Here is a 288358-nt window from a genome sequence, read left to right on the forward strand (position 1 = left end):
AAGAGTTTTAAAATTTTAATTGAGGGTTTTTCTGGGGGTTTTCTTATGTAACTTTTATTTGACTGGATGTTCTCTCTGGTTTTTTTTCCACAGGCAAACACAGAGTCTCAAAGCTGCAGAGAGGATTTCTCTCCAATGTCGAGTAATGCATTAATGTCTTCAGTATATTTTTTACCAATTTGAATATGAAATACATAGATTTCCTTTGGGTTATTAGAAGCACAATGTCAGTGGACTGTTGAGTCCAACGTTTTAGGAAAATAATAACTTGTTTTCTCACTAAGATATATATAAAAGAACTGATGCCTCTATTGCTTATGAAGCTACAGATTGGCAATGTTAGCTTAGCTTAGCATTAGGACTGGAGGCAGGCGGAAACAGTTAGCCTCAGTCTATCAAAGGCAGAAATATCCACCTACACCAGCAGCTTTAAAACTCACAAATCAACAAGTTACATCTTAGGGTTGTGAGGAGTAAATGAAGCATGTTACTCAGATTTACTTTCAACATCCACTGCAAAAACGTCAAGCCCTGTGATTATAACAGTGCTTGACAACAAATTGGAACAATTATTATTTATTAAAAACTGCAGTTCCTATGAACAAATACTTCAAATTGAGTCTAAAAACAGCTGCAGTGTTCAGTCGCCTCTGTCTCGCTGTTATTACCTTTGTTATCACCACTTCTTCACTTCCCGTGACGTAGCGTGATCAGGTGTTTTTGACCACTTTGTTAATATCTAAAGAAATACTAGGTAGATTTGGATTAAGTTAAATCAGGACATGTTTAGAGAACTGATTTCTATGAGTGTGTGGAATCTGCTGTGGCTGGAATGAACTTTGTTCTCCTTGTGCCAATCAGAGAAGTTTAAACTAACCACAGCCTCTCAACTCACAGTCTCACTTCTGCCTGACGGTGACGTTCAGCCTGTAGAGGTCCAGGCTTTGAGGTTAAGTTAAAGGTCACTTAAAGAAAAAGAACTGAATGAACACCAAGATATAATCGTTTTTCGGAAAAGTATTAAATGTCCTTATCCAAGTATGAAGTAGAGGAACCAAGACTGGATTTTTTGTTTTTTATAGTTAACTACAAATGTCAGTCGGATTTTAAATGAGGTTTTCTTCCCCCGAAGCAGGACCTGGTTCTAGTTTCACTGCGGCTTCGGAGTTTCAAAAACACATTTGAGGATCCTGTTCACATACTATTACCGTTTCAGTTTCTCAGTTTTTATTATGACAGAATTTTTGCTCTCTTTATTTTTGGAAAAATACCTTCATCATTACAATAATAGAAGAATAACAACATACTTAGTTCTTAATGATTCATTCTCAGTAATGAATTCATATTGAAACGTGTCTCTCTTACTCAAAATAACATTAGATTTGTATCTATTATTAGTATAATCGTTAAATTGTGATTATAACATTAGTACAGATAGTATTTATGATAGCAACAAAGATGTTGGGCAGTTCCTTCATGTCAGATTTCACTAATCACTAAAACTTTGCTGTCCTTGATTCCTCAGGAGCAACAACTACCAGGAGAGACGCCCTGCGCCCAGCGTCACACCTCCTCTTCCTCCTCGGACACAGTTTCTCATTGAAGGTCTGACTCTGCTGGATCTCGAATGGATCATATGATGCAACACTTCCCCTAAAATCCACCCACACCCTTCTTCTTCATGCTCTTACAACTAAACCACACATTCTCTGCTCATTTTTACCACATCATCCCAACAACTGGACACAAAACCTCAAGAAATCTAAAGTTTGATTAGAACCCCCAAAATCTGAAGGGCAGATAAGCACGAGTACATTTGCGGTGTCACATCGGTTCGGCTTCACAAAGCAAACAATCATGACCACAGATGACGGTAAAATTAGACAATGTAAAGGGAAGTGAAAAAAAAAACCTGTCTGTGAACTGGACTCAGGTCTGAGACCAAACACATCCTTGATTCAGTGGAGTGAAGTATTACAGTCAAATGTTACTTTGCCGTGAAAATACGCAAAGTAACCGACTAAAAGTAAAATGACTCAGTGCAGAAAAATAGTCCTTTGACTATCGTTAGATTTGTGTTATACATAAGTATAAGCGGTATTTTACTGATTGAGGTATATCTTATTTTTAAACTATTTTAGTATTTTAATTTGGATTAATCCCCTGTGACCATTTTATTTGATCAATGAATTACTTCTTTAATAAACATTAGAATTCAAATACTTATCACATTAAATTGGATTAATATTGAAAACCAATTCCCGTAAATGGCTATTTGTGTTCTGTATGCTATATAACTTCAGTTTATTCAATAGGACAGTAACATTTCTTTAATCTAATACTTTGTTATTCTCTCAAATACGATGGACTCTGAACTCTTTGTGACTCTTGTTGTTTCAGAGTGCCAAAGCTATGAAAACCTGGCTGAACAAACGGACAATGGGGACTACGAGGAGGCGCTGACGGAGTTCGAACAGGCCCCGGACGAGCAGTTGGACTATGTGAAGGTGGAGAATGAGAAGGATCTCCTCCCTCCTCCTCCTCCTCCGTGCCAGGATCCAGACGTAGACAATGACGACGCTTCCACCGAGGACTACGACGACATCGGAGGCGAGGATGAAAACCAGGATGAGGAGGACTACGACGACGTGGGATAGAGAGATGAAGAGATTAACCTCAGTGACACTTTTGACTCTGGACCACTTTGCCTTTCCACAGAAATGCTTTTGATCATTTGTATTTTTTGATATTATTTATGAAGAAGGAAGTAGAGTTAGGTGTGGTGTGAGAAAAGCACAAAGAAAAACAGTTTAGAGGTTTTTGTTCTTTATCACAGGAATCTTCAGCCAACTTTACTTTTATCTATAAACATAATCTCTATGAACAGATTCTACATGTGAGTATTTAGAACATCCTGTTGGTGAGGGACAATATTTTGCGGCAGGAAGTCGTCTGGTTTCCGTCTCTAGTTTGACCGAGTACGTTTGAACAGGCTTTGGTTGCCTACACATCACAAAATCTAACTCACCAGAGTGTCAGTCACCAATCATCCGGTCTCCAGGGGGCCAGCTCCAACCACCAACCTCCACCGGATCCTCAGACCTCACACAATATTTCTTCTTGTCTCCTTATTATGTCTGGAACCAGCCAAACTTTACTGACATCGCCCGCAGCCACCACAGGTTCCTGTTTCTTACTTTCTTCATTAAAAGTTGTCAGTGGTTCTGTTTTTAGGTTCTGAGTACTTACTTCTGCGCATTACTCAGAACCTAAAAACAGAACCACTGAACAAAGTGATTCAGCTGAATTTCTGTAATTAAGTCCTGCAGTTATAAAGAACGTATGATGTTAGGATGCTTATAGGACAATTATCAAATCAATAAAAAAAAAATACTTCTCCAGACTCAAAGAGAGTTTAAGAGAGATAAAGAAAATGCGTAAGAAAGTTTTTATTTTCTCTACTTCTGTTTATGGCTGATTTGCCCATCACACATTTCCTCGAATCCACAAACAAGAGCGAGCGCCTCGTCCACCATAAAACCAGAGTTTACACACACAACCGCTGTTTGGCAGCAGCTGCAGCAACAGTCAGCAGAAAGTGGTGGAGCTGCTGCCACTGCTGGTCGTCCAGTCAGAAACCGAAGCTGGCTTCGTGTCCTGACCGCTGTGAAGTCAAAAAGTGCTGTCACAGTTTGGAGGGGGGGGTGGGGGGAGATGCTTTAATGACATAATGACAGAAAAACTGTTGGGGAAAGAAAAACTCTTCTGCCTGTAAATAAAGAGTGAAGCAAAAATACAGATGCAAATAATGAATGATTTTACATCTCTGGGCCTTGTGCAGTCGAGAGGTTTAGAGAAATGTGTCTTCGGTGAATCTGGAAACTAACAAGTCAAAAACATTCAACACAACTATTTTATAAGATTGGAAAATTTCCTTTCATAAGCAAGAAGATGGAAATAACAATAAAAAGTTATAACAATAATGGTTAAAAAAAAACTTCACATTAACATTTGTTGACAACATGAGCAGAAAAAACTATAACAATGAAATAGATCAAATCATATTAATTAAGTAATAAGATTTGTCAGTGTAAATAAGAGGAAATATCATTCAATCATGAAAGTTTACACAAAAAGAGGTTTAAAAAACGTTTTTAAAAACTTAATAATAAGAGCTTGGTCGTCCACTGTTATCAGATGTGTATATAGATATAATTGGAAGTATAAAAAAAATAACAATACTACTATATACAACTAATACTAATATACAATGTAAACAGAATATGTAAAGTGTGGATAGTTGGATTCATTGTAGTGAATTATATAATATTACTGCATGTTTTTAATCTAAATTCTCACCCTGAGAAGAATCCATCAAATTAAACTACAATATTTCATATTTAAGTACTTCAGAAATATACTGGAGCAAATCTTTTGAGCTATTCTCCACCTCTGCCTAAAATAGATTGATCTGCGATAAACAAAATATCAAATTGAAATTATTCATGGCCCCAAGAACAATTTTACTTTTTTAATTACCATAATTTTTTACTTTCTTTTTCACGCTGGTTGGCTTGAGGGCCCCCTGGTGGCTGCACAGCTCAGAGAGGCCCCTCATATCCAACCTATACATTGTGTCTATGCCTTAAGCCGTACCATGCTGAGTCTGATTATTAGACATGGGGGGGAAAGCACTTAAAATTAATTTGGATATGTTTATGACAAAAAAAACCAAATCCAATAGTTTGGTGACCTACATACATGAAGTAATCCGTCACACACACCACATAATAACACACTCAGTCCCCACTCGCTGCTTCACTTGCTCCTGAGCTGTGTGATGGGGGGGGGGGGACTGGGCCACAGCTCAGGGTTTAGAGAAGTGAGGGGCTCGCCACAGAAATGACGCAGCACACAAAGTGGGTGAAAGACTCAAACGGCTCAAAAAAAGTGAATTCAGCAAAATGAGGAAGAAGAGCTCAGTTACAGATTCACTCTCAGCAAACTGACGAGCCTCCGGTCAAAGGGTTTTCTGGAAGTTCGTCCTCTGTCTTAAGTTAAGTTATACAAATAAAGTTTGACTGATTGATTGATGGTTTCTGAAGTGTAGCTTTGGTAGAGATGGTGCAATTAGTTTCATTGTACCTGTAACGACTACATGACACTTTTTGAGTTGGTTTAATTAGAAAATAGAATTGAGTGAGGACTTTAACTTTGAAAGGCTAAAACCGGAAGTCAGGTTACAGCTCAAGGCATTAACTAACAAAAGGCAAAAGCTACAATTGGCCACAGTCAATTATTAGATAGTGTCAATAAATATATATAAATTCATTGAATACAATAGTTAGTCTAATTTAAGCTAATATGTTTATTTGATTAAAAGAAATTCTGTGGACAGACGTTATTCTCGTCGAGCAATTTATAGTAAAACACTGTGGGAATGATGGTTAACAAAGGGGCCCATTCTCTCACGTGTGCCCCAGGGCACAGCAGCAAGTTAATCCGGCCATGTTCATGGTAATATCCTGTTTGAAGGCTTGACTTTGTGCCAGTTGTAGATACACTGCAGCTTGACTGTTTGTAGAAAGTCAGAAACACTTAAAAGAATGAGACAGCGTAGAGGCAACATTAGTGTTCCTCTAATTCAATCTGGTTCAAAGAGCATGAGCAATTTAATATAGTTTATAAGGTTTTAAGGCCACCGCATTTGTAAGAATTAATTGTAAAAATTGCTGGTATTTAAAAAAAAAAAAATTTGTTTCAAGACTTTTACTGTTGCCGCTGTGAACTTTGAAACAGACCATAAATACATTTGATTTAATTTCATTTTAATACCTTAAGACTTGCTTGAAATAACTTTTTGCTAAAATATAAGTATCATTTGTCAATTGAATCTAAATACCTTAACTATGAATTATTTACTGTCTTTATACTTTTAGCTGCATCGTGACAGGTGCTATAAGCTATAAATAAAATGTAATATTATTATTATCATTAATTGTATTATTATTATTATTATATTTGGTCTATATATTAGTGGGATCATGACAGGGATCAGGAAAATGTTTTATTTTGACGGTGCGTACCGGAAGTGTAACGCTGAAGCGCTTCCCCCCGCTTCACGCTGCATGCGGGCGGATCGCATCACATTCCGACGGGAGCGATGTGAGCGCGGCGCGGATCCTCCGCCTCTGAACGTCCACAGCCGCAGCGCGAGGGGGAACATGTCCGGATCGAAGGAGAACAACTCTTGTCCGGACGGCTACAGGGCGCTGAGCCCCGCGGAGCTGCGGGAGCTGCTGCACAGCGACGGCAAAATGGACCAAATCATCCGCCTCAATGAAACGGTGGGTCCCCCACCCCCCCAAAGTGCTGGGAGCGATCCGCGCTGCGTTCCCGGTGCGGTCGCCCGGCTCCTCCCGCGGTTCGCGTCCTTTTCTCCGCTTGTTTCTCCCCCTGGGAATTCACGTGTTTCTGGGTGTTTTGGGTTCATTTGCGTGAAATGTGTGTGGGGGGGGTTTCGCGTAAATCCGCTTTTTCGAGGCTCATCGATTGTCTGCGTGGCGAGTGGTCGGATTTACAATTCGTTCCCCTCTCGCTCCTGATATTTACATTTATTAGTTGTATGAACGCAAACGCAACACAAAGGGATTCACGTGTTTTTCTTTGCGTGTGTTTGTTTTAATCCACAAGTGTCCAGGAAGAACCGCAGCGTGGCGTGAACACCCCGAAACGCGCCGTTGTGTTGCGCCGAGCTCCGCTTTGAAATCTGGCAATTTGGTTTTTTTTGTCCGTTTGTGGACGCGCATTCTACCTGGAAGAGGATTTGACATAACTTTCAACATTTCAATAAATAATATCAAATTCGGCTTTACTTCAATATACATAGCAACATCCTTTAGTGTAGAAATGCAACTTTTACAACTAGTCCTCCAATGCCTCCTTCCCTCAAAGGATTTTCTAAAAGGCTCTAGCGAGCCTGTTTAATTTCAAGTAACATTTCACTTTTCCTGCACTAAAATGATTTTTTGCTGTGCTGGATTAATGCCGAATTGTAGAGAGGTGTCAGGGCTGTAGAAAACATCCTCATTCGGATAATTTCGTGCGTGCAGGTTTGCGTATGAGCGTAGAAATTCAAAAACTGCTGGGACTTCAAAGGAGTTCCACGCGCATTTGTCTGCATGTCAGTGATGCACGTCTGGGAGGGCTACATGATGACCTTCCTTGCGTTAACCAATACTCCATCCATGTTCTCTCTCTCTCTCTCTCTCTCTCTCTCTCTCTCTCTCTCTCACACACATTCTTCTACCTATATCTTAGTGAGGACTCTCATTAGCATAATGCATTTGGCAGCCCCTAACCTCAACCATCACAGCTAATTGTCTAAGCGTAACCTAACCCTAAAACCAAGTCTTAACCCTCAAACAAGCCTTTGTAAAAGACCGGCTAAAATGTCCTCACTTTCCAAAAATGTCTAAGGTCTATGCTCCTCACAAATATTTAAGTACACACACACATTTCCTAACTTTTTCATGGGCCCCATTTTCATGAGGTGTGCCTTGGGGGTGCTCAAACCGAATTGACTCACTCAATCAGGATTCAGCAGGCTATTGAATTTCATTGCTTTTTCATGGCTGTGGGTGGGGTGACAACAGCGGTGGGTGTAGTGAAACATAACCAGTGAGGGCAATTCGTCATCGTACACGTTCTCGCTGCGTTAACATACATATTAAATAAGTGAAACTTCTTGAAATACCTGGCAGGCACGTTGGGAACAGCCAAACTGGTCCTGTGCGATAATGTCTTCGACCGCACTCTTTGTCCTTGATTCATTAAGACAGCAAAACCCACATGTCATTTGATTTTGCTTAGAAACAAGAGAACGCCACGACTCTTTTTGTTCTTTGGCAAAGTGTGTGACATTTGAAACCTGGCTCTGATAATGAATTGGGAGGATGGAGCCACAGTGGTGGAATCTGACTAAGGGGTCATACAACTCTCCCCTGGGAGTCGAGCTCAGTGACTCAGAGACTCGATCCGGCGAGCTTGCGGTTGTTATAGCGAGTATTCACGCATCGTCTCATTTATCTGTCACTAAAGAATAATATCAAACTCTCATTAGCGTGCTCTCCTGCAGATACATCAAAAATGCGAACCATATGTTGTCGTGGCTGCACAAAATGATGATTTCACAACGCGTCTTTCTTCTCAGCATGGGCTCTGCGAGCAGGACGCTTCATTAATTTCATGTAAATGATGACTGTTATGTAAACTGCTGAGTTTAATCAATCATAATGATTCACGAACGCTACAGCCGCCTTGGCAGTGTTTCCTCTCCTTCTCTTTATTAACTGTCCAAACAAGAAGCGACATGTTGGGCTCCTACAACAATCTCAAACATCAGGTTTTTGTTGTCGGTGCCACCGGAGCTTCCTCCCAGAGTCGCAGTTTTGTTGTGACCCTTAACCGCGGAGATTGGTGGATAAATATTATCATAAGTACTAAAGAGACCAGTGTTCAGGTAGAAATGTTTGGTGAGAGAACAAAGACTCACTGTGACCTCACATGCACTGTAGCTGCTTTGCTGTGGTGAGGTTTGGGGTTGAGTGTTGCAGTCATAACACACTTGATCGAATTGGGGGAGAACTTTAACCTGGACATGAAACACTTCCTCAGTCGAGCTCGTTGTTGTTGCAGACTTGAAAGTGGCTTTAACACCTTTTTTTTTTTGAAAAACGGTCAAGCCCAGAAAGCTGACAGTGAAACGCTGCTCCTTCACATTTGGAACAGGAGATTATGCAGAGTTTGCCTTTCATATATAAGGAGCATGACAGCAGATTGTCCGGGTCAGGCACGTTCACAACAACAGGAAAATGTCCGGAACGTTCAGGCGAGGGGTGGCGTCCTGGAAAAGTACGCAGTGGGCGGGATGTGATGTATAAAATGTGTTTTTTGTTATATCACATCTACACCAATGTCGGACCTTATCGCCTAAAGCTCTGAAATCTTGTCTTTCCGAGTTGACGTCTTTGTCGGCGTTTTCTACGTGTAAATGGATATTTTTCATCCTGACATATTGTTGTCTTCCAGTTTCACAACCATAGTGTGTTAGAAACATCATCTACACGCCCACTGGTGAACAGTATTTTCTGTAACTAAGCAACCAACTGCAGAGAAGACAATCCGCTTCCTGTTTATAGATTAATGGCACATGTTGTGTTTTAAGGTGTGTGAGTGTGCATTCTAAAATGCTCATGTGAGTCCTAAGACGTATGGATGAAGTTCTAAACTCATCCCAAATGGTGTGAGGAGAGAGTTGAGTTCATTCTTTCCATTCCACATTTTGGAGAACATGCATATTCCCTTTATTGCAGAGCAGGACTAGTGTTACATGAAGGATTCTCTTTCATGGAAAAGACTTCACACCCCATCAATTTCATCCGTGACTTACGCCTTTGGTTTCCAGAGGTCTCATTAGGTCTGAGCCTCACTTAAGATGAAAGGGAAGCACCTATTTACTGCATTTCATGTGGTCAGACACGTTGAACCGCAGAAAACAACAGCGCCGCTCCGGCAGAGAACCAGACTCTCCTAAGTGCTCCCCGAGTGTCGTTTGTCAGGGATGAAGAAAACACTATCGGCTCTGTTCTCCTGGCTGTGCATCACAACACAAAGAGCATTCACTCCCCCAAAGTCGGCAGCGGGGGCTGTTTGATGAGCAGAAAAGCCAACGCCGGATATGGAGTGTCCGTTTGGATTTCTGTTGAAGGAAATGCGACGCATGTTTGGGCTTTGAGCCTGAAACAAGCTGTGCTATTTTTATTCCTTTTTGAATGAACATCCCATCTGTAGTTTCTCACTTCATTCGACCGCAGGCCACATTCTGCAAATTCCTCTGGACTCGGGACTCCGACGTCCTTTTTGACGACCCGTAAAATGTGAGACAGATGCACCAAACAACTCCGGACCCAGTGAAACGGCCTCCAGGCCCCAGAGCGACTCGCTGCTGAATGAAAGCAGTTGAGCAAGAAATGTATCCGGCTGGGCAGAGCAGCAGGAATGTGGAGAGTGATGGAGTCTTCAAAGACGATTCGGGCTTTGTGCAGCGAGTTCCTCACAAAGTGTCATTGTGTCAGTGTTTGAGACTCTGAACCGTCTCTTTACAGTTATGTGCCGTGACTGTATTGTTTGGCAACACTTAGAGAGGGAGTGGCAGTTTTTCAATAATTTATAGCTTTCTTATGGTCTGGTGACAGTCCCCACCCTCCCCCCCCCCCCTCGACACAAGCCTGCATTTAACATATTGAATCTATAACAGGGTGAGTTTATGTCCTTTTATCACAAACAGCAAAATTGTCAATTTTAATATTTAAAGTTACAATCTGTAGGGATTTTATTATAGTGAACCCATTTTTGATAATACTTATGGCCAGTATTTGTCTACAAGAGCCTTTAATTGTATTTTCATGCTGTGACTTAACGATTTATAGATTAATTGAATAGTCAGTAAAATGAAAAATTGATTGGCAACTTCTTTTCCAATCACGTTTTAAGCAAAAATGTCAAACATTCACTGGTTACAGCTTCTCAAAGGTTCAGATTTTCTGAGACTAAACTGAACATGTTCGTGTTTTGAATGCACCACCCTGGGCTTCAGGAAGTATAACAGGCATTTATCTTTTGTTTTAATGGAAAAGCCATTAATGAAGAAATGAACTGCCAGTTTCATAGATGGTTGCACCCCTAAAATATTGGCCTTATCTGTGATACTGCTGGAATCTGCCTTTCCCAATTGGACTTTGAAGGAGTGATATAGTGCCTACAGATGAGGTGTTTCAGGATTTCCTTCTACAACAGACTTTGGGCTTTTTATGTCTGCAGAACTTCTTAGATTCACAAAAAACCCACATAATGCACCAGATGGAAGAAACACTAAAAAAGCATCGTTAGTCTCCTTTTAAGTGCGACCGCTGCTCAAGGAAATGACACAGGAAATAATAACACCTAGCAGTAAGAAAACACAGTTGGCAGGATGTGGCCCCCTCTCACATGTACACTCCTGCAAATATTTGCAATTGTTTTGTTGACTTTGGAAAGTTTAAGTCAGGCCGCCGTTGGTTAACAAAAGCTCTACTGTGTTAACACATGTTTGAATATGTCATCTCATGCCTGTATGGTCCAAGCCTGAAGAGACTACATAGAGAATAGTTAAGGTCGTATGCAGGTATTCATCAGCTACAGACAAATTAAGACCGGCTTCACAAAAGCAGCTCATAAATCTGCTGTCATTCGGCCGTGACTCCATCTTGACACCGACCGTATGAACTCATGCGTCTGCAGTGGGTGTAACTGTTTTTGTTTAATAGGCCACGAGAACCACTGGGACTGTCTTTCATCAATTTATCGCAAGGCACCATCACGACTTTCCTGCAGCTGAAAGGAAACAAAGCGTTCACAGGGTCTCTTTTGCATAAATGCTCCCTCTGCATTTTTTAACACCATGAGCGGATTCCGTTAAACGCACCAGGACGGTAATACATGGTGTCAACTGTACAATCGAGTGTTGCAGTATGTCTGAGTGTGGCTGGTCTGCAAAGGGGCTGCACGCGTGTTGACATTAGCGACTAATAATTGCATTTAATAAATAGGAAATTGAGCATTTTTTGGGCTACACATGCTTTTTATGTAGAAGAAATGTTCGCTCAAACATATTTACACCCATGAAATTGAAATCAAGTGAACTCAAGAGATACATTTTCAGGCCATAATGTCAAATAAACCACAGTAATATTAAAGCTCCTGTGAGAAAAACATCAACTCCTCATATTTGAGAAGATAAAACAGCAGATATTTGATATTTCTGTCATTTGATTGTATATAACGGAGAATTACAGACATATTGAACAAAAATAAATTGTGGAGTTTCCAGAATATACGAGAATCAAGTTGTGATTGGAAAAAAAGTCATAATATTAAAAAAATAAAGTAATTTAAGAAGAAAAATTTAATTTATTCTTGTAATATTACGATTAATATATTTAAATTAATATTACATTATTAATATTATAATTTCCCCCCTTTAAATGACCCTAATCCTCTCGTCATTTTCAGATTTGCTGCTGATTAATTTTCTAAAGATTATTTTTTTGCTGGTTAATCCATATATTTACAGGAAATCCCCCTTTTTCCAGTTCACAATTGAGCTTCATGTGCTCACTGTGACGCAGTATTATCACACGCATGATAAATGTATATGAATCCATTTCTGTTCATCGTTTTAATCATCGGGTTTCTGTTCAGTTCCAGGAGCTTCAGGTGGACAGGGAGATGCTGCTGACCACCAACCGCAGCCTGGCCGAGGAGAGCCTCGCCCGGCGACCCCGCCTCAATAACGGCAAACTCCAGCTGGCGGAGAAATACCGGGAACTGTCCAACCTGGCAACCACGTGCTGGGAAAAACAGAGTCAGCTTGGTGAGTGCACCCAAAAGACAAAGAAGGGAGAGGGGGGGGCTGGTTCTGGTTTCATATAGGTAAGACCACAGTGGTAGATTTCTGTGGTGGTTATGACAAGGTCACTGGTTCAAATTCCAGGACTGGGTTGTTAAATATCTCCGTAAGCAGGTTTTGCCAACATCTATCTGACCTTAAGTTTACTTTACTCAGAGGACCACACAAGCTTTAACAAGCTTTTACGTCCAACTGCAATGAAAACAAACCGAAAGACGAAATCGCAGAAAGCCCACAGAAAGTTTGCGTCCTAACTTCTTCGTGTTGAAACACTTCCACGTGACGTCCCACAGTGGCTCCTCATTGTCTTCCCTTGTAATTGCAGTGAGACTTGCAGCCTTGTCTGCTGCACAGTCTGAGGCACAGAAATCACTGCAACACTCTCACTAGTTCACAGTTGGGGGAAGATTCACATCAGAGTGCGGAGCAAGCTTCAGAGTGTCAGCGAGACGAGCCTTCAACTGCTCAGCGAAAGCCTCAGCATGACTGGAGTTTGGTCATGGGAACGAAATGGAGCATATCAAATGCCAGCAGGAAGCTTGCAGCAGTTGTCAAGGAATTTGCCGGGTGAAAGGGGCCTTGTCTTTGTTTAGGCAAGTCAAGCTTTTGACAGGGCAGCTCCAGGGCAGCGCCGGAGGATGTCTCCTAAGCCTCAGCCCCTAAATTTTTAAGCCTCATGGGCAAATTCCGTGCGCTCTTTACAGTAGAACCAAGCCAAGGGCAGGTGATAATATAAATCTCTCTGCATTAATTTCCAGAGGTAATGTCAACTGCAGCTTATTCCTAACTGCCAGTGAAAGCTTTTAATGGAGCAGTCGCTGTGCGCCGCGTTTACCCCTCGTGAAGAAGCCGGTTGCCAGATCTCTCCGCCTCAGCTGCCGGCCAGTGATGGAAGTTGGGAGGAATGTTAAACTTCCTGTCAATGTGCGCGCTTTACACAAGAGGCAGTCCCACCTCCCCAGCAGAGCAGGATGGGTGGGGGTCCGCTCTTCCTCTGCAAAAAACATCTGATTCTCGTTTGGTGCGACGAGGAAGAGGGGGCGAGGGGGGAAAAAAAGAGGGGGAACGAGGAGGTTTTTTTCTCGTGAAGCGTTTTCTCGGGAGGTTTAATCTCAGCAGAGACAAACTGTGCAGTGTATCGAGGCCGACGGCTGAATTGTTTAATACATCCTGCTGTTTGCTGGACGGATCTGCGACCACGGAAAGCTGGAGGAGAGCGATGTGGTTCCCAGGAGGAGTTGGAACTCTGAGTGGTTCTTAATGTCAACTCTGGACAGTTTCTCACAGCTTTTGTTGGCGTCTGTTTCTCTCTGCTTCCTCCTCCTGCTGCTGCACTGTTTACTCTGACTTTTACACTTTGGAATAGTGATGCTCAAAGCCAATGTTTTTTCACCCTAGAATACAAACGCTGATACCCAAACCTGGAGATCAGCTGATACGATGTTCAGATCATTATCGTTCCTCTTTTTATCCAAATCTACAAACTAGAGTCTGACTGTTTTATGTTTAGGTTGATAAAAAATGGTCTTTCACAGTCTTATCATCTTGGCATTTATGCACCAATATGAATTATTTCACAATAAATTTATGCAGAATGTCACTTTAGCTGTTGGCATCATAGATCATTCATAAAAAAATGTAGTTTGTTATGAGTATTATTACTTTAAAAAGATGTTGACAATACAAAGGGTGTTAATGTTGCATATATGTTGTAAAACACTTTCCAAATTGTATTTAAATTAAATTTAACTTCTATTTCTTTCATTCAACAAGTGAGCAACACTGATGTTTCCCCGAAGATAAAATAGAGTTAAGTTTTACAGTTCTTAAAACATGACATCTATATTTTTAACGTCTATGCAAAACAATTGAGCGAGAATGATAAGAAGTATTCCACCACTTATACAGGAAGCATCATTATTCAGATTTTTTTTAAATAAATGCTGCCTGTGCAGCTCCTGCACGGCTTGTCAGTAGCTGCACAGACTTCCACTTGAATGGGGACCATGAGCACAAAGAGAATAGACAGTGAAAGTCTGCTCACTAATTCATCTGCACTGTTTGTGTTGACAAGACATCGGGCTGATTTCCGCAGACAGCTGCGAGTGTTTGCTTCCCGGCAGAGACCAACAAAATTAAGCCGAATCCACTCACGGTTCAGTCGTCTTCCACATCTTCACGTCTCTCAGCCAGAGATAATATCTCCTCTGCGAACTCAAACAAGACTCAGATCAGTGTGCCGGGGCTTTTTCTTCCCAGTCCATCCGTCTCCTAGATGTAATCTCTAATTCATTAAGGAATATCCAGAGTCAGTTAATCATCCTGAGCGTCCACAGACACACAAACTGTGGCAGCTCCACAGAGACGGTGATTATTCATGTCACAGGTTTTACAGGACTGTTGTGACTCAGGGAGGATCATGTGTCACGCTATCGTCTACACAACGTTTAACTTAAAATAACCCTGTAGTGATCTATTGTAAGAACTTTCCACAACCTACACATTTTACACATCATGCACCAAACTGAATTGTTCCCAAGTAGCCACTGCCTACACACAGTATTTAGCACAGATATAATGAATGTGGTGCTGTCACATCTTGTTTGTTGTGGACCTCTGGACTCTTCAGTTGAGAACAGGTGAGAAAGGTGCGTCAGTGCCTGGTCCTGCCACACGAGGTGGTGTCAGTCTGGATCAAACTGAACCATGGGAAGGTTCGTTTGCACTGTGAAGACATGTTTTTGTTTCAATTGGCTCGCAGGTTTGCTTGCCTTCCTCACCTCTGTTGATATAATGTTGAATGACGAGTAGGTTCATTTTGCTGGTAGTGATTTCACAATGATATTACAGTGGAAATTTACAAATTGAAACAGTTCATTAATTTTCTCCCTTCAAACTGAAAGACTAAGTTTTGCATTTTATACCAGAAAGTTATCAGAAGTGACTAAACGCCGCAGCCCACGTAGATGATGACAGGAAGTACATATTTCATACTAACTTCTTTAGTCCCTAAGTTACAACGTGGAAGCAAAACTAACAATAGAACAAAGAAATGGAATTTATTCAGCCCTAAAAAGGTGAGGCTGTAATTGAGTATCAAAAACAGTACAAGAGCTAATGTGGAACGAGAGACTTGCCAGAGCTCGGGGGCAGCAACACAGAAAAATAAAGTCCAATTCATGCTTCTGCGTCGAAGCTATGCTTTTGAATTTTATTTCACTTTATTATTTTGTCCTTATTTATATTATTAAACTCAAAATATACCAACACACATATATCATTTTTCTGATGTATTTGAGACACTCTCAAAAAGACAAAATCATTTAAAAGTGCAGTGTTTAGTATTTTTTTATTTAGTCTCGTGGCCTTTGTACATACTTGTCTCACTTTAACGGAGAATGGACCAAACGTTGACAACACCAGATCACTGAGATATTTTCAGCACGGCTATGGTTCTATTTAAAACATCAATACACAGCGTTTATCGGGTGTCAGCGACGAGGAATTCAAGAGCACGAGCCTCTGTAGATTTCACACTTAATGTTTATACGATTCGACATTAAAAAAATGACTGTTATTTCAAGTGACAGCTGTAGTTTTGAGTTATGTGCACGTTCGAACGTACACATCACTGTTCACATAATAAGTGGGGAGTTAACTGTGTTTCTATGCCCATGTGGCCACTCTAGATTCCTCAGTGGGTGTTGAAACGCAGTCTGTTACTGTGCCGAAGCAGACGTAGGCGAGATGGGGCTGAAGAGCATCGGCGGAACGGTTGACAGTTGTCCAATAACAGCTTAGCAGCAGTAACTACACACAGTCTACCTACTAAATTCAGGCTTTAGAAGCAGCACGCACGAGGCTGCAGGACGAGCTGGAGATGGTCAGTTTATCAAGAGGATAAATGGCGGTTTGTTTTCCCTCAAACCACAAGTACGAAGGCTCAAGTGTAATTAATGCATTAAACATGGTTTTTATCTGCTCTAACCATCATTTGATGCAGTGTTACTTCCAAGGCCAGCAGCAGCATTTCATACTTCATATTACAAGTTTCATTAAAAACAAGTCCTGTCCACGGTGAAGTGTTTCCTGGCCTAGAACTAGGCGCTATTATATCAGAGCCTTTGTTTAAATGAACATTATGTTACATTTCAGCGACTAGTTTTACCTGAGAGAGCGTAACGTTAACCAAACAAGTCAGTTCGCCCTCAATCCTTTTTCTCTTGTGATGTTGAAAAGTACAAAACAAGGACATGATCATGGACTTTATATAAAGATGGTCGACGGCAGGTGACAACCCAGCTTTTTAGCCTCGGACTTTTACCATGATAGCATTAATTATGTGCATTAAATAAGTAATGAAGTCACCCTTACTGCATAATTCTTATAATGCATCATCTGCAAAAACACTAAAGCTCAGCATCAATGAGCGGTGACAGTGTCACGTCTTCAAACTTCACTTTGTGTTCGACCTTAAGACAAACTACTAACAAAGCTCTCTTGAGCCACAGCTGATAAAATGAGCAGAGTTTACAGCTTTAAACAAGGGATGTGTTCAAAACTACTATTTGATGGTAAGTCTCTGACCGTTTGCATTAAGGTAAATATGCGCTGTGCAAGTATATCAGCTTAACACAAAACGTCCTGGGTGACACGTGTCTCTGCAGCCAAGCTGTTCCCTTGTCGATGCTGCAGATGTTTGAGTTCAGTGCCATTTTCAATGTGGAATCTGCTGTTACGCCGTTTATCACCCAGCAGAGCCGCCTCTTGTTTGGCTCCTGGCATCAGTTTAGTTAAACCATCGCAGGTCTGTTGTGCTGCATTGTTTGATGTTATTGAGCAACTGTTGTTTTCATCTGTTTGACTGCTGCCGTCTGCTCCCCGCGACAAGACCGCACCTTTTGTCTGGTACGGTTCCTCTTTAATCTCCTGTAATCCGCGTGGTAATCCACGTTTCATTTCAGAATGAGCATGAAAGAGCAGAAATTCAAATTCTAAAACAGAAAAGATCAAGTCCAGCCTTCGTTTTCTGACCGAGCGGTTAATTTCTCTCGTCACGCCCACGAGTTCAGCAGGAAGAGGGGTCAGCAGCTACAGGACGTATTTGTGATGTTGGGTGCGGCCATCAAACAGGGATTTGGGGGGTTTGTTTGCCGTCATCATACGAGAGCGAAGGCTTTTATGTTCACTTCCTCTGGGATTGTTTCTGTCCATCTCCTCTGTAGCGAGAGAACAAAGTGCCTACAGTTTATTTGGGACTTTCCATATTGAGACTTGAGTAAAAGGATCCCACCCTTTAGCTCGATGTCAACTTGACACTTGATGGTTCTCAGGGTGTGAAGGTGTGAAAGGTCTGAACGTTCCCTCAAGTTCCAGTGCGTGATACAAACTGGAGATTTAGACATTTATGAGGTGTTTTGCCGTCGGGGCAGATTCAAAAAAAGAGTGAGCTCAGTGTCTGATACATATTTTAAGGATCCAGAGTAAAAGAAGTTGTGTGAAGATGCTGAGTGTGTTCCTCTCAGTCGGGTGAAGCCGTCAGACAAACCACAGGGTGAGAGTTTCCATTGACTGCGGCAGAGACGATGTGAATGGTACAGACACGTTTCAGCTTAGTTGTGCACAGGAGCGTTTGGGCCCTCAAGCAAAATGGACCCTTGAATATGATACCAAACCACATGATTCCAATCTTCAATTCGTTGTTTTTATCATTAAAATTATAGACAAAAGACAAAACACACATTTAGATGTTCCAGTCTTGGACCAAAACTCTAAAACTTGAACACAACTGACGCTGCAACCTGGCTTTGCATTAATGAACCATGTACAGTCAATATAATGAAACTCAAGAGGAACATGAGCTCAATATAAACTAAAATTAGAGGTGCAACCTGCCCAAAATAAAAAGTAAAAGTATGTTCAAACAGCTGTTGAGGGTTGTTTTTTTTTAGCCATGGTGGCGTAACGCTATGGACGGCAGTGTTGGTCCACCACTTAGTTCCAGAATGAAATATCTCACAAATCGTTGGAGTGATTGACATGAAATCTAGTACAGATGTAGATGTTGCCAGGGCAACAAATCCTACCAACTTTCATGGTCCTCTGAATTTCCCCATAACACCACTTGGAGGTTGAAATTTGTGTATTTGGAGTCAACAACTTAACAACATCCCCACAAGCTTCAGTTGTACTTTCTTCAGTTCCAATTAGCACATTTTCTTGCTTTGAAATAATCGTACATTCTAAACAAAAAAGGGTGCACGGTGTACATTGCACGCTCAACATCAGCGTATTAGCATCATCATTGAAAGCACCGCTGCTCTTCTTCACAGAGCCGCTAGCATGGCTAATGCTCTTAGTCACTTTTTTTTTTTTTTTTTAAGAAACAAGATTGAATTAATTGCAAGCCCCGGGAGTGTGAAGCAGTTTTCTGAAGAGGTTTGTTTTAAGCCTGTGGAGAGAGTGTTGGAGTTTGGTCTGAAGCGGAATGGATGGAGATGCAGTTAATTTATTAATCCCACAGGGAAATGCCAGTATCAATGATGGGAGAGGATCAGTTCACTGGATTCTAACTGTTCCTGTTCTCTGGTGTTCGCTTTGAAGATGCAGTGACACTTTCGCTGTCCCCGTGCAGATTATAACACTAAACCCAGTGTGTCATTGGAGATCAAACCAATGTCATTGCTTGTTTTCTGAAATTCGAGTCCAAACTGCTGGCACCCACCCCCAGGAAGTCTCATTTAATGTGGCTCAGTCATGTCTGATACCCGGGATCACGTTGTTGCATCCCAAGGCTAGTGCAGGTGAGAAGCTCTGGTTTGTCACTACACTGTTCATTCTCCTTCTGGTTTGTACAAGCAACTCCACTGCAGAGCATTATGGGATAGCGTGCCCTCCCCTGACCAGCAATAGAGTTAGGAGTGACACGGATTAAGATACATTGGGGACCGGTTCTTTCCAAATGGGAAGAGAACAGGGGGAAAAATCCTTGAAAAAGATTTAATAAACAGCTTTTTCCGACGAGGTCTTCCACTCACTGGTCCTGGCATTAGACGGCTGTCTCAGAGCCAGCGTTAATCCCATGAGCAGCATTGTCCATGACAGAACAAGCTGAGGAAAGAGCATCAACCTCCAAAACAGCAGGAAAGTCAAAGGAAAATAAGATGTCATGGATGCTGATCATAGTGTTTGATCGGCGGGACTCACCACAGCTCTGCACTGTGAGTGAATGGAAGGAGCAGATGGTGGAAGAGAAACCGATGTATAACGGCTCCTGTTGTCAGTTTGATGTCAGTTGTATTATTTTTTTTTTCCTCTCGGTGCAGGAGCATGGCAGCGTGGCACGAAGTTAAAAACAGCAAAGTGTTACCCTCGGCTCGTGGCGCTTCAGGAGGAGCCGTGAAGCCGTTATCCCACTTGAGTTGGATTCAGCACAGAGCCTCTCAGGGTTTTTCCGTGCTCTAGAATTGTGGCAGAGACGACAAACAAGAGGCGGGGGTGCTGCAGGGGTGTATCTCACTGCTGAGTCGCTGGCTAATTTTCAAGCCTCGGATACATCCGTGCCCTGCAAGGCCCCATCTGTAATACCATGACCTATTTGTGTATAATCAGCAGCAGATTGCTTGCCCAGCATGTTAAAGTGCATTTATTCACTTGATTTCTCACAACTATCCGGTGCAGTGGAGAAGGCAGCTTTATAACGGGGGGTGGGGGGGGAATTGTATTCATTATTATTGACTGATGGCGTGTTTGTGTTTCCAGCTGGCGCTCAATCAGTCGGGCTCATGGATGTCTAGCGCCCGATGATCCGGGACGATGTTAGCTGCAGGTTAACTCGTTGTTTAGCCGTCCAGGCCGTGTATTGACTTATTTCAACGGTGTCGTATTGAGCCACAACAGGAAGCTGTGTACAGTGAAAAGAGCTGTAAAAACATAGGCCGTAAATAAAGATGGAGAATGTGTCTCAACTGCACAGAACATCATGTGGAGCTGAGATACACGTGCTTGGCCGATCATGGAATTAAAACGTTTAACCTCTTTTTTATGGCATCAGTTAACTGCATGAACACTCGAACATGCATTAGTTTGAGAAGAAATTCCTAAAACCTCAGAAACCACCTTTGAGAGGAAATTATTGTGACGTGTACTTTGACTTTTTGGTTTGAACCAAGTACCGTCTGTGAGCGTGGAAGAGGGGGGGGGGGTTATGAAGTGTACTGCAGCCAGCCACCAGGGAGCGATCAAGAAGATTTGGCTCAGCTCTTGGGAACTGTCATGTTGTTCATCTTTACAAACTGTCTGTAGTCAAAACACACACAGTCCACTACCTGCTCTTCTAACAGCTGGTGAATCTAGTGGAAGCAGTTAGCAGCAGAAGCAGATGTTTCCCTCAGGAGTTTGTAGAGAACGGAAACGGAATCGGTTTAAAGGATGATGATGTTTCCACGCAGGTTGGAATCTCAGTTTAAAACATGGACGTACAAGCATGAGTGTGTGAAAAACCAGTGTGGAGTCATATGAACAGTGTGGACACACAGGCACAAACCTGGAAAAGGGGCTTTTTATCCAGTGATTTAACGTTTTTACATGATTATAAGACAAGTAAATCAGATTTTAGGAATTTTTAATGAAGCAATTGAAACAGATTTTGAAAAACCATATCAGACATAGATTTTATATATATATGTATATATACATACAGCTGACCTTTGGTGAGCAAGACAAGTTGCAATATGAATATCAATTGAGTTATGAATAATGTACCAGATTATTCATTTATATATTGTCCATGACCTTTAAATATTGCTGTAAAGAGGAAGTCTTGTTGTCATATGAAGTTAATATTGTTTCCAACGATACATCTGTGTGTAAAAGCTGCTTTTTCTGCTTCAAATTGACCTTTTCATCGTCTCAATGTGAATTAATTACCTCCACATAGAGGTTATCTCTTCACCCCTGTTCATTTGTTTGTTTGCTGTTTGGTTGGTTCGTGAACAGGATTACATAAAAACCACTGGACTGATTTTCACGAAACCAAGAAAATACTCATTAAATGTTGGCATGGATCCAGTAATTCTTATTTTATCACATTCTTTAACATTGTGAGACAAAGTTTTCTGGCGTTTCCATCAATTCCCAAGGGAACGAATTCAAGGATCTTTATGAAAGAAATCAGGCGTATTCAGAGGTGTGTGTGTGTGTGTGTGTGTGTGTGTGTGTGTGTGTGTGTGTGTGTGTGTGTGTGTGTGTGTGTGTGTGTGTGTGTGTGTGTGTGTGTGTGTGTGTGTGTGTGTGTGTGTGTGTGTGTGTGTGTGTGTGTGTGTGTGTGTGTGTGTGTGTGTGTGTGTGTGTGTGGTTTAAGTGGATTGAAGGGGACCGTTGGGCCTTGGCGCTGCTCTGCACTCTACTGAGTATCATTCTATTTTTGAGTTGATTTATTGACTTCATCTCTCAATTCGTGATGTTACATGTGAAATGCGACAGAAATACTCGTGAGGAATGACGATGCCTTCAGGGAAACAATTAAAAACCCTGCCTGCTTTCATACCTCTGCACACCTGCCCTGTCACTAGGTAGAGCGAGCGGCTGTTTGTCTCTTCTGTAAAGTTACAGTAATCTGACAGGCTCATATTCTGAATCCTGCCACGACCTGAAACTGACCCCTGCTTCCTGCTGTATTTATCTGATGCGGTATTAGCCCTGCATATGGCACAACGCGGCATTTAGGGCCCAGATTACAACCAAATCTCACATTTCAGCTTCTTCCTGCCAACCTGCCGTCTCAAAGCAGAAGCGAACTTCTCCTGTTATGTTCCTCGGAGTTTACTGGAGGACTCCTGCAGCCTTGGCAGGGCCCATTAACATGTCGACATCAGCTGTTTGCTGCGAGGTCGGTGCTCAGCCCACCGTGCGTTCACAGCAACTGTCACATCGATCAGTGTTTCCCACAGCGCGAGTCCTCCAAGACGATGTAGGCTTTGACTTCACATTGTCTGAGGTCACAGTCGAGCTGTGACTCTAAACCTGACCGGACCGGACACCTCGACAGTGGGGGGGGGGGGGGGGGGGGCTTCCGGGGCATCAGTGCCCCTCAAGGTGGATCTGATCATTCTGTTGTGGGGACAGTGTCTTCAGCTTTTTAATGACTGCAGACCTGTCGTAGTTACAGGGTGGTTTCGAAATATTTCTGATCTGGGTGGTCCAGTCCGGAGCTGTGTTGCAGTGCATGACTGAAATAAGAGAAGTCAAATTTCTAAATACATTTTACAGGTGAAGAAATATCTAACCCCGTCTCGTTCTCGTTAGTGAGGTTTAACTCTGCCGAGTCCCAATCTTGCTTACAAACCAACAAACAAAGGGACAGGGATGAAATCATGACCTCCTTGGTGGAAGTGGATGTTTGAACTGCAACTCATTATTTTCATTATTTTAAACCATCCACCGTTTAGTAGAAAAGCTGGAAAGAGCACGAGCTAACTAATCATCCAATCTGTCTATATTAAGTAACTGTCTCCGTATTGTTAGTGCATTCACATAAACCTCCCAGCATGCACAAGGTTAAACTTCCCCAGAAAAACTTTGCGGAGGCTATGATGTGTCTTTTTTTTTTAAGCGTGTCTCGAGGTCTCAGACGGTCTCTGATCAGCGTTTTTAAAATATGTGAATCTGACTGACAGATGCAGCAGAGAGAGAACTCTCGACACAACGAGGCGGAACCGGCGGCGGCAAACGCGGGTTTGCCTCGACTCCTCATCGTCTCATATCCGCTCCCAGACAAAATGTGTTACTCCATCAGCGGCACCATGCAGTCGTTAGTGCTCCGCAGTGCTGGCCTCCAGGTCCTCTGCCCCCCCACGTCGCTCTCCACCTCCTCAAATGTAGGGCACATTCAGCTTCTCCGTGCGCGTTTGTTTGCCTGGCTGTCACCTCACATTACACCCCCATCTCCCAGCAGCTGCAGTGAGGGGTCATGAAAAAGGCCACTCCTTAATACATGCTTTCTTCTTACTACAGCTGAGTCCGCGTTGACACAACGACGGTCAGAGCACAAGGAAGATGGATTATTAATGTTGAGGTCACTGCGTCACAGAGAGCTTCAAGGAATCTGGTTGTCATTATGTTTCCAGCTCAGAAGCTTTGATCTTTTTATAACAAACGTATCTCCTCCAAAGATCTGGGTGAATTATTTGATTGCCCAACTGCATTAGGAACATTCAAAGTGAACATCTTGACTCGAACCGCAGCCGCCTGCACGCTTTGTCCCTCTCTCTGTGGATTTCCCCCGAGGCCGGAGAGTTATTCGAGTCAATGCTGTGACCTTTGTTTGCCCCTCAGTTTCCAGTGAACCCAGTCTGACTTGTGGGGGGTTTAGTGTGGCTGTCGCAGCGTCTCTTGCAGGGACAGGACACACCTCCCAGTCAGCTGGGTCAAGCCTGTTCACAATGATGGCCGACTGCCGGCCCCTGGGAGTTGAACACATGCTGCGTGGGAGCGTCATACATATTCATCCTGTGTGTGTGTGTGTGTGTGTGTGTGTGTGTGTGTGTGTGTGTGTGTGTGTGTGTGTGTGTGTGTGTGTGTGTGTGTGTGTGTGTGTGTGTGTGTGTGTGTGTGTGTGTGTGTGTGTGTGTGTGTGTGTGTGTGTGTGTGTGTGTGTGTGTGTGTGTGTGTGTGTGGCAGCTGGTAACACGTGGCGTTGGTGTTACTTCCTGTATGTAAACGTGTATAGTTTGTTTTTTCACGAGGTTGAAACGACTATAAACTGAATTAAAAGTCTTAAAGGATCATTTCATTCTTATGACATCGTGGGTCCAATTTTCATAGTTTCATCCATCATTAATTCCGCCTTCATTAATTATTTAACGAAGCTAATTAAGGACATTGTACTTGCAAGAATAAATATTCTGAAATTAAATTGATTTAAATACTAATGATTTTACACCTTCAACTACAGACGTTTGCTGTGTTGGACTCTGAAAGGCAGCTGTGGGCTTTTATCTCTATTAAGCCTATATTTATATATGCACAATTGAAAGTTAAAAAGCTGTAGCAGCTCCTGTTTGATATGCACCAATATATGAACAGTCAATTATCTCCTATGGGATAGAAATGCGGGGGGGTAATTCTACAAAAATACAACACAATATGGAAATGGGAGCGTTCAGTTCTCCTCAGCGTCTCCGCTCAGTTTGCTGACCTAACGTGTCACGATGACAAAATAATTTCCCCTCAGTCCTCATGTCGCTGCTCCGCGGCTCCTGGTGTAACGTTGATACGAGCTGGTTTGAACGTCCTGTGGCAGATTGGACTGGTTCAGTTCCTCCTTTGTTCTGCGAGCGGCTGCTTTCATCTTTTTCTCGTATTGACACGGCCATAAATAATTCAAATACAGCATGTGTGCGTGAACAGTAACCTCCTGGGCGCCTCGGGCAAAGCACGGCGCCAAAGAAAGCGCTAATGTGCTTAATTATAACATTTATCCTTAATTAAGTGTTGGTTTTAAGTTTGATAGTTTATGTGGGTGCGTGCTGGAGACAGTAACATGAGGAGATACAGAAAGACTCTGATATGGAAGTCAGCTTCGTGGTCACCAGAACTGAGACCAGCTCCCCTAAATAGCTCAAAGTCAAATATCTCCAGTCCCTGTTTCCCCCTTCTTCTGGCCAGAAGCTGTCCACCACCATCTCCTCGTCAGCACATACTCTGAAAGGCTCTTTGTGATCTGGAAAATAATTTTCTCTGCTGCGGTTTCTTGGTTACTGGGTTGTTATTTTTTTTTCTTTCTTCTTCAGCTCCAGTGAAGTCATACCTCATCTCCCTCCACATGCATCACTGATGTTTCCTTTGTCGTTGCAGGAGCTCACGTCCAGAAGCACAGCCTGCAGACGATGCAGAACCTCCTGCAGGAGGAGGTGGCACAAGCCGAGGAGCATTCAGAGGTAACAACGACCAAACCAGCTCCGTTCTTTTGTTCTTGCCGAGGAGGAAAACGAACAGTCCTCCATCTCGTTGGCCGCGCCGTTGTAGTCGATTCCTGAAAAGCCTGGAGTCTCGCTGGCAGCCCGCCCACTTCTGTGCAATCTGATCCCTGAAGACATGAGGAATATACATCCACACGGAGCAGTCGACCAGCATCTGAGAGGAATATCCATCTCAGCAGCCGCGTTAGTGACCGTTAAATATGTGTTGTGTTCATTCTGCCCTCTGATGTTGCAGCTTTAAGGATTTAAGAACAAAAAACCAACATATTTTCTCTGTTAAAACGTTTTCCAGAGTAAATTTAGATTCTTCTTGGGGATGAAGCAGCTTTAGATCAGTTGGTGTCACTGTGCCACTAAACGCTGAAGACAGATCTTAAATGTTCGGGTCCGAATAAAGACACACGAGTGAGTCTATTTTTCAAACTGATGGAAAACTCAACAAAAGCGTTCATGTTTTGAATGGAAATTAACATAAACTGTAGATCAGTGGCTCCCAACATAGAGAAGTGAAACCGAGATAAATCCAAGGGGCTGTAATGAGAAATTCTAAGTTATTTTATGAAATATTTCATCTTTTCATGCTTTTAAATATCCCTCAGACAACACAGAGGCAGTGATGAGGCATCAGAAACTGATCCAGACATTCACATCACTGATAATCTGATTCAATATGTTGCAGGTTGAATTTTAAATGAGGAAAAATGCAGCCTGAAGGCAAAAACGTCACTTACAGGCACAATATCCCAAAGCGATAATCACCCGGCCCAAACACATCATGTTCTCACGTGAGCAGCTTATCTTAGATATTCATCCACATCGGAGCCAAATCACAACTAAACCTCAGAACCACCCGTCCATGAAGAGACCGGAGCTTTGGTTTTATTCACAGAGATTTGGTGACGTCTGCTTCAATGATTCTCCGACATGCATGTACTGACATGAGTGTTTACACACACACACACACACACACACACACACACACACACACACACACACACACACACACACACACACACACACACACACACACACACACACACACACTTGTTTTCATAATTGTGCAGCCTGTCCATGAGAAAAGTGTGACATACAGGCTCCATTTTAAAAAACATTTAAAATTTAAACCTATCGAGAGGAGAAACTCGTCAGTTTAAATGCAGATGTGGTTCATTAAGACGCAGCACAACACATTCAGTTCAGTATCAGCTTCTGTCTTTTGACTCTCCAGTGCCTGTACAGACGGTTTCACAACAGACTGAGCCACTGACAGAGCCACTGACAGAGCCACTGACAGAGCAAACTACTCCACAGAGAGTTAACCAATCAGTGTAAATACTGTTTAGTGGCCTTTGAACTGAAATCTGCCACAAATAGCATCAAGAAGCTCTGTTTGATATTCTAAACATCTGAAGGATTATAACTTTAAAACAGTTTTTAAAAAACGTGCCTGCAGGGGCAACAGTTTGCAGCACAGGTGTGTTTACACGGTGTCGTGGCTCAGCTGTCAATCAAAGACGTACAACTGTGGTTTTCTTCTTCTAAGTTAAAGGAGAATAAATTAATTTAAAGATGAATTTTAGTTGCAAAAGCATCAGAAGTGTTTGGTTCATTATGGGACTAATTGAATGTCCACAGTCCAGATAACTAACAGTAAACACTGGATGATGTAACCTTGTGTGTATTCTATAAGCTTTTGCTCCGTATAAACATAAAACATTGAAGTAAAGCTAACGATCGTCCGTGTTGGAGTAAAACAATGTTCATGTCTGAGCAGCACGATCATCATGTTTCTCTGCTCGTTGTTCACAAGCTACAGAAACCTTCAGCTTCAGTCTTTAAATAACGTGATGATGCACAGATCCGGTGTAAATCCTCCGTCCTCCTTCGGCCTTGATCGGGGCGGCGTGCAAGTCTTGTTCACGGATGAAATCCACCCCCGGCGCCCGAGTTGCTGGTCCAGACTGGGATTGATCTGCTCTCTAACACCTCCCCCCCCACCTCTCCTCCGATCAATACCTCCTCCCTCCGTCGTTAGCTGCTGTCCGCTGATTGATTGAGGAATGCCCAGCACAGGCCGAACAGCCACGCTGGCTGAATGCAAAGAAAACGCCTCAACACGGACACATCAGTAAATATTCGATAGACGCTTGGTGTTTTATACCTGAATCTGTGGGTTAAACAAACTCTTTAAGAGGATGGACGTGTTCACGGATCTGTCTCGTCACATATTGTGGATTTTACGACAGAATGATGTAGCTGTACGTTGACCACAAAGACAAAGGCGTCTCTCTTCAGCCGCCGTGTTCTCTCCTCTGATCTCACACATTCCAGATTAAACCCTCACAGGGTTTTTACTGGTTCAGTGGGAAACCGTCGAGCTCCTCATCAGCACGGACATCCAATACTCCAGTCTCCAAAACATCTCAGAGCTCGGACGTAGCCACTGTAGTGTTGACGTGACTGTGGAGAAAAGATGTGTGTTTTAAGCCTTTCGAAGACTTAAGTCAACATCATCTTCTGTTGCCTTAAGTCAAACAAGCGTCCTCGTTGGGAGGATTCCTCGTCAGGTACCAACTTGAACAGAGCTATCTGAAGAAGGAATCAAACTTTAACCTGTTGTCGTCCTTCGGTGCTCGTGTAAATCCCTCACGTTCCCCTGCAGCCTTACAACAGAGCTTTACTTTATGTGTCCGGATATGAGCTCTGGATCGAGGACACGCTCATTGAACTGGTTCAGGCTTTAACTGTAGTTCACAGCCTTGTTTTCTGAAGGGGCTGCAGATTTAGTGTTGCAGCCGTGGAGGTGACTTCTCTTTGTCTTTGTCAGACTCACACTGACGGCTTCACTGTATTTAACGGCTGGTGAATAAGAAATCCTGCTGCAGATCTGGATTCCTGTTATTTCAGGGAAAACAGAGTTTAACTGATGCGTCACTGATCGGTTTTCTTAGTAAACTGTGGAGAGAAAAAAGATTTTAATAATACATTGTGTTGACATAAACTATTGAAGACTGTCTCTGCACTAATCTACATAAATTCAGCCTCAGGGCGAAGTTTAAAAGTAATTTAATCTATGAATCAAAGCAAATATCAGAAACAGATGTTGCCCCTTGTCTGTTTTTATAGATGGAGAAATTCATCGTACACTTTTTTTTTTTTTATAATCTTATTTGCTCAAAGCAGTGTAACCATCCCTGTTCTGTTCTGCAGACACTGACACGGACAGTAAGTTAAACACATCATGAAAAGAATCATAGTTTTCTGTTGAATCGTCCATTCATCTTCCTCCTCTAAAGCCAATAATCAAAGTTAAAAAACTTACTTCCTGTACAAACTTCAATCATATTTCTTGCATCAGACTTGAGGTAAGAATCCAGATGTGGTTTGATGTCATGATGAAAGGAGAAGCAGGAGGTTTAATGTCGACATCCAGCTGCAGCTTTTATTTTTGATTCCGTTCACTTGTGCAAAGTCAGAACATGACGCTGCAGAAGTCGGTTTGTTTACCACACGTGACCATGAACAAGCTTCGCCTGTAGCAGCTGTCGTGTTCTCGACAGTGAGGTCAGTAGATTCACTGCAACCTGAGGTTACTAAACGCCGTCCTTGGCAGATGGAGAAGCTCTCGTGTCACAGTGGGTGAAGACGCAGTGGGAGGGGAGGCAATAAACCAGAAACTCCACCAATCACACGCTACGGTTGACCAGGGGGCGAGTGACAATTAATGGAAGGACAGTGAGCGAGGCTGAGAGAGAGTTTTACACTTCAGCAAACAGCAGCTGTAACGTTAACGTCTCAGATTTAAGCTTTAAAACAACTTTTCTAAAGGGAAACGTGTGGTTATTGCATTAATGAATAAAACCAGAGCAACTTTGAATTGATTGAAGTGTTTTCTCTGCACCTAAATCCTCATATATATTATTCCTCAGGGCGTTGGAGCTCTTTTTTTTAATAGAAACTTTTAAAAACCGCCTCTGGGCGACATCACCTGTGGTTTATTTTGAGTAAACCTTCTAGTAACCAGAGCGAAGAATGTGTTTTAATTAACTGCTCCAAACAGCAGCACTTTGTTTTTACTGTGTGAGTGAATTGTGCTAAAACTACAGCTGTGTAGTCTTTTTATAAAGTGAACATTTGTGAGGTGTTTATAAAGATTTATATCTTTAATTAGAATAGATGTGCTGGAGGCTGAGAGCCACAGACGGAGGACGTGTTTAGAGGCAGACTCACACGTTTGTCTTTTCCTGACGGACTGAAAAAACAGAATAACACCAACGTTGTTCTTTAAATGAAGGAAAAGTCCATTCGTTTAACTTCTGTTGTTTCCAGGTTACTTGAAGCTATAGTTCTGAGTAGATCCTCAAATATCAACTGTCCAAACAATTGTAATTAGAAATCATCCTGTTTTTACAAATGATCAATGAAACTAATTTGCGTACCTGTTAATTCACAGGTCATCACACTGAAGCTCAGAATGAACCAGGTCACTGTTACTGTGAACATGAAAAACACAATTAGAGCTGAAAAAAATCAATAAGGCAATCAGCAGAAAAATAGAAATCACACCACGTCAGTTTGGCTTATGGGAATTTGTGATTGACCAAATGACCAAACACTTAATTGATTTATGAGATTAATTGATTTGATGGAATATCGTTATCATCACTGAGGGGCAATTTGGCGATCAGTGGTAGTCAAAACCAAAACACTGCAATGAAACATAAAAACACTAAATGCATGATAGTCCAAACCAGCAGATCAGTGCAAATCTAAAAATAGATAATTAACTTGTTTTTCATCTACACCTAAAAGAAACCTAATTGAAGAAGGTTTTAACAATAAGTAACAACGTTCAGTTTGTCCAGGAAAAGTGTGATAACTCTTAGTAGCTAGTATGAATATCACAAAACGAGTGTAAAACAGATTTAGTATGAAGACAATTTACGTTTGATTTAACTTGATCTTCTTCCATGAGCAGATGTTTTACACTTACATGCAGCGTTAGCTCCTGTTCATACACATCAGCCTGAGCACGGCGCTGTACGTTCACTAAGTGGCGATGCACGGAGGAAAGTAGGTCAGGGGGTGAAATTAGGTTACATACATACTGAACACATTTAGAGCTGAAACAATCGATTAGGCTACGGTCAGGAAAAATCTGTTGCCGGCCATTATAGCGATCGACGAGTCCTTTAGGACAGGAGGTGATAAAACGGCCAAACTAAATATCTGCCTTTCGTCCCAGTTCCGTGTTAAACCGAATCACATTTGACTTAAGAACAATAACTGTGGTTTATGGGGCAGATTCACTTCACTCCCGAGCAGCTGAGGCTCAGACTCCTCACATCCTGGGAACGTACACAGAGAACCGTCGCACGGCTTTCAAGCTTTGCCAAATGTAACAGTTGCTGCGCACGGATCTTTGTTGACTGTGTAAAATGTTCTTACAGTGAAATATTGTAGCCGGCAAACTGTGCCAAAGTTCATGGGTAAACATCCCCGAGCTGATTAAATCCTCTTTATACTTGCAGGAGTTTGTTTGAGCGGCTCCCCCGCGGTCGGACCTCCCTTTGTGTGTTGTCCTTCTCCGCTGATGCCGGTTTGTTTTGTCTGTGCTGCTTCACAGGAGCTGCTGGAGAAGTTCATGGAGGGGAACGTAAACCTGGACGACTTCCTGGACTCCTTCCAGTGCTCCCGGAAGACGTATCATATCCGCCGGGCGCAGGCGGAGAAGATGCAGGAGGTCGCTCAGGCCAAACGCCAGCCGGGCAAAACCAAGACGGCGGAGGAGAGTAGAGTCCCCGAGGTGAAGAGGGACTCGGAGCAGCCTCAGGAGCCGCAGCGGCCCAACGGCTTTGTAGCGCAAGGACCTTTAAGAGTGTTCCAGGTACGCTACGGCCTCACGCCGGCCATCCTCCTGCCTCATTACCCCGTTTCTCCTCCTGCCTCGGCCCCGTGCTATCAGGGTAGTACCCCGCTGCCCGAACCCCAGCTGGGGCAGACCCACATCCTCAGCCCCAGCACGCCACACCCAGGACACGGCCAGCCGGTCGGCCTCAGGGTCATCGGACAGCTATCAGGGGGCTGGCCGGCGAACGGGCGGCCGGTGAGAGTGCAGCAGCTTTACAGGCCGAACCCTCAACAGCCCGAGCCGCCGTTCCGGTAAGCTGGAGGAGGGCGGGGGGGGAGGAGGAGGAAGATGAGGAAGAGGATGAAAAAAAGCCTGTTTGAGAGGAATCAAACAGTGGCTGTCACAACCACGTAAGCAAAGACTGATGCAGAGGCAGGCGGAGATGCTGACGTACGTCTCTGTTCTTCATCCATGACACGCAGACGTCACCATCAGAGGAGCCCGGGCGGAGAGGCGGAGGCAGGGAGGACTCGGCATGGTTTTTTTTTATAGCTGGTTCCATTTTGGATCCGGTGAAACGCCAACAAATCTCACATCAAACCTTAAATCTCACATTGTCCTTCTCCGTTAGTGAAGAGCAACAGAAAACGTACAGTTACAGGGACGAAGTGAGACCATAAACCAGTTTATCATTTATCAATCATCATAATTTCCGGGAGATATTAACTGTGATGGTGCAAACTAGTATTTTTTTATTGTGTGACATCACCCGGTGTTAAAGTAACGACGGTTACATTAAGAGGAAAAGCAGCAATAACTGAGCTGCAGATTATCATCCTGAAGGCGATGACACACAATCTGCAACAAAATTAAACAGAAATAAAGTGTTTAAATCTCATTTCAAACACAAACGTGAGCTGATGAAGTCCGTTAATTAAGTGTCAGATAACAAGCTGCTACTGAAACTGTAGTTTCTGGCTCCTCCGTCAACAGAAACATCTTTGAGTCATATTTTTTTTTTTTTTACTCTTTACCTGAGATAAGTTATTCAAAAACAATTCAAACCAGACTGTGGATTTGAATTCAATAAAAAATGCTATCGAGCCCCGTCCCCCTAGTGTTATTTTAAATCTTATCATATTTTTATACTTCAAACTGGAGGATGTGAAGCACATGGTTGTGAAGCACATCCACAGGGAAAAGAACAAACTGTGGTTGTTGGATGTGATGCGGCTCAGGACGCCGGGTGTCATCAAAGTGAACAATGGCATCAATAACATGGATGTTTTTGTGTAAACTCCTCCGTCGAATGAGGGGAAAACCTTCACACCTGGATCCTGGGGCGACGAACAATGGGTTTTAGATTGAAGGTGAAACAAAGACGCACTGTGGGAGCAGAGCAGGACGTATTTATTAATGAGTCCCAGACTGTAACCTGTCAGTAGTGTTTCCTGTGTCGTGTGTGTGTGTGTCTGTCTGTGTGTGTGTGTGTGTGTCACCGTCACAGGAGATTACCCAGAGCCCTCTGCCTTCTTGTGCGATTTCAGCGAACAGTGTTGCCGCTCACACATCCGTGAGCCGTTTTATTTATTCATGTAAATCCTATTTTAAATGGCTGACTTCAAAGATCCTTGTTTACCGTGCTAAATGAAGAGCTGCGTCTCCTTCACAAAAGCAGCCGGTGTTTGTGGTTCCTTTTTTTTTAATTTTTAATTTTTAATTTTTTTATTTCTGCCCCCGAACTGAGATGCAGAGTGAGGTGGAATTTAATCTCTATGAGAAAAAAAACCCACAGCCGAACATCGTCCTCTCTCTCGTTCTCCGTCCTGCAGCGTTTAAAGGGAAAAGCTTCGGATTGTAGTTGTAATGTGTCGGCTCTCAAACACACATTTAGCTCATTAATAACTCATAAGTGCATGCTTACTACATCTCGACAAAGTACATGAAAATGCCTTTTACAGGCCAGTGCCCAGTTACATAAATACAAAAATGACTTTCATACTTCTACTGTAAAGAAAGATTGCTCTGATTTTAACATCTGTCATTTTCTCGTAGGAAATATCTTGATGAATTTTGAAGTGGATGTCAAAGCTCTGAGGATTTTTCTTTAAAGCATTTTTATTTTTTATTTTTGGGTGATATTTAAAAGTTTGGGTCATGGTTTCTATCAGATAACGCTCAGAACGTCGACTGCTGAGATCTGTGAATGTTGTTTCTTCAGCTCAGCGTCTTATGGAACCACGAGGTCAGAATTTGAATAAAATTATAACCCAGGCTTTGTGTTTGTTCACAGATCTCAGCAGTTAGACTGGTGATGATGGTACAGCTGATAAAAAAAACAATGGCTAAAACTTCTTTAAAGATGAGAAAGAAATAAACTTCCTGTTTGAACAAGATGCAAATGTGCCAAATAAAGAGTTTTGTAACTTTTAAAAACCCAGCGGAGGCTTTTTGATTTGTTTGTTTTTCTTTCTTCGGACTGGATAAAAGTTTTTAGGTCTTTTTTCCTCTCGAGTTCAGTTTTTATAGTTTTTTCATTTCATGCCTCCAACCACAGGGTTTTGTTTACAGTCTGTCGTTAAATCAGTGAAGGACGCCTCACCTTCTTTTAACGTGCACACTTTTAATTCAACAGAATCCTTGAGGCTTTCTTGCAGGTCCCTTAAAGGAATTGGTTTAGCATGGGGGCGGGGGGGGGGGGTGAAGCATTAGCCCAGCTCTGTCTGACGGTAACGAAAACTACACATCAGCCCCTGGAAAGCTCAGTAATTAACACATGATGTCTTATCTGTTTATTCTGTACAACAAACAAAGTTTAAACAGGCATGTTGTGGTTTTACAGCCCTGAAACTTCCGGGATTCTGCAGCTAAAATCAATCATTTGGTTTTATGTTATTTCAGAACATGTGTAAAAATGACTTGATTGATTGTTTGGGCTCTAATCTGATTATAGTCGGGTAAGAAGACTCCAGGAAGTTTCCACGTGTCTTTTTCTGATGGAATAATCAAGATGCTCATGATGTTAATCAGTGACAGTTGTAAACGAGGCTGGAGGTGAAGTTGTTTCCTGCAGACAGAACCATGCTACCTGCTTCTATTCACAGTCTTTATGCTACGCTAAGCTAACAGCTGCTGGCTGTAGCTTCTGAGGTTTGGATGTAACTGGGCACCGGCTCCGACTCATCATGCAGTTCTGTGTCCACTCAGGGTCTTCAAGGGAGAAATCAAGATGCAGTGCGGCTTCTTTAGTTAAATGAACGTGTCGTACGCCAACCCCCCCCCCCCCCTACACACACACACACACACAGGTTCATGTCAGAGTCTTAACCATCAGAACAGTGAAAACATTCCATTGTTGCATTGAGATTTGACCGGTGTAATAATATAATAATAAAAAGTTTGAAACACCAAATTTTTCAGTTTATTTTACTGATCCTGCATTTTACAGCTTATTTCCTGGAAAACTTTACACACAAGTACGTGGTGTTCATCTCTAAACTTTATAAATTAGTTTATCTACAAGGGAGAAATGGAGAAACTGTTTTTGCTGCAGTTAAAATTCATTCTGTTGAGTTTTTAGTCAAGAAGTTATTGATGAACTGCTTCATTTCTTACTCTTCCGTCATCCACACAGTTTATCCTGATGTTGGCTGAGAGTCATTTTCTAATTTCAATTAAAGACTTTGGATTTACAGCTAAATACCAGAGAAAGTTTCCAGGAAATTATCTTTACAACACAGGACCTGTAAAGTTTTCTTTTTACAGAGATTCTCCTGAAGCAGAATTCATTTAGTTCAGACCTGATGATTCATGCGATGATCGGACGCTAGTTTGAAATATCCTCCGACTGTAAAGTGCTTGTTTCTGCGACTGTGCTTCTGTTTGTTCAGCCTGTTTTCTTGTGTCTCTCTCTCTATATCAGGGACTCGACCCAGCAGCCTTCTCAAAAACACAAAAGAAATAAACACAGTGATAAAACAGATAAATGAATGTTGCCTTTTAGAATAAAACATCTTAAGATGAAGTCCAGTCGTTGAGCCTGAACATTAACATCTCACACGAAGGAGCCGTGGCCACAGGCGCTCGGACCAGGTGACTCTGAACCATGTCACAGCCGATCAGCGCCGCACTGACTGAACATGAGCTAATAATATCCAACTCCTTTCTGTTCATGTGTGCGGAGCCGCATGAGCTCGAGTGTTGAGCTACAACGACACAACATGGGACTGGACGCACGTGGACGTCAAAACCTTTCAGAATAAAATTTGTAAAAAATCTCAAACAAACATTTGAATGCATTGTTTTTTGGATCATGTGATCAGTGGCTGGTTTTCTCCCGTTTAACTGTCTTTTCAAATTAAAAAGGATGGTTATTTAAACTGCAGGATCCTCGTATGTTCATTGTTTTTCTGGGATTACAACAAAGAAATAGTTGATTCCTGAAACTGGATGGTTTTCGTGTGACAGACTGATGATTAAAATGCTTCTTATGCATAATGCAACTATTATTAATTCATGTTAAAGGACAAAGTGGCACAAGGCCTCCGGAGTCTGTTCCATCTCCATCAGGACGTCTATAGAGAGAACATGTTAATGTATGTATGCTCTAAACATCAGTGCTGTTATATGTGGGTTACATGATGATTACATGACTGTAATGTGCTGTGACGGCTGCTCTGACTCACAATCAGTGAACTAAACGAGCTTTTATACAAATTCTTCAACCGCAATGAAGCTTATTATAACATTATACTGAACAATGCAACAACTACAGCGCTGATACACAAACACAGTGAACAACACTGGAGATAATGTCATTCATTAGTATTGTTGTGCGTCACAATAAGTTAAGTAGGTTAGAAATACACAGGAGAAGTCAAATGTACCTCGGAGCTGAACCGAAGCAGCAGCGGAAACATCTTAAATATGAATTACAATAATGTCACTGCTAAGTAGCACAAAACAAATGTGTTCAACATGAGGGTTGGGATCCCAGAAGTGGTCACGGGAGGAATCTGAGGGGTCGAGAGAGAGTTAAAGGGGAATTCTACAGAATTTGGAGTTTGTCTGTTTGTTGTGCAGGGAGGAGGGAGGAGCGAGGTGTGATCACATGCTCCCGACCCTCCGTCAGACACTTGGATTAATTTCTGGCATGACAGAAATTTGAATGAGCCGTCTTCAGGCTCTGGCACAGTTGAAGTACAGTCACGACTCAACTCTCCAAACTCCCAACAAACACGAAAGTGAAACCAGGACATGGTGACGTGTTATATAGTCAGAAAACTTGGAGGCCAGGCTGCTGGAGCTGATGTTCCACGTTTCCTCCTCCTCCTGTTAGAGCGCAGTCTAACAGAACCCGACCGGAACCTGATGTGAAACCTGCACGTAGACAAACTCTGAGACCTCAGAGGTTCTGATTCCTCAAAGTCCCCGTGGTTGAGCCGAGAACTTGACATCACTCTACATTTAAATAAGACACAGCCATCTCTAGTAAACCTGCTCATTATTCCCTTCTCCTCCTGAGGGAATCTATAAAGCTCGAGGCCGAACGTTGCATTGGTTGAGATTTACAGAGGTAATAACTGTTCCATAGGGAAACGAATAAAAGTCTCTATCTGACTGGCAGCAGGTGGGAGACTGGAAGGTCACTGCTTCGTATAAGTGGTCCAGCTGGTGGTGGTGGTGGTGGGGGGGATCCTGACCGGTCACAAACCTCCTCCGTTAACTGTGAAGTGCAATAAAAAGTACTTCATACAGAAGGTTTCCGATGTGATTTCAGCTTTGTGAGTCGTGTCGTTTAAGGGGAAAAAAATGATGTTTTGATTAAATAAATGTTTGTGTGTGTGTCTGAAGTGCATCATGTGCAGGCGGGCGTCTCCCGGGGGACGTTTTTTAAGTCGGTCTGTCGGACGCAGCTGAGGGAAAATGATGCTAAAATATTTATATGGAGTACATTAGGCCATACTCTGCGTCTGTGGGTGGTTGAGACGCTGCTAAACCACGAATCTGATGAACATTTCTGCTGGCGTCTGACCAGCTGCTCCACTGAGACGCCACCTGAACAGCTGATATACAGTGTGTGTGTGTGTGTGTGTGTGTGTGTGTGTGTGTGTGTGTGTGTGTGTGTGTTCACTGGAGACATCATTTAGGAACAATGCTGTGGAGGAGGTTGTGCAACATTTTTCTTCTTCTGTCTGAAACGACAGGATGTTAAAATGTCAGAATCTCTCGGCGGGCGTCACATCTGGAGTTTTAGTACGAGGACGAAACAAAAGTAAACACAGCTGCTTCGCTCGCTTCAATCCCACCTGGGACTTTAAAGCTTTATCTTTTCAGCCGTGATAGTGGTGTTGACTCTGCGGGTGGCAACTGGTCTGACAGTGGAAATATATCAGGAAGTATTGGATGGAAACTTTCTCCGGTGAATTCAAGGTCCCCAGAGGATGATCCCGCTGCGTTTTGGGGCCTCGAGGTTGGAGACGTGGGCTTGAGACCCAAAGGTTGATGAAACTAAAGTGACAGAACGCATCTTTGAGTGGAGACGATTTGACGTGTCCCATCTGCTAACATGAAGAAGAAAAAAACTCTCCCCTTAATGAAAGGTGGCTCCATTAGCGCCACTAATTAATTATTAATCCTTTAACAGCTATTAGCACCGTCGCTTCACTGTAATTATACAAAAAGCAGATGTCGTCTAGTATTTTAATTCATCACCTGATGCTACTGAAAAAAAGATGTTCCTCATGAATAATGTTTGAAGGTTGACTCGCTTTTAAATTCTCGTGAAGTCACATTTAAACGTCCATGATTCCACAAGCTGAAAACAAAAGGCTGCAGTTAACAGTTATTTACACAGTTAAATTCACTTTCTGATGGGAAAGTTCTTACACACTCTGAGCTTCACACTAATACAATCATGTTGACGTGTTATTGGATAAAACTCGACACTGAAGTGACCTGAAACAACACGTTTACATGTGACATCATTTACGTTTGATGCACGTATGGATCCGGAAGTCGTCAATAAAATACATTTGTCCGATCGAACTCGTCCAGTTTGTCACCAGCTGAAATCAAACTGAGAGAATAAATGTGGTTTCACAAACAAGAATTATATATTAAACTTAGAATATAATAAAAACATTTGTCCCACTAAGTTTGTCTATGATGGAATACGAGTGGAACCAAACTAATCATTTAAGTAAATAATGTATTTGGGTAAATGATGAAAATTAAGGATTAGAATGGACTAGATTCTTCTTGACTTTTCAGATATTACTGTTCAGTTGCATTTTTAATTTGCAAACTATCACATAATGTAAACTTATTTTAACTAGATAAGTTTTACTAATCACTCAAACAGCAGTTTCTCTGCAGAATTCAAGGCTGCATGTCTGAGATGTGACGTCTCAGCAAGTTGCATGTTCCTATGGTTAAAAATAAAAAAGTGAACTTCTCAACCAGAACCTCAGAGGAGCCACAGCAAGATGCAAATGTCAGTGGTTCTCAAAGGGCAACCTGGTATTTACTGTTGTTCAGTGTCGATGGAAGCATGAGGATGAATGCAAAGGTTTACTGGAATATTCCAAGTGTTCAGATTCATTCACAGTTCATCATTCAGCAGGAAAATGATCCTGAACAAACCTGAGCTGTAAGAGCTTCTCAGGGTGAAGAGGTGGAAGTCTGCAAAAAATATAGAATGTGATGATTTTTTATTTAAATAAAATTACAATTCACGTTTTCCTCTTCCTCTCATTGGCTCCTCTGGACCGACCATCGCTCCATCCATCCTCCAGACGTCCTCAGGTGAACCTGCTCTCCTGCCTCTTCTTTCCCACCCACTCACTCTTAAACCGCCCGTCTCCACCAGCTCTTCATCAGATCGTCTCCTCGTGTTCTTTCATGTTTCTGCCTCCTCATGCATCTGTTTTTAAACCTCCGTCCTCTTGAGGGAACCATCTGAGTTCCCTCACTGCGTCTTCCTGCTGATTCCACCAGCTCTGTTACAAATATATCTCAAATTAAACCGACTCAAATTACAGCTGAGGCTCGGCCCTTTAATGTAGAATCCATTATTTTATTTCAGATTCATTGTGCGGAGGCTCAGAGCCTGAGAATCGGGCCTGTGTGTTTATCGTCTCCATCTCGGGGGGGATAGAGTGTGATTGTGATCAGTGAAACCAGCCTCTGGCTCCTTCAGATTAAAAAACGCTGCTGTACCCTTCGCTCAGTCCTCTCATCTTCATCTTCATTTTTTATTTCCCCTCCTCAGCTGCTTTGACTCTCTGAGCCGATCCCCCACAACACTTCTCTTCATTGTTATGCAGATGAAGCCCAGTTTACTCGCCTCTGTAAATCCAAATGGGATGACAGCCATTTCAGAAAAAAGTGCTGGAGCCTTAAAGGAACAACCTGCCTCCACAACACACAGAGACACACAGCTGCTAAGTAACCAGGCCCGTCACTGTGGTCGCATCAGGGCCGGTCGTGTTGCTGCCAGTCAGTAAACTGAAGGGCACTGGGGGGGGGGGGGGGGGGGGGGGGGGGGGGGGGGGGGGGAGTTTGAACATCAAAAGTTTGCAGGCTGAACCTTTTCTCACATGAGTGAGCACGTGGAAGCTGCTGCTGGCAGAACTGGGACAATATGAAAAAAAAACCCCAGAATTAATTGTTTATAATAAGATTTTCAGGGTAATTCCAGTAAATCACAGCAGCGCTCCGATGCTCTCTAGTGGCCGGAGAGGACAGGAGACATATTCAGGTTCATAATTTGAATTAGTGCTGTTATTTGAAAAGGTTTTAAAAGCTCTAAAGTTCAGGAAACACATGACTTCTCTCACACGGCCCATCGCTGCTGCTCCTCTTTTCAGCCTCTGTCTGAAACACTTGGTTTTAGCTCCTGTCTCTTTAATGCTGCGGTTCCCTTACACCTCGGAGCTCAGAAGGACTTCACACCCGAACAACCCGAGTTGATGGCGTTCCAGTTGCACAGGAACAATGTTTGAACGACACATTTAATGACAGAAGTGCTGATAAACAGTAAAAACTACAGCACTGACTACTGTTGATTTGCAGAGGGGCCATCTTGGATTTCAAAGTCGGGGGTAGTGAGGTTTGTTCACCACCCCCGTTGCTTTACGACGAAGCGGTCGGAAACTCCGAGCTCTGTAGTTTAATAGAACACGGCGTAAATCGGGGTTCAGTGTCTTGCCCGAAGGACACTCCGCTCTGCCCCCTCAGCCACAGCCGCCCCCGCTCTGCTCTGATTGGTCCGTATTCAGCCGTGAATGTGGGACGTGCTGATGGTTGTTAAGCTGTAACTCGCTGCAACTTCTCATTTTCATCCACCCACTGTGATTTGATAAATATCTGCAGCACAGTTCAGTCTGTGCCGCTCGCTGTCACATCCTGTTCTAAAAGGTTCGGAATAAAACTCTCAAAAGACATTTTCTTCTGCTTCTCGATCCTCATCGTTTATTTTTTTTGCGTTTCAGATTCCCACCTCACCGACTACAGACGTTAGTTTCCCTGAGAGGTTTCGGTTTTTACACAACATGATCTACAAACTGTAGACTGGTCACATTTCAAATCATCACATGTGCAGCAGCTACATTCACAGTTTCCTAATTATCAAGGCACATGAGCCGAGTCGACAAGAAATAAAAACAGAAAAACAGCACGTTGAGCAAATCAGCAGGAATCATGAGAAAACTCTAAAGTCCTCACTTCTTTTTGTCCTCACTCAGCCTCTGTAGCGACAGATTTTCATTATAAAAGGCTCAGGCCCCTAATCTTCTCGAGTAGTACCCACTGTGCCATCCAGTATCCCCCCCCCCCCCCCTCTTTCATTTTCTACACATCAGAACTTCAGGCTCCAGCTTCCACACGTTACCTTCACAAGTCCCAACGATGCTTTGATTGAAATGAGCAGCTTAGCTCTCGCTCATTTCTGAATTTCTTTTTTATTCCAGACGGTTAAACAGCCTTGAATGTTTTTTATGCCGTTCGAGGCAAAAAGAGTTGACAGTGATTCTGAAGTCCTCATAGAATCGTTTCCTCACCGCGCGGTTTGACTAACTGTGAAACTTGGCCAAAAAGGGGAAGTAACAGACACTTTCCCACAACCCCAGATACTTTCCCGCTCCTTTTTCACATTTTCGTGATGTCCACAAAGTCGTTGATGTCGATCACCTGAAACCCCAGGTTGTCGATGCCGCTCTTCTGCTGGCTGTGGCTGTTGTGGTTCCTCTGGTCCACGTCGCTCTCGAAGCAGTGGACGCAGTGCGGCGTGGTCACCCGGACGCTCTTGGAAAAGTTTGAGAAATCCACGTGGTACTTTCCGGTCTTGGTGCGGGAGATGATGGGCAGGAAGCTGTACCCCCACTGGATCTCCTGCGGGATGTAGGAGGTCCGGACCTGGCAGGAGGAGCTGGTGGACTCGGCCGTGCCGTCCAGGAAGACCACCAGCTCGAAGTCCTGCTGGGGGAGAGTGTCGACTGAGAGCTCGTAGAAGGGACTCGACACGTTGATCACGTGGTAGAGGGTCAGAGGGCAAACGAAAAACAAGTTGTCCTTGCCAGCGTCGACCATGAAGTCGATGTCCACCTGGTCCAGAATGATGGTCTCTCCGTCCGGCGTGGTCGTGGTCCTCAGCAGCTTGCCGTAGATCTGGCTGCCGATTAACAAGGTCTTCCGAAGGTTGGCCACTCGGATCAGGAGGCACAGACTTCCTTTCTTCAGGCAGATGACGGCTGTTTTGCTGAAGGTCACAGTCTTTGCCCGTTTTTTGGGCGACGAGATCTTGGCCAAGACGACGCCGCACATGAAGCAGTTGATGAAGACTCCAATTATAGACTGGGCGACAATCAGAGCCACCGTGCCGGCACAGTGACCCGTCAGCGCCCTGCCACCGTACCCTATGGTAGTTTGGGTCTCCAGGGAGTAGAGGAACGCCGTCGTGAGGCCGTTAACATTGTCTACACACCGCACGTGCCCTTCTGTGCGGTTCTGTCCGGCCAGGTCCCCGTTGCTCTTTGCGATCCAGAACCACAGCAGGCTGAAGATGAACCAGCTCCCCGTGAAGGAGGCCACGAACAGGAGGAAGACAAAGCGCCAGCGGATCTCCACGAAGGTGGTCCAGAAGTCCACCAGGTACGCAAAGTGGTTGCTGTACTCGATGTTGCCAAACTCAATGTTGCAGCGCCCGTCCTTGGTGACCAGGCGGGATGTGCAACTTTGGTGTCCGTGGAGCAGCCGCAACATCCTGGAGCTGCAGGGGGCAAACGCAGGAGTTAGTTCAGAGCATCGAACAGTCGACCAAGTTTTATCAATTTGGCTCATGGGGGGGGGATTCACAATCTCACAAAACACTACTCCTTACATCTGTAATGTTTCGGTTCGGAGACGGAAAAGTTCTTCATTGTGGGAATAAAAATAAAATAGATTAAACATGTTTCACACCGTTTCATTATTATTCGGTTACAATGGCCGAACAGTTGAGCCGGAGGAATTTGTTTGTGGTGTTTTTGGATGGATATACGTCCGTGTACCTTTAAGGATTAGCTTTACAGATTAAAACCGACGATAATAAAATCCAGCTCATGAAACTTCATTATCTCCAAAAACACACTGTTACTTTGAGTCACTTCCACTTTCTACATTTATGCCGAATGTGTTTTCATCCACAGCTGAAACAAATAGTCCCAGATAAATGCACCATATTCCCGTCTGAGCGACATTTTAAAAACTACATTTTGCCTCATAATCAGATTTTAACCTTGATTTCACTTTCATTTCTCATGTATTTATTGATGATATATCGTGAGGTGTCCTTGGGTGTGTGGAAAAGTGACGTGAAATAAAAAGTATTATCGTTGTGACCAGTTTTCTAAAGAGTTGAGTGGGATCCTCTCGGGGCTGAATGTCACAGACAGAGCTGGGATGTTGAGCGAACTGATGGACGGTCTAATACTGTCTAGGTTTTGTTCTTTATACATAATTTATTGACAAACAGAAAAATACACAGCCGCTTTAGGCCCAATGTGAGAAACACTGTCGGAACATTTGATTACACAACCTGGAGTTTAGCATGAAAATGTGACGGCTCAGTTGTTTGTATTTTTCCAAGAACACGTAGAGCAGCTCGAGGCGTTTGAACGTCGGAGCGATTAATGGGTGACATGGGTTCACATGTGATGAATAAGAATCCAGAGCGTGAAAACGAACAGAGCACAGAACACGTGACGGTAAATCTAATTTCCCCCTTTTTTCCAGTCATTACAGCAGAAGCACCGTGTGTTTGTTTAGTACAGAACAGTGAAGGGAAAGATATATAATTGTATTTGTGTTATAATGTGAGTTCTGTACAGTGTGAACCACGTTTCTCTGAGTCACTCACATAACAGACGCTGATCAGATTCACATTCAAGAAACTTGAGAAACTTCAGAACTGAAATAATGATTTTTGGATACATTTTATCGCACTTTAAGAATAATTTTATTGATAAAGTGTTTTTTAAATTTGTTAATAACAGTCTTCAAAGTGATTGATCCCACAAGAGTTGAAGTAACTTAATAAACTACCTAACTCAAATCCTCGTTATGTCCTCGTTGAGCCTCTTTATATCTTTATAGTCTTTATTCAATGTTGTCGAAGTCTCTTTGTGCTTCTGCTGTTTTTCCCCCTGTGATTAAGATTAAATTATTAGTTTTTTTCTGAAATGCTGATGTCAACACATTCCTTGTTTCTTTGTATTTCTGATACACAAAAGTTCTATTTCACATTCAGCTGTAGACCACAGTGAGGAAACTAGACATTATTATATCTCATCTCTTAATTAGTTAACATGTTAAAGCAACTTTCCTCTAAGCAGCTGTAAATACTTCAGTAAAGACAGTCCTGTTTGAAATGAGACTAAATGCACAGATATCACAAATACTTCAAAACTCACTCTGAGTGTAACAAGAGAAAAGTTTTACAGCCTCAGTTGAAAAGTTTGGTTGGAACGTACCTGGGAACTGAGACCATGGACCCCGACTGCTCACTGCAGCTCTGCTGGAACTTCTCCTTTCTTTTCAGCAAGTGGCCGTGGAGGCGTTGGAAAGATTTTAATCCACAGTGAAATGTCCTAATCCCAGCCACATGCCACCATGTACACTGCCTCCATCCAGACACAGGGACCAGCCACAGAGCTGCCAGGGGACGTCGGCTGTGTCTGACTGGCAGAGCGACACTCTGCACTACTCCACTGAAACCAGTGAATTCACCATGATGGAGTCATGGTGAGGACGGCTGCTGCAGAAAATGTTGTGGAAGCAGAGTTTGGGGAGAAAAGCCTTCAGAGCTTTTGTGTGGCAGAAGGTGAATCCATTGAAGGGGCTAACGTGGCCGGTGGAGCACCCATGCTGTTTTTGTTTTCAACCCTGAGAACATTTGGGATTTGCATCGGGCCTCACAAAGAAATCCCTCAATTGCATGTCCCCCCCCCCCGGTCCCCATCCCCCCCCCTTGTCCAAACTGGAAGGCTGCCTCACATTTGCATTAAAATGAAGAGCTGCAGGGACCAGAGTGTCTTTGCCACATACTGCCGGCTGCACGAGGAGCATATTTCCCTGATCTGTTATGATATGAAAGAGGCCTCGCGTGGAGAGGATGCCCCCCAGCGATGGACGCAGATGCCACTGATGTGTAAGTGACGGGAAAATTGGATGATTCAAGATGCAGACTGTGTTTCTGCTGAACTGACGCAACTGCAGAGGCTCGGCTGCATCAATCTGAGAGACTGGTGAAACTTTTACAGTCGTCTCAGGTGCATCGTACACAAAAATAACATCCAATCAAATACTGCACAGCACACTGTATTCTGCAGACTAGATAGATGGATGGATAGATAGATAGATAGATAGATAGATAGATAGATAGATGACGGATAGATAGATAGATAGATAGATAGATAGATAGATGGATAGATGGATAGATAGATAGATAGATGACGGATAGATAGATAGATGATAGATAGATAGATAGATAGATGATAGATAGATAGATAGATAGATAGATAGATAGATAGATGATAGATAGATAGATAGATAGATGATAGATAGATGGATAGATAGATGGATAGATAGATAGATGGATAGATGGATAGATAGATAGATGACGGATAGATAGATAGATGATAGATAGATAGATAGATAGATAGATGGATAGATAGATGGATCGATAGATAGATGGACAGTGGACCTTTAAGTCCATGTGCATCGTGCTTTAGTCATGAAATCTGTTTCTTATCAGCGTAAAATCTCTTTCTCTGACTTTTTCTTTTAGCAATAAAGAAGGTTTATGATTTTCTCCTCCAAACTTCACTCATACAAGTTTTCAAAGGTCAAAAACATCTGATAAAAAAAAGCCAAGATTTTAGAAAAGTCTAAATTATTAACACATATTCGTTTCTTTTCATTCTTCCCTTGTCTTTGACTATTGTGGAGATAAACTCACTGTTAAATCAGCGTGTGCATAAAGTACCAGATGTGACGCGAGTGTAATTGTTCACATACTTGCTGTGTACTGCACGTACCACTGGAGTATTCCACTGGAGGATTCACACCACTGAACTCAGGATTCTGGATTTGTATTCTGTAAATAAGAAACATGGTGACCGTGGGAGGTCACATGTTTATTTCCCCCAATAATTGAATCATCTAAAGGTCATTTTCATGTGTGAGTCTCATTTTTCCAATTTGAAAAGCTACTTGTTGGTGCATCTTTAAATTATTATCACGAGTATAGAATCAGATCTTTTCCAGTAAGTAATTGTTCCTGACTTAGTATCATCACATCTTTTATTAAATCCATGTGTTAAATGCTGTGATGCTCTGTGCCGGTTCCTTGATTTAAAGGAGATCAGCACAGAAATGGCTCCATCTGGTGCAAGGTTCCTGAACAACTGTAATATTGTTGTTGCACATCTGTAGAACAATTTAAAATGTTCTATCTGAATGTATGTGCACCGACGCCCCCTCTTTAAAATGTCCACAAACCATCACACAAGTTACAAATAACATATTCTTTATTTTAACATTGTGAACTTGAGAACCCACCCACACGTAAAAAAATAAAATAGTCACATCTTATTTCAGCTTCCTGGCAAGAAAATGATAATTAAATAAACAAGGTCATTTATTGTTCCTGAGTCCAAACATTCTGTAGATTAGTATTTTATCCCAGGTAAATAAATAAAAGTAAGTGTTTTTCTTGTTTCTGGGTGATTTAAAGCTTTTGTTTTCACAGATAAACAGTAAAATCAAATAGAAAATTGAAGCATCCACTATTCAAAACACATTATTCAATTTGCTCAAAGACAATGAGTCATTTTGTGAAACCCAGAATAAAATAAATAAAGAATTCAAACCAAATAAATTAAAATAAGCAAAATATTCCAATGATTTTAACAGGATATGGAAAAGAAAGTAAGTCAGTGATCGAGGTAATATTCAGAAATTAGACAAATTTTTACATAAAATTGTTGTCAAGATGAAATGTGTACAAATTATCCCTAATTATCAATCTATTACCAATTGGTAAAATATGATGTGACTGTATACAGTATGTACACTATACAATGTACAGTTGACTATACAATGTACCTGAAAGTAACAAAAATACCTTTGAGTATAATATAAATCATTACTGTACATTAATGAGGTTTAACAAAAACTGGGTATTGTGAAGCTTTTGTACACGATTGTATTATATAGAGATACAATATACATTATACAATTGTTCCCCCCCAGAGGACGACTCAAGAACTTAAAAAAAAAAAGGCCTCGTTGTCTCAAACGTAACATGATTGATTATAGGAACATTATAGTCATCATGTCGTTGTAAAGCCGATCGATAACAAAACATCTTGTAATTTCTTGTGCTGACGAAAACGTTGAAGTCACGGCTGAGATCTGGGAACACTGAGGCACAAGTCAGGTTAAACGAGCACATAAAAGGATATGGATGTGAAATTGAAAGCAACTGAAGACCAGAACCCTAAAAACCGTTGCTATTGGACATCGCCTGGAACAGTATTGATCAGCTGAGAACGATAGAACCAGACTTCAGTGATTAATTTGGAACAAAGTTAACATTACTGACAGGGAAAACATTCACCGCTATGAAAATAAAACCAAGGTTGTCATCCTTTGTCACCGGCCGCAGAGCGAACGGGATTTTCCACATCCTCTACACGATGTTCCTTTCCAGCATCGGCTCCTGGGCCAGGATCCGTCTGAAGTTGAATCCACTCAGGTCCAGCGTTTTAAAACCTCCGTCCAGGATCAGCTCGGCCACGGCCCGACCCACGGCGGGCGAGTGCTGCAGGCCGTGGCCGCTGAAGCCCGTGGCAAAGTACATGTTGTTGACCAGAGGGTGGATACCGATGATGCCGTTCTGGTCGAAGGTGTTGTAGTCGTAGTAGCCGGCCCACGCGCTGGTCACCTGAGGGCGGGAACAAGAGCGGAGGGGCCATAAGTACCAGAAATCAGCCTCCTGGTTTTAATTCTGCAGTAAGTCATGAAATTGGAGAAGTAAGCATTGGTAGCACATTTAAATTAAATCTAATATATAAAGTGAAACAAATAAGAGATGAAAACTGTTTTTTTTGGTATCTGGTACAATTTGTAACTTCGGCCACTAGGAGTCTCTCAATTAAAATGATGACACAAGACCTAAGTTGATGATGTCATTCAGCAGCGTGGGATCACGGGAGCTGTCGTGACTCGATTGGAGTTTTAATCACGTTACGCAGCAAATGGAAATGAGTAATCCAGATCCTTAGCGAGTGACTAATACAAACAATGACAGCTAAGAGTGGGTTTTTCCTTTCGTCATACGTTGTTTGCAGCAGAAGTTATGACACTGAGAACAAACTAACTTCAAAAACGACCAATATTGTCTAAAGTAAAGTTGGGAATCCTTGAGTGAACTGTACTTGTAGAGTGATTAGAACAGAGGAAGTTATCGCAGCTTCTACCTTGAGCTTCTCAAAAGCAGGAACCCGATGAGCCAACGGCGGCCAAATCTTGTCCTCAAAGAAACTGTGATCCACCTCTAGATTACTGATATCCGGCTCCTCTGCCTGAGGGGAAAACAAATCATCAAAACAATTAGATATTCCATCAAACAGGTTATTTCGTATGTGTGGAACAAGTCGAGGAACAAACTTGAGCTGCAACGAACCTCATCTGGTGACGCACCGGCGATGTAGTTCCCTCCGAGCCCCTCTCTCCTGAAGTACACTCCAGAGTAATCGACCAGGAAGGGGGTGTCCAGACCCGGACCGTCAGGGCAGTGGAACACATACACGAACCTGGAAGAATCCACAGGCTTCAGCATGAAGTCAGACTTTGGATTCCCTCAGAGCTACGTATAATGTATTTCAAGCTGACGTTCAGTTAATTCAATTTTCGTGGTGGAGTCTTTGGCGTGAAAACGGTCAGAGTTTAAACGCTTCCCCTGAGGTTCTACTCATGTCTGAGTGGGAGAGTAGTTGGATCCGTCCTCCGGCTCCGTGACGCAGCGTGAGGAGGATTTACTGAAGGTTTTTAAAGATGAAGCTGAAGCTGGTTTTCGTGCCAAGTCCACAAGTCGAAATGTGTGTGACAATGAGGTTTTTATTAATAACTAGAAGGGAAGAACTCATACTTCCACCAAAAATGAATGGGCTCTTCATTGGGTCAGTCTCCACAGAATGTGGAAAGTGTAAAATAAATAATTATGGACCAGTAGTGAAGCCCCCGGGGTGAAGAACCCCTGGTTAACAGCTGGTTTCCTTCAGTTTCCTACTTTGGTTGGAACATGACACAGGTTTTAAATTACATTTTAACTTGGTGAACCCAGTGAATCCTGTATATGGAGAGAATGACATTAAAATTCTACCTTAATGATTTGGGGCAGTGAAGCGCTCTTCATCGCTTTCCCTCTTCTCCGGCAGCGAGTTGTAAGAAACGGTGACTCCGAGGTTGAAGTGCCGACTTAGTGTTGTGTTTGAGGGGCTTAGGGGTTCGGATTATTCCCGTGCAGTTCATCAAATGTGGAAGTAAACACCCTCGAAATTAAAGCTGACAGTCAGCGCTATGAAGTTGGACAGTTTTCCAATTTACTGGAGCGCAGAGTGCAGATGAAACTGCCAGAATACTAATGAGCTGTGCCGCGCGAGGCTCCGACAGCCAAAGGAAACCAGACATCTTGACAGCACCACTCGTTATTTAAAGGAAAAACTATAACCATCAAGTCGATGACCAACCTTTTCCGAGGCTCGACGGGCAGAGGAATTCCAGCGATGGTGCCTTTAGGGCCGAAGCCGATTCCCATGATCTGTGCCAGTTTAGAAGAAAAGGCTCCCGCCGCATTCACCACAATGGCACATTCCACCGGCTGGTACTCCAGGCTGTTCGGCATCTGCACCTGCTCGACACAAGCACACACCCATCATTCAGTGGGATGGTCCTGTGGTGGGGAGTCGGTGAAGCGAAGCACTTCCACATCTTTCGGGGGGGGATGTTAACCTGATCAGTGCTCTTTGCACATATTTCAGAGATGTTTCATTAGAGATGAGGAGATTTTTTAATGTTAAAGAAGCTTTTGTTATTTATTATTAGATGTTAACATGCAAATTAAAAGGGTTCTTATTCCTTTTTTTTATCAAGACAGATATAAAGATGATCAAATGTGCCTCATCTTTAAGAGTTGGGAGGAATCTGAAATAAAGCAGATTATATACACCATAATATATCAAAGTAATCGATTGACAGACAAATAAATCCACAAACAATTATAATAATCTATAAATCATCAATTATCTAAATCATTTATCAGCCAAAACTTGAACTTAAATATTTATTTTTAAGTTTTGGAACTGTTGGTTTACCCCCAAAAAACTGTTTGAACATTTAAACTCTGAAAACTCAGGTAATAAGGATTTGTCAATATTTTCTCACAATTTATAAGATGATCTATTAATCAAAAAGACAATCTATTGATTTACAGATATTAAAAATAAAAATATGAGTTTGTGAACTGAGATCATATAAATAAATTACAGGTTTATATAACAGAAGACAGAATCTTCCTGCTACATCAAATGTTTTTGTTGACTCTGGATTATAAATTCTCACAGTCCGACTTACTTTCACGGACTTTATTCTCTTCAAAGCCACATTTTCACCCTCGGGAGTCGTCGTCACATTTACTGTGTATTTAAAATCTGTGGAGGAGAAGGATCTAGTTAAAATACAAACTCATGCGTCACAGTAAACACAGACGGGCGTTAGACTGCAGGAGTTTGTGTTGAAATCAGTTATTGTTTAACACGTCTGCCTCTCTGAGATAACTGTGATACTGGCAAACTGGAGGAACTCAACTTTCTAAACGAAACCCACCTGTCACTTCTCCACAGCACTGGATCACTCCCATGGAGACGGCCTTCTTTCTGAAGGCGTTCAGCAGAGTCCAGGGGTCGAACCAGCCCTCGTTCTCCAGCCCTGGAAGGCAGGACGAGTGGAAGTGATTGTTAGAGCCGTTGGATGAGTTGATGCATCCACATATCAGGTGTTGTGACATAAAGAAGCTCATGCATTCATCGAAACCTTCTTGAATTCACAAAGAATAAGAAAACTACTTCTCAAAATGATGTTTTATTGGCACTCACCATATGAAGCGAGTGCCACCCCGTCTGAGTTGATCCATGGAAACTTCTCCTTTAGTTGTGTGGGAGAGAGAAGTAAAACTTTGGCTCCGGCATACCTGGGATCAGATCATTGGATTAATGACCCGGTACTGACACCTCGGTTCCTCAACTGAAAACCTCCTGCATGAATTTTCTGAATAGAAATGTTCTCTATTCGCAGTTTCCCACAAGATGAACCTGATTTCTGTGGCACAGTTCTACCGAATGAAAAGGAGTCAGCACCTCTGGGTGCTGTAGTTCTGCTCCATGATGTGAGCCACCTTCTCACTGGCCAGGAAGAGGTACCCTGACTGATTGAACTGCAGGTCCACGGGGTCTTCGTTCATCACGCCGAGGTGATCCTGAGAGGAACCAGGGAGGAGACGGACACGGGATGAAAAAGATTTAAACAGCGAAACGGGGATGCATCATGCAGCCTCCAGCTAATACACAGATACAGTGAGTTCTACTGAGAGCTGCAGCAGAGGTGGTCCTATAAATAACACTCGTCCTCCGGGTGGTACAGCAAAGACAATACGGTTATGAAAGGAATAGTTCAACATTTATCACATCTGTCCGTTAACTATAAGCCAACAACCAACAGCCTGTTAGCTCAAGTGAACTAAGCCTAAGAGTGTTCTGCTCCACGCTAAACAGCATACCTGCAATTCTACAGTATTTCTAATATTTACTAACCCATTTAAGTGTTTAACATTTTATTGTAAAGGATTCATAATCAAAACCTTGTAAATAACTCGAAACCCTGTAAATAACTATAAATAAAAAGAGGACACAATTACAAATATATATATATATATATATATAACTTGAATGAAATGAATAAACACAAATGCTCGTCTTTCGACCTACATTGATGTTCCTCATGAAGTCTGCAGAGGCCAGGGACAGGTGGATGTTCTCTGGCAGGGAGAACTGCTGTCGGATCCCCCCAGCAGAGAGCACTGTGGAGGCCTGGGAGTACTGGGAGAAACACACACAGGAGGAGGTGGTTAAGGAGGAAAGGATCTGCTGAGCATTGCACTCCAGATCTCAGGGATTTCACTTAGGAACTTAATAGGAGATAAATGCAGTGTTTTGACTCATCTCTTTTTAATGGATTTAGTGTTTCTGATATTTTATGTCAATATTATTAATTCAAAAAAATATATATAGCTTCCATATCATTAACCCAGTGACTCCAAAAAAAAGTCAAATTGTGTTGTGACAGGACACACTTCTTTTAATTAGATTAAAGTTTATCCTCTATTTTATATGAATATACATATTTTTCAATACCTTCCATGTAATGTTACCCACCGACTCCAAACCAATACTGAGTTGTATTATGACCTCAGACAAATATGACACAGCTCTTTCTAGAACATTTCTGTGCTTCTTTTAATCTAAATGAAAAATTTTATGGGAGAACTTTATTGTCTTCCAACAGACTTTATGCCATGTTACACAATTCAAACTAAATTTAATTCAAAACAACTCTATTTGTCTCTTAAAACAAGAAAGGAAACTTAAAGTGTGTGTATATGAATGTTAAAAGGACGGTGAACAGGATAACAGCTGTTAACAAAACTGATTGTATAAGAACGTAGATAAATACTGAATGATTAAAGTGATCGTAACACAGGCATAGATTATGTACAGTTAAGGTGAATAATAATATATGTACAGGACCAGGCAGCAGCAGATGAATGAATATATATGCAGCAGATGTTGAGACTAGATGATAATACAGTTAAGTATGAGTTTAGAGTCAGTGGATCAAATGACATGTCTGGAATATGATTTTGCTTGTATATTGGATGAGGATGAAATGTAACAGCAGGTATCTGGCTCCTCACCGTTGTGTCCTTCTCCACCACCACCACCTTGACCTCTCCGGGCACCCGCTCCTTCTGCTTCAGCCAGTAGGCGACGGACCAGCCCACCACGCCGCCGCCGACGATCACGATGTCGGCCCTCTCCGGGGGGAGGTTGGGGTTCAGCTCGAAGGGGCTCCAGCCGCTGCCTGGAAGAGCCTCCGCCGCCTTCTTCCTCACGGCCGCCAGCTGCACCTCCAGGTCTGGGCCGGAAAAGTCGAGATTCAACATCCATCCATCTTTGCATTGAAGATGTTGACTCACACTTTAGCACCCAACACATTTCTATAATCTTTAGCTGCTGTTCTTCCATTCGGTGCATGTTTTCATTCATGTATAAGAGAATAGACAATAATACACAACTTTACATTCAGAAATCCCCAAATTATTAAATGATTTGTTTCTACACACATATTTTCAACTTGTATGTCACAACTTAAACTATCTCAGAAACTTTTAGGATCCTCTCTAATATTCGGCTTAGATCTGATCCTTAAACACTCATTTTATTTAGTTTAACAGGCGACATAAGTGTTAAACAGCCCCAGGATCAGATGTAATAGTTTGTAATTAAACTAAATAAAACGAGTATTTGAAGATTATATCTATGCCGAATTCAAAAGAGATTATTAACTAGTTCTTACATAGTTTCACTTGTGAAATACAAGTTGAATTTATGTGTGTAGAAACAAATCCTTGTATAATTTGGGGGTTTCTGAGTGTAAACTTGGGTATTATTGACGTGTTGAGCACCCGGACTTTCCGCTCGATGTCCCCGCACCTTTGTAGAAGTCATTCCGCAGAGATGCTCCAGTGTTCAGGCCCTGACGTGGCGCTTTGCCCCCCCTCAGCCCCGGGTGTCGTTCTGTCACCGGACCGGAGGAGAGGAGTCCACGAGCGGTCCGCACGTTAGCATGTAGCCTCCGACACGCTAGCATCGCTGCCGTGGGCTAACTAGCTTTTGCGGGCTAACTAGCTAGCTAAGGGCTAGGTGCAGACTGTGGGCTGGACAGCAGCGGAAAACGGTGCAAACCACAGAAACGGGATTGAACACACGACACCAAGCTGCATCTCACTTCTGTGGAAATGTCACGTGTGAAGTCTGAGCGTGAGGTCAAAGAGAATTCTGTAAAAACTGACAAAACCACGAGATACACCGGCAATATCCGGCTGTCCTTCAAAATAAAAGCACAGGTTTCTACATGACTCCCCCAATGTAATGTTTAAATGTGTGAATTTATGATTTTAAACAGAGAAGGTGTATTTATGATAAATGCATTTTCATATGGTTGCATATAACATATTTAAATTGTTGATTAATCTAAATATTGTCTTCATAAGTCCATGACTATATATACAAGTCAATTAAATATCAAATCAGGTGAAAAATATCCAGCTTCAAGGTGATGATTCATATTTTGTCTGATCAACAGTCAGACACCTGAAAATATTCACTCTACATTCATGTAAAGATATGATAAGATAAGATCCTAAATCATTAGTCCCACAATGAGGACATTTTCAATATTACGGCAGCAAGACTCAAAAAGAGGCATCAGTAAGTAAGAGTAAGTAACACTTAAGTGTAAGAATGATAATACTTTAGTGAAATATAGAAAATACAAATGGAATAAAAACTAAAGTGTAGGAAAATAAACATGGCTAAATGCTTGGGCTGTAATATTTTGTGGTCATGTTTTTGCAGTTTTGTTCACTTGGACACTTGGATTCTCCACGTGTAAATAAACATATGTAGGCTATAGAAAGAGCATGTTTGAGAGAGAAGATTTTTACATGTGGACAAGAGAGATTTTATTAATGTGAAATTAAGTAAAGGAAACTTTATATCAAACCATGTTTATTTCCCTTTGTGAGACTGTAAGGTGATATCTGGTAAACTCTGCAATGGGTGATCAAACCTGTCTACAAGTGAAAAATAGAATACTTGTTCATATCATACTTATTTTCTGATACATACTACTTGCAGACATTGTAAACCTGCCTCCACACTGATAAAGTCTGGTGAGCTAAATCAGGGACAATGATGGGATTAAGTCCAAATAAATAGGTTAATCAGAATATTGACAACAAACCAAACCAAACTGGAAAAAAAATATCACCAAGACTTGCAAGACTATATATATATAACCAGCAAGTGGCAGTTTTGCATATGGCTAAGAGGAATAAACTGAACCTGAGCAGGAGATGAATCAAATTATGCTGAAGTTTCTCACCATGAAATAAAATGTCACGTCTTTGAGCAAATGTATTTTATTTTGAAAAGTACTCTTGGAAACGTGGTGATACTCCCGCTAATTTGCACCCGGTTACAATCGGAGGTGTTGGCTCGTCATGTCACTCAGGACCAATCAGAGATGAGGAAGAACCCAAACATTTGCAGCTTTCAGAATGACAAGAATTAAAGTACAGCAATAATTTGATCTAAACATTAATAACCTTTGTCTTTATCATATTTTATTATAGTTGATAGAAGTAGAATCTTTTTTATGACCCTAAGGGGAAAAAACTACAATTGTGATGCTAATTTGTACTTCTACTTCTAGTTTGACCGGATCTTTGTTTGTGTAGTCAAATTTCATATGTAATGTTTAATGGGTGGAAAGTATAATTTTAACCATATTTTACGACCTGCGACACAGAATACAAATAGAAACATTTCTTATAAAAAGAAGTGATGTGAGTTCTCATTCGAGATTTTACATCCTCACCATAGAAAGGCTCTCATTTTATAAATATAAACCTTCATATGACAGTTATTTAGGAAAAGTCTGAAATATTTACACTTCCATTCCTTAAACTGTTTGAATCTGGCTCTGTCTCACTGGGAATCTTTGGAGATGTTAGGTATGATGAGAGATGAAGTTATTCTCGGATATAAATGAGAACATTTAAAATAGAATTAAAATTCCTTTTTTATTTGAATTTATCTTAAGATACAAGTTTGAAAATATTCAGACTGAAATGTAATTCTTCAACACAGTCTATGTAAAACGACACAAATAGCTGTAATTTGTTATTCAGCTTTTCTCGCTCAGTAATGTTTTTAAGTTAAAAAATGAAATAGTAATAATCTAGGCCTTGTCCTTGCTCGGCCGGCTCTGTGGAAGGAACTCTACGTTCTGGATCATCAGCTTCTCCAGATCCCTCTCCAGCTCTGTGACTCGGACCAGGGAGCTCAGCAGCGTCTGACCTTTGGTCTCCAAAGCTTTCCTCAGCCGTTCTGCTCTTTGATCTGAGTATTGTCACTTTTCAGCTCCAGGTACTTCTGCACCATCTCCTGCTTGCTGATATCCTGCATTCTCTCCACATGCTAATTTTCCACTCCTTCTAAAAAGTTGCTCTGGAGAAACTCGTGCCATGTCACCTCAGTGCTGAAGTCAGGCTCCTCGTGGTCGTCCATCAGGAACTGTGTGGTGTTCTTAGGGGCCATTGATGACAGTGAAATAAGTATATTAAATAGAAAACAAATATTATATAAGCTATGGGCAACCTGATAAAAATAAGCAGTTGTTGTAAGTCTGTAATAAATGTAAATATATCAAATATATTAGTCATAGTATCAATATGAATGACTTTATTATTATTATTGTTGTTGTTGTTGCTATTGTTATTATTATTATTAGTATCATTATCATTATCATTATCATTAGAAGTAGTGATAGAAGAAGTACTAATGTGATTTTGTATTATTATCATTCAAATGTTTAGACTGATGAACTGATACACTACTACGACTAGTAGAATTAGTCATAGTATTAATATGAATGACTTTATTATGATTATTGTTGTTATTTTTAGTGGCAGTATTTGTATAATTATTATTAGAAGTAGTGCTAGTAGTAATTGTAGAAGTAGTATAGTCTACTTTTAAATAAGCATTTAAGTGTAAAACCTTTATTCTTTTAAAAACCGGTTTTACTTTATCAATACTCAGCTTTTATTGTGAATATTGTTTACGGAACTGAGTCCTGTGCGTCCCAGCTTTTACTGTGGAGACCGGATGTGTGGTGTGTTGCCGTGCCGGGCTTGACGCCTGTGTTTTCTGTTCCCCGGGGCCACAATGTTTTCAACGGGACTCAACTTACTCCTCTCCGGACTCTCCATGGCCGCTTGATCCGGCCCCGACCGCCGCGTCTCCGCGTTAACGCTTCCTCCGGACGTCCACGCAAACTTTTTCCCTCCCCCCCAGATAAACTCTCGTCCTCCGGGTGGTTTTTATGTCAAGGACCGAGGATGCAGCCCCCACCGAGAAAGGTGAGTTTTCTCCCGCTGTAGCCTCCGAAGCTAACGGCCAACTGCTGCATATTTAACGGCTGGAAGTGTTCGCTTTGTTGCCGCTCCGCCGGCTCCAACGACCCACTTGCGTGGTTTTTTTTTTGTTATCCCCGCAAAAACATCCACCACCGCGTTTTCCCGGGAGGTTTCACCCGCTCCCGCTGTTTCCCCCGGAGCCAGGGAGCCTGTTGGGGGAAAAACTCCCCCATGTGCCTGAATGTTTTTTGGGGGAGAAAAGCTCCCGTTAACGTGCACCCCCGGTTCCCCCAGCGAACCTCCTGCCAAACGTCAGTCAAAAATACGCGAGTTTTAACAGCGGCCTGCGTTTAAAAAGTGCGCAAGAATTCTCAAGTTCTCCGCACTTTTTGCGAACTAATTTCCCCGAAGTGTTGCGTTGCATCGGCGCACAAACGCCCCACGAAGCGTCACTTGAGTCCGGGTAAATATCCCTTTAGTTCCCACTGCTCCCGCTGCCTTCCGCGCTCCGACTGTGGAAGTTAAAAAGTTACGAATTCACGCAAATGAATCGCAGTTTGCGTTTTTGACGTCGCCGATTTTTAGAGCGGTGTCACATTTATGTAACCAACATCAAAGGAAGCACATTATCTGTCATTAACGCACGTTTCCCGCTGCGGCTACTGTAAACCCGCAGATTTCTGGATGGGGTTTGGCGCGTTCGTTTCCTCGTACAATTGGGGAAAAAAGTAAGAAAAGCAGATAAAGTTTTTGCAGATTGAACATTTTATAGTTGGAATGAATAGTTTGACGTGTTTTAATTAGGAAAAGAAATAAACGCAGGAGCACAAATCTCAGCAGAGTCTGGTCCTGTGTGAAAAAATGTTGCTGTGGGATCATATTTCAATAACATGGCTCTGCAGCTCAGAAAGTGGACGTTTTCTTCCACAGGACGTTCTGCAAACGGTTTGATGTTGATTACAATCAAATAAGATGTGTTTGATTATTAGTAAAGGCTTTTATGGACTGGAAGGATTGTCTGTGTTGTCCTTAATGTTGTAGTTTTGGGAACATTTGGATTTTATGGAGCAGAAATACTTCAAATCTACGTTGTTTTACTGTTGGTGAGCGAAATTATTCTAAAATTGAATCCACACTTTTCTCGTGAAGTCAAAGCAGAAACTCTTTGAAGAGGTGATTCCAGCTGCAGGCGTCTTTACACAGACGTCATTTATGTCCGTTGGAATAATTTGACATTTAACTTTTTTGTGTACTCTTGTACTTTATGGATTTGACATTTAAAAATTCTGGAAGTGAACTATGGAACTCACTGTTGTTAACATTTACATCTCCATTTTTAGTTGTGATTGTCTGGGTCGTAAATAAAATGAGGATGTCACAATGTGTCCCTGTTGACAGCTCTGTCAGTAACGAGGCCTGATCGTTGCACTTCATAATTCATCTGCCAATTAGAAAGTCAGGGAGGTTGAAGCTAATTTTCACTAATACTTATGGATTTATAAATAAAGATTGAAGATATATATCCTTCATGAGCTGTTCACACGAGAGGATGAGTGAAGTTTTCCCATGTGGCTTCAAATATTTAATGATTCAGATCCATTGCGTCATTGTTTATTATCCTGTTCCAGCTTAATGTGGTTCTTTACTGAGTGTACAATATTTTGAACTATTCACTATCAGGTGTCTCTCTCTGTCTGTGGAGATTAATAACTTGATAATATCTTGCTTCAGCCAATTAATATGTCTAAACACCCAGCGTATTTGCTTTAAAGTAGTTTTAAAGCAGATGTGTTGCAATCTTTTACTTTATTTCTTCTTTTTACTAAAGACTGAGTCATTATATCATCTGAGTTTCATCATCAGTGTGATGCTTTTTATTTCCTGGAATTCATCAGTTGTTTGTTCTACAAAACGTCCGAAAAACATTTCCTGAAACCCAAGAGGAGTTTGTCCAAATTATATAAAGGTCAGAAACCTACAAATCTTCAGTTTATTAAGACAAAAACAAAGTTTGGAACAAGTATATATTTGTTTTTATTAGAAGGAAAATCAATTCAAAGATAATTCAATCATCTATATAGTTTCTTATCATTTATTTAGTGAAAATTAACGTATGTTGTAATTTTAATAAAACAAAATTCTTTCTGACAAACGCATGTAGCAAGACTCCTCAGCGCTTTAAAGATATCTGCTGTCATCCAAGGTTGACGTCCAACACCAGCTGCTGTAACTGCTTCTCATGTGATTGAAAGAGCAAAGTGTGAATGTTACAGGAGGTTAAATGTTCTATATGTTTCTTGTTGTTAACACAAATCTATGGAAGTAGAATCTGTGCAGCCAAAGCCTCATATATCTTATTCTTCTCTGCCATCGAGCTCAACGTTTAGCCGCATCATTGCACTGAGCCTAGTATATAACTAATGTTTTGCCCAAATACTATTGCCTTCCTTTGGGTTTCAAAAATCATAATACCTAAAAATATAAATATAACAGAAATGTAGTCTCTGAAAATTGATTTAGATTTTAACTATAATCGCATCAGATTTGATGATGTGAGGATTTGATCCCTTTTCTTTCTAATGCACGACACTTAACTTAAAATCTTTGGGGGAAAACAAGACTTTGGCACGACGCTGGGCTGTGGGAAATTAAAACGGTCGTCTTTTAATTCAAACGGTTAATTTATGAGTGAAGAAAATAAATAGTAGATTGATCAATAGAGCCCTAGTTAGTTTTACTATCATGCTGTCAAAGAAAAGCATCTAAACCTCACATTTAAGAATATTTAAAAATAGTTTGCAATGAATGTTTTAGCTTAATTTCAGCTGAGATGATTTAACTTTAATTTGGCTCATGATTGAAATGAAAGGAAAGAAAACACTGCCAGTTGTCGGTAATGAGACCTGGTCACTGCACTTCATAATTTATCTAACGGCCAATTAGAATCCCACAGAGGCTGATTCTCACCTGGCCAGAGCTGCTGTGTGATAATGAGTGCAGCTCGTTTTCACCAACACCAGTTGTGAGCTCAGCTGAATCAACACTGGCCTCCGGAGTCATCGGTTTACCTGTGGGGAATAGTTTGTCAAACGGCCGTGTGGTTTTCAAACGGGAGAAATCCCCTCGTTCTCTGTGTGTCAGCCGAAGAAAAGATGTGCAACTCTCAAAATTGATCGTATTAATTCACGTTTTCCTTCTTCTCCTTCAGGTCCGGGTCACCCAGGAGCTGAAGCACACTCATGCAGAGCAGATGAGCAGATTACAGATCAAACATCAGGCAGAATGTGACCTCCTGGAAGACCTGAGGTGAGCATGCAGGGGTCAAGCTGTAGTACAAGTACACGAAGTGGATTGAAGATTATTGTGTTAACCAGATTATACAATTTTTTTTAGACTGGTCTTCTCACAAGTGAAGCTCTTTATGTGAGTGAAACATGAAATTACACCACTTCCAGTAAAGCAGAATATAAATTCAAGTTGCTTTTCCAACAAGCTGTTCTCAGACATGAACATTTGCCCTTTTCAGGAACATGCAGGCGACATGACGTATAAAATCCACTAAGGAACTGTGTTTTTGTCACAGACTGTAGATAAAGATGGGCGACATGTCTCCACTTCCTCCTACTACCCAGAAATGAAGCTGTAATATCCCAAATGCGAAAGCTGCAGTCTTACTCATTTGGAGTCTGTGCAGTAGCGATCAGGGGATGCAGCCTAAGCAGCGAGGTCCCGTCGATTCACACACTTGACCAATCACAAGTCAGTCTCAGCTGTCAATCATGACGTTCCACCCCAGTTTTATACAATCAAATAACTCATTAATACCACATTTATCAGAAACATGAACACTTGAAGAAAACGTTTTGAGAAAAATGTATTTGATGTGTACTTTGACCTTTTTAGTTTGGCCCACGTCCCATCCACCAACACGGAGGAGGCAGAGTTTAGGACCTATATTGCAGCCAGCCAGTAGGTGTCGGTTGAGATGCTTTGGTTTCTTGTTCAGCGAGCGGTCATTTCGTCCATGTTTAAATACAGTCGATGGTTTTGGTTGACAGCACATTGACGCCGGCGCCAGCTCTTATCTTCAGAAGCTCTGGAATCTCATTGTCTTTCCGAGTCTTCGTCTTCGTCAGCGTCTTCTGTTCGTATGGCTCCTCTTTTTCATCCTGACATTTTTTAGTACTTCCAGTTTCACGTCAAACTCGTGCTTGCAGGAAAGGCTCCTGAAAATCGCTCTTCAGAAGTCAGAACAGTTTTATTTAGTAGTTGACATTTTTCTGTGATTGATCTTGAGCCCCTCATCATTTGTCCCAATTGTCTGTGCTCTTCTGTCGTATTAAATTTAGGCTTTTAATGTTAAAGCATCTTACGGCAGTGGATTAAAGGGTTAGACTTGTTTATGCACACACTCAATTAAAGCCAGACAGTTAGTGTTATACGCCTACCATTAGAGGAAGTTTGCTTTCCCACATACTTGACTTGATTTATTCTGCACTATCTCTCCGTGGCCCTTTGATTTTTTTTTTGAGTGAGTAAATATTTCTTCTTGGTCTCGTATCCAAGTCGTTGAGACGGGATGTTCCACAATCTAAAATATGGCTAATAGCTGCTAAAAGTCTTTAAATTGGAGGGTCAGGCAGAGTAGATAGTGGCCCTTGAGACACGCAGACAGCTGCAACACTGTGTTGGGATGCATTCTACAGGTTGAAACGCCAAAGGTTGTGGCTGTGTATTCAGCCTTAGTGTTGGGTTGAGTGGACAGCCCTCTGGCTCCCCACTTCCTGTTTGTGGCTGGTGGCAGCTCTGAACCTCCAAACAGCTGGAAGTTAAGGTCACAGAGAGCTGCCAGATGTTCTGACGGCCCTGAGATCACTCGTCGTGGGAGGCTCGGCAGCGTAACTCTGCCAGACACTATGTTCGACGTGCCTGGTCACAATCCGCCAGGGTCACTCCCCCAGATCGAGAAATGATTCAGCAAACTGGAAATGGCATCTGGTCGTCAGCAAAAGCTCCATTTGGGGAAAATGACAGGAAGCGAGAGCGGGGGGGCTGCTGAAAGAGGAACCTTTGGAAATGTGGAGGAAAGGAAGGGAGTGAAGGAAGAAAGGGAAGCTCCCAGGAAGTACGCCAGATTGTTTCGAGTCAGGGTGGAGCATGGCAGTCAAGTCTCAACATGTTTAATGACTTAATGATGATTTGGCTGCAGTCTAGTTTTTTCCCAGGGCACTGACCTCTTTTCTTTTCTTAGGCTTTTGTGTAAATTTAACTTGCAAAGCCATTTAGCTCGTTCCTGCTACTGTAAATCAAGCCTGCGACGGTTAAACACCATAATAAAAACAATATGTTCTGACATGCCTCACATTTCTCAGCACGTTCTATATGTATTTATGAAACCAGCCAAACATTTTCAGCTATTTTAAAACTCTCTCAGCTGCATTTTTGTCGGTCTGTTGGGATCAAGAAGGGCTTCTTTATAAACTCACAAGCTTTCAGAGGAAAATCCATCGTCGACGAGGCAGTAAAAGCAAATCCCTCAGCTGCTGCTGCCTCAGTAAAACTAACAAAAATGAGACTAAATGATTTGGTCCTCAGCTAAAAACTGCATTATTAGAAATATCCATGTTAATCATCACAGTAAAGGGCAAGTGAGAGGAAATGGTAGAATATAAATATATAAAATAATATATAGCTTAATTTCTAGATAGTGGGAGGAAGTGGAGACCATCTTTATTTGCAGTTTATGGTTCTGACTCATTGAGCAAACTATTCCACAGTCTCTCTTTTTTGCATAATCGATGAGGGAATGCAGTCATCAGAGCTATGGGGGAGTTGTCACTGCCATCTTTGAGTAATGAAGCACTTCAGCACGGAGAAACCATCACCAAATATCTTTCTGGTAGCTTGCATAGTTTTTGAGATACTAAAGTTGCATCATGTTTCCTGCTTCGCTCATTGCACATAGGAAACCATTCAAAAAACAAAAAGGAAATCAACCATTACACATATACAAGCGTGAAGGATCAGCAGTGTATCACAAAAAAATATGGTAGAAAATTGGAAAATAAAGATTTGGATAACTTGCAGGTTTGGGCAAAAAAAGAAAAGTCTTAGCTTCATCTCTTAACCACCACGATAAATTGGCATCTAGTGTGTGTATAATGTTTTGTCCTAATATAGATATTTTGGTTATAGTCTCGTCATTTACTGTCATTTGAGGTTTTGCTATTGTTCATACTCACGTTCCCTTTTTTCCTTTTCTTCAGGAGTTTCAGCCAAAAGAGGGCAGCTGTAGAGAGAGACTACGCCCAGGTAAGTGATTCTGAACTCGCTGGTCTTTTCTCACAGTGTGAGTGTTGTTTGTTAACAACATCACTGCGCTGCCTTGTCATTTGTGTTTCTAAAAATACAGTTATTCTTTTTACGATATTGTCCAAAGACACCATATGACCGAGGGGGGGGGGTTTAGGATGTGGGCCTAAAGAAAACCCTTAGTTCTCTTGTGGCCAGATAACTCGTGAGTGGGAACCAGCCACAGAGACAAACACCACAACAGAGAGAGAGTGATCCGCCGGCTTTGCTTCCTCCTCGCTGTGTTGTTTTTACCCGCAGCTTCCTGGAGACGTCAATCGGTCGTCTGAAAATCCTCCGCTCCTCCTGGGCTCTGTTCAGGTTTTGCAGCCGTGTGTGGAATGTCCACCTCCGGTGTGAGGAGAGGGGGCACGTCTGTAGTTATCCAACGAGCCACCTCACGTCTGCTTGCACATGTTCCTTTGGGCTTTGTTATTCATACATGAATAACAGTTATGCATAGCTATGTTTTCAATTTGACACGAGTCTGGTCTGTTTTGGTTCCTGAAAGCTGGTTTGAAATCCATGTGGAGCTGCTGTCAGCATCGTGACCGTAAGCCCCGAGCCAAAAGTGCAGTTTATTGAGAGTTAGATGGATCATGACCATGGACCGTTTGTAAAGATGGACGATGTGACAGCTCCCCAAAGATTTTTGATTGCCACCTCGTTATTTTCCCTCGAAGATGGTTTCTGTCAGTGTAGCTAGTTATCATCATACTGATGTCTGTCCAAGTGTTCATTTTCCCTGTAAGTTTGATTTAATTAGTTATTTAATGCTATAAAAAGTGGGTGAAATGTCCTGATTGACAGCTGAGACTCACTGAACCACTGACTCACAAGTGGTTGAGTGCTACTGTGCAGACTCCGGCTTATTAGGGATGTTTTTGATTTATTTCTGGATGCTGGGAGGAAGTGAAGAGGAGTCGTCTCTGATCATGACCAAGAGTTTAACATACGTGGACCTATAGCCTTAAATATGAAGTTGAAGCAGAATTCAGACCGGAGGATTTCAACTGTTCAAAAAACAGTTTTACTGAATATTTGGTCCGGTGAAGGTTTTGGAAAGTTGAGCCAGAGTTGACGGTGGAGCGGTGCAGGCAGAGGAAGCAGGAGCATCAGCTTGGCAGGAAAACAGACGAGGTGGCAGGCGGACAAGATTAAATGATGCTCAGGAAGGTATGAAAGAAAAACAAAACCACAACTTGAGTTTCGCGGTAGTGTTACTGCTGCTTTGGCAAACAGGATGATCAGACAGGGACTGAAGTGTAGAGCCGGCAGCGGGAGCTGATTAGTGGAGGTGCACTGGTGAATTGGCAGCAGGAGAGGACTGATTGTCCAGATACACATTCACACTCAGCCTGTTTATTTAAAAGTGTATTAAAATTGAACGAACAGCACAAATGCCAAGTGTGAGGCCGATAAAATAAACAGTTCTCAAGAACCACAGATGGATAGAGATTTCTGGAGTTGTTAGATGTTTTATTGCTGGTCTTTTATTAATGAAACACACAGGAGGTCAACCACACATCTTAAATTTACAGCAGCCAGTCAAAGTCTTGATAGATCATAAAGCTTTTCACTCATTAGGAGAAACTAATCATAAACACTGACGTCTGACTCTCGCTGTTGAAAATCTCTGATAACGATTTGTACATTATTTATGATTCTCGTCCGGCTCCATGTAATCGTGTCACCTTGCATGAAAGATTAACATTGTCTCAGAAGGACGGAGAAGCAGACGTACGACACTAAACTCACACGAGAGAACCCCCATGAAAGCAATTATATCATTGATCCAGAAGAATAATGCATCCGTAATTATTCCAATCAGTCGAGCACTTTTTTTTTGCGGCACACTCCCTTGTAGACTAATTCCTGATTGGCTACATTGTCTATTTCAAATTGTTAACATGTGTCCGGCAGCTGTATCATCACTGTAGTTATCAGCTGGTTCATAGGCCGACAAGGAAGAGAAGACTTTTGAAGTTGTATGAAAGTGTTCTAGCGGCTCTCGGAGGGTGTAAAGGGACGTTTTCTCAATTTGTGACAGTTGATTAATGAGAAAATAATCATTAGATTAATTAGTAATCAAAATAATTGTTGGTTGCTTCACTGAAATGGAAGAAAATCGTCTTAACTACATGCCTTGTTAGCTTGAATGGCGCTGTGTGTGTCTGAGTCGTGCTGGCTGCTAGTTACGGGATCAATTAGACACCCGCTGTCTCGGCTCCTCTGTGGATCTCCTGTGCTCCACGACCAGGGATGATTACAGAGGCCCAAGGTCCAACCCCTCCGCTCTAATCAAATTACTAATCAGAATTTATTCCTGCTGTTTGCATTGCCCTTGTTAATCAGTATTTACTCTTAAATAAATTCAAAATTTGCATTTAAAATTCAAGTTGTGGACATTCACTTTGTAAAATCTTCCAAGACTGTTAAACTAATGTGTGTATAATGAGCATTAATGGTTCTTAAAGGTTACTTTAGCCAAATAATTATTAAGACAGATCCTTGGGACCCCACAAGGTTTCTAAACCAAGTTGCTGTCAATTCACAGAGAGCTCAGATCTAGAAGAGGAGAGCTGCTGTTAACAAGTGTGACTGATAGAAGCATCTAACTCATAGAGGGGTTTCTCAGTTAGATATTAGATTAGTGGAAGAGGGATAAACATTTGGATGTAGGCAGTTAGAAGCCAGACGAGTCCCCCTCGCCACCAGCTTAATTAGTCATAGAAACCTTATTAGAATAATATTCCTTCGGGCTATAGACTGTGACCCTTTAAACAGAGAGCTGGACCAGCCACCCCTGTACTGGGGCAATACTGGGATCCAACAGCTGCCAATGGTTGAATCAAAGTGGGTCAGAGTGTCTCTGGAACACTTCGTTCCCTCTCGTAACGACCCCCTCCTCTTCCTTTTTTTAAACATCTCTTTTCTTTACGCGCCTTTTTCTGGGTCTCTTACACCTGCAAGCTGCTTCAGCCATTAGCCGATTGCTATTCAAATCACACAGTGTTGATAAAATGTCCTCCTCTGTGCCGCTCTTCCTCTGCCGTCCTCGCATCCCTCCTCCACCTCCCCTTGTCCCCGTCTCACTATTCAGGCGCGTCCGCTATGCTAGCTCAGTTTGGCGATTCCCCCCCCTCACCAAGCTCCACAATGGCCGGGTTTGTAGCAGCTTTGAAGCTCTGGCACCAAGATCACCACGACCAACGAGTTCAGCAGAACAGGGTTGTCTTTTCACTGTGGACAGAGGAAGGATAGATGGACTAATTTCCTTCACGGCTCCTTGTTGGGGCATATCGAACTAATCGCGGGGGGGGGGGGGGGGCAAAAGGTATAAATAATATGTGGGGTGTTGATCTTCTATCTGGAACGACAAGTGAACCAAAACTTTTCCTACATATTTAATCTCTCGGAAATGGACTTAAAGAACTTACCGAACCCGACCCAAGCCCGATGCAGTTAATGCACACGGCTGCACACGCGTGGTTACTGCTTCTTATCAGAATCTCCAAATAACCCAAACCCCCAATCTGCATATCCTAGGACTGGGAGGAAGCCGGGCTACTCGGACAAAACCCAAGCAGACACGATGAGAAGATGCAAACTCCACACATGGTACACAACTTCAAGTTCAGCAGGAGAGTGAGGCAGCCCTCACTGTAAACACTGTGCCGACACTAAGCCAACACCCGTCACTTCCTGTTAAATGTCCGGTTTAATCTGTAACACCAGTGTTGTCACAAGTTTATAACCCGGTGGTGATATTTCCACACACGGTGGTGTCCCTCGCTCCTCTCTCTCTCTAAGCCCAGCAGCCTCAGTGCTTTCTGTCGGGGAGAGGAGCTACCTCTGACTTTTTAACTTTGCAGAACTTTTACATTCACAAAAAACTATGTAAGAGGAAAGAACAACTGAAAATTATCCTTTAAATCGAGCCAGTTGGTTGTTTCTTGTAAACAAAGTCTTGTAACCTAGCAACATCTATATTTATATCAGACAAACTTGTAAGCCACTCCCATTTGCATCACCTGGCCATTACTAAAAAGACGTCCACCATAAGTACATTTCTTTCACACCAGACATATCATCCTTTTTTTTTTGTTCTCCTGCTATTTGCTCTGTCTGTCTATTTCAATTCTTCAAAGGTTAACCTCACTGCTGGCAGAGGTGGAGCAACCTAATATATCTCCCAGGGTGAATGTGGTAGAACTGAAGTACATTTTTCTTCCAAAAAAGAGCCGACATCAGCATAAAGCTCAGCGAGCGAGCAAAGCCTCTAAAGTAAGCTGTGGCTAACAGGTGAACGAGGCCATGCAGCACTGAATCGCACTGAGAGGCCGATTGACTGAAGAAAGAAAACGCTTTTTAATGTGTGGTTTTTAAATTAGTTTGGTGTGTTGGATCAGGAATCTGTTATTTCTACCCTGTGTGTTGAGAAAAGAATAAAATGCGTCTCCTCGTGCTTCTGTCTCCGTGATCCTGCTGCCCTGGTGGTTTATGTGACAAGGTCACGAGGGGTCACAGTCTCCTTGAGCACGTCCCTTTGTGAAGATGAGACACAGGAAATGTGTGTTGGTGTCAAAGGTGAAAGGTCGTCACCGCTTAGGTCTGTTTCCTCTTCTCTTCCAGGCGCTGCAGAAACTGGCAAATCAGTATCTGAAGAGGGAATGGCCCGACAGTCTGACCGGGGAACAGGATGACCACAGGTAAAGTCAACAAACAGAACGGTTGGAACTCTCTCAATTTTAATATTTTCTCGGAGGTACATGACATCTCCCTCAAATCGAATATTTATTTTAGGAAGGAAAGAAAGAAAACTATTACATCCATTTTATCTTGAGTTTTTACTGTTGTTCAGGCAAAAATAGGAAATGAAATGTCTCTGTGTCAGAATTTTAAGAAGTAAAAGCATGAGTTTTGAGCTGTATGAAACAACCAGTATGTGTTTGTGTTTGGTTTAGGAACATGTATTGTGTGTGGAGGGCCTATTTGGAGGGCACAGTGCAGGTCACCCAGTCCAGAATCAGCACCTGTGACAACTACAAAGTCCAGGTTGCCGATCCGGCCAAGACGGCCAGACTGCAGAAGGAGCAGCAGCTGAGGAAGGTAATGAAGGTCAAGCCTGTGACTCTGCTCAGGTTTCACTTGCTTGTTTCCTTTTTATTCACACAAACACGCGCACAGCTCCACCGATGTAATCCAGAGAGAAGTTGGTCTGAATCTAATGTGGACATGACAGTTTCTGAAACAGGATTCTGACATTGTTTTGGAAATTATGATTCAGTTCCCTTGAAAACATTTGCAACTCTTTACAGACCCCTGGCATCAGATGCTTGGTGGAGGACAGATGTCCCCGATCTGAGCCCAGCGTCTGACTGGGACAAAGTTTGTTTCTGTGCTTAGCGTCCAGAAAACCCAACCACAAACTTGTCAGTACACTCAAGTGGACAAGCTATAGAACGACGACAGCATCTTTACAAACATTTCTGTACTTCAGATACATTTCATTTATCGGTTGACTTATATGCTGATACCAATATATCAGCTTGGCCGGAACTGCACTTGTGTAATACAGTGATTTGTTCGTATATTACCTGTGTATCAGCTGCCAATCTCAAGCACTGATAAAATCCTTATTTTATGATTCTGACATTGTCGGAGAAATCCACATAAACTCAGGTTAAGGACAAAACTCTGACCCACTCCTCAGGGTCAGCAGATTTTTAAAAGAAACTGCTAACAAGTCTGAATGAGCTGTAAACGTGCATTTATGATTGCATGGCACACAAATTCTAAATAACTGCACCTAAAAATGTCCTGTTGATATTGGAACTGCAACCAGAGTTGTATCGGAGCAACTGGAACGTGGCGTTACACTTTCTAATGAAGGTCATAATGATAATTATTATCTATAGTTGTTGTGTCAGCAGCAGCAGACATGTTCATGTTCTTTGTCCCCTGTTCAGTGTCACTTCCAGCGGAACCTTCCTGTGTGTAATTCTGATAAACAGCAATAAACGATATGTCAGTTGAGGGCAGAAGTCACAGCAGTTGTTCTCATCATTAATGATCAGCCGACGGTGTGTGATTCTGAACCCTGTGCGTCTGGAGGTGAAGCCTGTTCCCTGATCACGAGGTCTGAGGCCACCTCCACCCGGCGCCGCTCTCTGGTTTCTGCTGGACACGTTCCGCTGCCTTCAGCCCACAAAGCTGCTCTTGTTCACCCTCACATTTCAGGAGATGCCATCATGGCTCCTGTATAACACATGACGTGACGTGCACCCCACGTGCTGCGGATATGATCAAGAGCTTTTTGCATTGTAGGAAATTTTAATTTGCATACATCTCTCTCCCTTATTTTGTTGTCCTGTGTCTCCAACCTTCCCTCCTCAGTGCATTGAACAGCTGACGGTGGTCCAAGCCGAGCTGCAGGATTCCGTGAAGGAGCTGACGAAGAGCAGGAAGAAATATCAGGAGAATGAGACGATGGCACAGGCTGTGAGAGAGAAGGCAGAGCTGGACGCCAAGTACGACCCAGATTACTCAAAATGTGCATGCGGAAGTGTGACATTTTTTTGATTTGTCTCTCGGACATTTTGATAAAAGGGATTTTAGAAATATACTGCATTGAGAAGTAATACTAATTATGTCTTAATTCAAAATGCTGTTTGTTTGAAGAACTTTTCAAAATGCAAAAATATTCAGTTTAATATATTAGGAGATCAAGACTATTATAAGCAGCAAATGTTAATATTATGGAAGCAGAATACATAATTCATACTTGGGAAATATCAAAAGAGTTCAAACATCATTCTGTATTGACGTTCAAACACAGACGTGCGGTAACACCCAGTGACACGTACTGTTGAGGTCATGGGAACTAATTGATCGTGAATATGGTCGTTAGTTTCAACCCAAACAATCAAACAACATCCTGAGTGTAGCTGCCGGTTTCAGAGAGTTTTCTCTTCTCCCCCTCATTCTCAACACTTTGTCCTGGCACACCGTGAACAGCTGGCACTTTGACTCACCGCATTGCAGACATTTTTCTGCCCGTCAGGAAAGTTTATTATGGAGCCCGGGCCCAGTTCGCTGATGTTTTCTCTCCTGGAAAGGTTTAGTAGCTGGTTTGGCACTTCTCTTCTAAAACTACAAATACTACTCAGTGGAGTGGCCGGGCTTGTTATGTCCACACACACACACACACACACACACACACACACACACACACACACACACACACACACACACACACACACACACACACGCACACACATACACACATGCACACACACACACACACGGGTAAAAAATGTGAACTTCAAGGTGTGAGCGTCTCAAACTTTTAAATGTCTGTAGAATTTAACGCTGCTGTGACTGGAGGTCATTAAGGTCAAGGAGGTTAAATCTGATTTGTGCATTTTATTTACTCAAGGACACATTATTATGTTTAGATTCAGGTTGATGAGTTTGATTAGTGTTATTACTTGAAAAGTTTAACCACTTCCAGCGTGTGTAGGAAATGTCAGCCTGGCTTTGTGAGGGGGCGTGTCAGACCAGCAGCATTATGCAAATGTGGGGAATGACATGATCCTGTCTACTGACGGGGTTTTTCCTTTATCACAGACTTTACACTGTTTATCTGTGCAGAACATTCATATTTACAAAAAAGGAAATAGGAAGGAATCTCTGAAAAGACATCATATGTCTCCTTTAAAAAATATTTATGTGCATAGAACAGTTTTTATACTTATCCTGGTTGTGTGCTGCGAGCTGTAAGTGCTGTCATGTCGATAAAAGCATCTTCATAACACTTAATGTGACCTAGTTGCTGAAAATCTGTGTTCACAAGCAGCAGGTCAGTAATCAGACTACTGTGAACTATTTGGTTTTGGAAGTTTGTTCTTCACATTTTAACTGTAGTTGTGATAGACGCTGCTTTTGTTTTCTTTTATTTGCCTGTGAGATGAAGACTGAGAGAGCAGCGGTTTTCCCTCACCGAACAAAAGTGAATGAGTTTAACACACAGCCCCTCGTTCAGCAGTGGAAACAGACTTAATGTATGTAGACGTCCAGACGCTCCTTTCTGCCGGTGTCAGTTTGACTGTATCTTAGGTTGGAGTTATTTTAGAAGCGAGAAGGTATCACTCCACGTGCTGATCTCCCCTTTCATCCAGCTGCTCCGATACCGTCCCTGTGGAAAGTCTTTGTCCTTCACGTGTACAAACATACGATTAACTCAGTAACCTACAGATACATGACCAAGACATTGAGACGAGGATTTACCTTAAATCTGCATGGTCGATGTTGTTCATTCTTTTTAAATACCTCTTCCATTTTACTTAGCAAAAAGGGTTTTGATTAGTTATATTCATTTCAGTATTTAGTTGCAACAAGAAAAAGAAACAAATTCTCAAACACGAGTCAATGATTTAAAAAAATTACTAAAACAATCAATCATCAAAATCGTTACTGGTTATAACGAGGGTTTCCTCCCTGTTGTCCCCACGTGCAGCCTATTATATTCATAATATTTTGATTAAGTTTAATGGGAGGTAAATAGGAAATGTCACAAAAACTGGAACAGAAAGAAAATCAAGTTAGAACAGAAAATAAATCTGCTGCAAAATAATTGCAAACAAACTCAGTTACAGATTTATTATAAACACATTTTTTGAGAATTAACAATCGTTACGTTTATTAACAGGAGTAAAAGTTGAGTTTTTTCCTTTTAACTTTTATATTAGGTTTCTTTAATCCCCATACGTTGAGCACAGAAACCAGGTTTTTCCGTTTAAATGATGTTGGAGTAATTCAGCTGTGAACTTAAATCAAAGCCCACGTCAACCTGCTGCTTTTTGTTGCTTCTTACTTGTCATTTTGTTTGGTGATCATCTTTTTTCACCCTGGCTACTTTCGTGTTCTTTTAACAGAACTGTTTATGATACTTTAAGTCGTCTATGAACAGCAAAGCTTCTTCATTTTAGTCTCCCTCAGTTTGGAGAATTTTTCCACTCTGTCGACCTGATTAAATTATAACATGAACAGGAGTCATTCCTCCATTTGCTGCTCATATGCAAAACTCCAGCTGAAAAGAAAAATTACACTGTTCACTGAAATCGAGGAATGTCAGTCATGGTCTTTTGTCTCCTCTTCTGTTCAGGTCAAAGTTAAGTCTTTTCCAGTCCAGGTCCAGTCTGCAGAGAGCGAGTGTTAAGGTACGAGATCTTTACATCCGACAGTCTGCTGCACATTTTGCTGCTGCACTCAGCCAACAGTGTGAACGTTTGTGTTCCAGCTCAAAGCCAAGAGGAGTGAGTGTAACTCCAAAGCCACCCATGCCAGGAACGACTACCTTCTCACTCTAGCAGCCGCTAATGTTCACCAGCAGCGCTACTACGACACAGACCTCATGGACTGCATCAAGGTGAGGACCTGCTCTCAGAGTCGGCTGCTGGAGGGTGGAACAAAGATGTACACTTCTGAACCTTAAACATGTCTGTGTCTGCAGGTGTTAGACGGCAGAATTTATGAGCAGGTCAAAGATTACCTGGTGTCACTGTGTCAGACGGAGCTGGAAACCTACCAGGCGGTCCACAACACCTTCAACCAGATCTTGAGCAGCTCAAATGGGGTAAGTCCTTAAATCCACTGCTCAACAACTGGTTTATGTGCAGGTCTCGAACATTTCTTCAGTTCCCAAGATTGTATATTGTGTGTAGGCAGTAGTTACTTGGTGTAAGTGGTTTATTTCCTGCTGAATAATAAGTAAAATGTCAACTCTCTGGACCACAAAGACGTCATCGGAACTTTGAATAAACGGGTTTGTGCAGCAGAGCTGCATTACAACAACCTTTTATTCATCCGGTTGTTGTAACGCTGCACTCAAATAACTTTTTTGCATTTACACACTCAAATTTTTACTCACTTATGCAACTAAATGTTGGAACTGTTGCAGCCTGATGTGGTGAAAGTGCAGGAGGACAAAACGCAGCAGAAAACGGTTAAGAATCAGCATTTGATCAGGTTTATTTAGGCTGATATTGTTCCGTTTATAGATCCCAGATCAGTGGTATCCCTCAGTGTCAGTGTAAATATCAGAGGAGCTGGACTCCTCTGCCTCACCCACTGCTAATTAATTGAATTGGTTTGAGTTACTCGGCGCTCCTCAGTTACAAGCTCTCGAGCCGCCGGCCTCTGTCGCTCTGTTGTGTTCAGGTCATCTCAGCGGAGAGAGAGAGAGAGAGAGAAAGAGAGAGAGAAAGAGAAGGAAGCAGTGGTTTTCAGCAGAGCTCACATTTCAGCCCATGTGCTTCCTGTGTCAACACAAACCCCCTGAAAGTGACCTGAAGTGTGCTCTGTGTAATGTGACATTTTGATTAGTTCCCACCATGAAAATGTTCAATCCTTTTAATACGTCGTGTTTAATCAGTTTCAGAATCTATCTCAACTGACCACACATAAAAATCCCAATACACTCTCCTCCTCTGGTTCCACTGGTCCAATGGGAACGTAACAGCTCTCATGTGTTTTCCAGGCAGTGAATAAAAACTCTGTGATGATAGCGATAATGTTTTGCTTTAATTCGATTGGTGTTATCATGCACTTGTCACTTCCAGAGAACTTTATTGCTCTGTGTAGTTCTTTGTGTGTCAGTCGTTGCCTCTGTAGCCTCTTGTTTCCCTTTGATAAAGTGGAAGTCCAGTGACACCACAGCAGTTCTTCTTATTTTCACTGGGAAACACTGATGAATATTTCAGTTATGACTGATGCAGTAACCAGTTCATCTTTGTCATGTATCTGGAGAGATTCTGAACAGAATGACAACAAACTGACCATAATATCACTGATGTCATGAGAAAAGTATAATAATGCCTCTGATAAGCAACAACAGATTGTTACTGTTGGATAAGATACACATGAATAAAGATAAATACTGTAAAGACAGTAAACGAGGAACTGATAACAGAACTGATAAGTGTAAGTGAGGTTGTTCTGCTGTTTAGTTTTTTTCATGAAGGATGTTTATTATGAATATTTATCCTATGTTCCCCTTTATCTGAAGAACCTTTGAAAAAAAATATTACTTCTATATTCTACTGACATGTTTTAATATAACAGAAATAATAATAAACTCACAGATGAGGAGGATGTAGTAACCTATAGGTTTCTAGATAATTAAAAGTAAGACAAAATGTCGACAAGTCACCTGACGGAAGTACAACATCATTAGAGTAATTTGAAATAAAAACCAAAAACTTAAGTATGTTCTTTATTTTTTTCCGTAGGTTGTCCAGGAGTTTCACCAGCAGCTGTTTGCACAGAAGAACCCAATGTTTCAAAAGGCTCCGGACTTCTTGTACCAGCCCAGCGACACAGATACGGTAAGTTCTAAATATTTATTTTTGTTATTCACACTAAATACATCTGCATCCACAGAAATCTAGTCGCTGACATTTCTGATCTCGTCACTTGTCTCAGTCCTCTGACTCACACGTGATTCTTGTAATTAAGTCTTTCCTCAAAACCCGATGAATATACACAGGAGGTTTTGTGTAGAAATACATTTACTGGGTTTCAGCTCTCAGCCTTTTTTTTTTTTTAGCAGTGACCTCATTCACAACAGGACGTGAACTTTGACCAGTTCTAAACAAATCGATGTGGTTCTATTTGAATCGTTATCTGGAAGAGTCTATTACTGTCGTAGTAAATTGCTGTTTGTATAGTCAAACCTTGTTCAGGCTGATGTCAGCAATACACGACGAAGTGCAGCCCCCGTCATTTCCATGAGTCGACTCATAAAAGAATCCTCAGTGAAATGTCATCCATCCAGAGTTCACATGAATAGGAGTGACGTAAATCCACTATTCAAATCTTGATGGTCGTGTCACAGTGAATGAAATAGTTTTATTTCCAGACCAGTAAAATACTTCAGCATCGTGCTCAGGCTCAGAAAAACTGGAATTTACCGAATGAGATATTTTTCACCAGTACCTGAATCAACAGGCCCGGTGCTAAAGGAGCCCCCTTGTGTGTCTTATTTTTAATTTAGCCTCAATCTCCTGCTGTGGTCGTATCTGCTCTCACAGCTGCCTTCCCTAAATATCTACGGTTATAAAAGTTGGGTTTTGTGTGGGACATTTGCATCCTGCAGTTCCCACCTGAGTCGTGGGCTTGATTTAAGTGCAATCTGTCCTGCTCTGCACTTTTACACCTGTTCACCAAACCTTTATTACCTTCTCATGAAGTATAAAATCTATTTCAGACAGTTCTCCACCCTTATTGGTCATTTATTGTATATTTTACCCTCTATAAATCTAATGTTAAATATCCTTACAAACTTAGTTCTAAAGACGTTTTATTGAGACGCCCTCGTGTGCATATCTGCCAGTGATTTATTGACTGCTGCTGCACACACATGTAATGTGATGCAGTCGATGTCACACACACGTCTTTTCGAGTTGCACCGACTCCACAGATCCTTTTCTCCTCGGCACTGGTTCCTCCGCTTCGCTGGACAACACTGGACAATTTGTTCAAACTGCAAACGCCGGCGTTGTTTTCATTGGAAGTCAAACAAGCAGCAGCCTGTTCCTAAAGAAAACATTAGCGGTGGAGAGCCTAGCCTGCCTCTCCCCCTCCGTCACTCCCTCCGTCCCTCCCTCCCTCCCCTCCCCTCCATACCTCTTGCACCAGACAGAGGGATCCGGTAAGGAATAGAGCTGAACTGGGAGGGAGGGGCAGGAGGTAGGCCGGGCCCTGTGAACGGCCCATCTGTGAAAAGGAGGCATTGTGAGTGGGCCTCATCAGAGTGCACTGACCTCCCCACCCCAACCTTTTCCCTCCATGCACGCACACACACAAACACAGACACGCTGCTGTTTTCATGTGGAAACATCTTCACTTAAATTAAGGGTTTGATTTAATCTTAAAGCAAAGATCATTTGTAGTAATGAACCTGAATCAGGAGCAACTTTCTGCTCTGCAGAGTTTTACACTGAGGTTTGTTGTCCTGCTTGTTTTCACCATCTTTTTCAACCGCAGCTGTTGTTGAGAAATGTCTAAAACCCTCTGCACACCACCTGACCTGCACCAAACAGCAGACAGACTCAGTCAGAGAGAAGGTGGTGAACATGGGGGGGGGGGGGGTGCTTTTAGCATCGGAAGAGATGGATATCTCCCTCGAGAGCTGGTAGAGACCAAACACTGAGCTAAAAGAGAGGAAATATTGGCCTTAGGTTTACCAGGTGACCAGGAACCGACCAGGAACTCCACATTAATCCTAATGTTCCTCCAGAAACTTTTTGCTAACGAGTCCATCATATCAACGTAAAGGGGATTATTTGCTCGTGTTGTGTTCAATTTGTTTCCACTGCCCCCAAGAGGCCAAAAAAACCTGTTAATGCAGTAAACAGTAATTAAAGATAAATGTCCAATCTTAACGCTCACAAATTGGATATCGACCTTAAATAACAGCCGCTAGCACAGCTCAGAAATATACGTAACTTCTGCATCATAAGCTATTTTACTTTTCAGTCACTAGCAACTCAAATATCAATCCCACTGCCATCATCAGTTCATAAGCTGCATTTGCTTGGAGCAGGTAATTTAACACTGTCACCATCATGGAAGAAATGTGCTGGGTTGTTGTTTCATTTTAAAACAACCTTTGCTTCTTCAACATTTTTGCTATTTTTATGGATATTTTTCATGGTCGTAGTGTTTCTTCGGCCTCTGTCACAGGATGGCGATGTTCATGTGGTTAATCTTGCCTTCAAAGCTCCGATTGGCTCGGTTAACGTCCCACAGAGAAAAATCTGTCAGTGAACACAACATCAGATCATAGAAAGAAACTCCTCAAAGACTTTTGGTGGTTTTAACAAGAAACGACAACTAAACAACATTAAAGCTCTTCAAATCGTATTGTAGCATTTTTCCAATCACTGTTTTGGTTTTATGGGCCCGTTTTATTGATTTGGTTCTACTATCCTCATATCAGCAGCAGGCAACAGTTTAAATCCGGATAAATGCATTTTATTTGAGGCATTTAGTGCCAAACGGCTGGCAGACAACATTAGAGCTCAGCTGGTGAACAATGTCAGAGAATTAATCAGCTCAAGAGCCAGATATTTCCCTCAGGAGTTGGTGGAGACCAAAACAGACCGAAAAAGAGTAAAACTGGACGTGTGTTGTTTGTTTGTTTGTTTGTTCACAGCAGCAACTTAATAAGGTGATGATGTCAGTCGTGCCCTGAAGTGACCAAGAATCAATTGTGCAGCGTTAAAGATTCGTACTTTTCTACATGAAGCGGTTTTTCCTGCTGAAAAATTTGATATGTGGAGATGTGAGGTTTTTGTTTCTTAGACCTTCACTCACTCAATGTTTCTCGGTGTAAAGAGATTTTTCTCCCTCCCTCTCACATAATGATGTTTCCTTTATATTATTGCACTTCAGGGTTTCATGAACGTGAAAGATTATTATATTTCCAATGTTTTCAGTGAGACAAACACTCCATTCAAGCTCCAGTCCTGTGAGTGTCTTTCTTTACAACACACTTTTCAAACTTGGCCCGTGAAATATGAAAAGAGGAAGTTGCTACCTCGGCGTAACAGCAATGGTAAATATAACTCACACTGGTGGCATTTAGGAAAACACAAGGGCCTTTTAAAGGTGCTCTGGTGGGTCATGGCACTGAATACAAATGCATTAAGCGATATTTAATTTTAGTTATAATTGCCTCAGACAGGATGAGTTGTTTCTGTGTGAGGTCATTTACATCACAAAGTATTTTTACTGTGAAAAACCACCTTGTTTTTCAGAGAAATGTTTTCTCTTTCTTTGGCTCAAAACCTTTCCTAGAAAGTCTCTTCCTTTACTCTACTGAAGTTGTTGTTGTATCTTGGTAAAGTATTGTTGTGGTTTATTGTTACCTCCTGTGTCTGATCTCTTTCACTGACTTGTTTGTTTCTCTGTCTGTGATTGAAGGTGATGCAGCTACAGAAAGAGAGTGGGACGTCGGAGGAGCACGGCCTGGATAAGGAGGCGAGGAAATGGGCGAGCCGTGTGGCCCGAGAGTACAAGAGCATCATCCACACACAGCGGGTGAGACCAGGATCACACTCTCACTTAGTGAGAGCAGGCTGCCTTTGTTTATTTTTTATTCATTGGTGTATTTAAAAGGGGAATTAAAATACATGGCTTTAAATGTGTCGGAGTTTGCCAAAGGTCAATTATCTCATAGTTCCTATTTAATAAGATTTAAGATGCTTTGATTAGAGCAGTGATTGAAAGAGAATTAATGCTACTAGATATAAGCATACATATACTTTTGTTAGTACTAATTGGAAGAAGAGAAGTGGATAAAACAAGGAATTCAGGAGGGCAGCCTGAAATATCTTTAATCTAAACTTTGTTAGAGTAAAGATCGTAGCTGCTCGTGCTGCCGGTCCCGAAATCTGAAGCCTCGAGGCAACAAAGTGTTTGTCTGTTTCCGAAAAAATAACAAATCAGTTAGTGCAAAGCTGTAAAGGAAAGAAAGAACCAGCTGTGTTGACCTTGATTCTACAAGGAAGCAGCTTCTCCTAATTCCCTTGAAACAACACACAAGGAACAGAAGGGAAGTTGTGGCAACATAAACGGTGACGGTGGAAACAATATTTTAATAATTAATCCCATTAAATCAATTAAGAAAAATATTTATAATATCAAAACCTTTGACCAATGTGTCTTTTTTTTTTTTAACCCCTAAAATATAGAACTGAAAATGTAGTAATGTGTCTGAGCCATAATGTTGTGTGTTGTATTATTACTGTAAACTGTCGTCCTCTGCTACGTGTTAATGACTAACAGGTGTCTTTTGTCCTGAAACTGGAATTTGTCCTTTTACCGTAAAGCAGCGAGGTCGCTCGGTGTGATGATAATAAACCTGCAGATCATAAAAATAATTTCGCACATGTGTGAAGCAGAAGAGAATAAAGCTATTAAAACGTGGCTCATGAGTTCATCATCAAAACCACGTGACATACAATCTTCCTCCGTGACGGAAAACTACAACACAGTTTTGTAAAGTTCCTCTCTACCACAATGTCAAGTTAGAAACATGTTTTCAATACACCAGGATCAAACGCTGCTGTTTCCAGAAACAAGGAAATGAGTCACACTCCATCAGAGGCTTTTGTGTTTGGACGGTTTCCTTCCACTGCTGTTTTTTTTCTTCTACTAGATTTTTTGATGGTGGTTTTAATTGTTAACTGTTGTCACTGTGATGTTGTTGTTTCTTCACGCTGTGATTTGTTCTCAGGCTCTGGAGGAATATGGGACGCAGGAGTCGTCGGAGCAGAACAACAGTGACCTGGAAACGAAGATGGAGGTGGCCAGACAGAGTCTTCGGAGGGCAGAGGTAGTGTGTGTGTGTGTGTGTGTGTGTGTGTGTGTGTGTGTGTTTGTTTGTTTGTTTGTATGTGTGCAAACATGTGAGTGCATGTGTGTGCATGTGTGTGCATGTGTGTGCATGTGTGTTATGAAGTAAGAGGTCTGATTTCTCAATCACTATCTTATTACTGACGTTTGCCCCAGGGCTCCACCTACTGGTTAAAAAGCTGAAATGAAACGTGAGGGTCAAATGATCCCAGTAGTCGTTCAGTGAAAAGCTGTGAGGTCTAGATGAATTACTGAGGAAGATTAATCTGCAGATATTTTGGTTTATTTGTCCGTTTTTTAATTAGATTAATTTGGGCTGGAATGGACCAAACAACTGAACTGAATCTGAAGGGTTTCAGTCCAGGCTCAATTTTATGACATTTTGTGGAGAGTTGGAGAATGACAAGAATTTCTTAACTTTCTTTAAAGTTGTGATCTGTGGTGTTTGTTTGACATTGACGTTGATTTCCAGAGAATAATTCATGATCTTGATTTAAAACAAGTTTAGAGGACTGATATTAATAAAGAATAAAGATCTAGATCCAGTGGATTTAAATGTAGTTTCATGAGGAGACTGTTTGGCCTTGGAGGAGGTGTGAGCTCTACTGAGTGACTTTCTAGTTCATCATAGAATTAGCTCGAGTTACACTCTTAACAAACACTGCTTCTGCTTTGTGACACCAGAAAGATAATTCAGTGCTCAAGGGGCAGATTCCTGTGATGACTCAGGCCTCATATATCTGTGGTTTTATTTACTGAGAAACAACTTGACTGAGAGCAAAACTAACGAGCCAATTGGAGGCGGACCAGTACTAATAAGACACCTACGCCCAATTGGGTTTGACAGCTTTCACACCAACTGAAACAAACCAGCAACTGAATCAACCCAAACTGTGAAAAGTCAAATACTTTAGCTGATACTTGAGCTGATGAGTTCGTCGTATCTCCTGTTTCTCAGTGACGTTTAGTGTGTTATCATGTGTATTTGATCATCTTGTATTTTGCAGACGGTGAAGGTGAAGGCAGAGGCTCGTCTAGGGACCTGCTGCGAGAGGCGGGAGTCACTGTCGAAACGTGGCTGAAGAGCGCAATGAACCAGGTCATGGAGGAGCTGGAGAACGAACGCTGGAACAACCTCAACACCCACGATCCTGCACTCTCTGTAAGACCCACAAAAACCGCTAATCTATACATGTCTTATACAATCTGTTTTACTCGTAGTATTATCTACTCACTCCGATGTCATTGGGTCAGATGACGTCATGTCTCTCTTGTCTTTGCAGGGGACGGGAGATTTGGAGCCAGAGGACGAGGAGGAGATGGAGGACAGCGGTGAAGTGTTGGACGACAGCAGCTCCAGTCCGTCCAGCACCTTGAAAAACTATCCCCTCACCTGCAAAGTGCTCTACTCCTACAAGGTACCAGTGGATTACTGCTGCTTTATCATTTTATCATTTTATCTCTTTTCACCTGCCTTTTATTTTCAGTTCTTTCAAATTTATGAGATTTGACGCATTTATTCCTCACTTCCTGTTACTTTTGGTCTGCTCTCTGCATGGAGGGGGTAGGGGGGGTTGTTTCTATAGTTTTTCTTGGTTTTACATTGTTTGTATGAACCTAACCCTAACCCTTCACAAATGAGTCTGATTGATAGATATTGGATTTACTGTCATTAATTATAATGGATGGATGCATAAATAAGCCACTTTTTACCAACAAGTTCGTTATTTTAACTCACAGATGATGATTAGTCAGTGTAGTTGACTGCTTGTCTTTGTCGCCCTCAACTGGACAAATCAGTTACTGCTTTTTATCTTATTTATAAACTGATGTTTGTTTTTCAGTCGTCTCAGCCTGATGAACTGACCATTGAAGAGCAGGAGATCTTGGAGGTCATTGATGATGGGCGACATGGAGGACTGGGTCAAAGTAAGAATCATCTCCGCAAAGTTCACCAGTTTGGTTATTGTGGATTTCCTCATTATAAACTTTTTCCCTGTGCGTTCCAGGCCAGAAACCGCAGCGGACAGGTCGGCTACGTCCACAGAGAAATACCTGCAGCTTCCTTCCTCTAACAGCCTGCTGAGCATGCTGCAGTCTCTGGCTGCGCTGGACGCCAGGTCTCACTCCTCCAGTAACTCCACCGAACCTGAAACCGAACTACCGACCGGCTCCGTCAACGGAGACTCCAGCGGTGAGTTGACACTACGGTTGTGTGGAAAAGTGATGAGCTCATTTTCCTGCAGGATTTGAATCAAATCAAAGATATGATGTGATTTGCACACAGTTGAATTTCCAGTATTTCACTTTGTTGAAGTTTCTGAATCTTCTCTCTTTGTCACAGTGTCATTTGCGAAGGCCTTGTACGACTACGCGGGACAGACGGAGAGACGAGCTGTCGTTTCGGAAGGCGCCATCATCCGCATCCTGAGCAGAGAGACCCACGAGGACGACGGTTTCTGGGAGGGAGAGTTTAACGGCGTCGTCGGCGTCTTCCCGGCCGTTCTCGTGGAGGATCTCACCGCCGCCAGCGAGAATGGAGACGGACAAAGAGACGGCAGTGCGCAGGTGTGTTGACGTTCTGATGTTTAGAAATGAGAATTTAAAAACTGGGGTATTTGCAGTATAAGCTTAAATTTTATTCTCGCACTGTATAAATTCATATTTTCTTTTCCAGCCTCCCCCTCCACTCTACCGCTGTGTGACCGATCCCCTCGCAGTCCCTTCCAGCCGGGGCCCCTCCACAGCAGTCCCCTCCAGACGCCCACCATGTCCTCCCCTCTCGCCAGCCCCAGCAGCGCTACCGCCTCTCCCATTGGCCGACCCCCCGCTTATCACAACGGACATCACAGGCCGCCACCAGCGCCGCACAAAAGCCCCTTTCAAAGTAAGCGTCCGTGTTCTTGAAAGGCCCAATAGAAATTCACTTTATTATTATTTAGTGGATATTGTCTGGAAAGTTAGAACAGCTGTTATGGCGGCTGGTGACTTGGCTGAACTGTTGGTGATGATGATCTGTGTCCTCGTCAGGTCCAGCACAAGGTTCCCCACAACCCCCCAAATACCCAGAGAGCGGATCAGGCACCATTCGACCTGTGAGTAAACAGAGTTAGTTTAATCAGCTCGATTTGGATTTAGTCTAAGACCTGACGATGAGGCTTATTAGCTAAGATTTGATAAATCAGAAGATAATCTGACAAGAATATTTTATTTAATTTTTAAACAAGCCAAAAGTTGATCTTTTCAGACAAACCTCCAGCAAACTGCTTTCAAATGAGATATCATCCAACTGATGTTTGGTGAAAAGACAGGAAATGACAGGTTGTATCATCTGTGTTGTATTTGAATGTAGATCTGAAGAGAGAATGTCTGACCTGATGTTATTAATTGAATCAATACATCCACATGTGGATCATGCAGCAACATAAGGAAACACAACTTCAGCTACACAAGTCTGAATGAACATCTGCACAAGATGTCATTGCTAACAGATCAGATAGTTGTTGTATTGATTCAGTCTGGAGCAAAGTGTTGAAGCAGCTGAATGACTCGTTCATGCCTTTTATGTTCATGAGTAAATACACAGTGTTGTTGCAAACGACAATAACACAATAGTTTTCGCTGTGTCTAACTGAACGATGATTGACGGATGTGTCCAGGTCCGGTGCGGCTCCTCCGCCCCGAAGCAGCATCCTCGTGGGCAGGTGAAGCGGAGGGAGGACGTGGAGATCACGCTGGTGTGAAGACGTCCCCCGGCGTGGGCGGCGCGGCAGCAGTGACGGCTCTGTTCAGACAAGGGATTGGCGCTCTGTGCCTCTCACACACTCCCAAAGGAAACTTGTACCTTCTCTGAAGACGCCCCCTGTAGGCGGGGAGAGGCCCTCCACTCTGTCCTCACAGGGTCAGTGAGCTGTGGAGGAATATTGTGCCTTTCTTTCTAAATTTCTTCTCCTTTCAGTTTTCTCATCTCTCCTCCTCATCACCCAGGATTTGTCTCATATTTGAAAGGGGCGGATAAATAAGAACAATTTTATAATTTGATTTAAAAATTACACAGGTTCTTATCTTCTACCAAGACACAAATCATTTTCAGATTTCAGTGATAATTTGCAGATAATGTTACTTAATGTGAGAAACTCTATGCAGAAAGAAAACTACAGTAAAACGTATTATTGTAAGAAAGTAATATGAATTGATTTGGACGGTTTCAGAAACAGACGGTTGATGCCACTGTGATGTCGTGTGTTCGGTACGAAGCTCGAACCAGGAAGACATTAGTTTGATGATTTCTCTTCATACCAGCATTTAAACAACAAAACGTTTGCTTCAAAGTCGACTGTGACTCACAGATTTGTTCAGATGTTTGAGGGAACAAAGAGTTCAAGAGCCCCCAAAAAAACAGATTCAGATGAAATATTATTATTATATTATAATATAAACTGCTGCTCCACAAATAAACTAAAATAGTTTTTTACTTAAAGTTATCAGACAAGAGTCGATGGGACAAACACATCTGTTGGATCTTGTTCTTTTACTAACTGAGCTGAGCAGCTTTCAACAAAAATATTCGGGTCGTCAGTGGCTGATTCGTTAGAAATTGACTCTGTGTCGATTTAATTCAGGATAAAGTTTTGACACAACACGATGGCGTCTGGGAAAGATGCTGCGTTTGATTACTTTGAAGCATGAGCGCTGTATTGCTTCAGCTTACCACAAGATTGTTGTGATGACATTTTTTGATAATGCGTAAAAAAATCGTCTCTGTGAGAATATCCAACTATCGTGCCGTGTTTTTTAGGGTCCGATTTTTCATTGTCTCACTTGTGCCTTAAACGACGCAGCCTCCTGCACTGTTTTTGATCAGAATCCTTTAACGTGAACTCACTGGTCAGAACCAGGAGCCCGAGAGTCGCCAAGCAGCGACCCACAGATCAACATGGCTCTGTGCAACCAGTCCTCATCAGAAACAGAAATGTGTGGCTCAGGGAGTTCCTTCTTCACGATCAACCATAAAACCAAACAAGCAATCGAGGAATGTATAATGAACACGGCCTCGCTAACCGTTCCCCCCGTTTCCAGTCTTTATGCTAAGCTAAGCTAATCGCCCCCCCCCCCTGGCTGCAGCTTCACATTTAACCGACTAACATGAGAGTGGCATCGATCTTTCGTCTACTCTTGGTAAGAAAGGAAATAATTTACAGATGTTATAATAATGAGATCTGTATAAAAAAAAGTCACAAAAGTTCTCCATATAAGGAAATTATATATTATTAATAATATTGTAATGATCTCACCCCCCCCCCCCGTTATCTCACAGGCGGTTTTCTCTCCTATTTCCATGAACTGATGAGCTATTGAGACTCATCACAATTGGATGATTATTGATTCTATGCAACATGATATTTGGGCCGGACGGCAGCATGTTGTGAACGTGCAGCTTCAACACAAACCAAACGTCCGGTCGTCTCCACACTCCGATCAAAAACGCCAGCGGCAGGCGAGGCTGGTCCTCCCCTCCGACACGTGAGCTGTGACCGCACACGGTTACACAAACAAGGGAAAAGTGGCAATTTTAGTTGAGTGATAGAAAAGTCTTGATCGAGAATAATAGATCCTTTTTGCATTTAAATTTGTAGAACTCTGCTTGTTGTTGTTGTTGGTTTTCTTTGCACCAACATGCTCAGAAATGCCTGAAGGGAGACGTAGTGCGAACATACAGTCTAACTTTGTTTTTTTGTTTTTTTTCCTCTTGTGTTGTTGGGATGTTGGCAACTCTAACGTTTCCAGTAATGTTTGACTGGTGGTCGGTGGAGGAGCAGTGACAGTTAACACTGAGGTAATGTGCAGTTTAAACACGCCTTTATTTTGGAAGGAGGAAACCATCCTGAGCTGCTAGCTAGTCCAATTTAAAAAGAATCTATACTGTCATAGTGAAGCACTTTCTGACGTCTTCTTATTCCTTTTCAGTATTGTGGATGCTACGTTGTTTGTCCGATATTTCTCGTTTGACGTTTTGTTTACCAGCTATATTGGTATGAATACTTTTTCTTTTATCGGCTCTTGTTATTTAGCCTTAAATAGCCAGTGTAGTGTCTTTGATTGAGGTTGAGATGTGACCTTTACGAACGTATTGTTTCTTTGAGATATTAATAGTTTACAGAGAGCTTGGAGATGGATATCTGAACAAATAATAGCACAGCTTTTGTTTGTTGTTTCTTTGTTTCTTTTAATTTTGTTTTATTTTTTTAGATGTAGGATAAAGACTTATTAAACCGTAGTCGGATTCGATCAGAGGAAAAGAGAGATATCTGTCAGCCACGTTGCTGTGTTCTCGTTGATCTCCTTGAGATCTGAATGACATCAAACTTATTTTTGAAGTTTGCATTTACCCTGTTGTATTAACAAATGAATATTATAAAAGTTAAAAAAGAAAAGATCTCTTTTTCCCAACAGAGACGTTGTTTTTGTTTGTTAACTTGCTACTGGTCCTGATTCCACGTTAAGTCTGAATCAGAAATGTCAGCGTCAAACTGCCCTGGTTTACAATGTAAGCTCTGCAGAGGCTGTCGAGTGTCATATTTACACACCAGTGGATGTTTAACTGTATTTATTGTGTACAAATAAATGTGAAATAAAGATAGCTTACATGAAAGAAACTGAAAAGATTCTGTTTTGTTTATTTCACAGTTTAAACTTTATTGTCACGTCTAACTCTCGAGTGATACAGGTACTTGTACTTTTATTTTATGACACTATACTTCTACTCCGCACACTTCAGAGGCCAGGTTACTTTTTGCTCCACTGCTTGTTTTGCTGATTCAGGTGATTTATGCAAAATAAATCAACAATTTTGATTGTAAGTATAAGAAAGTCACAACTGGTACATTTGCTGTATTGCAACAGCAAAGGGGATAATAAGTAAATATGCAATATAAATGCAGAATCATAGAAATAGCAATAATATGTTATATCTTATTGTGCTTCTAATAGGTCTATGTTTGTATCTATATAAGGTAATACATAAGTAATTTTAATTTATGGTACTTAACGGATATTTAGCTTTGCCCTTTTACGTTTTAAGCATCAGTAAAAATAAGGGAAATAAGAAAATATTTCCTTTTTATAGTATATTTTTTAAGAATTAAAATTCTTTATTAGTCCCACAATGGGGGAATTTGTCAAATTGTCATCAGTAAGTAATAATAAAAAAAGTCAATACTAAATGTAAGGGATATAAAAATATATAAAATATGAATGGACTAAAAACTAAAGTGAAAAGTGAACGTGTTGCACAGACAGAATGAATATTGCACAGTTAAGAAAGAGTAACTTTTACTGCTGGTACTTCAAGTACATGTGGATGCTGATACTTTTGTACTTTTTAAAATCCAGGAATTACTTCTCCTTTTGTCCGTCGTTTTATTTTGTTAACCCGGAAGCAGCCGGTTTGATTCCGGCCGGCTTGACACTGGGTGGAAAAGATGGCTGCTTCGGCGGCAACGGCGAGTTGTTCCCCGGGTTTGTGTCCGAATTACGCCGTAATCTGCTCCTTCCTCGAGCGGTACGGAGCCTTGCTGGACCTGCCGGAGCTCACCTTCCCGCAGCTGGAGCGATGTCTGCAGGACACCGCCGCAGGTAGCGAGCTCCGCCTCCCGCACACTTCACCGCCGCTCGTACGATAATGGTACCGTGCTAACAGGCTAGCAGCTAGGTTAGCTAGCCGTGTGTTATTGTGTGGCTCTCTAACCTTCTCCTCCTCTGCACGGTGGCCCCACCGCGTCCCCCCGGTGCGGCTCCGCGGGGAAAACACACGCGCGGCTCGTGCGTCGATGATCCGGGGGGGGAGCCGCCGCGCGGGTCGAGGTTTTCTGTCACTTTTCAGCTTTTGAATCGGGCTCGTTTTCCCCTCAGCTGCCTTTTATCTGGAGCTCGTCACAACACAGGAGGAGGATGTGCGCGGATAACGGTGCGTGCGCGGCGGGGGGAGGAGGCGTGGAACCCCGCAACGCGACGCGGGCCGTGTCGCTGGTTGCGTGGTTTTGCGGGACGGGCGTGAAACCGCACTTTATTTACACTTAAAACATTTTTGTCGTGCAGTGGTTCGCACAGTGTGTGAAGTTACCCGCCACCGCCAGCACATCCGGTCTGTGCTTTCAAATCAAAAGATCGTGGCACCCCGTAAAACACCAGTTTATTAGTGAATAATCCACTTAATCTCTTACTTCGTATTTATAATCTCTTCAACACACTTTCCTGGTAGTTTCACACATTCTGACGTGTAAACGCCACAAATGAAGTATTTTGTGTGCGTATGAAATCAGTCGACTTCCGTTTGCGCTGCTAATTGTGTTTGACTTGACTATTTCTCTAATTAAGTTGTGTTGCTTTGCGCAGGCGTCGAGTGTCCCGCAGCAGATCGCCCCCCCCCCCCCCCCCCCCCCCCCCCCCCCCCCCCCCCCCCCCCCCCCCCCCCCCCCCCCCCCCCTCACTTTGTCATCACCTCGGTTCAGACTGAATCTGATACTGGAGTGAAACTGTTTTTTATAAATGTCAAACTGACAAAATCTGTTGTGTGGCGTGGACAGAGAAACGTGCTTTTATTGTGAAAACGCTATTGTGTTTTCCAGAGATAAATACAACTTTTAATTTAGTTGTTTTACACGCTCCTTGATCATTGATCCAAAGGTCTCTTTGAGGTAGATGAGGAAAAAACAGCAAACTTGTACTTCATCATGTGCCTTTTGTTTTGTCTCCACAAATCTGAAACGGTCTCGTTCATGATCACATCCAGATTAGACAAATCTAGATGTGATGCTTTTTGTGTTGGTTGGATTTGTTGTTGATGGGAAAACAAGCTGCAAAATGGTCTTTATCGTGTGTGTGTGGTGTGTGTGTGTGTGTGTGTGTGTGTGTGTGGGTGTGTGTGTGTGTGTGTGTGTGTGTGTGTGTGTGTGTGGTGTGTGTGTGTGTGTGTGTGTGTGTGTGTGGTGTGTGTGTGTTTTGTCTCCTTGACAAACTCGTCCACGTTGGAGTGATCTTGTGGTTTTTGAGGTGAACCTGGTAAGATGTGCTCCAGATGGGGGAAAGCTACAGAACTGTCCTATGTGAATGTTTGTGCATTTTATTTGTGTTGAATTACACAAACATCTGAAACTGTCCTCATGCTCCGCTTGATTAGACAAATCTTGGAATCATAGTTTTTGTTTTCGACCTGCTTGGATTTGTTGTTGATAAGAAAACAAGCTGCAAACTTGTCCCGATCATATTAGCGTCTTTTGCACTTTATTTAGTTTTGTATTTCACAAATCTAAACTCTGTTTCACGCTCTCCTTGATAATCTGCTGCAGATTTCACAAGTGGGGTCTTTGAGCTAGATTTGGTTCAGATGTATTCTGGATGGGAAAACATTTTTAAAAATACTTATTTTAAAATCTTCCTTACTCAAAGCTTTCTGCCGGTGTGAAGGTTCGATTCTTCATCTTCATCCAGACACGACCACTCGTTATGACGTGACTGAAAGTTCACGTTCAGGTCACCTGACCCGAGTGTGACCCAGCTCCTGAGACTCATCAGCAAGTGGAGCTAATGCACATCAGTGACTTTTATTATTTGTTTTTAATGACACAAGAGGATCAGCGAGGACGTTAACGTGCACGTTAGTCGTCCAGTTTCGTTCGGATCCTGTTTGTTTGTTGTTTTCAGAAATGATACAAGTCTTAGCGCTGATCTGGGTTTTACCTGTGACCTGGGCCTTGACTCTGTCTCATAGTGGAAACCCTTTTCACCTGTTATCCGATGGGTTTGTGATGTTTTTTACATTATTACTATTTCGGTAAATTCATCCAACTTCGCTAATGGACACAAAAAGACTCGCTGTGGTTTTAATGCTGATTAACGAAGGGATGAGCTTGTTTCAAAGGAGCAGGAAATCATCCTATACATATCTTTTTTGTTGTAATAATTTTCAGCACAACCCTGAAATCTTCCCTTTTGTGTTGTTGATCATTTGATTTGGCATCAGAGCTTCTACAAATACACACACACACACAATAATTGAGGTATTGTTTCTTCCCACAATAAGCTCATCTCCATTCGAGTCCATTCGTAAAGTTACAGAAATAAAACATCTCAACCTGCTGGTTCCTGTGTGATATGAAAATCTAGATGTCTCCGTTTGTCTGTGGAAAATTGCTCTACTGCTTTCTTATCTGGTTTTTCTGTTGTGTATATATATTGTAGTTTGTGTATGTGTGTACATATTGTGTAACTTCGGCCTGTTTCAGTTTTAAAACATAAACAAACATGAGAACGAAACTATTGAGACAGACTATAAGACAGTGGAGTTAAAACAGTCACAGCTACAGCTTCAGATGTCTGATTACGTTAGTTTCTGTTCGGATCTCAGATAGAAAATGCTCGACAGATGCCAAGTTTTATCTGAAATGGATTTTCGACACTAAACCTCTTCGTCTGTCAAATGTCTCCTCAGTCCCGAAGCTGCTGGTCGATCTTCACGTGAAGCTGCTGAGGAAGATCGGCAAGTCGGTGTCAGCAGACCGATGGGAGAAATATCTGGTCAAGGTAAAGCTCAACTTCCAATTCCTGTATATTTATTACACATATTACCATCGTTAATATGAGAAATATTGATTAGTGCAGTTTTTACTCTGGTGGGAATTTATCTGAATTCACCTTCAGGACATCGTGAGACACTCGCTCCGTCTGTCAAACACCTAAGAACAGTCTTTTTATCACGTGGTGACTATTTCTGCTCCAACTGTGAGGCTGCAATGTTCCGTTTTTGCTGAAGCTGTCAGATGTGTTAAAACAAAATTAAATTAAATCAGTTCATTTGTATAATTGGATTTTTTATTCCCTTATTTCCCCTGCAGGTGTGTCAAGAGTTCAACACAACATGGGCGTGGGAACTGGAAGAAAAGGGATACAAGGAGATGACGTTAGAGAGCAAGACAGCAATACTTAAAGTAAGAACACTGGGTTTATGTTGTTCTTCTTAAACAGAGGCGGGTTCTGGTTTATTCACTCACTACAATTATTGGTTTATTGTTTTATCGCAGCTCCAACGAGAAAAGTTTTTGGAAAGAGTTTATTAAGTGAAGTTTGGATTTTTAGTTTTGGAAAAACCAGACACCAAAAGGTTTTTCCCGTCAAGAAATATAATCCACAAAAATAAATAGTTTTTGTCCGGTACAATCTCAACCCAACGCTGCAGCAACATGTCGATTAATTGGCAACATGTTTTTTTTGTTGCACTAACATCTACTCAGGATCTTATCTTGAGGCACATTTGCCTCTTTGCTTCAAAGCTGCTCTGAATCCTCCAGCTATAGAATCAATACTGTAGTTTTTGTTTTACTCCCACAGCTCATGTATTGTTGCTTTTGACCTAAACTAAAACAATAATGACGTCATGTACATCCTGTGATAACTGTTGTTGGAGTTATTAATCATTCTGTGCGTTTCTTTTCTCTCCAGTATTTGTGTGAGTGTCAGTTTGATGAAAATGTCAAGTTCAAAACCGCCATCAACGAGGAGGACCCAGATAAAATGCGGCTGCAGCCGATCGGCCGAGACAAAGACGGTCAGATGTACTGGTTTCAGCTGGACCAGGAGGACAACGTGCGCGTTTACATTGAGGAGCAGGACGACTCGGACGGGTCCTCGTGGAAATGCATCGTCAGGTAAACAAGCAAAAGTTATTTTAATGAGAAAAATATGCTGCAGGAAACATGAAATGAAATTGAAATGCTAATGCAGCATTAGCATTATACTCTATATGAAGCAGCTACTCTGTTATTTACTGTGAACTTGTTCTCTTCTCCCTGCAGAGAACGAAACGACTTGGCCGAGGTTGTGGCTCTGCTGAAGACGCAGATCGACCCCGAGCTGTTGAGAAGGGACGAGTTAAAAAAGGAAAACAATCCCGATGGTGAAGGGGACAAAAAAGGTGAAGATTTGACTTTTAAACTGTTGTTTCTTCACTTCTCTTCTCTTTTCTTCTCTCTTTATATTCCATAGAATATAGAAGCGTCAACTCACTCACTGTGAAAGTTACGGAAAATATCAAGAGCAACTGACTCAACATTTACCTTCTTTAGATGCACCTCTGGAAAATATCCGGACTTCAGTGCATGTCTGAAAGCAGCTTCAGAGTTTCTTTACCTTGAAATTCTGACCTAAAACTTTCTCTAAAAAGATCTTCCTGAACATTTGATCTTATTATGTCCCTTTTATAATCCAGGTGAAGCTAAAAAGTCTGACAGCTCATCAGATGAAGACCACAAAGACCCCAACAAAGCTGCGTGCCCGGTTTCACCAAAGACAGAGAACAATGAGAAAGAAACGCAGAAAGAAAACTTGAAATCAGAAGCTTCTGAGGTCAAATCTCTCAATGGCATCATCGAAAGCAAAAGTGAAGCAGAACTTCTTTCAGAAAACATCGGTACAAAAGCCCAGAGCATCAAAGAAGAGCCGATGGAGGTGACGGACATTAAAACAGCGACGTGTGAACCGGCCTCTGTAACGTCATGTTTATCAGTGAAGGCAGAAAAGGGAGAGGAGGTGAAGAGGAACAGCGCTGAGGAGATTCAACAGGCCCTGAAGAACGACCAGCAGGCCAAAATCCCCCTGAAGAAAAGAGGAATGAAGTTTAGTGAAGACTTTGAGAAAACCACCGCTAACACGGTGCAAACGCAGTTTGTGTCGCAGGTCAGAGACGCTCCTAAAGAAGACTGGTCCTAAAGAAGACGCTGCTCCTAAAGAAGACGCTGGTCCTAAAGAAGACGCTGCTCCTAAAGAAGACGCTGGTCCTAAAGAAGACGCTGGTCCTAAAGAAGACGCTGGTCCCAAAGGCGACGCTGGTCCCAAAGGCGACGCTGCTCCTAAAGAAGACGCTGGTCCTAAAGGCGACGCTGCTCCCAAAGGCGACGCTGCTCCTAAAGGCGACGCTCCTCCTAAAGAAGACGCTGGTCCTAAAGAAGACGCTGGTCCTAAAGGTGACGCTGCTCCCAAAGGCGACGCTGCTCCTAAAGGCGACGCTCCTCCTAAAGGCGACACTCCTCCTAAAGGCGATGCTGGTCCTAAAGAAGACGCTGGTCCTAAAGGTGACGCTGCTCCCAAAGGCGACGCTGCTCCCAAAGGCGACACTGCTCCCAAAGGCGACGCTGCTCCCAAAGGCGACACTGCTCCCAAAGGCGACGCTGGTCCCAAAGGCGACGCTCTTCCTAAAGGCGACGCTCTTCCTAAAGGCGACGCTGCTCCCAAAGGCGACGCTGCTCCCAAAGGCGAAGCTGGTCTTAAAGGCGACGCTGCTCCCAAAGGCGAAGCTGGTCTTAAAGGCGACGCTGCTCCTAAAGGCGACGCTGCTCCTAAAGGCGACGCTGCTCCTAAAGGCGACACTGGTCTTAAAGGCGACGCTGCTCCAAAGGCGACGCTGCTCCTAAAGGCGACACTGGTCTTAAAGGCGACGCTGCTCCTAAAGGCGACGCTGCTCCTGAACAGACAAAGAAAACACCGATTGTAAATGAGCACGTTAACGGTGAAATTAAACCCGAGTTGGAGAAGGAACTCCAGAGTCTGAGCGAGACGCTAAAAGATGTCGCTGCCGCCAACAAAGAACAGACGACTGAACCTTCTGTGGTTAAATCTGTAGAAGCGAGAGAAAATGACTCGAAGTCCACAGAGAAGGAGGCGAAGGATAAAAAAGATGAAGCCGGCAGTGCAAAGGTTACGGAGGAGGTCGCATCGCACCAGGAGAACTCGGATAAGAAAAATCTAGAAAAGGAAAACGACGCAGCAACGGAAAAGAAAGAAGCACACGAGTCGCCTCCTCCACCAAAAGGAGAATCACCACCTCTACCTAAAGATGGAAGTAATGCACCGGAGGAGTCGTCTAATCACGAAGACTGTGAGAAAACGAAAGAGAGCCCGGCCGATACAGAAGAGTCTTCTGCTGCATCATTAAAGGAAACTGATAAAACATTAACAACCGCTGAGTCAGAGAAACTAAATTTAAATCATGAAGCCACGTCCAAAGACCCAGAATCAAAAGATTCACAGGAGAAACCAGCCTGTGCAGATGCATCAGAGTCGAGTCAGACTAAAGAAACAGACGAAACAGAGACATCAAACAGAACAGAAAACATGAAGCGAACCGTGAGTGATAAAGAATCCGAAACATCTGAGACTAACACAGAGAAATCAGACAAATTGGCAACAAAAGCGACGCCAGGAGTCATTAAAACAACAGAGACGCAGGCTGCCGGCAAAGATCCTCCAAAGGAACCTGAGGATTCTGAAAACACAGAGTCACAGTCCATCATTAAAAAGACAGAAACGGTAAAAGACGGTAACGACGCAGAGGATCAGGAAATCACACAAACTTCTACTGTCATTAAAAAGGTGGATAAGGAAACAGTCAGTGAGAAATCAGAGGAAACACCCGACGTCAAGGAGAGCGCAGAGTCTTCTGTTATCAAAACGGTTGAAAAATCAGAATCATGCAAACTGGCCGAGAAGCAGCCGAGTGTAACGGTCGCTGAGACGACGCCAGAGGAAAACAGTGCAGCCTCGGAAAAGCTCGACAAGACAGAGAAGCCGGAGGACACAAAGAAAACTGTCAACTGTGAAGACAATATGATCCATGATGTCACCAAGATAAGCGACTCCACGTCAGAGCCCATGGAGGTCGAGGCAGCGGCCGTTAAACAGGATCTGACAAATCCACGAGAAGATGACGAGACGAAGACGAACTCTGTTGAACATGAAACGAAAGAGGAAACGTCTGAAGGAAAAGATAAACCATCAAGTCCTGTCGAGAAAACTGACGTCGCTGGAGAAACGGATAAAAAGCCCAACAAAGAAGAGGAGAAGGAGCCTGAAGAACCGTCGAAGCCAATGGAGACAGAGCAGCCGTCGTCAGAAACTAAAACGGATTCTGACAAGGGAAGTGAAAAAGACGCAGACAGTGAAAAGCTCACAAACGACCCTGAGAAAATCCTCAGTCAAGAGAAAGAAAGTAAAGAGGATTCTACGATAGATAAAACCTCAGAAACCGATAAAGCAAAGGAGACGAAACTGGCGCATAAAGAAAGCGAAAAATCAACCAAATGGAGAATTCTGAAAGCAAAGAAGCTGAGGCCGAATCCTCGACTGGAACTGAAAAGCCGGCTCATCCGAGCAAAGAACCGCCAACCGATAAACCCGAAGACGAGGAAAGCAAAAGCGAAGAGGAGGATTCAAACACTAAAAAAGAGGTGGCGAACGGCAGCGAGGCTCCGGCTGGCGTTCGGGAGGCAGCTATTCGCCGAAAACGCAAGCGCCCGGCCCACCGACGGAAAGTTGTGGTGAAGAGAGTGGAGAGGCAAGGGGACTCGGAGTCCGACACCAACACGGGGAGATCTCTGCGAAGGTCGCCGAGGATCTCCAGGCCGACGCCGAAGGTGGTGGAGATCCACGACAGGAAGTTGGAGAAATCGCAGGCGACTCCGCCAACAGAGAAAGAAGAGGACGACAAGGCAGAGAAAGAGAAGGACGAGGAAGAGGAGGAAGAGGAAGATGCGGTGAAGGTCGTCCAGAGGAAACCGAGAGAGAAAAAGGTGGATCAGGAGGGTCAGCCCAAACCAAAGGTAAGACTTCCACCAGGTGGCGATATTTACCACAACCAATATGGGTGGGGCTGATACGATAAAGGCATTAAAACATTCCAGATACTAAAAAGATATTGTTATTAAACCTTTATGACAAAGAAATGTAATTGAGGTCTGAAATTTTTCAGTTTAACCCAACATTTCATTATAAATAACTAAAATACAAACGCAACAAGATATATAGAACTTGATTTAAGAATATAAAAGTACAAATGCATGTTGTCTGCATTGTTTATTCTGCAAAATAAAAGTTTTCACATTCGCAAACATAAACACAGATACCAGCAGGTCTGAGGATTTAATTTTCACTTCATTCTTGTCTCGTGATTCACTGAGACGATTTCTTATGTGTTTGTTGTGAAGGGGAGAAAGAGACGGAAGGTTTGCTGGTCGAACACTCGAACGCGCCGCAAAAAGAAAACCTCTGAAGACGAGGAGGACAACAGCGAAGAGGCATCCAGCGAGGAGGACAGCGGGGATGTGGACGACAGCGACGAAGACTACAAGGTGGAGCGGAGCAAAAGGAGGCGGAACCGAAACCGAGAGAGACGGAGCTCGGCCTCCTCCACGTCCTCGGACGACGACCTACCTCCGAACGACGACCCCTGCAAACACTGTGGTCTTCCAAATCAACCCGAGCTGGTTGGTACCCACAGGATAAAAAGCTAATAACCTTGTAATAACCTAAGATCTACTACTAACATCTGTTCACATCTGCTTTGTAGATCTTGCTGTGTGACTCGTGCGACAGCGGCTACCACACAGCGTGTCTCAGGCCTCCGCTCATGATCATCCCCGACGGAGAATGGTTCTGTTCTCCCTGTCAACATGTACGCACCAGTCTCAGCTCTGAACTCAGCTAATAGAGAATGAATGAAATGGAAACATGGCTTTAATGTTGTAATCTCCATCCCCCTCTGTAGAAGCTGCTCTGTGAAAAGCTAGAGGAACAGCTTCAAAACCTCGACGCCTCTTTGAAGAAGAAGGAACGAGCGGAGAGACGGTGAGACATAGTTTTTATCCGTTGATCAAAACTTAGTTCACAAGGACCGTTTCCTTTTTTCTTTTCCTGTGTTTTCTCAAAACATAAAATGTTTAGTTCTTGTTTGTCGAGTCTTAAATGTCAACTTAAAGGTAAATTGTAAAGCAAAGCGTCTGATCTACTGTTTTATGTCATAATTTGTGCTGTTGTCGATCAGGATTTCTTAATATTCTATTCTTCTGATTTCTTTGTCCACTTTCTGGAGATTTGACCTCTAATCACACCTTTTACTTTGAAATTGCAGCTCCTTCACATTAAAAGGCTTTAAAACGTACAAAGCACAAAGTACAAAGAAATATTCTAATTATTTTAAAAGCAGATGCTAAAAAGTTTGAGTTCTGGTTAGAATATCTTTATCATGCTTGCTATTCAGATTCCAATGAATCACTCGTGTGTGTTGTCTCCCTCAGGAAAGAGCGTCTTATTTACGTTGGAATCAGTGTTGAAAACATCATCACACCCTCAGTAAGTACAGTGTTTGTTCAGTCAAATATTTCACCTGTGGATGTTTGAATCATTAAAAACACACACTGGCTCTCACAGGTGGAGGCGGAGGAGGAGAAGCCGGAGATCGTGATCAAAGAGAAGAAAGAAGTGAAGAGGAGTAAGAGCTGGGGTCGGAGGTCAACGAGGACAAAGAAAAATATCAGCTACAGGTTTGTGCTCTTACATCAGACGTTAATAGTTTTATTTTCATTTTAACGTTCGGTGGATCTTTTGAACAAGACTTTATTGTTTCATGTGGAGAGTCACGTTACAGCAGAACAAAGAGACTAAATATGTGTTTTATCTTCAAACACTGAGACGTTCAGGAGAAAGTATTTGATCCATAACACTGACACATGAGTTCCTCCTGCAGGGGGAGTCTGTGTGCTGTCTGCTATCTGATCTAATGAATCTTGTGATTATTAATCGTGAGTTTTACTTTTCACTTGGAGTAAATCAGCTGTTGCAGTTAAGTGTATTTCTCAGGTTTTTAATAGTTAGTTTTAATTTCCCTTTGCAGAAGGAAGCTGTTGTTGGGTAGAGAAACAATGTGATTGATCGCTCATCTACTGTGATTCTTGTCTGATGTTCATTTTGCAGATTTGATGAATTCGACGAGGCGATCGAGGAGGCAATCGAGGAAGACATCAAAGAAGCCGAGGGTGGAGGTAGGACGACTTTAAGAAAATGATTTAAATCTACAAAGGGACTCAGTCGAGCTTATTCCTCCACCAAGGCCCAAAACCACATTTAAATTCACTTGATCCAGATTTTTATTTGGATCTGCACCCAACACTCATAGATCTCAGTCCGCTTAAACATGTTTTTCATCAAGATCCATGAATTATTCTCTGAGAAATCAGAGAAAATGTCAAATAACGTCCTGTCTCACAATGTATAGAGAATTTAATTGGTTATTTTTCGTAATCCTGCTAAGTTACAAAGAAATTCTGACAAAAACACAACATCCTTGCTGAGGTTCTTAGTTGAGTGAGTGTAACATGTACTGATGTTTGATTTCTGATCCAACCTGTGGCTTTTGCTGCTTGTTAAGGTGTTGATGACGGGTGTCGGTTGTCTGCAGGAGCTGGTCGAGGTAAAGACATGGCCAAACATCACAGGAGGCCACAGAGGAAAGGACATGTCCGTCATCCTTCAAGCGGATGAGGAGAACAAGGAGAACGGCCGCCCACCACCAATCAGCTCCGCTCAGCGCAAGAGAAAGCGCCGGCGACTCAATGACCTGGACAGCGACAGCACCGTGGACGAGGAGGAAAGCGAGGAAGAGTTTCGCATAAGTGAAAGGTATGAACGTACACATCTGTGCTCACAGTACAGTTTGACTCTCAAAGATGTTTGTCTCCTTTCTAAACATGTTTGTTTTTCCGCGGCTGGATGCAGCTCAGAAGAAGAATTTGTCGTATCGGAGAACGAGTCGGATGCAGAAAATGACTCCAACAACAGCGACTTTGGCAGCAACGGCAGCGGCAGGCGTCACACTTCCTCACGGAAGAGGAAGCCACCGAAACGACGACGGAGCTCCCGAAAGCGGCGGAGACCGAAAGGGTACTCAGACGATGAAGAGGAGGAGACGGATGAGGACGAGGACGATGAAATGGGTAGATGGTTTTTATTTTATATTAGTCTGGACGTCTGTTTTTCCAGTGTTTCTATCTGGAGAGGGACTGTCTCTGCACATTTGTCTCTTATTCTTATTGCTTTGTGTGTGTTTGTCCAGCGACTGAAGGCTCCAGCGAGTTCAGCGACAGTGATCTTGATATGAGCCGACGGCGGTCTCGGCGGAGTCAGAAGAAGCAGGTGAACTACTGTGAGACATCGGAGTCTGACGGATCTCGGGCCGAAAACAAACGGGTGACAAAAAAACCCGGACCTCCCCGGGACAGTTCAGAGAGTGAAGGTCAGTCCGAGACACGCAGGACACTTTTAGAACCACGCTATATTCCAGAATAAGTGATTTTAAAGGTTTTCCTTGCTTTCTGTTTCTAGCTAGTTCCTCCAGAGACTCTGAAGAGGAGCCGAGTGAGAGGAGGGTGAAGAGGAGGGCCGACTCCTCGGAGGAAGACTCACGGCAGCGTCACAGACGTCTTGCACTGAAACGCAGGAGAGCATCTGAAGACGACTCGTCGGACGACTCATCAGACGACTCATCGGAGGAGGATCGTCCCGTCCGCAAACGGGTGAACCGCATCGATTCGGACGATGACGACGAGGAGGAAGAGGAGGAGAAACCAAAGGAGAAGAAACCTGAGGAGGAGAAGAAACCTGAGGAGGAATCAAAGGGAACAAATCCATCGGACTGCAACGCGGTGGAGCTGCCACCCACCAACGGACAGAGCCCGGTAAAGAACGTCGAGGGCGTCATAAGCCGACCCGCTGCTCCAGGCACCGTCCCACAAACAGGAGCCGCCCAAAACCATCAGCGCAGCGCCGGCCACTGCCATCGCACCGAACGGCGTGGCTGGCCAGGAGATGGCAGCGCAGGAGGATGACGAAGACGACCTGTTAGGAGTCACAGACCTAGTGGACTACGTCTGCAATAACGAACAATTGTAAAAAAAAAAAAGAAAGAAAATGGTGTACTGTTTCATTTTTTTGTGGTATTGTATTTTTATATTGCTTAACTTTATTATTCCCTCCCCACCAACACGTCCTCGTCCTTTTTACTCGTGTCACGTGGAGCTTGACTCTCAGAAACCTCCGCCGCAGTAAGAACTGGATCTTTGTCGCCAGTCTGTCCCTGTGGGATTGTTCAATAACCAGTAAGGGCACCGACTCAAGTCTCATTCACATGGTAACAATCATCTTACCTGCAGACCACCCACATCATCCAGCTCCACTGCCAAACTACTTCTTCTAAAACTGTCACTCGTCATTTCTCCCGTCACATCGTCCTGTTTTCTGTTTTTTAACCCCACGTCCAAGACTTCGACAAATTCAGCTCCATGACCCAACGACGCGCCGGGAGAACTGGCACTGAAACTGTTTGTGTTGAAGATTTGTCGTTTTTTTTCTGAACGACTGGGACTTAACATTTTCTTGGAGTGAAGCAGAAAATCATTCCGTGAATTATACGAAGTTCTTGGAATCAAACATGAATTATGGTTTTTAAAATTTTACCTTTTCAAGGCTCAACTTTTTAAACAATGTGCTTATCGGCTCAACGGCCCCGTTGAGACGAGAAGATCGATACCACGCTCATGTCCGTCAGTTTAATATGAGGCTAGCAGCTGTTAGCTTAGCACAAAGACTCTTTTAATGCGGTACAGAGAAGGTACTTTCCCACTGGTCGGACCAGAGAGAGAACCATGCTATGCTAACAGAAGCTAGTTGATGGTTACTAAAGCCACAGAGTGCTGCACTGGGTCTGAGCCAATGATGTTGTTAAAATAGTTTGTCTGGACAGATGCAAACCAGACGTGAATATGAGATTAAACGTTAAAGTTTCAGATTTAAAGCAACACTATGTGACTTTTACTGAGCAACAGCGCCCTCTGCAGGTTCACGTGGTGACTGATTCTGTTTGGCTCCGTGTTCGAGCGATAAAGTGGTTTTCAAGTCCATTGTAAGTTAAGCTAAGATCTGACTGCGTATCTAAATAATGTGAAACACAACCGATCGGTGGGTATTACCCACGATCCCCTGCTTCCCGAACCTGTTCCGTGAATACAGGTGATAATCTGACCGAGCATGTGTCTGTTCCCCCGTCAGTTGCTATTTGTGGTCTGCTGAGCAAACACCATTTTGACTTTCACGTGTGGTCTGTGTCCTCGGCTCATTTGACGAGCGAACGCAGCAGTTACACATCCAAACACTTTCATTAACAAAGGCTTTGGACGGGGGGGGGGGGGGGGGGGGGGTCGTTTGATTGAGTGTGAGACTGAATTCATGATGTTGGCAGAATGGGAAGAAGATTTTAGTCTCTCCAGCCTCCATCTAAAATAGATGTGTTGCTTATTGGAAGGGAATCGTTACCAAGTGAAACCAGAAACAAAACTAAAGAGCATCAGCCTCAACTTGTCTCTTTTAACTTTTTAATATTCTCTTCTTAGGCTTTTAATAATGATTTTAACTAGAAACAAAGTAAATGAAGTAATTCCCCATCATGTGTCTCTGAACGTAAACTATTCAGCCTCCGGTTGATTTTTATTTCTTAAGCTGCTTGAACTGTTCAGATGTTAAGACTGAAAAATACTGTATAATAGCTCTATGAGACGTATTTCAGGAAGATTTGCTCATCGCGATTTTACAGTTGAACATTTGATTCTGTTTTTTTTTTAAACTAAGTTGTAATATCTCTAAACCTCAGTGATGATCATGTTTAATAATGTTTGTGAATTCCTCACAAAAAAAAAACCAAAGTGTCAAAACGGAAATTGGCATCAAATCGTTTTTCTTTTTTTTTTTCTTTTTTTTTTTTTACGTCTGCAGTTTTGTTACAGATTCATGAGATGAGCTGTGACGTGTAGATTAACGGACGTCGGGGGTGTTGTGACGTGACTGTTGCTTCGTATTTAACTCGCGGATACAAGAGTGGTATCAATTTTCTCATCTTATATCTCCTACTGAAAGTAAAAGTCCCCAAAATGTCACTGTTTATTCATCTTGGATCATCGTGTCGTCTGGAATCGCTGATACTCAAATATGTGTGTGTGTGGAAGACAAACACATTACTCCCGTATTTTTCCAAGAGTTATAACGTATATATGTTCAGCCACGTGGGTGTGAATGTGTATATGAGACCAACCCGTTGACCAGCCTTCACTTCTCAGCTCCCTCATGTTTGTTGAATGTTAGAGTAGCTTTTGTATATTGTTAATCATATATAATTATTTTTAACTACGTGCGCTGACGTCAGTGTTGAGCTCCCGGTTTGTTTGCGTAAAAAAACAAAATCAGACTCTCTCTCATCCCTCCGGAGATCTAGTCTAGTTTCCTCTTATAACATCCATGTTAACCTTTGTGATTATTATTTTTTTTTTTTATAACAATGATGTATTTTTTTTTTTGTATATCTTAACATTTATATGTTGTCGTCTCCGTCTGAAATGTAAAGTGTCTTATTTCCGTTGTACATTGTCCATAGAAGGTTCAGAAACCTGCAGACGGTTGGTTTTCATGAACTACAGATAACACTCAGCTCCACAACACTCTTACTTTCATTTTTCAGTTTCACCCCCCCCCTCTGGATCTTCCTATGTACAAAATATGTTTCTATCCAAATCCTCTATTTTCATAATCTTTGAGTTGTCGTGTGGTTCAGGTTTGCGGTGACCGGCCAAACCTCAACCCTCCAAGATTGTGAAAAATTAAAAAAACGCGTTAGTGGAATAGTTAGTTATTTTGAAGCCTTGGGACAGAAAAGAGAAACACGCCAATGATTCACTGACCTCTGCTGGAACCAGTCTGTGTGTATATCTGTAGTTTCTTGCTGTAATATATTTAGAGGGATCTTTTTAAAAACCATGGGGGGGATAAAATGTATATCGGGCAATTCTATTGGGATTGCATGAGTTTCTAATAGTTTTCTTTTGTAGGGAGATAATATTGGCACAACAATGTTTTTTTGTTTTTTGTAACAAAACCAGAAAACTTTGGCATGTTTTAAAGATGTCCGTCACCCCCCCCCCCGACCGTGTTGCGTTAGCGCTGAAGGACTCGTGAAGTAGACGACACGTAGCGAAGCATGCGCTGAACTAAAAGGAATGTTCCAGACGCTCGGGGAAACTTATCGTAGAAGATAAATCGAGGACATCGGAATCTGATCCAAGAGAGGAAATGTAAAATATTTTGTAAATTAGTCTCAGCATGGTCTTCAGAGGATGAACCACTCTATTTATCACAGCGTTTTTGATACCGGCCTCAACGGGACTTCCAAGACGAAACAGTGCTTCTATACGCGATATTTAGCTCTTTAGATTTTAGTGGGACAGAATATAGCAACTCTACAGATGTGATGGAGGTGTGTGTCCTGGTGGGGGCGGAGTCAGAGACCTCTGTAAGTTTAACCCTGTTTCTAAGCAGAATGTATTCACACGTATCTGGAGGTTATGAAATAACCGGTAGCACAGGAACGGGAAGAGCGGAGTGAAATTTAAAGGCTGCGACGGGGTTGAGGGAGGAAGTCGGTGCCAATGACGAGAAGTGTTAACAGAGTTTTCCTATTTACCTCATGATGAGTGTGGGAGGAGAGACGCCCTGTCCACTGTGTACAGACCCGAGTCGACTGGTCGTTGGTGTTTTGTCTGATCATTTTGTTAACTTTACCGTTATTTCTTATGAATCTGATCTTGTACATTTGTCATAATAAAACGGGTTTGAAGCCTCACGTCATTCTCTGGTCTGACTCGCAAAAGAAAATTATTTTTCGTAATTTAAGTTCTATATATTTGGTCGTATTTGTGTTTTTATTTTTATTTATAATTATAAAGTTCACGGTTAAACTGTAAAATATCAAACCTCAGGGACATTTCTTAGTCGTAAGCATTTGATAACATAGGATTAATATTTTTCTTATGCACAGATCGGCCAATATTAAATATCGATATCGGTCGGACTCTTGGAAAATAAGATGAGTTAAAAAGTAATAAGTAAACATGATATAAAATAAGGAAAAATAAACAGCTACAATGTATAGAGTATACAATATAAAAATGATTGCACCATTGCATTTATGTTGAAGGGATACATTTATATACAATGGTTTGATTAAATTCTGTATTATTTTCTGTTCATCTATGACGTTAACGTGACAGTTAAAATATTATATATTATAAAGAATAATGAAGGAATGGTGATGTTGAAACTATGATATAAAATACTCAGTAACAAAGCTATGTGTTCTTCTATTTATATATTTTATACAGGGTCTGAGATGTTTCCCATTGAAATGAATGGGTAAAAGTTCTCAGACTTTTCTATATGTATATAAAATATTGATCATATCTAAGGACTGATTGAGTTATGAGATTATCAATCAGTTACAGTTACATCATCGTTTCAAAGAGATTTTGGATGTTTGGAGTTAGAATAGAAAATAAGAGCAGAGCGTCACCATGTGAGGAAATGAGTTTCTCATTGAAATGACATCAGGTTTTTAAAGTTTAATAATAATTCAGCCTTATATTCATGATATGTGAACAACTTCCTGCCTCGTCCGTGTTAATCAGCAGAACTAATGTAGTTTGAGTATTTCTGCTGAGTCAGCGTGTGATACGGGGGGTCAAAGGTCACGTTGTGTAACCGATTGTGTGAAGGTCAAAGTAGCAGCTGCTCCAGAGGAACACGTTTTATGAGCCCTTTCTCTTCTGGGATTATTCAAAGTGATTCTTAAGTACGTACGGTTTCCTGTAAAAATCAAAATGTTGCTAAGTTGTAAATCAAACAGTATAAACACAAGTTTAATAGAAAGGGAAGTTTTAATTAAAAATATTGATATATTTAAAATATCAGATATTAGAAAGCATTTAAATTACAACACTATACAAAGCCTGCGATCGAGCAATATTAAATATTATACATTTTCTAACATGTTCTACATTTTGCTGACAGAGTTTGGGTCAGAAATATGAGAGAAAATTACGTTTATTCACATTTTTTTTTAAATAATCATCAAGTCTTACTCCCAGAAACTTAATTTATCATGAACATCCAGACTGTCGAGGTATTTAAAGATGTAAATGATCCTTCACAGAGAAACAGAAGAGTCGAGACCAAAGAATAAATCCAGTGGGACAAAGAAAAAGAATTCACACAAACAATATATCATGAAAATAAATCGTATTAATTGAACTCATGCAGATATCACACCAGGTTCCCTTCTATCCCTTCATCAGTAGAAAGAATGTAAATGTCAAACATGATTTTTGCAGGAAAACAAAGATTCAACAGTAAAAGTTTTTGGTCTTTTAAACTTAAGACGGAAAACTAACAGTGTCCTCACAGTGAAAAACAGTTTTCTTAAAATTCTTGAAACACGAACGGTGCAGTTTGTGTAGAACGTCAACGATTGTGCGACAAAATGAACCCAAATCAAACTAAACACAAACCGAACCATTCAACCCTTTGTGCTCTGTCACTCATTCATTACATGATAACGTGCAGTCAAGCTGTTTAAATTATGATATTAGTTTTTAAACATCGGCTTCTTTGGCTCGTGTGTGTTTCTACTGTGTATTTTACAGGAATGTCGCATGACCTGCTGACACTTAGAAAACGTCTTCTGTCTGAACTTTACGCTAATAATAACTCCAGAGACTTGACACCCCCCCCCCCCCCCCCCCCCCCCCGTCCTCCTATAGGATGTTGACGTGAAACATAATCAACCACGTGAACATGTTTCCTGTGATGCTGTAAATCGACTGGAGAGGAAATTATCTAATTTATCACAATCACCTCAGGGGTCATGAAAAGAAACCAGAACAATTATGGCAAAAATATGATTCTTTGTCATCTATATGCTTCGCGACCCCCAGGGGGCCCCGGCCCGTAGTTTGGGAACCGCCCACATCCTCAAGTCTGTCGCGAGAATTATAAAATCTATTTAAAGTCGAACTGAAGCTTTAGTAAAAAATCTGAAGTTATAACCCTAGTGTGAACGTTTGAAGTTAGTGTCAGAACTTTTAATTTAACTGGTTTGAAATCAGTTTGTGCTGCTGTCGTTCACGACACAAGGAAAAAATAAACTTTCCAGACTCTGACATCGCAGCTACTGGGTTTTCTGTTTCCGAGCAGCAGGGACGTCGACGGTGGTTTTTCCAGAGAGGAAGGGAATAACCTTCTCGAACAGCAGGACGCAGCTCGCCACACCTGGAACCACACGAGGAGAAAAACACCGTAAATAAAGACGGACGACATGACAGCTGTGTCCCTATCGCCCCCTAGTGGCTGGCTGCAGTATAGGTCATAAACCCTCCCTCCTCCATGTTAGTGTGTGAGACACACGGGCCAAATAAACAAAACTTTAAATCTAAAAATGCGAAATACACATTAAATACACTTTTCTTCAAAGATTAACTAACCCTAACCCTACTTTTATATTTTTACATTCGATCAGAAACCACTTAAACTAAAACCACGTACATCTCTTTAATGTAGAACCGACTTTTGTGCTTCTAGAAAAGTTGATTTAATAGTATTTAATTCTTTGTATTTCTCCTCTCAGCTCCTGAATGTGTTTTACTGTCATTTAATCGGAACTGTGAGGCTGTTTATTTCATTATTCTAACGAACCATCAGAGCTGGATTCTGTTCAGTATCTGTATTTGTGAGAGTTACAGGATGTTTTTAATGAAGATGATGAGTTGTTGCTTCTCCATTTCAACAAGTCCCGAGTGTGGGACGGAGACAGGATGTGTGACGTCGACCTCTTACCCAGCATCGGCCCCAGCCAGTAGATGAAGCAGTACTCCAGGTACGTGTATCCGCTGCAGGGGAACTGGATGGAAAAGGCCAGGACGGGGTTAAAAACTGCTCCTGAAATAGTGCCACCTGCAGGGAGGGAGGAAAACAGCAGAGGGTCACGACTGAAACACCAAAGAGAAAATCTATCTGACGGATTCTCTGACAAAGATACGATAATTCGGTTGGTGGACGACGTGACAGCTCCACAAAAATGAAGCCAAATCGTCTTTATCGCCCCCTGGTGGCGGGTTGCAGTAGACATTATAAACCCTGCCTCCTCCTTGTCAGCAGATGGGACATGGACCAAACTAAAAAAGTCAAATTACACACTAACTATTCTCAAAGATGGTTTATGTCATTTTAAATAACACTGCGCAAACTTTTCTGAAAAGTTTGTTTGAAATATTTAATGCTATAAAAACAGGGTGAAACATCATGATTGACAGCTGAGACTGACTCCTGATTGGTCGAGTGCGTGTGGCGGCTGAATGTTACACTTTTTGTAAATACTCAAATAAATCTACATGTCACAACTTTTACTCAAAATTTAAGCAGTTGTTGATGTTGAGTTGAGCTGGAATCAACTGACAACACTTTTAATAATCAGTGAAAATTATTTGAGATGGGTTTTCTGCAAAAACTGCTCAAATTTATGAATAAAAAAAGGAAATATATTATGATATAATATAATATTTGTTTGTTTACTAAACCTCTTTGATGGCAAATTCAATATATTGAAGTTTGAGACAAAGTCTTTTCTCACATTTTACAGTAAATTAGGAAGTTAAATAGATATTGTCAGTGTTGCAGCTCTTGTTGTGAAGTATTTATATTTTGTCTTATTTTATTTTGTACATGATGTTCTGTTTAATCTGTGCAGTTGTTGTTGAGTAGTTGGAACAGCCTGTATAATATAAAGTATATATAAAATCTCTTATAATAATAAAACTTCTCTTTAATGACCCACCTGCATAAACCAGAACCGTGATGACCGCAGCGAAGCAGTGGACCCGGAGTTTCTCCGGAACTCGGTGCACATGTGCGGCCACAGCCTGAACCATGAAGGCGCAGACCAGCTCCACGGCCGCGGCCTCCAGCACCGTCCCGCCGAGGGGGTCGAAGCACCGGTAGCCGAACTTCTGGTGCCGGAGGTGGAGGTCGGACAGACCCAGGGACCACACGGCGGCGGCGAAGTGCTGCGCGGCCACGGCGGCTCCGAACTGGCAGAGTATGAGCACCGTGGCCGCCTTCCCGGAGCTGCCTCCCCGGCAGAAGCCCTCCAGAACCCCGCTGGGGTTGCAGGCGGCGCCGCGGAAAGTTAGGAGGTGAATGACGGTCATGGTGTAGGTGATGGTGAGGCCGACCGGCAGCTCCAGGCGGCCGGACTCCCCCAGCAGCTTCAGCTCGTGGCAGCAGCCGCAGAGCTGGAAGGTGGACGCCGCCTCCAGCAGGTAAACCCGGGAAGCTCCGGGGAGGAGAGCCGCAGTCCGCCGGGTCAACTCGCTGAGGAGCACCGCGACCCCCAGCACCGCCAGGGACACCCACAAGTCGGTCATTGCTCCGCGGTTCGACCTGCAGCCGCTGCCGAGCCGAGCTCCTCCTGACGCGGGTAAGTTTACTTCTGTGCTCCGCCGCTGCCCCCGGGGCCAGAGCGTCCAGCTGCACGCCGTGCAACAGGAAACAAGGCGGAGCAGCCTTCAGAATAAAAGCAGGGCAGGTTATTTAATTGTATTTCAAACTAAATGAAAAGGTTCACAGCTAAAAACATGATTTAAAAAATCTGTTGCTTTATTTGCTTTGTACCAATTTTCTTGTGGAAATTAAACGTGTGGACCAAAATAAACAGAATGAATGAAAATCTCCTTCAAAGCTCGTGTGTCTCTGACAGATCCCCAAAAGTGAAGCCAAAGGATCTTGATTGCCCCCTGGTGGCTGGCTGAAATATAGGTAATAAACCCAGCCTCCCCCATGTTTGCAGATTGGATGTGGACCACACTAAAATGTCACGTACACATCAAAATACTTAATCCGTCTTTGTGAGTTACTTTTGATCACGCTCTATCTTCAAGCGCTATTTTTTACGCTAAGATTCTTGCGTCAAATGACGTCTTTGCTGCTTGATGGCGGAGTTCGTATCTGGGTTATTTTGACTTCATTTCCGTGTAGTGGAAGGAAGTGGTCGTCCATCTCAATCAAACAGTCTCTAACTTTTACACTTTTGTTGGTCTGTGGATATTTTCCCCTTTAGCCAAAGACAGTTTATATGTTTAATACAATTAACCATCTCCTCACTGTATATTTCATTTGATTAAGGTGATATCAATAAAGAAAATCAGCAAAACTGCCTCAAAACGCCGAATATCCCTTCAGCAATGATTCTCGAGGCTTGGGAACATCTTGGTGTTTTATTTTGGAAGACGTAACAGGAAGTGGAGGTGTTTATTCTGAAAGGCTTGACTGAGCTCGTAGATCATAACTTGACTGACTGGATGTCAGATGCTGCAGTTTAACAAGTATTCAAAACAAAACGTTGAACAGGATGAAGTCGTAGCTGTTGTTATAATATTTTATTCTAAGTAAATAATGATTAAACTATAACTTTTACATCTTATCTTTATCTTTATCTTGGGTCCGGACTCTGCATGTGATCACATCAGGCTGAACAGTCACGTGTTGACAGACACAGCTGTGAGGGGACAACAAACCTCAACTGACAAATGAGACAGACACACACATGAGACAGACACACACATGAGACAGACACACACACATGAGACACACACACATGAGACAAACACACACATTTTTGTGTCTGTGAACCTCAACATGTTTTTCAGTCACAAAGCTTTAAGTTTTACTTTGAGCTTTTAGTCTGCAGCTTTATTTGCTTTATGTAGGTCGTATAGAAAAAAAAAGGTTACATCACTAATCTGATGTTGGTATAAAGACTTGGTTTAATTTTAATCCTCTGATGTTTAGATTAAATCATGATAAACTATGTCAGCTGCAACATGCAACTTCACCACTAGATGTCACTATTTCTACACACGGAACCTTTAATATGTTGCTTACTTGTATGTTTTGTCTATATATGTTTACACGGGGGATCAGAGAGAAACCGTATTTCAATCACGTCTATGTCCTTTACATATGGTCAAATTGACAATAAAGTTGACTTTGACATCAAAGTGAAAAATTTATAATTTAGTCATACAGGCAATGTTACGCTAACAAAAAGGGGTTTATGGTCCAGTGGAGGAAGACGAAGACTAAAGAGCCCGGGAGAAGATGCGGAGGAAGATGAGGAGGTCTAGAAGACGAGGTGATGGAACCAGTTAACATCTGGAAGGTGTAGGTTTGGTTTGTGGTGTTTTCAGTTTTCTCAGTGTGTGTTTACTCTGGTTTTCCTCCTCCGGTTTCCTCCCACAGTCCCAAACACATGCAGGTGAACTGGAGACTGTAAATTCCTCACATCGATGTGACTGAGTGGGAACGATGAAGAGTCCACATGAGCCGGACTAGACCACGTTCACACGGCGGCCATGTTCCTATAAGTCACCAGTTTGATGATCCAGGTTCAAACGTCATATAAACACTGGCCAACTGTTTTTATTTCACTGAAACTGAAGACACGATGAGGAATAAAACCTGGAGGGACACAGGGTTGAACGACATATTTGATGGCTCATTAGCCAACAGCTAACATTAGCATTCAACTAAATAATTTAAATAAATATAAGTAAAATTTATAAAAAATCTTAAACACAAAATATATCAGACAGATTTAAGCAAATAACAATTCATTTGACTAATTATCTCTAGGGTTAGGTTTCGAAATATACAAAATTGGGCCTTTATATTTAAATACTTTATATTTACTTCAGGAGCGGGTCCTCTCTACGGAGGCAGCCATGTTTTTCTACAGTAGCCAAAACTGGACAAACTAAACCTTTTGAGTTTTTATGACACCTGAAGGTTCTCTGTCATGTTTGGAAGCGGAGGTGAGGGGTGTTCAGCTGCCACATGACACCTCACCACTAGATGTCACTAAATCGTACACTCTGAACCTTTAAGAGAGTTGAACTTGAGTCAAAGTGCAGTTTATAACAGGTGCGTGTTTATCATGAAACCATATATATTATTATAGTCTTTATGTATATATATATATGTATATATACATATATAGTATATTTTCCGTGTTTTACTTTCCACCTGGACTCACCTGGTGATAATATCCTGATTTCACTGAAACCTTCCAAAATAAAGCTATTTTCTTCCTGTGATATTTATATTTCCACATTAAAACATATTTATTTGCATCCAGACACTCATTATAGTAAATTATTTTGTATATTTCCATGTGATTTAATGATAATCAACACGAAACCACATGTTATTGTAGCTGCTCCTTGACTCTGGGTCTCTCGATGTTACACAACAGTGTTAAATTCCTGCTTTAAAAAAAAGCTGCTGCGGTTTTAAAGGCGAAGTGTTTTATTTCCTCTGAGTTGATGTGGTTTCATCCACAGGAGGCCACTCGCTGCCAGGCTGTAACCGGAGAGGGTCCTCGCTCTGCGGCCTCTTCCCCCGCGGATCCCCGGGAGGCAGAGGCGACCTGGAGGCGGGATGACAACATGTTGATGTTAGAACATTCTCCGGAGACACTGAAGCTGCGGCAGCGTCGATGATCATCAGCAGCAGGAAGCAGGTCTCGGTGACATGTCCCGTTCTCTGCCTCCGCGCGTCGGCTCTCACCAGACTCCCTTGTGAAAATCTCCATTTTACCAATCATCACACGCGCTGACGGAGCCGGCATCAACTTTACACGAGGTAAGATGTTTTCATGTATTAATAGACCACAATCTCCAATTCGGCGTACACACAAGACAATAACGAAATTGAAACCCGGAACTGGAAATGATTTTACTTAAATACTTGAAACGTCTGACGATCATGTGTATTAAGAATTTACCTGTAAAATGGCAGAAAATAAACCTTGAGTCCGGTTCTGTTGACGCCGATAAGCAAAGCTGACATTGACCTTAACACATGTCTATTTGTATTGTGGTTTGCTTTACTGTGTTTTTGCTTTATTACATATTATTATTGTGATGATGATTATTTCTGTTTATATACATGTGCCACCAAATACAAATACCGACAATCTACTAATAACGATAATAATAATAATTATAATAACTTTCTTTATATTCAAAACAAAGTAACAAAGTGCTTTATAATACAACAGATAATGCAAAATAAAATGTAACAATGTAACAAATCAATAGTAAAGAATGTGACGTTAAAATAAAATCAAGATTGAAAGAAGAAGTGTTTTTTAACCTGATTGAGATCTGCAGCCTCACACCTTTAGAGACGAGTTGTGATTTGAGATCAGTGCTAACGATCCATTAGAATCAACAAGTCAATGGTTGAAGTTCACGTCCTGTTAGAAACCAGGTTCTTATCTGTGAGTTGTGCTTTAACCTGTCGACATTCACCTCGTGTCAGTGGAATATGTGTAAATTATACACAGCAGATAACTGTGAGTGAACTGTGGCCCGAGCAGATGTGAAGCTCTACTTCTCTGGGAACAAGGAGCAGACATGTATCCGATCATTTAACAAAAACAAAAACACTGAAACAATAGTCTCCTTGAGAACAGTTCTGGAGTCTTGGCAGAGTTGAATCAAGCTGTGAGAGATTTCCTGCAGACGGACTTGTTTAATGTTTTAAAGCCTCTGCACACATGTAATGTATTCACGGCATAGGCCGTAAATAAAGATGGACGACAAGTCTCCACTTCCTCCTACTGATGAGAAGTGAAGCCAGAACATCCTGGATTCTAACACTGCCGTCCTGCATCGATCATTTGGAGCCGGAGTAAGTGATGAAAGGATGGAGCCACGATGTCGCGATCCTGCAGATACACAAACTCATTCAATGGCGAGTCAGGACGCCTCAACTCCCACATTGTTTAGTTTAGAACCAAAATATTATGTGTGAAAGTTCCTGGTACCAGAGTCCAGGGTCCAGACCAACGGAAAGGAGGTGGTGTCAGTCCAGATCAAATAAACTTTGTTTTCATGGCTCAGACTTTTGGACCAATTGCAGGAAGTGGAGACGGCATCAAACGAGAGAAGTAGAAAGTTAAGTGAGAGATTATTTCTGTTGTTTGTGTGTCTCAGGTGTGTGCGAGCAGGATGGAGGCTGTGTCCACGTGTGTATGAGTCATGGCGTCCTCGTTGTCTCGGCTGCAGCTCGGCCGGCTGCACGGCCTTCGGGCCAAACTGCTGCGTCGGTACGAACACCAGCCTCTGGTGTCGTGTCTGTCCGGGTTGTACGGCTGCAGGTGGAGACGCCACGAGAGGAGCCGCACTCAGCCCGGAGACTGCTGCTGCAGCAAGGTCAGACCACGTCCAACATCTGGACACATCTGGTCCAAGTCATCAGGCCCTTAAAGTCATGGCCAGGTTAAACCAGTAGGGGGTCCTGGGGCAGATTCATTGAATTACAACTGTTAAGGCCTTTTCAAACTAGACGTGTTATTTAATTTAATTTTCACATTATAAATTGTTGTCGAGTGATATCGCGGGTTTAATTTTTAAGTTTTGCTTCCGACATGTTCACATCTAACCAATCAGAAGGAGTCACATCTTCCTCCTCGATCCAGATATAAAGTTTACTTTTTGTCGACTTCTTTAATATAATTGTATCTCAAGTCACTTCTCCCAGTTATTTTTGTCTTTTAAAAGATGTGATGTATCCGACCTGAAGCTACAATCAAAGTAAAGGCGACACTGAAACTGTGTTTTTCTCCACTTTAGTTTTTAAATCACAGTTTCATAGCTTTTCTGCTCTGGGTTGTTTTTACCTCTTTACCTTTTGATTTGGTAAAAGTATCTTTAGTGTCTTTGTGGAAGGATCCTCTCTCTCAACCATCTGTCGTCCAAGCAAAGGAACATAACTTCTGCCTTTTCACATTTAAACCAGTAACACACACAAACCTGCTATGAAGCCATTAAGCACCAAAATCTAACTTCGTTGTTGGTGGCATGAAACTATTTTCATTCAAAAAATTTCGAATTATTCAAAACAATTCTCATCAAAAATATTTGGATGAATAAATGAATCGGTCTAATGGATCCTTGTAAGAGAAAATAAAGGTTTGATGCTACTTGGAAGAAGAAAATCAATCAACCAGTAAAATGTAAAGTTTTATTTATTTTCTCTTTCACAGTTATTGTAGTTCAGCATAATAACACCAGTTTAACCATCAATTAAAAGATTATAAATGTTTTATGGATCTCACATCACTTCATTACTGATCTGCTTCTACGTGGTAAACGACACAAACAGCGAGGCCTCGTGGTTCCGAGGTTTATTTCACAGCCGAGCCACTTTAGAGCTGATGCTGTTTGAATTCCTCTTTCTACTGGTCAACAGTCAAATCTCCATGGAAACCAAATGGAATCCAGGTACAATCTATGTGTTTATGAGCTTTGTGGTAAAAAAATGTTCCATGTTGTGTTTGTGTGGTCGACAGCTGGAAGGAGTCAGCTTCGTTCTGCTTGTGGCGGCTTTCTGCTTAACGCTGGTGTTTCTCTACTTCTGGGGACACGCGGAGAACGACTACGATGACTTCGATTGGTGGGTCGAGTCCCGCTTGCACTCGAGTGAACAAGCAGTAGATTACATGTGTGATTACAATGCTCCCAGAGTCGTAAAAAACTATAAACTCTCTCAATGAATCCCACTCTGTCATGTTTTCTATGCTGGAATATAACCTGACTTCTCTGTTTGGTCATTTAATCAATTTAATCCAACTCCTCCAGAAAAATGTAAAATAGAACGTCTCTCAGAACAGAAAAAAGGAAGCGGTCTGATTTCCTAAATTATTTATTAATCATGAAACAAAGTCATAAACAGTGAATGATTAAGAAGTTTGATTATTATGAAAATGGCCTGTGTGGCAGTGTTAAGGTGAAAAGAAAACTCCTGAATCCCTCTGATCCGGATCAGCAACAACATTTAATGAGATCTTCACATCCTTAAAGTTTGGTGGAAATCAGTCCTGCTGACAAACTAATTCATGGACAGAGGTGGAAACACAGTTCTCCAAACTAGATTTTGACACTTGATCTTCTTCAGGCGGTCATCATCATCATCATCATCATCATCCGGGCTTTGGGGCCGTGGGCGGTCGCCAGCTGATCATCGCTGAGTCAGTCCAACTCAAACTTACTTAAAACTGTAGAATTAGTCGTCAGTATATCGTCATCCAAAGGATTTAATAGATGTTTGTTTATTTATCAAATGACTTCAGAGAAATCCACTGGTTTCAGGTCGTGGACTCACGACACAAATGATCAAAGATCGGTGATGCTGAACCAGATTCATTTCCCCTTTTAGTCCTGATGCAGATCTGAAGACTGAAAGGAACTGTTAATACAGTTTATTGGGACTAAACACTGGAATCTTTTATTCATTTGTGGATTTTAAAATGTTTTTTTAAGCTCTTTTAAGAAAGCTACGGTAAACCAGTGACCGGAAACAAGGGAGATGTAACAGCTGGATTTGAACTGTGGACTTTACTGTTCATGTCACCATCTTCACCTCTGAGCCACAGGGACACACCTTTGTTTAACTTAATGACACGTTCAACCATTAACAGTTTACTGTTCACATGAAGCATCAAGTGTTCTAAGTCAATCTAAGTAAGATTAAATATTTATTAATTTAAAAAACGTATTTTAATAATAAATATTTAAAACATTTACTGCGTTTTATTCCTTCTTTTGTTTGGTAGCGGTGTCACCGTCATATCACACATCCGACTGTGTTTATCCCGTGTTTGTGTTTAACACGTGTTTGTTTAACATGTGTTTGTGTTTAACACGTGTTTGTGTTTATCCTGTGTACCGTTCAGGTTTAACTTTGGGAACCTGGGCTTCTGGTTCCCCTGGTCTGTGGTGCTGCTGGTCATCGCTGCAGGTTTCTTTACCTACGTCACTGTGCTCATGGTGAGACACCGGTGAATGTTTCACTGATTAAAGTTGTTTTGTCATCCACTTAGTTTCTCTTTTTGACAATTGTTAATAGTACAGTTGCATTTCTTTGTTTTAAAAATCACGTAATTGTTTTATATTTTCCCAAGTGACTTGTTTAAATGTTATAAAGTCATGAATGAATGGGTCAAATCTCTCACCTGAATAACATCCTTGAATTATAAAGGTCAGATTAAGTTTGTGTGTGAAACCAGAGACGAGGCCTCAGAGTCTTTATCTCTGTCCACAAATGTGAGTGAAGGTCAGTGAGGAGTGAAAACCTCTGATGTGAAACCTTGTTTGTCTCAGTTAATCTCATCGTCCCTGATCAGGCTGATGTCGTTTGTGTTGCAGCTGCTCGCTGTGTGTTTGCTGTCAGAGGGACAGAAACTGTATTTACACTGGAGTCACAAGGTAAATCTGCTCTGTCTCAGCTGCAACATGCAACTTCACCACTAGAAGTCACTAAATTCTACACACTGAACCTTTAAATATAAACGGAAACTCGGCACTTTCACACCTGCTGCAGAACTATAAAGTTATGTGACGTCTTTGTGTCAGATCGGGATCCTGGTCAGTCTGATGTTCTCCGTCATAGCCACGGCCGTCCTGTCCGACCTGTGGAGTAAAGAGTGGACGACGTTACTTCTCTCCTTTCAGGTGACTCTCTCTCTCTCTCTCTCTCTCTCTCTCTCTCTCTCTCTCTCTGTTCCCACCATCCCTCAGTTTTCTGACGTCAGATTTTCTCTCTGAACCAGGTAACGGCTCCTTATTTACATGTGGGCGGAGTCTTGCTGATGACAGCGCTGGCTTGGCCAATTGCTTTGCATTTCTTTCGCATGAACGGCAGAGGTGAGGTGCACGTGACACGTATTCAAATTATAAAGGTGTCAAAGTTTTGAATGAATAAAAACTTTCTAAACTGCAAAACTTGTGATTTGAAGGAGGAAATTTGTTTTAAATCCACCTACTGTCACAAGTTTATGAATTAACTCAATAACCCTTCATAAGCAAGTGGATAATATCTCTTTAATTAATGAAATGTAGAAATGTTCACTCTTTGAGATTAATCCTCAATATAATATCAGTATTCTGACATAAAACAGACCGACACGAACACGTCTCCGTCATTTCAAACCCCAACTCCGTCTCCTGTGCTGGTTTTAAAAGATCTGCTCGTGTTCTGTGTGTGTTTCAGTTAGACGGGGCCTGATCGTCGGTGTGTACCTCGTCCTCCTGTCTGCTCTCTACCTGGTGCCCCTCGGTTTGTATTCTCCTTGTATCAAAGAGGAGCGGAGCCTGGGCCCTGCACCGGCCCTCATCGGCCACAGAGGAGCCCCCATGGTGAGCAGCCGGCCCAGATATCACACTTTATTTTGTTTGTGTCATTTTCAGATTGAGCGTTTTTGACAGATTGTCTGAAATCCTTCCGTTGCACTGGTTCACTGAACAAGAACCAGGAAACTTAAACAACAACAGTTATTGTTTTCATAAACTATTATTCTGATAATCTTCTTGATTAATCATTTAGTCTGAAACATATTAACAAAATGGCTGCCACAGTTTCTCAGAGCCCCCCGCTGTGTGTTCACTTTGCTTGTTGTGTCAAAAAGTTTGGTCTTTGTAATTTACATTTTGACAAAGGAAAGCAGAAAATCTTAGAAACTGAAACCAGAGAAAACTGAACTTTAGAGCTTGTAAAACGCGTGATTGCAAAAACTCATGGTTGCCAAGATTTGTATAAAATGTATAAAGACGTCAGAGCAGTGAAATCATCCGACTGTGAAAATCTTCCAGAGCAGGAAGTTTAAAGTCTGGACACAAGACGAACACTCTTCGCAAATCTATGTCAAATATGTGAAACATTTTCCTGGACACAGTTTATGTCTGATGCTCTTTCCAAACAGGAAGTGAACTCATATCCTTCTCACCCAAACTGTTTACATTTCTGTAAACACAACGTGAGAGATATTTAGAGTGAAAGAGCAACCTGCTTTTCAAATGTAAATGTTATAATTTATTGGTCACTGTGTGTTGCAGCTCGCTCCAGAAAACACTCTGATGTCATTTGAGAAGGCGGTGGAGGCAGGAAGTAAAGGTCTGGAGACCGACGTCACCATCAGGTCAGTGGGCGTGAAAAGTATTTATACACACTCTACTTTGATGATAGCTGTTGTGTTGTCATGGTTACAGTTATGACGGAGTCCCCTTCCTGATGCACGACCGCACGCTGCGACGGACGACCAACATCGACGAGGTTTTCCCCAACCGGACCGACACCGCGGCGGCCATGTTTACCTGGGCCGAACTGGAGAGCCTGAACGCCGGCGCCTGGTTCCTCTCCGTGAGTCACACAGAACGCACAGTAGACAATATAGAGAAGTGTTTTTATTATATAGAAGTTTAATTTATTTAGCTGTTAAATTAAAATACTAAATATCAAAGTGTGCATCACACAGCAGCCCCACACAGTCACCAGTGAGCAGCTTGTGTCATTGTGTTAATTGGGTATCGACGGTCGTCCCTTCTAGCTCGATCCGTTCGGTACGGCCGGCTCTCTGGGAGCAGACGAGCGTCAGCGGGCGGGAAACCAGTCGGTCTGCAGCCTGCAGGCCTTCCTCCAGCTGGCGGCTCACACGGACAAGCTGGTGATCTTCGACCTCTACCGTCCGCCCAGAGGTCACCCGTACAGAAACACCTGGATCCAACGCACGCTGGAGGTCATCCACAACGAGTCGTCCATTCGGTCCTCACAGGTCAGACACAGCTGCAACAGACTTCACTTCTTGGTCCATGTCTCATCCTTCCCACGAAGTTTTGAGGAAATCTGTTACAAATGGTAAAAAGGTCAAATTCCTCTGAGGCCCAAACAGCATTTTACCCCTTAAACGTCTTCTACTGAAGAGAGATCTATAAAACTGGTCATTTGACAACTTCAATCGGAAACAAGGTCAGTTTTATAGTTGTGTAAAGTGTCGAAGCAGAATGAGTAGTAATGTGAATAAGTTTATTTACATTATGTTCTGTTCTCCCTTGTTTAGAAAGTCTGTCACACTAGACTCAATTATAAAATCTCTAAATTAAACATAGCATCATTTAACTAAAGGTCAGAGATGATTTACAAAGAGTATTTATATATTATATATATATTTATATTTGCGTGTGTGTGTGTGTGTGTGTCACCAGGTGCTGTGGCTGCCGTCAGATCTCAGGTCTGTTGTGCAGGAATTTGACCCCGAGCTGCAGCAGACGTCAGGAAGTCGACTCCCTCTAGAGGAGCTCCAGAGCAACAACGTCGTCAAACTGAACCTGGACTACACGTCCATGTCTGCCGAGCTCGTCAGGTGTGTGTGTGTTCGTGTGTGTGTGTGTGTGTGTGTGTGTGCGTGTGCGTGTGTGTGTGGATGCTGCCCTGTGTAATATGTCGTAACACTCCTCTCCTCTCGTGTGCAGCGAGTACGCCGCCGTGAACATCACCACCAACCTGTATGTGATCAGTCAGCCGTGGCTCTACTCTCTGGCGTGGTGCTGCGGCGTCCACTCAGTCGCCACCAACGCCCCCCAGCTCCTCAGCACCATGGGCTCCCCGCTCTTCCTCATGGTACGACCACGCCTCACAGTTCAACCGCTGCTTCACACGGTTCACACGGTTCTCCAGTCGTGAGACATTGTTAAAAAGTATTTTTGATCAGGTTTCTACAGAGCTTTCTCCTGCACATCATGGTCTTCATCATCAGATTGAGTTTGGTTCATTGTCACGTTTCTCTCCTTCTTTCAGACTCCAGGTGAATACAACCTGATGTGGATCCTCACTGATTTGCTGTCTGTGGTGTTGATCGTCCTCATCTTCAGTTTTCACTGGTGAATCTCTCTCTCACACACACACACACACACACACACACACACACACACACACACACACACACACACACACACACACACACACACACACACACACACACACACACACACACACCACTTCCTGTTCTTAACATTCAGAGTAAACTCCAGATGTAGAAGTGACTTCAGGGGACTCAGTTTCTTGTTTTGCTCCCAGGTGGCGAGAGCGAGGACTGACTTCCTGCTCGGGCAACAAAATCTCACTGGACAAAGCCACTTACAGCAAGTTCCGGACGGGTAAGACACCGTGAAGGAACGGCCCCGATGCTTTTAGATAAATACTTTCATATTCATCCTGAGGTCAATTTACTTCTATATTTATATCATAAATTAAATTGGGGAAAGACACACATCAAAGGTTCAGAACCGAACCCACGGAAATTAAGCTTAATAGAAAATTAACCAAATAACATAACATGAGTAAATAGTGTATTTTGGGGTTTTAAACAAAACAAGACATCACCCTGAGAAAGTTTCACTATTGGACATTTTATAGATCAAAAAATTAATCTGGAAAATATTCTGCAGAATAATTGATAGTTGAAATATTCTAAAAACTCCCAATATGAAGTTAAATTATTTGAGACATTATGTTTCCACCACTATACTTAAAGACACATCCGTTTTATTTCCAGTGTGAAATGTCCAAATCCTCATTTAATCACTGTTATTTTATGCTTCCAGCTTCTTATTCTCTGAAATGCATTTCTGAAATCACATTTTACACAAAGGGGTACACAAACATTTTATTCATCTGATCTTTGTTTTCAGAGATGAGCGACATATGGTCGATCTCCAGCGCGAACCTGCAAGCAGAGAAGACGGCAACCGTCACCGTGCACTGAGCCACAAACTGCCGACCTCTAAGATCTCAGTGAATAAAAACATTTCTTCTCAGAAACGAAAAAGTTCTGTTTATTTTGAGCAAATTAAAGTTTTAAAGGAAATGGTCAATATCTTAGCGACTGATCAGAATCAAAAGTATTTTCAGATATTTCTCTGAAGTCTCTAAATCCATCTAAACTCCAGAGGTGCATTAAGAGAAATGACGTTTTCTGTTCTTTGCAAAATGTCATTTATTCACGTCTTCATCAGGATATGTGGTCACATATTGAATACAATAATTTCTCCTTAATAAACATGGTCCAAAAAAAAAGTAATGTGATTATTTCTTCATGTTTAAAAATCAGTGCTAGTGGTTCAAATATTTAGAAAAAAAAAAACACATGAGAATAAAATCATTCACCATCTTCAGTTTGTGTTTCTGGACAAACTTCTGTGGATCGACTCGGACCAACAGGTGGTGATTGAACTTGGTGGCACACGTGTGGTCGGTTTCCTTGCACATGCATCACTACAGAAAACATCAGCAGCTAGTTTAACATCCAGATTTGACGACGTAAACTGTACGAACTAAAACAAACCAATCAAATGAAAGAGAAATAAAAACACTGGCTGAAATCTAAAGGGGTCGTTTGAATGAGACGTTACCTCTAGTGAGGTTTACGCAGCTTTTTTAAGGGATTTGATCCACAACACATTCAAAGGTGACTCAATACTTTTAACTGGTTTGGTGAACTTACGAGACGAAACGCATCAAGAGAGAAAAGATGTTTTTGTTTGTCCTCAGCTGTTCCACTGAGTTCTCGTCTCATCAGCTCCTCGTCTTGTTCACGGTCGGAGATTAAGTTCTGTATCTGTCCAGCGTCTCAGTGACGTTGCTGCTTTATTTTTTATTTTGTAGTTAATATACTTTCCAGCGCACCAATCAGAAGACAGTTTTGTTGATGCCTGTGTTTGAAGAAACATCATATTCCTAAAACTGAGAAACGTCTCTGATAAAATAACGCAGACATCTAGAGTCGTCCAGTGAGACGGTGACAACACTTTACACTGAGCTGAATAAAAAGCCAAATAACTGTCGTCCGGTGGGAAAAGGTGATTTAAAGGCAGTGGGTGAGTTTTAAGACGGAGCCCATTCATAAGAACATAAAGGAAAAACGTTGGCATTACAGTGTCGGAGAGAACCGTCAATCGTCTCTGTCTTAACAAACCCTCGCTGGGGACAAAGCAAAGATGAGTGTCCACGTGGCTTTACACTGTGTGTGTGTGTTTGTGTGTGTGTGTGTGTGTGTGTGTGTGTGTGTGTGTGTGTGTGTGTGTGTGTGTGTGTGTGTGTGTGTGTGTGTGTGTGTGTGTGTGTGTGCAGGATTGATTGACGGTGGTCGATGACTTTCCAGTTGCAGCTCACTTGCTGTTGCCCCGGGACGTTCTCTGTTTAGTCATGGTCGTCAGCATCTGGCTGATGTAAGAGGTCAGGAGGTCGTCCATCTTGTAGCCCTGAGGAGCAAAACATTGATCTGTATTAGAGTTTTATTCATTTAGATTTTTTATTTCAAATTCACCAAGTTTTTCAATGATTTTAAAATAACTTTCTTGAAATATATCACTTTGCCCGAAATCTTCACTGTTTACTTTGATTAGATTATGTGGAAATGTTTAAAACAGCCAAGTGAAATAAAGTAATTTAATCCTTTTTTTGTCGGCATATTCTCACAAAGTCTCATGTCCTCGGTCCTCGGACTCACCAGGGAGGTTTCACACAGCAGTTTGCTGCCTCGGACCAGGTTTCCGATGGTGATGTGGAAATACGTGTTGCCGCTGCTCCAGTTTGAGATTTTGGTGAAGGGGTGAGTGGTGAGGATGTCCTGCAGGATGAAGTCACACTTACAATTTGAATCTACAAGTTGTGGTTTGAGCAACTTAAAGCCACACTGACCAAATCTAAACACAATCTGTGTTTGAGGCACAAGCATAGATTTATGGGTAATGAAGTTCTGCAGTGATGATGCACAAACCACACGTTTATCTCAGACTGGTGATTAATCATGTGCACAAATATGATGGATCTGAACCCACCTTCGAGTTCGGATCGATCAGACTCACTCCGTGTTTGTTTATCGCTATCAGGAGGGTTTCTGGGTAATTTGGATCCGTTGTTTGCTGCAGAAAAAAACATTTAAAACCAAAAACTTAACACACAGTGTGGTGCAGCTTGTGTAGTCATGCTTTCTCAAAGTGAGGGAGACACAATACATGTGATCACGTATTTTACAAAACGAGCTGCACAAATTCTAAAGTTTTTACCTTCACTTCAAAGAACGCAGAACCAAACGTGGGCCACTTGTAAATGATTTTGAGGAGCAATAGTTTTGCTTCTTCTGGAGTTTTCCCTGATTGTTTGTTGAACAGCGACAGGATCGACTGAGACGGGACAAAATGACAAAAACAACAAGTTAAAAACCTCATAACGACACAACACTCATTTAGTAGAGATTATATCTGAATCTATACGTCCTATCGACAGCACATTTCAGTCTCTGCTGTTGTGACACGTCTGCTCACCCTCTTCCAGTCGTCGGGGGACAGATGTCGGAGCTGGTCCTGGGGGACGAGCTCCTTCAGGATTTTGCAAATGTTCTGGAAGTGCGATTTCTCCTCGTCGTACTTCACCCGGTAGATCAGCGCCGCCAGCTGGTACACCTCGTCCCTCGGACACTTGTGGTAGCCGCGCAGATACTTAGGCAGCTCCTGCACAGACGACGCAGTTAACACCTGTGATGCTGCAACGTCTGGGAGCTCTTATTTATTTTTCCCAAGCTGTTCATATCCTTAATATTTAGTTTTAATTGATGATCTTTTAATTTGCATTGATTCAAAGTGCCATATAAATGTGTTAAAACTCACCTGGTAGTAGTGGAAGATGGAGTCGGCCATGGAATCTTTTCCCGGCACCGTGTTGGTCCAGAGCTTCTTCATGAAGAACACCTGGTACGTCAGTGAAGGCACGACACCTTCTCAGTGAAGACACAACAGGAACAACAGGACCGGAGCCGATGAGAAGAGACATGAAATATCAACTTTAAACATTCATATACATGTTGGCAGTTTGTTCTGGACTCAGTCTCCACACAAATTATATAAGTTTGACCTTGTTTGAAAAGCTCCAAGTCTCCTTATTCTATCTGTGTAAAGCATTTTAAAACAACAACTTAAACACAGAATAGTTTTTTATGCCAAACATTTCTACCACGTTTACAAGAAACTGAATCAAAGTTGCATACTGTCTGATTTTTAAGTTTAAAGTGTCACCTTCTCAAAGAAGATCAGGGTCATGACTATAATCAACAGCACTGGAGAGCTGCAGCTTTCTGCTTGTGCAGCAACAGTTTGAAGAGGTTCATCTTTTTACCGTCTTTCACGGGTCTGGCTTTCTTGATCCAGTCCGTCAGATGCCTCACGAAGTCGAAGAAGAAGTCGCCGTCGGGGACACTGATGACCTGGAGAACCAACCACAAACTGATGTTCTCTAAGAAGCAGCTCATGGTATTCCACAGGTGTGCAATAACCAAAAAGCATAAAAAGTTACCGGATAAAATAAAGTTAGCTCTGTTCTTTCTGCTGAAGAAACCTCATGGACTCCTGCAGTAACTACAAACCATATTCACCAGAATCCAGATACTCTACAGTCCCTTCTCACCTTGTCTGTGATCTTGACAAAAAGACTGAAGCCTTCAGAGGATTTGAGCAGCAGACGCCCGGAGATGTTGTGGCAGAAATCTTTGGCTTTGGTGCTCGACTCCACCTCGAACACCTGCGAACACAAACCAGGACAAAGTTAAACAGCTGGAACACGACAAAGTGAAACAGCTGGAACACGACAAAGTGAAACAGCTGGAACACGACAAAGTGAAACAGCTGGAACACGAGGCCATGTGCAGTGTGTGGTCGTGAAAATGTCGATGCTACTTCCCTTTTGTCGAAATGCTTAAAATTATCGTCACTGACCTCGTCTGAGTCGTCCGGGAAATAAACTTTGTGGAAGATCTGGGTGGTTTTGTGCTGGATGGCCTCCACCTCCACCAGGTGAGGGGGATACTTCCTCGAGCCATTTCTACGACAAATACAAGAGAGGAGAGGTTAAACGACAGAAAGTGAAAGAGTGTTCAAGAGAGACAAATACCTCCAGCCTGTGTGTGTCACCGTAAGGCTTTCTGTAGCCGCTGCATACAGTCCGGAGCGAGAGGACAGTGTTTCTTGGCCTGGAGGAACTTCTGGACGTGAGGCAGCAGGACGTTACTGGGAGGAAACAAACCAGTGCAGAGCCACAGCAGCTCCCAGCCCTTCTCCTCACTGTACCTACACACACATACGGGAATGAAACAATTGTATGAATAATTCACAGGACTCAAATATGTGCTCTGACAACTCTGAAAAAGCTGAATCCATGTGCAGGTGAAGTACTTGAAATGCGCCTTCGCTTCTATAATAAAATACATATCATGTGTTTCTTATATTTCTAACCACCAGTTCTCGTCATATGTCAGAAACGTGCGTGTGTCAGACTCACTTGATGTGGTTGTCAGTCAGCTGTTTGAGGATCTGACAGAAGATCTCGTCTTTCAGCGGCTCGGCCTTCAGCGCTCCTTCGAAGATCTGGTCCGTGAGCTCGTTGACGAAGCGAACGCGTTTGGACGGGTAGTCGCCCATGTACTTCATCACAGGTGGAGACGCAGTTAAGAACAACAACATAACAACAGCTTGAATGGATTAACATTAATGATTAAATCATTTGATACAGAAACAGGTAAAATGGTTGTTTTAGTAAAACAAATAAAACAAGTTTAAACGAGACAAGAGAGAAAATATTACAAAGAGAGAAGATTTTAATTCTCAGAGAAAAAAGGTGGTTTTCTTTAATCTCAGATGTTTGGATGGACAATAAAATGTGACTATTTCTGTAATTGCCTTTGCAAATGAGATTAATTAATTAATGGATCTTGATGTAAAACAAATAAATCAGGCATGTTTAGGGAATTGCACCGACACACTCTCTGGTGAAGGATATCTGTGGAGGCCAGACAGGCCTCCTGGGCGAGCTCCTCGTGAGCCAGCACCTTCTTCAGCAGAGGCTGTTTGAGAGGCTCCCTGGTGCAGCTCCACAGACGCTCCTTCCCTCGGGACTTAGGGATCATCACCCTGCTCAGGGTGCTCTTAGGAGGAGGCCTGCAGACACACAGGGGGGGGGTAGTGGAGACCAGGACACACACTCACACATACCAGGCTAGTATAAGATTTAATTAAGAAGCCCCTCAATTTCTGCAAATAGATCCTTTCACCTACATCTTACAAACTGGAACTTTAAATAAAAGGGCCAAGAGCACCACAGCGATGTTTAACCATAAATGATGTTTGCAAGTACAGAATAAAAAGCACCTGAAGTAGTCGTAGGAGAACTCCTCCAGCGTGTACGTCTTTGTTTTGTCCTCGTTGTCTGACGGCTTCATCTGGGACGAACTGATGGATTCTCGTCTCTGATCGGGAGTCATGGTCACGAGCGCCTGAGATGGAGAGAGAGAAAGAAAAGATGGAGGGAGGAGACAACATGGTTTCACTACTGGGACCAAGCAGTAATCAATAATCTCCAGTGGTTAGTCGTGGCTCCACTCACCACGATGTCGTACTGTGGTCTGGTGATGGTGGGCAGGACGTAGACGCAGTCAGCGGGGAAGTCTCCCCTCTGTTTGGTCTTGTCGTTGATGCCGTGAGCCCAACCAGAGTTCATCACGTGTTCTCCGTCGTGATCGTCCAGGATGATGAGATCCCCTTTGGAGAAACTCAGGAAGGTGGAGTCGACCCCCGCTGCATAAAAAACAATGTAAAAAACTGTAAAACACGTGTCTGACGCCCCTACATGCAAAACAACCGCCTCAAAACGTGCTTTTCTTTTCCGATAATCCCTAAATGTTTACCGGGGTTGGGACAGTCCATCAGTCCCACCACGTACTTGGACCTCTTCCTCAGACCATCGAGGAAGGAGACCACCAGATCCCGGATGTCCTCGGCGTTGTTGGAGGTGAACGTGTACTCGTCTCCTTTCATAGTGGCCAAGGTAAAGCTCTGGCCCTGGAGTTTACCCCCTCTGAAAAAGGAAATTCATATTAAACCAGTTTAATCCCGACCATTAAAAGGTAATAATTTAAATGCTGGATAATTGCTTTAAAGTAAAATTCCCAGAAGGAAAATCTTTCAATTGAGAGGCGATAAAGTAAGATCTCATATTTTTCACCTCTACACACATAAAAAATCATCTAATTTGTGACACAGGTTTTGTTTTTGCGTTCGTACCTGCTACTGGACACCGCGGTGATCTCTGGGAAAGACAGTTCCAGAAGCACCTGCTCCTGCTCGTCCACAAAGTAAACCCCGGTCCAGTTCACCGCCACGATCACGTCGTTCTTGGGCAGACTGGGTCCTGCGAGGGAGACGCGTGTCACGACCACGAGGAACGAGAACAGATTCACTGTGACACTGGAGTTTAACAATGAGACACAGAATGTTACCTGAGAATTTAAAGGCCTCGTAGAAGCGAGAGAAGAGCAGGGGCCACTTCAAACGAGCGAAATCCACCACGTCCTCCTTCACCTTCTGTGTGTTCGACCTCCTCTTCAAGTTTAATCCCTGAACAATCAACTACAGTTAGTTACTGTCGCTCACAAAGAAAGTGTCTGTGTTGGTAGCTCCTGCTGCAGGTACCTTCTTGTGGGCTTGGATTATAAGATGAGACCACTTCTCTGACGTCTTAGTGGCGGTGATCTCTCTGTCGGGGATGTAGGACGGAATGAGGCTGAGCAGACGATCCTGGAGGATTTCAGGGCCGTAGTCCACAAAGTACTGCTGAGAGGCCAGTTCTGCCAAGTCCTCCTCCTTCAAGACCAGACACAGGGCAAAGGGACGATGAAGAGGATAACAAATGTCTCGTTTAGTGACTGAGTCTCCTTCTGAAGAAAGAAATGGATAAACTGTGAATTCAATAACACAAAGCTCTCACCTTCTCGCAGCGATACTCTCCGAACTTCACCCCTCGGACGATCTGCTGGTAGATGAGGTTTGTGGCCACTTGGTCCTCGGCGGGGTTGTGCCAGGGGCTGAAGATCTCCTTCCTGAAGAACAGCCTCCAGGGGGCGTTCCTCTCCTGAGCGCCCTGCTCCTTTGCGTACTGCTCGCACTGGGAGACGGCGTCCATGACGTGGTCGCTACCGCTGCCCAGTGACGACACCTGACGAAAGCAGTTTCATAACGTCATTCGATCACACACTGTACTGCAGCAGTCTAACAACAATACATTACACGTCTGTCCCCGGGGGCCCAGTGTGTCCCAGTGTCTCCCAGTGCGTCCACGCCCCTGGTTCTCACCTTGTCAAACAGGGCGATGTACAGCGAGAAGCCAAATCGATCTCTCAGGTTGATCTTGTCCGCCAGAGCGTTGCAGAGCTCGCTGGCGGTGGTGGCCGAGTCTGCCAGGAGGGTCTTAGTGGTGCCGTCCATAAACGTCACTGGTAACATGATGGGCTTCTTAGATTTAGTGGCCTGTGTGTGGGGGGGGGGGGGGGGGGGGGGGGGGGGGGTAAAAGGCCAAGTTACTTTGTTTTTTCAGACTCTTCATTTCCCTGCAGACAAAACAAACACAGATAAAGCAGCGGGTAAAATACCTGCAGCTCCAACCACGACGGCGGCTGAGTCCGTGTGCGATTGATAAACGTCCTCCTCAACCGCTCCTCGCAATATGGAGCATAACCCGGGGGACCGTTGATCAAGAACGTCCGTAAATACTAAAAACAGAGGGACAGACGTAAGAAGACAAGACAAACTTCATCAAATCACTAATCCTGAGTAAAATAAAGCAAGTAAAAAGGTTTAAAATACACACTGACTCTGTTTGAGATCATAACAAAGGAATGAACAGAGTTAATTGTAATTTACTGAAGAGAGAAAGAGCAAAAAGTTTACAAAATGAGCCATGAAAATATTTACACAGCATCTTGATTCATCCATTATTTAATTATTATTAGCTGGTTATTGTTGTGTTGTCTATAAAGTGTCAGGAAATAGTGAGTCAAAGTCAGACGTCTTGTTTTGACCAAACAGAAATAAAAGATTTTCCCTTTTCCAGTCACAGAAGAAAAGAAAGTATTAAATCTTCTGAGCTGAAATTATAGGATTGGATATTTTTTCCAATACAAATCAAAGAAAACATGATGTCCTCTCTTTATTCATGTGTTTTCTTTAATGACTTTTTCTTGTTCAAACTCGTTTGATTTTTCTTATGCTCTCAGTTGGATTCTGTCTTTGGAGCATTTATTTCCTCTGTTTTGTTCAGTCTGGTTTGATTTGTCAATATCACAAGGTTCTTTTTTTGTGGATAATTTGCTTTTGCTGCAGAAATTATGGAATAATTCAAGTAAGGAGACAATGAAAAGGACAAGCAGTTGTGTTTCAGTCACCGACAAACATCACATGAATCACTCATCAGTCGTCTGGCCTACACACATCTGCATTCGCCCAGCGGCTTTTCTTCTCCCCTAACAAATCCAGGTAAAGCGAGAGCGGAGGTCTCAGGGGACCAAATGCTTGAGTGTGACTTTGCACTAAGGGGGTGTGAACTCCTCACGAGGAATGAGTCAGAGGTTTCTTACTTTGAGAAACTTCTCTGAGGGGGCGAAGCAGCCGAGGCAGAGCGACAGCAGGATCCATCCTCGGGCGTGACTGCTCTTGGACGGATTCTGGGTGAGCTGTTTGCAGATCTGACAGTAGATCTCGTCCCTGGAGCAGAGAAACAACAGCAGACCCACATCAGGGGTCTAATCATTTAAAGTGTGAATCTCTCAAGTGTTCTAGTGACCATCTTAATTAATGGTCCCAAGTAAAACAATTAAATCCTGTGATGTGTGGCCACTTTACATTTTTGTGGAATGGAATTAACCTGAACTCGACCCAGAGAAAGCATCTGCCTGTCCCCCACTATCAGGACATTTCCACTTGTACAAAATGCTCAATATAAACCTTCCTCTGGTGCTAGTAGGTTTCTTCTAATGTCACCTACAAGATAAAACCTTTTGAATTTTAAACACTGGCTTTGTCTGTAGCGCCACCCTCAGGACAAACTCTACATCTGTAACCTCACACATCATCTCAGAGGATGTTGTGCAGCAGGATGCTCTGTGGATTCGGTGGAGACGTTAAAGGAAGCTGCTCCAGAACATGGGTCACCTGAGGGCGGGTCGTAAGATGCCGTTGCCGATGATGAAGTGAAGTTTCTCCAGGTTGGAGGTGGGCCGGTCCTCCAGCATGCTGTTCCCCTGGAGGCCGTAGTCGCTCTCGGTCAAACGCCTGGTGACCTGCAGCAGACAGAGAGAGAGAGAGAGAGAGAGAGAGAGAGAGAGAGAGAGAGAGAGAGAGAGAGAGAGAGAGAGAGACGCTTCAACACACACCTCAACTGAACGTCTGCTCAGGGAACCATCAGCAGGTCCATCGATCAGCTCGTCTGCAAACGGTGCTGCAGCAGGATGACCTACTTTTTGTAGACTGGATCGATTCTATACTGGTTTTTAATTTCAGTGTTTCCACTATGAGATATTTTTTACTATGCAGGGAATTTCATCTGCATTCCAAACCTAAGGAAACTGGATTGAATTTGTGATTTAAAAAGGTAAAGTTTGCAGGATGGACCTTTGATTCCTGGACAAACAAATTCATCACAGCTGCAATAAAAGACCAAAATAGTTGAAAATAGTTTACGAGTCAGTCTAGAGTCAGTGGTTTGAAGATGATGAGCGACAGAAGTTTAAAGGTAAAGTTCTTATTGGTTTGAATCTCACCTCCTCTGTGATCTTAGATTTCCTCTTCAGGGTGAGAGACACGAGTTTGTGTCTGATGCTGTTCCTCTTCTGGTTGTCGATGGCACTGTTCTGTAGACACAAGCGAGGAACCACAAGGACATCTTACACATTTGAGGACAGTTTGACAACAGGCTTCTATCACCGAGGTTACTGTCGTCCTTCAGGCGTCTTCGATTCCCCTCACCTCTCCTTCCACCTGCAGCTCCTGCAGCTCCCTCTTGTACGTCCTCTTCCCGAGGGTTTCGTAGATCTTGGTCATGACGGGAATCTTCTCGCTGCCGTCGTTTATGACCAGCTGGCTCTTGGGTTCGGGGAGGTCGCCCATGAACCTCAGCACCGTGATCCACACGGCCAGTGCAGCCTGGAAGACCAGAGAGGAGGTTACCAGTCATCCTAATAACAGTGTGAACAAGAGATCCAACTTAAGTCTCACCAGCTGATCTCCTTCGTCCTCGTGAAAAAGCAGCGGCTGTTTCAGCGGTCGTCTGATGTACGTGTGAGTGGAAACTCCCTGGAAGTAGGTGGCTGCAAACTTAGAGAACTTGTACTCAGACAAATCCTCCTCTTCTTCATCGGGCAGCGGCAGAGCTTCATTCAGCAGCTCCTCTTCAGCTTCCTCACTGTGAGAAGTGTTCTCCAGGTCCTGAGGGGCAGGAAATGAAAGATAAAGAAAACCATCGATATCAAACCCAGTGAGGATGAAACAGAAGTGAGTGAGCACGTGATGATGAAAAAGTTTCATATTGAGATACTTCAGAGCCAGATGTGAAGACAGAGGTGGAGACAAGTAAGAGATAAAAGAAGTGAAGTGAATTCGTCACGTGGACAAATAACAAACTCCAGATAATGAACCTACATTTTTCTGTGTCTGTTGGAATTAGATAAAGTGTAAAAATCGGACACAAACACATACTTCAAAGCCACTTGGTGCTTGTCCGTCCTGGTTGGGCAACGGCCCCGAGTTTCCCAGGAAACCGAACATACGGTCGACCATGTCGGAGTGATCGACAGGCTGCTCCTTCTCCCTCTCCATCTGCTCCAGCAGCTCCTTCTTCCTCCTCGCCTCCTCCTTCTCCTCGCGCTCCCTCTCCTCCTGCTGCTGGGCCAGTTGGACGAGCCGCTCCTGGTGATTCCTCTCGGCCTCCGCCTTTGCCCGCCGCGCCGTCATCTGGTTCCGCAGCTGCTCCTCCTCGGCCAGACGCTGGCCCTCGGCTTCCAGGCGATGCTGCAGCTGTGCGGGGGGGTGAGAGGACACAGAGGGACGGAGGCAGGTAGGACGTTGAACAGATTAGTGTTTTACTGATTTTTCTGTTTGTGTAAAACTGGATGAGAGGAACTCAGGGGACATATTACAGGTGTAGAGACATTATTCTAAGAATGACATCACTAGACACAATTTATCAAAGATTATAAAACTATTATTTACATCTGAACTCTTTTACCATTTACAGTAACTGCTAAAAAGCCGAATAAACCTAAACTTCTACACATGAAAAACATTGTAGAGTTTCATTTGTGTTGTCATGAACATGTCACACAAATGTACACACAACAGTGAAAACATGTAACAGCAGCCGACTCTGATCGAGCTGCTTCACCCACTTAGCTTCTTCACTGTCGGTCACTGGAACAGCTGAGACCTGCTGCGCAGCCTTATTTGATTTTTCTCCAAAATCTCTCGTCAGTTTTACAACAAACAGATTAAACGATAATTTGCAAAAACAAATAATTTATTCAACATTGTCTTTCATAACAGGACGAGTGAAGGCAATGTGCAACAATGGCATTTTCTTTTTCAAACTAAAAACAAACATTAAAAAAAGCTCACAAACATTTTCATAATTCATCAAAATAAAAGAAATTAATCAAAAGGTTTTTTACGCCGACATATTTTAGGACCGGATTATATGAAGTTCCAAAATCTTCATTATCAAATAAATAAATGAATGAACATTAATAGATTTTAAATATATAATAAAACAATAATAATCAAAACTTTGCACTTTACTCATAAAGTAACAAAAAGTCAAAATTTTAAATAAAGCTCAAAATAAGGTTTGATTGGCGTCATTAGGGACTTTACTTTTGCATTTTTGGCAAAATATTAACAAACATATTGAAATATTAGAGGTGTTTATTTGACTTTGATTTCAGCACTTTTTACTCTAGGTATCCTGCCAAAAAAAATTGTTTTTGTGTTTGTTCTGGACTCAATCTTTATACAATTCGTATTTCATAATGGCACACTTTTATTTTCTATATCAACTCCTGAACTCTTATGATCCCGACAGGGAGGAACAGAAACCTGGCTCTGTCCGAAGGTAACAACATTTACAATTTGGCATATTTAAGTTATTCAAAATCTCCTCCAGTATCTAACCGTGGCATCACATGATCAGATGTCATAAGGCTTCACAGATATATAACAAAACGTCACTTCAGCACCAGAATCCTCGTCTGTGTGGCACGTCAACAACAACATGATATAAGTAGCAGTAGTAAATGTAGTAGCTCTTTACCTCTGCCCTCAGCCTCTGGCAGAAGCGTCTGGCTATCATGCCCCTGGTGTAGGCCTGGATGGTCAACACGGCACGCAGGCGCCGCCAAAATGTCCGGCGGATCAAGAAACCACGGGAACGGGCTTGGATGAGAGTAACGCGAAGGCGAGTAATCTGGTAGCTTCTTAAGAACTTCCTCGACCTGTAGACGGCCTGAAGGCGCAGGAAGCCCAACTGCATCTGGGAAGTTAGAGAATGAAACAGATCGTAAAGTTTCCACGTGGAGAAATACAGGATAAGATGTGGAGCACTAACTACATCTGTTAGATCACAAGGACACAAACTAAGATTTATCTGAGTAAAGGCTCATTTAATGTTAAATACATACAATATATAGGAATGGAGCCTTCTGTTCGCACTTAACCTCAAGACATGAGGCAGAAAATTCAATAATGGTGGAACTTTGAGATTATAATATTATTAACCTTGGGCACAGGGACAAACAGTTTCTGCAGAACATCTGGATGGTAGCAGAGGAAAAAGTTGCTCCTTTAATCTCTTATCCTCATAAAACACTTTATAACCCAAGTCTTGAAAGGTGCTAATTCGTATAAATGAGCCTTAACTGGGTATAAAAAACTTTTGCTTTTGCACAGTAAAGCTCTACAGGTTACCTTTCGAATAAAACTACACACTGACTGATGAGGACTCACAATTTGGTAATTCTTTCTGCACCGATATCCCCTCCAGACCTTTTGGATAAAAGTCACCGCGCTCCTCAGTCGGAGGAAGTTGTTCCTGTAGAATAATAACAGCAGAAGTCAGATTTTAAACCAGGATGTTATAAGACACTGTGTGCTGAATCCTTCCTTTTGGAAATGAACATGGAAGTTTACTCCCAAAAATACGTAGTGTACTTCCAGTGAGAGTGTGAGTGAATAAAGGGAAAGTACAGGTAGAGTATAGAAAGATCCTGACCTCTCTTTCAGTCCTCGCACAGACTTCTGGATGAGGATGACCTTGTCCGTTATGGCCTTGTCTCGCTCCACCTCCAGCTGCATGTCGTGGTGATCCTGAGAAACAAAAAAAAACACAAGCAGGCGGTTGGACATCATGATGCAAAGGAAAATAAATCTATTTTTTTAATGCCAGTATGAATGATGCACAACCTTCAGGAAAATTTTGGTCTTTCCGATTTGCCAGTCGTCATGTTTCCCCAGTCGAGCCAGAACTATCTGCTGAGAGGTCCCTCGTAGATCCGCCTGTGAGGAGGAAGAAACACAAGAAAGTGATGATTGTTACGAATGAAAATGAAACCAGACAAAAACTATATTTTCAGTGCTTTCAAAATAAAAGTTCCCTATCCCATTTGTGAAATACAATAACACAAGTTTTTGTGCTGTTGGTGAACTGATCCTTTAAAGATCAGGACGAGAAGGCATCAACAGAAACAGAGAAGTGACTGAGGTGGTTGTGTTGTTGACCTGAACGTGAGCAGGTTTGACTCCGGGCATTAAGACCCGGTAACGGTCCACAAACTCCGCGAAGCTGTATCTGATGGGGTAACCGGCTCGGCGAATCCGGATGGTCTCCATCATACCGGAGTATCGCAGCTGACGGATGCAGAGCTCTCTGTCGAACAACTGAGGAAACACAACAGAAGAAATCAGTTTTACAGACTTACATGTGGTAAAGATTGTAGTATTTCTAACACACACAGACACACACACACAGACAGACACACACACACAAACAAACACAAACACACACTGCTCACTCACCATCGGCTTCTTGAGCTCGTTGGGTTTTATACAACGAACGAAGAACGGCTGACACACGCTGAGCGTCCTCATCAGCATCTCCAGGGAACGTTTGAACTGACTGCTCAGAGTGGGAGAGCGCTTCCTCGTCTCGACACCCTGCACACACACACACACACACACACACACACACACACACACACACACACACACACACACACACACACACACACACACACACACACACACACACACACACACACACACACACACACACACACACACACACACACACATAATTCAACCTCATTAGTTACAGGACACATCGGGTGTGAATGAATATTCATGATGCTAAAAATGTTTAACCCCTTAAAGACTTTACATTCAACTGGTTATTTTATTTACTATTATTATTATTCTCTGATCACGTTTGTTCAAATTCAAGTTGTGTCGCTTATATATTTCATATGTTCTATAGATACAGAACCAAAAACCCAGAGCCTGAGCTTTTTCTCAACCCACTGACTTAGAGCTGCAATTAATTATCAATCATCCACTAATTATTTTGTCAATTAACCAATTAATCATTAGGCAATATGAAATATTTGAAAAGTTCTGAGTAGTGTGGAGGAGGTGGAGACGCGTCGTCCATCTTTATGTGCAGTCTGTGGTAAACACTGGTACATGATGCATACACAACGTGCAAACACATTAACACAGCTACACACAACCAGACAATGGAAACAATGAAACAACACAAAATCTCTGACACGTCTCTTCACAGTCACCAAACAGAGAGAGACAGGACTTCCTGTTTCAAAGGCCCCGAACTTCTCAGAGAAGCTTTGTTCACTTTACGAACACCGGACTTTGCCTTTTTTATATTTCCACTGAGTAGAAAAAGACGAGGACTGAGAAGTGTGTGTCAGAGAGTTTGCACGTTTCCGTTCATTCATTTTATCCTTTTGGTTTCTGCTACAACAAAGTTCACACCTGTGGAACAAAGGGAGGAGCTTAAAGGGGCAGAGGGCGACGCCCCACACCGTGAACATCTGGATTCAGTTAAAACAAACACACACAGGGTTTGAGTGAGCACGTGTTGCCGAAGGCCGATGATTACCTTGGGAGTGGGGGTGCTGGGCTGCTGATAGCCACACAGAAACTGATGTCAGAGGAAAAGACGAGAGGACACGGAGAGACAGCAGAGTGAGAGGAGCGCTGTGACATTAGTAAAAGACAAACACTGCGAGGGGGGGAAAAAGCTGCAGGAGGCAAAAGTCACCGAGGACACGTGAAGACGGCGACGCCTTCGAAGTCATGACAAACGTGGACAAAGGAGGTTAAAAAATATTAGTCCATCATTACAGGATTTTAACGTGCGGTAAAATCTGGTGGTGTCACAGTCATGTTAGTTCTCACCATGGCCACGTCCGCCTGGAAGATTTGCTTGATGAACTTGTTCTTGGACGAGTGGACGAGCTGGATGATGTCGGTGTGGAGGCTGTCTCGGTTCTTCTCCAGGAATCCTGGAGGAGGGAAATGATTCAGAGAGAAGCAACAGGTAGTTCAACGCCTGCAGCTTGAGTCATTTTGGACAAAACACAAGACAAAATTAAATACTGTTCCAAAAAGTAAGTAAGTAAGTAAGTCTTTTTATTTATAGTTATTTATAATAAAGTTTATGGTTAAACTGTCAAATATCAAACCTCACTTACAGTTCTTTGACAGGACCACATCTTAGGAATCATTGATAATTTTCTTTCCAAATATAACATATAACATTATTTGAATATAGAACATTGCAGAACACGTAGCGCTGATTAATGTGAGAAATTTGTTCTCAGTCGATCAGATAATTGTTTGTTTTTATGGATGAACAGCCTCAAAACAAGATAAATATATTCAATTTACAACCATAGATATAAATTATAATTAACTATTAAAGCTGCTGAAACAAATTAATTAAATTGAACTGATTAATTTTCATTTGATTAACTAATCTATTAAATAACTAATCTAAACTCTGTGCAAGAGACAGAATATTTAATTTCCGGAGGACAAACCTTCACAGAAACAAAAATAAGTCAGAAGACCTCATCACGTTGAGAACAAATAAATCAACGTGCACTCTCGACAACAATGAGTCAAAAATCATAAAATCCTACGCACCTCTGGTCTCGTAATGCACCACACCGGCAAAGTGCTGGATACCGAACTGGGTTTCGTAGGTGTTCTTAGGAGGGATGTAGTTGGAGTTGAGCTTGTGCTGCGAGTTGAGCTTGTAGAGCATCGTAGCATCGGTTCCCTGACAAAGGAAACCAGAGGAACCAGGAATCAATTATAAAGCAACGCAAAATAAACTTATCTATGAACATTTCTACTCAGAAACATGTTTCTAAAACCACATCACAGCTTTCACGAGACTCCTCCTGGTTTCGTACCTTAGGAAACTTGCTCTCCTCGTCGATGAGGGAGATGATGTTCATGGGCTTGTGTGCGATCATGTCCAGGGCGTCCTGGTTGTCGGTGAACTCGATGTGCTGCCAGCTGATGTCCTCCAGGTTGTACTCCTCCTGCTCCAGTTTGAACACGTGACGAACGAAGAACTGCTGCAGGTTCTCGTTGGCGAAGTTGATGCAGAGCTGCTCGAAGCTACAACGGAAAATCAGAGGGAGCAGAAAGGTATTTTAATATTAGATGAATAGATAAGCATTAAAATACACTTAACGTTACTCCTGATCAAACCACAAAGTGTAAAAGACCTGTTGACGATGAAGTTCTCGAAGCCAAAGATGTCCAGCAGCCCGATGGATCTGCGCACGATGTTGCTCTCGCAGGACGGCGGCCTGTAGATGGCGGCATTGATCTTATCCACGATCCAGACAAACAGTCGGCCGTAGATCCCCTGACACGAGAAACTCAGTCAAAACAAAGCTTTATATATTTTTTTCATTTTATTATAATGTAAATAACTTGTATATTTATACAAATACATGTATATTATATTTACTTATTTATGTATTACAGCTTTACTCACACCCAACAGACTGTGAAGTATCTATATCACTACAACCAGGCAAGAAGTTCACGTCCTGAAGGTTTGTAAAACCTTATAAATGGAGTTCACTGACAAAATCTGAGATATTTGGTTGTTGCAGATGAGAGATTTTTAGTTTTTGAATCTTAATCTCTTAAAATAACATGTTCTTCTCTGAACTGGGTTGTTTATTTATAGTTATTGACTAAATAATTGTGTTAGAGATCAAACCTTAACAAAGGCGTCTCTGACATCCAGGCCTTGTCCCACGCTGAGAGGCGTCGCCACGCTTTCCCCTCGAGTGATCAGGGTTCGTGTGGTTAAACACACCATCACGTCCTTAGGCTCCACCTACAATAGCCAACAACCATTAGAGAAACCAGTGAGTGAGTCTGTCATTCATGAGACCAACACGTGCACTTACACAAACACACACACACACACACACACACACACACACACACACACACACACACACACACACACACACACACACACACACACACACACACACACACACCTCCATGAGTGAAGCAGCAGTAACCAGGTCAGGAGATCTCACGACCACACAGGCGTCCAGGTTGTCGTACGTTCGAGCTGAGAGACACGAGTAAGATCTTAATTTTCCACACCTCTTAACAGTTTACAGTCCAGAACCAACCACAGGTTTTTAACGATGACAACAGCGTGGGACGTACCCTCGAATCTGAGGTTTCCCATGTGCAGGATGGCAGCGAGCAGCTTGGAGATCTCCCAGTTCTCCGTCTCGGTGAACATGAGGACCTTCATGGCCGACAGGATGCTGGAGTAATCTCTCAGGTCGTCGCGACCGTCACACTGTGTGCAGTTCCCCTGCAAGATTAAATACGCAGCGAGCCTCGGGTTATCTTTGTCATTATCAAGTCTTCTTTGCAAAGTGAAGAGAAGCCGCTTCGTGCTGCTCTTTAATGGAAATGTGGAAAGTTCAACATTTACCAAATCAGCCAGATCTCATCCCCGACACATTTTCTCTTACAGGACTAGGACATTATTTAAAAAACAGAACAAAGCATGAATCAGAGTATTAGTAGAACTGAAACTATCATTCTATCCTCTTTTGTTGCTTATTAATGGAAAAATATGTCCAACTGGGTTTCAGCCTCTCAAATGTCTTATTCTTCTGCTCTTCTTATTTGTCTAAAGCTATTATATATATCTAACTATATATCTATATATATCTTATATCTAACTAAAACGTTTGTTAACTGCTGGTCAGACAACACAAGAAATTATGATCAGCCTTTTCTTTCTTTTTGTAAAGTTTACGGATAAAACCAAATTATTAAAATTAATTAGTTGCAGCCCGAGGCCTGTGTGTGACTTGTTTTTGAGTGTGAGATGGTCTCATCGCTGCACCGTCCCTATTGCCCACAGGAGGCAGTAGTGAGACCACTCCAGCTCCGCACACCAGAATAATGCAAAGACAGCACTGCACTCAAAAGCTCCTTCAATTAGATTCATTGACTTACAAAGTTTGTTTAGTTAAAACCGTAACTGAACAAATAGTCATTCTAAATTTTCCTCAGATCAGTGTGAAGAAACAGTCGAGTATCATCAGCGAACAGAAACCGAAACGTGGATGAAATGCACCCAAACCTTCGGCCACATCTGTAAATCAGTCACCACACAGACAGTTTGGTGTGAACGGTCCCTCACGGAGCCGCGGACTCACCATGGTGAGGTAGGAGTAATCTGTGGCGAGGCCCAGACCCAGTTTGGCTTTCATCTCCGGAGGCATCCCCTTCAACACGCAGTAGAAGATGTGGTAGTTCCTCTCATCTGGAGCCTGGAGGAGAAACGAGAAGATTTAAAGAACAAGTAACAACTGGAGCTACGTGATCATCTCATCATTTTGTTATTGCGTCACATATTGATGTTGTTTCTGATCTTACCTGTCGACACACTCGGGACTTCTCCAGCAGGTACTGCTCGATCTTGGCTCCTTCGATGGCGCCGCGCTTGTTGAAGTGGATGTCGACGTATTTCCCGAAGCGACTGGAGTTGTCGTTACGAATCGTCTTCGCATTTCCGAAAGCTGAAAAGGAAACATAAATCCAGAGTGAGGCGATAGGAGGATAGAAAGCACAGGGACACAGGCCGACGTATCTTGATAATATGATATTCGACTCTTCACAGTTACTGTACAGAGGGATATTTAAAAAAATAAATCAAGTTATTTTTTTACTTTGAGAAAAGGGACATTTGAACATCTATAAATCTTCTGCTGATGAAGATCATTGAATATGATCAAAAGCTCAAGAACAGATGGATTGTTTTCTCGGAGGCTCCAAGGTCACAAATTAACCTTGAACCCCAGATTTTGAGCCAACATGGACGACAGGTCAATCAAGAGTTGTTTAAAGATTGTCTCCACTTTTATTCTTCCAGGATTTCCCTCCACTTTATGAAAAACAGAAACCAGAGTGGGAGACGATATTTGATGCAGTATTAAAAAAAACAACAACATCGGCAGCTGTGTGACCTTCGAGGATGGGCGTGGCCTCCAGGACCTGCTGCTCGATCCAGGAGTGCTGACCGCTGATGGCAGCGAGGAACTGCAGAATCAGCTTTGTGCTTTCTGTCTTCCCAGCTCCGGACTCACCGCTGACACACACACACACACACACACACACACAACATAAATACACACTGCCTTAAATACACACATTCAATATACAGGACTTCCTGGTTGAATAAAGGTTAAAATAAAAAAAACGTCTTGGTGTTAAATCCTCAACACAGATCCCAGTGCTGATGGATTCATTGGACTGGTTTGTGCCCACTCACCTGATGATGCAGCACTGGTCCTTGTTGTTCCGCTGCATGTTGAAGTAGCAGTTGTCGGCTATGGCGAATATGTGCGGCGGCAACTCGCCGATCTTCTTGTTGGTGTAGAGGCGGATTTGGTCGGGGGTGTAGATGGGAAGCAGCTGGTACGGATTCACTGCCACCAGGATGGAGCCCGTGTACGTCTGCAAGGACCAACACAGATAAAACCACAGGACATTTAATGACTTTGTCTTTTACAGAATAGCTTTATAACTATATTATCCAATTCAGTCTTATTGTCGACTGTAGATTTGACTTCACTGTATTTGCTTCTGAATCTCGAGCGTTTCTACTGTTAAGCAACTACAGCTTATTATGTTATTTTGTGATTCAGTTGCACTGTAGATCGGATTTCACAGAGCCCGTCAGATCAATCACAGGAACTTCTTTACAGCAAATTTACGCATTAGAAAAATAATTAATATTGTGGTATATGTTCACATGAGAAGCTGAGTTACTGAGTAAATAAGAAAGGATTCAAATTAGTCGTTAATAAAGCAAGAAAGGATTTCTCTGCAAATAGAAAGTGAGGTGCAGCGATGAAGGAAATCGATTTTTTACTTTTGTTAAACTCAAGATAAAGACTTATTATCTTATTATCTTGTGATATCGACAGCTCTTACCATCCACAGTTACAGCAGTGACATATTATGACATTTTTAAAAGCGCGTTAAGAGAAAGCAGCATCGCAAAAAGAGTTTTAGCACATTTTCTGTCACAAATGTTTTCTATTTTGACTTTTTACTCACCCGTCCACCACAATTTGTCTAAATGTAGAGAGACGACAAAACAACCAAACACAATTATAGGACTAACTATAACAACACACACACACACACACTAAACCACTACAGGAGATGTTCCCTCTGTCATCTGAACTCTTCAACATCCACAGTAAACATGTTTACAAGCCTCGTGTGCTGTTGCATGTGTCACAGAGGAGGAGATAACAAGCTAGAAAATAATCACACGTGAGAAGTTGGGTTTCTCAATCTGCCTTCTGATCACCATGATAATTACCATTTCATTTCCTTTTGATCCACAAATCATCCAATTGTTGCAACACTGAAACTCATAACTACGAGATAAGGCCTCTGATATTCTCTCGTTAGTGATGTAGAAAGTTTTTTATCCCTTTTATAAATTAACCTCTGGATCCCAGACAATGAGATTCTGCTTTATTTATAGCAACGAGTAAACTCTCCTGCCGGGCGTCCGAGGCAGTAAACAGCTTAACCTGAATAAGAACTTAACTTGGCTCCGGTTGATGGTCTCTGCATTTTCAATGTAGAGACGAATGAAGAAGCTGGAAAGTCACTGAAAACTCTGCACCTGCTACAAACATCTGTCTCACATCTGTGCGGTTACATTGGTCGTAAACAAGAGGTACTAACGTAGATGACCCGCTCGTTGTAGCGGATGAGCAGGTTGCGGAGGATGCCGGCTTCGTTCAGGTCGCCCAGGCGGATCATGTCCTCCACCCCGTGGATGGAGGTCGGGTGCATGGGCTTGATGTTGGTGGCATTCTGAGGAGAGATCCAGTGTTCCTGTGAGAGCAGGGGGGGGGGGAGACGGAGAGAATCAGAGGGACCACGACAATGATGTCCATGCACACAGGTCACATCTGGTTCCTGCTCTGCTGTGGACGTACCTTGGCTTCATCATCCAGAACCTGGATCTGTCCGGAGTCGCAGAGTTTGACCACGGCTCCCACCGGCACGTCAAACTCTCGACCCGTCTTGAGGTCCAACCACACATAGTCGCCCTGGATGATAAAACACGTCTCCGGTTAAATATGGATCATTTCACCCAGAATTCACATTTAAAGAGGAAAATGATTAGTACTCAGTTTAATCAGATCATAATTGATCATTGTGAAGAAAAGAGGAACTTTGAAAACTTGATTATAAACCTGTTTTATTATAATAAAAAATCCGGCAAATTTTCCCTCTTAATGTGGCTGAAATGAGGTGATAGGATTTGCATGGATAGGTATAATTAATACATTTTCTATGAAGTATTCTAAACCATTATCCCTGATTGAATAAAAGCTTTAATCCCAGTTGAACTTTTCTCACAAGAATAACACTTGTTTGTTTAATCCTCCGTCACTCGTTTCTTATTTTACTTACTTTCTTTTGTTCCTGTGATTACGGGTTTTAAATAAAAACCTTACATCACTCACCTGAAGTTGCTTTACTCACTTTTTAGCTGCCAACTTTCTGAATGAGGGGATTTAGTCTGAAAACGGTTTAAAGGTGATGCAACCCCCCCCCCCCCCCCCCCCCCCCCGAGGTTAGAGGTGTGGGAGGTTTCATTTTAGTGGGGTGAATTTTTCCTGCTGTATTCTCAAATGGAATCACACAGACACCTCTGGATAGTTTCAGGAGGATGTCTGGAGTTCAGCAGTGAAGCCTGAAGCAGCGTCAACACCAGTTCCTACTTTTATGTTTGATTTACGTCGTGCCCTCACCTTCAGTAACCTCATAAACAGAAGGTGCATTAGAAACAATGTCAGGACTCGTAGAGAAGCTGGTGACTTATCCTGCTTCCTGAACACACCTCCAGTTTCCAGGTTGTTTAGATGCTGCACACAACAGCAGCCGCTGATAAATCACAACAGAAAAACACTGCGGCACAAAGCTCAGCGCCCCCCCCCCCCTTCAGTCTAGACCGTGACCTTAAAGATGCTATTTTTACTTCCGTTTAACAACATCCAGATGTGTCCCACTGAATGAGATTCATAGCCGAGGCTCTGAGCTGAGACTGAAGCTGTGTGTCTGAGTCGTGCCCTGCAGGACTCTGGGGGGGGGGGGGGACGAGGCACCGGAATCTAGTTATTGAAGAGAAGCTGCTGAGGCCCTGATACGAGGTAACCACGGCCGACTGAGTGAAGAGACCAGCCGGCTTCTGCTGTTTTTAGAGCTCTGGACAATAGATGCATTCTTTCTTATTTGATTGTTTTTGTATATTTTCAAGTTTTCACCCAGTTTACTTAATTGTAAATATTATTACGCAAAAACTACTGGACGGCGTCACTCAAAAGGGATAACTGAGATAATCTGAATTCCTCTGATTTGGTTGATTGACCCTCCTTTTGCAATGCTCTTGATTTAATTACAATTTATTTTCTATATCAGAGTTTGCTGCTGGAATCTCATTTATTCATCAAGCTCCATCTTATCTCGCAGTGACATTATAATTGCTTTCTGCTTATCAAGGTTTTTAAGCTTATAATTTTTCATGTGAACAGTGTCACGTGTACGTAAAGACAGGTTTGCCAATTTAAAGACAGACTAGCGAGGGAAGACTGGAGGAGAAAAAGGACGTGAGTAACCTTCTGCCCTCCTTTGACAGGCAGTGCTCAGATGGCCGGGAGCTTAACTCCCAACATGTCCCCATGTATTTGCTCATAGGCATCAGCATGTGTCCAAATTCAGGGTCCTGCATCCTTTACTCCATTAAAGCAGGTTTGGTCTGTGCAGGATTTCCTCTTTGAGGCCTGCAACGAATCGAAGGACCCGGCCCCTGATTTGGGACTGTGCTTGTTTTAAAGTTAGCACAAGCCTATGCTCTATAGCTATAGCTGAGAAAATCTGTGAGTTTCTACTCCAGCTATAAATGTGAATCCTGCTTTCGTTCACTTTTGAGAAAATCAAAACACTGGTTCATGGATGGAGCCCTTTGGACCCAGCAGGACCGACCTGCTGCAGAATGACCATGGTTCAGCTCCGGGTTGGTTCCAGGACATCAGACGTCACAGAGCGCGGCCTCTGCAAAACGAGACAGACATCAGGCGAACTGAGAAAAGAACAAACAACCTCTTGAGAAAACGTCCTCATACTCGACAGGTGTAAAGACGACTTCTTCAAAATCTGACTGGTTGACATTTACTTTGCCACACAGGTTAAAAATGGGCCTGTTTCCCCCCCCTAAAGAAAGTGTTCTTGTAACCTCAGACTCCACAGCGCCGGGTCAGAGGAGAGACAATCGGCCATGTGCTTCAGCTGGGAGACCAGAAGAGGGACGAGGGGGGGGTAGTGGGGTTAAAGGCTTACTTGGATTCCTGGGGCTAATCCTGTCGCTTTAATATGAGGCATAATTGTTTGACTGCTGAATCATTTTCTCCCCCCACTGAGTTGTCTTTTCTTTGTGGTACTGGACAGACTGAGATATTATTTTTACTGTGAACTGACGATGTAAAGTATAGAAAACACAGTATTTCTATAAAATACAGAGCTGTAATGAAATCAGATGAATGAATGAATTAATATATGATTCAAACTGAAGTGAGTTGATATCAACACAGACAGCTTGTGTCACCATGACGATAACCCCCGCCTGGGGGGAGGGGTTAAGTGCATTAATGATCCATTGGTGGTCCAATAAGTAGATTAACATTTAGTTAGTTGTGAATTACTACGTATAAAAAGAATCTGCATCTAAGACAGATTTTATATGTAGAAGGAAATCCACATATTCATGTAGAGCAGGAAGGTGAAGCTTCAAAATAAGAGCATCAGTGCAGGTGTACATCGTTCGGCTCACTTCAAGTTCCATCCACATGCAGATAAACATTCATATGTTCAGCTTATCAGAGACAGAGCCTCTTATCCAGAACCACATGGGGCCGATCTGGCAACTGTCCCAAACACAGACCTATAGATCTGAACTACACTTCACTGTGTTTACCCACAACGCACCCTGTTTCACCAATCTACTGGGAAGACATTTAATCACTCGATCAAACACTTAATCATCCTAACTCTAAAACTGCACATCCACGTTTTATCTTCTGATTTATTTATTTCGGCTTTTTGGGGGTTTATTTAATTAAACATCTTTACATAAAGTCTCAGCATGAATCAGACAACAATGCAATGTAATGTTTGTTTGTTGGAAAAGCAGAAAGCAGAGGTACAGGCCTCTCTGCACTGGAGGCTGAATTTCAGGCATTTTAACAAAACACCAATGATGGTGCTGATGGTGTGAAGAGTCAAAATGAACAGCAATGTTTTTATAAGTCAACTTGAGATGGACATGAATGTTTTGCACGAGCTCTGAAATGATAAAAATCTTTAAATCTTTACAGCAGACCATTGGATGTGTGTTGAGGGACGTCAGTGCTGAAACCTGGGTCAGTTTGGAACAGATCAAAACAAACTAAATAAAGTTAAACCAGCCTCTAGCTTAGCACATAGACGTTTCTTAAAGCAGTTTCACAGATATAATAATATAATACAATATAAAAGTTAACATTCAGAACAAAGCAATCGAGTGAGATTCTCGATTAAACCTCAGAGTTCAACACCTCCGCTCTGTCGTCACAGCTCGTGAGACCCCAAGTCAACCTGATGACAGATTTTCATGTAACGGCCAACAGCAATCTTACTAATGCTGCTAATCTGTGTGTGTGTGTGTGTGTGTGTGTGTGTGTGTGTGTGTGTGTGTGTGTGTGTGTGTGTGTGTGTGTGTGTGTGTGTGTGTGGCCCCATAATGCCGCTCTAACAAGCATGTGTACTGTGTGTGTAGCGGCGGGACTCACATGGCAGGGATTCAGAGGCGCAGACGAACGTGACGCATTCATCGTTGACAAACAGACAAACAGCAGCGGAGCTTAAGAGCCGAGCGTCCATGTCTTCATGAGCTCTGCGGTTTAACATCTGAAAAACACACAGAAGTTCAGTTATAACATTCACAGTGGTGGAAAGTTTCGTGCACTTAGAGTAAGTACAGTATTTTTCAGTATTAGTGTTTTTTAGTTCTAATCCACAACATTTCAGTGACAATCGTCCATTTATCCGACGGCTACAGTCTCTAGTTTCCTCTAAGATTAACACTGCATACAAAATATAAGAAGATTTTATATTATTAATATGATTATTGTGTTAAATAAAAACAAACCCTAAATAAATGAGTTGAATTTAGATCATTTGGGAGGCTGGTTTACTGTTTATCTACAGGGAAACTTTATTATGAAGTTAACGCCATTTAAAAAAGCTTTTGTTTATAGATAATTAATTTCAAAATATGCCATTAAAATATAATTATCGGCTACGTCTCATTTATCTAGAAACCAAAAGTGTTTAGTTGCACAGTTGAGAACTGATATTATTCCTCTGGCTATTTCTTAAGATGAAATAAGTTCACAAATGGAAAGTGAGCCTCTTCTTCTTTTGTAGAGTATTGACTGTGTTTTACTTTCTTTTGTTTCAAAACCCTGGAAAATAAGGGATAGAATTTACTCCGATTTCTCCAGTACATGAATATTTTAGCTGAAAATTGGTGCAAATATAAGAAACTCTATTGAAGGCTGACGTGTCACTTTTGCAAACAGAGAATTTAAATCTACTGGCAAGTGGTTTAAAGTGGAACCGAGAGAACTTGAAATATTTCTCGTGGAAATCGCTGCTGCTCGTTGGAGAAATGTGTTTTGTACTGAACCGGTTTCTTTGTTTGAAGCTAATTCTTCAGCTGCAGCACCGAGAGGCCCAAACTAAACTGTGTCTCAATACTTTCAGCTTCATTGTACGGTTCAGATTTACTCCTGTGAAACCACTACAAGGCATTTCCATGTATTTTGATTATGAATGTGAACAATTAATACTTAAAACAGCAGTTTAACCCCTTCTTGAAATCTTAAGGTCTATTTATTTGTCTTTTTATGGAGCTTTAAAATTAAACTAATGTTCAAGAAGCTGCTTTTAAGGTAGTTAATGAGTTTAGAGCTGATATAACTTTCAAATTGACAGAAAAACACTTTTTAAAAACATGTTTCTGTGATTTCTAGCAAAGCAAAAATGGCAAAAATACTTTTGGTTCTCTGCTGAAGTCCTATTCTCAGCTTTTCTTTGAAAAAAACCTCTTGCCATTTCATAGTTTAATGAATTGTTCAGAAAAGATATATCAGATTTATTGTTATTGAAAATCATTACGAGTTGCAGCTGTACTAAAGTTAAGATTCAGTTTTTTGGGTAAAGATGCTTTAAAATGATCTTGTCTGATTTAGTTTTTATGAAGTCTCATCACATTCACATTCATAAATTCCCTTCTAACCACTTTTAAAAGCAGAATTATGTGACTCTCGTGCTGTTTGTCGGAGCCGTTCTTCCGCCGCGCCGAGGTAACTCTCATCACACAGACACTTAAACTGTCGCTTTACCTGACAAGCAACAAATCTCTAATGGAATCTAAACTGGAGGTAAGAACGTTCAGATTTCATGCAGCGCACACATCACACTTACCGGACGGCTACATAACGGCTCCTTTAAGTGCTGGCACAGGACAAAGTGAGCAGTAAGAGGCTTTGGCCTAAAGCTACAGCAGAGCAGCAGCAGCACTGTGGCCTGGCAGCAGGTTAAGCCCTCGGCCTTGACCCACGTTCACCTGCTCCACTTACCCCTCAATGCATTCTGTGAGGGCCCCTCTTCCTCCTCGCTCGTCCCCTTTGGCCCCTGTGTTGAGTGGGAAGGCGGGAGCCGGCCCCAGAGTTGACAGGACAGTTGATCGAGATGCTGCAGAGGAAGCTGGAGGAGGGATTGAAGTACGTCTCTCTCTGTGGTCCTGCCGCTCCTCCTTTCCTTTGAAAAAAAAAAATCAATTTCCCTCTGCCTTCACCTGTTCTCCTGAGGGTCCCGGGGCCTCCTGTCCCTGGCCGAGCGTTAGCGGCCCCGGTTACAGCTTGATGTCTGGGTCAGTGACGGGACTCTCCAGACTCTCTCGCTGTGTCTCATTCATGGCTGCTGATCCTGATTAGCTGGGAGGTGGAGCCTGTTGGTGGCAGATACAGAGACCAGCTGGGAGGTGAGGAGGGAGGTCAGGATGTGGAAGGAGCTACCGAAAAGCTGAGTAAGTTTAAAGGGTCAATTCACAGAAATTAAAGGGATAGTTCACCCAAAGAATTTAAATTCACTCTTTATCTACTCACCACTATGACGATGGAGGTGGTGGGTGAAGTGTTTGAGTCCACAACACACTTCTGGAGTCTCAGGGGTAAACAGCGTTGCAGCCAAATCCAATACTATTGAAATCAATGGTGACCACTTCTTCAAACACAAAAAACAACAGGAAAAAAACAAAAACCTCCTCCTCCAGCCTCCAATTCAATCTGAAACATCACATCATCATTTACACTGTGTTTTTAGCCTAAATGTTCCCATGTTCACATTCACACACACACATGCTCAAGCTTGCGCCTCCGTGCTCTCGCCAAAAGGAGAACGTGACGATACTCGCTGACGTCGCCAAGGCGCCACTTTTAAAAATTGCTGTATGTGTTGTAATTGTGAGCATGTGACCTCAAATCATTAACGTTAACGTGAAGTCACATCACAGCGGTAAACAACAAACGTCTTGATTGGTTGGTTCTGGATATGTAAGAAGGACACTTCACGTCCCGTCCCCCCCCCATGCTTCAGTTCACACAGTGGTCAACAGTGAAAGGTGCAAAAGGTCAACGCTGCTCAGGTCAAAGGTGCAGCACTAATCCGCTCAGTGCAATGAGGATATCGGCACGGATCTGTCACCAGGCACCACAAAACATAATAATAATAATAATATGTGTCTTCACAGAGCTGCTGCTGTCGCTCTTTAACTCAAATACACATTTTAAATCTGTCTCTTTATTACATTAATCTATAATAGATTAAGTTATTCTGAGTAAATAAAACTAAAAGTTGCTGAATCTAAAAACCCAGAGGTAAGGTACAATATGGGTGACCAGTGTTCCCAACTTAGGTCGTTGAAAAGCCATTAAGACAAACCAGAAATATATTTAAATTGTAATCATATCCAAAAAGAAAATACTGTGAATATATATATCCACTGGCGGAATAAACGTCTTTTCTTCTTTCCACATCCAATACATTTTCATGCTCACTTTCATACAATGATGACAAACTCCGGAAATAGGTTTTCCCATTTTATTTCAAATTCATGCCACAAGTTGACATTAAATACAAAAGAAAAAATAATAATTTCAGATTGTAGCTATAAAATAACCACAGTGTAAACGAGTAAAACCGAAACTCAGCGAACACGCATCGAGAAAACGAAAAAGTTAAAGCTCACGCCAAAAGTAACACACGGACAAAGCTCACAGTACAGAATACACAGCACGGCTTTCCCATACGTAGCTATCAGTAAACATCCCAGTTTGGAACGCAAGGTAAAGTGGATATATAAAATTAACAAGGTTATAAAATACTGATAAAAGTCATCTTAACTTGTTATAAAGACCATAGCATCCTCTAGAAGTGTCACCATGCAGAAGGTATTCGAGTTTCCTGTTAATAAACATCAGCAGAAAAATACAAGAAGAATCACAAGCTCATTCCTTGAGTGGACAAGACTCAGTCTCAGATATAAATGTCTACGTGACGCCGTCGGTTCACACAAAGCACGGTGTTCTGTCTCTGGGACTCCGTCATGAATGAGTTTGAACTTAGTCACCTACGTAGACGAGGCTGCGGGATCACGTCATCGTTCTGAAAGTGGTGAACGGAAAAATATAATCGGAGAAATGTACTTTTGTTCCTTATTCCTTGTCCCGTGATACCTTCACTGAACCGATGCTACGCTACACGTGTCGTCACTATTCTGAGAGATTCTGGGAAAACAAACGTGAGGACAAACAGCCTCAAACACGACCTGGACCTGGATAAGCTGATAAACTCGATGGATAAAGGGATGGCAGGATTTAACAATAAAAAAATACCTTTAAAGGCCACATATTTCTACTAAAATCACAGAAAAACTACTTTAAACGTGGCAACGGGACTGAAATTGAAGAGGGTTTTATACCCTTAAGATTTGTTTTGAGGAAACTTAAAAAGAAAGTTTGCCGTTAGCCTGAGTTTGGCTTCTCTGTTGAATCCATATAATAGTTGAGTGGATTATATCGACCGGGTGGAACAGAACGTCCCAGTTGTGTTTGTGTCTTATTGTTTTCTTATCCTGTTTTTTATCTGTATTGATTCTGTACTTGAGCTGCTGTAATTCCTGAATTGTTCCCCCCATGAGGATCAATAAAGGATTATCTAATATCACGGCATCCCTTTGCTAATGCTAAGCTAACCTCATTTGTAGAAAAAGTTCAGTGCTTCACTCGTCACATCAACAACAAGTCCAAGCTGAGCTGAAGCTTCATTTTAACCACACATACATGAAGAGTGAAGACTTGGCAAGAAAGAAAATATCCTAAAAAATGTTGAATTTCCTTTAAGGTGCGACAGGTTTCCACATCGTTTATTTCCCTAAAATCTCCGAGAAGAGAAGACGTCAGTGGCAGAGAAAGGATTCCCCCGAGGTCGTACTCATAAGTTCAGCAAGGCATCATGGGAATAAAATGCATAATTGACATGATTCTTCTACGTATTCTTGCCGATCACTAGAGGTAGCGAGCGAGAACATCTCCCTCTCGAGATGAATGTCCAGAATATACTGTGAAGAGTCCGTCAACTCGTGGATCCCATAATAACAACCGATGAGTCAAAAATGCTGCTACTTTTATATACATACTGTATACTGCAGTTTACTGAATACAAAATGTTTGAATGCATGCACGTGTGCAACACAAGCCTCATACTCCACGCAGTATGTTTATCAAAGTAGCAACAGCAGGTTACGTTTTTTTTACAACACTCCCGAGAACCAAAAAATATATATTCTGTGATGGTGCGAGCAGATTCAAAGCGAGTTTTGCTACATGCACTGGCATTTTTGGATTCGTACAAAGCGGCTCAGCTTCCCCCCGTGTTCTTAAAACCAGCTTTGGTGGAAAATATATACACACACAGAAAACTGATGGGGCTTTATAGCAACTGTCAAAAAAGCCAGTGAAGGTCCTGGTTAGTCTAGTAGCTGGAGCGTGTGTGTGTGTGTGTGTGTGTGTGTGTGTGTGTGTGTGTGTGTGTGTGTGTGTGTGTGTGTGTGTGTGTGTGTGTGTGTGTGTGTGTGGTGGTTAACAGTGGAAGCCATGACACTTTTGGCAATGGACCATGATCAATGAGAAACCATGGCAACGCAGGGGAAATCACTTCCAAGATAAAAAAGACAAAAAACAGAGCAGGACACACAGTGGAGAACTAACGAGGTACAAACACCCCCCCCCCCCCCCCAGAGGTTAATTGGACCGGTCGTACATTTGTCCCTCAGGTACAACAGCTTCTCTTCACAATAGACGGGTTCGTCTTTTTGGCACGGGCTGCCGCTCACGAGCAGGAGGCTGAAGAGGAGCACCTCGCCATCGTCACTGCGGCGCCTCACTCTTATTGTTACAGCGAGCGTGACTCAAACACTCCCACGTGTCAGAGCTGTCAGGTTGTGTATTCGCGGTTTTATGTTATGTGCCACATCCGCACAAATAATAAAAAAAACAGGGAGCTGCAGAATAACACAACTGGTGAGTGCAGGAAAATCTGATGGAATGAAATGACAGCTGAGGAGAAACTGTGAAATATAAATATCTGTGGTGACTGAAGGAAGATTTTCAGAATCAAATAAGAAAAATGGCAAATTAACACAAACTCATTTCATCCTTTTCAGTCTTAAACCTGATTGAACCGACTGCTCTTTCCTCTGCTGTGCTACCTCAACAGATGAGGTGTAATAAATGTGTATAACTGACTTTGATAACAGATATTAAATTATTCATTGATTGTGTATTTAATCAATTATTGACTTTGTAATATTGACAACTTGAGTTAAGTGCCACCATTTGCTGAAGGCTGATGTGACAGCCACTCGTTTTGCAGGTTTTTGTTCATAAATCAAATATTAATTTTGACCATTAAGAATTCATGAACGTCACAAATTTCCTGCCAAACCTTCCTGCCAAATAGTTGATGGTATTTCACACATCAACCTGCAGGTGGCGCTGAAGAGAGAAGTTAGGGGATCATTTAGGATTCATCCTCTGGGGACAATGAACATTTGCAAGTAAACAAACCAATAAAACAGTTGTTTATGTCTTCAAAAGTCTGATTAAAAAAATATTCTGTTGGCAACATGAAAATGTTTTTTAACCAGATCATCAGGTTTTGTCAACAATACAATATTCTACCCCCAGAAATATCGTTGAAGATGAAAATGGACACGATTTTTGGCAAACTGAACAAAGAGAAGCACAAACCGAGCAGGTGCTTATTTTCCTCGACCCTTTTGGTTTGAGTTAGGAAATAAAGTCGAATGGTTAAAGAATAAAACCACATGGGTGCAACAGGCCTCGAGCAGCAGGTACTTAGTGAGGGAGGGAGAATGGTTTCTGTCTTTTCCCACCTGGTCTGTGGATAAAAGACCAGCAGCTGTCCAGGCACGTGCTCCAACTTTAACTGTGTCTAACTTTGCACTGCTCGGCACAACAGCTTCTAACACTGGCTCTCTGCAAGTTAACGAAACTTCCAAACACAGTCCAATGTCACGTTAACCTGGAGATTCACTGCAAGAGCTCAGCCCGTTTTCTGATTTCAGCTTTGTAAGATGCTCCCGACCGATGATCGGAGTTGATTGGTCGTCTTCAGGCTTTTTGCAAACTTGAAGCATAGTCATGAAAAACTTTTTCTTCCTCAATGCGCCTGCGCAAAAATCCAGTGACAGTGAAACCAGGACGTGAGCAACATGGTGCGTCGTATGACAGAAAACATGGAGGGGTCCGCCTGGTGGAGCAGAGCAGCAGCACACCAGCTCGCTTGATATTTTGTCCTTGTCACATCACAACCAACGTACCAGAGAGAAATATCGGGGGGCCTCTTTTTTTTAAAGGTTCTGCACATTGGAAAAGTTAGCATGTTTCTGCCTCGTTAGCTTTGAGGAACCAGGAGCCACACTGGTCCAGAGGGGCTCACGGGAATGTAAAGTGTGAGTAGTAGCCGACCGCACGACACGAGCACATAAATCGTGAGCGCTGGCTTTCCATCGCAAACGATTTCACTCTTTACAGTGCGAGAACATTTCTAAAGTCACACAGTGTCTGTCCAGCCGAACTCATCTTCCGTCCCTCTGTCGGACTGAAAACAACGTAAAAGAGCAGAGAGAGGATAAATAGCACCTAAATAGTCGTCAAACAACTGCTGTTAATGTTCACAGATGCTCAGGCTGTTATGAATATAATCACTGTGTTACAAGACAAAGGCTAAGTGCTTCAAACCGGTTGATATGGTCAGACTGACGCTAACATCAGGTGCATTCTTGTAGACATGCTGACTGCTCAAATCTAGCATTTCCAAAGAGAATAAATATATATATATATATATTAACAATTGAACAGTACAACAACAAGGCCATGAACATACTGGAAAAGAACCCATGCAAGACACATTTACAGAGATGCTGTACAGAAAAAAAGGAGTGTGATCAATTAAATGCCACGAGAGACAGTTCAAGTAATGGAAAAAGGCGCTGATTTAAAAAAGAAAAGAAGAATAAACAAGTCGATAGTTTGAGAGATTAGTGCACTAACTGTCATACATTCAAAGAAAATGTCTCCAATGACATTAAACATTTTTAATTCTGGATATGAAAACAAAAAGAAGAAGACATTAAATAAATTCAAAAACTCAATGCAGTGATATTGCACTTGTTTGGGAAAAGAAAAGCAGACATAGATTTTCAGTCTGGGCCCTTTTTCGCAAAAAAGATGCTCAAAGGTCAAACCGGATGGAAACATGACGTATGAAAAGAAACGCGATGGTTCATCAGAGATAGATTATTCCATCGCTGGTTCAATATGCAAAAAGCCATCTGATCTGAAAATCCCTTTTGAAAGGTATCGAACAGTTTATCCCGTGTCCGACGCTGTTTTCCTGCAGCGGAGGCAAAGCCAGGGCCGAGGCAATGGCACAGGTTGTTTGGCAGGACGTCTCCCCCCCCTCCACCTCCCCCTCCTCTTCCTTTCACCCTTCAGGGGCCTCGTACCCCCATTAAAACTAAATAAAGTGCAAGGTGTGTTTTTCGCCTAAAGGGCTCTTTTCCTTTGAGTTCACACCTTTCCTTAGAAATAGTTTTCTTCCCGGTATAACGTGGATTAACAGAAATACATTCATCCAAGCACTCCTCTTTAGGAAAACACTGAAATCAGCAGGACACACACACACACACGCACACACACACACACACACACACACACACACACACACACACACACACACACACACACACACACACACACACACACACAAACACACAACTCAGTGTCACCCTCACCCCAAACTAGGTGTTAACCCTCAACAAGCAGCAGTCTGGACCAGCGGAGATCTCAGTTCTGTCCCCACGAGTCCCCATTAGTGGGTGTGTATCCAGTTTACAGTCCTCACTGGGATATAAAAGCAAGTACACACTCTCACACACACACACACACACACACACACACACACACACACACACACACACACACACACACAGACACTCACCCCTGTTCTGTGCCAACAGCAGAAGCGTAGCTGCTGTGTCTCAGGGTCTCGTGGCGCGAGTATTTGGCCCGAGCCAACGGACTCTCAAGTCAGAGGAAGCGTCAGGCAGTGGTGTTGCCATTAAGAGATGATGTGGCACAGGGGGTGGTGGTAGGCCTGGGCCAGGCCAGGCCAGGCCAGGCCGGTTTGAAAGGGACTGGGGGAGCAAAGGGCCTGGCTCATCTTTGGTCCCATAAAGCACTTGATTTATGTCAGGGTGAATCTTTGCACTCCGCGGAACTGGGGAGACATGGGACGGGGTCAGGGAGTCAAAGGAGGACAGCTAGCACGATCACAAGCACCGGCTGCTAAGCTACGACCGACGACATGTGCAGCACAGGCAGAGATTAAGTTTATTTCCTTTTTTTTAAAAAGTCATGCAGTTTGAAGATCGTCCATAGCAACCGGCAGAAAGCGTCTCGGGGAGTTTGGGATGGTGCTAGCGATGGAAGACGGGGAGGCAAGATTTCACACATGAGCACGTTTCGCGAAAAAAAAAAAAACAGCACAGAAAAGCTCTGAGTCGAGGGAGAGAGTAGCTGCTGTTGGCTTTCGTTTGTAAAGTCCACGGTAGAAAAAAGTGACAGACAGAGCTGCATGCTTTCCAAAGCACCAGCAAACTGGAGGAGTCTTGAGGTGTCTGGGTGGGACGACGGGGTGGGGGGGATCATCACACGGATATAAAAGAGTATACATTATATGTTGATATACAGGAGACAGACATCACAACTAAGAGGACAGAGGTGGGACGGATGCAGAGTCACAAATGGAGGCTGTGCTACCACGGAGGGAAGCCGACGGAGAACGTAAAGGAGCATGTAACACAACCCCCTCAAATCTCCTCAAGGTGGAGAGACTCAGCCTTAAGGCAATGCATAGCCCTTGGAAACATTGGCACATGCATGGCGAGTGCAGGAACGTCTGCATACGTGTATTTTATGTGCATCGCGAGTGTTGAGGAGAAAGGAAAAGATATATTTGTAGATTAGATTCAGACGGATTAACTGAATCCGTCAGGATAACAAAGGCCTTGTCTTGAAAATCTGTAGCTCAGACTTTGATGGAGATTCTGGCGGAAAAAAATAAAATAAAAATCTGTCATGTCTCAAGTGAACGCTAAATAAATGACAGGAATGTGTTCAAACCCACAGATATGGACGCCTCCCATTTGCAGATAAAGGTTTAGGCCTTTAAAAAACACTGGTAAGAAGAAAACAGGGGGGAAACTATACGAGAAACAAAGAGAGCGCAAGCGGCACAGTGAGCTCCCACGACGGTTTCGGAGGATGAACGGTGACAGAGAACGGTCGAACGCCGCTTTGCGCGTCGATCATTATAGTCGCTGTAAACGATCCCATCAGATGTTGGTGAGCGTGGTGGAGGTGATGAGGCGCACAGTGAGCGTGCCCGGGAGGTCGTTGTCCTGGCGGTTGCCCTTGTCGCGGAGGTGAAGCGTGAGCTGCTCCTGCCGCTCGTTGGGGTCGCTGAACATGATGACCTGACCCAGGAAGGTGTCCACGATCATGTTCTTGTTGTAGATCTGTTGGCCGCACGTGGGGGGGAGGCAGAGGTCAGGAAAGGGAAGGTAGGGAAAGGAGGAGAGAGAAGGGAAGACAATAAGCAGTCAAGAAAATATGCAGGGGACAGGAATTATGAAGTAGAATGAACAGATTTGTAGAAGATTTGTAGAAAATGTCAGAGGAGCAAGAACATCGTGGTGCATCTGTTTTAAACATCACTACAGCTTCCACATGTTCAATATCTCCTAATCAGTCCGAGATACGAGTTTACAGATTTCAAAGTTTAAATAAACTGGTGTCAGACTAAGACTCCGTATCAGTCAGTTACCGTGAGTTCAAATATCGGTGGAGAAAAATGCGTCTCTATTACAAGACTGAACCGACCTGCAGAGCGTGACCACGTCCGTCTCCTTTCACGAGACAATTTCACACGTCTGATTGAGTAAATTTAATACCACATCGCCAGGAATGATTCCCTAACAAGTACTTCCACACATATCCCCTGATATTGAGCCTGTAATTGATCGGTTACGGATGTTCGGCGAATATCCTCAGTGGCTCGACTCTCACGTGAGATGAATGCAGGGGACGTGGACGCGGCGGTTTCACCTTTTGTTTGCCACCAGAGCAGCAGCACAATAAAAAACCTGCTTAAGTTGTGATTGTGTTTGATGCCCGAGACCAAACAGTCACACGAGGAGCTGATACACTTTGGTTGCAGGTCAGAATCCCTCATGAACGTGGAGCTGTTGGCGTTTGGTCATTTAATGTCTGCGGAGCGGCGGCTCACCTCGATGTGGATGCCCTCTTTAGGTTTCTTGCGGTAGAACAGGCCTTTGATGTCAAAGTTTGGGCACCGTGTGTCCTTGTGAACCGGAGAACGGACCCTCTCCCCCTCACAGGTGATGATCACGTACGGATCCACAGCTGCAGGGGAAAAAACATCTGTAAATCAAAACACTGTGCTGATGAATGACACTGATCACTATGCATCTAGTGGGTTAATTCCAGATTATACAGTTTGATACGGTAAAGAACTTGTGATTATTGGCATTATTGATTAATTTCTGATTTATATCACTTTAAAAATATAAATATTTTAAAGTAGCTACACCTCAATCAGCAACAGCAGTGATGTGATTATAATATAATTGAATTAAATTGATTTATCAGTGTAATAATGTCATATTTGTACGTAATTAAATACAGAGGAAAAAGTGCTTTACTTTTAAATAACTTCAGTAAATGTTGCTGATAATATGGATATTTAAAAGTACTTTCAATTAAGTAGGATGTTGAATTAAGTACTTATTTACTTATTACATATTTAGCTTAGTAAACAGTTCTGTTGTGATTTTCTTGGGCTTTGGACGATGTATATACAGTATTTCATTAATATGAAATTTACATTTATATTATGGGATGGATATCTGAGGAATGAAATGATGTCAATGAAGAAAGTTAATCAATTCTGTAAAACACTCACATCCTGATCACCAGTGGAGAAGAAAAGACATTTACTTAAATATGCTTCTTATGTACAATTTTGAGATATTTGTACATGATTTGAGTATTTCGTTTAGTTACTTTACTGCAGTAACTGAGGTAAGGAGCATTTCTAAATTGTTATATGGATACAAATGAAAAACATTTTAATTCCACAGTTCATTCAAAAGGATCTAAACATTAAAGCCACTATGTGGAGGATATGAAAACTTCTGACTTCACCAATTAATAGTAGAATTCTATTGTTTTTTATAGCTCACAACAATTGAAAAAATGGTAAAATCACTTTAAAAATCTACACATAGTGGCTTTCAAGGTGAGTGAGTTGTAAAACGCACAGACACGTGTGCACACTGTGAGAGACTGAAGGAGCAGGACTGTGTGACTGCAGGCAACAACTACACTAAATATCTATGCATTGAGTTTCAGCAGAGGGCGCTGTGGTACCTTGTGCTTTGCTCAGGAGTCTTTTCTTACTAGGATTGAGGCAGTGAAGCTCTGTGCAGGAGTTTACAACACAACAACATGATCATCAACATGTAGAATCACATGATCCAAGATGCAGCTGCTGTTCAGAGACGGTGCACGGCTCCTACCTCCGTTGGAGTCCTGCCCCTGCAGCCCCTCGGCGTTCAGTACATGGACCTGAGTGACCAGCTGAGGGTAGCCGCACATCCCCGTCCAACACGTCTGAGGAGGGTCGTCCAGGGTCAGCTCTCTGGGAAACACAGAGGTCACATGTATGTTAGAGGATCGGTGACCGGACGGAAGCTTAAACTGATCTTCTGCAGTATACAAGAGAAACAACATTAGCACAACCAGGGTTCAGTTTGATCCAGACCAAGACCACCTCTTTTGGTCGGAACACATTTTGTCCCCGTTGGTCTGGATCGTGGTCGGAGGAACTTTTTAAAACCTCGGAGTAAACTGAAAAGTCAGGAGGTCTGGACCAAACAGCGGAGGAGTGACAGAACCCACACACACACAACACAGGTTATTGATTTCTGCACAAAAATCGATTGTACTAACATAAACAAATCCTTATAAACATATTAGCACAGTTGACTTGTTGAAATGCAAACTACAGATCTAACTATTTTACTTAACGTTAGAGAGAAATGTAAAAGCAAAGCAAGTGGAGCAGGTCGATTTAGAGTACGTGACTTCATCCTGACATGTCAAAGACAACTTTCTCTTATGTCTATCTGTCTTTTGCCGTCACTACCTCCCTCAGGGCTTCAGCTTCAGTTGAGCTGTCGGACTCTTGAGATGTAACCAGGGATGGAAACACACATGAAAGGATAGTTTACAGATTTACTTGCAGTCTGAAGGCACATCAGTGAAGACACGCAGGAGGAACTCGCCCTGCTGCGTCGGGTCAAACGTCGTGGGGATGATGACGTAGCGGCCCTCCTTCAGCTCCTTCCTGAGGAAGACGCAGCGCGAGTTGATGTAGATGGAGCCCGCTACTTTCTGCTGGGCCGAGTGCATACGGTACTTCCGATTGAGCTCCACCTGCAGGATGAAAGACACGCTATAGAAAAGTGTTGTGGCGGTTTCTTTGATCCGTGCATGCGTTAGTGGTGTTTTTGTACCCGGTGAATATCGAAGCCGATGGCGAGGTTTTCCCCTTTTCCCTCTTTGGGCGTTGCTCTCTTTTCTTTTTGCTGTAAGCAGATCAACACCTCATCCTCCACCTTCTTCACATCAAACACATACTGCAAAGAGGAAAAGAGGAAAAGAGGAAAATCACATATCACACGTCTCTCTGTGACGCACACACACGCTCACATCAGCACCACAACCAACCTGAGGGTTCTGCAGGAAGGTGGCCTTGTGATTGATGCAGCCCCCCGACCGGTTGCGGAGGGGGTCCTGGCGATGGACCCAGGAGCCCCTCATCACCTCCTCCTCCCAGGTTTTGTGGATGCTCAAGTAGGACGTGTTGATGAGGCGACACAGGATCAAGTCGGTGAAGTACTGGCAGAAGTCGTCGAACGTCATCCTGCAGGAGGGCAGGAAAAGAAGAGGAGAGACACGAGCGGAGAGAGAGAGGAGAGGGAGAAGCTTGAGAAGAAGAGCTTTAACAGGTGTAAAAATAGAGGAAATGAAACCAGAAACAAAAGAAAGGGTCACAAGTTAACGTGAGACGGGGATTTGTTGACAAGGAAAGAGATTTTACTGACGGGAGATTTTTAGGAAACAAATAAACAATAAAAATCACAACAAAAACATTCAGCGTTTCCCTCATAAATGTAATAACACTATGGAAAAGTCCCTTTCAAGGTATAGTTTGATGCTTTGGGAAATATTCTTATTAATTTCATGTCATTAAATGATAATATTGAAGATCACTCTGGTTTTATTGATCAGAAATAGTCACATAACTTCAAATAAAACCCAGAAGTGGTAGTTTTTACACCTCGGTTTTTGTACTGATTAAAAAAATTAGATGTATCATGTTAATTACTGAACTTTAGAGATGCTGAAAGGTGGATTTGATTAGTTTCTCTCTGTTTTCCATTTTTATCTTAACCTGCTGTCGGCTGATGCCAGCAACACCTTGATAATCAGTTTGAGGGAAGGAAACAACAGAAGCGTCAGGTACACTTGGTTCTCACCAGAACTCGCCGTCGTCCTGCACCGTGACTCCCAGCTTCTCCCGCTCGCTCTTGCTCACTTTGTTCCACTCCTCCGAACTGAGATGAACAAAGACAAGAGAGCAAACGCTTTGTTTACAGCAACTGCAGAGAGAACCAGGCTTTGATCAGAAGCATGTTGTTTTTATTACAGATGCCTTTCTTTCTTATTTCCCCTGAGTTCTAAGTATCGGACGCGTCATTGTTTTCTGATCGAATAGCATTTCATATTGATTTTGATTGTTATTAAAAAACCCAGTATTTCTTTTATGTTGCTGTCTTGAAAAATTCTGAAAAAATATTTTTATACAACTGATTCCGCCAATACAAAAAAAACATTTATATATTATATAACCACGAGTATTTCTTTTTAAAGTTATCTTTTTATTACTATTATTTCTTTAATGGAAAATACAAAATAAAAGACCTGCAACACCTTGCCAACATAGAACAAGGGTGTAGGGGTGTGTCTTCTTAATCCTCAAATCACTTTATAAAAGAAAATAGAATACATTTGCATTATACACATCTTTTCAAATCCTTGTCCTGATAGAAAAAGTTAATCTTTTCATTCCATCCATGTAAATGTCAATCCCATAGTCAACTGTTGGAATTTCCACTTGAACCTCCTGCCAGAAACAGTAGTTAGAAGATCTGGTGAAGTGTCTGTGAATCTTTTAATTATCTTTCAATTAAAGGTGCAGATATATAAATCATGTATGTGTTTCGTCCCACACGGGAACTATGAAGAGTCTGTTGGGGAAACAAAAGCAACCTGTGTGCAGTTGTTACTGTGAATAATATGTCAACATCAAGGTCCATTCTGCATTCACAGCTCCGGGGAAACGAGCCTTTACTGGACGCATTAGCTCCGTGTTTATGTCTTTGTGTTTATGATTCACTGACAAACGTCAACATCTCAACAGTCTGTCAGACTCCATTTACTGTAACGGGTTTTTATCAAACCATGAATAAATTATTCAGCGCGAGCGAGTCGATGATTGAGAAAGAGGAGAGATGACTCACGTTGCCTTAATAACATCTTTCTGTCTTTCAGGCCTTATCAATAATTCAGGCGGTATTGTGACACAGCTTCACCACCTCCCTGTTTGTTTCCCTGAGTCTGGGGAGCTGACGATTCACAGACAGAGGGACGACCGGGGAGCGACTTCATCGCAGCTTCGCCTGATTCGCTAACAAGCGAACGGCAGCGGAGAGGAAAAGTGGAATGAAACACACTTTTCTCGGGGACAAAAAGAGCCGTAATCCACCTGATTGAACGGCCCCTTGTGCAAACCGGTCATTTTTGATCCACTTAGCCGTCTCAATTGAAGGGTTAGATGTCCCCGATTTGGCCTGTCTGTTACGGGAAGGGTCCCGGGGACGATGATGCGTGAGCAGCACTGCACCGTTCACTTGTGTTCTCCAGACAAACAACACTCCTACTGGGCTGAATCCAGTGATTCTCGTTCACCCTGTGGCCCATTAGCTTGATTGCAATCTCCACTTTTCATTGTCAACATGACATTTTCCTATTGTGCAGCGTTCCCGTCGTCACCGTGGCCATTAAATATGGATTTTTTTCCCCCAGTCGTTTGTTGTTTGCTTATTTATCGCATGCAGCCTCTTAGAAGGAGCAGTGGCAAAGGAGGACAAGTGCGTTTTGACATTTTAAAAATTAAATATCTGAACTTGTTAACGTTGGTGAAAAGGACACGTGAAAAACAAAAAAAGGACGACTTCATTGTATCTGTTGCTCTGGTAAATGTCACATCTGACTCACATGGATTCGCAATATCTTGAAAATGTGGATGATGAGTGTGTCGGTGGCAGTGCTGTAATCACCTGTCGCTCCACGGGCCACTCCACTCCTTCTCCCCCCACGGGTTCCTCATGCGGATCATCTGCAGCTTCTCCGATTTGAAGAAGGCCAGCAGTCCGTGACCCAGCCGCACTTTCCGTACGTCGGTCACAGCGTACGCGTGGCCTTTGACCAGGCCGCAGTCCAGCCGTGCCTCCATGTCCTCGATCGTGGTCGCCTGGGTAACAACGAGAGGGATCCGGTTGTGTAAAGAGATGCTGTCGTGAATCACTAAAGTTATTTACAAGAGGGGGGGGGGGGGGGGGGGGGGGGGGGCGGTACAGTCGTCTGGGAAATAAATAACAGGCAGACGTTTGGAAGAAATGTCTGTTTTCTGTTATCTGCTTTTGTGTGTGAACCAAAACTGATTTTTCAAAACACATGGGTGTGTAATGCCCAGAAAATGATACACAGGGAGGTTGTGGAAGATTTGTACCATTACTGCATGAAACATTAACGGATAACTAGCTGGGTTATGATAACATTTTGTTTGTGAAAATAATTACTGAGATCTGGGGACACTGGTCTTCACATGCCCACAATTTCAGCCCAGAAACGAGCTCAGGGAAAACCTGCCCAAACCTGACAAGCATAGCTTTATCTTTAAGTAGCAGGATGCTTCTCCAAGGCTGATAACCTATCTTGTCATGTCAAAGCAGTGTTTCCTCTCTAAAGATTGGTGGTCGCCATATTCTACTTTGTCCTGCTACAGTTTCATAATGAAACAAAAAAAGCTAACATAACATTATAGGAGATCTCTAAATTGGGTTTTTTTCTCCGTTGTTGCATTGTATAACTGTGCAGCTCTATTTGCAGGGTGCTTGCTCGCTTGCTCTTTAATCCATTAAGTTTTTCCCGTCCACACAGACAGTCAGACCTCATAGTTGCCCTGTAATGCAGTTCTCTCTCTCACACTATAATTTAGTAATATAGTCTTTCACTCAGAATCGGTTGTAAGTGAGAGGGATGTTTCATTGTAATCTGTCCAGTAGCAATCCTGCTGATTAACAGACACACAAAGTGAAAACCTGACCTCCTTGGCAGAGGTAAAAAACAGAGACCTGATCCGAGGGGGGACTTGAGTGTGTTACATTGTTTTTCCTATCATTATGAAACTGCGGAGGGACAAATGAGTCTCCGACAGGCTGCCATAGTCTAAGTAATTAATGGGAAACTCTGCTTCAACATTAAAAAAATGAACCCGAAGTGAACACCATCCATCTCGTCTGCACTCCGTCCTGCTGACAGTTCCCCATTAGCTGTGCTGATCAAAAACAAGGTTAATTTCAATCTGCAACCCAGAAGCTCGGTTTGAGGGGATAATGGATGGAATGCAGAAAAGCTTTGTGTCTGGAAGCAGCAGAGAGGACGGACGAGGTCGTCTCAACCCGACGAAGGAGATTTTGTCACAGAATACCAGTGAAGCATGAGTTCAACTTGAAAAAAACGTATCATTTAAACTGGTGCATTAAAGGTGATCCTGCTTTAACGTCAAATTTACACGTTGAAGTTGCAAAGCTGAAGTGTAGATCAGTTAAAACGACCAGTGTTTATCCGATATTCAGCCAGGAAACAGGAAGATGTTCTTACTTATTAGCTTAAATACCTAAATATAAACCGGAAACTCAGCAGATGTTAATGATTCCCCACCGATTTATCTGACTAGCTTTGTTGAACCCTGTAGTTTCCTGTGGTACAACTACGAGGTGGAGGTTTTTATTGTATCAGAGTGATACTGCGTCTCTCGGCTCACCCTGATGGAGCAGCTGATGAGGCCGTCCCTGTTGTGGACTTTGAGAACTCGTTCAAACAGCTGGTTACGGGCCACTTCGTCCGTCGCCATCTGACCCTCCAGCAGGTCCACGGGCTCCGAGACGCCCCCGGTGAAGTCCACCAGAGCGTCGGCCGTGTTTCCCCCGTCCAAAGCCTCGTAGCAACCATAAACCCTGCAGCAAGAGGACCAGAGGTGGGAAACATTTATTACAGATACAATTAAAATTAACTGACGAATGATTTAGTCATTTTTAAGCAAAATGGATGAATATTTGCTCAATTTATTCATTTTCTGAACACTTAAAAAGACAGGTCTCCTCATTATCTTTGAATGGGGTCATTGGATTTATAATGGTGGTAAATAGCTTCTCTTAAAGTCGTGTGGCAGAAGTTTAAAACGGTTGAGAAGAAAGTGTATCCGTATATCTGTTGGCACTGGGACTAACTTGGCATAGGCCTTCTCCACCAGGGCGCTCCAGAACTCATTGCTGTCGTTGGAGTGGCAGTAGACCAGCTGGTTGTCCACCGTCGGTAGCCGGTCGTCAATCACCACATCCACCCACTCGCCAAAGCGCCAGAAGCGGAAGTGGAAAATCCCGGCGTAGGATTCTGGCTTCTCTGTGTCCCACTCCTGCTCCTTCCAGTCTGGGATGACCTGCAGTGGGCGGGGGGGTGGGAGTAACAAGGGGAGGAAGAGGATGGAGGAAGAGGAGCAGAGGGAAGGTAAGCCAAACAAACACCGGTTGGTCCACAGAGCATGAAAAGCGTCGAGGTGGAGTTGACTGCAGACCCTCTCAGAGCCTGCTGATGCATTTAGGATCAGGGGACGAATTTATCACCTTGGCCCTCTAGCTCATAAATCCTGCTGTAATAGGACATGGGTGAGAGGTAATAAAATGTTTGACTGCAGTGTGTGTTAGTGTGTGTGTGTGTGTGTTTGTGTGTGTTTCAGCTGCTGCATTTGTTGTCGTCCTGCGAAACCGCTACAACACAGCCTCCATTTTGTGAGCTGCACTCATCTATTATCCAGGGGGCAAAAAAACTAATTCAAGTAAAGCCTCAAAGGATTTAAAGGTATCGAAATTTCCACGACAATAAAACACAGAGCGATAAACAACCGCCTGTCAAATACAGAAATAACCGAAGGAAAGTCACAACATTCGGGATCATTTAAAAAGGGTCAATGCAGCTTTATGGAGTTTTGTTCATTATGTATTAATCAGTAGATTTGCTGGAGAGTTAATTTGGACCCAATCTTACTTCTAAAACTAAAATGACTTCTACAGATTCTGCTCATTGTGTATTTACATAAACACACAGAGAGAGAGACTATAAATAGAAGTTCTGTGTCTGTAATGGATTTATAGGAGCCAATGCCAATATTGTTTTATTTAAAAAAACTGTAAATAATAATAAGTATATTTTAACGTAAAATATATATACACACATCTTTTCTACATTATTTAGTCTGTGGAAGTCTGATATGTTACTGATGGGTCAGGCTTGCATTGTCCAAATCCCTTCAGAGAGCAGCGTCAACGTTCTCTTCTAATCATAAATCAAACCCTGTATTGATTAAAGAAGTCCTTCACTCAACATCCTAATTAAGCTAAAGTATCAATATCCATATTATCAGCCAAATTCACAAAACTCTAATTAAATGAAAAGCACCCGTTCCCATAAAAGGCCGATATATCAAAGCTCAAATCAGCCGAACTCATCGGCCAGTGATCAGTCTATGATATAAACTCTCCTTGTTTATTTAAATCGATACCTGAAGAGTGCACAGAGTTATATCCTGCGCAGCCACAACACCCAGTGTAACGGGTACTTCCTGCACTGTGTCATGTTGTGATTGCCTCTCAATCCCTTGAGCCCGCTGTGACTCAGTGTTAACCCAGAGGACCTCACCTCAGAGCCTCGCTCCGAAAGGGCGCCCACGAGTCCTCCGCGGCAGGCAATAAAATGTGCAAATGATGCAGTGAGCGACACCACACGTGAACTGACTGACACGGCTCCAGCGGGCGTCCTTGGAGATGTCAAGGTGCGCAGACCGAACAGGGGTTCCTGTCAACCCTCCCCGCAGGAGGTGACACTCTGCTGATGGAGAGAATCTGGCGTCTACAGACTCCGACTGCGAAGCAGCAACAGCCTCTTTTAAAGGAGGCGGAGGAGAAATATAAATAATTTTGTAATCCTATGAGAGGAAATATTTCTTGCACTCCATCCTGCTGCTGATTACTCTCTCACGGCAGAGACTCTATCTCAGTTTTCATCTGGAATCAGTGTCGCTAGGCAGCAACTAAACTCTGGTTGGCAAGTGAACTGATGAACGTCCAGAAACACAAGCAGCCACCTTAGCTTCTCCTGCTGTCTGTTGATGTATATGTATATGTATACGTCTCCTACCCCCCCTAGACAACAGCAAACAGGGGGCCCCCGTACTTTCTCATTTACAGCATCACTCACACAAGCCTCTGGGATGTTAGTAATCAGTACTAGAGAGGTACTAGTCACTAGTCACATCCGCTACTAGAGTCAGGGAATCTGTAACTAAGCAAACACGTGAGTCAAACAGTACGAAGCCCGGTCCCCTGAAGGAAAACCTTGTGCTGTGGTTGCAAATGTCATTAGACCTGGTTGCTTAGCACCTCTGCTCATTTGTTCTCCGCCTCCTCCCTCTTCTATCAATGTGAGACACTCACGCAGACTGTGAAAGCCTGCAGGCAGGAGCAGAGAGTGAGTTACTGGACAGAGGGAAAGTGAAGTGACGCTTTCGTTTGGACGTAGCTGTCGATTTGAACCCAGCCTTGCATACGGTCATCGACCTCTCAGGCCGCTGAGCTGTGCCGTCCCGACATGTCCACAGAGTTGGAGCAGGCCTTCCGGCCGGACACCCAGCTGACCGAGGTGATGCGCCTGCGGGCTCAGTCTCTGCAGCAGCGAGGCCAGAAGAGGCAGGATGGCGAGCGGCTGCTGCGGCCCAACGAGGCCGTGTACCGACTGGACTTCACCAAACAGTCGCTCAGATTCTCACATTGGACAGTGCGGCTGCCGGCGGTGGGACACCTCACCGTCACGGCCACCTCGCAGCTCTGGACACCTGACCTCACCCACCTGATGACGCGTCAGCTGCTGGAGCCTGCTGGGGTTTTCTGGAGGTCGCCGGGTGATGCCAGCGATGCGCCCGTCCAGTGCTACGAGGCCGATTCTCACGAGTTTGGCGAGAGAATTGCAGAACTCGCCAAGGTAAGGAAAGTGATGTACTTCCTGTTTGCGTTCGCAGAAGGCTGCAGCCCAGAGACTCTCGACTGCTCCATCATCTTCACAGTGGACAATTAAAAGTGGGAAATCCCTAAAAAACCTGGACAAATACTTGCAACAGACTCTTCTTCTGTACTTTGTGCTTGTGAACTTGTAGTTGACGAAGTGAATTTCAGGTTAACCCTGTATTTTTGTATAGATGATGAAATCTCAAATCCAATAACAACTCAAGACTTTTCTTATTTCTTTTGCAGTAAAAAAGATTCTGCGTCTGTGAGCTTTGTGCTGAACCTACTGATCACAAACTGAGTTCCTTTATACCTTTCTAGTCTTTGATACTCAGCGTGAATCGAAAATAAATCGAATAATACAAACAAACAAAAAAGTCTATCTGTGTTTTGTTAACCGACGTCTGGAGCACAGACGATTCCTTCAGCTTGCGTGTTAACTAAACCCGTGATCCTCCCTCTCCTCCTGTTTGACAAACAGCCGGCCCTGACGGGTTTGGTGGGGATGAGTCCCATGTGAGATAATGGATAGAGACAGCGTGTATTTGTTTGCATGTGTGTGAGCGTCTCCCTGCGGACGGCGGAACAGGTTCATGCTGCCTCATCCATCTCCGTCTTGCACGGTGACCCTGACAAACAAGAGAGGGGAGGCATGTGGATTTCATCTCCCAGCCTCCCCCCCCCCCCCCCCCCCCCCCCCCCCCCCCCCTCGCCAAAGGGGATAAAGGATAAAACGGCAACTGTGACTGGAAACGAGAAGACGCTTGTCAGATGAAAAGCGAGAGAAAAGAAAATAACGAAGACGTCAAGAGGTATTAGACTCGTCTTTGTTTTTGTTTTGTAACTAACTCGCCACCTGAACCGTCAAATCTGCCGAGGCTGGATCTCCCTTTTCCAAAACGTCTCACGCTGCACATTCTCTGGAGTCTCAATTAAATTGATTTTGCCCGACAGCCTTGGAAACATGAATATGAATCATTATGGAGGGTCCTCAGTGCCGTGTGTCCTTTTGTTTGTCACCTTTTGGACCAGGAGTTAAACAAATGAAACAGGTTGGAGGGAAATCCTCCTCCTGATTTTATTATTGAAGAGATAATAAATAAAGACTTTGTGTTGAGTGATGAAAAAGATCTAACGCGTCCAAAAATTAGAAGATAGCAAAATGAAAGGCACCTCAGTTTGGCAGGTAATTATCATGTACAAAATACAGACTAATAATGTTTTGAAGGACCAGCTCTCAGATTCACTGGGGATGAGTCTCTGTCCCCGAGAGATTTGGACCATTATTTATAAAGGAAGTGAAGCTGGTGGCCAACAGGAGAATGAACAAAAGAACGACTCTACACACAAAGAGCAGGTGAACTAATCTGATTTTACAAAAGGTAGACGACGGCAACAACAACAGCAGCTACAACACAGACACTGAAGCTGAGGCCAGATAGCTTGAAGTTTTCAGGTCACTTAGTGAAAGTGTGCTACACAGGGTTTCTGGAGGTTTCCACAAGTTAAATCTGAAACCTTTAAAGACCAGAATGAATGAAATTTAAGATCTATCTCACAGATAAAGGATTATCAGAGTCCTGGAATTACTTACACTTCTCTATAACTGAAGATAAAGTGAAGTAGTAACCCTCGACACAACACAGACTAGGGCTGGGTGATATCAGGTAAACTTTTACCTCAATTACAAATCAATTATAGTTTATATATCTATATATCTATATAGATATATAAAGAACTAAAACACAGAGACAGGAGGGTTGTGGTAAAGATCTTAATAATGTTGGTAACAGCTAAAAAACACCAGAGGAATCACTTGTGTCTTTTATCTGTTAAAGTACATTAATACATTTAGCCATCAAACTAACGACGATCTATAAATCGACATAAACACATAGATAACTTTTCAATCTTTACTTATGTTTTCAGACTTTAAATAAACGTGGAAACGTCTACAGCTCCTCTCTTTGTCTTGGAATAAAGCCAAAATATCAAAATATGAACGCTGTCGTCTTGCACTGATTTGCGAGACGGTTTGACTTTTGACATGTCCCATCCGTTAACATGGAGGAGGCTGAGTTCGGAGATGCCACACAAGTACGTCCATGCGGACACACACACACTGTCTGAGCCGTCCGTCACAATCCAGTGTCTCGTTACAAAAGGCCGAAGCATCTTGTTGTCAAATCCCATTAAACCTCCATAATCACTTTGTTTCCTCCGTCAAGCTGAATGTCAGAATAATCCTGACACTCAAAACTCCAGAGCTCACCACACTTTAAATAAATGAACAATAGAGACTTTGTGGTGCCAATCATGTGAAATATTTATCGGAATCAGTGTGTGAAAGGCTTCAAAATGCATTTACAACTGAACAAGAAGAATGTTTTGATGCAAGATTCAGGGATCTACAAAATGTGTGGAGAGTTTTGAAAGGAAGGTGTGTAAAAATCTCAGTTTGAGCGACTGCATGTGGACGAGAGACTCAAACGCAGAGGACAGCGAGGACAGGATCGTCAAACGCTGTAGTGTGGATGTAGCTGTGGGAACATGTGAGTACATCAGATCCACACGACAACACTTAGACCTTAACCAAACAGAAGTGTACGACAGACAAACACACACACACACACTTACCTTTTGCCACAGTGACTCTCTGGACGCCAGACTGGAGCACGCCGCCACGAACCAGCAGTTACCCAGTTGCCCCTGATGGAGGTCGTGTGCACTGATGCCATCGACAAACAGGTGAGGGTCCTCACACAGCTCCTACAGACACACAGGAAAAACAAATCTGGTTTATCATCAGTGCAATTATCATGTAAAAATAAGGGATATTTCTGTTTGTGGGTAAAAAGGACCTGAAATTGGACTGTGATTAACAAACTATGCTGTGGAACATGAACGGGGCTATCGAGGCAAACTCCTGAATCAGAAAGACACCATCTGTCCCCACGCACCCACGTATCATATTCATGATCTTTAACCCAAGTGTGGGAGGGCCACAGGAAATCTGTGAAATGAGATTTCCTGTGGCTGCTGAGCCGAGGTCCATTTTCTGCCAGTGTGCGGCACAAATCTCCTCCACAGCAAACAACATGGAGCTGCACAAGCTGCTCCTCTGTTCCCTCTCCTCCGTGTGCACCTGCCTCACACAACCTCACCACCGTCCATCGCAGGACACACACACACACACACACACACACACACACACACACACACACACACACACACACACACACACACACACACACACACACACACACAATCAGACTTCCTGTGGTTCCTGCGACAATGTGCACGATGATTACTACAGGCTGTGGGCTGATACAGGCCACTTACCGAGGGACACACTGTCCTCCACTCTTTTGTCCGAACACAATGGCAACAGGACTCAGCAGAAATGTGAATGCACCCGAAAAAAAAAAATCCCCCAAAATAAATAACAATCTTGCATCACAGATGTTCAGACTCTTATTAAAGCTACAAAATACTTTCCTAAGTAGTTCATGGTCTCAATCTCTAGTTTCAAGTCTTCTTCAATGCAGAATGATGTTAATTATTAAAATGATTGTCTAAATGCATTTTGGTGTGGAGACTGTATTTGTGAAAACTTATACCGTCCAGTGGGGGCAGGTCAAAGATGTAAGAATATATATGGTCACTTCTGGTGTCAGAAAACCAAGATGGCGTTGGACAAAATGCCAAACTCACGGTGGGTTGAAACTCGGAAACTGTGCCATGTCCTTTCATCTGTTGAAAAGCTAATGTCACATCGGGAGCTTTTGATTTCGTGATGGCTGTTGAGTAAAAAATCAAACAACCTGCATCACATCCATCAGTTCAGCAACTGGTCGATATCAGACTTTCGTTTTTAAAGTTAACACCGGCCCGGCTTGATCGTTACTGGAGCCTGCAGAGCTCGGCTGGTCTGGGTGTTAACAGTCTGCCTGCTCGCTGCTTTATGGGACCGGCGGGTCGATGGGCACCTCGGCCATTACTCCACAGGCAGCGGAAAGCCCAGCACCACTTAACAGCTCCTCATCGTTACACACTTGCAGCTCTCAACTAGGGTTAGAAAAGTAAAAGAGGGAGAGAGAGCTGATGCATGTGTTCATGGGATGTACACACAGCGGAACGTCCGCCCTGGGACCACGCAAGTAACACAGAATGGAAACAGGATTCTATTAAAAACTCGGGATCAGTTTGAAGGGCACAGCTTGTGATTATTATTTTGTATTATTTCTTTTTATATTTGTTAAAAAACAAGTTTCACACATTTTTTATGTTATCTAATGCACTTTTTACACAATAAATCCTTTGCATCCAAATTTAGAGCAAATGTTGGCTGAGTATCAACAAAAGAAAATGCAAATTAAATATTGAAGAGCATTAAAACTATTTGTGTTGTTGTGAAGCAGCTCCAGGAACATCTCAGGATTATTATGTCGAGTTTAACTCTCGTCCTACAATAATAATCTAAATTATTAATACGTCTGCTTTGGTTGATATTGTTTACAACAATAGACGATTACCTGTTAAATTGTTTAATAACCATTGCAGAGAGATTTGTACCCTCCAGGATAAATGGAAGGTAAACGGTCTGTGTGGAGTTTTTCTCATCTTTACAATCACTCAACACACTTTACACTACAGCTCACATTCACAGAGACTATATAAAAAAAGCTTCTCTGTCAGTCATCCATTCGTACACTGACGGCTCAACCATCAGGGACAGTTTGTGGTTCAGTGTCTTGCCCAAGGGCACGTGGGCTGGAGGAGTATTTCATGCTTCACCTCCTGATTCACAGGATCTAATGAAAGAAAGTGAATATTTGTGAATCTAGACAGATTTTTACCACATGTAAATACACAGATGGTGGAGCGATGAGTGGAAACCAACCGAAGCCTTTTTCTACCTCTGCTCCCGGAGTCCCAACCACAAGCAGCTGACATGAAGTGAAGACATCGCCCAGAAGTGCGAGCATGTGTGCGTCTGTGTGCGTTTGCCCTGCGACAACCTGGTGAATCCTCCAGTGAGAGTCACAATTGGCTCAAGCTCATCATCCTGCTTAAGTAAAAAAAAAACATCAGCTTTGCTACTCGCCTACAAATTCCACGTGTGTGTATTTATATCCAGATCATAGCATAAATACACACGTTGGTGTGAACCCAATGCTTGCACGTCCCCCCCCACACACACACACACACTCAGGACACGACCAAGGCCACTGACTTGCTGACTCTGCAAAGCTGATTGCTGCAAAAGCAAAGTTTTAATCAGAAGCAGAGGCCACTGCAGTGTTTCCCCGGAGACCTGCAGTCTTTACCAGCAGCCCCTCTCACCTTACACAGGCCGGCACTGGAGTGCTCCCCGCCTCAAGCCTGTGCCGCTGAGCCGCCGGGACTGAATGAAGCTGCGTATGGATGTTGTTTCGTGGAACTATGTCTGACCAGTGCCGGAGTTAAGATCTCTAATCACGTTTTGTCTCCCCCCTTTTCCGCAACAGCATCGATTGTCCGAGTCTGAGCAGCAGCGAAGGGCTCCCTGTGGTGGCCCGCCATCCAGGGATCGGCTCGGGTGGAAGAGTAATAGAGTATCGATCCCTCTCCGGCCCTGCAGACACTGAAGTAATGTGAATATTGTGGCTGAGCACGGTCTAATCATTTACCCTGCCACTGAGAACCTTTTCAACCAGCTTCACGGCGTTTCTCAGCACCATCCATCAGCTTGTGAGAGGAACCCTCAGCCACAGGAACGAGCAACCAGCCGCGAGAACAGAGTAACAGACGGAACATAAAAAGTGGAATCCAGTAGTTCTAAAGATCCTTGTCGAGAGAAAGTTTTCTTACTGAGGAACATGTCTGAAAAAAGAATTGTTATGCTGAAAAGAAGATAAACTTTTTATTAATGAAAGCAAAGTCAAAAGCGTTAAAATAACCCATCTGAGACACCTGAGGTTTTACGAAGGTGGTGAACCAATTCCCCCAAAACAGGAAGCATTTGCAAAACCAACTTTTAACTAGAAGTCTTGCTAGCCAACAGACCTCTTACAGTTCATGATCGGAGACTTTAAAAGCTGGCGAGAAATGAAGCAGAGACTAAAGCCAGAAGTTAGCGAGAGAGTCACAGAAAAGTCGGCTTCTAGAAGTTGTCCGGCCGTGCACGTTCGTGTGTCTGCGTCTGGTTCTTTTCTTCTGTTTTGCTGCAGGATGAACCCGAACATCTTCAGAGTCTGACAGTCGACGGTTGATTGTGCAAGAAAATGGAAAACACTGGTTCTAGATTGGTGATTGATATTTTAAGAATATTCTAAACCTGTTTTCCAGTCAGTCAAACAGTCCGTCCATCAGGCTGCTGACGGTGAGGTAGCAAAAGACTTGAGCCACTCGTGCGATCAGTGTCAGGGTGAAGGTTCACAGGCTTAACCCCCCCTCCCCCCTCCCCCCTTGTGCTCGGTGTTATCCTTGCTCAGATGCATCTCGGCGATTTATGGCTGCAGTGAAGTCCCAGTGGCAGAGCGTGCGAGCATAAAGAGCAGGCTCTAATAAAATGTTCCTCCTCGCTGCCTGTCTCACACTGTCTCTCAGCCGGTCTGTCTCTCTCCCGCTGCCCTTCTCCTCTTCCCCTGCTTCCTCTCCTCCTCTGATTCAGTTATTTATGACTTGACTCGGCGAGGGTGGGGGTGAGGCAGCGATATAGACTACAGGTCACACGTGTTAGCTCCCCCAGTTTCCACTTACTGTTGTCAAATCCAGTGGAAGTGTAGAAAATTGATTTACAGCTTCTCTGCAGCCGCGTTGAGGTTAAAGCAAACAGCTCCTGCTTCGTTGTTGACAAATCCTCAGAACGAACTAACAAGAAAACAAACATTATCCCTGAACCGTTATCTATATCGTTTCTCCTTTGAGGGTGGCGGGGGAGGGCTGGAGCCAATCCAAGACCCTGACCTTGGCCAATTCGCCTTATTGTGCTTAAAAATACATATTGTGTTGACACCCAAACCCAGAGAAATCCACAGTTTTATTCAAGGTGGCTGGATTGTTCCAGTTTGGCCTTTTATTGTCTCATATCTGCTTCACCTGCAGTTTTGTTATAACTTCGAACAACCTATGACGGAGGACAAACACACTGAGCCAGTCAGCTGTTTTTTCCTTCCACCATTTGTATTTGTCACTCGAACGATATCACGATTATTCATTTGTGTTTGCTGCGCATTCTGTCGCCGAAGCTCTCCCAGCAGAGCGTGAATCCAGAGGGGAACCGAGAGACCGATCGGACGAGAGATGGTGGTGGAGACGACAACTCCCGTGATCCCACGCTGCTTCACAACTTCATCAAACTAGGTCTTTTGTTATTGTTTTCTGTTTATAAACAGTATAAAACAAATCCGGACTAGTAGAGCGTATATTTACTTTGCCTCTAACAACCTTTCTACACGTACTGTGGATGTTTCAGTGCACGATGCAGGATGACATGTGCAGTGACCCCAACTTCTCTTCAAGACCATTTGAACTCATCACATTCGTCTTTATTTGCTCACAGTTCACGGTAACATGAGATTTAAGAAAGAGATTCTCACTAAAACCTCAATAAAATGATGCAGGAAAAAAGTATTTGTTGATATTTGTGATTCAGTTAAAACAGGAACGTACACGTGCTTGAATTCGGATTTAAAAAGTGCCTGTTTGGTGTTTGTAACCTCCTGAGACGACGGTTTAAGACCCAAGTCGTGTCCTGACGAAACGAAAAGGCTGCTCCTCCTGCGTCTTCCTCCTTCCTGACTTCTTCCACTTTTCAGTCTGCATGACTGACATCAGCACAGGCCAGAACGTATAATCTGTGTGACCCAGTTTCCATGGCAATGCACGCTGGCTGTCGCTGCAGCGGCACACAGGCAGAAGGAGGTTACTCCATCCAGAACCACAGCCTGCTGTGTGAGGGGGATAACAGAGGCAGGGGAGTCAGCTCTCTAAATCCTGAGGCCCTGCGTCTGACATCATGTGCCAGCGAAACATACATATACAGTATCGGCTTATACGAGCCGACTGAGGGAGAAGGAGTGAAACAGCGATTAATGAGTACTGACATAATGCCATGTGGTGAATTATGAATGATTAGTCACACTGTAGATCATCAAACTGTTATCCTGCAGGGACCTCGGCCCTGAGGGCTCCCTGGTGGGAAGGTTTCAATGGAAACAATAAAATGACAGACATCTACAGGAGGTTTGAGGGAAGTGTAAATGACACTATTACCTGACATATCAGCAGAGCGCTGGGGTTTTCTTCATGCACTCAAGGGTCCAGTTAGCAGGGACGGTTTTATCCCTCTACTTTAGGACTTGAGCAGTGGGTGGACCAGAGGTAAGAGGAGCGTGCTACTGGTCCATGTACATACAACATGTCTGTATCTTTATTTCCACCCATTTGTTGATCTATCACATCAGGTCCTTAACTGGCAAAATTAAGTTCATCCAAGACTCTGGACTTATGTTTTCTCATGGTCCAAAATCAAACTCCTCTATGTTAAAAAATGGTTTTTATTTGACCAACTAAACAGCATTTTTTGTGACTTTCTGTAAAATTGTGAGATTATGTTTTTTTTTTACATTTTCACCTATTTCTCAAGGAATCGTTTGTGTATCTTGATGGAAAAAAAGAATGGAAACCTCCACAATAGAGATTATGATTTCATTGTTTTATTGCCTCAGGCTTGATCTTAAGCGGAACCGTTAAATTTAAGGGGACATTGGCAGAGGTTTGAGCTCTACTGAGGATGTTTGCATTGTTAGTGGGAAAATCACAGAAATGTTTACATGCAATTTATAGAGTTTGAACTGCCTGCAGAGCTCAGAGAACAGTTACAAAGAAGTCTGCTGCATTGAGGAGCCACAGCGGCTTCCTTCGTTCTTAAATGGACGATGTGTGGTTACAACCAGGACTGTGTCTGCAGCTGTGTCTACGTGCAGAATCTCTCTCGAGGGCCTCGGTTAGAGAGATAATCAAGAGCCTGATGGTCCCTCTGGCAGAGCTCCAGAGATCCTGTGTGGAGATGGGAGAAACCTCCAGAAGGACAACCATCGCTGCAGCACTCCCCCGATCTGGACTCTATGGCAGACGGCCAGAGGAAAGCTTCTCCTCGATGAAAGACATTATATAGAAACTACAGGACGGCGGTCCGATGAGATCTCTTATTAGATTAAGATTTCTTATTTTTTCCTCAAATCTAAGCGGAACGCCTCTTGGATGAAAGGTGAAACAAACAAACAGAAACAAGTCCAGTTGCCTGCATACACTTGTACAACTTCTGAAGATACCTGGAGGACTGAGAATCTTCACACGTCTGAGAGAAACCGACCATGAAGCTTACAAGTGGTTATTTTCCTGAAATTTTACAAACTGTATATGTCTGTGTAAAGCATTTTCTACTCTCTGTGGCTTTTTAAAACCAACTTTAACCCGGTGTATCCATGCCCCAAAGCTTACAGTGCTTTATCGTCTATTTGAATGGGACCTAAATGAACATCATGCTGCATTGAAGACTTGAAACTAGTGATTGAGACCATAAACTCCTTATGAAAATGTTTACTGAAGTTATAAATGATCAAGTGAGAACTGGAGTCATTTTCTATAGAAAGTGAAGTCTTTTAAAACCAGAGAACACAAGTTTCAGGCACTTCAGCATCGGCTTTGCTTTCCAGACCTGAAGTCAACGTCCATTTTCATCATCAATTAATAATAAATATAAATGAAGACACTAATATATCTGCTCTCGTTAATGTTTTGTTCCACACAAACTAAAGTGCTGATACCTATAAACATTATGGCCATTAACAAACCTCCAGACTGGTTCGTCAGAGTCTGACGTCTTTGAGCTCTATCAGACCAGCTGAGGTGACTTCACGGCACAGCCCGACTTACCCGAGGTCTCTTCCACACCACGCGTCCGATCCTGTTGCCGTGAATAAAGAGCGAGTCGTCGAAGGCGGGGAAGCGGGGGTCCTCGAAGAGCAGGCCACTCTGCAAGCACTGCCTCTTCAGGGTGGAGTACTGCTGCCCCTCGAAGGCCTTCACTGAAGTGAACATCCTGCAGCCCTGAACCACACGACAGGGACGACAAAGAGACACAACCAGTCAGGCCAAGGCTGTACAATGAAAATCCCCCCCCACGCACAGATAACATCATATCATCACTTTCACTCCGTATTCCATCACCAAAAAAAGAAATGATCCAAACCCAAAAAGTAGCTTCTCTCAGCATTTTTAAAACCAATTTACCTTCCCACACCCATGCTCCTCCACACACACACACACACACACACACACACACACACACACAGCTGACTGACAGCGGCACCCAGCAGACTTTAATACCTTAACAGTAAAAGCTCTCAGTGGAAATAGAAAGTCAATGTGCGCTGCTGCCTTGAGCAAAGCCTCGATTCACTGGGTCAAAATGATCAATCTGTCAATTCACCGATGTCCTCCAGGGCCTAATTATCACCGCCATGCACTGAAGGAGCCGTGCACATGCTGGTCAGCTGAGAAGCAGCGGGGGGGCGGAGAGAGCGAGAGCGAGAGCGGAGGCAAACTAAGATGGAGGTGAAGGGATGATCAATAATGAAATGTTGGATTGAGGACAAAGACAAACCTTTCCACATCTATTCAGCTACATCATATATACGATTGTTCATTGTTTTGACTTATAAATATCCGGACTAACACTGTGATGATTATCAACGCCAAGGAGGTTATGGTTTCACGCCTACCTCTCTGTTTTTCTGCTCGATTATGCAAACATTATTTCCACGATATTTTGTGGAAGCACGGGACTCGGGCCAAGAAAGAAACTATTAACAACTAATGGTTGGATCCAGATATTTTTTAAATCACTTTATTTAACATTGCAAGTGCTTTTATTGTGTTGATCCTGATAAAAATCCTGATCTTAAGTAAGATTTTAAAGGAGGTTGGATTTTTTTTCAACTACTGTCCTGTAAACAATTTCAGCGCAGATCTTGACAAAGGGCATTTTTGTTGTTTATTCAATAGTTTCGCTAATTTGGCTTTTGTTGGACACAATCAATGAAACTCTGTATTGAACTGATCAGTACAAGAATCGACATGAATGCATCAAGATTTGATTCATTGGATTTTTGCAGTAATGAGATGAGGTACTTTAAATCTTCTCTTGGACATCGTGCTGCGTGTTTCATACTCTATCAGGATTCTTGCTCATCAAAGCACGGGACCTGATTCGAACCCGACGGTGTACAGACGTGACATGAACATGACCAGAGGGGAAGCAGGTCGGGTGGGTTCCTGGGTTAAATGTCTCAGTCAGAACTAAAATACATTATAAATAACTCTGGATGCAGTTTTCCTGATTTGAATGAATAATTAGAGATGAAAATGGAGGGGAGAGGTTTATGAATTTTAAAAAGATGTCAAGACTCAACATCTGCAAATCAGAACAGGCCGGCTGTCCTCGAGGTTCATTTGAATTTCTGACTGAAGTTGAGAATTTATCTTTAGAGGTTAAGAGGAAATCTCAAGTAAAAATTGATAAATTGATTACAATTTTTTAATGAAAACAAATAATCTTACTGAAAGATTTGTCGTATTTCACTGTAAACAAAAGCATCTTGTCAAAATGATGATGTAAACTTAAAAATATGCTCCTAGAATTATAGCTTATTTTATTCATTTTCTGTCCCTACCCCTTTAGTGAGCTGGTTTAGAGATACATATTTATCTGGTTGCTCAGGAGGGAATAATTCTGGATTTCTTGTTAGGCTGAAAACCTCTGGAAATTAAACAGTTGGTCAGAAAAACTAAGAAACAGCAAAACGTCAACTTGGGCTTTGGTTACTTTTCTGTCAATTTAGAGACAACATGATTACAGATTAATCAAGAAAATAATAAGCAGATTAATCTTACATTACATATAATTAGAAATAAGTCACAAAACCAAATGAGGCACAAAAACGTGCAATAATGTAAAACATGTAGTCAGTGCATGTAACACATGGCAAAAGTGTGAAATCTAAATTTATCTTCCCGCCTGCACTCTGCAGTACAGCGAAGTAATAAAACCAAATCCAGCTTAAGTCTCCTAATGCCACATTATTACCCAGCAGCACTATCAACTAAAGTTATTTTTAATTGGGGTGAGTTGACCTGTTCACCCTTTAGCAGTGCTCAATGACATCCAGCGTCTGGGGAAGAGGAAGTGAACAGAAAATGGAGGGACGCCAAATCAACGGGAAAAAACAGGAGCCATGTGAAATACGACGACTGCACCTTTCAAACAGAATTAACCTGACGGCGTCAACAACTGACACGGAGGGAAATCCGATACTTGTAGTGGATTTATGTGGAAAACAGGGCAGGTATCCGTGTTTGGAGAAGCATCATAAAACTCTAGACATCACTTGTCACAGGTAGATTCAAACATGAGCCTCAGTGACGCCCTCAAAACATTCACTAATCTCCTGTTTATAAGTAGACTCCTCTATAATACAACCTCTCAGGAAGGTCCGCGAGTGTACGTCACAAATAAGACCTGGTCTATGTTGTTCTCATTAACTCGGGTCTGCACAGTCTCCGAGCTTGATTAAAGAAAACATCCAGTAGCTTCAATTCAGAGGAATTAACAAGCTAGCTGACTCTTGAGTGAGCGATAAGTAAATTCCTGGGGGAACGAGGAGGTCGCAGTTGGAAGCCAAATCTGACAGATGGCCTGGTGTCTTGGCTCGTGACTGCACCGGGGAGGACCGTGCTCTCATCTGGCCTCTGCAGACGGCCGATGGCATTACCTGCAGAGAGCGAATCCTGAGATACGGAGCACGATGCCTTTACTACTGTGGTAAACACGGCATGGAGCACTGCTCTGTGTTAAAGCCACAAGGTAGATAAAGATAAACGGACAGAAAACACTTTATACTCTTGATTATTGTCTGAACTTCCAAGGAATTCTGTTTTCAACCAGTTTTTCCATCTTGAAACAAACAGAAAATAGAAAATCTGATGACCTCATGAAGTTAATGCGGTGAACACATTAACAAACAGTTGCCTAGTTACACATCCAGCAGCAACATCCACGTTCATTTGGAGTCACGCTTCTGTCCATCGGACAAATCTAAGTAATTAGATCTCAATGTATTTTTATCCATCCATCCATTATCTATACCGCTTGTTCTTTAAAGGGTTGCACGAGGAGCTGGGGCCAATCCCAGCTGACACTGGGAGAGGGGGGGGGATACACGGTGGACAGGTCGCCAGCGTATCACAGGACCAACATGGGGACAAACTGTTCACGCTCACATGTACCGATTACACCCCAGAGAACCAGACACGGAGAGAACATGCACACTCCAAGCAGAACGAGCCCAGCCAACCTGGGACCAGTGATTTCAACGGCATCGCCATGACGCTCGGAACTTCCAGGAGTTTTGTTCTTAAACAGCAGCTGGTAACCTGGTGCAGAACCTGCTGTAAACACAGAATCTGACGTATTATGATTATAAAGTTAACATGGGGAGCTTATTAACAAGCGGTTCCCTAGTTACACATGTAGCAGATACAGAGAAACATTCACATTCATTTGGATTCCGTCCATTTGACAAATCTAAGTAATTACATCTTCATTTATTTTTGACCCAATTAATTTTAATCATGTACACGTTGTACAAATCGCGCAGCATCTTGGGACGCAATGCATCTGAGTGAGAGTTGTTCACGCCTGACATCACTTCTCCGAGTGAGAAACAACAGGATCGAAAACAAGTTTGACGACCGTCCTAAAATGTGCATCGTAAAAAAGTGAAGGTTCATTCACGAACATATTAAGGGGCACAGATGCTTTAGTGGGTTAAAAAAAAAAAAAGGAAACATGCTGCTGAACTGCAGACAGATGTTCGGGGAGACGTGATCTGTGATGATATAAGACTTCAGCTCGTCTACAAGTGGGGAAACAACACAGATGGAGAATATTTAATGGATCAGAGTGGAAACTCAATAAAAAAAATGGCAATGCTACAGGAAAAAACATAATCTGGAGACAGGAAGGATACGGTCATGATGTGGCTGAGAACATGGCCACTCTGAGTTTTCTAAGTTAATGGACAATGAAAGTATGGATGTCTGCAAAAATAAGATTCATTCATCATATTGAATAAACTGGAACAATGATGATCTTAATAAATAGAGCTCGGACGATTTATGACATATTTGTGTCAGTGTGCATGTTTGCTGGAATCCCCCTATTTAAAAAAAAACAACAACACAGAGAAGATGTGAATTTATGTCGACATATTAAATATTAATATATTAATACTCATGATACAGTTCTATATATTTGTGGTGAAGTTTAGGACATTTTAGGAATTATTATCTCTGTCAAGGAGGTTGTGTTTTCATCTGTGTTTGTTAGCAGGATTACGTAATCACCACTCGATAGATGACCATCAGACTTAATGGAAGGATGTGGTTTGGTGGGGGGAAGATTTTTATCAGTATCTGCTCCCCCCCAATATCCATACTGGTTGGGCTCTAATAACTCTAGACCATAACTGACGATGACAGATCATGTTTGAACGAGTGAAACAGGAGAAAACTTCATGTTGCTGGGGAGAAATGTGCACAGAAGGAAAAAACCTCTGCTCAGGATGAAAATGACTGACAGACGATTCTGGCCCCAAAACAACGGAGTCATGATTCAGAAATGACGGGGTCCTGCAGCAGAGAGAGGTGGAGGAGCTGGAGGGGGGGGGGATCCAATCAATCAATGTTCAATACACAGAGGAGCAGAGCAGAAGGAAACAAAGTGCCCCCGACCAACAGATGGGAACGCTGTGGACATAATAGTGCAGCGTCTAATGCGGTGTCATTAGCTTCGCTGTGGATCTACAGTGACAAATTGTTCCTTAAGCTTGTTTTCCACCCATTTCTGAGAATATGTTCCACTGATTTTACTGAACAGTATCAGACGCTCGTCATCTTCTGAGATCGAGGACTTTTTGGCGGCGAGGTCAGAGGAGTCATAACAAACCAATACCCCGGCCCCGCGCCCGTCCACGAGGCCGGGCTGTAACAACACACGAGCGTCGGTCCGGACTGCAAATTGCCTCTGCTTCTTCATTCTGCTCTGCCAGCCTCAGTGAGCAGGAGGAACTGCTGGTCAGCAGATGTCAACATTCATCTCATTCAGCCGCTGTAGCATGGCACTGTGCAGCGTCCTGGCAAAGGTAGCACAGGGTTCTGCTGAGGGCACGGAGGGCACTGCTGAGATGATGGAGGACAAACAAGTGCACTTACTCATGTAAGAGAATAAACCAGTGTAGCGGTAATGTGATATCATTACTGTGAGTTCACCTGCAACACGCAGCGCATACAGAGACTCACAGATCAGAGACAAGGCTCCATGAAAAGAAGGGAAGCGAATGTGAAGCTTCTGAGGAGACTCAACATAAAGAAGCACATATTTCAAAATGTTATTTCAATGTGTTGTAAATTACATGATGAAAACTACTGCAGCCGAACTGTAACCAACTCTCACACACACACACACACACACACACACACACACACACACACACACACACACACACACACACACACACACACACACACACACACACACACACACACACACACACACACTCTCTCACACACACACAAGCTTCGGAGGCTTCGACAGACATGCTCCATCACTTTGAATGTGGTGACGTCATGCATGGCCAAACTGCATTGTGGTCCGTGTTGCTGCGCTGTGCTTGCAGCAGAAGAACCATCCAATCAAATTGTGTCTGAACGACCGGCTAATCAGATCACAGCAATTAAAAAACAGGTCCTGTCTGACGTCAAACGTCACAATGAGCCTGGAGAGAGGAGGTAGCTGGTGAACCTGTGTTTATCTGATTTATTTCCTGTTTACCTCCCTTTAGCGTTAAACTGACAACTAGCATGGAATCTCGGGATGAAAACGAGTAGTCGCACACGTGGAAGACGCCGATAAAGTCGTGAACTTGGAAAGACAAAGAGATTTGAGAGCTTTTGGACATAAGAGCCGACGCCAATGTTTATGCGATGTTTACAAAAACACACTGCAGCAGAACTTGTACGTCACGTCCTGCTGCTCTACTCAGGCTCCGCCCCCTCGCCTGAATGTCGTGGACATTTTCACGACCCGGACAATCTCCAGCTGCGTTCTTCATATGTGAAAGGACAACTCCAGAGAATGTCCAGATGCAACTGGGTCGTTCTTGTCACACTGACCAATGAACAAGTGTTCATTTTACTAGGAAATCTAGTTTACCTCAATTATTTGATCACTAATATGGCAGTATTCGTATCCTGGATATTTCCGCTTCAATTCTGGGAGAAAGAGGAGATGCATCATCTTTATTTACAGTCTGTAGTAACTCCACAGGTTCTAACTTCCTCCTGCTGAAATCTAGTTGCTAAAACTCAATTCTTGCTGCAGCATTTTAAATCCAAAGACTGATGCAAACACATGAATATTATGGGCTATAACAACAACACCATCAGGGATAAGGACCAACAGAGTCCACAGCCACAGCTCAAGTCCCCAGCAAGAATATTATAGTGGTTTGTTGACACGGGGAAACAGGTTTTTTTTTTTTTGCTCCCCCATTAGAAATCCTGATTATAGCTGTTCACAAAACTGTATCACATCATTAACGGGCACAGCGGGCAGCAACAGATTCTGGCGGCGTCCTGGTCAGAGATCAGGGAGGAGTGTGTTCGCGTGATGCTGGTGTCGGTGGCAGCGGTGGGGGGGGAAGTGAGTGATTGAGTCTGCTTCTGCTGACAGGCTGATTACTCTCGGAGAAGTGGACAGGGAGCAGTAATGCACCAGTATACCAGAGAAGGGGAGAGACAGGGATGGAGGGAGGGAGGGAGGGGTGCGCCAGTCCGTCCCTCACCCACACACTCCTCCACCACCCCCACCGCCTCCTCCTGCATCAGGGAGGAGGGCTATCCCAGCGTTCCCATCCTCCCAGCATCGTGATCTCCTCTCTGCAGTACCTCCTCCTGTAGGCTTGGCCACGACATACATGAGTCCACACGGTTCAATTTCACCTCGTTAAGTCCGGCTCCAAAGATGATGCACATCACTCTGACTTGTTTTAAATAAATATATTGATTTTACAACCAATTATCAAAATAATTGGGATCCAAATACCGATTTATAACCATTATTCTTTCCTCTAGGGATGCAAAAAGACAGAGTTGATGTGTTCTTGTTCATTAAGTCACATTTAATCTGATTAAACAATACTTTTCTTGAGGTTCCATCAGGTAGCAGATTGTTTTGTCTCCCTCTAATGAACATTAACACCAATTAGGCTCATATTACAGTGAGAATACAAGATTAAGGCTTTGCTTCATCCTCAGGAATCTAAACTGAAGTTGACTGAGGTTGATTTTCCTGCTCAGACTGAGACACATCAGGGTTATAAATATCTAATAAACATCTGTATTGGAGGATTACTGCAGTTGTTTCACTCTAACACATCATTCTACATTGTGTGTGAGGAAACAACGACAGCGAGACTCATATTTGGGTTTAAAAAACAGCCGGTGTCAAAAGTTCTCTGCTTTTAAATCCCAGGGAATCCCCTCGTAAACACTACGAGTCTCAAGACCCCACTTGCAGAAACATAACGCCTGGCAAGTCGGGTAAATAACAAAGGGCGTCCGCTCCCCACAAGCCTATTAATGTGCGTTTATTCCCCCCCCCCCCCCCCTGGTGCGCTGCAGAACAATACACTTGTGAAATTATTAATTTATTGCTCCTCATGCAGTGGAAAGCAGACTCCAGACTCAGACACAAAGATGATGAGCTGCTGGAGGAGGAAGAAGAAGAAGAAGAAGTCCCTGCAGCTGGGAGCCAAACTTAGAAAACATCCAGGCTTCCCTGCAGGAGACAAGACTGATATCACTGATAAATCATAACCTGTCAAATGGAGGGGGGGTCACTACTGTGTACATCTCAGGTGCATATAGGGCTTTATTTTGTTATTATTTGAAAACAAGATTCAATTTCTATATATCTTCAACAATAAAAGCTCAATCTTTGCCCTGCACCTAGTGAACGTGTATTGTGATGAAGAGCAACCAGAGGCGGTGAAGCAGCAGCTGCGGCTCCGATATCAACACATATTCCGCTATTTGTGCGCAGAGTGGACGCGCACAGCTCGTTTCTCACCGGTGCAATACGGTGTCTGGATAAATATCCCCCCCCCCATCATCCCCATCCCCATCACCTCCCCCCCCCACCCCCACCCTCTCCCTCTCCTCCCCGGACTGAGGCCACATCTGAATCCACGGTCAGTCAGGGACAGGCTCTTATGTGTATTGTGGGGATTTAAGCAGCCGCTTCCTGCAGCCCCCCCATCTCCATCCTCATCTCCAGCCCCGTCTCCACATGCACCTGCCCGGGGAGACGCGCGACGAGCCGGTTACCTGGACGGAGGCCTCTCCCGTGGCAACGTGGCTCCCTCTCGGGTCCTCCTCCGGGGGTCCAGCCGGTCCGGCTCTCGCTCTCCTGGGGGGGCTGCTGGGATTCCTCACCGCTCTCTCCCTCTCTCTCTCTCCCTGGTCCGCTGGAGGAGCTCCTCTCTCTCCCCCTCTCTCTCCTCCTCTCCTCCCCTCAGCAGCGGAGTCAAGCTGCCGAGCACAACACCGGGGGGAGGAGGGGGGGAGCGGGAGTAGTGCACAGCTGATTTCAAAGTAAAATCATCATTCAATTAGTTATTTAAAAAGGTGATTACAAATTATATATTTAAAATAAAAATACATTTTGACTTGTGCTTAATTACATCCATGGTGGATCAACATCATTTTGATACTGAGCATATTAAATAATGTAAATATTGGACTTTAGTGTTAATGAAAACTATATTTGTTCACATTTAGGAACATTAATTTAGCCGAATTCTCTATTACTATTTCCTCTTCGCTGACTTTAATTAAAAATACTAACAGACAATGATAAATCACTCTTAATGCAGAAAGAAACTACAAACGTGATAAATCTCAGGCAGGTTCTGTAGACACAGTTAAAGCGGGTTTGTTTACGGGGGACATGGAAGATAATGGTGTTGTGGGAAAGTGTAAATCACGTTGAATCAAAAAAACACGTACATCGTGTCTTTAAACGCAGGTTTTCATGAGTTATGGCGGATTTTTAAACAGAAATAAGCCGAAGCTAATTAGCGTACCTTAATTGATTCTCAGTTTACATCTGTTCAGCTCACACGGTTACTTCCGCTCATGTTTCACTGATACAAGTTTCCTGTTCCTTCTTTTACAGTTTAAAAACATCCACAGAACAAGGTCCCAACTTTCCCTGAGTAAAAACAATCCTGATTTAATCCCTGTTGATGGAAGAAGATGCCCAACTGTGTTTTATTTTGAAGGTACAAATCGGAAGTGCTTTGTTCTCTGTTCAAGTGGTGGTGGTGGTGGGGGTGCTGCAGACTGAGCATGCGCAGAGCTGCTGTAATAAACAAGAGGATGAAATGTGCAGCAATTAACACAAACATCCATCTAATTAAAAGTGTTAAAACACATGAGAAGAATAAAACACTATGTTTATGTTTGAGAGATAGATTTATACAGATATCAGCAGAAATAACTGTGTCAGGAAGCTTCTTCTGGACAATACGGATGTTCTAAAGTCAAATACTTTATATTCCAGTCAAAACATTAGAGGAAAACTTGAAGAATCCAGGTCCCGACAGTAAACCCTGATGAAGGAATGAGAAGGTATTTTGTGCCTGGACCTGGATTCTTCAGGCCATTGTTTTTGGGAGACCAGTAGCGTAAAGATTATCTGGTGATTTCTGGTACAAACCTAATTTCTGAACATATTGTTTACAGAATAAAAATGTGAAGTTTTATTGTTTGAAAAGCAGAACTTGACTAAAAGTAAAAAAAAAGATTTGCGGTGCACACCTATGTTCAGGTACATCCCCACCACCTCCCTGAAGAGAAAATACTTTGTTAATAATAATAATAATAGAAATAATAATAATAATTTCACTGTGCAATTCTAGACACCTTACAATATATCCTAAATGAACATAAACCGATCCATAAAATCAGATTAGAACACACAAACACACATCAATACAACATATGTGACACAAGAAAAAGGTTAAATAGTAAAGCACAAATTTGAAATCAGTTTTATGTGGAGGTTGTTTATGTGGAGGTTGTTTATGTGGAGGTTGTGCACCTGCTGCTTGGTTCCTGCAAAGGTTTGATGTGTTGGTTTGGCACCATCTCCTGGTCAACCTCCACTGGTTTAATACTGTGCTTATATGTGTTTATGTACATTTGTTGTGTGTATTTCTTTGCTGCTATTTATGTTTGTGTCGCATACTTCACAAATGACACAGCAGCGCAAGGGGAAAATATAGTAAGCATAAAAGTATGAATAAAAATGTAGTTCCATCTCTTTATATACAGTCTATGGTTTATTTATGTATTTGTCAACAACCATTACTAACTTTAACTGTTCCTGTGAACTACAGGTTGACTTTGCTCTATAAACAGATGATAAATGATAATATACCAAAATAAATACTGTAAATTTATATACACTTCAAAAAGGTCCTTATATCTGCTTACAGTTACATTACAGTGGATTGTGATTATTTTATTTGTGTATAAAAATGCAAAATTACAAGAGGGAAGGGGTTAAAGTTAAGTCTTACCATAAAAACAATTAATCAGTGGCGGAAGTTCCCTTTAAAACATTTCCCCAAACTATAAATAAAACAGATAGTAAGACTTGTTTTCCTGAACTAGCATGAATGAGAAGCCAGCGTGTTGTTTTATAATAAGGTGCTGTTTATTTAACCATTTTATTATTCACATCTCATGGTACACTCTCCTATAAAGTTTGAATTGTAGTATTTACCATGTGTAATACTGACCTCAGCCTCTTCTCCCAGGCTTCCTGCAGAAAAGAGCTTTCACAAACATGAGCTCCCGTTTTAACTCCCAACACCACCTCTGCCTCTGGGAACGTTTGACAGAGGGAAACAGACTCTGGATTTATAGCAATATGCTCATTTCCTTTTCCACCTTGTCCTTATTTTTGTAAACCCAGGAACAGAGGCTGGACGTGGTTAAGAGTCGGAGTCTACGTCGCTGTCGGGTTCAGTCCTGCAAACTGTGAAGTGCTTATCTGGCTATTTGTACACACTGAACGTCTGGATTAAGTGCTTGATCGGTTGACCTCTGACCGCAGGGAGTCACGACAGCGTCAGGGCCTCGGCGACGCACCGACTCGTCGCCCTCGAGCGAAGAGCGCCCTGCTGTGTTCTCTCTCGGTTAAGTCGGTGCAGGTTTGACGTGGATTAAAACTGGACTGCAGGTATTTTGAGCTCCAAAGTTCCTTCCCTGTCGGCATGCCTCTAGACTTGCACAAGCGTCGAGCAGGAGTGTTGTAGCGGCCGCCCAGACGACACAACCATGGCATCAGAAACTCACCATTAACATTGAGCGGCCTCATCTGGACAGCAAAGGTAACTCCCTCCATCTAACAACACATAGAACCACTTGGTGCAGACTCCCAAATGCAACATTTGCATTCTTGTCTTTTTTTTTTTCTTTGTACAACTTTAAGGCAGGAAGTTCCACTTTTTCTTTTTTTTTAAATAGGTCTCGGTGTTAAATTCATGCCTCCCTGCACAAGTTTTTTGAATTTATTGGATTTTTTATTCTAAATAGAGGACGGGGAGCCTGGAAGTACTCTAGTGTCCATCAGGCCTGATCCACTGAAACCACAGTCGACACAAGTCATCCCGACGTGTCGTGCTAGGCCATGTAGATGAAGGTGTTTATATCGGTCTCATCCCTCTTTATGTACTTGTGATCGATCAGCCACTCGATCTGCTCCTTGATCATCTTCTTCTGTGGTAAAAACATGTTCTTTAGGATCTCCACCAGCTCCGTCTGCAGCTGGGCGTTGTTGATGCGCTTCCTCATCTTCATGATCTGGATTATCGCCTCCTGGACGCGAGAGAGCGTAAAAGACAAGTGTGGAGAAAGGGAAAACAGATGGATTACAGTGTAACCTCAAACCGCAGATGTCTGTTCAAAGTCCACGATGGGAAATGTAAGACGATAACGTTTATTCACAGTTGGGGGGGGTTTCACATAACAGCAGCGTCTTCCCCTGCACGCTGCGAGCTCGTCTCCATACCTGTGTTCTTAGTATCCTGAGCTGGACGATGCCCTCGTTCTCCTCCTCCCTCATTCGCTCCGTGGTGAGCTGCAGCCGACCAATCAGGTTGATCTTCCCCCTTTTCTGCACCTTTGAGTTTTTTCTGAAAAAATAAATGGAAAACAAAAAACACTAACTTCCTGCATCAATGCACATCTCCATCGTGTTTGACTGGAACTTGATTTTGACTTGTGTTACATCCACATTTAGACTTTACTCAGGCCAAATGTTTCTGTCTGAAAGGAGCCAAACCGAGTCGAGTCCAAGCCGGATCAGAGCATGACAGGTGTTTTATAGGTTTCTGTGTCGACTCAGCCCGTGAGCAGTCCCACAAACCACAGACTAAACCCCTTCTCTCATCTCTTTTCACAAATATCTGAATAAAAAGGAGGCATGTTGAACATACTAGCTGTGTATGGACTCAGCCTAAGAGCTGAGCTGCAATGAGACGGTCTGGTCTACCAAGGATTTCCCCTGAATTGAGGCACAGCTACTGTTCCTAACGTAGAGTTCCTTACATGAGAGAGAACTCCTGGTTGACGTAGAATAGTGTTCCTTCTGCAAAGTCTTTGGGTGACGACACCACCGGGTCGTACGACAGCACCTGCCGCTTCAGTTTGGGAAACGCCACCAGAGACTGGGAGGATTCAGAAGAATAAGATGAGTTCAGAGAGGAAGAAGGTAGAAAAGTCACAAAAACAGCATTTCAGTGAATAAAATCTGTTCAGAAACATGAACCTGCTGGTGAATTGGTGACAGACATGATGGAGCCAAACTGCCAGTTTTATATTTATCATTTGTCTTAAAACATCCGTATACCCCCCCATGTCTTTCTTTACCCAGAGAGTGCGTCGCAGCTCTGCGTCCGGCAGCTCGGTGGCTAACTTTAGGTTTTCAAAGCTGATCCTCTCCCGGGGCCTCTGGTTCCAGGCGAACAGCACGGCCAGCTGAAAGGTGGTCACCTCCAGATCGTACTGACCCACCTCGTTCTTAAATGTTATCTAGAGAAATGAGGGAGCATTATATTTAGTCCCTTTCACAGAGAGAGCCAAACGGATCAACACTAATTCAAGGAGTGGAGCTTCAAACAGGAACTTGTACAGTTGCACTCACAATGCCGTTGGACATGAGGTGATGCCAGTGCAGCTTCCTCCCACTGTGGTTCTTCTTATAGAAATCTTCTACCTCTGGTATCAAATCCTCCAGCTCCGTAGGAAGAGACACAAAAACCTTCTCGCTGCTCCTCGACCAGGCTCCGGCATTTAGGATCTTTATGTTGACGGAGTCCGCTGCGAGGGAACGTACGTGGACGTCTTCTTTACTTTAAAACACGTTTTCAACCTTAAAGTATATTATGCTGTCTATACATATATAGATGCACCGCTCACCTGGTAAAGCCAGTTTGTTGTGTTTATGCATTTCTTTGAACGATTGGTTGAGGTCTTCTGATACTTTGATGTCTTGAAACATTCTGGCGAGCTTGTTGACATAGTCAGCAGGCATTCCTACTTCCTGTTTCGGACCGATAAACAATTTACAGTTTTAATAGGCGATGATTTCATTGGTATTGCTGCTAGTCTTGTATCAATACTGTTCATATTCCATATCTATTTCTTACTGTACATATCTTGTTTATTTACATATGCACACTCTGTACTTTTACTGCTTTTTTGCACTTCTGGTTAGATGCTAAACTGCATTTCGTTGTCTCAGTACTTGTACTCTGTGCAATGACAATAAAGTTGAATCTAATCTAATCTAATTTTATGGCTTCAATCAAACAACTTTTCAGATTAGTAGAAAATAAAGTGAACAGCAAACGTCTCCACCCGTGTCCCTTACCCTGAGCCACTCCACCATGTTCTCCTCTATCTCGCTGTCCGCTGAGATGTCCAGGATGAGACGTCGGGTCAGGTGGGCTTTGTGGTAGCGCATGAACACATCTTTGTTCTGGACGTACTTCAACACCAGCAGCTTTAAAAGAGCACACAGATGGATGTAAAATATATATATATGTCATTTAAAAACAATACAACAGAACACAAGTGCTTGCTGACACGCACCACTTCCTTGAGCTTGGCTTCTATCTCTTCAGACGTGAGCTTCTTGCTCAGCGGGGTTTTCCTCAGGAGCATGTCACAGTAGTTGGCCAGCAGCTCTGGACATTTTGACTCTGGTTGAGTTTTCAGACCTACCCTGTACAAACGGGCAGAATAATAAATAATAATAAAGAGCGCAGTCAGGCATCAGAAGCTGGATCTCACACAGGGATCTCGTCTCTTACCCTTTCTGTTTCAAAGGAAGCTCTAACTTAAATATAGTGGCGTCGTTCACGACAGCTTTGTACGCCTGTGGAGAAGTTTGGAAAATAGTTAAGGATCTGACAAGCGCCTCCTACAACCACAGCATACTGGTAGTTAAAGTGGAGCTCACTTTGTCTCTGGCTGTGAGGAAGCGTGGGTCGTCCTGAAAAGCTTCTTTCACCAGTCGACTGAAGCGATTAAACAAGGTGAGCAGCTGCTCCACGTATTTCTCTGAGTCCTGCAACAAAGAACAGATGAGGAATCCAAGAGTTTAAATTCACATGCACCATTAGAAGAACAAGTTTTATTAATAGTGCTGCCTGTTGCTAAGATGTATTCTCAAAGCTAAGAAGGAGGTACTCAGCGCCTCAAGCTATGATATTAACTTTTTATTGTGTGTAACACTCACAGAGGTGATTGTCTCTGCTGAGGCCACCATATCCGCCAGGCCAGCGTTCATGATGTGATCCTCCAGGTCCTTCAGCATGGGTTCGATCCCGCTGGGCACTTTGTCCATCAGGGAGAACATCAGATGTAACTCTATGGAGCAGGAAAAAGAAATGTCTTTACTTTGAGTCAGTGTAACTGCTCAAAATACAATTACACACCAACACCAGAGACACAAAAGGCTGAATGATACTGGTCAGACATGGTGAGTTCAAATATCCCACTAGCTGAATGTTTATCGTCTTGTTTTATATTCTATAGCTTGAATTAAAAAAACAATAGATGCTAGATAATAAAAATAACCATTAGCCTGAGTCCTACAGTGGAAATCCAATACTAATGTTTCCAGGCTTGTCTCGGTGTAGCACTAAAAGTATAAACAATGTTAAATACTAAGCTTTTGTTTGGCCGCTGCATCATAAAACTAGCAGAGGACAGGCTACATTACATTTCTATGGCTGCTCTTAATCCACTGGTTGAATCAAACTGCACAACAACAGACACACACATGCACATACAAATGCAATTGCAAATAACAATGTGTGTTTAATGCAGCACAAACACAGAGCACATGATGTCTCTCGTAAAAATATTCTTAAAATCTATATTCAAAATGTTATCTTAAGAGCAATTTGTATTGTATTTTATCTTTGAATCAAGAAAAGTGTTGGGAACAAACATAATAATGCATGAGCTCATCTGTCAGACCAAGTGAGTTTTAAGAGCCTGTGATGTGTTTCTTAACTTAACGGCCATTTGAGGACAGAACCTTAAAACATAGATGTATGTATGAATGTTAATTGAATTGATGTGTTGATAAACGGGTCGAATCAGAGGCCAAATTATAATAACTCACTATAAATTGCTTTTAAAAACAACAACACTCTCCTATCCCTTTATCTTCATGATGTATATCTTACCTCCATTCCCCACTTCCAGCTTTTGTCTGACGTCTGAGGACTTCATCATGGCTAAACCCGACACATGGACCATTACACATTAAGAGGACTGATGGAAACAGACATAAATGTTCTACAAGATGCTGGACAAGAGGGTTTGGTCAGGTCTATTTCCTGGTGCAAACCTGAGCTGGCTGTGCCTTTGGTGGGAGCGGTCCTGCCGTACTCACTCTCTGTTTCATTGCGTTTGATCATGCCTGGGCACTCGGCTAAGATGGTCTCCTTGAACGACGTTACTAGAGCGTTGACGCAACACTCCATTAACTGGGAAGATGAGCAGAGGAGGAACAACTCAGGAGAAATGCACACGTTACAGTTTTTGTTTTTGAATGGCTCAAATGGATGATGTGTAGAAACTCACTGCTTGTACAGAGTTACAGTCCCGTCTCGTCTCCAGGTATCGCAGTGCACGTTTCTCCTCTTCCCTCAGCTTTGAATCAGCCTGGAGAAAACACACAGCAAAGCACACACAACACAATTATTACAACATTTACACACATTTATTTCACATAAAATCTCATCTCTATGGCCTTGGTATTCTGACTTTCTTTGGATAGAGACTTCAAAACTTTTGGATGGTTACTTAAACCAACTTCATTTACACTCAGTGTTAAAGTTTGACCTGAATATTTCTGGTCCCTGCTGCGTTTTAAAAGACTCAAGTTTCAGCCCGATGTTGTGAAATTTAACTGTGAGACAGAAGTTAACGTGAGTGAATCAGCGAAAAAAGAATCTCCAGAGCAGAAACTGTTGCCACACAAGAAATATCATATGTTTTATATTATTTACTGACCAGCAGCAGATCATTTTTATATTCTCATCTTTATGAGCTTGATTTTCCCCCATTTTTGGATCAAGACTGAATAGAAATAATGTTTATCAGCAGTCTCAGATACATATTTAATCAACAGTCGTAGTAAGAAGATAAGTAAGAACATCTCTTTCCAGGGCCTCTAAATGAAATACCGTCAATAACCTATGACTCATATTTCACTCACATATTTCATGTAGTTTTGGACGCCATTTTGCTGGAGGTAAGCGGGGGCCTGGGTTCTGTAGAAACGCTCGGTAGAATCCATGTAGGCCTTCTCAAAGTTGTCTCTGTAGATCTGCAGCTTGTCGTCGGGGTTGGAGCAAAGATTCACTGCACAGAGAAGAAACACAGGAGAGTTGACAAGAGTCCGGATCAGGAAAAAGTAAGAGAACAACGCAGAGATGTAAAATTCAACTATAAAATATTTAAAAGATCCCAGAAAATGGAAAAATGACATTGCACAACCAAATATCAGAGTGAGGTGTAACAGCTTGAAGTTACCCTGTGGAGTTTGACCACTAGTTGCTTTATGGAGAAGGGTTTTTATGTATTTATATTCTGTTTGTATCATGCATGTGCAACAGGACGTCCAGGCATGTGTGAGCAATGGCACTTTTAAAGGCTACAAGCTCGAAAACATATCTTGTGCAATAATGTTTCACAAGATAAAAACAAGGATTTGCTGTGCTTATGATTTACATGACGAGTTATTAGGCAAAAGAACAATTTAGATGTCTTTAATGCTGCAGTGCACCAAATGAAGACATGTAGATTAATCTAATAAAGTTAATTATTAAAATTATCTCAAATTATTGCACACAAAATGGTTCTTAATATCTTAAGTCAACATTAAACCAACAAAGAGAGCAAATGGAGAATGACGTTTGTCTGAATGAAAAGAGGGAGTTGACTTTATAGCGACACAGTGAGATCTCTGCTGAATGTGATTACCTAACGCTCTCATGGAACAACAGGGCCTTTCGGGGTTGGGATATGTAAACAATAAGGTAACCTGGGTTACTGTTTCTCACCGTAGGACTCACGCACTCCGATGACCAGCTGGGAGTCGAAGGCCTCTCCCAGCCTCTCAGCGTGGACCAGTTTCATAGCACTGTCTTGTAACCTGTTTTTAATGTTGGAGAAAATGGACTCGTTCCACGTGTCCAGCATCAGCTGCACAAAGAGGACAGACATGACGTTTTATTTACATGAGATGCTTCTTTAAATCACAGAGAAACATTTGTTAAAACTCTTTGTTTACTCTCTCCTGCAGCTTCTGACCTTGCGGACGATGCTGTCCTCCACGTTCGACTTCTTGTTGCTCCCTTGCTTCCCCATCAGAGTGATCTCCAGCTGGCAGAAAGGTTTGGGCAAGATGTCGCACTGCGTGAAGAACTTCCTCCATTCTACGATGTAGGCCTTCAGTAGCGCTGTGTCGTCCTGATGACTCAACACCCGCTGAGAAAGATTAAGAAACAAAGGACAGGGCTGATTACCTCCTGCAGAATGCAACTGACAGACTCACAGATATTAAGCAAGAGGAACCGCAGTATAGCAGTGAAAAGTAGTGAAAAGTGCTGGAGTGGAGATGTCTAAGTGCTAATTAAAGCACTTAGGATGTAAATGAAGTGGACACATGGGGAAATAAAGGAACACAAGGAATACAGTTAAGTCAGGAAACAGAATCATTTCACAGATGATGGGACACAACTCCCAGTTTAGTCCTGGTCTCACCGCTTGTGCTTGTTTGATGAAATCTAGGATGTCCTCTTTGAGGGCCTGGTGGATCTTAGCTGGACCTTTGTCATCCCACAGACACACAGCGTGGACGTCTCTGCGGGAAACCGAGAGGAGGCACCATGTTACCTGTCCTGGTTTTACTGGTTATCAGGTGAAAACCGCTGCATCAGAGTGAACTTACGAGAACAAGTCAAACCACTGTTGTTTGGTGACGGACTCCTGTCGTAGGAGCTTCAGTACAATGGGACGCATCTGGTCCCATTTGTCCTCGAACTGAAGGGAGCCTTTGTTCTGGAAACACACCGGAGGAAAGTGAACTCTGTTATTCAAACTGTTTATTCACAAAATAAAATAGTTAATTACAATTAAAAATCCTACTGTATGAACTTACCCTTTTTCTAACCTCTCTTTAAATATCTGCCAATTTTTAACTTGCTTAACAACAATGAAATAACACGTCAAACATATAAACAGCAGCATTTTGTATTGAGAACGGCAAAATAAAGTAAATATCTAAGTAGTACTAAACCCCGTGTACAGAATTTGTCCTGATCAATGATTAATGTGTTCATTACTCTTCTGACTGTGGTTCAGGGTTTGATTAATATGCCCATTACTCTTATTGTGAAAAATCATAGTTTTATACAACTCAAGGTGAGGAGAACAACTGTGTATTCTATTTTATTTATTAAATTACTAGATTATCATAAAAGAAGGAAAACAAGTAAATCCTTCAATGTGACAAGTTGGAATCATTGAAATTATTGCCATACATTTTCTGTCAATAAATAAGTTGACAAATAGAAACTCCTTGTCGTGATTTCTCTCTCTAAGAGTACAGTACACTTGTGGTGGTAAAACATTATTACAGACTTTTATTCCTTCTGATGAAGCTGTTCCAGAAGAGCAGCTGCTATTTCTGTACAATTAAAAATATTACAAAAAGGTGCAATCTTCCTTCTACTGCCAACAAGTACGTGCTTTAATGCCCATGCATCCATCACCCTCCCACACACATCCCACACACATATAGACGAGTTAATACTATCTGCTGCTCTGTTCCTTGGACATTGTTACAATCTGAGCAGGCACTCTCAGCCGTTGTTGCTATTTCTGAATTAAAACCCAGTACAAAGCCGTCTGCTGAGGACTGAAATAGGCCTGGCTTGTTAATGAAGGTTGATTACTGTGATTGCGGATGTTCACTCATGTGCATCAGAGCGATGCCATTTTCGTTTGCGGGCAGGGGCACAGCTAAAGAAGAAAGTAATGCCGAGGTCTACCTGCCTAAGACGCTAAAGACTTGGACCTATGGATGTTTTGATGATCCACAGGGCCCCTGAGGTGACTGGATTTCTACTGGATGGTTAATAACCAGTTAACAAACATTGTTATTGTTTGAAGAAAATCTAAATGTTCACCCATACTTGTCACAAACTTGTCCTTTGCTGTGGACTAATGTAATCAGTCTTTCTGGGGGGGGGGGGGGGGGGGGGGCTCTCAGCTCAGGGCCCCAGGGGGACTGCCTGCCTTGCCTACCCTGTTGCAACGCCCCTGGATGGAGACAGCTGACATGTGTGCTCCCATGCAGACTTTAGCTTTGTGTGTGTGCGTGTGTGTGTGTGTGTGTGTGTGTGTGTGCGTGTGTGTGTGTGTGTGTGTGTGTGTGTGTCCATCACTGGTCTCCTGCAAGGGACACTTGCAGGAGACCAGTGTTTGGTTCGCAGTGTGATTCTCTAAGAGCTGCACCCAGACTCCTGGCTGGTGTGCCACCTCCTCCTGTGCCACCTCCACCTCCTGGCGGTGTGATGTATGCCCGTAGCAGCCATACGTGCCTGCGGAGCTCCGCGTTGCTAGCGAGGCAGCAGCAGAGGATTAAATGCACAGAAAGTAGCTTGTAGCAGCTTTAGCTCGTCTCACAAGGAGCTGCACAGCTACAGACACTCACTGACAGATGATGTGAGGGTCTGTTGCTAACGTGCACACACACACCTACACACCCACAAACACACACTCTATAGTTGTAACTCAGCCTCAGGTGAAGCTAACAACACGCGTCATCAGCCCCGCCGCCTGCACCTTCACGTTGAGCTGCTTGTGTTTAGCTAGAAATCAGTGAGGTGCACTTAGCTCCTGTTAGCCGGAGGTAAGTTCACAGCTGCCCGCAGGAGGGGACGCGCGCAGCGGAGCCGCGTCCGGCTCCGCGGGGCGGCTCGCTGGCGTCGGGGCTGGACACCGAACCCACAACCCGCGGGTGACACCGGCTCCAGCCCGCGAGAACACGCGAAGAATTGAATTGAAGCGGCTCCTACCTTTAGCAAATTAGACGTCGCCATGTTCCCTCAACTTATCCTCTCGTGAAACCTCGCGAGAGCTGCGCAGCGGGCAGAGATGAAGCTTATCACACTTTAAAAAAACAAAACAGGATTTAACTTTTTATTAGTTAATCAATTTAATATGAATGAATAAAAGAGGCATTTAACACATTTGATCTTGTTTCGTTAGTATTTCTTCTCTGAGTAAAGTTTAAGTCATTTTTCTTTTCTGCGCTTGATATTTTAATTGTCTTAATCTTGACAGATAACAATATTTGTGATTGTATATGTAGAAAAAACTCAAATATCAGACGTTCTCAGTAAAACACATTATAAAGTCTAACAATATTTTGCAATAAAAAAGACAAATGTCATGAGCTGAAAACATCAAAAATCAGCCCCAAAAAACGATAACAATTTTTTTTAAATAGATGATGCCAATTTTAAACAGTAGGATTTTTTAAAACTACCCTTTATATACAAAAAAAGTTCAACTTAAATTTGATATTGTTTATTAACATATTTTTATAAAAAATTGTGTTGGTACAACTGAAAAGATGTAGACCCAAAGAAGTCATAATCTTTTAGAGTAGAAAACAAATATTTACTGAATATAAAATTAACAGGGAACATTAAAAACTATTTTAAAAAAAGCAGGCAATGAAAAATATTTTTTAAAAGCACGTATTGTTTTACCTATGTATCATCTTCCGTTCATGTCCATAATTGTGCTCACATCTCACACTGCACCACCAGTTATAGTCATATTACATGTTTGCTTGTTTACTTTTTTTATAAAGTATTTCATTAGTGTGGGGCTTTTTTAAATTGTTATACAAATGTAACCTCAGGTAGATTAAGGTGAGTATTTCGCACCGTGTTTTTGTTTCCTCACTTATACTTCTGCCAATATTCCACTGAAATCTTTGAAATCCTACTTATACAGCTTGAAGTATCCTACTGCAACATTGCTGGTCTGGGCAGAAGTACAAGTGGTGGTAACATCTACTGTGTCTTTTTTATCTATTTATACTCTTTAGCTCAGGTCTTATGACCTTTATTCCACTTTCCAGCAGAGTCTGGTAAAACTGGGAGAGCAAGAGTAAAAGGCAAACCGTGCGTAGCTGTGTGTAACACACTGGGAGCAAAGCTGGAGATAAGAAAACAATATTTCTAAAGTTTCAAGGACGGTTTTTGTTTCTCCTCATGATGTTTGTTCATTCTTTCTCCGACTGATAGGCTCGGTCAGATGCTTTCTCACACACGCGAGGGGAATAAGGAGAACACCAGCAGGTTTGGTGAACAGCACTCGGTAAACAAGGAAATACATTAATATGGCTTAAGATTTTTAGAAAAGTCGTATATTTCTACTGATCTGGTGGATTTTATTTCTCATGTTTTTAGAAATTAAGAGTTAGTGATCAATTGTGACAATTGTTTCCCACAAGAAAAGTTTGTGAGGGAAAAAAACGTCATATATTATAACTTGACATAATGGTGATTTGGTAGTTTTTAATCTCTTTTTGAGTTGTTTTGTGTATCTTTGTTATCTTTTGGGTCATTTTGAGGTAATTTTGCATCCCTTGTTCTTATTTGTGGTGGTTATCCTTATCTTTAAAGTATTTAATGCTGGTATATCAGTATTATAACTAACATTTACATGAATGTAGTTGAAAATAAATTTAAAGTAAAATAAAATTGAAATAGTGGAGTAAAATACCTTAAAAAAAACAATCAAATAAGTATGGAATTTCCGCCCATAAATACTAAGTAGAAGTCATGATAGCGCCTCCCTGTGGAGAGATGGCCGCACAGCATCTGGTCCAGTAGCAGCTCTGTCTCCAAACAAGCAGCAGATCTCAGACTCTTCTCTCCTGTGAACATTCGGTGAGTCCAACAGTTTCTTTACTTCTTGTTCTTCTAGAAGATGCTTCACTAGTGGAGGAAAAGCTTGTTGTGTTGTTTGTGTTTGTATTGTTTTGTATCTTAAAGAGTGTTCACTCTGCTCAAAGTCTGAGAAATAGAATGATTTGAACTGATTAGTTTGTTTGCTGTTTATCCCTGAAAGTGTTATTGTCTTGTTTGTTAGTTCATCTCTGGACTCTTTATTGTATCATTCAGACTTTTTCTTTTCTCACTACTTTATATTGTAATTCCTTGTGTTTACAGACGGAAATGTTTGTTAATTCAACATGAAAAGTTTCTTTGTTGTTAAAGTTGATTCAGCGTTAAAGAAACGTTTCTATATGTTGAAAAAGAGTCACTGCATCACTAAGGGTCAAGTTTTATATTGAAGTAACATGTAATAAATATGGTGTGACTGGGCCGACAGCCTGGTGTCTCTACTGAGGATTTTAAACTCTATTAGGATTTAAAGCTCAATGAGGATTGATCAACCATTGTTGAAGAAGGGGACTCTTGTATTTTACATAAAGCTTTATTTCACTGTGATGCAACTTCTCTGGATTTAGACAATACAGATACATTTTTATGAAATGAGGAAGTAAATCAGCAAGTATATCAGGAAGATATTTTTGGAGGCAAACTGCAAAGGCCTCACCTGCAAAAATAAAATGCATGAACGTTCCTGTCAGCTCTCAGCAGCCTTTGGAACAAGTTTGAATCTTTCAACTGAGGAAGCACAAACTGGCAGATCAGAATCTTCAACTTCTTCCACTGACTTCACTCAGATGTTCAACTTTAAGTTTTGAATTTAATTTATGAATGGGATTCATTTGAGTTGTTTTGTTTACAGACACATACAATTCAATACAACCACTTAAATCCTTTGACACACAAGTTATGCAAACTCCTTCTAATGCACAACATGGGTCAAAAATCACCCGTATTCATTTCCTGTGTAATTTCTTTGCAGTGTTTCTCTGCTATATCTTTAAAATAAATGTATTTAATCATTTAATATTCTACGTAGTCATTAAATATCTTGTTTTTGATCATTATTTTCTTTTTTCCTTTCTTACTTCATGAAGAAACGTAAATTTGGTATTTCTACATCACTTTTACACACATGGGACTAAAAGGACTCCTACAGTTTGTATTCACTACGGATTCATTTCATTTCATTTCACACATCTGATGCATGTGAATCTTATTTTACATGTCATTACTAGTGAGAAAGAGAAATATGTACAATACTAACCAGCTGTTGACATATTATTTTCTAGATAACTAACCATGGTTAGATCAGACCTGGTAGAACCGTTCCTCATCAGTGTGACTTACAGGATGTGTATCGTGCTGGAGATGTGTTTCCATATTTCATTAAACAAACAGTAAATTAGTGACCTTCCCTTTTAAATGGTCATCAACACCGGATCAAGTTTGACTGCTCTTCACCCAATCAGAGCCCAGGGGGCGGGGCTAAGCAGCAGGAAGTTAGGCTGATTCAGTGAGGAGGGGCTCCAGCTCCGCGTGGAGGATAAATTATTATAAAGCGTGAGAAATAATCACATCTGCAGAAATCGGTCATGACGGAAGAAGAAAAGGTTCGTGCACACGCAGGGTTTTTAATTCTTCCGATGGAGCCTCTTTGCGTTCATCTTCATCATTTGTAGAACGCGCTAATCCAAACTCCATTGGACAAAGTAAAACATTTAAATCTTTGTGGTTATTGCGGGTCATTCATTCATGTTCTAACATCATTTAACGCAGAATTCAAGTCAGTTCAGGCTAAGTTTACATTCGGCGTAAGAAGTTTTGATTTTAAATGTTAAACAGATGGTTAAACGACCCACAAAGTGCAATGGAAACACATCATGTGAGTTTAACAGCGTTAAATCAAACCGCTGTAGCCAGTTCTGAATTAACCACAAAATAAATCCAGTTCGTATGAATCATCATTTTTACTTGTAAGTTTCATTCTATAAAGAATAAAGATGTTATTATGTGAAGGTTTTGAAGTTGTCCCCAGAAGTACCTGCTCATTGTGGACCATCATTTCTGTGACAGTCATTTTTTTTGAAAGATGAAAGAAGCTTAAATAGTCACATGGCATTCCTGTGCAGATTCCGTATCTGCTCTGCTTGAATAGTCCGATGAAGACAGGAAGTGAAAAATAGCCTGTGATATCTTTCATCTCTCTGTCTCTCTGTCTCTGCAGCTTTAGGTCTCAGAGACATGGAACGACGTGAGGAGGAGAGACGGTGTGGGAAGTGGAGGGTGGCCTGTGGTCTGTACAGCTACAACCTGAGGGATGTCTTCACATGGTGAGTGTTAAAAGATATGTCATAGTAATATGAGCCATACTCCACCAGTTCTTACGCTACATTGTTATTTGTCTGATGTGTCAACTCACTGAATAAGCAGGAGATTCATTGTTTAGTCAGGAAAGAAAAAAATGTTTAGACTTTTGATATCCGATTTGAAATCTTTTAAAGCAAATATGCTTTTACCTTTTGGCTGTTGATCGAGTTACAACAAGTTATTTGAACGCATCACCCTGTGCTCTGTGATGTTTAACAGGCATTTATCACCGCTTTCTCTCATTTTATTACAAAACGATTAATTGAGTAAATAACAGCCAGATTCATCGATAGTTGCACATGTAAAGTATTTGAGTTATCGTTGTTATAGTTGGAGTCAACCAGCCTCTGTCTCAAACACTGGGTTTTAGCTCCTGTCTCTTTAAGACCTCCTTCCTGATAAAGCCCAGTCTGCTCTGATTGGCCAGCTGATCCACTCTTGTTGTGATTGGTCACAACCACTTCCAGACTTTTACATTCACAAAAACGATATTTTACACACTAGAGGAGAGAAAAAGTGAAAAAGCATCATATGTCTCCTTTAGATAAAAGAGAGTTTATCAGAGTAAATTCTGCTAAAACACATTCTCTTATTCCTGGTCAGCAATCTTTTTATTCTACTGTGACTCCAAAACAAAAACAATAATTATTACATGAAGGCCTGATGTTTTAGTTTTTAAATATCAGCTCAACACCCCTTGGATCTCCAGGCATCTCCTGAAGACCGTGCTCATGGGCCAGGTCTTGTCTCTGCTGATCTGTGGGACGGCCGTGAGCTGTCAGTACCTGGCCGACGCCGGCGTGGAGACGCCCATGCTGCAGAGTTTCCTCAACTACGCCCTGCTGCTGCTCGTCTACACCACCATCCTGCTCACACGCAAAGGTCAGGACCCCCGATCAGTATTCAGTAACTGATCACAAGTCTCACCAGGTTTAATAAAATTACAATTTAAGTCACCCTGAGTCACAACAATCATAAAACATATCTTTGTAGGATGGTTTAATGTTGCTGTGGTTAAACATTTATTGAACTAGGAATAAAAACCCTATTTGAATCCATGAAACTCAAGGTCGATCCCAGTTTACTATGACATGGCTCCTCTGTAGCTGAAGCATTTTTTAAATCAGATCACATGACACAATTATCCAATTATAAAGGGGCTTAAGAGAACAAGAGAGCTTGTCATCGTGAAGTATTTGAAACATTCCTCTTCTCTTCACCAGGCACAGCTCTACACTTTAAGCTTTTCTCACTTAATAAGACATGAATGTGTGGAAAACTTTTTTTGATGGACCAAAATGAAAATGTTTCACCTTCGCTCTCTCTCCTACTCTGAAGTAAACCTCTCTAACTCCTGCAGGTGAAAGAAACATCTTACACATTTTAAAAACCAAGTGGTGGAAGTATTTTGTGATGGGTCTGGCAGATGTGGAGGCCAACTATGCAGTTGTGAAGGCGTACCAGTACACCACCCTGACGAGTATCCAGGTGGGAGGAAACTGTCACACTGGACTCATCACTTTGTCTTGACTTGTTTATTAAACCATTCTCATAAACGGTGGATATTTCCCATCATCCCTGGCTTTCTGAACACAACTCTGTTTAGAATTCTTCATATTTTAAAAGTTTCCCTGTTGTCGTTGTGTGTTTCAGCTGCTGGACTGCTTTGTGATCCCGGTGCTGATGCTGCTCTCCTGGTTCTTGCTGAAGACGCGCTACAGGCTGGTCCACTTTGTAGCCGTGTCGGTGTGTTTGTTGGGGGTGGGGGCCATGGTGGGGGCGGACATTCAGGCCGGAAGAGACCAAGGATCCAGTAAGAACACTTATATTTGTTATATTAATGTGTATAGGCTGTGTAGCAGTGACTTGTTCTGCAGTATCTGATTATTTAAACCATAAAATTGTGTGTTATTCGCTTCACAAAATGGCCTTAACATCTGTGGAGGTCACACACAAATTGACAAGAAGTCATCTTATCTTTAAAAGACCAGGTTGTTATGGAACAAAATGTCCTCTCCACGTTCCAAAGCTTCCATCACGGGTCCCATAGAGAAAAAATATGAACCACCTTTATCTTCCCTCTTGTGTCTGTGCAGCCCGTGACGTGGTGCTGGGTGACGGTCTGGTTCTCGTCAGTGCCGTCCTCTATGCGGTGTCCAACGTGTGTCAAGAGCACACGGTGAAGAACTTGAGCCGGATCGAGTTCCTGGGCATGATGGGTCTGTTTGGGACCCTCATCAGCGGCATTCAGCTGTAAGTTACTGATACGATCCTGTGTATTTAACTTTGTGACCAGTGACTCAGTTACTCAACACGATTGTGACCTTGTGCAAAAAGGATTCTTTACCACATTGTCCGTTCTGAGTGGCCACGTAATCTTAGAAAGCTGAATCTGAGAATGCATCTTTCTAAAAAGTTCCCATTTTTACTTACCTTTTATGTTTCTTGACTTTTCAGAGTTGTACTGGAAATTCCTGCAGTAGGAGCAATAAAGTGGGACCTTCGTATCTGTAAGTGAAGCGTGTGTCTTTGTTAAATTAGTGTCTTTGATAGTTGATGATTGCCACTGGAGTTTTTCTGCTTTTCAGTCGTCACTGTCTAACTCCTTTCCTTGTGATGTGCAGCCGTCCTGTTTGCAGTCTACGCCCTGTGCATGTACGCCCTGTACAGCTTCATGCCTGTGGTGGTGAAGATGACCAGCGCTACTGCCGTCAACCTGTCTCTGCTCACCGCCGACCTCTTCAGCCTCTTCTGTGGCCTCTTTCTCTTCCACTACAAAGTGAGTCTCATTACAAAGCATCACTGTGTTGCTGTCAGGTATTTATTCATGTTCAATGAGCTTCAGAACTTTTTTGTTGTTTTGAAAACTGCTTAAAAAACCTTTTTTTATTGTTGTCACATTGACTAGACTTGTTATCTACTGTAGTTATTGTGTATAATAAAATTTTGAGGAACTGTGGAACATGACCAAAGAAAAATCGGATAAAGAAGGGAAGGTTAACGCTGTATTTCAACAAGTTAAAGGAAGTGGAAGAAATATTCCAGCACCCAATGATCCAGAGCTGCTCCAAAATTAAATGGTTCAGATGAATACTTGGATGAAAGATGATGAATGAACACTTAAAATACATGATTTTGAAGAATCTCAAATGGCACAGATTGTGTCAAATGGCCAATTTGAAGATGATGCCTAAACATAGCTCCACCAAAACATCTCTAACTTTGCTCTGCTTTATTTTATTAGAGTAATTGTCACAGATAATGTTCAGATGTTGTGCTTTGGTAACGTTTCTATCTGCTGTCTCATCCACAGTTTTCACTCCTGTACATCATCTCGTTCGTCGTCATCACTGTGGGTTTTATCATGTTCAACGCGGCTCCCACGTACACGGCTCTACCTGAGGACGACCCCGCGGATCAGCCCGCTGAGAGCCCCTCCGACCAGCTGCTGGCATCCGACACAGACTCTGAGAGGAACGAGACGATCACCGCCGTCGCTGCACTATGACGCAAACTGACTGACGACAGAACAAGGGCTTTTACTTTGGAAGACAAACGCAGCTAGACTGCAACACTGAGATGTGTCAGAGTGAAGAGATTATTTTTATACCATTGCTCAGTGGGCGAGTGGACAAACATCGGCTCTAACGTTTAGATTATTACACAAGTGCACGTTTTCTTGTACTTCAGACATCGCATGTCTTCCACTGCAGTTACCATTGGCACATTATGAATTGTTATTTATGCTGTTTTATAGATCATCTGTTACTGCACTCCTAGTGGACGTGTTAAACACAACCACTATGTCTGGTCACTGGTATTTTTTGTCTCCAAACTGATCAGTTATTTGTCTTGTTTCTCCATTTTTTTAATTAATATATTTGATATTATATTTGATTGGTTGAAGACCCAGCCTCACTCCAAAGCTGATAAACCTTTTGACTCGATCAGGTGCTACTGTGACTCACAGGATTACTGGACGGTGACGGGTTGAGCGTGAGCGCCCTTCCTCCCCTCTATAACCCACCGGTTATAGTAAAAGATCTCTCCAGAGCTGCTGAGAAGGGGAGGTCAGCGGCTCTGGATGAAGAGAAAGGACTCCACCTGAGTAGAAGGCACCTAGTAGTGGAGGCCCTGATGCAGGGATTCAGTTCCGACCCCTCTGGAGACATCGAGGGCCTCATCAGCGAAATGTAAAGAAAAGAGGGCGCTCACTCGAAAACCCAGCGGGGATCTCATTTGTGCAAACAAGGGATTTTACCATCTAGTCAGAACTGTGCTGTTACATTCAACTGTATTATGACTGTTTTTTTTTAATCTGAACAAAAACTACTAACAAAGTTTTATTTGATTTCAGTTTAATTTTCCGGCGGTTACACTTTAAGCATTGATTTCACTGTCCTTTGCCTTGTATCGCTAAGAGTTAAACACATCTGCCGGCAGCAGATGTTTTTATCTATTTATTTTATACTATGAAATCCATTTTTACATTTTATATTTAATGTGCTTGTTTGGTTATTATGTATAAAGCATCAAATAAAACTCATCCATCAGTCTGGTATTGTTTGGGGTGTGTGAGTTGACTTTAAGCCGTGTGACGGAATGATGACTTGTCCAGGGTACACTAGTGACACGTCCATATGGACAAGTGGAAAATATGAAAAATAGACAAAAATAACTGCACTTTTTGTGTTTTAACTAAAGTTAATGTTTTTGTCAGTTCTGCCACTGATTTGGAGTTTATATTTGAGAAATGTGACTTCAACTTAATTTTTTTTAACTCAGTTTTTGGTCCCTACCAGCAAAATGCTTAGTTTAAGCTTCCAAATGCATCTGTATCCTATTAACACAACATAATCTTAAAAAACATCAAAATCTACACAATCTTACTGTGTTTTAAAGAATTCTCTGATCATTTCTTCCACTAAACGATCAACAAATTGCCCATAATGCTGTCGCCGGAGGTCTGGAGCCTGTGTGCCGTGCACTGCATTGCCTCGCTGCAGCTTTTAGACGCGACCTGCTCAGCCTCGGTCAACACACTTGTCATCATGATGGAGGAAACGCAGGAGACTGTAGCAGCCGAGTGAAGAGGACTGAACGCTGCGGCTCCGCCACATCCACACCGTTCATTTCACCTGGTGCTGTTTAAAAAAGAAACCCGGTGAGAAGAAACACGTCTTTTTTCTGATTGCATATGTTTTACTGCATGCGTTTGTTTTTGCGGGGCTCGTTTCTGTTGCTAGGGATTATTATGCGTAGTGTTCGCTTGCAGGGAGACGATCGAGCAGCAATCGCCTCGTTTCACAGGATCGCGCGTCTCTAGAAGGAGGAAGATTCCTCCGTGAAGCTTGAATATTGTGTCTCGGGCGTGTTTCTGTCCCGTTTGATCGAACACAAGCCGGAGGAGACGCGACCGAAGCGAAGCGAAGCGACGCGCCGCAGATTAACGCGCGGCTTTAACCGTCCAGCACCGCGGACAGCTCCGGAGCCGCGGGCCCGGGCGCAGCGCGTCTCTTCGGCCTCGCTCACAGAATCTGTCCGCTCCTCTGTCCCCAGGATCCGGACTCAGCTCAGCGAGGGCCCCGGAGGACTCACAGCCGCAGACATGAAGCACTTCCTCAGGTAAAGACCTCCATTGTTCAGCCTCATTGACAATTCACTGTGAATGGCACCACCTCCTCGCTGTGTTTTATCATCGATCTGCTGTGATGATGGCATGTTTCCACCAAACACTGTGGTGGACCCGGCAATTCCCACTTCTCCCATTGAAGATTCCCCTCGATCGATGCTGTGTAAGTGGCTGTTACATGGGTTTGATATGGTTTCTCTGTGGGAGGAGGCCTCTTCATCATGGAGCACATGTACAAACCTCTGCTGCTGTTTCTATTTATAGTTCTGTGCATTTCTGTGCTTGGTCTGTTTATCTGCATCTTTAAAACAGAGCACCTTTGGTAAACATGAGAGATAAGATACCGTCACATCAACAACAACAATAGTCAGAATAATGATTATCAACTTTATCTCTTAGAGCAAAGTTAGCAAATCGTAGAAGAACCAGATCATACCCAGTAATGCAATATGACATAACAGAAAAAAGACCCAAAAATGATTGCACAAGGATGTATTTTTGCATTATGTATAAGAAGATATTACATGTATATGCATAAATAGACTGTTTCAAGTTTATAGGGAGAATGTAATGAATCTTATGATTAGCAGTAGATTATAGTGACAATTATTATTAGTTATATATCATATATTTGCAAGGTTTTCATTTTAATCCAAAGTTGCTTGTGTATTTATTAATAAAGTCACAATATTGTAATATTCTTGGGTGTTTTGGCAGCTTTGAGCTACAAGACAATTCAAAGGCGTAACAAGGCTTTGATCTATGACATAAGAGAAACACTGTGAAAAGTGGAATTGAGCTAAAATGGAGTAAAACAAAGTCAGGAGGAGATTTTATTTGAATCTTAAGTAAATGGTTTGTATTTATATACGATCGATGATCATTACCACCTCTGCTTCGAGGGGCTGAAGCCAAATCCCAGCTGATGATGGGGAACGAGGCTGGGTTCCCCCTGGACCTTTATGATTGATTGACCTCTACAGGTACGTGGAGAACATGCCAACTCCACACGGGAAGGTCCTGGCTGGCTGCAGGTTCCACCTTCTCGCTGTAAGGTGACAGTACCATCCACTGCACCCCCGTACCAACCTGGTCCTTAACCATTTAGTACTTTATTAACCAACAGTCGTATATCCTCTACATCAGTCTGTCAATTTTAACATGTATATTCATTTTAGACATCTACATATCATTGGAAAATTACAGATTCTAGTCACATTTCCCATAAATCCCTCTGCTTCCTGCCCCCGGGTTTCTTTTCGGTTTGACTCCCTTTGTTTTGATCCTCGGCTTCATTTAATGAACAGTGGAGCCGGCTGAAGCTGCCAAATAGTTTTTGCTGATGACTGTGTTTGTTTACAGTAATTATACTAATGTGCCAAAATGAACGTGGCAACAACACACTGATGTACAAATGATTTGTGTTGCACTTTTAATGACTCTGGCTGATCCCAAACAGCCGGAATGTAGCGTAGGAGGCAAAACTCAGAGGATTCAAAAGTCTGCAAATTACTCAACGTACATGTTGAAGTCAAAAACGTTGGTGCGTGGTTTTAAATGAAGGTGACTCAGATCAGTTTTCCCCATCATTAGTAAACTGATCTTTATGTGTACGAGTCAGTGCATGTTCCCTTTAAATCAAAACTAATGATCAGGAGGCAGGTCCAGTGTCACATTTCCTGTGTTTTAACCCTGGAACTGTTCGGCTGCTGTGTGACCTTTGAATCCTGCAGCCACGCCCCCTCGCTTCCTTGAAGGTTAAGAAAATGACAGGGAGTCTATACGAGCTGTTTAACATGCCGCTCTCGTCTCAGGCTGTAGAAGAGAGGAATTAATCCTCCAGGACCGGAGCTGTGATTCTCTTCCCTTCTTCTTTTTGTTGACATGGAAGATGATGTTTCGCACTAATCCCTCGGCAGCAGAAGGATTTATTTCTGACTGAAAAGGTTGTAAACTCCATTCCACTGGAAAACAAACAACGACCGAGAATGTTGGCCTCCAAGATTAAATGACAAGTAATGATGATAATAAACTTATTTATACAGAATCCAGGGAAATAACCCTCGCTTTATCTTTTCTAACATAGGATCATAAAATCATTTCCTGTCTTGTTTCCCAGAGTTCAGTGCGGTTCCATGTTTCTTAATGGGTCATTCTGCATTTCCCAGGACACACATCTACATTTTCCTGCTCGGTGTCACCTGTAAAAATAGCCCACTTTGATCCGAGGCACTTCTCCCCTGGTAGACGAGAAGTGAAGCACAATTCTCTGACTTCCTTTTCTCTGTGCAGCCTCTTCCTCCATTAAAGTTATTCCCTCAATCAGTCTGATCCCTGCCGTCTTCTCCTCTTCAGAGTGGTGACCCAGTTCTTCGTGTTCCTCTACTGTAAACTGCTGTGGCGGGGCCTGAAGTTCGTCGCCAGGAAGTTGACGGGACGCTGCGAGCTGCAGAGGATCTGCTACAACAACAAGCATGGAGCCCGCAGGACCCTGAAGATTGGTACGCCTGGATTCTGCTTATGTGTAAAGCAACCATGCAAGGATACCATCATACCAGCTGTACACTGACAGACGGGTCCAGTGTTTGACAGAATATTTGTATTTAATTATTTCGGGTTCATTTGTGTTATTCTGTCTTTTTTGGAACCTTGAGAGTGAAAATTAAGTTCGAGGATTAATTTGTGAATGTTTTAGTTTCCATCCTTTGTTTTTCTACTCATCCAACGTCTTTACTGGGTTTTTATTTCTGTCATGAACCAAAATAAGTCTCTAAAGAATGATTTTTTTCACGTGATTTGCAGTTTCCTTACACTTTGCAACCTTTTCCTTCCAGAGTCGTCCCTGAGGTACTCCAAGAACGGGGTAAGAGTCTCTGATGTACAGCTTGTGCAATATAACACCGTTTTTCTAGCTTCACTCTGTTTATTCCCTGTTTTCTTCTCATGTTTCGTTCTCTGCAGCTGCTACAGTCGGCCCTCAGCGTCCATCCTGATAAAGTGGACAAAACCATTGACGACATCATGGCCTTGAAGAAGATCAACCCTGACACCAACCCACAGTGAGACGTTACATTACATATCACATTTGTGTTGCCTCTTATCACTTGTGGTAAATTAGAGGTTAGGACCGACAGCACTCTCAACATAGACGGTTGTTATGGCCCCAAAAAAATCAGGAGATAAACCCGAAGGCTCAGAGGAAGCCATAACATATAGAAAGGACACAACGGATGAAATTTATCAAAACCAAACTCAAACCATTAAGGGACTAAATTAATGAAACAAAAAGAGGTGGAGATCCCGACGAAATTGAACAAACTAACTCTAAATCAAAACCAAACACAAAAACTGGACAAGTGAAGATCTCCTACTCAAACTAAACGTGTAACATGTTCTGCTTCTTTTGCAATGACCGCTGAGGAACCCTTGAGCAAGGCCTGCTCAAACTAATGCAACACGTGGTTCAGAGGTAAAGATTGTGCTTATATGTGTGTCCCTGCAGGCTGGGCATCTCTCTGCAGGCCAGTCTGCTGCAGATCGTGGGCTACAGGAGTCTGGTGATGGAGGTGGAGAAGCTGCGCAGGGAGCCGTACGACTGTGAAAACTCGGAGCACGAGGAGATGCTGATGAAGGTACGGCAACTGAAAAATGATCTGGTGTCAGGACTAACACCCGAAAAATCAAACAAGTACAGAATGAGCAGATGAGAGTGATTCATGTGTGTGTCATTCGTGTGTGTGTGTGTGTGTGTGTGTGTGTGTGTGTGTGTGTGTGTGTGTGTGTGTGTGTGTGTGTGTGCGCGTGTGTGCGTGTGCGCGCGTGTGTGCGTGTGCGTGTGCGCTTTGCAGCTGTGGAAGGAGCTGCGTCCCGACACACCTCTCACCGGCCGCATCTCTAAACAGTGGTGTGAGATCGGTTTCCAAGGCAGCGATCCCAAGACCGACTTCAGAGGAATGGGTCTGCTGGGCCTCCATAACCTGCTGTAAGAAATAATGATCTCACCCATTTGAAAACAATGTTTGTGAAGCACTGAGAGGTTTGTAAAATACAGTTTAGATTTATTGTGAAACAGAGTAGTTGAGTAGTTCCTTCATGTGGCTGCATGAGTCCAACACTTCCTGTGAATGTGGTCTGAGGGATCAGATTGAATATACGTCCTCAAAGCATCTTTGTTGGGTTCAAACCTGAACTCAGGTCTGAACAAGGTCTCATATTTCTGTAAAACACTGATCATGGTCCAAACACCAGTCAGACAGTGTTGCACCTTAATGGGAAACTCATGTGTTGTTTATTTTTGAAATGAAGTAAACACAACGGCAGTAAAAAGACATTGAAGAATGTCCTTTTAAAATGGAATAATAACTGTTCTGTGTTTGTATCATAAGTCTTTAGTGGGATCTTCAGATAAATCACATCTCTTGTGTCTCTGCAGGTATTTTGCAGAACACGACAAGGCCACTGCTCTGCAGATGCTCAACGACTCCCTGCAACCGAAGCACAAGTACGTCCACACCCTCCGTCTCCTCTTTTAGCAAAACATGGTCAAAGCATTTTATTATTATTATAATCAGGGTACATGATGAGTTTAAATAGTTTAAGGTTTCAGGTTAAATGTATTGATGTATAAAATGTAGCAAGCACAGATAAAACATCAAATTAAATTCCTCAATAAAACTGTGAAAAGTTAAAAGAAACTTGTCTTCACTACTCAAACGATAACAAAACCACAATATTCATTTAATCAGGCAATAATATAACAGATGTTTTGGTTTCAGCTTGTTCCATTTCCCCCTAGTGGCCAAAAACCCAACTATTACAGCTTTAGAGTTTCTACCACATATTTTAACCTGCACTTTATCATCCATAAATCTGCATTAATCACATTATTCTGCTTGATTATATTCATTCTGCTTCATTATTTCACTGCATCATCTTTTATAAACTGCTGCTGCTGAGTGGGTTTTCTTTGTCTCATTTCACAAATGAAGATTCTTCTTCTCTTTCTTCTTCACCTCCTCCACCTTTTTTACCCATGCCTCCTCTTCCTCTTTTACCTCCTCCTCCTCCTCCTCCTCCTCCTCCTCCTCCTCCTCCTCCTCCTCCTCCTCCTTCTTCTGTCTGTCACATTCACTTCAGGAGCACAAACCAAAAGCAAAGGTACTCACTTTCACTTTCATTCACTTTTTCACTCCATTCATTTTCTGTCGCTTTTTTCGGTTGATGTTTTACGCGCAGTTTAAAGCTGAGTATGATTTATCTGCAAACACTTTATCAGCCTAAAACACACTGTGGGGCTGCAACACAAACTAATATCTCACCCACAGTGACAGAGACAGTTCTGTGTCTAATCTGTTTTTAGAGATGTAGTTGGAGCTGAAAGCCAAAGACAGGGTGGAGGATTCGGAAAGTGTTGGAATGTGAACAGACACAATGTGGAGTTTGATGTTTAATGACATGAAAATAAATAAAAATGAAAAATAAAGATAACAAATGAATTGTGCTTTTAAGTAGAAATCAGGAAAACCTCAAAAACTATATATCATTGGTTCTGCTTTTCATTATTAGTCGTAATTCACACCCCAAACAATCAAGCAAAGCTACAGTTTGCATTTTTAACAACACTGCATTAAGTAATATATACATTCTATATATATATATATTTCCTTATGCTAAAATGTTGCTGCTTCGGTAAAACTTCAAAGTCACAATGAACACACACGATATGCATCAGTTGAGAGAAGAAGGGTCATAAAATGTGATTTTTCTTGACGAGATTTCTCTGTAGTGTTAGTTTCTGTCCACAGTGTGGCGCTCTCGCTGTTGTTTCACATGTAGACTGTCAATGACTCAAGTGTGTGTCCTTCACAGTGAGATTAACAAGCCTGAATGGGAACAGAAGAACCTTGACAAAGCTATTGGGTAAGTGTGTGTGTGTGTGTTTGTAACTGGGCGACTGATTTGTCCTCAATGAAGCAGTGGAGGGGATCTGGAACGTGGCCATTGAATGTGAGTGTAGAATTGTGTGTGTGTGTGTGTGTGTGTGTGTGTGTGTGTGTGTGTGTGTGTGTGTGTGTGTGTGTGTGTGTGTGTGTGTGTGTGTGTGTGTGTGTGTGTGTGTGTCTCCTGATCAGCTCTGATAAACAAGGACTGACTTTTTAAATCACACACTCAGTTAAAGTCCTCCTGTACTCGCGCAGCGCAGTGAGGAGACTCCAGCTGAGCAGAAACCTGTAAACTGCTCCTCAGTTACTACTCCGGTGAATTAGGAAACACTGGAGTCTGTAGTAAAAGTACCAGGTGGCTACAGTATAGCTTATATTAACAAAAATATAATTGATTTCTAATAGTTTTAGTTTCCTGGTGTTTTGTAATTTGATGGTCGAGGGAATCTATTTGTTGTAAAGCCCTTTGTAACATAGTTTATTATCATTATTAAAGGAAAAGGTCATTATTGGTAGCATAATATTATAATATAATAATATCTAATACCATGAAGGTAATTGTAAACCTAAAAAAAGAGAGAAAAACAGCATAAAAACATAAATATGTTTTCCTGTTTGTTATATGAAGTGACAGTTGTTAGATTCTGGTTCTTGAAGAACATGTGGTCTTTTCAAAGAGGAGCTGCTGGGACACAAATACGAAACTTTTACCTTTAAAAGAAAAAGGTTTTAAAGATAGAATCAATAGTATTATTAAATATAATTGTGAATATTTTTATATTTTTTACATCCCTTTTCCAGGAAACCTCCGTTTCACTCGCTTCTATAATGTGTTATTGAGAATTTCCTTAATCTGGGGTATATACACATACATCCATCTATATCCTTAATACTCACTGACACATTTCATTTCCTCGACAGAGTTCAGCGCTCCCGGTCCCACTTTTATCATACACATGTGTTTCTCACCTTCCTGCAGTTACTCGTTTGCCATCGTGGGCATCAACATCACCGACCTGGCTCACTCTCTGCTGGTGAGTGGAGCTCTGAAGACTCACCTGTACAACGTGGCCCCGGAGATGCCCAGTCTGCCGCACCTCCAGCAGACCTTCTGTGAGTGGGACCTACTGGGATATACTGAACCAATATATACTATGTTTTTTTATTTGTATTATCTGTGTTTAATAGAGACATGATCCAGCGAACAGAGAAGAATCAGTCATTGATCAAAACAGACAAAACAGAACATGATAAATAAGGTTTTCTGCCCCCAAGTGGGAAATATAGACTGTATATAAATACAGGCCTAAATCATCTTGATCGCCCCCTCATGGCTGGCTGCAGTAGAGGTCATAAACCCTGCCTCCTCCATGTTAGCAGACGAGACATGGACTGAACATAAATGACTTTTCTCCCCCCAGGTTACCTGATGCAGGAGTTTCACCGCTTCTGGATCGAGGAGGATCCCAGCGACATCATGGAGTTCAACCGGATTCGCTCCAAGTTCCACCGGAGGATCCTGCGACAGCTGAAGAACCCGGACATGGCTCTGTGCCCCCACTTCGCCGCCTCGGACCTCCACCTGGTCAACCTCTAAACACACACACACACACACACACACACACACACACACACTGACACCCCCCCACTGAGCCCAACAGAGGCCTCCCCTCTGTGTCTGCCATCTGAAAATCAGAAATCAGAAAACTGGACACACGTGGGGAGGCTCTGGTCCTTGTCTGCTCCGCCCACCTTGTCCCAGCTAACGTCATGTCGCGTCACTGCCAACAGCTCACACACACACACCTACACACACACACACACCTACACACACACACACACATGCACTGCCTCTGCGCCCTCACTGCAGCGTCAGACCACCAGCATCAGAGATGACCATAGCGATTGTAGCTGTGCATGAGGAGGCTGCACCACACCCCCCACAGACTCATCGTCACCTGTTGCTTTAATGATTCATGACGATTGTATCACAGCCTTTGCACCTCAGTTAAACCTTCTGCTTATTTTAACAACAAACCAAATTTTACTTTCCCAGCCAAAAATAAATAATTTAACCTAAGTGATCATCAGCTCAGAATATTCTGGCAATCAGCTGCTCTGGTTTTTGTATTTAAACTGAAGAGCTATTGAGGAATAATGTACATAATGAAGTGTGAGAGAGAAGTGAAGCTGGCGCTGATTCAATCAAACATCACAGGGCCGGCTCATCTCTCCACTCTGCCTGTTTGAGGTCAATACTACAGATTGTACTGTAGATTCTCATCATGTCAGCACGACATTAACACCTAAGACTCCTACTTGTTGCCAAAATACAGTTTATGGGTTTTTTCCCCCGTCTTTTATTCAAGAATGTGGTGTTTCAATTGATTCCACGTTCAGATTTTGTGATGCTTTCCCTCAAAGTCACTGCTAGTGCTAAGATTTGCTCTGCTTGTGCTCGAACACGGACTTCAGACAGATTCCCTGCGCTCTAGCTTCAGCTCTTGGATTTCTCCTCTACTTTTCAATTTAGTTTTATGCCAAAAAAATCCTTCAATATTCCCCAAACAACAGTACGTCAGGTGAAGTGATGACGACTGAAATTGAGCACGAGAAGAGCAAATCAAACCAGATGAAGCACAAGCAGGAGCCAGTGAAAGCATCTGAACGTGAAATCAACGAGTTCCGCTCTCACACTTAACAAAACCACGCTCTTTAATAAAAGTAGGAAAACAAACACATGCAAACATCGAATGTTGAGAACTTTAAATCACAGCAGCGGTTTGTTTCTCATGAGCTCAAATCTAAGTTTTGTAAACCTGTTAAATGATGCTCGTAAAGTTTTTTTTCAAATAACTTGTTTGGTTGAGCTACAGATTTTAAATCAGAAGCAATACTATTAATATTTTGACTCATTTATTCCCTTCTACGTATTTACGCTGAAAAAACAATTTTAAACAATTTTATGATTGTTATTTTTACAGGTTTACAAAAATCTTTTGCCTTTTTTTGACTCCATGCATTTATTCTGTTACGAATGTTTCTCACACTCACGATTGTTTGATTCTATTAATTCCTTCATTGAATGTGACACTGTGTCCACTGTTGTATCAGCCAAAGCAATAATTTACATTCACTCCACCGCACATCTCTGAGCCTCAGCGTTTTGTTTTGCTTTCTGACTCCGAGCTGGAATAATAATGATCGGAACAGAAGCTGCTGCTTGTCGTATTTATTAGAGATGAAGTGTAACTGAAACATTAGCGTAATTATGGTGAACACACGTCTGGCTGCTTCTCATAGTGTCCAGGTTTGGAGGGAACATCTTTGTGAGAGTAAAAACCTATTTGTCCTCGTCAGTGAGGTCAGACGTCGGGGGCCGAGGGGGGATGATGGGAACCAGTGAGGTCATCGTGTTACGGAGAATTAAAGTGGTTTCAGATCTTTTCCACTATGACGTCATTTGCTTCAAGTTTAGCTTTTTCTTTCCTCCAGTGTGTTATAATGGTTTTTCTGTGACTATAAAAACCTGAGCTGCGTGAACCACAGCGCCACCCATTGACCGTACAACAGAATTACAATTTAACCCCCGAACACCCATATTTAACTCCTGCACTTATTCTCTCTCAAGCATCAACCACCAGGACGCGTGAAGCTGCTACAGGGAGGTGACCGTGACAATTTAAAAGGCTAAAGATGGAAACGTTGAACAGCCACTCAACGTTTCCTGTTCTCTAAGAGGAATTTACACAGACACATGTCACCGTCACTGCCTGTATCCTTTTTTTCACCTGTTCTCCACCAGTTATTCAATTAAGAGGTAAACTGGTTGATTAATTAACAGCAGAAATGTGAGGAAAGTCTATAAAAACGGGAGAAATGTGTTTTTCTTCTTAACTATCCTGTTAATTATCTCGTGACAGCCATCTTTCTGAACTACATATGGTTTACAGCAAAAATATAACAAATAGCATGCTGACCTAACACGTCACGGGCGTAATCTAAAACAGGTAAACCACATTTCAATTAACTACTTTCAGATTTTTATGTGAAACATTATTGAATTTCACTGAGAAAACCCCCAGAATCCTTCAGTGTCTGCACAGCGTCACTTTGATTATTATCTCAGCTCCGAGTCGCACTTTTGATTTTCACCGAACGACAAATGAAACAAAAGCTTAAATCTGTCTCACGTCTTCTTCTCCTTCACCGTGTTGCTTCTCGCCAACACGAGCGTTGGCCTCGTGTGCGAGAGGCCGACGGCTCCGACTAATAGTTTTCTCTCTTTTGCTGCCATGCCTGCACTTGTTGATTGTGTTTGAATCGTGTGGAATATCTCCGTCTCATTGAAGTGAATGTCAACGCTTCTCGTCAGTATTTACGCAGCCGTTTGCTTCGCTGAATGTCAGTCGCTGGTTCCATCTCCTGCTTGCAACTTCTTTTGCTCTGCTATGGTCAGCTGTGCACTACTGTAAAAAAAAAAAAAAAAAAAAAAAAAGATGCAGTTTCCTTTGTGATATAGTGAATTTAGAAATTTGTGGTATTTGGAGTCTGAGGGCCGACGTGTCTCATGATCCTTTAGATGAAGTTAGCTACATGCTGCTGTATATTCTGCTTCGAAGCTGCCTTTAAGACTGCGATCTGCATGCTGATGATTTTCAGTGTTCTTCAGTAAAAGCCCAACATACAGTACTCCTGGATATTGTACCGATGTGCTTCGTTTGTCTGTGTTGTCCTTTTTGAGAACACAATAAAAAACTGATCATTGACTGTTTTTGTCATTTATTTTAAGGTGAGGCATCAAATTGGTTTCTGTCAGTGAGCCGTCAGTATAAGAGACTGTTAAAATGAATATCTAAAGCAGCTGTAATAAATCATTTTATGACAGGAGTTTTGGATCAAATGACAGGGTCTAATATAAGAGGTGTCGCTAGTCGTGATGAAAGTGTCAACACAACTCTGCAAGTTCTCTGCAAAACGACTCGGATTCTCGTGACACGATCCAGAACTGACGTGAATCCTCACATGATCCTCAGATTCCTGTCGCAACGTCGTCATCAGCACAAAACACAAATATTAAAAGAGTTATTTAAATCCCCTGATGATGGAATGCACACAAAAAAAATACACATTATTATATATTTCCACATTTCAGCCCTGTTTGTTTTATTTACATCTTCAGGATTATTTACATCGTGACTTTATTTACATCTTTTCTCAGGACATGTCGTTGTGTTTTGAACAGAAAACTTTATTATAACTCAGGACATACATCACAGGGTACCGTACATTCTGTGCAAATCTTCTGTTACAAATAAAGTTGAGTGGAGAAGAGTAGTAGAGTCGCACCGTGCTTCTCCTTTCCTAACTCCTCACAGCTTCTCCTTCACATCTTTCCTTGACCTGGTGATGTATTCCATCCGGGTCAAGGAGTAATGGTTAGGAAAGGAGATTATTTGGACTTTCCGGACTTCCCATCTTTATCTGGGTTCCTAATTTGATTGTCTGCCCTGAAGTGATTCACATTTAATTATCCTCACCTCCTATTTAGTGTCTGAGCTCCCGTCTCCTTCTTCAGTTTGTCTGCTCAGTTCTGTTTTCTCTCCATGTTCCTGACATTTTAAGCTGCATTTTGGAGTTTTGGAAATCTGCTTTTCCTTGTGCCTGGAAACCCACAAACAGACTGTAAGCTTGACTTTGATTGACTCTTTTCTCAACTACCTGCCTTGTCTGGGGTGTCTGCAATTTGCGCCCTTTAATTACACAACTTATCGTCCTCAGAACAAACATTTTAAAGCTCTTATAACAGAACAATCCTCAGTAATGTTTTTACTTTGCAGCATGTTAAACATTTGCAGCCTCGTCAATAAGGTTTCGGACTTGAAATCTGGTCTTGTAGCGTAGAACTCACCGGTTCTCACAGAGGCGGTTTGTCCGAGGGCTGTTTTCTCCAGCTTCAGGAGTGTGTTTCAGAGCGAGTGGAGGCTACAGTGCGTTATGATAATGCAAGTGGAGGAACATGTTCGTCACATCAAAGCAGTGGATTAGTGCGGATCAGCTCCAGACAAACTCTGTGCTAATGAGAGCTAAGTCACATCTGCAGGGCAGCGCTGCAGCTCGACACATCCGTGCAATCCTCACTTTACTCAGCGCTTCTTAAGCTTTCTGCCCCAAAGAAACTTTCCCCATGATTCAGACAAACAACAACATGTTCGCAGGGTAAACAACCAGCGACATGATGGTTGTGAGCGATAAGACGTTTGCGGAACATGGACTTGCAGCTTGCTTCCCTCTGAGGCTTTTTTATCACGTAGAGACATTTCTAACTTTTCTATTTTCTTTGCACCAGTTTTGTGTTTTAAGACCAACACTGCAGTCCGCCACCAGGGGGCAGTGGAGATATTTTGGCTTGGGAAGCAGTTGTGTCGACCATCTTTATATTCAGTGTCTCCATCTACACATGTTTCACTTTGAAGGTAACGAGCTACAGCATGAAATAGTGCTTTTTAAGTTTTAATACTTTCATTTTCTGATGTGTAAACATTGAATCATTTTTCCATGATGTTACAAACTGTTATCTTGCTGATGTGTTCAGTTACACGCAGCATCTGTTGTACTTCTGTCCGTCCTGGGAGACGGATCCTCACATGTGTTGTTAGTTTTACTCTTGTTGAGGGTTAAGAACAGACGATGTCGTTAAGATCTATGAGACAAATTGTGACACGTGAATATGGGCTATAAAAATCTAATTTGATTTAATTGATAGAATAATTCAAACAGAATGTGAGGCTGAAAGGGATCCAGCATGGGTGGAGCCTCAATAACACACGTCAGATGTCACTTGGGTGAAATCAATGACATTTCAGTCCACAGAACATCACCCCCCCCCCCCCGCAGCTTCTTTACATCTCCCCCTGCGACCTTACACAGAGGAGGCAGTCTGTCGGATGAAATGCATGCTGGGAGAACTTGGGTTGAACACATGACATACAGGTAAGACAAAGGTGCGGGCTTCCTTCCAAGCCGAGGTGGAAGGGGGAGGGGATCACTGATATTTGTGCCAACAGCTGCAACTGCAGAGGACAAACACAAACTGGATTTGAAGGACATGGAAACCTGTAATAACTCAGTATCTGGAGGAAGTGGAAATGAACAATTTCATCACCTTATATATTTATCGATTGGCATCACCAGATAAGGTGTAATTAGGTGAGCAGGTACAAATTGTTAAGGACGGGTTGTGATTGTTTATATGACCATTTGGAGGATTTTACACCAATAGAAAATTAGGCTTTATTCCAATAAACCAGCCCTCCCTCTCATTTGGCAGTAGAATCCAGACACAGCACCAAAATTCGAGTCATGGTCAAAACAGATTTCCTATTCCAGTTATTTCCTCCACCAAGGAGGTTATATTTGCATTTGTTTATGTGTTAGTTAGCAGGATTATACCAAAACTACTAGATTAATTTCTCCCAAACTTGGTAAAAGGAACAGTATAGGTCAGGGGAAAACCCAAAGTTTTGGTGAGGATTTAGGAATTTTTTCATTTTGCGAAATAGGATTATTTTCATTGTTGTTGATCCTCTCAGAGACTATTTCCTGGATCTCGATGAAAGAAGTCTGTCCTCTTTAGTGGACTGATATCTGAGCGTGTGTGACGTGCTGCAGCCTGATTGAATTCAAGTGACTGCTGGACCCTGGTGGAGGTTCGAGCTCGACTGAGGGACATTCTAGTTCTTCTATGAAATAAAAGACGTCTGCTTGGATGATCAAAAACCTCATATTATAATATTTTCTTTGCTGCTACATTCATATAAATATATGTATATGATACAGCGATGTTAACTGTATTAGCAAACAGTCGCCCATTTGTCCCCCAGAAGTTACAGACCAACATTATCATTCCTGTGTCGTCGTGTCAGTGTCCAGCTAATGAATCCAGCTCCAATACTCCCGCTGACGGGCGGTGAACCGTGAAACCAGCTGTCGAGAAGCGAGGCTGCAGCGACAGTAAAAAAAAACACGGAAGGTCATTTTGTGCCTGTTTGTTGTCACTTTGCATTTCTTTGTAGTCGTTTCTTCTTTTATGTCTGTTGGTGGCGGTTTTGATTGACTTTCACCAAGAAGGGAGCTTCAAACAGAGGCCGGGGCCCGTGGCCCCACTTACCCCCTCTGTAATCCTCCCAGAGGATTACTTCACACAAGACTGAACAAAAAGTGAGAAGTCGCCAGAAAAACCCAAAACAACGAGCTGAGAGATGTTATTAGGAACATGAGAGGAGCCGCACTTTCATTTAGGGACTTGAGTTTGGGTTCCACTGTTGTTTCTGAGACTTTAACTTGTGAACATGGTGCAGAGTTTACAACTAAAGAGTCAGATCATTTTCTGAGGGGTTGTTCAAGAGCTAAATATTAGAATGGTTATGTCCAAATAGGTAAATATCTTCTAATGCATTCACCGGAACAATTTCATAAAGAATCTATTCTGTATGTCAATTTTTGTTTGAGGTAAAAATACATTTATACAGGTTTGAAATGTGTGTTTACATGTTCCTGCTGAGGCCAAACCTCATTTCTGAGGTTAAGGTTATGGATTAAGATGTAAATTGTGATTTGAAACACGAACCTGGAAACTGTGAATGTTAAAATTCACCAAGTCCCTCGTTAAAACCTTAATTGATTGGTTTACATTACAACATAAAAGAATCAGGCCTCCTCCCTGGCTGTTAAATGAAGAAAATGTAGTCATTTTAATATGATAATCTATCATAATAACAGCAGTAATAAATGAAATTAACGATAAGAGAAGAATATTCAGGTGTTTTGTTTTGGAAATGAATGTAAGGCAATGCAGTCCTTACCCGTGTGTGTGTGTGTGTGTGTGTGTGTGTGTGTGTGTGTGTGTGTGTGTGTGTGTGTGTGTGTGTGTGTGTGTGTGTGTGTGTGCGTGCGTGTGTGTGTGTGTGTGGCTGCTGACATCACTCTGTGGCCCGTCTTTGTAGCTCATCTCTTTATATTCACCACAAGCAACAAAAAGCTTTGAGCCAAAAGCTGATTCATTCAGAAAGAAAATATATCAAACGAAGTCACCTTCTATGACAAAGTGTAATTTCACCTTGAGGAGATGTGGAGACGATGGACTGCAGTCGGTGTGAAACAGTTCATCCCAACGACCATGTGAAGGTGCTGGTGTGCAGCTCTATTTCATCCCCCACCCCCCCGCCCTCCAGTCGACTGCATCGTCCTGCTGTACCTGGTCCTGCAGCACACGTGTGAGTCCTGCAACACGAGGATGAGTCTGCAGCCCGACAGTTAAACACAACGCTGTCAGTCCTGACACTGCTGTTTCCACTCAAGCTAAATGCTAATGTGCTTGTTTTTTCGACGGGGCCTCTTCAGAATGCAGGGCAGCAGCCTCGTCTTTCCACGAGGAATCGATTTTTCTTGTTTTCCAAGCCAATCAATTTTCGTGCCAAGAGGCAGGGAAAATCCAGCGCAGATTTCATACATGTGCAGCAGCTCTAATTATGTTAAATTCACCAACGCTGTCTTATTGATTGAGCTCAGGCGGCTGCGGCTGCTCCGAGCTCTCCGGGGCTCCCATGCAGATAAAATGTGGTACAGACGTACAAGGCAGCAAATTCATGAATCAAACTGCGTGTATATCAAAAAGTCAGCGGCACAGCAGCCTGATTTATGTGTCGATATGTGAGTCCAACTGGAGCTGATCTATGAGCCAGGGGCCGCGCCAGGGTTTTTATAAATACAGCAGATACATGTTCATTCTCTGAGGCACGTCCATCTTCTCTGATTAGTTTCTCCTCTGGTGTTTACTGACATTTCACCAGCAGAATAAAGAGCATATGGCTTCACACTGGATGATAAACTGAACTTCTTGAATTTTAAAACGAAGATGGTGAAATAACCGATTGGATTCTCATGCTCTTGTAGCTCCAACAACCGGTGGCATCAGCTCAAGAGGCAATTAGTGCTGAAACAATTAATTGATTCACGAGTTCAGTCAACTGACGCAAAAAATTAACTTGTCACTTTTGATAACTGAGTTATTGTTTAGGTTTAATTACAGCAGCGTTCGCGTTGCTGCGTCTTCAAGAAAGTGACCAGACTGGACACGTTCACGTCCATCAGCTTCTCTTTATTGTTCTCACTTTCTCATCAGTGAAATCTGCTTGACGGCCAAACTATGGCAACTCTCAGGGGACACACGGACTAAGACACACAACCATCTACTTCTGAACTGCAGTTCGAGCAGTTGTCGGACGTCACACAACAATGGCGGCGCTCGTGGAGTCGTAGCTACTGTTGCGCTCTGTTGGACCCTTGTTTCCTCGTTTGTGTTCCCTCCCTCTCATGTGTTGGAATGTGTTTCCAAGTATAAAAGGGCTGTAAAATAAAATGTGTTATGGCGTCGTTTTCCCTCCTCTGCTTTGTTTCTGGATGAACGGAGGCGGAATTGTCTCATCACGAGCCAAATAAACATCAGCTTCTCACGGTCAGCCATGTTTGTTTACGTTTGATGTATGTATATCAAACACAATTCTTCAGTGCGCTCCCTAAATTATATCTGAAACTAACCAGATCCAATAAAAACGATGTAGCAAAGACATAAACCTTGGTTTCAGGTGTGAGAAAGGCCCTAATTTGAGGGTCATTTTGGCCTGATAGTGATTCTGGAGCAAAGGTCAGGGGTCACCAAGAATAATTAGGATTGATCCTCTTAGGACCACGAACATCCACATGTTAATGTTGCCATTAGTTACCACGTTATCTCTCCTGTGTCAGATCGATGGATCCGCTGACTTTGTGACCCTTTGACAAAAAAGACACTTGACCCGATGTGGAAGCAGAAGAAGAAGAAGAAGAAGAAGAAGAAGAAGAAGAAGAAGAAGAAGAAGAGAGATGATCCTGTGCAGCGTCAGTGATTCACAGTTCATCACATGGTCAGCAAAGGTCACCAGCACAGGAATACTTTCACACATGCCAGTTCAATAAGGGCTAATTAAGTCCCTACATGCTCTGAACACGTGGAGATGAGCAACAACAATAATAATCTTTAATGACAGAGCTGAGTAAAAGTCACACTGTTTGATTCAGGGAGGAATGTTTTTTCTCTGTGTGTGTGTGTGTGTGTGTGTGTGTGTGTGTTGCTGCTGATACATTGACAACAACTTGCTAACATCCAGCCTCTGCAGTGAGCGTATTGATCTGCCCCTGAGGTTCTGTTCTCGTCCTGACGTGCTGCTGCACTGAATATCAGGTGTGCTGCTTTGGCAGGAAGACGAACGCGTGTTTGGGAACTCACAGATTTCCGACTCTGTCATCAAAATTCTCTTTGATGCACTTGTCGTTGTGTTGCTCTTCTTCTTCTTCCTCGCCTCCTCCTCCTCCTCCTCCTCTTCCTCACAAATGCACATCCTCTCCTCCGGTCTGAATCTTCTTATTCTCCTTGCCCTCCCACTCTTCCTCACCTCCTTTACATCCCCCCTTTTCTCATTCTGTCACCATCCTATACCTTTTCTCATTTCTTTTTTTTTAACCAACCACTCCCTCCTCTTCCTCTCTGTCTCTGATTAAGCTTGCTGGTGCATTAATAAAGTGCAGCTCCCCCTCCCATCCTCCTCCAGTGGGATTAGGCAGAGCACTAATTCCATCTCCCGTCCTGGCCGCTTTGAAGTCGACTGCCAGGGAAACCGCCAGCTTCTTCAATTTTTCTCTCCCATTTGCATAATCCCACCACTGCACTGGTACATGCTCATCAGAGTGGAGGATGAGCTGCATATTGGCATTTAAATAATCCAGTAGTTTCCAGTAGCATCACTTTCTTCATCAGTGGCTCCATCAGGGATCAATGGATCGCTGTCGTTATCGCCATCAGAATGTCAGCTTTGTTCACGACCCACTTCCTCACCGCTCCCGGTTTAATTTCCCCCCGTCCTTATCGCCATTTCTAATTAGCATGTGCAAATGCTAATTCTTGCTCATTGGCAGCGGCTGATCGTATTCGCGTTGCATTATCTGCCCGAGCAGCAGCGTGAGGGTAATTCCCGCGTCTGTGGCGAGGGCGCCGCAGCGTTCCAAGAGGAGCGTCTGTGTATGTATTCTGGAAACATCACACGGCAGAACCGATGTTTGAAAAACAGAGCAGTTGTAAATGTGTGAATAATCATCTTTCCCCCCCGTGAGGAGGAAAATGGAAGAAATCTAAACCCTGAAGGTTCCGTGAAAAGGGATTTCCTCAGTGTTTCCTCTAATCCGTGAGTCAGCAACCTTCGGTCAGCAGTAATGACTAATGTAGGGACGGCAAGCGTGTCCTGTTTTTCAAAATGAAAGAAGTCCTTCTTGCACAAAACCAGTGTTGCTGTTGTGATGTGTAATAACTGCAGAGGTCACTCGGGAATACAAAGCTGACCATGTTTCAGGCCTGGTGCAAACTACAGGATTTTAACCTCCTACCCGATTAATAAAAACATGGGAGCCCACGGACTTAAATGATTTTTAATATGATCATCGTCAGAACGCACACACCCGAGGATTTAGCCCGAACACATCTGGTGTTTGTGGGAAACGGTTTCTCGGCGGCGGCTCCAGAGACTTGGGATCTCACAGAAACTCGCACGATGGAACACGACACCTGAAGAGAAACAAACATGGATGAAGGATCCACGTCGTGTTCTGTTCTGCAGCGAGAAACCGAAAAGAAGAAACCTTTGAAGTTGAAGCTTGGATTTATACATTTTGCACCGAACATTTCAAGAATAACGTCGTAAAAGAGGAAATTTGTGGATATCTTACTTTAGGATTAGAAAGTTTCTTGCAGAATCTTTTTAAAGATATTTATGATAGTGTGATGCTAATGTGACAAAAGATTAATTATTTGTGAAACCTGTACTAAAGTATAATTAAACAACACGTTCCTAATCTCAACACAGGCAACAAGCTGATCTTCTGATATTCCTCCTCTAAAAGGACATGTCGCCTATAATTCTGACTTTAATCATTTATTTTATTTTCTCATAATATTAATACCACACATTAGATTCCTCTGCCCGTAGAGATTGTTGAAGGTGAAACCAACAAATAAAAAGTTAAAGAGCAGCTCATTAATCTTCTTCTTCAGGAGCATTACACACACTTTGTGGTCTCGAACAATGTAAACTGTTATTTAACCTTCTAATGGTTGCAGGACTATAACTGTACATGTAATTAAAGCACAAGTCGGTGATGTGCAACACATCCATCTGGTGTCGTCATTGTGCCGTCTCCGTGTGAGATCTGGAGATAAATCAGTTCCCACACTGGAGGCGTCTGTGTCGCAGCCTTGGTGCAACAGGACACTGGAGCATAAATCAAACTTAATGGGGCGGCAGTGGAAATTATTAATGAGCGCTCGCATCCAGGAATCTGTACCCACAAATTATCTTTGGGATTTGCTCAGAGTATATGTGAGGTACTGAGTCTGACTAAGAATAAATATATGTTGTTGAGGCAGCAGCATGTTTCAGAAATGTTGGTGATAAAGCCTGAGACACGGCTTCATGCCCCGAAGAAGAAAGTAAATGATCTTTTCCCTGAGAGGTGAAGGCTGCTTCCAGTGGAGCCTCAACCAGGTACAGCAGGCTTCAGTGCTCAGGCATCACATATAATACAGTAAGCCCACTACCCAGCATGCACTGCTGTCATCAAAGCAGGAGACACAACTGCTGAGTCAGCTACGTGGATGAGGTGAAGGTTTGCAGTGACCAGTTCCAGGATTGGACCGGTTTAAACAAACAAATATCTGAAAAACACTAAAATGTCCTAAATTGTCCAAAAGCTATTTTCAACCATTCCACTTGTTTTCAGCGCTCGTTGTAAACTACAGATGTCGATGTTGTTCGGTCCCTCTCACGATTACCTAAACAAACAATGCACCACACAAACAATTCAGCACTGATTGGTCCGTGTGTGTGAGTCAATAAATCAATGTGTCGGTGTCCAGGCTGCTGCTGTGGCCTCTGCATCATCTGCAGGCGACGCCGGTGGCTCTTTATTACAGAACCTGTCAGTGTATGCTAATGGTCGGTCACGCTGCAGAGTCCGAGGGGGAACTCCTTCAGTCGCAAGGCATCCAGAGCGCTACCACATGACTACCTACAGCAGATGCAAGGGAATAAGCGCCTGTGCGTGAATGTTGGATACACGTATCAACCTTTAGCCCGACCACTTGGCCCTACCCCTCCGTTTTGCTTGTGCATTGTTCCAATTTCTCTATGTGATGCAGGGGCAGTGCCCATCCACCCCTTCAACAGCAGTGTATTCAGGACCCTCTAAAAAACAAAGGGGTAGACGGAAATTCAGGAATACTTTACGAACGTACGAAGCAAATCAAGACGGCAGCCGTTGAGGCTAAAATGCTGATAAATATATGAAATCTAGCAAAAATAACCATGAATTTCTTTGCAAATCCAACAGAATCTCTTACAGTAGTTTAATCCAGTATCAAATGAAAATGTCATTGAATCGCTGTGACAAGATTTTCAGGGAAATCGCTATTCACGCCGTCAACACAAGCCTGTGAACAGTCTGAGTGAGAGTAACGAGTAGCGTCAGTAACTCCTGTGTTTGAAAATAACTTCCCGGCTCATGTTATAAGGTTTTCAGTAAAGTTTCTATGAACAGGACTAACGTTACATTGAAATAACGTAGCGAGTGGTGTCCTCTCCCCTGTGGCTCTGTTTGGAGACGACAGTGAAGTGACAAGGACACTTCATATCTAGGGGTCGGGCCAAGGCAGAGGAATTACGACAGGTCCTTAACCTTATCCTCTGTGTGGCTGCTGTGGTGTCTCTTAATTCAGAGGGATGATGGTGGAGGGCAAAGGTTAAAGGTCAAGTGTGTGTGTGTGTGTGTGTGTGTGTGTGTATGAGAGAGATATATTATGTTTGTGTAGGAGAGAGGATAAAATAGGCTGCCATCAAAAAGCTCATCAGCATATCAGTGTTTACACAAAGAAATCCCTGTGATGTGATCTGAATATATTACAGGATGAAAAATGTCGAATCTATGCACTGATGTTTTCATTATTTAAGCTTTGAGACCTTCAGTTTGTCAAATAGTCACAAAAGATATGATACAAGCATCGGGAAGTTTGGGCTATTTCACAATTTAGCACTTTCGGAAATATGTTTATTGGCTCAGTGAGACTAGATGACCTAGAGGTTCCCTGCTTCCTGTTAATCTTAAACTACTTCCTGACTCTTCACCTGCGTATTTACGGACTTTCTCAGCGAGAACAGGTTTGTGTATGTTCTGCAGAATGTTGTGTTATTCCTTTAACACACAGCTTGTATCTGTGAACCAATTAATTGCAGTAGAAGTTGTCATTTGCTGCTTAATATGAACGATTGAACAAAAGAGGAAGAATATGTGGAAAACCACACAGGCTATAAAATATATTAAGCTATTAAATATTTTCTATTTTCTTCTCAACAAAAAGGACTTTGTGTTCTTACAAAAATGTTTTAATTGATTTTTTTTAATTTAAGCTTGGACACCTTGGATGTGCTGAAGTGAGAGTATGACGCCGGACTCTGCTGCGGTGGCGTTAACACAGAGCGCTTGTTCAACATTCATCTTTTAATTTGCTGGAATTTTCCTCGCTGCCGTCCCTGAGGTGGTTTTCTCGACTCTTGCTGAAGAAGAAGGGTGTGAGGTGACTAATCACTCCGCAAAAGAGACGGACATAAATATCCTCAGGCCAATTCGGCCTCGCTCACACGATAACAAAATTACTAGTCTATCACCCAAATTGTCCCGGCACCTGACAGGGCTAATAGTTTCCACACATTCAGTAAATGACACCGAGGACAGATACCGAGGCTCCGCTGATAATTCTCATTGCTGCAGCTCCGTGTTAGTTGTGGACTCGACCTGCGTTAAAGCGCTCGAAGCAATAACTCGGCTGCACTGAGGAGCTGTCGGGTTCCTGACATCATGTCCACGACTCCCAGAGCTCCTCTTCCCCTCCGACTGATGAAAATGAACAAACTACCTCCCCCTCCTTAATTTATTTAATTTAACAAGCCTCAATGAGGTAGCTGAAAGAATACGCTAAGGTTCTCCCGGCTCAGGGAAGTCAGGTTGATGGAGGGCGGTAAAAAAAAAAAAAGGGATTCTTGTTCCTGTGGCTAAACGTGATGGAGTTACCTGAACTTCCTGCTGTAAGAAATGTATTTGGTGTTAATATCAGGGAACAACATGAGGGAGAAGCCATTTAAACTTGAGGCAAAGCTTAGTCAGTCCATGAGTTGGTGTCAGTGATGGACAAATTGTTGACCAAATCTGGTTTTGCAATTCTTGTTGCTCATGTTTTCCCTTTTTTATATGTTCTTTGTTCAATTTCAAGTTTATTCTGTATCACAAATTGTCCCTAACATTGTCCACATCTCTTTTTACATTTGTGCATCACTTCTTCTTCTAAAATCAAATATAATGGTTTGTTAAAGGATTTGTTCAGTTTACTTTTTTCCTTAGTTCCGCGCCCTTGGCATCAACCCTGAGTTCTTTCCAAAATTCATCCATTCTTCATATTAACTAGAAAAAGACATTCACTGTTTATGAATGTTTGAATGAGGAAGGACACATTCCATTGCTCCTAGAAATCTGCTGTGCTTTAAACATGTTTCGGGTGAACGTGTCCTGCACAATGTTTCAGTGGGTTGAATATATTTAAGAACATGTTCCCAGCTCTGCCCTTTTCCTTCTAAATACCAAATGTTGTCAAGATCCTCTCGACTCCTTGTAGAGTTTACAGCAACACAACAGAACTGCTCCACAAAGTTGAAGGTAAATTCATGGTACATGTGTTGGTTTCATTTCTCTTTTAACCTTTCCACAGGTTCCTGTGATGTTTTGCAGTCGCAGGTCGCACTCGGTGGGTCTTACTCACCCTTCCATCACTTTTCTGTGGCGAAAATAACGGCTATAAAATGAACACTTGTTGTTTGAGATGGGTTTTTCCTTTTTATTATTCATGAAAATGGCACAGCTGCTTTTTATGTGCTTCTTCTGTAAATTGTATTTTCTCTATTTTATATAAAATAGAGAAAATACGTCCAACAACCCCCCCCCCCCAGACCCTGGCAGGACCTATGGAGGCGAGAGAAATAATAACCTGCATTCTGTTTGTGCAGATAATTGGCTAAGCAACGAGAAGGAGGAGAAAAGATTTGCACAAATTGCTTCACCACGTTTCAGCGGAGATGCAGCCTCTGCTCCGGAGGGAAACATGTCGGTGTTGTTGTCGAAACAAAAACAGATACTTTTAAATGTGAGTGTGCAAAATTTCATCAGAGGGGTTTGTGCGAGTTTCTTTATCAACACAGATAACCTGCCCCCCCTTCCCCCCTTCCCCCAATCTGACATCTGAGAGAAGCTGCTGACGGTGATTAATACGTTCGCAGAGGAGACGGGTGAGTGACGCCTCTCCTCCTCCTCCAGATACCATCATCTTCACACCCTTCATCTGATCGAGCGCCCGGCTCTTCCTACCTGCACCGCCGCCGCCGCGGCCGCCTCCTGTAGACAAGTTGTGTTGGAGGCAACAACGCAGAGAAATAACGCCAGTGTTTCCAAACGCCTGTGACTAATAACGCTTGTATTTAATATCCTCGGATTTCACTTGAGAAAACAAGGAAAATGCATTTCCAGGAGCTGCTAATTCTACTTTCAGGAAGATAAGACTCCTGCATTTCTTTTTGGAATTAAAACATCTAATTAATAACTATAATTAACTAATGATTATACATAACACATCATTGGGGATGACATTTTATTCTGTATACATACACACAACATGACTGGCTGCAGTATAGTTTATAAACCCTGACTTCTCCATGTTAGTGGATGAGACATTGAGCAAACTACAAACACACATCAAATGTTTCTCAAAGATGGTTTCTGTCATTTGAGGAATAGTTCTTATCACACTGATGTTCCTTCGTTTTCTCTTAAGTTTGGTTTTCATTAGTCATCTCATGCTATAGTAGTGAAGTGGAACGTCGTGATTGACAGCTGAGGTTGACTTTCAATTTATTTCTGGATATCTTTATCCATCTTTATTTACAATCTTTGTTCCGTCCCAATGTTACAATAACATGACTCATGATGAGATCCGAGCGCTGCCTCCGAGGAAATAGCATCAGTCATTTCACCTTGATGTATTGTTCTCGTAGTCAATTACAACCTACATATTTTCACATGTCACATTAATGGATGAGAAGGAAAACAATCGGTTTGTATCGGGATGTTTTCAGGTGTCGTCATTGGTGCAAAAATGGAAGTTTGGTATCCGGGATATTTTGGCCTCATTTCTGGATAGTGGGAGGAAGAGTCCCTCTTTATTTACACTCTGTGGTTTAATCTCCCTGCTGCTTAATTGACTCACAGTACGTCATTCTTTGTTAACATATCCTGTAATGGCTGACATGTGTAGTTAATACTCCCTCAACTTCCTCCTCACACAGTTCAACCTCTGTGTCTGACGATGTCAAAAATAATCGGAGCTACACCATGTTCTAACATGTTTGGAAGCAGGACCCGGTGTTCTAGGAATTCCCGATTCTCCCCCCGCCCACTGGGGAGTAGAAGGTTTTGTTTGATGCGGCGCCGCAGACTTCATCTCGCATCATAACCTGGATGGATGCGCTGGCGGCAGCTGTCGAGTTAGCCCTCGCTCTGAACCCTGTCTGTTAGCGTGTCAGGCGGTGTCACTGAGGTTTGCCTTTGGAATCTCCTTTTCATGCAGAATCGGAGTCTTTTCAAAGGCCCTCAGAAGAGATAAGCACGCCCTGCCGACCTGACGATGGAATACAAATGACCTTTTGAGCAGCGGGAGGTGAAAAGGGAGCGATAACGCAGAGGAAACGTGTCAGCGGGGAGAGGGAGCGTGAATGTGAACCATATGGCAACGAAAGGTACGAGACAATATGTGGAAAGAGCGAGAGAGAGAGAGGGTTAGAGTGATGAATGGGTTCCCTGAAGTATGGTGTTGATTTTTGGCATTTTGCTGAATAGAAGTTTTCAGCCAGTGTTATCTGCAAAGTGCAATTTCAAAGAAGTTCTTTTATGATCTACAGAAAACCAGCAGAGACATTCTCTAAGGCACACATCTTTACATTTCCTCTTGGCTGCAGCTGCTGCATTAAGTGTCCTTGTGTCCCGAGATCACCGGAGAAAGTTCACTGGAGTTCACTACATTTGTTTATTGTGGAATTATTCAAATTGGACATTAGAAGATGCACACTTCTGTTGTGTCTGCAACAGCGCCCCCTGCAGTCACATATGGTGATTATCTCTGTGGGGTTCTGTATGCTGAACTGAAACACGACTGAACGGTAGATATTCCCCATGATCCCTAGAACAAATCCACCAAACTGTTTAGAATTCTTCATATTTTAAAAGTTTCCTGCTGAATATTAGAGATAAACTTTAGTTTTTAATAACTTCTGAGTCTTTTTACCTGATCCACAGTTCAGCTTCACTCTTCAACCTGCTGGACCTGATTCTGACAGTTGAAGCTGCGACTCTCTGTCAGTTCTTCTCACAGGAGATCGAACCCACTCACCCAGAGTTACATGGATCAGACGTTCAGGGTGAGAAGTGGGAATGGAAGAGGAAACATTCCCCTGATTCACAGTCACTGAAACATCCAACTCATTTTAATAAAGCTGCTGTTTTAAGGTATAAAAGTAGCATATACTAGGCTCCAGCCAGGAAACAGCCAGACTTCCACTGTGCAGAGTTCAAAAAAATACTTGAATACCTCAATGGTTTACTTATTATCTAATTTCTTTCATCTGTACAAAAAACTAGTGCAAAAGTGATATTTATCTGTTTAATGGGAGGTTTTGCTCATGAGAATTTGTTAAGACGAGTAACTCCCTGGAGTCAGCAGGTTCAAAGTCGGTGTGATGCATCCTCTTGGGACCCTCAACGTTCCATCAATGTGTGGATGTGTGAGCGGATGAAGGGAGTGAGAGACAGCGGCAGCGGGAGGGGCAGAGATGACAAAAGAGGAGTATAGAGTCGTCTGCCCGGGGCCGAGACCGTCAGTCAGCTCCTCAGAAGTTTTAACTCCTCGGAGCGCAGCCATTCTGAGAGCGGCTTCCTCTCTCACATGTTCACCCTCCAGTCCTATGATGCATATTAAATCAGCGGGTTGAATAATGAAGCCTCTCCCACATAAATTAGAGAGACATGCGGAATTCCCCTCAGGTTCAATCACCATGAATATTAAAGACAAACTCACAAGGTTACAGAGAGACTCGCAGACGGGCAGAACAAGCAGAGGGTGGATGAAGAAATATGACGAATGAAGGACAAAGGGGGAGAGAGAGGGAGCAGATAAAGTGGAGAGCTCCTGGCGAGAGGTGAAAGGAGTCGTTATAATTCTATATCGGCGATGGCCGTGTAATCATTTTGCTCACATCTGGAAACAGAGTTGGAAAGTGGGATCATTAAATTTGCAGTTCTGTCCGTGGTAATGTCAGTCAGGTTGTTCTTTTTAAAGTGATGTATCCTGAAATATGGGAAATTAAATAAACATATCGATATTACAGTGTAGGACGATTACAGGAGTGTGTGTGTGTGTGTGTGTGTGTGTGTGTGTGTGTGTGTGTGTGTGTGTGTGTGTGTGTGTGTGTGTGTGTGTGTGTGTGTGTGTGTGTGTGTGTGTGTGTGTGGCCAGTTCTGAAGAACTCATTCTAATGCGTCAAAATCAAGTATCCGCTGTGTAGTTGAGATCATAATGATGTTCCTCAGGTGTGGAAACATCAACACGTTGACAGATGTTGAGGCTGGTGTGATCCGTAGACTGTAAATAAAGATGGACGATGTGTTTCCACTTCCTGCCATCGTACAAAACTGAAGCCAAAGTATCCCAGGATTGCAGGGGGCTGCCATCTTGGTTCTTTGGAGCCAGAGTCTGCACATTGTTGAATGTGAGGTGGAACAGCCACTGGTCTCACCTTGTTTTTATAGCATCAAATAACTTATTAAAACCAAACTTACGAGAAACATAAACACTTGAACAAGAACTACCTAATATGACAGAAACCATCTTTGAGGAAAAACAATTATTAAATGTGAACTTTGACTTTTGTTTATGTCCCATCCACTACCATGGGGGAGGTGGGATTTAGGACCTGTACTGCAGCCAGCCACCAGGGGGGGGGGGGGGGGGGGGGGGATCCAGATGATTTGGCTTCACTCTGTGGAGTGTCCATCTTTATTTATCTTTGTCTATGGGTTGGATCATTGTAATTATTAATTGAAGTTCAGTTCAATGTTTCATCGCATTTCAATGCACAACCACCAAAGATTGTAGGATAAATGACAGGATGACTCACCTGACCGATATTCTCTCCGTCATGTGTTCTTCACCTCTGGTTCTCTTCAGAGATGTTCTTCAGTGTGAGCTGGGAACAAACCCCCCTGATCTTCCTGCCGCTGACTGCTTTTGTTATGATACTCACAGACAGCGGACCCTGCTCATGCATTCTTAATGGGAGGTTTCTGGAAAATGCTGACTCCCGGTGGATATTCAAACAGCGTCGGCCCTTGTCCAGTGTCAGATGTTATTCTCATCAATCACGCCGCGTGTCCGTCGGTCCGCAGCAGCCGCTGGACACGATCAACCTCTCACTCCGTCTCTGTGGCTGCTCTGGGTGCTAATCCTAGATTGTGTAGGTTGTTAATGGAGGTTGGAGTTCAAACTAAGATAACAAGTCCATATGAGTGGGGTTTTCTTTTTGTCCCTGCAGGAAAAACACAAACACGTTCTGCAGAAGAATTGTGCAAATACCGAAAAGTACAAACAAAATTATCTAGCGACATATTTACAATTCTTGCCAAAACGCCACCAGAACAGTTGCACACGAGTAAATGAGGGTGAGTCAGTTTTGCTTCTGTGTTTCTGTGCAGCTTTATCTGAAGTGGAGATGAATTGCATTTTTTTCCAAAAGTTAAATCTACTTTGCAGCGTGGGCTGTGAGCGGAAACATCATTTTGTCAATCAGCAGCGCAAAGTAGCAACGTAGGCATCTCTGTAAAATTACAGATTTTTCCTCAGGATCAAATCCCCAGATTTAATCAAAATGCCAGCGTCTGAGTTCCTGCGTTCTATCTGACAATGGGGCTCTCTTGTTATTGACAGTGAGAATTACACTTCTCTTTCTGGAATTCTCTGAGGGAGGAGTGAACGAGTGGAAGTGGACTGGCACTAAATGACTGAAAGATCAAGGGGGTTTCGCAGCCACAGAGGGAGGCGAACGGCAGATTACTGATCGGACTAAGACATTCATGTTTTCAAATGGATATTTCTCCGCGCTTGAGTGAAGTTTCCAATTTTAGCTGTCGGCTCAGTTCAGAGGATGTTATCTGGAGTGAGTAAATAAGACTCGAAGGGATAAAGGTGGAGTTTGCATGTGTGTGTGTTTGGTATTTGACTGCAGTGCACGACCAGAGCTTCAGTATTCTTCAGTAGAATTATACGAGAGCTCTGCAGAAAGACTGAGAGTCTGCAGCCAAGCTAACTGTGAGGTGAGGTTAACACTTAGTCATTTTACAGGTATAATGCTTATGATTAAACCCCTTCAGATGAATCATCTCCTCCACACCCACTACTTCCCTAATGATGACACGTTATATAAGATAAATATACAGGAAATACACACAAAAAAAAATACACATCCCCAAGTAAAACGTTTATTACAAGCTCCTTCAAATTAGGAATAAATAAATTCCAATATCTTTAGACGCAGATTATTAATTAGAAGCAGCAGCAGCAGGTTGATGGGGGATAAATACTTGAAGGTAAAGGTAAGAGCCCTTTATATTTAAATACTTTATATATAAATACTTTATATTTACATCAGGAGCAGATCCTCTCTACGACGGCCGCCATGTTTTTTTTTTTTACAGTAGCCCAAGACTGGACAAACTAAACCTTTTAAGTTTTTATGACAACTGAAGGTTTCCACAGGTTCTCTGTCATGTTTGGAAGTGGAGGGTGAGGTGAGGGGCATTCTGCTGCAACATGCCACTTCACCACTAGATGTCACTAAACTCTACACACTGGACCTTTAAAGTTGAATGATGCTAGTTTCTGCTACGAGTCGAACAAACAACCTGCATCTCGGACCAAACATTCCTTTATCATCCTGTTTGATGTGACCTCATATCAGTGAACCCTGATGCCCCCGGAGTTGAACCCAAACCCTTGAGTCCAAACCCTGCTCAGCCTGAATAGAAGTCAAATCTGGACCTGAGCCTCAACACAAACTCTACAAGTCCAGTCCCAGGAAATAGCCTGAATGATTTAGGTAATGATGGGAGACATTTCCATTATAACTGTCATCCTAACAGATGAATACAGTACATGTATTAGGCTGGTTCTGAATACACCCATAGAAACTGACAGGAAACAGATGAGTCACCCTGTTTTTTTTTTGTGCCTCTCTTTCTCTCTCTCTCTTTTTCTCTCTCTTTCTCTCCTCTGACTTATAATCGGATAATTGAAGGGCTGCATGTTCTCTTCTCCATCTGCCATTTCCACACTCTCACGTCTTCATATCCTCCATCTCCCGTCACACTGTTTGAACTTAGCAAACACACAGCTGCACCGCCAGTGACTAATTCTCACTTTTCTGGTTTCACACAGACGCTCACACGCACACGATGGGATACCTTCATATTGAGAGAAGCCCCGGGAAGCAGAAGCATCAGTCCTGCCTTATAGGGACCAGTTTGAGCCCATTGGCAGCAGATCACATCATTCCAGGCCTCCACTGGTTTCTATTGATTGTCGTATTAAATGAAAAAACATTAGCAGCCTCTTAAAACTTGTTTTTGTTGTATAATCTTCAAGTCTGGGTTGTTTTGTTAAAGTTTGTTAAAGCCTCGATGCAGAATCCATGATTCCTATCGACTTCACGATGCTGCTCGAACTAACATTAGCATCTCAGACTGATCCGGAGCCAGACTCACAGAGAGCATAATAATTCAACCACCAACCGCAGCCAAGAGTTTTTTGTTTTTGTTTCTTTGCCAACTCCCAGTATCGACATTAAAGCTGCACCAGACCAGAACCAGACCAGGGATTGTGTCTCAGTGAAGAGAGTTGATCTGATCTGAGAGTCGGCTCATCGTTAGTTCTTTGTCTGTCCCTGAGTGAGAGAGGAAGTTACATTGGTCCGACCCAGTTTCTCAGTTTTCCCAGTGGCCATTGCTCTTGTCAGAATTACAGGTCATTTTAAATTGGTTTCACACTGAATGAAAAATCATAGTAATGGTGCGTTCACACCAACAAAGTCAATGCAAAAACGTGAATAGACAGATATTTAGCATCTCTCACCCCGGGTGAAACGAATGATGCAAATTTCTGTCCCTCGAGTTGTTATATTTGAATTCGCTATTGAGGAAAACATTGAATCAACCCTCAGATCTGGACTCATACATATAATAGTTACAAATTTTAGTTCAACTTGAAACTTGAGGAAATTACAGTGTTTGCTCTCCAGTCTGGTTTGTGATATGAATCACTGTCACAGGAAACTCATGGTGCACTCCTCCTCCTCCTCTTCCTCCTCCTCCTCACCTCTGCAGCACCTTCATTATTAAATTCAGAAACGTTGGAGCCAGGGCTGAGGTTCACACCCAATCCCAGAATATACCTGTGAATGAAATGCTGAGGTTTCCTCCGATGATCAAACACAACTCTGCCCTGCGAGAGATGCACAGCTCCATTTTCTGACACAAATGAAAATCAAATCAATCATTAAAACCAAATGGGTTTGCGCAATTTTCCGACTATTGTTTTGGTAATTACAGGTTTTAATTTAACATAATGTGAAATCTCTAGCTGCGTGCCCCTCGCGACAATGGAGTAATCCATCCACCCACCAGCTCATTCACGGCTCTGACAGAAAGCAGTGGTTCCTGGCCCACCAGCCTGTGGAGAATCGATTGGCTCTGGCTGGGGAGAAAAGAGAAGATCATGCTGACGGATTTGCAGAAGGCAACTCCACATACACACACAGGAACACACACACGTTATTATGGTGTTAGAAATACAGGCACACTCACAGGAATGCAAGTGAGATGGTTGCTTGCAGACGTCTGCGGCACGTTCACCCTCCAAAAACTGCACCCGTGATCTCTGCAGCTTTGCCTATTCTCACAGAGAAAAGAGGAATAAACACCTCGGTGGTTCTCGATGCTCTGACCCTCCTCCTCTCTTCGGTCTATGTCTCTTCATGTGGAAGGATGAACATGTAACAGTAACCACTGAGCCTTGAGCCTGTAGTGAAAAGTCAACCAGCCTCTGCAGCAGCTCTCACCCAGAGGCTGTCCATGCCCTTAACTCCTATGTGCCGTTATTGTTCCTCTGGTCCGTTTGGTTCTGCCCCGGTGTTTCTTCTTTTTGTTGCAGGTAACTGGCGGTTGGGGCGTTTTCGCTTTGGCAGCGCTGACCTTATTAAATACATTATTAATTACATATTGATCCCATGAATCTGACACTATCACAGTTTCTATAGCCTTTAAGAATAGTGAAGGAATAAGGCAGAATAATAATGCAGCTGTGTTACTATCGGAGGATCAAGCTCAGACTATCACACCAGAACAGAAAATGCTTTGATTCATCCGTCACACGAGCTTCAGGAGAAAAGTCTCATCTATTTTTCACCTGAATATGATTTTCTTTATATGTTGGGAAAGCACAAAAAGGTGCAGTTGTTTGACTGAGAAATTAAGATACGACTCTGGGTTCCTTGACTAATAAGATAAGATGAGATAAGAGAATCATTTATTAGTCCCACTATCTTTCAACTTTCATGGCAGCAAACGGTAAACAAATGTAAACATTAGCAGAAAAGTAGATAATCAAGAAAATATAAACACAAGGAAATAAAAAACAAAACAACAATGCTGTCTTCAGTACGATGTAGAAATTGATTCAAATTGTCAAAGCAACATGATGAAACTTTTCGGCTCCAAATTTTTATTAAATTCAAGGAACAGATTAGACACTCGTCTATAATTTGTTTGATGCAGGAGTTTTCAAAGTCTGACAGTTTCTGACACACACACACACACACACACACACACACACACACACACGCACACGCACACGCACACGCACACACACACACACATACACACACACACACACACAGGAACTAATGCTGCCACAGAGGCTGCGAGTTGAGCTCCGACTTGAAGGAGGAGAAACAAAACAAAACACAGAGTGAACAATGACCATACAGACAAGTCCAGATGAAAGATGATGGTTTTACTCTCAGTGTTGTACTTGCAGCTTGTTTCGCCCCTAATTTACATTGTTTTTGTGAAAGTGACAGAACCGTTCTCACTTCTTAAACCACTACAAGTGATGGATTCATGTTTATTCACAAATGACAATGAGGATGATTGGATCCTCGGGAAATGTCCGTCACGCTCATTCAAAGAAATATGTTGCGTCTGTGTGTTCAGATTTGATTTATGACTCCGAGTCAGAACAATGAACCACTGGATACTGGATTCTTTAAAAAGTACCTTAATTACGTCCCCGAGTTGTGCATCACAGCTGCAACTGTTACCGTCACTGATAAGAGGCCAAATTAGTCAAACAAATACAACAACTCACTTCCTGTTGTTTTTGGAACGTCCTCATTAAAGTGTCAGTTTCTCCTCATGCAGCATCTTTGCTCTCTCTCTCTCTCTTCCACACTCATCTCCCCCTGACAACTCACTTCCATGCAATTATTTTTCTAACATAATACACTTCCAATAATATTAATAATTTCTACTGTCTTTATTTGCAAGTGTCATAAATGTTTGAGGAACAAATCGCGGACGGGCACCACGGGCTCGTACATCACGGCTCCTCGTTTGTACCGTGGCAGAGAGATGGAGGTGGATGGTGAATTTATACAGTGTTTAATTTATTGATCTGAGTCAGCTTGATGTTTGTGATTCCATATTAACGGCCCGACTCTCTCAGACGGCTTTTAATTTGGTGTCATCAGAATCGCTAGCAGGAACACAGCTGTGCTGTCTCATCATCCGTGCCGGGGGAGAAGATGGAAAGCGAGCTGGGACCTCAACAAATCAGCTGCAAATGACAAGACTGATTTGATTTCTCATTTTGGCATCGGAGAGGAGCCCATTTTCAGGCTGAGAATGGGAAAGGGTACGTTAATTCATTAGCATGAAATATAACTTTAGGAGGAATTTGGAGTTGTTATCGTCGCTCTGGGGAGGGGCGGCGCGGCGCGCGACTCGCAGCGCCGATGGAAAACCACAGTCAAGGTTGTGCAAATTGAGTAAAGTCACACACTGACTGACACAGGATGGATGGCTGCTGGAGCTGGGACTTTTTAAATATTAAAGACCATATGTCCAGAGCAGACACAAAGAGAGAAGGTAGTTTTATTTTAGAACATTCATTATAATACCGGGAAATACATTTACTATGTCACTCCTGGCTTTTTTAATCAAGATACTGTGTCTTCTTAATAGATACGACATATATGAACGTGGTCATAATAGAAAAACAAGACTTTGGGCTTTATTTTAACAATTTAAATCAAATGTCTGAAAGGCTGCAGCACTCGGTGCAGGCTCGATAAAGTTATTTAGAGACAACGCTCATGGACCAAAGTTGTACAGGTACAAAAGGTAACATTTAATTTGAACACATTTAAGTTTGTGTTTAACAGACAAAGAACTTAAAGGATGGGAAGTAAATGCTTGATTTGACATACAAGGTATTTGAGGGGTTGAGTTCCCAGCTCCAATCAAAGGGCAGAGCTCAGCTGCATCTTAAGCATCGGATTCCAGTTGAAAATCTCATCCACTGCGTTGGAGACATTCTTGAATGAGTCCAACAATTTGTTTCTGTTGATAACAAGTATTGAGTTTAAAGTTCAGTTCAACCAAGAAACAAAAAACATATTGTCTTCGAGGCGTCTGCCCCTGGAACAGAGGTTAATAGTGTTCCCAGTATTGACATTCTTTTTTTTTTTATTTGTCTTGCACAACCAAGAAATCCTCGTGCTGCTACACAACCGCAGCACAAAGCACAACATCCATGTGTTGTTTCCCTTCACTCACCTCCTGCATCCTGTTCTGTTTCCTGTGCTCGACTCTTAAAGACTATTGATTTCCTCCATGTGGGTTTGATTGATTTTGTTCGTCCTTACTGAATCAGGAGACGAGAGATTAAAGTCCTCGGCCGCTCACACACCAACAACACGTACGACTGATTCACTTGTGATGCCCGACCATGGCTGCAATTAGACCAGGGTTCATGTCATGAATCCAGAGGACTGAAGATGCCCTTGAGAACAAAGATGTTGCAGCTGCATGTCCACACCTTGTGTTTTTATCACTTCTATTTATTTGTTAGAGAGGTTTATTTCTTTGTACTGTATTTTGTCTTTTTATTGGTGTCATATGATTCTTTTCTTTTGAAGATAATCACAGTCATTTTAGTGATCTAGTTGTTTTAGTCGCTAACATTGACTGACGGCTGTTTGATGCTGTACAAGTGGCCACAACAACCAAAGTAAAACCAAAACGACAAGATTGAAGAGTAAAAATGTAGATAATCTTTTCTGTGTGTTTGCTGCAATGATTCACAACTTTCCCAATTATGTCATCCATCGTTAATATAAATAAAACATTGATTGGCACTTTAAGCCATGATATAGCAGCTCAACTCAACCAGGAATAGTCGTTGGTTAGTTAACTTCATTGATCCTTAAATATCTCAACAACTATTCTGTATTGACGTCAATGAAATGTGCACATTCACGTCTTCCTTGTGGATGAATTGTAAATAACTTTGGTTTTACCTTCAGTACTGATCGAGTGCGATCATCAGGTCCAAACTGCAACATTGCTTTTATTTAAATACCTGCACCAACCTCGGCTGTCGTTGATTGGCTGCAGTAAAGGTTATGAACCCTTGATTGGAGGTTGTTAGATCAATTTTCCAAGGTTGACATGCATGAGTGTGATGTCCAGGTGTCCAGATAATGTTTCATCAATGGATTTAATCTCTAAATATTTCCCGGCAGCAGATTCACTCGACCTACGACCTAAACACGGCTGTTTTCCACCAGCCAGAAGGTTCAATGGACATTTACTCACTTGTATATATTTTTGTTTTGCCGTTTGATGGAGGAACAGAGCAGAAACTCTTATCAGCTGCTGCTTTCTGTTGCTGCCACAGCCGCTGTGTTTCCTCCTCAAGCTGAATAAGATCATCTACCCCTGCTCCAAGGTCAGGGATAATAGCTCACTAAGTGGATAACTGGATTACAGGCGATTCATATTTGTTTGGTCATGGACCCCACAATACACACACACACACACACACACACACAAACACACACACACACTGAAGCGCTGTTGAAGTGTGAACAAACACAAACTTTGCCGACAATTATCCTTTGCGCCGCTGACAAAGTCGCCCTGCTGACCCTCCTCTGAAGACTTTAATCCTGCAAAAGTCGAACCGTCGGCGAATCGAGCTGCCTGTGATTTATTCAACTCTAATTAACCTAACTCTGGTGTTAATATGTGTTTCCTCAGCCGCGCTAAAATAATCCCTGCGGAGAATTTATCAAGGAATTACACAGGTTGCAAACAAACCTCATGATAATTTTTCCTAAACAGACCATAAACCATCGCAGGAATACAAAGGTCACTTCTCAAGACCGACAGAAGACAGAAGACAGAAGACAGAAGACAGAAGACAGAACGGGCATCTGACTCTTTCTCAATCCAGATGTTTGCTGGTCACAGCTCTGATGTAAAGTCTTGGTCGTAGATTGGTGAATGGCTGCGTGTTGTTTAGACGCCCTGCACAGTTTTTTACCCTTTAGGAAACACTTCTCTTCAGCCTGATCCCTTATATTTTCTAGTGATTCTCCCCCCCCCCCCTCCCCGGCCATGACGGTGCATCAGAAAACTCTCCCTCCATTCATGGTTCCTCTCCTGGATCACCATCACTCAGGTGGAGCGACAGAAGTCAGATGTTGCTCCACTTCGCCCTCTTTGCCTGTGACCCTTCAGCACCTCTGTTTGATTATTCACCGCCAAAGCTCCCACACTAGGCAGAGTGGTGTGTGTGTGTGTGTGTGTGTGTGTGTGTGTGTGTGTGTGTGTGTGTGTGTGTGTGTTGTCATGCTATCACACCAACAGAGGCTTCAGTAAAGAGCCCAAACCGCTCCTGTTCAAAGGGCTACCCTCATCAAAACCGCAGCTGTGTCACTGTCGGCGTGCAGCATTTTTCCACAAGCGAGTGTTTGGGCAGGACAGGACGCCCCCCCCCCCCCCCCCCCCCCGCTGTGACCCGAGCCCTCTCTGCGAGGGGCTTGTCATCCTCGACAGCTCTGCGAGGAGAAACGTCACTGAAGGATATTAGCACAGCGTCTCTGTGACTTTCCGCTCCTTGTTACTTCTTCAGCGTGATGGGATTCAGTTCTAGATGAGTCATTTACTGCTGAATGTACTTTGTGATTTTTGATGGTTGGTTTTTTTTCTTATTGCCTCGGTTCTGGCTGCAGCCTCTGGAGAACACTGGGTCTGTGGGGAACCTTGAGGCTGTGATGTATTGTTGTGATGCATCCACACACAGAGTCTCATAATCACCTTTGTGTAACTATCATCTCCCAGCTGGAGGTCTGAACTGCAACAACGTGGATAATCGTCCCTGCACGGTTCATACAGAAGCTCATATAATACATGTGTCATGGCTGTTCTTATGCATGATTATGGTTTTACCTCATCGGAGGTTTTACACACATAAACCAGCATCTCTGCTCTATTTCCCAGTTTGAATGGGGGGTGGGGGGTGTTTGTCACAACTGTTTGTTCCCACTCAGGGCGTCATGACACCACTGTTTCTTCTCTTGTTAGAGGATTGTGTAATAATAACTTGATGTTCGGGGTTGCACATCATTATTAAACCCAGCGGGGCCAGATCTGCGTTCCTGAAGAATATAATCTGTTTAAATGTGTCTTAATCCAACACTCACATGTGGTTATTGATAATCTTTCCTTCATTTCGACATCATTTCCCTCTTCAGCAGATAATAATATAACACTTTAAAGGACTAAGATTCTTTTTTTAAAATTGCATCTTATACGTTACAGTCAAGAACAAACTGGATGTCAACATGGTGGAGGTGGGATGAGATGACCACATTTTTTAATGTGATGTGACGGTTACATCATGAACTTTTATCCCTGTTCTTGTTTATGTGCATATTTTGTAATATTATCAAAAATGGAGATATCCACGGCCTGTATATCAAGATGGACGACACCCCCCCCCCCCACTATCCAGAGACGAAAGAATCCTGCAGCAATGACGTCAATAGGATTCTGCACAGTAATGATCGTGGTTCGGAGCTGATGATACAAACTTGTCCAATCGTGAGTCAAATATTAAATAACTAATTAAAACCAAACTAATCAGAAGCAAAAACACTCGAACATACATCTGTGTGATTAGAACAGAAAAGACAGAAACCATCTAACGTGCACTATGACCAAAACATTAACATGGGGAGGCAGGGTTTATAACCTATACTGCAGCCAGCCACCAGGGGGCAACTGCAACACTTTGGCTTTGCTTGGAACAGTCCATCTTTATTTACTATGATACTATGATTATATCCCCCCTCTATCAATTACCACAGATATTAAAATGTCAATTAGAGTTTGAACCATCAACGCTTTGGTCTGCGAGCGACTTCCACGTTGAATATTTCAGACGGCCGTACGCGGCTGTGTGTTTCTTGTCCGAGCTCCTCGTAGAGAATGGATATTTAATACGGTGGAAAAGCCTCTTTCCTCCGGGGACATGTCACTCTCTTCTGTACCTTTTTATTAAGCTGTGGAAAACGGTCGTAGCAGCTTTGTTCCCCGTCAGCCTGAATTTGCAGGTATTAGTCTGGAAAAAAAGGTCAAGTGTAACGTGTGTAATAGGATGAACTGGTGTAAGAACATGGGGGGGGGGGGGGGGGGTTAGAGAGTCGGAAAGTCAAAGTATCGATGGGTAGGAAAATATTAGTGACTGCATACGAGCGATTGAATTGATCTGAGCATCTTAACGCGTCGATTCAATCCACATGTTAGCGTCTCAGCGCGGAGCTGCATTTTCATTTGTACGGCGAAGCTAATAAGGGGCTGGCAGTGCAAAGGCAATCAGCTGAAATATGTCATTTCTCTGAAAAGGGAATTATTCTAATGTGTATTATGGGTGAGTCACCACACTCCCAGGCCACATTTGCAACTCGCTCCTTGTTATCTCCTCTCTGTTAATTAAGATTGATGAAGTAAAAAGCCTGGGAACCAGATTTCTCTCTGAATTAAACATACAGATGCAAACTGTCCTGTGGTGAAGCTTTTTCCCTCCGACGTTTCATTTGTTCTTAAAAGTCTTTGTTTAGGATTTCGACGTTTCAACAGCAAGGAAATATACGATAAATATGATATTTAAGATGTCACGAGAAAATGTAAAAATCAACATAAGAGAATACTAAAGAAACATTTAGATAGATATTAACTAGAGAATTCAAAAGAAAACCAATTAAAATAACAGGAAATGAAAGCGCTAGGGGGAGTGATTATTTAATATTTTATAAAAGGCAGCAACAAACAGGAAGGATTTCAGCTTTGATTTAAAAGAAGTGAGATGCAGCAGATACTTAAAGTGTTCTCCAGCAGCCGTTTACAGCACTTTACTCTAAAAGGAGGTTTTATTTAATATAAGAAGCCTGTAAAGTACAGTTTACTGAGGCTTTATACAAATGAAGTTTACTGGTGTGTTTATAAACTGCTGGTTCAAGCTTCTCCCCTTCTCTTCTTCTGCTTCTCATCTGGACGCTGTTGCACGGTGCTTTTCTCTCACAGTTTATTTTAAACGTGCTCTGACAATGTAAAATTATATGTGTGACAGAAAATGAGGAAAGGATCGTAGGTCTCATTAAATTAAAATCTTGATACATGAGTATTAACTGTATAAAGTATAAAGATGAACACAAAAGTGAAGCCAAATATATTGGATCGCCCCCTGGAGGCGGGCTGTAGAAGGGTCATAAACCTGCCTCCTCCATGTTAGCAGTTCAGACATGGACCAAACTAAACAGTCAAAACACAAGTCAAATAAATCTTTATCAAAGACGATTTCATCTATGACTGACAGCGAAAAGAAAGGCCTGTGATTGGACAAGTCAGACTGAAAACGAAGATGGACACGAACTAACATATTCCTCATAAGGGTGCGGCCATCTTACTCCAGTGAAGTCATTTGGTGTAAGTTAGTCTCAGGTGTCAATCAATATAAGAGGCTACTGTTTTTAAAATCACCTGACGTGGCTGTGAAGACACGGGGTTGACGGACTGGCCGATGAGTGACAGCAGAGATGACATCAGCTGCCACTCGACTGTCAGCGGGCAGCGGTAACACAGACGTGGACGGAAGCTCTGTCCTCGCACCAGTACAGAACACTTCCCCATCACACGTTCCCACTGTGAAGCAGCTCGGAGCAGGCTCCTGTGCACAGGGGAGCAGAACAGACAGCGCCTGCAGACTCTACAAACTAGACCAACACTGCGTCGTGCATAATGCATGCATGCAGCCAGCAGGCGCAAGGTGAGTGCACCGCGATGAAGTTTGCAGTGGAGCTGCAGGGGAGTGGCTAAAATCCGAGGCAATTTAAACAGATAAAGGATTTCTGTGTAGGGCAGTCGGCGGGCAGCTCGTGATAGATGAACATAATAAAGCAGGAGATGTTAAACTGACTGAATGGTGGCTGCACCGCTGATGAGTCATTTATAAGAGCAGAGCTGAAGTTTTCTTGGGTTCAGCAGCGTCCAAATCCTCCAGCTGCTGCGGTGACGTGTCAGTCTGACTCAGCTCCTTCTCACGGGCTCGTCTTTCACTGTGACGTTACAAATCATTTAATAATGATATTAACAACAAGGCAGGCACGGAGGTTAGCACTGTCGCCTCCCATCAGGAAGGCTGGCATGTTGTCTGCTTCGGTTTTTCTCCGACAGGGTTAATTGGGGACCCTCACCCTCCGCCTCGCACCCCGTGGCAGCTGGGATTGCCCCCCCGGTGACCTTTAAAGGATAAGTACATAGATTATCACTAATCTTATTTCACTGACACTGAAGGACACCGTATAATATATAATAGACAAACATGTGAATCATTTAAATGACACCAAGCAATCGAATCAAATTAAATCATCATCAGTAAATAGAGTCTGACATATTTTGCAGCCTTCTAAAAGTATTAATGAACATGCATGTTTTATGAGTGATGTTTAACATTGAGGGATATGATATAATGTGCCACTCAAACATGTTGAATCTGTCTCAGTGATGTTACTTTACCAACAGCCCAACAGTAAGTTAGAGTTAATACTGGGAGTAAAACCTGGTCTTACACTGGTGTCACTAAATTTAACTTTAAATCCAGACTTCATGTTGCATTGCTCTCAACTGCACTTTCAATAATCTTTACTAAGTGAGCAAATTACACCTAGAAAGCAGCTCTAGTCCCTGATTGGCTAACAAGCTGCTGCTTGTTAAATCAGAGTCTAATTACTAACAGATTTAAGTGTAATAAAATAAGGCAGAGTGCAAATTACACGTTCATAAATTTGCTTCTTAGAGAGGAGCTGCAACAGAGACATTAACTGAAGATGTTATACATCACCGTGATTAATATCAGAACACATCGCAATTCTTGCTAAGAAGGAGGCAGCGAGAAGGAATTAACTTTTATAGCAGAAATATATCTAATTTTTTAGCATTAAATGTTCAACTTGTAGTAAATGAGCAGATGTGTGACAGTGAGCAGGAAGGTGGGTATTAAAATTTCATTTAGCGACATCAGGGTCTGTTCATTGACTAAATTATTACAACAACTACTGTTTAAGAAACTGCAGATTTTACATCCCCTCGTTTCCACAAGGAGAGAACGAGTGAAGCAGAATACTGAGCTGCGTTCAGCCTGAACAAAACCTGGTGAAACGTTTATTTAAACCTACACGTCGGTGCGTTGAACAACCTGTTTAACACACAAGCATCAGAACTACGGCAGCTGAGGTCATTCTTGATGCTCTGCATGGTGGAAGAAATCTCTGAGGTAGATGAGTTTAAATACGTGTTTAATACTCCAATCACCATTAGCTTGTAGTGTAACATCACTATAAAAAACATTTTCATTTTCACCAAGCAGCAGTTGCCATATTTGTAGAGAACCTTAGAGTCCATTGTGTGTAAGGCTGGGTTTGTTTACATGTCGCTGTACCTAGAAGTCAGTTGCACACGATTTCGAGCAAACGTAGCAAAACAGAGTAAAAAGATTGAACAGCTCCATGTACGACCTCCTCCTGCTTTTTGTGTTTTCCATCCTGGACCTGCCAAATCAATAATAAAGACTTTAATGTGTCCTTGGGAATGATCTGCATTCAGGTTCTCACTTTGCCCTGACTGGACGTAACAGAAAACCATTTGCTGTAAAAACCAGCTTTGTAGATGAATGGATACCTCACGTGTTCCTAGATTCTTTAAAACCCCGACCCTTTGCTCTCTGTGACCTCAGCGAACAAACACCTGCTGATCGCTCCTCTACAATCTGCCAGGAAGAAGAATGGCTCTGACGAGGTGAAAAGAATTTAAATCCGAGCTCAAAGGCTCGAAAGGCTCGTCCACACGACAAAGGACCAAACGGGAGATTTAACATGGAGAAGTCGAGCTTTGCCAGAATCATCGACTATCATCATTTATCTATTTAGTCTTTCGATCCTCCAAAGGCAGAAGTAAAGAAGTAAAGCCTCTGACGAGATGCAGACCTACTGTACATTTTTAAGTAATCTTTAAACAACTGATGGGTTTAGAACCTCCGACAATGAGGATTTCATTGGCGTTTGTCTTTACATTAGCAGGATTGGGCTTCTTTCTTGTGTCCACTGATTATCTCACTTGAACTATTGGTACTTCTACGTATCTGTGAGGTTTCAGAAGATTTGCACGGACACAGACAAAATGAGACAAAATGAACATAAGGAAATTGGGCGTTTTAGTTTTTATATTTCTGTGAATTTCTCAAGAACTAATGCAGAGATCTCTATGAAAAACCCAGGCATGCGTCGTGTGATGGCTCCTTTGAAAATCATCTCAGCATGGAGCTTGCACACCAATTTCCCAGCAGCCACTTCCACTTTCCCTCCTTTGTTTCCCCTCCTCACGTCACACGGTGGTCAGGCCCACTTGACAAGCGCATCCTGACATGCACTGCATCATGAGCAGCTCCGCAACCGCGACACGCCATGAATAATGATTGTGGCGTGTTATCGATGACGCTAACTCGTGTGAGCGCCAGAGCTCGCTGACACTCGCCTGCTCCTTTTTTTCCCCTGCCGCTCTGGCTCGAGCCGCGTCCTTATGGGAATGCAGCAGACGATGAAAGCCTCTAGTTGTACAGAGGACAGTCGCTTTAAAAGGCCAACGCCAGCATGCTGGGCTCCCGTCATTAGCATAAGCGGCCATTACAAATGTACTGATCCAAACTAAAAGCGGCATTTGAGGGAGAACGTGCTGCAGATCCTCATCTCAACTTGGTTTTATCGTTCGCCTCCCGCCGCCTCCCTCCTCCCCCTCACCTCTGTCTCTCAAAGTTATTACAGCAGTGTCCTCCTCTGCCTCTGCTCCGCGCAGATAACAAGCAGCTACACTCATCTGCTGACTCCACTTCACCCAAAGCAAAGCTTATCATTCTTAAACACACTGCTCCTGTGAAACTAATTATTGTGCTGGCTTTCTGCCGCGTTTCGTCGCCGGACCAATAGCGTTTAAAAAGTGTGAGGATTTTCCGCCCGGCCTGTCCTTTTGACTTCTGTCTCTCCCTCTGAATCCCACTCAGGTGATGATTCAGACGATTCGGTGTTAAAATTGCTCTGTCAAAGAGTCGGAGTGGATCTGAGTTCCCCCCTCGTTTTACAGTAAACACTAAAAATGCCTCAGACTCTGAGGGATTCAAGTGGTTTGAACACAGGAAACACAAGCAAACATTTCTTGTTTGTTGGAGGAATTGAATTCAAACTGTTTATTTTGTTGCGTCTTGCACACGAAGCCAGAGAGATTTTAAACATTTTGTTAAATAAAAAAAACGTATTGATTGAAGATGTTTAATGTCGCTCCGATTATCAGAACTGTCCAACATCTGGATCGCCCCCTGTTGGCCGGCTGCAGGATAGGTCACAAACCCTGCCTCCTCCATGTTAACATTGTAAATAAGCCACTGCTTGTTAATGATGTTGTTTTATAACATCTGATGTCTTTTAAATTACATTTTATCAATTTGCTTCGGTGTTTTGCATTTTTGTTTTTATTCCTCCTCTTTGTGACGCACTTTGTCACAGCTGTTTTTTAAAGGAGCTATATAAAGTTATCTCTATTACTATTAATGTGATTTCTGGTTGTTTGCTTGTCCTTCACACTGCAGCTTGATTTTGAAACCAAAACACAGATGATGGATGGGGTGTTAGAACAGCTGTATCTTCACTGTGTGAGCTGTCAGTGATACATCGGCGTCGCACGCTCCCCTGCTGATCGCAGACACTGGACTGTGCAGGCGTCTGTATTTTCTGCAGATATCGTTGGCTGCGCCGCGACGGTTGATTGGAATCTAATGGATAATTTATGTTGTTGAGGTGAGCCTGTAATTTCCAGGGGAGCAGTGGTCTATGTGCTTGGCTGGCCACCATGAATGATTAATACGTAAACATTATTCATAACTTTTCCGTCATGAATTTAGCCGGTCATTAATTCTACCAACCTCCACCGCGGGTCGAAAGGGGAGGGAGAGCGGACGAGATCCAGACGGAGGCGGGAAACGGAAAGAGAGTCCGTGCAGACGAGAGAAGAGAGAGAAATGGACGTCATGTGATTCTCACTGTCCCAGAATCAGATCAGTCTCTCCCTCTTTTGTGCGTTTCTGTTGTTTTTGGACCGCCGGTCTAATGTGCTGGTTAAACACGCTGTTGACATTTTTAGTGCGGCAGTTTGAGCTAATTAGCTTCTAATTAGTCTGCGTCTGTGTCGTCCTCTGAGAGATGCTTCTCTGTGGTGTGCTCCTCTTCCACAAAGATGAGCTTCAGAGAGCAGCTGATCAGAGGTGAGGAGGCTTCTGACAGAAATGAGGCGAGATTGATTGTGAGGGGGTAATGAGTCCAAGAGCAACCCAGTCTGTCTGGAGCCCCGCGTTTGATTGCACAATTATTCTGCGTGTTTTTAATTGTGACGAACTGATATTTCAATCGTTTCCTGCACTGACATAACTGCTGTTTGAGGAAACGACTGCAGTGCTGAAGCCAAGAGCACAGACGATGTGATGTTCGCCCATCGGCTGTCGACTGGTGACAATTTAGCCTCCGGGGGCAACGATTGATATTTTGGGGCCTTTGGTGTAGACAACAGATATTCGGGCTAAAACTCTGTTCACCGTTTACTGTCCGACTAGTTTTCTTTATCACACAAGTCGAACATTTCTCCAGAGAAAGCACAAACAGTTTAAGGTCTAGAAAGCATTTTGGTTAATGTCTATAAAATGCATTTCGGCCAAAGTGCGACCAACCACACCTGCTCACACGTGATTGGTCAAACTAGAAACAGAAGACTTCACAGAGATTTCTATGACATTATCTTGTGTCAATAATCAGAACATTCTGCTCAAATTGTAGATATGGTCACAGTACGTGTCATATCCTCTGGTTCTGAATAGCATTGCCTACAGTGATATTTGTTGTTTCTTTTACCGTTAAAAAATGTATAAAGAAGATCTATCATTTAAGAATTCTGTTTTAAAAATTCATTTGGAAAGGACACACAATAGAGGAGTTGAACCAGTGATCTGCTGCGTGGGCGGCTGCACCATCAACCTCCTCGAACCACAGAGCAGAAGAGCCGTCTGAGTGTTTGACGTCGGTTCAGGAGCAGATTATTTAATTGCAGTGTTTCATTTGAAGTGTTGAATAATGAAACCTATTACAGACACAATCTGAACCGTGGACCAGAAAGTAGATGAAGCAAATTAGATAAGAATAATTTATTCACTTTTTAATGTCTTTGCTGAGCAGCGAACTGATTGAACTGACGGCAATTTAAGAATATAAATGTTTTGTGAAATTTTCAGGTGACCTTGGTACAGAGTCTTGACCTGATTGGCCAGTTTAAACTGGGAGGGCGGGCTTCTTGATGCCAGATTTAATGATTTGTCCTCTCAAGCCATCAACCAGATACGTTCATTATATTGACTGTAAATAAGGATGGATAATACTTTTTTAAAGTCTCTCACGCATTTTTATAGGATCAAATAACTAATTAAAATCCATAAACATAAGAACTACCAAAAATTACAGAAAGCACATGTATGCGATGTTGTCTATGAGCCATCTGCGAACATGGAAGAGGCCTGTTTTATGTGATATACTGCAGCCAACCACCAGGGGGTGATCAAAATGATTTGTCTTTACTTTTGGGAGCTGTCATGTCATCCATCTTTATTAAGGGTGTATGTTTATCATCCTGAAAATTAAAATGTTGCTGCCAGTAGTTTAAGATAAATGTTCTGTGTGATTTGAGGCTGCTACAGTTTCTTTGGTGTTGGGGATGTAGGAAAATATTCCTGTTGATGCTGAATTACTTTTATTTTGTGAGGAAGGTTTTGATGCGTTAGTCAAAAGAAGAGGTATCCATGTTTTATTAAAATATAAGACCAGGTCATATTGATCTGAAATTGTATCTGGGTTCAGGTCTCACTTCCCCCAGTTTTTATTTGAAATCAGGTGAAGAACTGGTTCCAGGACACGGATTTTTGTTCAGTATCTCATCAGCTTTTATAGACACATTTAATCAGCCAGAAAAATTTCTCCATGTCTGTTGAATTATGACTTTTACTAATCAGTCGCTGCAGGTTAGAGGCCAGGCCACGTTAAATTGCACTCAATTTCAAAAGGTGCGCTTCCACTATCTATGTAAAGTGGTGACAAATTATGGTTTTGAACTATGACTCCCACCGATGGTGATACTGGCTCATTGTTATGCCACAGATAGCATCCCTCAGATTTAACAGGATTTCCTGCCAAAACACAGTCTGCTTGGAAATTGCAGGAACAAAAGGCAGATAAATAAAAGCTGTGTCTGAATTCGAGGGGCCTCATCCTCCGTAAGCTGCGTTTGTAGACTGAGTACGTGGCAGCGGCACGACTCCACTGTCCCAGTTCGAACGCTCCTCGAAATGTGCCTTGCCCAAAGTCTGGGTTCATTGTGCTATTGTCTGTGTTTATTTGATTGTGGTTAAGTGTATCGTTATGTGCGTGTTTCATGAATTTGTTTGTGGTGAGACGTACACCATGGCTGAATCGTGCTTTACTTTATACAATATATTTACACCTGTATGAGCTATACTAATGATGCTAAGTGTAATTTGGGTGTTTAGGAGGAGGGGTGAGGTGACCAACGTCTTGGTCCTAGACAACCCAGTCTCATCAGAAAACGTACACCACCTACGTTGGTCCACTTGGAAAAACGTAGTATTCTCACAATTTGGCCTCTCAGATTGTGAGATACCTACGTTTTTGTCTGCCCATTGTTTTGCATTGGCCGGTGCCCACGTCACGTGACTCTCAAGATCTCGTCTGCGAAAACGAAAACATGGCGGACATTCCTTGTATTTTCAGATAAAAATGTCATTTTATAATATAGTTTGGGCATTAAAATACATTCTGACACCATTTCTAGCGAGAAATATGCTCTTTGCTTCCACAATCTTCAGCCAGTTCATGCTTACGATCTATATTTTATTAGTTATCACGAATATTTTTCAGATCTCGCCAGAAAAATCGTAGTAATGTAACGTTTTTATCGTTGCTATGGTGGTTGCTGTGAAGCTGCCATGCCGTAAACCACGTCGTAGCGTGCTGTTTGAATCATCGTCCGTGCGTTGCGTCGTTCAGTGAGCGTGAACGTTATTCACGTTATTTGATATTAATATTTGATGATAGATTACACCTCTAATTCGAAGGATCTAAGAAGTCCCCGCAACTACATTCATACCGAGGCGGGCCCGAGTGCGCATGCGTGAGCGGACCTGTCATCTTGGACGGCTTAGTATAGCGAGTGCACATTTTTACAGTATATATGCCTATTGTGTATTTGATAAATTTAATATGGACTGATGATGAACATTAAGATTATTTTTCGTATATCATTAATACATTTTTTATCTTTACTTTTTTCTTATAACTTTGTATTTGTATTTCTGCTATGTAAAGAGTTGTTTGTACATACTGTTAATCTTCATGTGCTCTGTAATAGCGATGAATAATAACAAATCTGCTGTCTACTTGAATTTAAATTTTTTTATTTTGTATTACTGTATAGAGATGATAGACATACTGTATAAGGCAAGGGCTAAATCAATTATATAATTTATATATAAAATTCAGCAAACAATTCCAGCAGCAAATGGTTTCAGCAGTTCACACAAGGCACAATGGGGTTTGAAGGGTTTTTAATGTACCATACATACAAAACAAATTTGACTACATTCCTAAAATATAAATTAACAGTAAGCTAAAGAAACAGCAAGATAGTCTTTTCAATTAAACAAATACAAATAATAGTAATATTACATTATTAATATATACTGTATATACAGTATATATTGTATATACAGTATATATACTGTATATATATTGACATGCTGTTGTAATACATCTATATATCTATCTATATATGTATATATATATATATATACACATATATATATATATATATATATAAGTAATATTAACAAAAACTTCTTGAAAAATAAACACTTAACATTGAACCTTTTATGTCACATTTGTGTGTGTGTATGCGTTTTGTGTATATTCATGTTGTGTGTATGTATGTCAACTCCCGGTGTTCTCCTTTGGCACACACTGCAAGCGCCACGTCTTCCCACTGTAATTAACCAAGAATTTTTTTTACATTAGCATTGAATGGAATTCAAAACTTGACAAGGAAGAAGGGCAACGAGACACAGCGAGCTATAAATGCCATATGCATTTAACATGCACACAGTAAGCTGATTAGTGTAAATGACCTGATTATTGTAAGAGTCAATTGTCAAGACAATAGTTTATACTTGTCTTTTTAAAAATATTTTTCAAATAAATAAATAGCACCACATTAGCAGCAACAATTTACATAAAAGTAAAGAAATGCATAATGTTATATAAGAAAAACTAACGATATATAATACTAATTTCTTAATTGTAATATTGCAGTAAACATTAAGTAATTTTAGGGACAATCAAATCCAATTAAGAGACATTGTACATACCACATGGAACAGGGCTCCCGCTCCACCAGTTCCATTACGTTCCCCTGAAACACATTAAAACATGTTTACCATTAAAAGCAAACCTATGGTCAGATGACTTTACAGTTTGAAGTTGTGGTGATTGTAAATCCAGTTAGTATCTCTGTAGTACAACATTTTTTTGTATATTACAACTACATTTTTTGACCTCAAATTACAACAAATAAAACCTTCAACCTTTTGCTTTTCAGTACCTTCTTCACCGGGTAATACTTCTCTCCTCCAGTGATTGAATGGTTGCTTCTGAAAGAGCAAAACAAGAGTACACTTACTCTCAATCTGACCTCATATATTTTAATATTAGCATTGTTGCACAATTTGATAATCAATTGTCAGTGAACATCCTAATACTCCTACCAGAGCTATGCATTTAGCACATGCATCATGGAGATCATGGGAACCTACTGGAAATGCTAAAAAACTGGGTGTGTCAATCTAGGGCTGCAACAACTAATCGATTAACAGTCGACTTCCACTCCAACAAAAAACAATAGTGTTTGGGGTTCCACAGGGCTCCTTCCTGTGCACTTTTAACTTGACATGATTCCCCTTGGCTTTATCATCAGCAAAAATAACATGATTACGTTGACCAGCAACATTTCATCTCATTATCCGCTGATGACTTCAAACCCATTAACTATTCAGCTGGTTGGAAAGAAATAACCACTAGATGGCAGCAAACCTTATTTGGCTTTAGAACAGGGGAAAAAACAGATCATGCTTATGGGTTTTAAATCATAGACACTAGGGCTGTACAAGATATCTAAAAATTACGGTCATCGCAATATCAACATGGGCGATGTACATATCACAAAAGACTGCTTGGACGTGCCATGTATTCACACTCTGCATGTCAATATATTTGGCCAATTAGATGGAGCCCTGCTGCCCTAGATAATAAATTAAAGATATTCAGTTCATTGTGCGCCGGCTCTGTCAAATTTTGTACTGCCTCCTTAAAAAATTGTTAGTAATCACGCTTGTCCCGGGCCAAATTGATGTCTATAAATGGATGATTATATAAAAGAATTGCACAGCTTCTTTAATATAGTCCCAGAATCTGAGGGAAAGGTAACGGCGCACAAACACAGACTCCGCTGCTCACTTTTCTCACTTTAGTCGCCCTACGACATATGTTTGTGAGTCCAAATCCACTAAAAATATGTGAAAAGATAAAAAATCTAAAGAGTAAACATGAATGATGAGCTCAGTTTTAGGGATCATATCCATTCACACACTCAGAGATATATATATATATATATATATATATATATATATGAATATAATACTCCAATGTATTACCACAATATCACAAATTTCCATTTACATAATGTGATGTAGTGTCATGACAATTGTAGAAACAAAGTTCACAAACATCAGTCATCTTTAGGAAGATTTCAAAGGTTAGTTACTCTGACCTACATGTGTGTATTATTTACTTGTGTAACACCTTAGTAAAAATACGTTATTGTGTTCGTTTTCTAAAAATGTCACCACAACATACCCTGATTCAACATGGCACTGGGAGGCTGCATGGCAGGACTGGTGGAGGGTTGGCAGTTGGCTGATGGGTGGCTGGTTGGCAGGGATGATGGAGGGTTGGTGAGTGGAGGGATGCTGGTTACTCCAACCTCAATGGAACAAAAACACATTAATATCAGAGTAATGTTTTGTGGTGCATACTAGCATATTCATTATTTTCAATACATATAAATAAAATACATCCATACAACTTAATTTGATCTATGCTTTAAATGTGGTGTTTATGACTTTTGCAGTAGACTGAGCTATATGTTGAGATTTCACATTCAAGTTAGTATACACATACACACTACACTATACTATACATTCCTAACATTTCACACCAAACTGAAACGTTAGGAACCAATATAAACTCTGCTCCATGGTAATTATTAACAAATGCCTAATACTTTTCAATACTGAAATATTAAAATTCATAATTGCTCGTCCCATACCTGTCCAGGAGCATCAGCTGTTGTGGAGCGTGTCAGGATTCCCGCGATGATGACAATGCCCGCCCCCTACTCTGGTTTTGATTGGCTAACCCCTGACCCTAACTCTGACGGTCCTCATTCCTAAACACCAATACATAGCTCTGGCGCCAATCAGGATTACTAGCCAATCAGAGGGAGAGTAGGGCGGGTGATGACTTCGTCATCCCACAGGCCCCCCCCCCCACCACCACCCTCCCTAACTTGCAGCCACCCCTCCCCCACACACACTGTGTACATACTCTCTGGACTACTTATGTATTCTCTCACAACAATATTTATACTTGTGTCCATATATTATGTCCATATACTTACACCAATACTCTTCTGCATGATACATTTTGTATGTGTTCATACTGTATGTATCTTAGTGTATTCATTTTCTACTTTCACTACCAATGACATTGACCCTGTATAAATCTATGGTATCCATCTGACTTGATACATATATCTGCATTCAATTTGGGCAAGTGTAGACCTAATTTTCCTTGTGAAACACTTTTCATATCACAGTCTTCCCTTTGATTTTTAACATTGCTACTCCCTTCCCCTAGACCCCAATGCAGCATGGTCCCTGGTTTTCAGGATTACAGTATAGAGTACCTAGTGGGTGCATGTTTTAAGAGGACCCAAATATGAACTACTAAGACGTCACATTGTTTCTCTTGAGCTCATGGAAATGACCTTCACCTTCCACCTACTGTCACCTGAACCATACCGTACTGGGTGTGATTTGAGGTTTTGACTGTTCATACCTGGACTATATCTTCACTCCAAGTGGTGGGACAGCCTCACACTTGGATGTAAACCAATTTTAGAACATATTTGCTTATACTGGAGATCTTTTAAAGTAATGTCCCAGAAATGATTTCTGATAGAAACCCCTGCCTCATTACCGCTTACCAGCTACTGATTTAAAGTGAAACATCTATTGCTGTACTGCTGTGTTCATTTCTTTGATGTTAAGAATGTTTCTCATATGACCTTATCAGATTGCATTGTGAAACATCTGGGTCACCTAATTTTAGTGTAAACAAGAGGGTGGACTCTGACTTATGACTGGATGTATTTAGCACTGATACACAAGCTTGATGTTACACATCTTAAACAATATGATATGGGCGCCACTTAGACAACCAGACCTGTGTGCTTTGCTGTGACTATAAATGACTGAAACCTCAGATAAAGAAAGTAATTTTCTGACTTCAGTAGCTGAGGTACTCTCTACAGAATGTAATGTGCCCATTCTACTTCAAATCCATTTGATCCTTTTGTGTTTATTTTGCTTAAAGCAGAGCATTCACTGCTTTAACTCAATCAGCATCTTATCTGCCAATAACATGGTGTAGAAGTGCAAGGAAATCCCAATATGTTATGATCAATGTCATTTATTATGCACAAAAATTACATTAAGGCAGTTGCTGGAAATGATATGATCAACAATTCTCATGCAAAAAAATACAAAAATAGTGTTTGGGAGAGGGGGTTTCAGAGGGAGGGGGCAGCTATGGAGAAAGTTCTGTCACTCCAGGTTTGCTGCTTGGTGTGATGGAGACAGGAGGTTAGCATCAGGAGCGGAGGCTGCAGGAGGGAGTGTGGAGCTGGAGCACAGTGGTACAGCTTCACTTGAGAAGAACTGAAGGACACAAACAAACCATAGTGTTAAATTCTGAAGATGGTTCCCTCTGATGATTGCTATGCTAAAGCTAACAGCTACCCAACACAAAGCTAAGGCCTTCCTAAGGCTGCCAGGGAGTAGCAACAGTAGCAGTGCAGCAACAGAGTTATTCACACGTTTACCTAATCACAGCACTCGCAGTTCTTGAGCAGCGAAGAAGTAACTCTCCATGTTTTCCTCTTCAGAGGAGGAGTCATCCAAAGACATTGTTGGCGTTCCAGAATATGTCGGACCCACTGCAGCCTGCTGAGCTTGAACTTTGTGCAATCTTCTCTTGAGCACGCAGAGTAGACCCTCATGTCCCGTCTCCGTAAATGCCTCAGTATTGCCTGAGAATATATGATAAAAAACAAAACGTTTTAATAGTGCGTTTGTGTGTATGTATATATACACACATACAAGGCTTTCTTTTCTACAGAAATCTTTTTCCTGAGTTGATGTCTCTGCTTATTGCCATCTAGAATGTGAAACCAAACACTAACATTTTAATGCCTCTGCAATAGCCAGTTGCCAGAGGCATAACTGTATGTTTTCGGGTTGTCCATCTGACTATTTGCCTTAAAGTCAAAAGGTCAAGGCCACAATGACCTCATCTTACGGTTTCAGTTGTCGAGGTTACAGTGACATTTATATGAGAAAAAGTATGTAGAGATATGTACACAGAAACTGCACTGGTTAGCGGAGTCATACAACCGCAGTGCGGTAATTCTAGTTTCGTTTTTTTTATAAATGGGTTAGCTATTTTTACAATCTACAAATAGTGATCAATACATTTTGTCACAGTATGTTACACAAAGAAATTGGCATTAAAGTTGGCATCTTGTTGTCTCACCAGCCTGACGATACAGCTGAAATCTTTGCTGCTTAATGCTCAAATAGAGTCCTCAATGGCGTTCTGTAAGTCATTTTGATTGGTTGGTCCTTGTGAAGAGGAGAATAAAATGAATTAGTGCCAATATCAGTTTACAATCAAACCTTTTTGTGTAGACCTTGTGTAAACAGAGTCAAAGGACATTGTGCAACAATGACATAAATTTTTTCCACAGTACCTGTCGTCCACTGCTGAACATCTGAGACCCATTACTGGACTGTGTCTTCCTGTAGAGTGGTGATGTTCTCAAGGTCCTTTGCACAGTCTGTCAAAACAAAATCAGAGTTACAAAATGTTAATGCTGCACAACCCTTTGCAGATACGGCTAGTATTTGCACACCACATCGGAGCAAAACAAAACTGCAGTCTGTGAAGCAAGCAGTTTTTGTAGATATAAGGGAAGTGCAAATATTTCTGCACGGAACATATTCAGTCCCTTAAGCAAAAAAACAATGGCCGACATCAACCTCAACGCCTTCGTCTACTTACAGACTAGTGAGTCTCGTGCTGCCGCCCACTGACCGATATAACATCGCTCTTTTCTAAAACTAATGAAGGCAAATTCACACATGTAGACAGAAATAAACAGTATAAATTAAAAAGGTGTAAATATTGCTAACATGATGTTTGATGGGGTCATCATTATACATAACAGAGGAAAACTTTGCACATCTATTTCATGAGACAGGCGACAGGTGCGTAGGAGAAGGATAAATTCAGAAGGTGGTGGGGTTTTTGTTTTCTACTTTCCAAACATCATTATTCATAAATAAAATTGGTAGGGTACAAGAAAACGTTGCGTCGTAAAATAAGGGACAATGTAATATAACTTTACGTGTTTTGTCGTCTCATGGATGTAGTCAACCAAGGAAGACACCTCAGAATCCTTGGCCAGAACAACAAAAAATCAATCAAGTCTCAAACATATAAAAATATATACATATTTACAAATGTACTGTTTATGGCACTCTAAATTTTTTACCCTGGTTGGCTCTTAAAGCCGTATAGTTTACGGATCCCATCCACTGCAAAAGCCAACATGGAGGGTGTGCACGCAGGGCACTGAATGCTGCACCTGAGACAGCCTCTCAACTTCAAATTTGGCATAGGTCTATTCCAGTAATGCATTCTGCATGGTATCCCCACATATCTTAATCTGCTAGAAAAAGACAAAAATCCAACACTATATTATAGTAAATATATGGGAAACATATTGCAAGCAGTGGGTAATTAGTTCCATTTTATACTCACCGACCTAAGACTTTTGTGCGATGTTCAGGCATGCTAACAAAAGCTTGCCGTGACATTCCCAGAGCCGCAATCTTGAGATCCTCATATTTAGTGAACCAATCCACTGCATACAAGGTTTTAAAATTGACTGTTGCTGGCCAGTACCCACTTTCAACTAGATCAGCAATGTCCACTGAAAAAGTCTTTGAGTGTATCGCCCTGAAATTCAAAGACAAAAAGCAATTATTTCAATGCACAAGCAATCTTAAATGACATTACTGCATACATTTTTTTCCCCAAAAAACATTTAGATTCCTTCCAATCAAATTTACTTGCCTTCCTGTGGAAAAAGTTGTTTTCCCAGTTGAACAATCACAGCAGGGAAGCATGCTTGGTCAAAAATCAACCATTCTAGGAAGCAAGGGAAAAATAATTTGATGTACTAAATTCCAGTAACATCAACGTTAGTCAGCGGAGGTATTCTTTCAGTGTGATATTAACTTATATTTCACCCAGCGTACTTTGGGGATTTAATAAAAAAATTATATTTAGTATATTATATAAAATGGTATTTGTGGTATGTAACTTAAAAGTACCTCTTTAAGGGTAGGAGAATTTCTCTCCCTCATCTTCCTCGATGTATGTGGATGGTGGCAGTGGCTTAAACCCGGCTTCTGTTTCTCTCCAGGTCTCCTTCTCTTGGGAGAGGCTGCCCTTCCTGTTCCTCATCAAGCAAAACAAACTGTTCGGTCCCAGTTTTTGACGTTGCTGAAACTCCTGTCGCTTCACTTGGATCCTCCTTGATTAAAAAACAGAACATACCAATTGTTACTTAAAATGTATCGCAACGCCCGAACATCTTGTTTTGAAAACATTATTGTCATATTGCATACTATAAATTAAACCAAATTGATCTGATATTGTGGAGTAATGGTAGACAAATACATCCCTTGTTAATCTAAAGCATTCATAAATCAAAGTTCAATCATAAACCATCCTTAATTTGAAAGACGAAATCAAACTATCACACTCCAAAATTAGGGAAGCTCTCAAAACTTAGAATGAATGTATAGTGAAGGCCCCACAATGGGCCTTTCACCCTGCACCCTACACTGTATCATGTAGAACTATTTTATGGGCTGATTCGTGGTTTCTGTTAGTTTCCTTATACCATTACATGATCTGTTTATTAGGGCCCGAGCACCGAATGGTGAGAGGCCCTATTGAAATTGAAAGGATTATTCTTATTATTAGGGCCCGAGCACCGAATGGTGAGAGGCCCTATTGAAATTGAAAGGATTATTGTGACTAAAGTGAATTGGCTTTTTGAGGGCTTTAACATGCTGAACTTCTTACCAAACTTTGCACAAAATTAGAAAGTGGTGAAAATGTACGTATTCTGGAGTAATTTGAAATGGGCGTGGCAAAATGGCTCAACAGCGCCCCCTGGAACACAGCCCCTAGGTTTCCCTTTGACCGATCTTCACAAAAATCGTAGCCCAGGTGTATCGTGACCAATCATGAAAAAAAGTCTCAAGGAGCATTATGAAAAACGCAACAGGAAGTCCGCCATTTTGGTTTTAGTGGCCATTTTGGCCATATTCCACATTTTTACTTTGATGTACTTGTCCCAGGGCTTTTATCTGATCAACTTCTAATTGAGATGAGTGTCATCACAACAATACGGAGATCAAAACTAACTCAAAGATCGATTTTTCGTCACACGGTGTGACCGTGGCGTGGCGTCAAAATTTGATTACACGCCATCAAAACACGAGGTTCTGTATCTCGGACATACATGGTCCAATCGAGTCCAAACTAGACACGTAAGACAAGAGTCCCGGCCTGATGACATCTACACAGAAATCATGACTTAAAATCACAGCGCCCCCTGGTGGCAACAGGAAATGTCTTGTTTTTGGAACCTCTTACACGTGGAGGTATTCTTCCTCACCCACTGCCCGCAGCCACGTCAAACCTGTGTCAAATGGGTCTCAAGACATTGTTCATGAAGGCATAAGATTACTGTGACTTTTCGTCAAACGCCATAATAGTGGCGTGGCATCAAAGTTCATCAACTCGCCATGACACACGAAATTACTATAACTTCGGTGTTGGAGGTTCAACCTCCCTCAAACTACATTTGTGTAGCAACAGCCCCCCCCTGCAGACATTCAGATGGTTTTAAGAAATGGGCGTGGCATAATAACTGACTAGCGCCCCCTAAAGTGCAGCCCCGGCACTACGATTGGCCGACATGTACAAAAATCGACAGGGACATGTGTCTTTTCATAACAAGCAAATAAGTCTCTTGGATAGATATGCTCGACCAAACAGGAAGCCCGCCATTTTGACTTTAGTGGCCATTTTGGCCATATTCCACATTTATACTTTGATGTACTTGTCCCAGGGCTTTTATCTGATCAACTTCAAATTGAGATGAGTGTCATCACAACAAGACGGAGATCAAAACTAACTCAAAGATCGATTTTTCGTCACACGGTGTGACCGTGGCGTGGCCTCAAAGTTTGATTACACGCCATCAAAACACAAGGTTCTGTATCTCGGACATACATGGACCAATCGAGTCCAAACTAGACATGTAAGACAAGAGTCCCGGCCTGATGACATCTACACAGAAATTATGACTTAAAATCACAGCGCCACCTGCTGGCTACAGGAAGTGACATGTTTTATACTTTGATGCACTGCTCCTGGCTGCTTAACAATATACAGCTCAAATGAGCTGAGAGAAGTCAATGGATCATGGTCAGAATTGTGACATTTCCTCAAACCGTGTAAACATTGAGGTGCGGCGAAGGATCATCCTTCGCCAAAGGAGACGATGTTGTCATAACTCCAGTGTGCATTGTCCCATCACCGCCAAACTTCTGTCACATGATTATAGTCCAAGCCTGAACAGCTCCATGTGTCAATATTTCCTCAGTGTCATAGCGCCACCTACTGATTCGCCATGACACAGGAAGTACTTTGTAAATCCACTCTGCATTATCCAACCGGCTCCGAACTGCTGACCTATGATCACAATCTTGACCTGAACACATCCATATATTAATATTAGTTCAGGGTCATAGCGCCACCTATTGATCAGTGTGAAAATTACGTTGTTGTAACATTGTCCAATTGACACAAAATTGCTCAAGCTACATCAGAGCCCCTACTTGAACAGATATATCGGTCTGTAGGTAATAATAGTGATGGCGCCACCTACTGGCAACAGGAAGTAAGCTTTGTTTTACAACTATCATTCGATTTACATAAAATTTTCACAGTGTGATGTGCAATTGATAGCGTGGATCGTAATGCGCAATTAGCAGGCAAGGATCGACGTCGCTCGACGGACGCAGGAAGTGCAGCATTTGTCCTTGCCGCAGTGCGCAAAACGCGTGCAACGCGGAGACGTGCGCTTGGTCATTGATCGCTCTCTCCACCGACCGCAACAGGCTTCAACGTGCGGGTGCTCGGGCCCGTCAGTGCTACAACGTAGCCCTAGTTATTATTAGGGCCCGAGCACCGAATGGTGAGAGGCCCTATTGAAATTGAAAGGATTATTCTTATTATTAGGGCCCGAGCACCGAATGGTGAGAGGCCCTATTGAAATTGAAAGGATTATTCTTATTATTATTATTATTATTATTATTATTGTCATCCAAATGAATTGGCTTTTTGAGGGCTTTAACATACTGAACTTCTTACCAAACTTTGCAGGAAATTAGAAAGTGGTGAAAATTTACGTATTCTGGAGTAATTTGAAATGGGCGTGGCAAAATGGCTCAACAGCGCCCCCTGGAACGCAGCCCCTAGGTTTCCCTTTGACCGATCTTCACAAAAATCGTAGCCCAGGTGTATCGTGACCAATCATGAAAAAAAGTCTCAAGGAGCATTATGAAAAATGCAACAGGAAGCCCGCCATTTTGGTTTTAGTGGCCATTTTGGCCATATTCCACATTTTTACTTTGATGTACTTGTCCCAGGGCTTTTATCTGATCAACTTCTAATTGAGATGAGTGTCATCACAACAAGACGGAGATCAAAACTAACTCAAAGATCGATTTTTCGTCACACGGTGTGACCGTGGCGTGGCGTCAAAATTTGATTACACGCCATCAAATCACGAGGTTCTGTATCTCGGACATACATGGTCCAATCGAGTCCAAACTAGACACGTAAGACAAGAGTCCCGGCCTGATGACATCTACACAGAAATCATGACTTAAAATCACAGCGCCCCCTGGTGGCAACATGAAATGTCTTGTTTTTGGAACGTCTTACACGTGGAGGTATTCCTCCTCACCCACTGCCCGCAGCCACGTCAAACCTGTGTCAAATGGGTCTCAAGACATTGATAATGAAGGCATAAGATTACTGTGACTTTTCGTCAAACGCCATAATAGTGGCGTGGGGTCAAAGTTCATCAACTCGCCAGGACACACGAAATTACTATAACTTCGGTGTTGGAGGTTCAACCTCCCTCAAACTACATTTGTGTAGCAACAGCCCCCCCCCCTGCAGACATTCAGATGGTTTTAAGAAATGGGCGTGGCATAATAACTGACTAGCGCCCCCTACAGTGCAGCCCCGGCACTACGATTGGCCGACATGTACAAAAATCGACAGGGACATGTGTCTTTTCATAACAAACAAATAAGTCTCTTGGATAGATATGCTCGACCAAACAGGAAGCCCGCCATTTTGACTTTAGTGGCCATTTTGGCCATATTCCACATTTATACTTTGATATACTTGTCCCAGGGCTTTTATCTGATCGACTTCAAATTGAGATGATTGTCATCACAACAAGACGGAGATCAAAACTAACTCAAAGATCGATTTTTCGTCACACGGTGTGACCGTGGCGTGGCGTCAAAGTTTGATTACACGCCATCAAAACACGAGGTTCTGTATCTCGGACATGCATGGTCCAATCGAGTCCAAACTAGACATGTAAGACAAGTGTCCCGGCCTGATGACATCTACACAGAAATTATGACTTAAAATCACAGCGCCACCTGCTGGCTACAGGAAGTGACATGTTTTATACTTTGATGCACTGCTCCTGGCTGCTTTACAATAAACAGCTCAAAAGAGCTCAGTCAAGTCATTTGACCATGGTCAGAATGGTGACATTTCCTCAAACCGTGTAAACGTTGAGGTGCGGCGAAGGATCATCCTTCGCCAAAGGACACGATGTTGTCATAACTCCAGTGTGCATTGTCCTATCACCGCCAAACTTCTGTCACATGATTATAGTCCAAGCCTGAACAGCTCCATGTGTCAATATTTCCTCAGTGTCATAGCGCCACCTACTGATTCGCCATGAAACAGGAAGTACTTTGTAAATCCACTCTGCATTATCCAACCGGCTCCGAACTGCTGACCTATGATCACAATCTTGACCTGAACACATCCATATATTAATATTAGTTCAGGGTCATAGCGCCACCTACTGATCAGTGTGAAAATTAAGTTGTTGTAACATTGTCCGATTGACACAAAATTGATCACGCTACATCAGAGTCCCTACTTGAACAGATATATTAGTCTGTAGGTAATAATAGTGATTGCGCCACCTACTGGCAACAGGAAGTAAGCTTTGTTTTACAAATATCATTCGATTTACATAAAATTTTCACAGTGTGATGTGCAATTGACGGCGTGGATCGCAATGACCAATTAGCAGGCAAGGATCGACGTCGCTCGACGGACGCAGGAAGTGAAGCGTTTGTCCTTGCCGCAGTGCGCAAAACGCGTGCAACGCGGAGACGTGTGCTTGGTCATTGATCGCTCTCTCCACCGACCGCAACAGGCTTCAACGTGCGGGTGCTCGGGCCCGTCAGTGCTACAACGTAGCCCTAGTTATTATTATTATTATTATTATTGTCATCCAAATGAATTGGCTTTTTGAGGGCTTTAACATACTGAACTTCTTACCAAACTTTGCAGGAAATTAGAAAGTGGTGAAAATTTACGTATTCTGGAGTAATTTGAAATGGGCGTGGCAAAATGGCTCAACAGCGCCCCCTGGAACACAGCCCCTAGGTTTCCCTTTTACCGATCTTCACAAAAATCGTAGCCCAGGTGTATCGTGACCAATCATGAAAAAAAGTCTCAAGGAGCATTATGAAAAACGCAACAGGAAGTCCGCCATTTTGGTTTTAGTGGCCATTTTGGCCATATTCCACATTTTTACTTTGATGTACTTGTCCCAGGGCTTTTATCTGATCAACTTCTAATTGAGATGAGTGTCATCACAACAAGACGGAGATCAAAACTAACTCAAAGATCGATTTTTCGTCACACGGTGTGACCGTGGCGTGGCGTCAAAGTTTGATTACACGCCATCAAAACACGAGGTTCTGTATCTCGGACATACATGGTCCAATCGAGTCCAAACTAGACACGTAAGACAAGAGTCCCGGCCTGATGACATCTGCACAGAAATCATGACTTAAAATCACAGCGCCCCCTGGTGGCAACAGGAAATGTCTTGTTTTTGGAATGTCTTACACGTGGAGGTATTCCTCCTCACCCACTGCCCGCAGCCACGTCAAACCTGTGTCAAATGGGTCTCAAGACATTGATAATGAAGGCATAAGATTACTGTGACTTTTCGTCAAACGCCATAATAGTGGCGTGGCGTCAAATTTCATCACCTCGCCGTGACACACGAAATTACTATAACTTCGGTGTTGGAGGTTCAAACTCCCTCAAACTACATTTGTGTAGCAACAGCCCCCCCCTGCAGACATTAAGATGGTTTTAAGAAATGGGCGTGGCATAATAACTGACTAGCGCCACCTAAAGTGCAGCCCCGGCACTACGATTGGCCGACATGTACAAAAATCGACAGGGACATGTGTCTTTTCATAACAAACAAATAAGTCTCTTGGATAGATATGCTCGACCAAACAGGAAGCCCGCCATTTTGACTTTAGTGGCCATTTTGGCCATATTCCACATTTATACTTTGATATACTTGTCCCAGGGCTTTTATCTGATCAACTTCAAATTGAGATGAGTGTCATCACAACAAGACGGAGATCAAAACTAACTCAAAGATCGATTTTTCGTCACACGGTGTGACCGTGGCGTGGCCTCAAAGTTTGATTACACGCCATCAAAACACGAGGTTCTGTATCTCGGACATACATGGACCAATCGAGTCCAAACTAGACATGTAAGACAAGTGTCCCGGCCTGATGACATCTACACAGAAATTATGACTTAAAATCACAGCGCCCCCTGGTGGCTACAGGAAGTGACATGTTTTATACTTTGATGCACTGCTCCTGGCTGCTTAACAATATACAGCTCAAATGAGCTGAGAGAAGTCAATGGATCATGGTCAGAATTGTGACATTTCCTCAAACCGTGTAAACATTGAGGTGCGGCGAAGGATCATCCTTCGCCAAAGGAGACGATGTTGTCATAACTCCAGTGTGCATTGTCCCATCACCGCCAAACTTCTGTCACATGATTATAGTCCAAGCCTGAACAGCTCCACGTGTCAATATTTCCTCAGTGTCATAGCGCCACCTACTGATTCACCATGACACAGGAAGTACTTTGTAAATCGACTCTGCATTATCCAACCGGCTCCAAACTGCTGACCTATGATCACAATCTTGACCTGAACACATCCATATATTAATATTAGTTCAGGGTCATAGCGCCACCTACTGATCAGTGTGAAAATTAAGTTGTTGTAACATTGTCCGATTGACACAAAATTGCTCACGCTACATCAGAGCCCCTACTTGAAGAGATATATCAGTCTGTAGGTAATAATAGTGATGGCGCCACCTACTGGCAACAGGAAGTAAGCTTTGTTTTACAACTATCATTCGATTTACATAAAATGTTCACAGTGTGTTGTGCAATTGACGGCGTGGATCGTAATGAGCAATTAGCAGGCAAGGATCGACGTCGCTCGACGGACGCAGGAAGTGAAGCGTTTGTCCTTGCCGCAGTGCGCAAAACGCGTGCAACGCGGAGACGTGCGCTTGGTCATTGATCGCTCTCTCCACCGACCGCAACAGGCTTCAACGTGCGGGTGCTCGGGCCCGTCAGTGCTACAACGTAGCCCTAGTTATTATTGTGATCCAAATGAATTGGCTTTTTGAGGGCTTTAACATAATGAACTTCTTACCAAACTTTGCACAAAATTAGAAAGTGGTGAAAATTTACGTATTCTGGAGTAATTTGAAATGGGCGTGGCAAAATGGCTCAACAGCGCCCCCTGGAACACAGCCCCTAGGTTTCCCTTTGACCGATCTTCACAAAAATCGTAGCCCAGGTGTATCGTGACCAATCATGAAAAAAAGTCTCAAGGAGCATTATGAAAAACGCAACAGGAAGTCCGCCATTTTGGTTTTAGTGGCCATTTTGGCCATATTCCAAATTTTTACTTTGATGTACTTGTCCCAGGGCTTTTATCTGATCAACTTCTAATTGAGATGAGTGTCATCACAACAAGACGGAGATCAAAACTAACTCAAAGATCGATTTTTCGTCACACGGTGTGACCGTGGCGTGGCGTCAAAATTTGATTACACGCCATCAAAACACGAGGTTCTGTATCTCGGACATACATGGTCCAATCGAGTCCAAACTAGACACGTAAGACAAGAGTCCCGGCCTGATGACATCTACACAGAAATCATGACTTAAAATCACAGCGCCCCCTGGTGGCAACAGGAAATGTCTTGTTTTTGGAACCTCTTACACGTGGAGGTATTCCTCTTCACCCATTGCCCGCAGCCACGTCAAACCTGTGTCAAATGGGTCTCAAGACATTGATAATGAAGGCATAAGATTACTGTGACTTTTCGTCAAACGCCATAATAGTGGCGTGGGGTCAAAGTTCATCAACTCGCCAGGACACACGAAATTACTATAACTTCGGTGTTGGAGGTTCAAACTCCCTCAAACTACATTCGTGTAGCAACAGCCCCCCCCTGCAGACATTCAGATTGTTTTAAGAAATGGGCGTGGCATAATAACTGACTAGCGCCCCCTAAAGTGCAGCCCCGGCACTACGATTGGCCGACATGTACAAAAATCGACAGGGACATGTGTCTTTTCATAACAAACAAATGAGTCTCTTGGATAGGTATGCTCGACCAAACAGGAAGCCCGCCATTTTGACTTTAGTGGCCATTTTGGCCATATTCCACATTTATACTTTGATCTACTTGTCACAGGGCTTTTATCTGTTCAACTTCAAATTGAGATGAGTGTCATCACAACAAGACGGAGATCAAAACTAACTCAAAGATCGATTTTTCGTCACACGGTGTGACCGTGGCGTGGCGTCAAAGTTTGATTACACGCCATCAAAACACGAGGTTCTGTATCTCGGACATGCATGGACCAATCGAGTCCAAACTAGACATGTAAGACAAGTGTCCCGGCCTGATGACAGCTACACAGAAATTATGACTTAAAATCACAGCGCCCCCTGGTGGCTACAGGAAGTGACATGTTTTATACTTTGATGCACTGCTCCTGGCTGCTTTACAATAAACAGCTCAAAAGAGCTCAGTCAAGTCATTTCACCATGGTCAGAATTGTGACATTTCCTCAAACCGTGTAAACATTGAGGTGCGGCGAAGGATCATCCTTCGCCAAAGGAGACGATGTTGTCATAACTCCAGTGTGCATTGTCCCATCACCGCCAAACTTCTGTCACATGATTATAGTCCAAGCCTGAACAGCTCCATGTGTCAATATTTCCTCAGTGTCATAGCGCCACCTACTGATTCGCCATGACACAGGAAGTACTTTGTAAATCAACTCTGCATTATCCAACCGGCTCCAAACTGCTGACCTATGATCACAATCTTGACCTGAACACATCCATATATTAATATTAGTTCAGGGTCATAGCGCCACCTACTGATCAGTGTGACAATTAAGTTGTTGTAACATTGTCCGATTGACACAAAATTGCTCACGCTACATCAGAGCCCCTACTTGAAGAGATATATCAGTCTGTAGGTAATAATAGTGATGGCGCCACCTACTGGCAACAGGAAGTAAGCTTTGTTTTACAACTATCATTCGATTTACATAAAATGTTCACAGTGTGTTGTGCAATTGACGGCGTGGATCGCAATGAGCAATTAGCAGGCAAGGATCGACGTCGCTCGACGGACGCAGGAAGTGAAGCGTTTGTCCTCGCCGCAGTGCGCAAAACGCGTGCAACGCGGAGACGTGCGCTTGGTCATTGATCGCTCTCTCCACCGACCGCAACAGGCTTCAACGTGCGGGTGCTCGGGCCCGTCAGTGCTACAACGTAGCCCTAGTGTTTATATTTATATTGTAGCGTCCCTCAATGATGAGCTAAGCGTCTGGAACTGGTCTCACCAACCATGTATTCACATCCCAGGTACCACAGGCTACAATGGGCCGTAGCCTGAGTACAAACAATAGAATATTAGCAAATGAATAGCATCCATTGTCTGTATCGACAGACTCCACATTCGCTGTGTCAGCACTCGGACTGTAAACCCAGATCGTTACAATATTTAAAAACAAAACAAAATAAACTACTTACCTGACAGAAGGATTATAACATCGTCGTCTTCCAAGCGCTCCATGTTTATGACGTAGCTTTGTTTTAAATGGACCGGAAAGTTAAAAAAAACTTTATTTACGACATTCACACGACAGGTCCGCTCACGCATGCGCACTCGGGCCCGCCTCGGTATGAATGTAGTTGCGGGGACTTCTTAGATCCTTCGAATTAGAGGTGTAATCTATCATCAAATATTAATATCAAATAACGTGAATAACGTTCACGCTCACTGAACGACGCAACGCACGGACGATGATTCAAACAGCACGCTACGACGTGGTTTACGGCATGGCAGCGTTCACAGCAACCACCATAGCAACGATAAAAACGTTACATTACTACGATTTTTCTGGCGAGATCTGAAAAATATTCGTGATAACTAATAAAATATAGATCGTAAGCATGAACTGGCTGAAGATTGTGGAAGCAAAGAGCATATTTCTCGCTAGAAATGGTGTCAGAATGTATTTTAATGCCCAAACTATATTATAAAATGACATTTTTATCTGAAAATACAAGGAATGTCCGCCATGTTTTCGTTTTCGCAGACGGGAACTTGAGAGTCACGTGACGTGGGCATAGGCCAATGCAAAACAATGGGCAGACAAAAACGTAGGTATCTCACAATCTGAGAGGCCAAATTGTGAGAATACTACGTTTTTCCAAGTGGACCAACGTAGGTGGTGTACGTTTTCTGATGAGACTGGGTTGTCCTAGATGATGGCGCTGTAGCGACATATGTGGCCTCCAGTGACAGTGGCTCTTATGTATGGTGACCTCATGAGAGTTGATGCACTTGCCTGCATCCCTCTGCCACATGGTTTTCCCCTGATTCATCTCAACCACGATGCATTTCTGGTTTGTGCGTTTCCCCATCAAGGCGAGAAGAACTCCACCCTCGTTAGGGAAATGCATAATGTTTGTATGTCAGCATGCTGTGTGCTTATTTAAAAAGCACATAAACCAGCTGCACACACACACACACAAGGTCAGATGGCAAGGCCCTTTTCATTGGCTGATCATTAATGCAGGAGCTTGTGTTTCTCCTGGCGGTGAATCGATAACGCTTTAGACAGCACGCAGCGCTTTAAGTTGGACGGCCTATAAAAAAAGGCCAGCGTGAGCTTTAGCCCACGACCGGCTGGGATGACGGATGGACGAGGCCATGGCGTTTATTTGATGATGTGATAGATGATGTGATCAAATGGAGCTTAGAGAGAAACCGTCCAGCGTGTCTTTGGACAGGTCGTGCACTTCGGCCAGAGGGGTGCATTATTTTGCATACCTTCAGTAGCTGCCGGCGTGTTGCCCTTCAATCCTCTTTTTTCTCATTTGCTCCGCTTTTAAAATGACCCCGACTCCATCGGCTGCTCGGCCAACACATCATTACCTGGGGGGGGGGGATTCTCCGCTTCTCCTCTCCAAACCCTCCTCTGCTGCCACTCATTTGAAGTTCTCAAGGTTTTCGCTAAACAACATTGATTGACTTCTCACTGACTTTGCACCGGGCTTGTTATCAGGCTCAATGTGCTGACTGCAGCTCACATTCCTCATGTAACAACTCAGCCCCTCTGCACTTCTGCATTAGCACTTTAAAGCACATCTGTCGGGGCTGCCAGGGCAATTACTGCTGGAGATACCGCGATCTCGCATTGGAGATTTTTTCCCAATCACCGACGGAAAATGAGGCTGGAATTTTTAAAACGAGGGAACTAATGATGGAACCGGAATGATTTTTTAGGTTTAAAAAAAGAGAAAAATCTCCCCGCATGGAGGGAATACATCAGCTGGTATGAATCCAATGCGCTGTTTGTACTGACCCACATTTCCTGTTGGTTTGCCTTGGAGGACTTGGCTTTGTTTTCAGGGTTGCATCTCTCTCCGTCTGGCCATTTCAAACAAAGTGGGCTCTTTTTTTTTTTTTTTTAAACAAAGCCATATGCTGCACTGGAGTCTTATCTTTTCCCATCATTCAGAAACATGAATACAGGCTCAGTGTTCTCTGTTGCAGCTCTCAGGGTGAAGAGCTACAGCTGAGGAAGAGGATTTCAGGATTTGATTTTTCACATTTGCATCAAGTATGAAATAGATCAAAATAAGTGTCAAAAATCCTAAAGGATGATTTAGGTTCATTACAGTTTGCATTGAAACTACCTTGTATCAGTATATGGACTGTGTATAAAGATGGATGACATGGCTGCAAGCTCTTAATACTACTTCCTCCATGTTAGCAGACTGGACATGGACCAACCTAAAAAGTGAAAGTTCACGTTATAAGTGTTAATGTGTCAGATAAGTTTGGTTTTATTTAGTTATTCGATGCTTTAAAAAACGGGGTCACACATAATGATTGACGGCTGAGACTTGACTCGTGATTGGTTGAGCGGTTGTATCGTTGGGACCTCGACCCACGATCACTATCACAGATTATAGATCCAAGATGGTGGCAGCTACCTTTAGTGACATGACAGCTCTGTTAAAGTGAAGCCATAATAGCTTGATCGCCCCCTGCTGGTTGGCTGCAGTATAATTCGTGTTAGCAGATGGGACATTGGCCAAACTAAAAAGTGAAGTATCATCGTGACCTCGATCCTGCGGCTCCACTCCACGACCACTGTTGCGCAGACTCTGGCTTCAAATGAAGTCAAAAGAGCAAAGCACCTATACCCAGGATATTTTAGCTTCATTTTTGTGCAACGGGGGGGAAGTGGAGACGCGTCGTCCATCTTTGTATTCAGTCTGTGCTCTTGACTGATGGCACTGAGTTAAAGTTTTAAGCTTTATCAGGATATAACCAGCAGCATCAGCACAGTTGCGGAGTGCAGCCATGGATCTTAGACGCTCCGTCACTGCTGGGAAAACTCTGAACCTTGTTTTGTGGCACATGCACTCAATGCTTTTCTCTCTGTAAAATGCCTTTTATGTTTTTTGGGGGTTGGTGCATCTGCAAAGAAACTTTCCGGAAAGAGTCTAATCATTGGAATTGTCTGAACACATTCTGTGACCTGAATAGGAATATTAAAGCCAGCCAGCTCCTAAATTAGAAACTGTTCTCACATCTCAGGACACATTAATATTAATCGAACTCTGGTCATGAAGAAAAACCATAAAGAAAACCACCGGCTGTATAAGTCCAGAGTCATATTTTCGATCTGGATAATTAGCAGCAAACAATTACACAGAATTATTGTTAATTGCGTATTCTGACCGAAAATTTTGACTTTTTAATTGGTACTATTCATGCGTTGCAATATTCATTACAGGGAATCAAAACTTAAAGGCAGAAAGTTTCTGCTCGGTCCCGCTGCTGTGAACGTGCAAACTTTTTTCATTCTTGTGGGAAAGTTTTTTAATTTGTTCGTAAAAATACGTTTTCAATCCCAGTTATAATGAAATACACTGGATGTTACCTGTTCTCCACTTCAGAGCTTTTCATCCTCTCACAGCCTCTTTTTTTGGGTTAAATTTGAACCATTTACCGTTTGGTTCAGTATGAAAAATCATAAACATGTTTACAGATGCAGCAGGCAGCTACTCCCAGCAAACAAAAAAAGTCAAGCACCAAACTGCAGACAGAAAATGATGCTGAGGAAAGTTGCTCATGTAACAGCTGCAGATATTTTTCTGAAGGATTAATGGGAAACCAAAATTGAGTAAAAATGGCCGGAGATAATGACTTCTGAATCTACTGAAATTACACTGACATCAACCGTATTCACTCATTAGAGTGACTGGTTCCAGCCTCTTCAACACATTCAGCCATGCAGAGTGCAGCAGGCTGATGTTTATCTGATCCCTCACCACATAATCAGTGCGGGTGATGAAGAGCCGAGAATTACAACATGATTTAGAGTTTTTATTAAGAGAATAAAGCCTCGGTCTTGTTGGAAGTCCTTTCAGGGGAGTACTCTGTGCGTTTGTGGATAGTCAGCTGATTAGCTCGATTAACTGTGGTTGTAGTAACTAAAATGCTAAAACCCCTGCACTGGAAAAAGGGTATTTAATCACATCTGGATTATATTGAGGTATAAAGTATTTGCTATCATATTAAAAATTAACAAGGCCGTCATTAGTTAGCGTTTTGTCTTTCTTGCTCTTGTTTCTCTGCCCTTAAAGAAGCAAAAAAAAGGTTATTACAGCTTTAAATTGGACCAAACCTAAGGTGTTTGCAGACACAAAAGTTTGTCGTACTCCTATGAAGAACACAGCAGGAGTATATCCAGGTTTGGGTAAAGAGCAGGACGAAGAACAGCAGCGTTGGTTATTGCAAAAAGTTTCAAATCTCGTCTTTCCATGTTGACGTCTTTGTCGGCGTCATCGAAGTGTATGGCAGGTTTTTGTCATCACCGAGAGTTTTGTGTTTACCCATGTAAGAAACATCATTAACACGCCCGCTCGCTCGCTGAGTGGTTTCTGGACTGTTGTATTCTCACCTGAACTCACTCAGACATTTCACAGGCATTTTACTCGGGGGCTGGCGGAAAAGGTTCTGGAAAATGTCCGGAGCGACTGACTCGTATATATTTGCATTCGCACGTACAGCTGCTCTGGAAAACATCTGGACTTTGGTGCAGGTCTCAAAGCAGCACAAGTGTCATGACTGTAAAAGTGAAGATGGTCTTATTTACCTGACATAGCTATTAGAAGATAATTATGTTTTCTTCTAGAAAGTTCAACACAGATATAAATGGAACAACCGTTATATGGGAGCGTTAACAAAAAGGTGGGAAAAGGTAGTTTGATATCTTGGGTGTGACTGAAAACTTGGCAGCACGGAGTCTTTGCATCGTAATTTCAAACAAGCCTCCTGAGTCGTCAGAGCGCCGAAGGAGACAGCTGCCAATTCAAAGTGCCTGGCGTCCCCGCTGTGATGGATGAGCCTGTCTCGTTCTCTCACCTCACTCGTGTAATTGAGGCTTCACTTGATGTCACACCACATGGTTGTGGTCATAAAGGAGAAAACACTGCACTGCACATAAAGGCACAACTGGTGAAAACAGAAATTTAACCGTTGTATTAGTGGAACCCAGAGTTTTGATCTCAGGTTGAAATCCTTCAGTGGTTAAAGAACAGTAGGTCTATAGAATGTATAGACACATGACAGCTACAGCTCCCCTGAAGTGAAGCCAAATCATCTTCATCGCCCCCTGGTGGCTGGCTGTAGTACAGGTCATAAGCCCTGCCTCCTCCATGTTAGCAGATTAAACACGTGTGAAACTAAAAATCTTTCCCAAAGAGGATTTCCTTCATTTTATATAGTTCTTGTCTTACTGACGTATGTTCAAGTGTCTCTTGTCTTCTGGTTTTCATCGCTTCTCGCTTCATCTTGTGTGGATGTGCATTCGTTTACATTCTGACAGCTGAGACCGACTTGTGATTGGTCGACCGTGTGTATCGACGGGCCCTTGTTACTGCAGCTCCACATTCTGATCACTAGTGCGTAAACTCTGGACCCTAATTACGTCAAAAGCACAAGCTGGCAGTGGAAGTGGAGTTGTGTCTTTATTTATATATTCTTTATTTACAGTTTTAGAACTAGACTTTTCATTGGACTTTTCTCCAGAAAGTTAATAGAAGAAGTCGTACCTGTGACACGATGCAGTCGAGCACTTACAGCATTTTAAAATGAGCATGGATCTTTAATGATATGCCTCCATCGAGCCAAATCAGCTGAATGTTTTGTCGTGTCGGCCTGATTTTACCCCGACTTTCATCCACAAGAGCCAGATGATCTTCATAAATGGAGCGAATGGGAGATAATGCTCAGTCTTCCATATGCTGTTGGCGGAGGAGATTGCCAAAACACAATAAAACATGAATTTACACCAAACCCTAAGTGCTACAGTTCGAAACTATGGCTTTTAAATCCCTCCATCTGTTTGCATATGCATTCAACACGAGCTACATGTATATCAGCGAGCTGAGTGCATTTTGATATAAATGAAGTTTGAAGGCTCATAGTATTCCTGCCCGGCTCGAACACATTTCGCCTGATAGCTGAATGTTTAATATTTAATATATAACACAGTCTGGCGATCTGTGAACACAAACTGTAATATATATGAGCAAACACGCAGCAGGCAGCAGAGCGGGTTCAGCCGCTCGGTGAAGCAGAGGACGTTTGTCTGGATAAAGGAGCCGAGGACAACTTGACACCAACCCTCCATGTCTGCCGCCCTGCTTCTCTTCCCCTCAGATTGTGTTGGGGGGTGGATGAAGATGACTGGAGAGTGTGTGTGGATGAGATGAAGTGTTCATGTTAGAGAGTGTGTGCGACCAGCAGAGCAACAAGGAACCATCTCTGTGTGAACGTGCGTCGCTGTGTGAGATATTTTTCTATACGTAGCGGCAGAAACGGTCCGTCAGCTGAAGACTGTATTTCTGTAGAATCTGACTTAATTAGAAAATATGAAGCAAAACGTTACAACACTGGTTTTGGTTGGAATTTTATATCTTTAAAATAATCTTTACTCCTCTTGGTAATCACCCATTTCCTGTTGGTGATGCCACAGTTATATGTTTCTATATTAAGACTCAGGAACATTCATTATCACTCAAATTAACACATTCATGTATGACGTCTGTGCCAAAGTTTGCAGCCACATTTCCGAAAAAAGGAAATGCAATTGCATTTTTCCAGTTCTGCTATGAAAATATGAATTGTTCCAATGAGAAGAACTGTTAGAAGTCTCCAGTTGCCTTTAAACCATTGCACATTAAGATGGCGCAACAAGGTGATGTAATAACAGAACATCAGTCAGTAAAACAATTGTAAAACTGTTTGTCTATAAAGCCCAAATTAAAAATGTGGATGGAAACACACTGTGTGATATTGAATCACATCAGAACTGGGAATCACACAAATGTTCTCCCAGTTTAAAAAAAGGTCCAATTCAAGTTTGCAGGAGCAAAGATATCCTGACTCTTTATGGGTCAACCGACAAAAACACTAAATCCCATTTTCCTACTTTCCAGTAATACAGCTCATTAGCATCTATTTGTTAGCTCCTCTCTCTACCTGCTAAAAGTTCATGTCTCCAGTTTGCGATGCAGATTTTCTGTTATGAGTTTGTATTCTCCGAGCAGATAAACTCAGATGAAATCATCATAATCAGGGTAATTTTCTGAGAGTTGAGGAAACTCCTCCAGTTCACACAGAAACACAGCAGCTCCATGATGAGTAAACTGAAGTTAATGTTAAGTTAAAGTTAAGTTAAGGTGGAGTTTCCCTTTAAAGGAGACGTATTCAGCTCATTGATCATTGAAAATGTTTACGTGCTCTAACGTTTAGAAAACACATCACGATCCTCACACTGTCCATCGCTGCAGCTCCTCTCTTCAGCCTCTGTCTGAAACACTTAACCTCCTGTCTCATTAAGGCCCGCCTCCTGATGAAGCCCAGTGGGCTCTGATTGGCCAGCTGACCCACTCTGATGTGATTGGTCAGTCGCCTCGAGCACAAGTAGGAAATGTTGTTTTGCTTTACCTGGATTTCAGGTACAAATTATTGTTAATTGTTATTTTATACTTGTTACACAACAAATGGTCGTGATCCATTACGAGTAGCAGAGACGGGTAAAGAGGAAATGATGGAGTTGAAAGGCGTCTACAAGAAAATGTCCTTATAACTTGTCCATTTCTCTGGGATGGAACCACGTTGGAAACATTTCGGATGAATCAGAAAACTACGATTGTCTCCAGATGTGATTTTTGATTGACATATGGACCAGTTCAAACATTGAATCCCATACACACTCTTCTCTGTCCACACTGGCTCACACACACTGTGATAATGGAGACGACTGTCCTCACTGTCCTCACTGTTCTGTCCAAACAACCAACTAATGGCTCTGTGCACAAAGTGTAGAGTCACAAAATGAGGACATTATTATACAACACATGAATATGCTGCCAAAGATGAATCCATTCACACAGAATCTGCATTAGCGATAATTAAAAACGTCACCGCGATGCACTGATGTACACTAATTGTTATTTCGGAGGACAGTGATTCATACACTATCCGCATGTGCAGTTCATTTGCTTGGGTTTGTAATTGTTGTTTTTCTTGCTAAACTGATTAAATAGGCTGCATATAATTAATTGACTCCCCATAATAATCACATTAATATGACTCAAGTATTTAGTCATTGTCGAATCGGAGGTTTTTGTTTAAAACAAAAAAGGAGGAAGAGAAAGAAAACACTTGTTTCAGGACCAGTCATCCTGGAACTGAGGCAAAGCGGCGGCAGCAGAGATCCGTGCACCGCGCTGGTTTATTTAAAGCATCTGTGGTAATTAAAATACGTTGCTTCAGGCGGCATTCGTAAAGTTAATCACTTTCATACAGACAAAAATCACAAATTTGCCTCAGAATCACACAAGATTTATCACTGACCTGCTTCGTCCTCTTTGAGCTCATGCGTAAAGCGGCAGCACAGTTTCAGTTCAAATGCTAACTTGGCTAATTTAGCCTCCAGTTGTGCTCATTATTTTACAAAATACAAGATTTATGTGGCAGCTATTTTAACTTTTTGTCCAAAATCCTGACTCATTCTATCTTAATCTACATCTCAGATGGTAAATGAACTGTATTTCTAAAGGTCTTTTCTGGTTTTATCGCCCATTAACTGCTACTTTATGCTGTTTTATTCGTCCGGGACCATTTGGAAGAAACTGTGGAGGAGCCACAGATCGAACAGACTTTCTGATTAGTAGACCACCCACTCCTCCTCTGTGTGAAGACGACATAAACACCACCTCAGTCTGTCTGTCCATCTGTTTCAGGGCCACATTTAGATTCCAAGAATAAATTCGTAATATTTCAATTTCAATTTTAGGCTACGTGCCATTTTCAGACTCGGAGGAAAAAGTCTCTTGTTAAGGAGGAAATGTTAAAGTATAAAGTTCCATCTGAACGATATTCAAAAGGATGTTGTTGTTTGAGTTCGGAGAGTTTTGCATCCAGATGGAGTCAAACTCCGGCAGTTCGAGTTCTCCTTGCTGCTCATTTCCTTGTTTTCTTGATTCCTGTAAAATAACGATCTCATTCTCATGAGAGTAAAACTTTCTTCTCGTAATTTTACGACCTTATAAATCTTATTCTTGTAATATTCTGACTTTATTATCGAAATATCTCATTATTTTTGTCTTCAACGTTGCCCTAACACTCCACTGTTGATTTCAACTGCACAATATGCACAAAGTCAAACTGCTGAACAGCGGATGCAGATTGGACGACACCCAAACAGTTCAGGACACTCACAGACATATGAAGACGAATATGACAAATCCATCCAGCAGGACACAGTGTGTGGAGGAGCCCATGTGTCGAGCGTCACAGCCTCTGTTCCGTGGCTGTCGTCGAGGAGGATCAAAGCGCTCGCTCCCTTCCAGTGAGATTTCAACTCGCAGCTCAGTGAGGGATTAGGCCAGCCTTGAATTTAAAGGGGTGGGGGGGGGGATTTTAGCCTACAGGGGGTGGCATGTTTCTATTTATGGCACGAGCTGCATAAAGTGAAAGCTCTGTCTCTCGCAGGCATTCACTGGAGTCTCGGCCCTGTTTTGTAAAAGAAAACTGCGGTGCAAATATTGATCGACAGTTATTTTACTTCCCGAGCATGTGTGTGTTTCATTTATTCCACAGCTTAAAGAAAAAAAAGAGTCCAGAGACGAGCTTTTACTCACTAAGCATCTTCTTTACTTTTCCAGATTCCCCCCCAAAACTATTTTTAGGTCAGCGAGAGCGAATCCGATGCGCTGATGGTGAAATCTGTGAGGATGTGTCTTTATAATTAATGGACGCCACGCTGCGTCGCTGTCTCTGACTGTCGTCTTGTGTGAAACGCAGGTGTCACTGAGATCACTGAGGCCCGGGGCCGCGTGGCACATCCACCAATCACACCGGGGCTTAGCGCAGATCGACCAATTACACACCAGCTGTGTACACAAGGGGCAGTGGAGAGTGGGGGGGGGGGGAGAAACATTGAGAGACAGAAATCTGTGCGGAGTCGTTTTGACAGGGATGGCATGTTGCCCATTTTCTATTAATAGAGGAATATGTAAAGTTGAGTCTCTCTCTCTCTCTCTCTCTCTCTCTCAAATATTCACTTTTTACCATCAAACTTTATTCATGCGGCGAGCCACTGGAGCAGGATTTAAATTACATGAAGCTGGCCTCAACTGAAACGTCTCTCCCTCTAATCCTATTAATACTAACGTTAATATTAATAATACTCATGCAAACTTGGATGAAACCAGATCAGAGTGTATAAGTCTTATTTGAGTCAGTTCCGGTACTTCTCACAAACAGCCAGTGTAGAACTTCTTTTCTATACATTAGTTGAAGGGGCCATGTTGAATGGCCAACCCCCCCCCCCCCCCCCCCCCCTTGGTATAAAGTCCGTAGAATGTCCGAAGGAGCCGACGTGAAAACACAGCATGAGATTCTCCCCGCGAGCGAGGGGGCGAGTTGATAACGAACACGCTACGGACACAAAAATGAAAAAGTGGAGCCATACACGTAGATTTCAGGATAGTTTTCGTACATTTGTGTGTTGATGTGAACGCGTCCGAGCGGAGAATCTCCTGCTGCGTTGTTCACGTGCGAAAGAAAAACTCCGGAGAAGGTTCGAACCCAATTCTCCAGAGGTAATGCTGAAAACGGTTTTGAACGGGTTGCCATGTATCTTAGTTCAGTCAATCACATTCAACTGAGGATGAACCCTTGATTTTTCATCCATCACCACCAGGTCGCAATATGTATTTGTCCAGTACTTTGATTTATGATCAGAAACCTGCCAGACGACTGTTGTACAATCGAGAAACAAAAACAGAAGAAGTAATAACACACACTCACTTCTTTCTGTATATAAATACATTCTTATGGCTGTTGAGGTATTGTCCCTTGTTCTCGGATTTCTCCAGCTTGCAGCTATAGGGTATATCCTGCTCTTAAAAAATAAATTGATTATTCTCCCTTCACTAAAACTTAATTTGTGAGGATGTGTTTATGTGTTCTTGTCTCTGTGAAGTGCTGAATATATCTGTGCATGTTTTTACTGGATATTTCATTGGGTTTTTCCTGCAGCCTCTAATTTGAATCACCTGCTCGGTCTGTACTAATAATGAGGTTATATATCCTGCAAGTCTATAAATATCTTTTTTCATTTTTCACTAAGGTATACGATATTAATAAGTATAATTCAGATTTAAGTTCACCTGTTGACAGCTCTCATGTCTGGCCTGTGAGTGTATGAGTCATTTCTGCTGCTGCACGTCTCACTTGCTCATGATACTGTCTGTTCCCAGTGATCCCAGTTTATAATACGTGAAGGTTATTAAATGAGCTAACCCCTGAAAGGCATTTTCTACATTCCTATAAGGTAATTTTCTAATTCCCATTTAAAAGTCCCGTTTAAAAATGCATGCGGTTGCCACTGCTTCACCAGATAAATAAGCACTTAATGAAATGGTAATTAATATTTAATTGTCTCATTGTGCATTATTAAAGCCCTAATGAGACGGTTAGGCGCTTCTCATTGATTTGGCTAATTAACGGTGTTGGTTTAGACTTGGAGGTAACTCCTCATTTGTTCACTTTATACACTTCTATTCACCGACACTCACACACGGATCAGACAGTGTTTCAGCGATTTAAAATAAAAGCACTGATGATGTCCAATTCATTCGGAGCCCGTTGTAAATATTTTTTGATTTAAACTCATTCCTTCTGTGGAGCGGCACTAAATATTTATAATTACACCGACTGTAAAGCCATTAATTAGGCTAATTAATCTCGAATCAGACTCTGGTGTAAGGGTTAATCAGCTGGTATAAATAAAACAGCCCACGCACTCCTGTTTGTGTGCAGATGAAAAGGTATTTGTGTTGCAGGGTGTTTGTGTTTGTGTGTCTCTCTCACAGCAGTGATCTGGATACTGGAGGTGTTTGCTGGTGTATTGATCTTTAACAACATCTATTTTATCTAAATATGTTTAATTATAGGGAGAAGTCAGAGATCATGTCCTCTGAAAATCAATTTTAAATCATGATTAAATTACAATTCCCTCAAATTCAAATACTGTTAATGATAAAAATGCAAAAGCTAAATAATCATTGAGTGAAACAAAGCAGGAAAGTTAGAGAAGAGGGAAAATGTAGAAGATGTTTAAGTTTAATTTAAAGCTGCAATAATTCAGTATCAACAGTGTGTCATGATTGGGAGACTTTTTGTGTTTAGATTTGTCTTTGTTTGCATTTTGAGTTCTTTGTTTCCCGTCTATTTTGAAGACACTTTCCCCCAAGTGTCTTTGTCCTGTTTCCCCTCCTTATTGTTATAAACGATCAAAAAGACAGTTCAAAGAATATTTTAATTCACATTAAATCAGGGAATGTTTAAAAAAGGTTTGTTTTAAGAAGAGACTTAAAAGAAATGCCTGAATCAGCCGTCCTGATCGCTCCAGACCCTCCGAGCTCTGTCCTTTCTACTTTTTAATTATACTATTAATTTGGCTGGTTTTACAAATCATGGCCCGTCTGCTCTGAATATTATGTTTCATCAGTCTATTGTGATTTCACATCTTTCAGACCTTCAGTCAAGTGGATGAAAAGGCCCCAGGGCCCCCTGTCTCTGAATGGAGGGGGGGGGGGGCACTGTGAGCTGTGGACGTCAGAGGAAGGTGTTTTAATCTGCGATGTCAGATTGATACATGGCTCGGCTGTAAGCGAAGGTAGGCAGGACACACCCATCTGTCCTGAAGGGCGTCCTGAACCCTCAGCTATTGTATCGCTAACAGGGCGGAGGCGCCTTCCGTCCGTGTGATGTCACAAGACCTGCCCTTCACCGCCTGGGCAATCATTTAGAAAATAACAGTATGTCGGTTCAACCCTGAGCCACGAAGCGGTGGTGGAAATGAAAACATGATGCGCGGCCTTGTGGCTCGAAGGCTCAGTTCGGTGATCGTGGGTCTTGTTTTATTGCTCAATCTTGAAACAGCCAATCATTGGTCCTCCAGCTCCTGTTGAGCCAATGAGGTTAAGCTTATTTTTGTTTTGTCCTCAGATCTTCTCACATTAATGCTGTTCAATCTAACTAAAGAGTGAAGCGTCAGAACCATATGATATTTATAAAGATGGACGAGACAATGCCCCCTGGTGGCTGGCTGCAGTATGGCTCAGAAACCCCGACCTTAGAGTGTAGGTTTGGTTTTAATGACTTATTTGATGTTATAAACATGAGGTGAAACATTATGATTAACAGCTAAGACTCACTCTTGGTGACCACGCTCAAAAACCTGCTGCACTTGAGAGATATGAGATGGAACAAATGGTACAAAGACGACCACATGGACAATCCACACATTTGGACTATTTCTTTGAAGCTGTGCACATGAACACTTCACAACATGGAGGAGAAACGTCCCCTGATCCCTCCGACCACACGAAGCTCCGTCAGGTCCCATCAGGAACGTGTTTGTGCGACACATGGAACCTCTGTGGTTTTGCCTCCCAGTTGCGCAGTTTGATGTTGTTATCAAGATTTACCTCCGCCTGACGTGAAATAAGATATTTATGAGTAGCCACTTCCATCTGTCTGAGGAGTGATGATTTGTCTTCAAATTGATTTCCCCGAGGTTCCTCCTCAATATTTTTACTTTTCCTGTTTTAGTTTTTCAATTCACCTTCTCCGACAGCTTGAGAACCTCAGTTAACGTCAGCCTGTTAAACCCAATGACACGCTGTAGTTTATGATATTATATATATGTCTATAAAAATGGACTAGACCTTCTCTTTCTTCTCCCTGATTATTAACTTTAAATGTTTCACAGCCAATAAAATCAATAACACATTACCTTCTGTGCACACATTTCTAGAAGCACAAAACAACATATTGACATTTTAAGGAATCTGGGGCTCTGTCTGCTCTTATTGTGAGTTTATTTAATTAAAGGCACCTGCAAAATGACCATGTCCAGACTTAACAAGGTCTAATTAACCATCACATACAGCGTAAATCTTCAATGTGCAGATTCATTAAGATTAGTGGCAAAAACTAGGGTTTTTCAGTTGGAATCAACCTGCATCATACAAGTACAGTTACATTATTTACTACTGTAGTTTGTAAGTGTCATTGTGATCAGTTTATAGACGAGGAGCTGTTGGTGCTGAACCTGATTACAAAAGATTTTTCTTAGAAAGACCATTTCATTAGAATTACACTGCATTACGTTGAAATAGCCTGGACCTGATTTTATGATATTTATGCTCTGCAGAGCGCGGCAGGAAATAAATAAACCATTTAAAATGTTCACTTTAAAAGTGTGAAATGGTCTAATTGGCATAATTTAATGTGCTCTGCAGTTTATTGGGCACTCTTGTAATTTGTGGACCCGAGCATGGACACACCGGAGACCCTGTGGACTCCTGGGAACACAAACATTTTCACTGCCGTCCAACAGCACATTTCTCCACTTGTATTGTGGAAAAGCACCATTAGTCAATATTAGTCAAACAGCCAAACACACATAGTTAAAGCTGCATTTGAATAATTAGATAAGGCAACATTATTTTTCCTCTGCATTTGGAATAGGAGGCCTGCCCGTTGTTGTTTGTGCAGCTCAGCTCACTTTAATAGGACTAACAACCCTGATAGACCGAAACTGGGAATGTAATGCGAAACAATTCATCATGCAATAGAGCCGGCCTGTCACTGAATGTAATCTATTGACCACAGCACAGTAGAATTTGATTCTCTTAGGGAAACACATTGCTCTCCCTGTTAGAATAAACATACGTGCTGCTCTGTGTGTGTGGAGCCGGCTGATATGCTTCTTACTGTTCCGCTGTGAGAGGGATGTATTCAGAGATGAACTGCGGTGCACAGCGAGCTCATAGAGCGGCCCTGCTTAAACTGTCACAAATATTTATGGTGTCAAATTTATCGTATATATATATCGGCAATCTCTCAAAAGGAACAGGCTCGCCGTGATTCAGGTTTTCCCTCATTTGCATCACTTTAGATGCAGGAAGTGGAGAAAATATAAGGTCTCTCATTATCATCCAGCACAGAGAAGCCCTTAAATAAATTACTAAGATTATAGTGTTTCTGTTGAAGCTGTTACATAAGTGTTACGGTACAAATTAACTGTATTATTTGAGATTGCAATTAGATTGTGTTTCTTTTCATTTTGTTCATTTATTTTTTTCCATTATGTGATAAATTGAAATAGTGTTTGGCTTAACCATTTCAGATTTTCTAAGTTAAAAATTTCAAATTTAATACTTTATATTATCACGAGGTAC

The 288358-nt window shown here is 42.4% G+C and overlaps 13 protein-coding genes and 3 long non-coding RNA genes across 28 annotated transcripts; 8 read left to right on the forward strand and 8 right to left on the reverse strand.

Moving 5' to 3' along the window:
• The first annotated feature begins 6065 nt into the window (after nt 1-6065).
• vps37d (VPS37D subunit of ESCRT-I) lies at nt 6066-33844 on the forward strand. The gene is made up of 4 exons (XM_034605921.1): nt 6066-6347; nt 12301-12472; nt 25364-25446; nt 31115-33844. The coding sequence occupies exons 1-4, from the start codon at nt 6129-6131 to the stop codon at nt 31652-31654; spliced, it is 1014 nt and encodes a 337-aa protein (XP_034461812.1). The 5' UTR covers nt 6066-6128; the 3' UTR covers nt 31655-33844.
• A 1340-nt stretch (nt 33845-35184) lies between these two features.
• foxred1 (FAD-dependent oxidoreductase domain containing 1) lies at nt 35185-54043 on the reverse strand. 4 transcript variants are annotated; one of them, XR_004616000.1, is made up of 12 exons: nt 53710-54043; nt 52911-53131; nt 51925-52035; nt 51298-51416; nt 51037-51131; nt 50768-50869; nt 50516-50592; nt 49633-49793; nt 48567-48696; nt 48361-48465; nt 46954-47825; nt 35185-35196 (listed from the first exon to the last, which is right to left on the reverse strand). XR_004616000.1 is itself a non-coding variant. In XM_034605917.1 (12 exons), exons 1-11 carry the CDS (start codon nt 53864-53866, stop codon nt 47571-47573), a joined length of 1533 nt encoding a protein of 510 aa, XP_034461808.1. In that variant the 5' UTR covers nt 53867-54043; the 3' UTR covers nt 46719-47511; nt 47554-47570. The 4 variants fall into 4 exon arrangements, 2 of the variants coding, with proteins under 2 accessions (XP_034461807.1, XP_034461808.1); XR_004615998.1 differs by lacking the exon at nt 35185-35196 and adding an exon at nt 46719-46905; XM_034605917.1 differs by lacking the exon at nt 35185-35196 and having other exon boundaries at nt 46719-47511; nt 47554-47825.
• LOC117773965 (ATP-sensitive inward rectifier potassium channel 1-like) lies at nt 40797-44768 on the reverse strand. Of its 3 annotated transcripts, XM_034605919.1 has the most exons (3): nt 44350-44768; nt 41474-42608; nt 40797-41424 (listed from the first exon to the last, which is right to left on the reverse strand). In XM_034605919.1, the coding sequence occupies exons 1-2, from the start codon at nt 44364-44366 to the stop codon at nt 41489-41491; spliced, it is 1137 nt and encodes a 378-aa protein (XP_034461810.1). In that variant the 5' UTR covers nt 44367-44768; the 3' UTR covers nt 40797-41424; nt 41474-41488. The 3 variants fall into 3 exon arrangements, with proteins under 3 accessions (XP_034461810.1, XP_034461809.1, XP_034461811.1); XM_034605918.1 differs by having other exon boundaries at nt 40797-42608; XM_034605920.1 differs by lacking the exon at nt 44350-44768 and adding an exon at nt 42695-42737 and having other exon boundaries at nt 40797-42608.
• A 2861-nt stretch (nt 54044-56904) lies between the features above and the next one.
• On the forward strand, nt 56905-84183 carry LOC117773963 (F-BAR and double SH3 domains protein 2-like). Its single transcript, XM_034605915.1, is given in 23 exon segments — nt 56905-57203; nt 60409-60506; nt 63467-63512; nt 68187-68263; nt 68519-68663; nt 69951-70084; nt 72721-72775; nt 72856-72984; nt 73069-73191; nt 74846-74941; nt 78543-78659; nt 79858-79956; nt 80984-81013; nt 81016-81138; nt 81260-81394; nt 81821-81880; nt 81882-81905; nt 81986-82018; nt 82020-82170; nt 82321-82544; nt 82653-82863; nt 83007-83071; nt 83636-84183. Coding segments are annotated over 23 exon segments (2280 nt in total). The 5' UTR covers nt 56905-57182; the 3' UTR covers nt 83720-84183.
• Nucleotides 84184-87299: 3116 nt separating this feature from the next.
• On the forward strand, nt 87300-99756 carry LOC117774798 (remodeling and spacing factor 1-like). Its single transcript, XM_034607451.1, is given in 21 exon segments — nt 87300-87611; nt 90466-90557; nt 90869-90961; nt 91473-91678; nt 91826-91944; nt 92239-92731; nt 92766-93450; nt 93552-95057; nt 95111-95623; nt 96008-96286; nt 96370-96474; nt 96568-96647; nt 97097-97151; nt 97230-97342; nt 97773-97840; nt 98257-98282; nt 98284-98477; nt 98574-98791; nt 98911-99090; nt 99180-99583; nt 99585-99756. Coding segments are annotated over 21 exon segments (5745 nt in total). The 5' UTR covers nt 87300-87457; the 3' UTR covers nt 99747-99756.
• Nucleotides 99757-104611: 4855 nt separating this feature from the next.
• LOC117774954 (aquaporin-11-like) lies at nt 104612-108252 on the reverse strand. 2 transcript variants are annotated; one of them, XR_004616143.1, is made up of 4 exons: nt 107560-108252; nt 106563-106679; nt 104773-105998; nt 104612-104680 (listed from the first exon to the last, which is right to left on the reverse strand). XR_004616143.1 is itself a non-coding variant. In XM_034607709.1 (3 exons), the coding sequence occupies exons 1-3, from the start codon at nt 108146-108148 to the stop codon at nt 105898-105900; spliced, it is 807 nt and encodes a 268-aa protein (XP_034463600.1). In that variant the 5' UTR covers nt 108149-108252; the 3' UTR covers nt 104766-105897. The 2 variants fall into 2 exon arrangements, 1 of the variants encoding a protein (XP_034463600.1); XM_034607709.1 differs by lacking the exon at nt 104612-104680 and having other exon boundaries at nt 104766-105998.
• A 2306-nt stretch (nt 108253-110558) lies between these two features.
• On the forward strand, nt 110559-120427 carry LOC117774953 (glycerophosphodiester phosphodiesterase domain-containing protein 5-like). 2 transcript variants are annotated; one of them, XM_034607708.1, is made up of 17 exons: nt 110559-110702; nt 111122-111422; nt 112781-112999; nt 114139-114242; nt 115522-115615; nt 115994-116053; nt 116201-116299; nt 116398-116491; nt 116838-116983; nt 117680-117762; nt 117833-117983; nt 118171-118395; nt 118826-118983; nt 119093-119240; nt 119418-119500; nt 119697-119776; nt 120311-120427. In XM_034607708.1, exons 3-17 carry the CDS (start codon nt 112826-112828, stop codon nt 120382-120384), a joined length of 1773 nt encoding a protein of 590 aa, XP_034463599.1. In that variant the 5' UTR covers nt 110559-110702; nt 111122-111422; nt 112781-112825; the 3' UTR covers nt 120385-120427. The 2 variants fall into 2 exon arrangements, with proteins under 2 accessions (XP_034463599.1, XP_034463598.1); XM_034607707.1 differs by lacking the exon at nt 110559-110702 and having other exon boundaries at nt 110900-111422.
• A 1279-nt stretch (nt 120428-121706) lies between these two features.
• Nucleotides 121707-148379, reverse strand: myo7ab (myosin VIIAb). Its single transcript, XM_034607704.1, has 53 exons — nt 148369-148379; nt 147841-148211; nt 146070-146104; nt 145987-146037; nt 144146-144214; nt 142093-142206; nt 141836-141988; nt 141191-141208; nt 140400-140584; nt 140095-140216; nt 139505-139647; nt 139285-139398; nt 138272-138425; nt 138094-138170; nt 137805-137924; nt 137299-137441; nt 136978-137188; nt 136706-136841; nt 135956-136062; nt 135657-135698; nt 134558-134695; nt 134261-134419; nt 133946-134038; nt 133755-133849; nt 133490-133574; nt 132798-133016; nt 131192-131509; nt 130712-130921; nt 130463-130639; nt 130258-130347; nt 129650-129777; nt 129076-129202; nt 128092-128211; nt 127796-127969; nt 127431-127658; nt 127136-127306; nt 126943-127060; nt 126728-126854; nt 126352-126521; nt 126051-126241; nt 125816-125940; nt 125448-125605; nt 124950-125103; nt 124583-124738; nt 124388-124493; nt 124080-124193; nt 123792-123879; nt 123287-123393; nt 122945-123130; nt 122687-122803; nt 122459-122542; nt 122128-122247; nt 121707-121879 (listed from the first exon to the last, which is right to left on the reverse strand). Exons 5-53 carry the CDS (start codon nt 144161-144163, stop codon nt 121787-121789), a joined length of 6603 nt encoding a protein of 2200 aa, XP_034463595.1. The 5' UTR covers nt 144164-144214; nt 145987-146037; nt 146070-146104; nt 147841-148211; nt 148369-148379; the 3' UTR covers nt 121707-121786.
• A 7823-nt stretch (nt 148380-156202) lies between these two features.
• On the reverse strand, nt 156203-186137 carry capn5b (calpain 5b). Of its 2 annotated transcripts, XM_034607705.1 has the most exons (14): nt 185952-186137; nt 177381-177554; nt 170094-170225; nt 164631-164839; nt 164165-164357; nt 162396-162589; nt 160533-160610; nt 159721-159916; nt 159507-159629; nt 159230-159426; nt 158508-158629; nt 158359-158409; nt 157196-157332; nt 156203-156425 (listed from the first exon to the last, which is right to left on the reverse strand). In XM_034607705.1, exons 2-14 carry the CDS (start codon nt 177543-177545, stop codon nt 156243-156245), a joined length of 1980 nt encoding a protein of 659 aa, XP_034463596.1. In that variant the 5' UTR covers nt 177546-177554; nt 185952-186137; the 3' UTR covers nt 156203-156242. The 2 variants fall into 2 exon arrangements, with proteins under 2 accessions (XP_034463596.1, XP_034463597.1); XM_034607706.1 differs by lacking the exon at nt 158359-158409 and having other exon boundaries at nt 156243-156425.
• ompb (olfactory marker protein b) lies at nt 166847-167817 on the forward strand. Its single transcript, XM_034607710.1, has one exon. The coding sequence runs from the start codon at nt 167044-167046 to the stop codon at nt 167524-167526; it is 483 nt and encodes a 160-aa protein (XP_034463601.1). The 5' UTR covers nt 166847-167043; the 3' UTR covers nt 167527-167817.
• A 2190-nt stretch (nt 186138-188327) lies between the features above and the next one.
• On the reverse strand, nt 188328-198376 carry cul5b (cullin 5b). 4 transcript variants are annotated; one of them, XM_034606402.1, is made up of 20 exons: nt 198302-198376; nt 196171-196280; nt 195984-196083; nt 195531-195707; nt 195281-195422; nt 194434-194579; nt 193797-193877; nt 193561-193699; nt 193397-193447; nt 192439-192569; nt 192160-192267; nt 192011-192075; nt 191790-191922; nt 191569-191700; nt 191115-191238; nt 190840-191039; nt 190566-190727; nt 190245-190363; nt 189706-189829; nt 188328-189512 (listed from the first exon to the last, which is right to left on the reverse strand). In XM_034606402.1, the coding sequence occupies exons 1-20, from the start codon at nt 198323-198325 to the stop codon at nt 189318-189320; spliced, it is 2463 nt and encodes an 820-aa protein (XP_034462293.1). In that variant the 5' UTR covers nt 198326-198376; the 3' UTR covers nt 188328-189317. The 4 variants fall into 4 exon arrangements, with proteins under 4 accessions (XP_034462293.1, XP_034462296.1, XP_034462294.1 ...); XM_034606403.1 differs by having other exon boundaries at nt 189225-189512; nt 190840-191015; nt 198302-198369; XM_034606405.1 differs by lacking the exon at nt 193397-193447 and having other exon boundaries at nt 198302-198356.
• A 1002-nt stretch (nt 198377-199378) lies between these two features.
• LOC117774189 (solute carrier family 35 member F2-like) lies at nt 199379-206506 on the forward strand. Of its 2 annotated transcripts, none has more exons than XM_034606407.1 (9): nt 199379-200191; nt 202425-202530; nt 203277-203449; nt 203928-204055; nt 204221-204380; nt 204664-204820; nt 205025-205077; nt 205192-205346; nt 205881-206506. In XM_034606407.1, exons 2-9 carry the CDS (start codon nt 202442-202444, stop codon nt 206073-206075), a joined length of 1110 nt encoding a protein of 369 aa, XP_034462298.1. In that variant the 5' UTR covers nt 199379-200191; nt 202425-202441; the 3' UTR covers nt 206076-206506. The 2 variants fall into 2 exon arrangements, with proteins under 2 accessions (XP_034462298.1, XP_034462299.1); XM_034606408.1 differs by lacking the exon at nt 199379-200191 and adding an exon at nt 201654-201810.
• Nucleotides 206507-207559: 1053 nt separating this feature from the next.
• Nucleotides 207560-217731, forward strand: elmod1 (ELMO/CED-12 domain containing 1). Its single transcript, XM_034606409.1, has 11 exons — nt 207560-207731; nt 208127-208192; nt 210555-210700; nt 211034-211062; nt 211161-211258; nt 211702-211831; nt 212048-212181; nt 212632-212700; nt 214068-214118; nt 215121-215254; nt 215563-217731. The coding sequence occupies exons 2-11, from the start codon at nt 208176-208178 to the stop codon at nt 215736-215738; spliced, it is 984 nt and encodes a 327-aa protein (XP_034462300.1). The 5' UTR covers nt 207560-207731; nt 208127-208175; the 3' UTR covers nt 215739-217731.
• Nucleotides 217732-243209: 25478 nt separating this feature from the next.
• Nucleotides 243210-262046, forward strand: LOC117774646. The gene is made up of 3 exons (XR_004616113.1): nt 243210-243221; nt 246947-246948; nt 261401-262046. It is a non-coding gene; the product is annotated as an uncharacterized LOC117774646 (long non-coding RNA).
• LOC117774647 lies at nt 256131-256997 on the reverse strand. Its single transcript, XR_004616114.1, has 3 exons — nt 256859-256997; nt 256626-256669; nt 256131-256243 (listed from the first exon to the last, which is right to left on the reverse strand). It is a non-coding gene; the product is annotated as an uncharacterized LOC117774647 (long non-coding RNA).
• LOC117774645 lies at nt 259992-262611 on the reverse strand. The gene is made up of 4 exons (XR_004616112.1): nt 262477-262611; nt 261404-261490; nt 260477-260683; nt 259992-260312 (listed from the first exon to the last, which is right to left on the reverse strand). It is a non-coding gene; the product is annotated as an uncharacterized LOC117774645 (long non-coding RNA).
• Between the last annotated feature and the right edge of the window lie 25747 nt (nt 262612-288358).

The sequence above is a fragment of the Hippoglossus hippoglossus genome, chromosome 14, assembly GCF_009819705.1.
Source record: "Hippoglossus hippoglossus isolate fHipHip1 chromosome 14, fHipHip1.pri, whole genome shotgun sequence".
In the NCBI taxonomy this organism is placed as follows: domain Eukaryota; kingdom Metazoa; phylum Chordata; class Actinopteri; order Pleuronectiformes; family Pleuronectidae; genus Hippoglossus; species Hippoglossus hippoglossus.

What these genes read in the sequence shown, in the direction of transcription:
- LOC117774954 (XM_034607709.1), bottom strand. Translation starts at nt 108,148, where the DNA reads ATGACCGACTTGTGGGTGTCCCTGGCGGTGCTGGGGGTCGCGGTGCTC. An exon ending in CACGGTTCTGGTTTATGCAG is followed by an intron (nt 106,680 to 107,559) that starts GTGGGTCATTAA and finishes CCCTCCCTGCAG; the next exon opens with GTGGCACTATTTCAGGAGCA. An exon ending in CTGGCTGGGGCCGATGCTGG is followed by an intron (nt 105,999 to 106,562) that starts GTAAGAGGTCGA and finishes GTGTGGTTCCAG; the next exon opens with GTGTGGCGAGCTGCGTCCTG.
- vps37d (XM_034605921.1), top strand. Translation starts at nt 6,129, where the DNA reads ATGCGGGCGGATCGCATCACATTCCGACGGGAGCGATGTGAGCGCGGC. An exon ending in TCATCCGCCTCAATGAAACG is followed by an intron (nt 6,348 to 12,300) that starts GTGGGTCCCCCA and finishes GTTTCTGTTCAG; the next exon opens with TTCCAGGAGCTTCAGGTGGA. An exon ending in GGAAAAACAGAGTCAGCTTG is followed by an intron (nt 12,473 to 25,363) that starts GTGAGTGCACCC and finishes TTGTCGTTGCAG; the next exon opens with GAGCTCACGTCCAGAAGCAC.
- ompb (XM_034607710.1), top strand. Translation starts at nt 167,044, where the DNA reads ATGTCCACAGAGTTGGAGCAGGCCTTCCGGCCGGACACCCAGCTGACC.
- capn5b (XM_034607705.1), bottom strand. Translation starts at nt 177,545, where the DNA reads ATGTTCACTTCAGTGAAGGCCTTCGAGGGGCAGCAGTACTCCACCCTG. An exon ending in GGGGCAGGACTCCAACGGAG is followed by an intron (nt 158,410 to 158,507) that starts GTAGGAGCCGTG and finishes ACTCCTGCACAG; the next exon opens with AGCTTCACTGCCTCAATCCT. An exon ending in AAGAGGGCATCCACATCGAG is followed by an intron (nt 156,426 to 157,195) that starts GTGAGCCGCCGC and finishes TGCGGCCAACAG; the next exon opens with ATCTACAACAAGAACATGAT.
- elmod1 (XM_034606409.1), top strand. An exon ending in CCGCAGGACCCTGAAGATTG is followed by an intron (nt 210,701 to 211,033) that starts GTACGCCTGGAT and finishes TTTTCCTTCCAG; the next exon opens with AGTCGTCCCTGAGGTACTCC. An exon ending in TGAGGTACTCCAAGAACGGG is followed by an intron (nt 211,063 to 211,160) that starts GTAAGAGTCTCT and finishes CGTTCTCTGCAG; the next exon opens with CTGCTACAGTCGGCCCTCAG.
- foxred1 (XM_034605916.1), bottom strand. Translation starts at nt 53,866, where the DNA reads ATGCTAGCGTGTCGGAGGCTACATGCTAACGTGCGGACCGCTCGTGGA. An exon ending in GCGGAATGACTTCTACAAAG is followed by an intron (nt 53,132 to 53,709) that starts GTGCGGGGACAT and finishes TTTCCGGCCCAG; the next exon opens with ACCTGGAGGTGCAGCTGGCG. An exon ending in CAGAACTACAGCACCCAGAG is followed by an intron (nt 51,132 to 51,297) that starts GTGCTGACTCCT and finishes ATCTGATCCCAG; the next exon opens with GTATGCCGGAGCCAAAGTTT.
- myo7ab (XM_034607704.1), bottom strand. An exon ending in GAGAACTTCATCGTCAACAG is followed by an intron (nt 137,189 to 137,298) that starts GTCTTTTACACT and finishes TTTCCGTTGTAG; the next exon opens with CTTCGAGCAGCTCTGCATCA. An exon ending in GCCAGAGGCTGAGGGCAGAG is followed by an intron (nt 131,510 to 132,797) that starts GTAAAGAGCTAC and finishes CCCCCCGCACAG; the next exon opens with CTGCAGCATCGCCTGGAAGC.
- cul5b (XM_034606402.1), bottom strand. Translation starts at nt 198,325, where the DNA reads ATGGCGACGTCTAATTTGCTAAAG. An exon ending in ACCTCATGTCCAACGGCATT is followed by an intron (nt 190,728 to 190,839) that starts GTGAGTGCAACT and finishes TCATTTCTCTAG; the next exon opens with ATAACATTTAAGAACGAGGT. An exon ending in TCAGGATACTAAGAACACAG is followed by an intron (nt 189,513 to 189,705) that starts GTATGGAGACGA and finishes TCTCGCGTCCAG; the next exon opens with GAGGCGATAATCCAGATCAT.
- LOC117774189 (XM_034606407.1), top strand. Translation starts at nt 202,442, where the DNA reads ATGGAACGACGTGAGGAGGAGAGACGGTGTGGGAAGTGGAGGGTGGCC. An exon ending in CGGAAGAGACCAAGGATCCA is followed by an intron (nt 204,381 to 204,663) that starts GTAAGAACACTT and finishes GTGTCTGTGCAG; the next exon opens with CCCGTGACGTGGTGCTGGGT. An exon ending in CTCATCAGCGGCATTCAGCT is followed by an intron (nt 204,821 to 205,024) that starts GTAAGTTACTGA and finishes TTGACTTTTCAG; the next exon opens with AGTTGTACTGGAAATTCCTG.
- LOC117774953 (XM_034607708.1), top strand. Translation starts at nt 112,826, where the DNA reads ATGGCGTCCTCGTTGTCTCGGCTGCAGCTCGGCCGGCTGCACGGCCTT. An exon ending in CGTTACTTCTCTCCTTTCAG is followed by an intron (nt 116,300 to 116,397) that starts GTGACTCTCTCT and finishes TCTCTGAACCAG; the next exon opens with GTAACGGCTCCTTATTTACA. An exon ending in CTTTCGCATGAACGGCAGAG is followed by an intron (nt 116,492 to 116,837) that starts GTGAGGTGCACG and finishes TGTGTGTTTCAG; the next exon opens with TTAGACGGGGCCTGATCGTC.